This window comes from Schistocerca nitens, chromosome 1, assembly GCF_023898315.1.
Source record: "Schistocerca nitens isolate TAMUIC-IGC-003100 chromosome 1, iqSchNite1.1, whole genome shotgun sequence".
In the NCBI taxonomy this organism is placed as follows: Eukaryota; Metazoa; Arthropoda; class Insecta; order Orthoptera; family Acrididae; genus Schistocerca; species Schistocerca nitens.
Window position 1 is genome coordinate 117702468 of NC_064614.1, and position 212809 is coordinate 117915276.

The 212809-nt window shown below is 42.8% G+C and overlaps 2 protein-coding genes across 2 annotated transcripts; one reads left to right on the forward strand and one right to left on the reverse strand.

The window, feature by feature from the left end:
- The first annotated feature begins 51326 nt into the window (after positions 1-51326).
- On the forward strand, positions 51327-115905 carry LOC126242319 (mite allergen Der f 3-like). The gene is made up of 7 exons (XM_049948078.1): positions 51327-51416; positions 63940-64025; positions 68471-68559; positions 76882-77017; positions 85719-85835; positions 100809-100964; positions 115728-115905. Exons 1-7 carry the CDS (start codon positions 51359-51361, stop codon positions 115887-115889), a joined length of 804 nt encoding a protein of 267 aa, XP_049804035.1. The 5' UTR covers positions 51327-51358; the 3' UTR covers positions 115890-115905.
- Positions 115906-133253: 17348 nt separating this feature from the next.
- Positions 133254-181167, reverse strand: LOC126242303 (trypsin delta-like). The gene is made up of 7 exons (XM_049948077.1): positions 181107-181167; positions 167522-167607; positions 164484-164572; positions 149439-149574; positions 142489-142605; positions 141612-141767; positions 133254-133529 (listed from the first exon to the last, which is right to left on the reverse strand). Exons 1-7 carry the CDS (start codon positions 181162-181164, stop codon positions 133368-133370), a joined length of 804 nt encoding a protein of 267 aa, XP_049804034.1. The 5' UTR covers positions 181165-181167; the 3' UTR covers positions 133254-133367.
- Positions 181168-212809: the final 31642 nt, after the last annotated feature.

Below are 212809 nucleotides of genomic sequence, written 5' to 3' on the forward strand. Positions count from 1 at the left end.
AGGGAAGGAGACAGTTAAAGTAGTAGATGAGTTTTGCTATTTGGGCAGCAAAATAACTGATAATGGCCGAAATACAGAAGATGTAAAATGTAGACTGGCAATAGCAAGAAAAGCGTTTCTGAAGTATGAGAAGCTTTTGAACTGTGATGTTACAGAAGAATGCTCAAGATTAGACGGATAGAGTACGTAACTAATGAAGAGGTACTGAACAGAACTGGAGAGACAAGAAATTTGTGACACAATATGATTAAAAGAAGGGATCGGTTAACAGCACACATTCTGAGGCATCAAGGGATGAACAATTTACTACTGGAGGGAATTTTGGGTGAAAAAATTGTAGAAGGAGATCAAGAGATGAATACGGAGCGCATATGCAAAAGTACGTACGTTGCAGTAGTTATTCGGAGATGAAGAGGCTTCCACAGGATAGTATAGTATGGAGAGCTGCATCAGACCAGTTTTCGAACTGAAGACCACAACAACAACATTACATATATTACAATACAAGGTATGGATATAAAAACACGTGCATTATCGAATTCAAAGCTGTGTCCAAATTTCGAAGCAATTGACGAAGAACCTTCGAAGATTTAAGATTTTGAACAAAGTAAAAGTTACATTTTTATGTAGATATCCCTATAAGCTTTACATACATATTTATATACTGTTTGTGGCGCGCCGGAAGGTCTATAAGATACACTCCTGGAAATTGAAATAAGAACACCGTGAATTCATTGTCCCAGGAAGGGGAAACTTTATTGACACATTCCTGGGGTCAAATACATCACATGATCACACTGACAGAACCACAGGCACATAGACACAGGCAACAGAGCATGCACAATGTCGGCACTAGTACAGTGTATATCCACCTTTCGCAGCAATGCAGGCTGCTATTCTCCCATGGAGACGATCGTAGAGATGCTGGATGTAGTCCTGTGGAACGGCTTGCCATGCCATTTCCACCTGGCGCCTCAGTTGGACCAACGTTCGTGCTGGACGTGCAGACCGCGTGAGACGACGCTTCATCCAGTCCCAAACATGCTCCATGGGGGACAGATCCGGAGATCTTGCTGGCCAGGGTAGTTGACTTACACCTTCTAGAGCACGTTGGGTGGCACGGGATACATGCGGACGTGCATTGTCCTGTTGGAACAGCAAGTTCCCTTGCCGGTCTAGGAATGGTAGAACGATGGGTTCGATGACGGTTTGGATGTACCGTGCACTATTCAGTGTCCCCTCGACGATCACCAGTGGTGTACGGCCAGTGTAGGAGATCGCTCCCCACACCATGATGCCGGGTGTTGGCCCTGTGTGCCTCGGTCGTATGCAGTCCTGATTGTGACGCTCACCTGCACGGCGCCAAACACGCATACGACCATCATTGGCACCAAGGCAGAAGCGACTCTCATCGCTGAAGACGACACGTCTCCATTCGTCCCTCCATTCACGCCTGTCGCGACACCACTGGAGGCGGGCTGCACGATGTTGGGGCGTGAGCGGAAGACGGCCTAACGGTGTGCGGGACCGTAGCCCAGCTTCATGGAGACGGTTGCGAATGGTCCTCGCCGATACCCCAGGAGCAACAGTGTCCCTAATTTGCTGGGAAGTGGCGGTGCGGTCCCCTACGGCACTGCGTAGGATCCTACGGTCTTGGCGTGCATCCGTGCGTCGCTGCAGTCCGGTCCCAGGTCGACGGGCACGTGCACCTTCCGCCGACCACTGGCGACAACATCGATGTACTGTGGAGACCTCACGCCCCACGTGTTGAGCAATTCGGCGGTACGTCCACCCGGCCTCCCGCATGCCCACTATACGCCCTCGCTCTAAGTCCGTCAACTGCACATACGGTTCACGTCCACGCTGTCGCGGCATGCTACCAGTGTTAAAGACTGCGATGGAGCTCCGTATGCCACGGCAAACTGGCTGACACTGACGGCGGCGGTGCACAAATGCCGCGCAGCTAGCGCCATTCAACGGCCAACACCGCGGTTCCTGGTGTGTCCGCTGTGCCGTGCGTGTGATCATTGCTTGTACAGCCCTCTCGCAGTGTCCGGAGCAAGTATGGTGGATCTGACACACCGGTGTCAATGTGTTCTTTTTTCCATTTCCAGGAGTGTATATTCGAATGCAACATTGTGCTAAAATTTCAAAACAGACGGTGGAAAAATTTCGGAAATTTACGGTTTTTAAGAAAGAAACATTTACATTTTTATTTATATAGATGTATCTGACACAACATTACAGTCTACATCTACATAGATCCTCAACAAGCGACTGTACGGGGCGTGGCGGAGGGTACCAGGTGCAACTAATAGTCATTTCCTTTCCTGTTCCACTCAAAAATAGAACAAGGGAAAAACGATTATTTATATGCGTCTGTATGGGCATTAATTCCTCGTACCATATCTTCGTGGTCCTTACGCCAAATTAATTTTGGCTGCAGTAGGGTCGTTCTGCAGTCAGCTTCAAATGACAGTTGTCTAAATTTTTTCAGTAGTTGTCTTCGAAAAGAACGCCGCCTTCTCTCCAAGAATTACCATTTGAACTGTCGAAGCAGTTCCGTAACTCTAGCATTTTGTTAAAAGCTACCGGCAACAAATATAGTAGCCTGTCTCTAAACTGCTTCGATATCTTCCTTAAATTCGACGTGGTGCAGATCTCAAACACTCAAGCAGTTCTCAAGACTAGGTCGCACTAGCCTCCTATGGTCAGTCTTCTTAACAGGTGAACTACACTTTCTTAAAATTCTCCCAATATACCGAAGTCTGCCATTCGCCTTCGCTACCACAAATTTCACATGATCATTCCATTTGGTATCGCTTTGCAACGTTATGCCCAGAGATTTAAACGACGTGACTGTGTCAAGTAGGACACTACTGATGTATCAACATTACGGGTTTATTTTTCCTACCCATCTGCATTAACTCACATTTTTCTACATTTATAGCTGTCTGACAATGAGTCATCTTCTATCATCCTGCAGCGCAATTGAGTTTCGCACAAGCGATGATTTCTAAAACCATGCTGATTCGTGAACATAAGCTTCTCGGCCTTAAAAAAATTATTTTCGAACTAAGAATGTGTTCCAAGGATTCTATGGCAGAGCGACGTTAGGGGTATTGGTATGTAATTCTGCGGGTCTGTTCTTTTGCCCTTCTTATATTTAGGATTACACACGTGTTTTATATATATAGTGAAGGGTATATGGTATATAAATATATACAGGATGCGCAGAAACAGTCTGAAGAGCTCTTAAGGGTGTTGTGGGGCAAGTTGTGCTGACAAATATTTGTTAAGAAAAAATTTCTGCACGTTGCACCGTTTCCGATTTCATTAGCACTGAAGTTAGCCAATCAGGTCGTTGTGTGCTCAAATTCAAGCAGCCTGCCAGAGACGGTGTTGTCAATCGTGTTCTACGTTTGGTTTCCTCAAACCGAACAAGAGAGCGACACAAAAATGGGTACATTGGATGATTCCAATGTTAGAACTAGCTACCGTCCAATGGTTTCTCCTTAATTTTTTTGTCAGTTTCAGCTAACGAAATGATAAACACTTTTGTCAACACCCTCTCTGACAGGCTGGTTGGATTTCACACGCAGTGACCTGATTGCATAAATTCAGTGCTCATTAAATCGGAAACGGCGCAACGAATCGCATTTCTTCTTCTTACAAATTTTTTCTCAGCTTAACGTACCTTGCAACACCCTTACAAGTTTTTCAGACTTCTACTGACCACCCTGTACATTATATACACAGGGGATACGTTGCTAGCTAAAATCTCATGTTCCTTTGTTTCCTTTGTTCAAAATCTTAAATTCCGAAAGTTGTTCACCGATTCCTTTGAAATTTTGGCACAACGTTGCATTAGATTAAGCTCGTTTTTTGTATACCTACTGGATTGCCTCTTTAGGAAAGGTACATTTCAGTTTCTTTTTTTCTTTTCTTGCTAAAACCTCTCCATTAATGTACTGATTTTTTCTTCCTTTCATCCGTCCACTTGTACCACTGTTGTTTCTTTCGTTGGTATTTGTTCAAGGTTCTTGTTTTTTATTTTACTTCTGACTCCTTTTCTGTCCTAAGTTTCTTCTTCTGAAACTTTCGATTGTTGTAGGTCTTATTGAGTTTCTTTCATCCAACTTGACTTTTTTTTTTTTTTTTGCTTGCTTTAACTATGTTAAAAGTTTTCTCTGTGGGTCTGTTTCCCTCCACCCTACATAGGTGTCCGTAAAACTGTAGGTGGCTTTTCATAAATTTATCTATGATGTTGTCCGTGTGCTCGTAGAATTCCTTTGGAGGTCACCAAGTCCCATCTCGGAGAGCAGTGCTGTATAATTTCCTATGAGCTTTTAGTTTTCGTTTCTCTTGTCTTGAATTTTTGTCATCCCTCTGATTACTGGGGTTGCTACTGCATACAAGGCTTCTGGTGAAACAATCGTGTTATAGTGTCGTAGTTTTGCATTATGAGATGTTGCTCTTTTATTATATTGATTCCATGTCAGTTTGGATGCCCTTTGCAGTTGGAATATTCTCTCTGTGTTGGAGATTGTGTTCAGCAATGTGAGTCGGATGGTTTCTCCAAAGTACTTGAAATGAGTGACCAGCGATATTTTTACATACAGGGAGTTTTCCGGTCGATTTCCTGTCCATATACTGACTTTTACTAAGAGGAAACTTGGACTCCGGATTTACAGCATATTTTATGTAGTTTATCTACTGCTCATTTGGCTTCATCTTTGTTGTTTGTTAGTATAGCAAGAGCATCTGCAAAGTATTTCACAGTGACTCTTTCCCCTTTCTCTTTTCCAGTTTGGCCGGCCGGGGTGGCCGAGCGGTTCTGGGCGCTTCAGTCCGGAACCGCGCGATCTCTACGGTCGCAAGTTCGAATCCTGCCTCGGGCATTGATATGTGTGATGTCCTTAGGTTAGTTAGGTTTAGGTACTTCTAAGTTCTAGGGGACTGATGACCTCAGATGTTAAGTCCAATAGTGCTCAGAGCCATTTGAACCACTCTCTTTTCCCTTCTTTCTCCAATGACTTTAACAGTTCAGCAGGGATCTCATCAATTCCAATTGCCTTTCCATTTTTCATCTCCTTCATACATGCTTCAATCTCACTAGTTAGAATTGCATTTCCTTTGTCATCATCTGCAACCTTGTCGTCTTCTTGTATCCCAAGCTCTTCTTCACTTGGTCGGCTGTCTGCAGCGTATAGCCACCCTATATACTCTATATATATATATTGTTTGAGAAGGGACTGTTTATTGAAGGAAGGAATAGGAGAAATGGTGGAAAAAGAGGAAGAGAAAAAAGAAGATATCAAATGCTGGACAATATCGAAGGAAACAAATATTCAGAAATGAAAAGACTGGCTATGGACAGATAAAATTGGAAGAGGCTTAACCCATACAATACCTGCCGTACTACTACCTGCCGTACTACTACTATAAATTATTCTAAGAAGTTCAGAAATGAAAAGACTGGCTATGGATAGATAAAAGTGGAAGAGGCTTAACCCATACAAGACCTGCCGTAAGGCAGGATACAATACTACTACTACTATAAATTATTCTAAGAAGTAAGCTACCTCTGTAATTGTTCCGGTCCGTTTTATCTCCTTTCTTGAGGAGTGCATCTATCAAGGTGCTCTTCCATTCGTTTGGGACTTTCTCTTCTTTCCAGTCCGCAACTCGTGCTTTAGTGGCTAGCGTTAATGTCTCTGGATCACGGGGTTACAGGTTCGATTCCCGGCGGGGTTGGGTATTTTCTCAGCCTGGGGACTGGGTGTTTGTATTTCCTCATCATTTCATCATAATTCATAAAAGTGGCGAGATTGGACTGAGTAAATACTGGGAACTTGTACGGACACTGACAACCGCGCAGTTGAGCGCCCATAAGCCAAACATCATCATAATCTTCTTCTTTGCAGACTTGGTATATTATTCTGTGAATTTTTGGTGGTTTGTTTTTGTGGTCCAATTTCCGTAATTTTGTAATATTTCTATCTTCACTCTGTTGTTTTTCACTGACTTGATTATTTCATTGCCGCGCGGAGCGGTCGCGTGGTTTGAGGCGTCATGTCACTGATGGCGCGACCCTTCCCGACGGGGGTTCGAGTCCTCCCTCGGGCATGGGTGTGTGTGTTGTTCTTAGCATAAGTTAGTTTAAGGTAGTTTAAGTAGTGTGTAAGTCTAGTGACAGATAACCTTAGCAGTTTGGTCCCTTTGGAATTCACATACATTTCAACATTTTTTTATTATTCCATTATTTCTGTGTGCGAGGGTAGAAGCGAATCAGGATATAGTGCTGGTTTTGCGAATCAGAGTAGTTCAGATGGCTGTTCACAGTTGAGAAGTGTACTGAAATATTTAACCAGTGTTGTTTGTGTTTGTTTCCAGGGATCCATCAGGTCGTTGGAAGTGTAGGGTAGGAGGTTGATACCTGTCCTGCGGAGGTCTTGTAAATATCGCGGGTGTTGTTCTCGGTGAAGTCTTATATTTCGTTCACCTCGTTATTATCGTTCTTGCGTTTTTCTAGTCGAATAACTTCAGAAACATTTTTCCATATCTCTACGAATTCGTGCCGCTTTTCTGTTTTTGCATGACTATTGAAATGATTCCGTGCTTTACTACTACATTTGACAGCTTTTTCAGCATTCGATGTTCGATCACCTATGTTTTCTCTTTCTCTAGGTGGACCTAATTTTACTGTTTGCTTCACTTTCTCCTCTTGTTCATACCAATTTATGGTATCCACCCAACAAATTTCTTCTTGTTGTTGAGTTCTAAGTATTCAGGATCAATCCGGAAACTCTGGGCTAGTCTTGCCGGTTTTCTGTTTGGCTTGAATTTTACTTTGAGTCGAAAAATGTTATCTTGTTTTACCTCGAGATCTTCTGTGGAGTTCATCCTAGAGGTGACAGTATGGTCAATCTAGTAATTCTCAGAGTGTTTTATTGGGGGATTTCCATGTCTTCAGTTTCTGCGTAGTACCAAACACACATTCATAGAAATTTGCTTAGAAATTGACACGTATGTTGGATACTGAGATCAGGAATGCTATCTATTCTTTGCTAGTCTGCTTCATATACCCTTATTACTTCGTCCATCTGCGATATTTTGCTTCCAGTGTAACAGACTTCTCTACTTCGTCTACTATTTGATGCACAATTTTGATGTTAAGTTTGTCACTAATCACATTTCTGCTGCTGCCTTATACATACATTTATCTTTGGTTTACTGTCAGTCCACATTCTTTCTCAGCAGACCGTTCCTCCCATTCAACAATCCTGTAATTTTTCCTCACTTTCACGAAGCACAGCAACGTCATCTGAGCGAGACATGTAGATAGAAGAATGAATATGCGGACGACAAAGATAGTTCATTAGTGGATTGCAAGACATAAGAATAAATACAGTGGCCAACTTTATGAATAGGAGACGACTCTACATATTATTGTAGTTCGCTTTTGTGTAATAGAATTAAGTTTCCAAGCAATGAAATAAGCGAGAATATTACCGCAAAAGACAGTAATGACTGGATATAACACAAAAAAATATTAAAACTCTGATTTCTTTGTTTCTAAACATAGCAGTTACGCAAAGAGAAAAAAAAATGGAACTCAACAGTCTGAGAAACACAATGTTTCTCCATTTAAAATTTCCATCACTTAACTAACAGCAGAAGTTAAAGAATTTACAAATGAATTTACAAGTTTTTTTTTTATTTTCAAACAAATCGTGTATATAATAATCTGTATATTAATGTTAATGTCTAAAGGAAATCGTTAAATTAGCATTAAAACAGAAATTTATGAGTTTGCTATAGATAAGGTTGTAATGAGCTTCATAATACCCGGTTGCTAATATGAGAGAAAAATTTCATTTGAATAAGATACACTTAGATGTTACTATCCACACGATAGTGACGAAGTCTGGTGGCAACATTAACTGAGGTTGCTGCTGGTATCAGTTCAGTAAAGTCCCTCTTCAGAAAGCCTGCGTTATCGCCCAGCAAGTGCTTTATCACTTGTCATATATTTATGGGCTACAACTTTGTTATCTTGAGAGCGGCTCGAAATGTTAAGAGAAACAAAGTGATAAGATATATTTCCTGCACTTGGCGTAAGCAGATTGCTTTGAGTCTTAGTACTTAATGTATCCTCATAATATCGCCTTTTTATTGTTAAACAATTGCTTCCCATATTATGAGGAAATGTTATCCTATAAAAGGGAAAAATTCCCCGCCACCAGTTGCTATTTACATTATGTATTCTCCTTCGCGGAAACAAGAGAAAAACGATGAAACTTGGCGCTCACTTCATTCATCTGAGTGCGTCTCTCGTTGTTTATCTGGGTGGACAACTCCATTCATCTGTCTGAGACTACGTGGTTCAGCTATATGGTTCACATCAGAAGGTGTCACGTATGTGCATTTTTCTGCCTTTTTTTCTTTTTTACATTTTCATACTGAACTCTTCAGAGTATTCCAATAGCTTCTGAGTGGGCCAGAGGGATCCCGACTGGCAATTTTTAGAAGGGGATTTCCACTTCCGCCATTCGCCTGATGACCAAGGGAAACCTACCGAAAACATCGGTCGGATTGAGGAATTGGATCAATTTTAATTTCTTTCTGGGACCACGTTGTCCTCTATTCCAGAGAAAAAATTAAATTTTGTGTGAATGTTTGTGTGTGTGTGTGTGTGTGTGTGTGTGTGTGTGTGTATTTTGTGTTTTCATCCATTCATCCTACATGATTAGCCTACTCTTTCTCATTGCGTTTCACTATATCTATAAATACTAATTTTCCAGAGAAATACTTCATGTTTTGCTTTAGAGGCGAGATATGTTACATTCAGTCCCCATACGCCGCCATGAAAAGAAAGCTTTGTTATTGTCTATATATTTATTTCGTGTCATGAACACATAAATGGTTTATATATATATATATATATATATATATATATATATATATATATATATATATATAAATAAATAATGGTATAGATAGAAAAATAAGGTAAAAAAGGACACAAACATGCATCTAACAATCATAATAGACAAGTTTATAAAACATAGTTTAACTCCCCCCCCCCCCTCTGAAATTGAGGCTAAATTATCATGACTGAATAACATCTGGTTACTTGATTGGAAACTTTTGGACGAGAGAAGTCGCTTTCCCAGTATTTTACGCAGTTATCTCCCACACTTCCACGTACAAATTTTGTTACTATTTTGAGTTCTCAAGTTTAAAAACAATCAAGTTACAGTTCATAATCATACTCTGTCTGACCCTCGTTGTCGAAGTCAGCACCTGGAATAAAATCTCTGTGGCTCTGCAGAATTCTGGCGATCGTCGATTCCGAAAATTCTTAAACAATCAGAGACAATCGTACGCCGTGGGGAAGCCGTCTTAGGCGCTATTACGTACTCACTCTGCAGCATGCGAATCAGTGTCGAAGTTGTGTACCGATTTCGATAAAGTCCAGAATTTAATCTCTCAAAGTAGAGCATAAACGGCCGTGGTGCAGGCTCTACTGATTTCCAAGTATACAAAGTTCCGTACGAGTTACGACACACCAATTACTGATCCGAGCTACAGAGCAGGGAGAAACTACAGTAAAATAACCAAAGAATTGAACGTACCTTTTGTGGTGTCACCGCCAGACACCACACTTGCTAGGTGGTAGCCTTTAAATCGGCCGCGGTCCATTAGTATACGTCGGACCCGCGTGTCGCCACTGTCAGTGACTGCAGACCGAGCGCCGCCACACGGCAGGTCTAGAGACACTTCCTAGCACTCGCCCCAGTTGTACAACCGACTTTGCTAGCGAAGCTACACTGACCAATACGCTCTCATTTGCCGAGACGATAGTTAGCTTAGCCTTCAGCTACGTCCTTTGCTACGACCTAGCAAGGCGCCATTACCAGTTTATATTCAGTATAATAATGTCTAAACAAGAGCGATGTTCTCCAATTGTGGATTAAAGTTAAGTATTCCAAGAACTACGTTCTTTTCTTTATAGGATAATTACTTTACCTTGTTCCAGACCTCACGCCAATCTGCGTGAGCTTCACGCGTGCCTTTCGGCTACCTCCGAGTGGCTTGGCTGTCTTGCTACGCCACTACACCTTTTCCATTCATGAAATTATATATTTCCGTAAATGATCTTCATAGTTCAGGATACATCATCCTCTTTTAAGAGATGGAATGTTATCATAAATAATCAAATTACATTCGCTATCCAAAATGGCAGCTTACAACAATGCCAAAAATTACAATTCCGCTCCGATCCTACTCTCCGCAATTCTCAATGAGAAGTAGTCAGTCCACTGTACACGTAATGTTCCACATTACATCAGCATAGTTTTTATATCACTAATGAGAGATAATCTGCCTCTCGCAGTCGTAAGGAGTTTTGAGCCGTATAAATTAATTGCTCGGTTGCAATCAACAGGCAGGTAAAGGAAATCACATGTTGGATCAGAAATATGGGATCAGATACAATACGGCTGCGGCTTGGGCCAGACATCATGCACTTGCGATTTCCGCGATTGTGCCTGCAGCTACACAGACCGGCCCCAGTGGGAGCGCGCTCCAATCCCGCCACTCACTTAATCCGGCCAACGCCACCTCGCGCCCCTAAACCCCCCCCGCACCGATCCAGGCCAAGTCGATCCCTGGGATTTGCTGTTTCGCGCATTGTAGTGATTTTCTAGATTTAAGTGACTGCTTTCTGGTTGCTTCCATTAGAGCACATCGTTTGGGCTTTATATTCCACCTCCGCTGTGATGTCTCTGGTGGGGCTTTTCCAGCCAGTAGGCATAGGCTGTCTCCGGCACTGGGTAGTACGCAGCCTGCCACTGTGCAGCTGGTGGACTTGAGTGGTCTGCTTGTTTGGCGACTACAGGCTGGGACTGCGAACTCCACCACCGCGATAACACGACAGAGCAGGCGTGGCGGCAGACCCGGTCTTTTGCTCATCGAGGAGGTTCTTAGATTAGGTGAAATTAGATTTCTGTACCTTTTGTGCCATAGATCTATAGTAAGGTAATCATACCTGAGCTTGAAAGAAAGGAACGAACATGTAAATGACCGTCGTCACCCGCTACACGAGCAATAACGCATGTCCAAAACGCTTAAAACAAAATGAAGCTTCACATATTCCCTACGACCAACTGAAACTTGTAACACTGCAACAGCATTTACGTAGCTTGTGCAATTAAATACCAAGTTTGCTTTATTACGTATTATTCCCCAACAGAACAATTAGTCCTGTCACGGAAAAGCCACGTATAACACTTCCGTCTGCTACTGCTGTACAATAACCTTAAAGTTGGAGGCAGGTTGTGAAATAAAACTATCTTGTTAAAGCAGTTATGGTATAAAGCAACAGAGCAGTGTTACCCTCTGAGAGGAATTTTGTTACGTTGACCGTGTTGTACCTAACGGAGGTGGCTTATCGGAAGTGAAAGTCAGAATTGCGTAAATTTTTAAACAGTAGCAAACAATAATTTAGCACGTTACGATGCAGATGTTGTTGCTCCGGCTGTCGTATTTCAGTCAAACGTGTTACCTCACTTATTACATCACAGAAGTCCATAACAGCGCTTCATACAAGTGGCAGAACAGTGGAGTAGGTAAAGCAGTTACTCTGTAACTTCATGATGTCGTGCTCGAATCCCAACGCTTCTACAAATTTTAATTCGTTTAAACAAAAGATTTTTAGTTTGGGAGGACAACGTGACCTGTAGCGCTCAAAGTACTCGTAGTATTTGTGTATATGGCATCTAATGCTCGGTAGAGGAAGGCAAGGGCAAACAGTATGCCTCCCGTTCTTTTATTACAAATACAGCTTAGTGTGAGGATGAACTCAGCCTTGGTTTGTTAATCATTTTGTACTTTTAGCAGTACCATTCCCTTATATGTTAAATTCGGTTTCAACTGATGATTTCCACAACTGCAGGAACAAGCGTGCTATACCTCTTAGGCAAACTACAATGCAGTGCTATCAAATGAAAAGACCGATCTGACCCAGACTATGCAGACCTGTTTCTACTTGGACACTAAGCTATTCTTATTAGGTAAATTTGTGAACGTTGTGTCTTAAGATGTTTTAAGATTAAATTAAAATCCTGCACCAACGACAACGTTAAAAAAATCATCTTAACAGCACTAAATAGCGGTTTGTGAAGCGATTACTGGCTGAATTTTGCCGCATTTCGCTGTTAAGAAGGAAAAAAGCTTACTGATCAGAAAACAAAACGCCCAGTAGGAAAGGAGGAACGAAATGAAACCTTTGATGTTGCGAGATATGTGACTTCTACTTCAATGATTACTGGCGGGTTGCCGCGCGGGGTAGCCGCGCAGTCTTAGGCGTCTTGCCACAGTTCGCGCGGCTGTCCCCGTCGGAGGTTCGAGTCCTCCTTCGGGGATGAGTGTATGTGTTGTCCCTAGCGTAAGTTAGTCTAAGTTAGATTAAGTAGTGTGTAAGCCGAGGGACCCATGACCTCAGCAGTTTGGTCGAGTAGGAACTTACCACTACTGGCGGGTTTCCTGGTTCTCCTACAACACCGCCAACCCGCAACATAGCACTGCTATGCGGGTCATCGCTCCGGCTCCGCATACGCACCGGCTGAACTTAGCTAAATTTCGCCTGACCTACAGGAAGCAGGTTAGTTCAGAGAGCGCGCAAGACTCGTAGAGGCCTCCACATCTGCGGACATTTTTTGCATCCGCCTCGCCATTCCCCCCCCCCCCCCTGCGGGTTCGGGGGTTAGAATAGGCCCGCGGTATTCCTGCCTGTCGTAAGAGGCGACTAAAAGGAGTTTCAACCGTTTCGGCCTTCCATGTGATGGTCCCCCTTGGAGTTTGACCTCCATTTTTCAAAATTCTACAGAAGTACGAGGCTTTTGGGGAAGGACACCTTACGTGGTGTACCACTGGTCCTCCATGCACTAAGACCTTGGCACTCAGCATTGCACCGGCGTTGTAACCATACCAACTATTCCTCAAATTGGGCCTAAACGCCTGATGGGTTGTCCAAGTTACGCCCATAGTGCATCTCCATCTGCACCAGCGATCATGATGGACTTTCCATGGCACCAGAAATCCAGCACGGTAGCCAGCCCGTTGTGGTGGGGTCGTCATGTACCCTCTAGGTTGTAGCCCCCTGACAACACAGGGATCGTACTGCCGATACCTGAGCTGCACCCTCCCCACGTCGGCCAAGGAGTAGATGCCCGTCTCCTTTGGGCATCAGGACTCCCGGCAATGGTCATCCTGCCAGGTGGCCCTTGCTGCGGCTGGGTGGCGCCCGTGGGGAGAGCCCCTGGTCGGAGTGGGTGGTATCGGGGCGGACGTTTCGCAGATGAAACGTCAACACATATCAGGTCGCTCTGCGGCCGAGTCTTTCAAAAGAAAAGGTACCGTTTCTAGTTCTGGTTCTCCTGCCCTTTCCCCCTTGGCCACTCCATGGGAGGAGGGACAGGCCCGCCGGCTTGGGGCGAAGTACTTCCCCCGCTATTTGGTCTGTTCTCGAACCGATGGGGGGACATTCGCCACCTCCAAGCCCATGTTCTTTGTTCAGCACATTGAGGACATCTTCGGGGAAATCGAGGCTCTCAGCAAGATGCGTTCGGGGTCCGTTCTTATCAAGACCACCTCACCCACACAGTCGGCGGCGCTCCAGGCGTGCGACCGCCTAGGGGACATCCCAGTATCCATTGTCCCACATCTCGCACTAAATAGAACGCAGGGGGTTATTTTTCATCGTGACCTCCTGCTACAATCTGATGAGGAGCTCAGGGCCAACCTGGAGCGCCGAGGCGTGCATTTCGTCCGGCGAGTCCAGCGCGGCCCCAAAGACCGTCGCATCGACACCGGGGCCTTTATCCTCGCCTTCGAGGGGGACGTTCTCCCGGAGAAGGTAAAGGTGATGTGCTACCGGTGCGACGTGCGACCTTACGTCCCGCCTCCTATGCGCTGTTTTAGGTGTTTGCGCTTTGGGCACATGTCGTCACGGTGTGAGGCTGAGCCCCTTTGTGGCGATTGTGGACGTCCTCTTCGTGAGGAACATACATACACCCCACCACCTCGGTGCATTAATTGTCCTGGCGTCCACTCGCCTAGATCCTCAGACTGCCCCGCATATCAGAAGGGGAAGAAGATACAAGAAATCAAAACTTTGGATCGGCTCTCTTATTCTGAGGCCAGGAAGAAGTACAACCGCCTCCATCCCGTGCCGTTGACCACTTCGTTTGCCTCAGTTTTGTCCACTCCTTCCGCGGTATCCTCACCCCTATCCTGTCCCCCCTCCGCCTCCTCCGCCCATCAGGGGGCTCTGCCTCCGCCTCCCAAATCCCTCCCTTCCAAATCCTCCTCCCCCGTGGCCCCCACCCCCTCTGCCCCAGGGGCCACACTTCCTCCTCCTCCTGCCCCCATGCCACCTGAGAAGCGATCCTCTTCTCAGGCGTCCATCGGGGAAACGTTCCGGACCTCAGCTTCAGAGGTCCGGCGTTCCAAAACGGACCCCACGCGTGAGGAACTTCTTCGGCTCCAGGCCACCATCCCTGTGCCTCCTCGGCCTTCCAAGAAGGCCTCCAAGAAGAAGTCTCTATCCCCCTCTCCACCCCGGCGCGTTTCGTCTGACGCTCCATCCGTGAGTCGCCGCTCCCGGCCGTCCTCAGTTTCGCCGGGACGCTCTGCTGCCAGGCGCTCAGCTGGCCTTTCGTCGGCAAACGATGCTGCCCCTCCTACACAACCAGGGACAGCGGCTGCAGCTGGCGACGAGTCGATGGAACTGGATCCGCCTCCCGTCGGTTGTAGCGTTGTTCCCTCGCAACCTGGCCCTCCGCGGCCGCCGAGGTGACCAGCTCTTCCCCCGTCTCGTTCCCCCAACTTTTTGACTAGCGATGGCATTGTTTCATTGGAACTTAAGAGGTATTCGATCTAATCGGGAGGAATTACAACTGCTCCTCCGCCTGCACTGTCCGCTCGTCCTTGGTCTCCAGGAAACCAAGTTGCGCCCGACTGACCGTATTGCCTTTACCCACTATACCTCGGAGCGGTATGACCTCACCCCTGTGGACGGTGTCCCGGCTCATGGTGGGGTCATGTTGCTCATTCGGGACGATGTCTATTACCATCCCATCCCATTGACCACCCCACTCCAAGCAATAGCTGTCCGCATTACTCTTTCTGCTTTTACTTTTTCAGTTTGTACCATCTACACTCCACCGTTATCTGCTGTTAGTCGGGCTGACATGATGCACCTGGTCGTTCAGCTCCCTCCGCCGTTCTTATTGTTTGGCGACTTCAATGCCCATCATCCCCTTTGGGGCTCTCCTGCATCCTGTCAAAGAGGCTCACTCTTGGCGGATGTCTTCAACCATCTCAATCTTGTCTGCCTCAATACTGGCGCCCCGACTTTCCTCTCGGACTCTACTCATACTTACTCCCACTTGGACCTCTCGATCTGTTCTACCACTCTTGCCCGTCGGTTCGAGTGGTATGTCCTTTGTGACACCTATTCGAGCGACCACTTCCCCTGTGTCGTTCGTCTCCTGCACCACACCCCATCCCCACGTCCTTCGAGCTGGAACATACTGAAAGCTGACTGGGGACTTTACTCCTCCCTGGCGACCTTTCCGGACCACGATTTTCCCAGTTGTGACAGTCAGGTCGAATACCTCACAGCTGTTATCATAAATGCTGCCGAACGTTCCATTCCTCGTACTACTTCTTCTTCACGTCGCGTTTCTGTCCCCTGGTGGAACGAGGCTTGTAGGGACGCTATCCGCGCTCGACGACGTGCTTTACGCACCTTTCGCCGCCATCCTACGTTGGCGAATTGTATTGAATACAAACGACTCCGAGCGCAATGCCGTCGAGTCATCAAAGACAGCAAAAAAGCTTGTTGGGCCTCTTTCACCAGCTCCTTTAACAGTTTTACTCCCTCTTCCGTCGTTTGGGGTAGCCTGCGCCGGCTGTCGGGCATTAAGGCCCACTCCTCGGTACCTGGCCTGACCTCCGGTAATGAGGTCCTTGTTGATCCTGTGGCTGTCTCCAACGCCTTTGGCCGCTTTTTCGCGGAGGTTTCAAGCTCCGCCCATTACCATCCTGCCTTCCTTCCCAGGAAAGAGGCAGAAGAGGCTCGGCGACCTTCCTTCCACTCGCTGAATCTGGAAAATTATAATGCCCCCTTTACTATGCGGGAACTCGAACGTGCGCTTGCACTGTCCCGGTCCTCTGCTCCGGGGCCAGATGCCATTCACGTTCAGATGCTGGCACACCTTTCTCCGGCGGGCAAAAGCTTCCTTCTTCGTACCTACAATCGCGTCTGGACCGAAGGTCAAGTCCCCATGCGTTGGCGTGACGCCGTTGTTGTTCCTATACCCAAACCCGGGAAGGATAGACACCTTCCTTCTAGTTACCGCCCCATTTCTCTTACAAGCTGTGTCTGTAAGGTGATGGAGCGCATTGTTAATGCTCGGTTAGTCTGGATTCTTGAATCTCGACGGCTACTTACTAATGTCCAATGCGGCTTTCGTCGCCGCCGCTCCGCTGTTGACCACCTTGTGACCTTGTCGACATTCATCATGAACAACTTTTTGCGAAGGCGCCAAACGGTAGCCGTGTTCTTCGACTTGGAGAAGGCTTATGATACCTGTTGGAGAGGAGGTATACTCCGCACTATGCACATGTGGGGCCTACGCGGTCGCCTGCCCCTTTTTATTGATTCCTTTTTAACGGATCGAAAGTTTAGGGTACGTGTGGGTTCCGTATTGTCCGACGTCTTCCTCCAGGAGAACGGAGTGCCTCAGGGCTCCGTCTTGAGCGTAGCCCTTTTTGCCATCGCGATCAATCCAATTATGGATTGCATTCCACCTAATGGCTCAGGCTCTCTCTTTGTCGATGACTTCGCGATCTACTGCAGTGCCCAGAGAACATGCCTCCTGGAGCGCTGCCTCCAGCGTTGTCTAGACGGCCTCTACTCATGGAGCGTGGCAAATGGCTTCCGGTTCTCTGAAGAGAAGACGGTTTGTATCAACTTTTGGCGATATAAAGCGTTCCTTCCGCCATCCTTACATCTCGGTCCCGTTGTTCTCCCATTCGTGGACAAAACTAAGTTTCTAGGGCTCACGTTGGACAGGAAACTGTGTTGGTCTCCACATGTCTCTTATTTGGCGGCCCGTTGTACACGTTCCCTTAATGTCCTCAGAGTTCTTAGCGGTTCATCTTGGGGAGCGGATCGCACTGTCCTGCTTCGCTTGTATCGGTCCATAGTCCGATCGAAGCTGGATTATGGGAGCTTCGTCTACTCGTCCGCTCGGCCATCCCTCTTACGCCGTCTCAACTCCATCCACCATTGGGGGATACGTCTTGCGACTGGAGCCTTCTACACTAGTCCTGTCGAGAGTCTTTATGCTGAAGCTGCCGAGCTACCATTGACCTACCGGCGCGACGTACTGCTGTGTCGGTATGCCTGCCGACTGTTGTCTATGCCCGACCACCCCTCTTACAAGTCCTTCTTCGCCGATTCTCTCGACCGTCAGTACGGGTTGTATGTGTCTGCCCTGCTGCCCCCCGGAGTCCGCTTCCGTCGCCTGCTTCGACAATTGGATTTTGCCCTCCCTACCACCTTCAGAGAGGGTGAGAGCCCGACACCACCTTGGCTCCAGGCTCCGGTTCGTATTTATCTCGACCTCGGCTCGCTCCCGAAGGAGGGTACTCCAGCTGCTCACGGTTTGTCGAACTTCGTGCTCGACTTGCCGGTCACACCTTTATTTACACCGATGGCTCCAAAACTGACGATGGTGTCGGCTGTGCCTTTGTCGTCGGGGCCGCCACCTTTAAATACCGGCTCCTCGACCAATGTTCCAGCTTTACGGCCGAGCTTTTTGCTCTCAATCAGGCCGTTCAGTATGCCCGCCGCCACCGCCATTCATCGTATGTACTCTGCTCTGACTCACTCAGTGCTCTTCAGAGCCTTGGAGCTCCCTATCCGGTCCATCCCTTGATTCAACGGATACAGCAGTTCCTCCATTCTTTCGCTGATAATGGTGGTTCTGTCAGCTTTCTGTGGGTTCCCGGACATGTAGGAGTGCCTGGGAATGAGGCTGCGGATGCTGCAGCCAAGGCTGCAGTCCTCCTGCCTCGGCCAGCCTCCCATTGTGTCCCGTCATCTGACGTTCGTGGGGACGTATGTAAGAGGCTTGTGTCGTTGTGGTGGGATGCTTGGTCATCCCTCCAAGGAAACAAGCTCCGGGCAGTAAAACCGCTCCCAACTCCTTGGACAACATCCTCCCGACCATCTCGGCGCGAGGAGGTCCTTCTGACCAGGTTGCGGATTGGGCATTGCCGGTTTAGCCACCGCTACCTGCTCTCCGGTGACCCAGCCCCGCAGTGCCCTTGTGGTCAGGCATTAACAGTGCGCCATGTTTTATTGTCGTGTCCCCGTTTTAGTCAATTTCGTGTTGTCCTGTCCCCGCCATCAACTTTACCGGATGTTTTAGCTGATGACGCTCGAGCAGCTGCTCGTATTCTGCGTTTTATAACTTTAACTGGCTTGTCCAAAGACATTTAACCTTTTTCCTTATTTTATCTGCATATTTGTCAGGTCCTTCTGGTGTCCCCCCATCCCCTTGAGTTTTACCAGATTCCATGTGCTCTCACAACAGTGACTGGGCGCTAATGACCTCAGAAGTTGAGCGCCCTTAAACCCAAACAAAAAAAAAAAATCGCCATTTTCCTCAACCAGTCCGAGCCCACTTCGCTAGGCCAGTAGCTACCTGGTTGCCATCCGCCACGGGGGCATAACTACCCTCGCCCGGCGAACAGCAGTTCCACCTTCCCCAGCGGAATTAGAAGATCGCCAGCACCACACCGTCGCCCTTGCCACCTGGGACTACTGCGTGTGGGGGCCCGCTGCTCCAGCCGTGTACCCTTATGCTGGAACTTCGTGTACTGCTCCTGAAATGCGACCTTATTTTTCTGCCTACTATTAATGGCTAAGAAGATTGTCTGTTTCGTTTGCAAGAGAACCTTTTAGAAAACAGTGTCACGTGGAGATTTACTTGCGTTGTTTTCCAAGAACCTTAAGTTGTCAAGAAGGATTTTTCTTGTTTGTTTAGAACTGCTAACGTAACTCAAAACCTACATTTGTAAACATAAACTGATCGTATCAATAAACTGATTTTTGAATGTAATCAAATAACGTACCGTGAGATTGCCTCACACAGGGGCACTTCAATTACAAAATCAAGTGAATCGATCAATGAAGTTGGCTGTACGAGCATACTGTTGGTGTCAGTATAACATTGCAGTACCTGGGGCCCGAAACGATACGGACTCAGCTTAGCCCAAACCACTATTACATTCTACAATTCGTATGCATCGCTTGCGCCCGAAATTACTGTTTCCATATAGTTATAGAGCCCAATAAGTCAACTGCACGTTTCCCGATGAGAAAGAGCGGTGGTAAAGTCTTCGCTACATGAGTTTTCCGAAACTAGTCTTCCACAGAGTTAGAATTTCTGGTTGGCGACTGAGTGTAACACCTCTGAGTCAGATTGAGTTTTGCAGGGGAAATATTATTACACATTGTTGAAGTAGATACTACAGTTAGAGTAATTCCGTGACAATGTGAACATGGACTACGTAGAATGAGTTTATTATAACAGAAAACAGTTGATCTTCTGCAATATTTTCTTCCTTGTACTACTTGGCATAGGTGACATCGACCACGTCATCTGGACGGAATGATCGTCGCATTTAACAGAAGACATTAACATACTGTGACCTTGAAAGTGGCACTTCCGAGAGTTTTGGCATGTTACAAGCGTCGTTTGTCAACACAAGTAAATGAAGTAACGCAATGCAATTTCTGTTGTAAAGTAAAGTCTTCATCAGTTAATTGAGTTTTATCAACTCCATGTTGTGAAAAAGTGATTCCTATATTTTCAAGAAGGATTTTTCTTATATGTTTTGAACTGCTAACTAATTTCAGAACTTAATGAGCATAAAGTGATTGTCAATGATTTCATTTTTGAGTGTAATCAACTGACTTAATGTGAAAGTGCCCCATGCTGGGACACTTCAGTTGGCGTCAAGGTGTTTCCAGAATTTCACATGACTATTTCAGAAAAAGCTCCTGTGTTAGTTTCGCCATGGCGTCGGCCAACGTCCATGTAGACCTAACTCATCGGATCATCTTTCTGCCACAACAGATGCAGCGCGCCAACGATGCACCTCTAGCGAAGCTCGCGGATCTGGGGAACTGCCCATTGACGGTTTTGGATTGTCAGGACCCACCCTTCGACCCTGGTCGGGGCTTCTGGTAGCAACCGCCGCCCATCAATGCGTTCGACCACACAGTTGAGCTGTGGTCATTCTACGCACCGCAGATGGAGAAAATATTTACTGGGCCACAAGATGACAGCTGACACCCAGCGCACTTACCTTCTGCCCAATGCTGGCCACTCTGTGTGCCAGATCATCCAACAGCTGCATCCCTAGGATTCTGTTTCCTGTGAATTGCTGACGTTTAGCCGCTCCGACTATTTTGATTCCAGCATTCATGTGGCTGTAGCTCGCCACTGTTTTCTTAGCTGTTACAAACTTTCTCATTAATCTTATCGGGAGTGGATTACGCGGCTCCAGGACCTCTATCGGGACTGTCGATTCTAGGGTGCTAATGACAGATGTAAACATTCATATACTTCATCGCTGGTGCGTAACATTGTTCTAGTACGCTCTTCAGATGACACTTTCCGTCACATTTTGCTCAAACTTAAGGATCCCTCCCTTGAGTCTTGCTTCCACGTTATTCGGGCGTACGACAAATGTCAGCACTCTTCGGTGTCCCTCAACGATCCAGCTTTTGTCTTTGACTCTAAGCTGCTTCATAAGCTTTCTGCCCCTTCCAAATCCCCCCCCCCCTCAACCCATAACATGGGCCAACATGGTGTGCATCGCCCACGCACCCTTCCATCCTGCAGTCAATGTTTTATTATCCATCAGTGGCAGCAACGTTGTTTCCCTTGTGCCACATGTTCCGTATGTGGAAAGGCAGGCCACTGAGCCAACGTCTGCCATTCCTTGGTAACGTCTGTCGACTGGATGTCTCCTCCCATCCCCGAACCTGATGAATTCGGGGATAGTGATGTTCCACTGTCTGTTCTTTGATCCACATGGTGCTTGCTGCCTCCAAAATATCAATGTCTCTCCCTGTCCTGCTTGATGGCATCCCAGGTTCTCTGTAGATCGATACTGGGTCCTCTACCACCATCATCGACTGGCTGACACATAAGGCCATAGGATCTACCCTGCCCCTTCCAGGCATTCCATGCCCAGCTACGCAGTTTTAGCAACAATCTCATTCTCATCAAGAGTGACCTCCTTGCTCATATTCAGTGCAGGAGCACAGCTATTTCGGGAGCGTCCTGGTAGTTGATTTCACTGGCGCCTCTAACCTTTTCGGCTTGGACCTTTTCACCGCTATGTGGCTGACTATTCATGATGCCACTCCTGTCAGTTGGGTAGAGGCCGGTTCCTATTCCTCCGAATTGTTTGCTAAATGTTCCAAAGTGTTTGCTGCACCCTTTTCTCGCATCGGGGACTTTGAGGCCCACGTCCACTTCTCGTGACGGCCGTTCCTAAGTTTCACAAAGGTCTGAACATTCCATTTGCACTCCGAGACCGTCTCTGGCAGGAACTTTGTCGATTACAGGAAGTTGGTGTCCTCACTCCCGTCTCCAACAGTCACTGGGCTACCCCCATCGTTGTCGTCGAGAAGCCCATTGGTGACTTACACATTTGCAGCGATTTCAGTGTCACAGTCAACGCCCAGTTAATGGTAGACTCTTACCCCATCCCCAAAGTTTATGAAATTTTTTCTGAACTGAACAACGACAAGGTTTTTGCTAAAACTGATGTTTCTGAAGCATATCTGCAACTCCTTTGGATGCAGCATTCAGGGACATTTTAGATATCAATACCCTGTTTGGAGTTTTTCAATACAACTGGCTCTCTTTCAGCATCATCAGTTCACCAGTAATTTTCCGGTGGTATCTTGAACAACTGTTGCGGAATGTACCCACACAGCCAACTACTTGGACAGTATCCTGGTCTCTGGACCTCCGCTGAGGACCTCGCTTACAATCCGGACGTTTTTTGACAGTGGTTGATGATATGGGCCACTGTTGTAACAAAGACAAGTGTGAACTGCTTGTGTGAGAAGTGGAATATCTAGACCACATCCTTAGTGCTTCAGGCATCTGCCAGACACCACAGTTCATTGTGGCCATCCAGAAGCTCCCTATGTTTCGTGACAAAACTCATCTCAGTTCTGTCATAGGTCAACTGAATTATTACCACCATTTCGTTCTCCATGCAACTGTGGTTGTGGAGCTTCTCCATCGATTCCTCCGCAAGAATACCCAGTGGCACTGGCCTCTCAGTGTGCCAAGGTGTTCTGCTCATTAAAACAAGTGCTCCTCCAGCCTACCTGCTTGTTGACCTATGATCCCTCCTGGCTACTCATGCTCATAGCTGACGCCTTCGGTTATGGTATGGGAGCTGTTCTCTCACATGTGATTAATAAAGTGGAGCCACCAATTGCGTTTGTGTCCTACAGTCTTAATTCTGCTCAGCACAACTACAGCCAAATTGAAAAAGAAGTATTGACCATTATTTCTGGGCTCAAAAAGTTCCATGACTGTCCATGGGTGCCCATTTACCCTCTACACAGACCACAAGCTGCTGCTGCCCCTTCTCCAGGCTTTGGCACCTGCCCTACCAAACAGGCCAGTAACTCCTGTTCTGGGCCCTGCTCCAATTTACCTGTTCCTACGATATAGTTTCTCGCCCCACCACCCGCCTTTCTAATGCTGATCACCTTTTCGGGCTTCCACTATGGCAGGACCCAGCATTCAACACTGATCCAGAAGGCTGCTGCCATCTCAACTCTGCCACTGATGACGCCATTGCACAGTTATCCCAGGATGTGGACTTTGTCCAATGCTACACTGCAGATGATCTGATCCTCCACGTCATCCTCCAAACCCAGCCGGCATGTATGGCTGCCCAATTGGAAGGCTGTGGTACAACCAGATCTTCAGGTGTTCTAGGATGCGACCAGGACCTTTCTTCTGGGGACGGCATCATCTTGATCCAGGCACTCAGGTGGCTATTTCAACAGCTCTCCACAACTGTGTTCTCATTTCTGCACTAAGAACACTGGGGGACCATTATCACTAAGTGGCTGGCTCGCAATCGTGTCTACTGGGAGGACATGGATTCTACTATCACGGATTTTTTCACCACCTACCGCACTTGCCAGAATCGGCAAGTGGCCCCACCACTATGGTACTTCCCATGGCCATCCACCTCGGTTCCTTGGTCCTGGCTCCATCTGGGCTTCTCTGGCCCTTCCTTCCTTGGTTCTATGCAGCTTATAGTAGTGGTAGGTGGATCTGGTTTTCTGTTCATGGTCCGCATGTCTTCCACTTCCTCTTCGCACACCATTCGGGACCTAACCAAAATTTCCACCCTCAAAGACCTCCCTGAATCTGTTGACAACATTAATGTGCCTCAGTTTGCTTCCTCTAAATTGTTCACCTTCTGTGCTATTCACAGCATTGCATTAATCCATACCCCACATTTCCACCCTGTCTCCAAAGGCAATGGCTCAGAATTTTATGCGGACTTTTAATTCTCAAAAGTCCAAAATTTTTCCAGCACCATTCCTTCGATGAGGCTCTTCATTTTTGTTGCACGCTGTACCAAGCAACTCCAATGGATGGCTCGTCGCGGGGACCCAGTCTGGGCTATGAATTCCGCCTGTGGCCAAACCTGGTGGCTGCCAGCCAACGTTTATTGTCTCCTGGGCCGAGCTGTGCTTCTCATCACAGTCCTAAATAGCTCTACCCCCATCGTGGTTCCCTTCCTCTGGGGGTCTCCACCAGTCCTCTTTGTGTTCGAGATGCACAGGACTCCTAGTGGGTCGCTGTGCACCCAGGCAATGTGTTGCTTCAGCCATTTGGTGTCTCCAACCTGTGGACGCCTCTTCCCGCCGTCCTGATGGACGCCGACCCACGGGCATCCCTTACCTGGCCCCGTGGCGACGCTTCCGACAGCGGCGCTGCCCTCGACTCCTCATCATGCCTCCGCCTCTCATCGGGCTTTCTCGGGCAAGAGGGGAAGAATGGCGTGTTTCTGGGGTCTCTGCAACTCCGCCAACTCGCAACGTAGTAGCACTGTGTGAGTCGTTGCTCCAGCTCCGCGGGCACCCCAGCCTAAGTCAGCCGAACTACGCCTGACCGACAAGAATCAGGCCGGTTCAGAGAGAGCGCAAGAGCAATAGAGGCCGCCACATCTAAGGACCTTTTGCTGCATCCACCACGCCATTTTCCTCGGTCAATCCGAGCCCATATGGCTAGGTTAATAGCTATCTGGTAGTCATCTAGTCATCTACCACGCAGGTATAACTGCCTTCGCCCAGGGAGCAACAGACAGTACCAACTCCGCCACCAGAAATATAAGATCACTGTAAGAATACCAACCAGTCTCGGCTTCGTCGTCGGCACCTGGGACCAGAGCGCATCGCGACCGGCTGCTCCAGCCGTGGACCTTATGCCGAAACTCCTTGTACTGCTCTTGAAATGCGACCTTTGTTTTCTGTCTACTGTCCATTAACATAGCAAACAGTGAAAACTTTGTACAACAACGGAAGTTGATCAACCGATTAATAAATAAACGAAATATTAAAAGATCTTTGGAATAATTATGTCGCGTAACCACGGGACTATCATTCATATCCATCACAAAGTTACTTCAAGTGGTAGCCTTCCTCAGTCCAGTGTTTAAACGCAGCAAAGCAATAAGAGATTTAAGGATCTGCTCTAGCAGGGCAAGCAGAGTGTTCACAGGCCGTAACAAACGTAAATCAAAGGCACTGTACAGTCACCACATCACCCACAGTAAATTAAATCCCTAAATTTCAATACGTCCGTTCAAGACCACTCAGGTTGTTCCCCCCAGAGTGTAGTCAGGTGCGTTTTCTGTGGTATTTTGGCAGATATTTGCAATTTTGTTTTGGCGTAGTATATGTGGACTCAGCCCGAACAATTACTGCACATTACATCTTTCACTCGAATCCCAGTGTCGATGGAAAGCCTCGGTTCCTTTCTCGTTACGAACACAATCATTTCTAAAGCGGAATCTTGTGTGTTAGTTCACCAGAACTGTTCAAAATCATTTTAGGGATATATTAGTTTGGCGATATGTATTAACAGGGACAGTAAAATACGAAGAATAGTCAGTAGCCTAGCAGCGGTTATTGGGCAGTGGCATGGGCTGCGCTGATTGCTACCGCTAAGAGTCAGCGCTACCCTGTCGCTGCTAGAGAGCCGGTTATTGTTCGTGTTTTGATGTCCCTGCTAGTTACATGTTCCATATGTCACTTGAACGATTCTTTTATCAAAATGTGCAGAATAATTATATTCACAACATATGTATACATTAGTAATAAAACATTAACCAACACATTATTTGCTTTACTCTTACTCATACAGCTGCATTAAAAAGAATTTTTTAATCTACAAAATTTCGGGAAAACTGCCGAATGTCTAATTTGATCGTACGATATTTTGGGAGAGTCTTTTTGCCATCTGCAGGTGAATGCTGACCACCAATACACTGAGCACCTCTATTTATGAGCCCGACGGCACATGCGCGGTGTCCTATTTGGCATTGTGCACGTGTCGCTTGAGCGCATTCGCTTCTGCTGCAAGTCTGTGCGCTGCTCTAAGTGCCCTCCATGGTGAGATTTCGCCTCTTCGATACCAAAACGATTGTTTTCGTGCGGCGATGTCGCAGACGACGCCGATTACACAGAGTACAAAGCTTTCTATGATTGGCTCTCATGCAGAGCTTAACTGGAAACCTCCGTCTCGATTCACAAGGGATTCAGAGAGTCGTATTTCCACTGATCCTTTGACGATTGTTCCAAAAGTTTGACGTCTGAGCCACACGTTTTGTTTCATTCTGTTTCATCGAATGTCCAGTGGAAATACACTGTTCAGCGATAGCGGACTTATCTTCTGCCTGATTTGTAGATCTGCGATATCTGTATATGTTTCAACATTCAAAGTTACTGTTAGCAACTGACGCTACAACTGTTTGATGTTAGATGCAGAATAAATTAATATTTGAATGATCTGTCCATGAATGGCATCTGTTCCTCCTTCCTGTATCCACTGCAGAAACACACAGCGTGCAGAGGAAGTTATAAGAGATTCCAACGAGGATGGGATGGTGGAACAAGGAGCTTTGGACACAAAATAACATTTCTTTTTCTTTCTGGTGAATTCTTTCTTATGTGTGTGTGGTTATATTGGTTTGAAATACGTAAGCTGAAATATTTAAGATGAGATTTTTAAGGAATCGTGGCAAACCAGGGATAGCTACATCTAAGTGCTGAGTAGCATCTAACATCTCTTGTTCAGTTTCCGGGAAAACAAATAACAGTACTCCTGTCAGATTTTCTTTCCTCATACAAGCGCAGGCAGCCCAGTAGCAAAAGGCGCCACAAGCTGAAGATGGAATTCAAAAATGGTTCAAATGGCTCTGAGCACTATGGGACTCAACTGCTGTGGTCATAAGTCCCCTAGAACTTAGAACTACTTAAACCTAACTAACCTAAGGACAGCACACAACACCCAGCCATCACGAGGCAGAGAAAATCACTGACCCCGCCGGGAATCGAACCCGGGAACCCGGGCGTGGGAAGCGAGAACGCTACCGCACGTCCACGAGATGCGGGCAGATGGAATTCAACTGCTGCCTCCGCCCTCCTGACATTTCGATGAGACGATGGAAACATGGAGTGAAAACGTAACACAGCAGCATCACTACTTCGACGTCTATAAAATCACAGGTGAATCACGTCGGGCATTTCTCTTTTCACGTGTAGCAAAGTACACCTACCGCCTCCTAGTGAAATTGTTTCCCCTCGGGAACCTACAAACCCAGCTCTACCAGGTCGTAATTGCAAGATTAGGCGAAGTTTTTGAGAGTCAAATACACGTTACTGTATAAATTACACGTTACGGTATAAATTTTTCTACACGCAATATCGTAGTGACCAATCCTATATTAGTTAGGTTTAAGTAGTTCTAAGTTCTAGGGGACTTATGACCACAGCAGTTGAGTCCCATAGTGCTCAGAGCCATTTGAACCAATCCTATAAAGAATGGAATGCGGAATTGCAGGGCATAACTAGAGACTGTGCTGCAGCTTGACCAGGATGACGTGCTTCGCGATGCTATCATTCAGAATCTATCAGATCCGAGACTGATGGCCGAAATTCTGAAGCATCGCAACGCTCCCCTCAGTTAAGTGCTTAAAATTATTGATTCACTCGAAGTTCAAAATTTAGCCGTGCAAGATTTCTGTATCAGGAGAAGATAACTCGGATTCTGGAAAACGTTGGAGAATATAACAACATCGAAGATCAGTGGAAAGCGATAACAAAGACGATGGAGACGGCAAGAGAGATTCTTGGAATTGGGACAACACAAGTAAAAGAATCATGGTTTGATACTGAATGCAAAATAGCAACTGAAGAAAAGAACGAAGAATATAGAAAGACACTGTGATCTGCGATCACATTGTACGAGGAGGATAGTAGAAGAATACAAAGGAAAACGGAGGATTGAAAAGATGACTCACCAAAGAAAAAAGAGAGAAATGGAGCTCATGAGAAGCAAAAATGAAATAAGAAAATTCTATAGAGAGGTGAATGCTGCACGGAAGCCTTTTGGTTGTAAAACAAGCTTAATAATAGGGAAGAGGACGCAGACAACAAAACTGCCACACCAAATATAGAAGAAGTGAAAACTGTCATGAAGAAATTTGAAAAACAACAAGGTGGCAGGGACAGATGGTATTCCAGCAAAACTGTTTAAGCAAGGAGGCAGAGAGCTGGAACGAAACCTTCTGGAAATGGACACTAGAATATGGGAAGAGAGAAAATGTCCCAACAATGGAAAGAGGGTATCATATGTCCCATATATAAGAAAAGGGATCAGATGGAGTGTGGCAATTAGAGAAGGATAACACTACTAAATCTGGGATGTAAAATATTCTCTAATGTAATATTCGACAGAATCCTCCCAATCATACAGAGGGAGATGTGACCTTACCAATGCGTATTTCTCCCCGGGAAGTCAACTATAGATCAAATATTCACTTTAAGACAAATCCTGGAAAAAACAAAAGAATACAGGGCTGGCACACGTCACTTCTTTATAGATTTCAAAGCAGCTTATGATAGCATAAATAGAGAGAAATTATATCAAGATCTAGATGAACTGGGAATCTCGAGAAAGTTGGTAAGGCTGGTGAGAATGACAATAAGCGAAACACAAGGTAGTGTAAGAATAGGAGGAATGATTTCCAATACACTGAGTATTAAAAACGGTGTGCGAAAGGGAGGTGCATTGTCATGTCTTCTCTTTAATGCCGCCCTGCAGAGGGTGATGAAAAACGTAAACCTTCTGAATATAAATCATACTGGCCTATGCGGATGACAGAAATATAGTAGCAAGAACCCAAAAAGTAATGGAAAAGACATTTACGGCTCTTGAACAGGCTAGTAGGAACATGGGGTTAGTTATTAGTCAAAAACAAAATATATGGCTGATGGAGAAGCACATAGAGAAAATATGCCAAATGCAATAACAATGGGCAGTTATACGTTTGAGAGAGTTGAACACTTCAAGTACCTGGGCTCGACAGTTACCGATCTAAATGATACCTCGTATGAAATTAAGCAGAGATTAATACTAGCCAATAAAGCCTATTTTGCCCTAACAAGACTTATATGCTCAAGGCTTCTGAATCGTACCTCTAAGTTAACTATCTATAAATCACTTATATGACCAGTGCTTATATATGCCTCTGAAACGTGGACATTAACAACTAAAGATATTTAAACACTGGATGCATATGAAAGAAAGGTACTTAGACGAATTATCGGCCCAATCTGTGAAAGAGGAAGATGGAGGAGGAGATACAACCATGAGTTGTATATCATATACAAAGACCAACCCATCAGAAGGATAGTGAAATCATCCAGACTGAGGTGGGTGGGACATGTGGCTCGCATGAATGATATAGAAATACCAAAAATAATATTACAAGGAAAGCAAGGAGGTCAGAGAGGACATGGACGACCAAGAGCCAGATGGGAAGATGGAGTAGTCGAAGATCTTAGGAAGATGGGCTGGAGAGTACTGGGAAAGGACCGAGAGAAATGGAAGGAAATTCTAGAAGAGGCCAAGGCTCATCGTGAGCAGTAGAGCCAAGAAAGAAGACGAAGATTTCTGTCTACCAGTTATCGTTACAGTAGGGGGAAACAACTCGTGCCTCAGCCACAGCCACAACCCCAGCATCGTGTAAACAAGGCTGGGCGCTCTACATACAGCGTTTGTTGTGCCGGTGCAACGCTAATTACACTACCTCACCGCCTAGCAAAGCGAAGTCGTCTTTGAAATGCTGCGTCTTCTATGATCGGAACAATTCCCTCTTCAGACAAGCTGAATGTAAATTTTGTCATTGCACCGGACTTACCAAACAGGCTGCCTGCAAAAGAGTAAAAAGCCCTCCTCTGTTTCACACGGGAATAACGCAAAGCAGGAACAGATGGAAGTCAATGTCAATTTCATGTTCAGATTTTGCGCCACCTCCTACGCCAAAATCAGACAAGCAAAGAGCAGATGGAGAGAGAACATTTTTTACAACACTTAAGGGGCTATTGTATTCAGAGAAAACATCACAAACTATGGATAACATTTCAGTTTTGTAACCAGTCAGCACCTTTTCAACCAGATACCGGAGCTTCTGTCACGTTGCTTAACCTATGTACACTTGGCAGCAAAAAAAGTGGGTCACTGCCGAATACAACCAACATAACGTAGCTGTGTTGCAGGTCATCTAAACACCAAAACCCCGTGGGGTACAGTCGTTTGACTACACAGAATGGGTACCGCAAAGGACTACTAAGATCCCAAGGGTCTTTATGGCAGTCAGTCTAAGCGTCAACTAATATCGTCATACGAAACATATTAGAAAACACATTCTTAGCGATGAGACACCCCATAACACTCATAAACTAACCTTAATTACTACAAGTGACATTCCAAAAGTTCTGAGAAAACCGATTATTTTACGTATATCGTACAGTAATCCTTCGCAAAAATTAAATACTTGAGACAATATATGGAGTTACAAAGCTGTACGGCAATTGGAAAAAAGTTTTTCGCTCTCGAAAACGTTTTCCATCCACGTGCTGAACGTCGCTGAATGGCGAGTGGCTCTGGAAACTGGACATTGGACGAACCAGTAGAAAAACGCGATTAACGGCAACAAGCACTCTAAGGAAATCTCAACATTAACAGCGAATCACCAGTAATATCATTGTTCTCGTAACACATCAACAGCTACGTATACACAAATTTGAACTTTAAATGACATGACCAACGTCGTCGTTCTGGACCTGGATTCAAACCCAGCACCTATAGCCATTGCTAACTAAGCTAAGCTTTGTTTGTGCCTTATTGAGACTGGATCACTAGGCATAAAGAGAAGTTTAGACGTTTGCACCAGTATTAGTTATCAATTCAGATCCTGAAAATAAATGACGAAAATGTTTGTACTGAACTGGGAATCCTGTCATAACAGTTACCGTCCTGGGAACTACCCTCAACGACGTTTAATATGGTGTCATTCACAAGGAACAAGGTATGCTCATGTTTAAAATTGAAATGCCAACATATAAAGCTTGTGACAGGGATGCAAACCCAGCACCTAATCGGATTGTTAACGAAGTACAATCATGCTCAAAAGTATCCGAACACCCTGGATTGCATTTCGCCTGATTCCCATGCAACGCACATAATGCAGCTGTCTAGCAGGTCCTCTAATCGCTCCTTGATACAGTCGTTTGACTATTGAAAATGGTTCCAACAAGTCACCTCTGTATTGCAATAACTCAGGATGTAAAGTAATACCACGATCCCGAATGAGATTTTCACTCTGCAGCGGAGTGTGCGCTGATACGAAACTTCCTGGCAGATTAAAACTGTATGCCCGACCGAGACTCGAACACGGAACCTTTGCGAAAGGCAAAGGTCCCGAGTTCGAGTCTCGGTCGGGCACACAGTTTTAATCTGCCAGGAAGTTTAATACCACGATACTACAAATATCAGGGAACACGTCATCACAGATAAGACTGTCCTTAAGGCTTGTAAGCTCGCATTTATTGCAATAACTGACATACCTGAAATTTTAGCACTCTCATTATTACGTCAGGTAGGTAATGCACGTAGTAACTTCGTCGTATTCATGATTTCCTCTTCAAAGTAACACACCATACTTGTTATTTAACACAAAAGTCATTAAAAATTTCCGTTATTCACGAGCAGCTAGTTGAGAATATGTATGAACTTCAAATGACACGACGAACCGACTCGTTCCGCATATGGATTCAAACCCAGGTCATGCAGACTAAGATTTCGTGACTGACGGAAATTAAGTCATTCCTGACTAGGCATAAAGAGAGTGATATACCTCGATTTTAGACAGTATCAGTTAACAAATATCAACTTTAAATTACATAACGCAAACATTTGTAACGGCCGCGAATTCCTACCCAGCAACTATTGTCCCTGTTAATGAACTACGAGAGATGTTAAATACTGCTTTTTCACAAGTAACTTACTTGAAATGCAGTGAGGTAAAGCTTTGTGTTGGACAGGGATTCGAACCCAGGACCTAATCGGATTGTTATCGAAGCACAATCAACTTTGACATATCGGATTTTCTCGGCAGTAGCTAGATGTATTAAATGAAATGACGAGACGAAACATTAATTTTTTCCTTGCCAGGACTCAAACCCGGCACATACCGCTGTTATATTCTAGAGAAAAGTAACGTTAAATATGGGTTTGTTACACCAGCAGCGACATGTGAGCATGTTTGAACTAGAAATAATATGACAGAGTTCAGTGCTGACTAGGAATCAAACCCCACACATATCGTTGTTGACTACACACAAAGAGACGACACTTACCGAATTTTTCTCCACCAGCAGCTCGGAATAACATCCTTGAACTTACAGTGATCTCGCAAATAGTTCTGTGTATCACTGGGAGTCAAAAACCTCAGATATCGTTAGTGTTGACAACGAATGAAAATGCATTAAAAATAAAAATTATTATCCACCGGCAGATAGGTGTTATCATGCTAGAGCTTGATAATACATAGTGAAAAGTTTAGTGCTGGGCCAGGATTCCAACCCATTCATGCGCAATATGTGGAGATGTTGAGGAATCTGCAGTTTTGAACAAACAATAAGTTGTAGTCCAGCTGTATTGTCACGAAGGGATCAAATTCCGCGTTAAGGGCGGTCTGAGTTGCATTCCCAGTTCAGAACCAATTTTATCGACATACAGAAGCTCAAATACAAGACGGATTAAGTGTCCTGTGACCATACACAGGGTTTGTTTCGTCACTAGAAATAAATAACTAATATAAGTAAGGTTACTGGTGATAGTTTCTGCATGTCGCCACTCATTACTTTATTGTGGTTCCACCTAACGTCTACTTGGTAGAGAAGGAATATCATGTTTAATGTGATTTTCAGACCACAATGCCATTATACCTTCTTCACTTGGTGTAGCCAGAAGAGAATAGAATATGCCTATCCCTATCAAAAAACATCGGCAGAGGTTGGATTCGAACTCAGACCATTATCATATGAAACTATCATCAGTCCAACAGACCACCAACCCCTCTTCTCTACGACTCATTTCTGTATCATAACACCGTTGCGGCATACAACATGAGAATTGACACACAGGGTCCCTGTAGTGGTTTGCGGGATGTTCAGTACATTCATTTACTTGGTTGACCGAATCGCCATGAACTAGCTGCCTTGGCTAACCAGTGCATACATTCGACTCTATTTTGTAATCACCGAAATAAAATAACGTAACTGACACCTATACAGAACTGCTAACAGTGTAGGATGCAGAAATTTAAATAGGAAGTGTTCCTTTCCATTTGAGCTACTCTATTGCGCTATCTGTTTGTTGAAATCATCGTGCAGTGCAAAAGAAATGCTGTAACTGTCTGTCTCTCAGAAGTCTAGATGCGGCCATATGCATTATCTCACAGCGCTGTGGAATGCCGAAGTTCTGGAGGAACTGTTGTTCACTTTCAGAGGTGCTGGAGCTACGTCACAGCTAGTAGCGTAACGGTAAGCGTCGCGTGTTCTATTACATTCGCTACTACATTTTTTTAAAACGCAATTCTGCTGTCTGCTGAAGTTATCAATTTAATGGAACTTTGAACATAATTCTCTTCACTTCTCAACCCAAAATAGTCGCATGTGGAAAAAAGGCTAACTTCTGTCTCATTTTGTTCTTTTTAGGTTTAATAGACGGCCAGGCAGCAGATGTCTCGAAAATTTGTTTTATGTATGGGGAGAGCGCATCGTGCCAAAATAGTCAGAAAAGTATTTTCTACATTAGCTGTCGTCTGGTAGTGCCATTTTATTCTTCGTCAAACCTTGTTTGACAGCTTTAACTCAGAACAAGTTATCTACATGCATGTAATCAATAAACTGCATGTGCATTGTTAGACTGTTATAGATAACATCAGAGAATTCGCATATATCGTTGATGATTAATTTCTCTCTCGTATTTAGTATTGTTTTAACAACACTAAAAGAAACCTTACGAAAACTGTGCACTGTATGTAAGAAATGAAATAAAACTACCCACCATAACCTTACGACGAAAGTAAGTCTGTTTTAACAAAACTAAGTATCTGTACACAAGCGTGCCTCTATCTGCACGAATTAGTAAACTACTACTCATTTAGATTTCGATTGGGTCTGTGTTTAAATGCTATGCTGTGTCATACTCAACAGGTATGCAAATGTGGCATTTCATAAATAAAGTTACGTATTCCTAGAAACCCAAAATTTGCTTGTCAACAGCGGAAAGAGGCGTTACTTGTTGTGCAGCATTGTAAGTTTTCACCATTGCACTATGAACTGAAAGTATTTTCTTACGATTTGCTTATCGATGTTTGAGCTGACTGCTTGCAGCTCTTACACAGAAGGGATAAAAACGTTACATCAGCGAGGCTCCAACCGCGAACCTTAACAGTCGCGTTACCACAGATCAGCACGTCAACACAGAGCTAGCGGATAGATACGTTTTGCGCCTTCCTCTTACGAGGCCAATAGTGGCTAGAACTCATAAACCGCTATTTACAGGACGAGATTAGTTGCGATTGCCACGTTCAATGACTTTGCTGGGCTGAAAACCGTAAATTTACAATCTTCTGTTAAACCTCAAGTGATAACAACTCAGGTTATTCAATGGAAATGACACGAGAAATCAAGTGAACTTTGAGGCTTAATTCCGTGCACACCAGGAAGTAACTCGTCGATCACAGAGTTGCCAAACATACCTTGCGTTGTTGCCAAATCTCAATTACCAGCAGGAAGAAGACGAACCGATGTGAACCTACAGCGGGCTGGGAAGTGACCATAGCTGGCGCCTCAAACACGCGGCTGCTACGGCCTGGAATACGTAATGCGTCTGATTCGCATATCTGTAACTAGGTTTAGGGACTGGAGCTTAGTTACTAATAATACTCAGAACTGACTGCTACTAAGCATCATAAATCAATAACTCTCATAGTTGTTTTTATATTTCTTTCGTAACTGTACTCAAAACTAAGAAACTCATTCACGGACGTTTTTGTGCCTCGCCGATAGTCGAGCACAACAAACAAATAAAAATAAAAAGAGAATGTGTGTGTGTGTGTGTGTGAGAGAGAGAGAGAGAGAGAGAGAGAGAGAGAGAGAGAGGGAGAGAGGGTAAAAAATTGTTGTAAAGAAATTGAATACTGGTATGTAAAGAAATCTTTCATTAAAATGACTCGTTCCACATCATTAAGAAATGTCGTATTCATGATCTATGGAACAAGTATTAATCTAATCTAATCATATCATATTGCTGACTGTCTATGAAGAGTCACGAAGTACCGAAATTTTCGCCTCTATCAGTAACCAAATCTAAACTTGAAAATAAAAGACGACAATTTTTGTAATAAACCAGGACTCCTATCAAGACCCTTTCATCCCTGTTAACTAACCATGAAAGATGCCTGATATACCTCAATTCAGAAGTAACGAAGTGTGTGTGAATTTAAAGATGAAGCGCATGATGTGAAGTTCTGCGACGGAGATACGAACCCAAGACGTAATCGGATTGTTAACTAATTAAAATCAAATATTACGTATCGGTTTTTCATGCCAGCTGCTAGGTGTTTAATCTAAAATAAGGACACAAATTTTTGTGCCTGAGCGAAAATCGAACGGCACTCCTATAGTTCTTCTTTATTGTCCACGAATTTTGCTTAAGTATCAATTGCTTATTCACCAACAGTAAGATGTGTGCGTGTTCGTCCAGAAATTGTTGGTAACATAAACAGACATTAAAGATGCACGTTAATTTTCACTAGCAGGCCGGTGTGCACGTGATAGGGCTTGAAATGTAATTATGAATATTTTTGTAATGGATCAGGATTCGGACCCACATATGTACCTCTGGAGGAGACCTAGAGAAGGTTGCAGTCTTGGGAAAAGGAATGAAATGATTGAACTACATGGCTAAGATGGCGGCCACTGAGTGACGCGCGTTTCTTTGGCTCGCGAGTTTTTCCGCTCATTGAAGGTGTTACAGAGAAGTGCGGCAGTCCACAACGTGTGCATCCGACTAAACAAGAGTTACTTGCCGTGGTGTGTTGTTCTCCGTTGATTACCACAAGTGATAAGTGATAAGTGAGTGAAAAATGGGAAGAGCACGAGTAAGCGGCAGCAGGCGAGGCTACAGGGGCGCAGGCGGCGCGGGCGCCCGCTCTCCGGCGGCAGGTGAGGCCTCGCTTCCCGACATCGGGGAGCTCGTCCGGTCCCAGGTGAGTGCGGCGCTGCACAGCAAAGACACGCTAGACGTAATCGTGCAATCCATCACGGACTCTGTGACGGCCGCGGTCATGGACAAACTGCAAGAGTCTGTCGGGCGCAACAGCACCGAAATCCAGTCTCTAAAAGTCCCTGGCCGCACAAGAGAAAAAAGCCGCCGACCTAGAAGCTAAACTGTCTGCGGCCACCGATGAAATCGAGCAGTATCAGCGAAGGAACAGCTTGCGCTTGTTCGGGGTAGCTGAAAACTATCGCGAAAACACCGACGACCTGGTCATTAGCCTCGTGCGTGAAAAACTTGGCGTGCGAATCGACGTGACCGATATTGACAGAAGCCACCGTGTTGGGCGCACGATACCAGGTGCCATGAAACCCAGGCCCATCATAATTAAATTTGTGTCATATCGGAAAAGAGCTGAAGTGTTTGCTCAGAAAAGAAAACTCGCCAAGAGTGGGGTTACCCTGAGGGAAGATCTGACGCGCGAAAGATTAAAAATTTTGAACACTGCGATCACACAGTTCGGCCTTCAAAAAGTATGGACCCAGGATGGCAGGATCGTAGTCAAGATGGAAGGAGGGAGGAAAACGGTGACGAACATGTCCGAACTGAAAGACTGAGCGAAATCTCGCGAGACACAAAGTCTCATATTGTACTCTAATATAAGTTAATTAGTATTCTTTCTTTTCATTTTTTTACGTAAATATTGCTTCGTTAATTCTATAAGTACCATAAGTACTCTATTTAAAATCAGTCAATTGTTTCACATAGATATTGCTTCTTTATTTGTGTATCATAAGTGCTCATGTATATTCATATTGTCAGTCAAACGGGAATTAACATTCACCATTAACAGGAATCTCCTTAAAACCGCCTTTCTATATCTGTTATTTTCATCCTCGTCACTACCACTACTACTACTATTATCTTTTTCGTAAGCACCACTGCCACTTTCCATCTTTCTTTTCGCTCCCTTCTCCGATACCTCCAGCTTGTCTTTCACCTTTAGCCCACAGACGCTTGAGTCAGTCACGACCTTGGACACACCTGTAAATATGTCTTCCCCCGCGAAATCCAGCTTTTGTCCCTCTTCCGGCCAGCAGGTAAACGGAGCGCGGTCGGTCCTACAGGCGGCCACAATGGGACGGACCGGTTCCGGCGGCGGGCTCTTTGTGGCCCACGCGAACGCTCAGTCGCTAACGGCTCACTTCGACGAGTTCTGTAACCTGTTCTGCCAATCGCTGTTCCATATTATCCTCGTCTCTGAAACTTGGTTGAAACCAAACATCTCTTCCGACGCTATCCGAATCACTGGTTACACTCTCCTAAGGGCAGATCGTGAAACACGACGCGGGGGTGGTGTGGGTGCCTATGTTCGCTCTGATCTGAGACCTACTATACTATGCACATCGGATGCAAAGTGCGAAGGAGAAGCAGAGTTCTTGTTTTTCGAAATAAATACATCAAATCAGAAACTGCTAATTGGAGTAATCTATAAACCTCCAAACGTCGGTGCTATGTCCTCCTTTCAGTCTGCCCTGTCCTCGCTCGTGACACTGTATGAACACATAATCATTATGGGCGACACAAACATCGACTTATAGTTAAAATCTCCCTCTGCAGAAAAACTAAGGAGACTGTTCCACTCCAATGATATGAGTTTAACACCGCTGGACCCAACTCATCACACGCCACACAGCCATACACTCATAGATATAATGGCAACAAAGCGACCAGATAAAATAATTCGCGCCAATCAGACATCCGCTCCAGGACTCTCTGCTCATGACGTGATATTCTTAAATTACTCAGTGCATACTACCAAAGAAAAATCTTACCTGGTAACCTACAGAAACCTAAAAAATGTTAACCATGACGCTCTTCAAAAGGATTGCTCAGACATCCCTTGGTATGATATAAGCAATGAACCGACTTTAGACGGAAAAATTCGGGAATTATGTCGCAAAATCATTGCACTGTATGATAAACATGCTCCTCAACGCACTGTCAAGGTAAAGAGAGCTCCCGCTCCGTGGCTCACCACTGCATTACGCCAGTTAATGAATAAACGTGATGCTGCACATAGGGCCTTCAAGCGTAACCCAACTCCCGAGGCGTACGAAGCTTATAGGAAACTCCGAAATAGAACCAAGCAGAGCGTGAGAAATGCCAAAATCAGACATGCCCGCTCTGTCGTATGCGGCATATCAAAACCTGCTGCACTGTGGAAAAAGCTGCGCAGTTTCGGTATAGGGAAGCGAAGATCTGACGCTGTTTATCAAGCGTCTGCAGAAGAATTAAACGATTTCTTCTCAACAGCTGTAAACTGCCACGCAGCGACAAATTACCAGCCCCAAGATATCAATCTCTCGAGAGACAAGTTTTTCCTAAAACATGTCACTACCGGCACAGTACACAAGGCAATTACGAGAATCTCTTCCGAGGCAGTAGGAAATGATGGAGTGAGCATTGGCATGATCAAGAACGTCGTAGACACTATTACTCCAGTTATCACAGACATCTTCAACCTGTCTCTTGTCAGTAGTACATATCCTACTGAGTGGAAGCAAAGTTTAATTCAACCTATACCCAAGACTGACAACCCTAAGTCGCCAGGTGACTACAGGCCGATCAGCATACTACCTGCAATATCTAAAGCCCTAGAATACATCGTCCATGAACAGCTGACGGATTACCTCAAAACTCATAACATCCATGACAAATATCAGTCAGGCTTTCGAAAGCACCATAGTACAGCAACTGCATTAATCAAAGTAACTGATGACATTAAACATGCTATGGACAGACGTGAAGCTACCATCCTAACACTGCTTGACTTTAGCAAGGCTTTTGATACAGTTGACTTTGATATATTACTAATTAAAATGAAGCAGCTGAATTTCTCAAACAGCGCAATACACTGGTTCGACAGCTACCTCAAAAACAGAAGTCAACAAGTCATTTGTGGGTCGGAAAAGTCATCATGGAAAAACGTGCGCTCTGGAGTTCCCCAAGGCTCCGTCCTTGGTCCATTACTCTTCTCACTGTACATTAATGATATTTCTTCAGTGATTCACTCCTGCAACTACCATCTATATGCCGACGACATCCAACTGTACATAAGTGCAAGCCCCAAGAACATTGCTGACGCAGTAGCGAGTATGAACGCAGATCTTTGCTCTGTTTCTCGATGGGCACAGAACCTAGGTCTGAAACTAAACCCCAAGAAATCCCAGGTCATACTTATATCTCATCCAAAGTTAATCAGTCGGTACTTTCACGAAACAGTCCCTCAAATACACCTCAATGGTACCCAACTACCATACCAAAAAACAGTAAAAGACCTTGGAATAATCTTGGATGAACACCTAAACTGGGAAGAACAAACAGTTACAGCTTGCCGGAAATCGCTCTCCTCCCTACATGCAATTCAGAAATTTAGAAAAATATTTCCAACCCATGTTAAACAAAAATTAGTCCAAACACTAGTCTTGCCTAATCTTTACTACTGTGATGTAGTTCAACACGGCACAAATAGTGAAAATTCGAGACGCCTCGAGCTAGTGATGAACGCTTGCGTTAGATACGTATGCAATATACGGTTGTATGATCATATCAGTCCTTCATACTCCCAGCTAGGTTGGATACGCCCACATAAGGCACGCGATCTCCACACGATGTGCTTACTTCATCGATTTCTTAGCCACTGGTGCCCCCAATACTTATCTTCTCACATTAAACACCTATCATCATTCCACAACCGCAATACCAGATCGGATACGTCTAGCATCTTGGCTGTACCTTTACATAACACAAAATCATTCTCCATGTCATTCTCCATCTCAGCCATACGACTATGGAACGCGCTCCCCTGTGATCTGCGTCTTATCCGGAACCGCTCAACATTCAAGAGTGAACTCAAGACTTACATATTAGGGACGGTATAGCCACCATTGTTGGGCCCCTCTCATCTCTTTCTTTCTCCTCTCCATCATAGCTTCGAATTTTACCATTCTATTTCTCTTAATCTAACCTATCTACCTCTTCTATATCTCTTTCACCCCATTCTATCGTCTTATGTCTCTGCTTGATGAGAATAACTCACAAGCTGCAAGAATATAACGAGAAAATTCCCAACTAGCAATAGGACTGACATTCATAAAAGAAAAATATGTTTACTTTCATATACATAGTCATTATTATTATTATTATTATTATTATTATTATTATTATTATTACTATTATTATTATTCTTGATTGTTATAATTAATTTTTGATTGTTATAATTATCATTGTACTACGTTTATAATCTCTATTTTTTTTCTTAACATTAATACTGTATAACATGTAATATGTCCTTAATGTTCTGTAGCAACTGAAATTTGTTGAATCTGAGTATGCCTGGTTAGGTGTAAGAGAGGGCCTGAAGGCCCTAATCTTGCCAGGTAAAATAAATGCATAAATAAATAAAAATAAACTATACTGTTCCGAGAGATTCAGATCCTCGAATGAGGAGATACGAATTCGAATCACAGTCCAGCGCCAAATTTTTCAATGTCTCTAGTTCAATCAAGTACAAGTAAAATAAGAGCCCTGTTCCTTTAGACGGCTATCAGTTCATCAAATAAAATAAATTTTTCTAATGTAAGTAAGTTTACTGGTGACAGTATTTCTGTTTACCCTGACCTCCACCTATGTCATTTTCCAACGTAAACCGGCTGTACCCAGTTTGGAATGAAGGAACGTGACGTTTAATGGGGATTCTGGATTATAACAGCTTTCTCTTGAGGTTACCAGAGATAAAGTAAACCTGTTTGTGCCTCTTAAAAGTAAATGCCTGAACCCACGCATTGCACCTGTGATAGTTCTTTCCACCAGACCATTGTGGCCACATTTCCCAGCCCCAGGAGTGTGCTGTAATGGATGATGTGCTTAGCTTACTAAACTAGTCACGGTGGAAAAGAAAACGCGAGTCTATTAAATGGTTAAGTAGAAGCAAGCTTCTGACGTGGAGATTATGCTATTCTTATGTCAGCAGGATATAAAGACTCTTCTAGGCGTCATAGCCTCGATTTGAAGCCATTTTGAAATTTTCACTAATTCAGGAAATTTCTTAGTTCGAGAAAATACACTGTGAAGTGTGAAGTTACCGGATAATTCGATTATCACTGTCATTATTACTATCATTTTCTTCATAGCGCTGCTGTAACACATGTGCTTGAAGATCATTTAAGTCCTTTTGATCATTATAGAAGTAGTTGCCCAAGAACAAGTTCTTTCCCTGTCTACGGAATCCTTTTCATGTTAATATCAAACATCAGCAATTACTAGTAGATCACATTAAAACTAAAGTAATTGATGAAGACGTTACTTGATGACGAAAACGCGCTGCCTTTCTTCATTTACTTGCCCTAGAAATGGCTGTCGAATACTGCCAAACCAAAAGCCAAGAGATCTTACTGCTTTCCAATATACGTCGCTGGCGGTTCTTCCATATGATTTGGTCGACGTGACCTGTTTCAAGTTGTGTAAGATACAGAATGTTTTAGAAAATCAATTATTTTCCTTTGCAATAAACAGAAATATTTTCATTGTAAGCTATCCGAGTCCACAATTTTCGCAATATTGGTTCAAATTTAATATTCACTTCCATAATGTAAGGAAAGTATTTCACAGTTGCAAAACCCGCATCCGACTCGCTGTCCTCACACTTAGTCGCTGGCCATAAACTCTAGCTCAAAGTGACGCCAGTTTAAGTAACCTAATGTAGCGAAGACTGTTTGCCAGTGCTCTTTCTCACCGGAAAATATGCAATTCACTCATTGGGCTCCATAAGTACACTGTAACAGTAATTTCTGTGTATATGCAATGCATACGGATTGTAGAATTTAGTGGTGCTCTCTCTTCCACTTCTGTGTACAATATGCCTGACCTAAACGGGCCCTTTATCATTACAGGCCCTGGGCGGTGCAATATCGTATTGACAACTGTAATGTGCTTATACTGATAACCTCATTGTTCGTTTTACCCGATTTTGTAATCATTTAAGTAAAACAACATAACCTTCGAGTGGGAGACATTTAGTCCCCCTTTTCCTTCTGTGAAATTTGCCAGTAAGCTTTTTGCCTTCGAACCAGCGAAATGCGGCAGAGTACGGCTGGTAAACGATTTACAAACCACGATTTAGTGCCGTCAACACGATTTATTTAAACATTGGCGTAGCTGAAGGGATTTATTTTCTTCTTAAATCGTCTTATGCAGCAACGTTCACAGATATCTCAAATAGGAAAAGCTCTTTATCCAGGTACGAAGGTTGTAAAACAAACTTCCCACCGTTTGTGTCAGGTTGATCTTTTCGTCTGTATTTTGTGTAAGAGGTATTAAAGTAGTGTTCCTGTAGCTGTGGGAATCATTGGTAGAAAAAGAGTTTCACACCAATGGGTACAGTACTGATAAATAGTCAAAATGATTATCAACCTAAGTCTGCGTTCATCCACAAACAGAGGCGTATTTGTAATATTGAAGCTAGACTAGGTATCCTTGTCTTCCTTGAGTGGGCATTGGAAGACATTTACACACACGTATACGAGGGTAATCCCAAAGGTAAGGTTTCCTAAGGGACACGCAAGTGCCAACGCAGGCACAAACGAGAGATCCTTAATTTTAATGGCAAGCAGAAACCACAGTGTTGGCTGCATGTGGCAAGGTGATAAAGAGCAAGACTATGGGTACGAATGTCTCAGGTTCGATCCCTCACCAGTCCCACGATTTTTATGTGCCTTTTTACACATATTTCCCCTGGGGCAGTGTTTATTGATGTGAAAAATGCCTAGTTGCACTGTGGTCCGAAAGCCACGTAAAACTGTAGTTTCCCCTATTAACTGGCTAGGTAAGTCAACTCAAAGGTCGGATGAAAGCAACAGCATACCACCTCCAACAAGACCGTGCCTATTAAAGCACTGTGGTGTTCAAACCACTCTTGCGACTGATGACTGCTTTACTTTCTATGGGTTCCAAAATTAATGATCTTCGGGTTATTAACATTTTTGTGTTTTCATGCTGTAGCTTTGATACCAGTAAAAGTAAGTAACCGGCCGAGCACTGTCGCCGTTCGAGTTGTCAAGGTGGTAGACGACGATGCTGTCGAATCCAGTTATAATTTTGGTCATGGCTCTGTTTCAGTCGAATACCTCTATGGGCCTTTCTGCGTATTTCAAGACATAATTTTATACACTTGGTACGCTTCCAAATTGATATCTGATAGAGCTGTATTTAGCAACATGAATCAGATATGTTTTCCGTGCAATATATCGGACAACACGTCGGTACAGCGAGATTTCGCTTATGTGTTGCGCATGGTGCAAGAAATATTTGTGATTTGCTTCCTTCTGTGATAGGTTTCACGCCACTGAATGCGAACAAGCTCACGAATAGACTGTCAATAACTGGAATTACGCAATAACACACTTAAAAGTTGTATTTTAGCATTATGTATCCCGATGAAAATAACTGTAAACAGGTCATATGCCTACTTGCTTATTATCGCGCTTCTCGATGCTTTCCTCAAAAATTTAAAATAAAAATAAAAAGGGAGAGAGACAGAGAGAGAAAACAGAAATGTATTTCAAATATCAGCTCAGTGACGCCATGTTCGTCTCGTGATGTAAAGCAAGGATAGTTGATAGGTAATATCTCGTTGTACTAGCGATATTTATGGCTACGGGGTTCTTTGTTTTCTCTCTGTAAACAACTAGAACAGAATTCAGTAACAAAGTGGTAAGAACACCTACTCAGTGCGCCAATTAAACACTCAGCCATTCTTGGTTATTTTGTTAATCGTCTGTATTGCAGTAAACATCCTTGATTATTGATTTGTAATTACTACCATTGTTATTGTTATTCGTCACCCCACAACAGCTTTCCTATCACTCATTGCCGCCGATGTACGTAACGAATGGATCAAGATGAATGGAATGTGGGATGTTTCGTCACGGAGAATATACACATTTATCTCGGCGTCTTGTGTCAAGGTAATATGAAAATCTCAATAAGAAAAGACGACAATAACACCCAACTATTTCTGTCCACTTACCACCATGACGACAGACAAATTGGCGTCTCACTGTATTTTGATGATAATTCGTTAGCCTTTTTGCGACCTCATTTTAATACCTCGTGGGAGCAGGCATAATATTTTGCTTTCTGAACACCGAACAATAACACACAAAGATAGTAGATGGAAGGATACAAAGAAAAAATCACTCATGGGTGTGGATCCAGTTCATCATAAGAAGACTAAACAAGAGGGAAATATTACGAAAGCAATGAATACGCTGGTTAGTGTAGATTATTTGTGTAGATCTGAAGATGAAAAAGCGCAGTTCTGCACAGTGCCAGCATCTGCACTTTAGTTTCTGTCTTAATGAGCATAATTTTTAGTTTCTTCTCTTCTGAATTATCAAATGAATTGATTATTACGTGGCACAGAATAATTAGGTAACTGTGTTTCTTACAGCTTCCATTCGCACCAACATCTTTCTACATTCTCGTGCAATTCATGAAATTCTATTTGTATGATCACAAGACGGCACATACTTTACGGCAATTCTTTAATTTTCTAATAAAGCTACAACTAATCTACAGAACAAAATGAATAAAGAAGGAAGGATATCTTCCATTCTTATTTCCCACTGTTCAAAAACAGTCTTGTAAAATATGATACGAAGCGTAACAATGAGCCACCCACAAATTATACTTCATATTCTTACAGACTGGAAGAATTTAAGGAATTGTCAAAAGTCTGTAGATTTTCAAATAATTTAATAATTAGAACATTCAAATAGAACCAAATACTTACTAAGATTGTTCCGAGTTTTTCATAATTATATAGTCTCTGGGCCTTGTTTTTTTGTGCAAGCTATTAACGCAACACACGTACGAGGAGAAGGAGAGAGTCAACATTTCGGCGAAATGCTTGGATATTTTTACACAATGGATTCAGATTCGTGAACTGTCATCATTGAGTAACATACAAACTTTTTGGCAATATTTAACTCTTTCTGTGACATGTCTCACACATACAAATGCTTTTTCATCCTCAATCAATGTAATGCGCCACAGGAAATGTAAAAATATTTAACAGTAGTTCAAACCGAAAAAAAGTTTACATTTGAACAATATGGGAAAACTTTCGCACTCATCTTCAAGAAATTAACCTACAGTATCACTTGAACTGAAGGATCATATCATCGTACAGGAATACAACAATATGGCAAAATTCCAAAGATCTAATTTTTGTCCTGGATTGAAGGAATCCCTTACAAGCCTTCTTAGCTTTGCTGCCTCTAGTTAAGAGTCCGAGTACCAAGCTTTCAGAGATCTAAGCTTTGTAAGCTCCCCACAAGACGTCTTCCTGCGTAATCACTCCTCTCTCTGTCCATTACTGACTGCTCCTTAGTTACTATTGTATGATGATAGGCTGGATGAATTTCAGTAAGCAGATTTGACTGGAATATCACAATTAGTTCATTATATTACAAATTATCGAATTACGGCAACAAAATTATGCCACAAGGTTCGAAGAAAATTTCAACATTTGTGAACTCTTCAGTCTCTGGTGCCGTTAAATACTTGTGAATTACTGCTCCGTATTCTCATTATCTTTCTACTGACACACAGCCTTAAAGATATGCTGTAAAAATCGATACCACACTAGTCACCGAAATAAAAATTGCAGATGATGCTCATTTTATATCACCTTTATTCCAACATCCCTGTTAAAGAAGCCATTGCAATAATAAAAACTTTCTGATGCACAAAAATGTTGACAAGCTAAAATTATTATATATATATATATAGTTACTACAAATAATTATCAGCCGCGTGGGATAGCCGCGTGGTCTCAGGCGCCTTGCCATGGTTCGCGCGGTTCCCCCTGTCGGAGGTTCGAGTCCTCCCTCTGGCAAGGGTGTGTGTGTGTGTTCTTAGGGTAAGTTAGATTAAGTAGTGTGTAAGCCTAGGGACTGATGACCTAAGCAATTTGGTCCCATAGGAATTTGCCACAAATTTCCAAAATAATCGTCAACTACAGTTACTTTGTATTCAATGGTAATATTTATCAACAGCCAGATGGGCTAGCCATGGAGTCATCCATATCTGGCACAACAGCAGAAAATGCCTCTGACCACTATGGGACTTAACATCTGAGGTCATCAGTCCTCTAGAACTTAGAACTACTTAAACCTAACTAACCTAAGGACATCACACACATCCATGCACGAAGCAGGATTCGAACCTGCGACCGTAGCGGTCGCGCGGTTCCAGACTGTAGCGCCTAGAACCGCTCGGCCACACCCACAACAGCAGACAGTTTCATAAACCTCCTAGAACAGAAAGTCAGCAGCCAGGAACCCCGCTTAAAAAACATGGTGTACTACAAAATATACATAGATGATATCTTAATATTACTCAAAGGTGAAAGTAAGGACACCAATAACATCATAAATTTGTTTAATAATATACACGAGAAAATAAAATTCACAGCTGAATGCCAGAAAAATAATACCATTAATTTTCTAAATTTGTGCATAGAAAATAAAGACAACTGGTGGAATTTCAAGATATTCAGATAAAAGACAACTTCCAGCGACACAATCCCTGGATCTACTCTCAACAGTCAAAATTAAACAAACGGGGAGCATTATCTTCCTAAAGGCCGTACTGCCAACTGATGGTTCTCATTTTTCTGGAATAACATCTTCTAACTGGGCCATATTCAAACTTCATTGTACACTATTAGTCTATTTCTACCACATATCCTGCAGCTATGCGAGAGGTAAAGTGATCTTCCCTCTCTTAGTGTATATTTTTATTTGAGTTTATTTTACATATAACGTTTAAGAATGAATCATCATGTTGATCTTACTTGGTCGATGGTTACGCGACCGGAATTGTCTGTAATGGTTACATACACAGGCGGCGCAGATGCTCGGCGTGTGAAAACAGTGAAATGAATACAGCGACAAAGCATAGAAAATTACCTTGCGTTTATTACTATTAATGATTTGACACTACGAGAGCAAAAGGTTTTGAAATATTGTTAAAATTAATTTTGAGAACCAATATGTCTGATAAAGCTTCTTGTATGTGACGTCAGTATGCAACGCAGGAAATGCATATCCTCCTATTTGCATCTATTGTACTATAAATTATTTTTCCTTATTTTGTTACCTGAAGATATGACATTTCTGTGTCTTTATATATTGTAATTGGTTTACTATTTGTATGTATATATATATATATATATATATATATATATATATATATATATATAATTATGCATTTATGTCGATGTATAATTGGTTTGTTTTGTAAATATTGTTTGTATTTTTACGCTGGGTCTGGCCTAGGGAAAACTATGATATCCAACGATTACATCGATAGGTCATGTGGAGAACCAAAGTGTTAGGATCTTTGGTAGTATTAACTCTGCCGCATGGAGCGTGGGCAGAGAGAGTCTGACTGGAGTAGGGCGGCGGAGCAGGTATGTTTTGTGACGATCCCGCAAGGTGCCGTGCTTTCGGGGTTGGGCAGCATGTAATTGCGATCGACTTGCCATGATAGTTTCTGATACGGTGTCGTGGACGGGAAGCATTAGCTGGCGCACATCAAGAGCCCGTTTCGCCTGGTGACAGTGTCGAGAAGAAGGCGCGTCAACATCCAGCTTCTGCAACAGCGACGGCCGACAATGAGTGACTGTCGCCACCTCCTCGATCGACGACTTCAAACCTTCAATCAACCAACAAGGAAGACTGGAAGCACGTAAAATTTTAGAACTGTGTGGCAGACCTCAGCTTTTCAAACTGTTAAATTTTTCTCACTAAATTACAGCAACATAGCATGAGCCTTTGTTGCTCATTGTCCCAATTGCATTACCAAGCAGGGTGCCTTCCTTTTCCGGAATGAACTCGAGGGTTGTTGAAATTCAAACGCCAGCATTAAAGTAATATCATTCCATTTCACTGCTTTGATTTCAAAGTTCAGTTAAGGTATTCATAGCTGGCTACAATTACACAAGCGCAAATTAAGAGTGCGAGTTTTGTTACCATATTTTAGCTTACCTGTGACTGCAGCTCAGCTTGGTAAGTACTAAATTTTACTTTTGTTAATCAGAATCATTCTATTCAAGTTCAAAGTTAAATATCTTATTTCCAAATTGCATAGATTCAAGTAGCTTTTGAAATGAATGTTGATGTAGTCCAAGACTAACCATATTTTATTTTATTTCGTAGTGCTTCAGAATCAAAGTTCACTATTAATTTCAGTCACTAAATTAACTTTCAATTTTCCGGTTTTATTAATTCTTTTGCTAAATTAAGTCAGAGTGTAGCGAAATTTATTACTTCTGACAAACATTCAGTTTTCACACAACACATGTCAACCTTCAGTTGCCACGCTTTTAGTGCTAATTATATGTGCATTAATCTTTCATTTTCAGTTATTATAGTAGTTGCCCATTGGACTGGCGACCGTAATTTTCCCCAAATCTCAAATATCTAATTAATGCCAATTAATTGTTAACGTAACGACTGCACATTTACCTTCTTTATTAACTTTACCCCTTTTCAAAATTAATTTCCACGAATTTCATTTGCATTTTTCCTTTCATTTAGATGTAACCCTTTCCTCCCTCTTTACCAACAAATTAACTTCGGTGATGATTGCTTTTCCCAAATTTCCATTAGGTGCACACGGTTTAATTTTTCACTGTCATTAAGCTCGATAAGTGAGGGGGAGGTTACAATTGGAATGAAATTCTTTAGGTTTGTCCGACAAATAACGTACATAATCCAGAAGGACTGCCAATAAAAACACTCAGATAACGAAAAAATATTGTAATGAAGCATTTGAGCATCCAGAATGAGAAAAACTAAATTTCGGTTATCCGTTCAGTACTTGTCTTCAAGTTAATTCTTTAATAAAACATTCACTGTTATCAGATTTCTGAAGCGAAATCCAGCAATTCAGATCATTTTATTACGTAAGCAAACAAAATTTTTTCCTGAGCACTCGTGTTTTATGGTTTCATTATAAGACTGAATATTCTATGGAACTCTTATTCCTGTAATAGTATTCTAGAAGATAGGTGAAGCCCGTAAATTATTACGTAAAGCTATTGGCGGTTTATGGCTCCGATCGAGCAATGATCTGCAGAGCCTTATGGCGGTTAGAAAATCTTTAAGTATATACTTAATAATTCAAGGAGAAGAGCTTCTCATAAAGGAACAAAGTAGGTTAATATTTTACCTCTAGAATTATATTCTGAAATTAAGCACAAAGTAATACATTTAAGATACATACGTTTCCGTTTTACAAGCAGTAAGCGTCAGAGGTGCTATTACACAACAACTTCCTTTTGCATTACTAGATTCGGCACTAGCTTCCCCGCTACATTCACCATGGCGAAACCATGTGCTACAAAACTCACAAAGTACTCCACAACCCACTAACCTACGATAATTCAGCCACTGACAAATTTTACAGTATCTTTAAATAAATGCAATGAAGTAACAGGGGAACTTCACACACAAGTAAACCCTGCTATAAACCACCAGAAAACAATTTATAACCATATGCAGTATTACATACATTAGGAAAATTCAAAACAAAGAATTTTGTGACCAAACTGTACTGAAAAAAAACTAGCAGACAGTGGAAATAGTACTTGTCTATCGCCGATCAGCATGCGCAGTTACTCTGTGAGCTGGAGATATTGGCATAGGAGAAATAACAAGGAGCCCTTTAACTTGATTGTAGCAACAATTTGTAACAATTCATGGTTTCAGAATGAGATGTATATTTGGGGTGCCATCACCACTGGATTCCCCAAAAAGCTTCTGTGTACATTACCTGCTTTGACTTTTGTGCTTCAACAGACACTGCCCGGTCTTAAATAAACATTCAGACATTCGTGGCGACTTCGTGACGTGTTACCTGGGTTCATCTGTTTCATCTTCTTCGGCTGGCGGCTGGTTTATTGACGGTCCGAAGTTTCTGCAGTATCAGTTTCTGGAGATCTCAAAGCATTATCCTCCGTTACTAGCCCTGCACTGCGTCGTTTGTTGATAACTGCTTGAAGAAGGAGAACGGTTACAGGGGTGATACGATGTATCTCAGGAAAACATGGAAAGGGAAATCACTGACTGTCTGTCCAGCTGATTGACTGGTCTGATAACAAAACAGAACGATGAGAGCAATTCCCGACCCATGGACATTGATATGTTACCTATCATGACATCTTGAAAACTTAATTATTACATGATATAATTAGCTAAGGTAGAATATTGCAAATTTTTAGGTTTGTCCATTGATGAGAGATTAAATTGGAAGAAACACATTGATGATCTGCTGAAACGTTTGAGTTCAGCTACTTATGCAATAAGGGTCATTGCAAATTTTGGTGATAAACATCTTAGTAAATTAGCTTACTATGCCTATTTTCACTCATTGCTTTCATGTGGCATCATATTTTGGGGTAATTCATCACTGAGGAATAAAGTATTTATTGCACAAAAGCGTGTAATCAGAATAATAGCTGGAGTCCACCCAAGATCATCCTGCAGACATTTATTTAAGGATCTAGGGATATTCACAATAGCTTCTCAGTATATATACTCTCTTATGAAATTTGTTATTAACAACCAAACCCAATTCAAAAGTAATAGCAGTGTGCATAACTACAATACTAGGAGAAAGGATGATCTTCACTATTCAAGATTCAATCTAACTTTGGCACAGAAAGGGGTGAATTATACTGGCACTAAAGTCTTTGGTCACTTACCAAATAGTATCAAAAGTCTGACAGATAACCAACAAGTATTTAAGAAGAAATTAAAAGAATTCCTGAATGACAACTCCTTCTACTCCATAGAGGAATTTTTAGATATAAATTAAGGGGAAAAAAATAAAGAAAAACAAAAAAACACAATAAAATAAAGTTGTTATATTAACTTAAGTATGTTGTTAAATTAACCTAATTATGTCATGTATTGGAAAATTCGACTCGTTCCACATCATTACGAAATATCGTATTCATGATCCATGGAACTAGTATTAATCTAATCTAATCTAATCTAATCTAGATGTTAGGATGATGGCACAAGAACTTTGTCACGCTCTTGCAACTATCAGCTGACAGCGATAAGACTGTTAACGACATAATATCGTCATTGACTGGCATCTGGTTGCGATGGCTGCCGCTATAAATACGCTGTGTACGATGTAGGCGAATTAAGAACACCATGTCGCAGACAACGTTACTTCTGTTGCTCACAGTAGCGTCGGTGCGGTGCGCCCCAGGTGAGATATGCACCTCTTTAATCTCTTTACATGTGTATATATCTACTAGGACTCACGTTTATATGAGTGGAAGAGAATTCTTTATTTATTGTATCATAGATGAAGGTTTCTTTAATTTACGTATTGGACATGAAGAATCAGAGGCGAACCCAAAGTGTGTGTCTGTCACAGGGGTCATACATGGTCAGCTTCTCCCTCCCTCTGAAAAGGTCCAAATTTCTTAGATAAGTTTCGCAGAATAAAGTGCCAAGAAGACTAGGAGTCTGTAAAACTGTGAGAATACCAGGCGTTCACATTTATAATTTCTTAATTAGTAGCGAACATTACGCCATACAATAAAGTACTAGAAATATCGTGATCATTAGTGACAAGCTCTAGTTAAGGAAGTGAAGACTGCGAGAGAATCAGCCTTACCTTTGTTGTGAAAGACATTTGTATTTTCAAAAACGATATTTACTACAGAGACATAGTTAACGTTATTACTTTTCTACAGCAGTTAATACACACTAAGACCATCGTAATTACTCAATTCCTTTACTAATCAAAAGCGTTCAAAATTCGTTAAGAAAACGAAATAATGAATCAAAGCAGTTCAATTACTATGAAAACGAAAACTTAGAATAAACAATCAGAGATGTCAATAGCACAACAGTATATTACATGGAGGTAAAAATAAGTGGAGTTGTCACGAAGTCAAAAACTTGAAGTCGACGCCGCCATCTTCGTTGCCCCAAAACATTACCTTCAGGTTTTTTTTCTGTCCAGAACAGGAATCTGAGAATACACTGAGTTCACCCACAGAGTCAGGCCAAATTTCCGAACAGAAATGGCAGAACATTGAACACACTTCATCAACTCCTTTGTTGGAAAATGTGTCGTCATACATAAAAAATACAGATCTCCCAGAAGAAAGCAAATGAATATTGAGTGAATAAAATGATAGTTGCCTGTGGTAATAGGCTTGATTGGTTGGAATCTTAGGAATCAGAAGATTCTTCTGGTAATCCACAAATATTGCTTTCTCAAGCATAGATTTTCTAGATTTCAACGTTCGGAATGTTTAATCTCGTGAAACTTATATGCTTTCCTCTTACGTAGTTCAAGTCGTTAGATGTTTCTGCTTATTCAAAGCTTGTATCTGTGGTACATTTTTTCTCGTTATTTGTGTGTAAATCAAGTGTAGAAGAGTTGGCTCTCAATTTGTCACACACTGAACATGTGTTTCGTTGCAGTTAATCATAAAAATTAGTTGATATTGTTCGTATGCCACATATGACTGGTGTAACTTATAATAGTAATTTTTTCAGATACATATAACCGTTTCCTGCCACGAATCCTATAATGTAATTTTCCGCCTCTCAGTGACTGTATATATTGATGTATTTTAGATACGGTTTATCCTTTAAGTTTGTTTGGTCTAGTGTTGTGATTTTTCTGGTCTTCACATGGGGTTTCCCTGTAGTAGCCTAATAAGACAACTGTTGGTGACGCCAGGCAATGCCAAAACTGCTGGTTGACATACCTGAAGATTGTGTATTTGTCCATCTCTATTAAAACACATCTTATAGCCACAGAAAAAATCATGACATGTAGCTTAATCTGCACTTTTCTTTGGTCTTCTTCGCAGCACAGGACTTACGGTGGTAAGTCCAATCAAATGAGTTTTGTGTATCGCAGGACGTTATTTGATTGAATTCCTTCAACAATCTATTCATTTGTATAAATGGAGCACTCTGAAAACATCTTAATCGCAAGCGTTTACAATCGTTACTTGTAATGTGACTGTGACCCATAATCTTTTTGAAGAATAATAAATACTTCCCAACACTTTTCATTTCCTTGCACTTGTGTTCTATACAGAACTGGAATGTTCATCTTTATGCTCCGCCATTTCTGATGGGTTCATTTCACTTAAGAAATAAATTTATGCACATCTCGGTAATAGTAACACATGAGTGTCTGTGTTCATCTTACTGAGAAAAAGCCCGTTTTCCAGTGTACTGTGGATTCCCAAAGTGGCACAGTTTTATATCGGTCATTGCTTTATTAATAAATAATGTAACAGCTGGAACTTCGTTTACATTGTATGATTGACTGCCAACTACTGTTGGAAAGTCAGTAACATGAAGATACAGCATCATAAGATGAAACATAAAAGAAGAAAAAAAAAGCACTAAATAGAAAATTAACCTTGATCATTCTTCCTCAGTACCGAGTAAGCTTGATCAGTTTTCTCAAGTATACCAAAAGTTTAGCACAGATTTTCTGCCGCCTTGATCGCTTTTGCAAAAAACGAACGTTACCACATTATAGAACATTCAGTCCTCTATAAGATGACATTTTGAATGAAATTTTAAATTTTGATGGGCCTTGATCGTTATTCCCGTCAACACTTCAAAAATACATAAATTTTCTTACGCATACTTAGTTCACGATTATATTTGACAAGTAGACCTAAATTGTACCATATTTGACCTCGTATATAATGGATGAATGAATAAGTATCAACAGTAGTTACATGGCATCCTAGTATTACCGTTGATTTATCACGAAGTTTGGTTTATGCTTCTGTAACTTGGAAACATCAAAATGAAATTCAAATCAAGTAGGTTGTTCCTGAAAAACTGCCATAGAGAGGCCCTGGCAAGAAATATTCTGTGAAATGAAGCAAATAGCTATGGTTAAAAAGATACAATGATCTTGTGGGAAAACAAAGTGTGAAAACCACATGCATTTAATTAAATCTTTATTAAAAGTATGTGAAACCTCTATTTAAGAAGAATGTACATGTCACAGAGCTTAGGCTATCACTCTTAAAAATTTGTTATGTACTTGTTATACAAAAACACCCATTTGACAGGGTCTAGGCTATTGAGACCATTTATTTATTCACAATGTGGTCTTTTGGACTAAATAATATAAGTGGTACTTGTTTAAATGCTCATTAATATCATAAGGGCTGTCTACTGGTGACATTTATTGAATTGCAAATCGATGGAAATGTTTTCAAGAATGAATTTATCGTTTTTTGCTGTTATTGGCCACACAGTAACTGACATTTAAACGATAAGGTTTCAGAGCGAGAATGTGTGTAAACTGACGCAATGATAGCCTAATGAAACAAGAATTCATTTCTGGGAGGAATTATATCTCCATGCAGTTCTATTTCTTCGACATTCCAAAAATATCTCAGTTTTTGAAGTCCAGAAATCATGCCAGCAAGCCTTGCTTATTTCTTTTCTCATTGTACACGTTTATGGGCTGAAAAAGACAACATAGGTAAGATTTTGCAGGCTTGAATTTTAAACATGTTGTACATATGATTTGAAAGTTGAAAATGTAACGATTACGAATCAGTATCAGTAAGCAAACAAGCATCAGGAGTTGTAGATTCATCAGCTATCAACACAAATGCAGTGAAAAAGGATTCAAATCGATTACGAAAGCATCCTTTTCACAACACATACTTCTCTACTTTGCTGTCTGAAATATATAAACAAAACGAAAGTTACATTTACGAGGGCAAATGCGAAGTTTTAATGGATCATACACTCCATTAAGACCGGAAAAGAATTTGAGAATACGTTATTGACTATATTTTATTAAAGTAAGCACTGTAAAATTTACTATTTAAAACAAATGTCACGTGCACACAGCAGGCATTACTAACAAAAAGCAAATGGAATTGATTTAGTGACTCCAATCTGCAGAAATCAGTCACAGATAAACAAAAGAAAAAAAGAGGACGCTTCATGCAATCTGTTAAATATATATCCCAGAAAGACTGAACCCCTCTGCAACAACAGTGAAATTCTGGAGAACTCTCCATATCACTTTTTCAAACATCTACTGCTTGGAAAATAGGCAGCTTACAGCCTATGTCGACTGCAGTTCCTAGAGAATCATTCCATCGATCTGGTTGTGGAGCCTTCAGTACGATTCATCCCCGATGGGGCACGTGGCTGGATGTTCCATTTGGTGGTTCTTCGCTAACACAAAAGGCCGTAACGCCGGCTGCCTGCAGAACAAAACGAGATAAATGAATCTAAAATGTAGCCACACCCTGGTTGGTTCACAGCTGTGTTGGACGACCACGCACACCCACTGGACCATCCCCACACCGCTCCAGCAAGCGCCTGCCGATCTGAATGTAAAAGCATAATAAATGTCCTCTTACCATGAAAGTAGATCCAGTTCATTACCTTATAGATTTATGAGCAAAGCCGGTACAGTTTTTATGTTTGACTTCATGTTACGATTCACATCTCATAATTCCGCGACATCCAACGAAGTGCATGGCTGCCAGTCACATATGACCAACCTGTATAAAATTGGGAAAATGAGCATCCACTATTTTGCTATGAAAGCTACCGATCACCACAGAATGTCGTCGTTGTTTCGAAACCATCATCAAAGTAAAGGAAAAGCGAGAATTTAAACTCCAAAGAAAAACCATCTGTGTCAAGCAATTCCTTTCAGCTTGAAGGACAAATCCGATGACCTAAGATCGTCTCTCGTTGTCAAATCAGTATCTGTAAATGAACTATCATGCGCAGGCGCATTACGAACATGTCAGACATGTGAAATAACATTAGAGAATACAATCTTTCACACCATTTTGCTCACATATCGAAAAAAAAACACAATCATCCTACGTTCGACAACAAGAAGCTATAATTCAAGAGGACGTTGCTGTTTTGTACACTATGGCAAGACCCATTTTACCAGTGCGAAGCTATATCACACCGACGTTTACGAAAAACGTCATGACGGCCTGTCTTGTAACACGTTCACTGCCACTGTAATTGGCCTTGCTTTGCCACGTAACCAATATTTTTCTTAATAGAATCTGAAAATATATTGCTAAAAGTAATATAACATGTATTTATTTTATAAGTACACAATCAAATTTACTCTCGTGAATCAAAGTTGTTTTGGGGCGCACTAAGGCGTCAGTGGCATATCAGGCCATATTCTGTAGCGGGTGGCCGTGGACGCGCCAATGCGTCTAGTGTATTGTTCCTGGTTAGTGTGACAGTTTAGGTTACTACAATTTCATTTTATATTCATAAATGAAACGAAACATCCTACTGACAAACGACATATTTATTGGACAAAAAATATAGTAGAAACATTCAAATACAAACACAAGATCTCGAAGAAACTTCTGAAATAAAATGTATGTCAAATCTAAGAAAAATACAATCTAGAGCTTTATCCATTACTCTCAAACAAATAAAATAAATACAAAGTTTAAGAATAGTACCGACACATAACTGTCGAAAAATAAATGAGCAACGAAAGTGCTATCTGCCTTTAGAGGTGGTGAATAACACAACAATTCAAACAATATCCTGCTTTATTTGGGCAATCTAGGCACTCGTAAATCGTGTCTGTTCGTTGTCCACGGCTGGCGCATGATCTGCACTTTTTTCGCGGTGTTTTTGATTTTCCATTTGATTCTCGTTTTACCACAACATGTTGGGGATTTCTGACTGGCCGTTCTACCTGCTTTCGTGGCAATAGTGCTCTTATAATACTGAGTCTAAATTCTTGGAGGGGCATTTTTGTGCCACAATATTTATTGTGTAGGGCATGTGCGTTTGTCAGTATCATTTCCACAACGTGGATAAAAAGTTTCTTGTACCAGCGTATGGTTTTGCGTTCCGAGAGGTAATATGATAACATCTGATCGTGCCGATCAACTCCCGCCATAAATTTATTGTAGTTTACAATGGCCAAGGGCTTAGATTTCTTCTCCTTTCTTTTGGTTTCAACCTCAACCATTTCATTTGTAAATGCATTAGAAATGTAGCAAACCTCCCTCTTATCACGCCACTTACCTATCATAACTCCTTCCGCAAATCTGGCAACGGCTTCACCTTTTCGTAGTTTTGCTTCCTGTATTTCCTTGGGTGTATCCTTCCTATTCGCCCTCAGAGTTCCCGTGCAGTGGGTCTTCTTATCCAGGAGCAGCTTTGCCAATGCGAAGCTGTTATAGTAATTGTCCATGTACACATGGTGACCAGCATTCAACTTTTCATCTAGTAAATGAAGAACAATTTTTTGCGCATGGCCTCTTCCTCCTAAATCGTCCAGCATGCCAGTGTATACCGCGAATTTTAGGACCATTCCAGTGGGAGTTGTCAAAATATATAGCTTTATGCCATATTTGTGCTTTTTGTTTTTGATGTATTGGCGGAAAAGTAATCGTCCACGCCAAAGGATCATTGATTCGTCCAGAGACAGTTCCCGTCCAGGGTAGTAAACTTGGCACATCCTTTCATTGAAAAAATTGATAACGGGACGTATTTTATACAACCTGTCGGATGGTGTTGGTTTGCCCTGTTTTGGATTTTCAGAAAAGTGTAATGCACGTAGTATTAGCAGAAAACGATTTCGTGAAATACTATCGGCAATTCCTTTCACGTTGAATAAAGCGTCCTTTTTCCAATAGTCCTGCAAATTCCTCATCTTTACATTTCCCATGTGCAGGAAAACTCCCAAGAACACTAACAATTCGCCAACAGTCACATCTTTCCAACAGTTTATTCGTGATTGTCCTTTGGTTCCCGCAGAAAGGAATAATTCAATCGCGTTTCGATTTGTTTCTTCTACAACTGTCAATAGAAATTCGTCCGTCAGCAAAAGACGAAAATAATCTAAGGGAGTGTTTTCCGTCGGTTGAATAAGCAGTCCCTCATTTTTTATAAATGGGCAATTTATCATTCCAACTGGCTCTCTTTCCCACGCAACAGTTGTATCAGCTGCGTTATCTCTTGTTACCACTCCTTCTGCCATTTCCCTGTCGCTAGGATTCACAGCCATTTCTACAGTCTCATCTAAAACAAACTCGGCTCCGTCAGACTCTTCACTGGATTCCACGCCGTCCTCCTCACTGGCCAGTTCCGTTTCCGAATCGCTTTCTTCTAATATTCGTAATAATTCCGCATCCGTTAGTTTTTGTACGTTTCTTGTGTCCTGTGTTTTACGTTTCTTAGGTTCTGAAGGGCCCGCCGTGTCACGATTGTCTTCCATTTTCAGTCCCACAACAGAGAAAAACTGTAGGGAAAACACACGAACCGCACCCGCAAAAATTGAAAACAATACGTTCTTAGAGTGCCTGCGCAATGAACCACACCGAATGGCTGTGCCCGACTAAACTGTGGCGCTGAGAAACAGCTGAGTGTCTCGCCGCGCAGGCGCGTCGACGGCATATGCACTAGTATCGGCCGGACGCGCTGGTGCGCCGATGGCAGTGAACGTCTACGTTCGACAACAAGAAGCTATAATTCAAGAGGACGTTGCTGTTTTGTACACTATGGCAAGACCCATTTTACCAGTGCGAAGCTATATCACACCGACGTTTACGAAAAACGTCATGACGGCCTGTCTTGTAACAGAACATCCTGTAAGCTTTTACCGAGTCTCTCCCTCTTCCATTACATCAGAACCTAATACCGTGTGCGTGCTTACATTTGACATTTTTGCTCCATAACTGCACTCTATCGATCGGCATGTAAAATTTCTTTCAAATTACAGACAATGTTTTGCAACAGCAACAGATTCTTGCGTTCTAGTTTTATAAGAAACTTGAGCACCATAGCCTGTTTCAGCCAATTTATTTCCACAACGAGCTATAATTCAAGTCGTGTCGACTTTGTATTAGAGGCTATGAAGTATGAAATATCACAGGACTTGGGTAACACCTATTTTTAAACACGCAATCGTGACAATAACAATAAAAGCAGTCGTGATTCGATGAGAATATCTGCATACCACTCCTTGTAATAGAATCTCCTACAAGATTTTACTGCGTCCCTCTCTTCCAGGACATCGAAAAATTAATAACATTTGCGTGTTGACATCGAGCATATTACGTACACATGTATCCCTCCATTAGAGCAGGCAGCCAGAAGTTGAAGTTGCTCACACAGACCTGTGTAAAGATTTTTCAACTATAGTGGAGGAAAACCATTTCCACAAAGTATCATTACAAGAGAGTGTACCTGTATTGTTCATTCTTCTTCTTCTTCTTCTTTTGCTACTGCCTTTGACCCAAAGATTTTGCAATTTTGCAGGGTTGGCAGGGTTACAATCAGATGTGGCAATGTTAATTTGAAGGGGTGGCCAGATGCTTTTCATGCCGCCACCCCATACCCCCCCACCCCCACCCCCCGGGACTAGATCAGAGTACCCCAGCTATCTTCATCTAGTGTAAATCATATCACGAAATAGTGTGAACGTGTTTCAAATGTCTGTGAGTCGAGTAACTGAGGCGAGACGTGGGGAGCAGCTCGGTATTCACCTACTGGAATGTGGAAAACCGCGTAAAAACCACATCCAAGCTGGCTGACACACCGGGCCTTCGTCATTAATCTGCCGGGCAGATTCGATTTGGGTCAGCGCGCCTACCCGAGTACAGCAAGCAGCACATTAATACTCTCCGCTAACCTGGCAGGTCCTGTACTATTCATTCATAAGCAGTTTAATACACTGTTTATCAGCTGTAATACATCTAAGCAGTGTATGACTACAGCTTTGTACACCATCATACACTTTGTTTTTCTACCATGACTTCGAGGTCTGAGTCAGGTATTAAATTGACATTAACACTTTTTAATCCATTTTCCCCTCACAGAAAGGTGTAAATCACATGGTGTAAACTAATCAGCTCCCACAACACACAGAATGGTAGAAATATAACACAGAGGTGATGTTTCTCATTAACAAATATGTGGAAGACCTCACGACATATGGAAACTGGAAGAGGTTGTGGCATTGTAAAACGTTTCCAATAGCTATCTGGAGGTGGTGGCCTATACAGTTAATGTCACCGTCCGCAGTGAGATGATAGCAGATGTCTAGTGTTCTGTTTCAAAGAGCTTTTTTTCCTCATTTTGCAGTACTATTCTGGTGTTGGCCATCATCGGAAGATACTGCTTACAACATTCACAAGGTAGTAGAAATAAAAAGAGATACTGTTAGCTTATTGGTGGAAAAAGAAGGTGGAGGGCATCACATCATATGGAAATAGGACGAGCCTAAAGGATTGAGGAACAAGCAGCAGATATCCAGTGTTCGCCAATGCTCTCTCCATCTCAGGCAAGTGGTGCCAGTCAATCATTACATTGTAATCAACAGCATACCAGTTGACAGATGGGTTGGAAAGGCACTGTTGATATGGGGCAATGTATTGTAATATGGACTGCAGTTGATAGCATTATCAATTTTAGTAATTTTACCAGTTGTTCAGTTATTTCAATGCCAGCCAATGACAAAGCAGATTGTTTCCCAATTTCTGTGTAATCACTAAATCAGTCCTCCATTACTTTGCAAGTACCATATACTAGATTGAAAATGCAGAATGATGACTGTGGAGTACGTCCATTAGGTCATATATATCATATACTAGATTGCACTTGTGGAGAGATGACTTTGCAGTTGTTCCATTTGGCCATATAGAGCAAAGTGTACTAGACAGCGTCCCATATCGATGTAATTAGGTTATCTGCATATTTCCAGCACATCGATGTCATTATCATTGTTACTGGGGAGTCTAGGCAATATTGTTGCGGAATGTCAGTATATAAATTACATCGAAGATGTTATGCTCTTTAGCAGGAAGAATTTAAATGTGCTTACATCCCCTACAGAATCGTTTTGTAAAGAGTTTTTCGTTATTCGTGGGGCTGTAGCATTGTCAAAAATAACGTACAAGTGGTTGAAATCGACTTCACGATTGGTAATATGCATGCATAGTTGTATGTGTGTAGTGCTGTCAGCAGTTGAGAGTTGCTGCAATATTGTTGCGGAATGTCGGTATATAAATTGCATCGAAGATGTTAGGCTCTTTAGCAGGAAGAATTTAAATTATTTGTCTATAAATTACATTGCTGAGGGTGTGCAGTCTGTAGGTACGGGGAAGGGAAACTCTCACATTCCAGGATGTTAAGTGCAGTCGACACACTGTCAGCTAATGAATAGCTTATTACTAGGATAAACAATTACCCAAAGTTCACAGTTTGTAGATGTCCTGATATGGCTGTGGAGATGCATCAGTGTTGGAAGAGGTAAACAAAAGTAGCAAAGCTCATCTGGTAGCAATAAGAGGATATACTTATATGGAAAAAATATCAGAGGAGCAGCAGAAATCAACTCTGCACACATGTCAACCGCCTGTTACATATCCCTACACAGTAGAGTGGAAGTAAAACAAACGAGTAGAACTGTGCTAGATTTTAAGTTTCCATCTATTGCATCACTACATGAGTCTTCAAACAAGCTATGTGATATGACGTGGCTGTATTCGGATTGGTTTCCAGACTGCGAGTTTCCAATCTGTACCACTCGTTGAATCACACCAGAGTATGGGGCGAGTGTTTACTTTTCATGACCTTCCTGTGCAAAACGCGTGCATCTAGATCATTGGGAAGGGGGGCATTCTTAGGATTTTTAGTAGGCTGGTGCAAAGGACACGCAAATATCCTTGTATGAAATCAAACAACGTATGGGTATGCCAGCAGTATGACCACATATATACGGAAAAATACATAATTAAAACAAACACCCACCAGTATAACCAATATACAAGGATACAAGAGTTAGCGTGTGCTCAGTTGAGAAGCAGTAACAGTCGAATGTGTCAGACAGAAGAGCACAGTGACTTCTAACATAGACTAATCACTAGATGTTGCTTGAGTAACAGATCAATCACAGACGTTTCAGCTCCTGTAAAGCAGGCTAAGTCAACTGTTGGTGACAAGATTGTGAAGAGAAAACAACCACAGGCCTCATGTGCTGAAGGATATTGATCGTCGAGTTTTGCTTATTGTGTTCGTACAAAAATCTTATAAAATCAGTGGAAAGTATCACTCATGTCTTCCAGTGTGCTACCAGCAGTCCAGATAATACATTTAGAAGATGGGGATACAATGGTCAAGCAGCTCCTCGTAAGCCACACATTTCTGGTTTCAAGGCTAGCGTAAACCTGAGGTGGTGTAAAGAGCTGTGGCGCTGTACAGTGGATGACAGGAAACAATTGATTTGGACTCATATATCAAATCATACACTGAGGTAATCCGATGGCAGGGTTTGCATTTGGCGAGTACCTGCTATCCTGTGTAGTGCTAACAGTGAAGTAGGAGGAAGTGGTGTTACAGTACAGGGGTCTTTCTTGTGGTTAGTCTGTGGTCCCCACATGCGATAAGAAGAATAGACAGAGAGAGAGACACACACACTAAATGCAGAACGATATGAACAAGTTTTACAGTGCTGTTTACTGCATACTCTTGAGAGGACCAGTCCAGACATGAAGGTTGCATCAGCATGTTGGTGGACCCTGCCATGAAGCAGCATCTGTGAGGCAACAACTGGTGGGCAACGGCATTCCTGGATTGGAATGGCCTGCACAGGGTTCTGATATGAACCCAATGGAAGGGCTGCCATTCCTCCACAAACACTAAGGCATGTCACTAAAAGTATACCCAGCAGAGTCAACCTTTCATGAAGGCGGTGGATGGACACACCCAGTGTTAATGTGTCCTAATGGTGACTGTATGCTTTTGATCAAATAGCATATAATGTGAAACAAGTCCGCCCCCGGTAGCTGAGTGGTCAGCGCGACGGACTGTCAATCCTAAGGGCCCGGGTTCGATTCCCGGCTGGGTCGGAGATTTTCTCCGCTCAGGGACTGGGTGTTGTGTTGTCCTAATCATCATCATTTCATCCCCATCGACGCGCAAGTCGCCGAAGTGGCGTCCAATCGAAAGACTTGCACCAGGTGAGCGGTCTACCCGACGGGAGGCCCTCGTCACACGCCATTATTATTATTATGTGAAACAAGAAGACAGATTTAGAAGGTGTAAGAAATAATTATTTTATATAAAACTGTAAAGTAGAGACGAAGAACCAGAACATGAGTACAATGAAGTCAGGTAGCCATTAGGATCTGCATGTCAATCTAATGGACGTTTGATGAGCCGCATGTGATACAAAGTGAAAATAGAAGAATCATTGCGATGTAACAGTTTATGGCCGATGGAAGAGACTGTTTTAAGTCTCAAACGATTAAAAACAGTCGATTGCTGTGTATCGACCACAGCAGCCACGTGACTATAACAAGATTGACATTTATATTAGCGTAAATGGTAGCGAACATTACCAGATACAACAAAATACCAGTATCGTCGAGTTTATGAGCGACAGGCTCTAGTTAAGTAAAGTTAAAGAATGGGAGAGAATCATACGTAACTTTTCTGGGGAAGACATTCGGACATTCGACTTCAGTGTTTTGATACACCAGTATGATCGAAGTACACCAGATATGTCACAGGGGAGCACTGAGAAAAGTTTCGAGGAAATATTTTTAAAAAGTTGTTTCATTACCATACCATACTGAACGGGGTACAAGTGGACATTCATATAATACAAAATAAATCCCCTTTCTGGCACCTGTGATTGTCAACAATGCCCGTACCTTCATTGTATGAGGTACAAATGGTAAATGTGTCATCCGTTGCAGGTGGCTCAGTGCAGTGGAGGATGTCGGTACTACAAGGCCGCATAGTCAACGGCGTCGAAGCCGCACCTGGGGAGTTCCCTCATCAGGTGAGTACTGATGCCAAAGAAGAAAGGCAAACGCTTGACTGTGTGATCTACATGCGCTAAACAGAGAAAATTCACATGAAGCAGACTGGGTTTCCATTGCAAAATAAAATTGTTGCTTATTGCTGGTTACTTTGCTACAGTGTAATTCTACAGCAACGATCTGGCTTTGTCCATTATAAATGGTTTCTTTGAAAGTCTGCGACTGTGAAAACACAGGCTTGTCTATAAATAACTAATCTACTACCAAGAAAATCATTACTGCTAGCAAACAAGTTATTTATAAACATTCTCAGTAACACTCCTACCCATTGATGACCTCTCCATTGCTCAGAAAGGAGTAAGAAAATTTTTCAGCTATCTGTCGCTATATATCTTGTAAAGGACAACTCTTTAGAACGACAATATTGGTCGCAATGTCCATACGCTCTGTAACAAAATAACTACACACCGTCGACAAAACATTCACAGACTGGTGAGAGGGAATTCAAGGGACTAGGGATTTTTCCTTGCTTATAGAATTTTCTCACATATACAGCTTTAGAGTGAGCTTCTGTTACTTCTAGAGGTTTCAGCTCTAGGAGCTATTGTCTCCTGGGGACAGTTAAGAAGAGAAGAAATACGTAAAGAACGTGGAATGAATTAAGAAACTGTGTCAAATGATGCACTGTTAGACTGCCCAACGAAAGTCAGAATCTGATGGAGTTAGGATACCTGTACGTGGAAGTGATCATGACAACCCGTCCATTGGATGGAGATATTAAGCACAGGACCTCCGTTAGCGTTATTCGAGAGGAGCAGGATATGAACCGGCACCGAGATTAAGCCTCCCCCTTCTTTGTTTTCCATAATTAGAACATATTTAAGCTACACACAACAGACGCGCACCACAGTCATACGAGGGACACATAAGCACGTCTTACGCTTCATAACAGGTGGGTGGAAAACCTACCTCAGGAGCTATAGTGGCAGAGTGCTTGGGAGAAAATTTGCCAGCTATTGAATAGGAGAGTCCTAAGATTATATATGATACCAGAGAGAGACTTCGAGCGCACATAGAGGAGGGCATCTGAAATCGTAAGGCCGTGATAGTATCAATGACTCAGGTTTTATAAATTTAAGAAAGGTGCAAAAAGAATTTCGCATAGCAAGAGTTTTGACGAACAAATTGCAGAGAATATGAGCATCCAGCATGAGATATCCAGCTCTGAGGACGAAGATTTGAAGCAAAACTATATTAAATTGGTGAGAATTGTATATTACGTCTTCCACCAGCATGTGCCAAGCAAGTGTGTGAGGGACAGGAAAGAGCCATATTAGTTCATTTGACATAGCTTCATCACAGATTGAAGCGAATAGACCAGTTGACAAACAGAAGCTGAACGAAGCCAAAATGAGCGCAAGGAGAGCTACACAAGGAGAATTGGGTGAAATAGAAAATAGAATTTTACTAACTTATCTGCAAAAATCGTTCCCATTTCGAGAATTGTGGTCAGACAGGTACATATAATTATAGCCCTGCATCACTGATGCCAGCCTGTAGCAGAATTATGGAATATGTGCATACCTATGACTTATGATAATTTTGGAGGATAAAAATCTCCTCCATAAAAATCAACACGGATTCCACAAGTAGAGATTCTACGAAACCTGTCATTGTTCGTCCATGAAATAAAGGGTACAGTGGTCACATGCGCCCTCCCTAGTTGATGCCGTGTTCGTTGACTTCCGGGAAGCATTCTATATGCTGGGTGATCAAAAAGTCAGGATAAATCTGAAAACTGAATAAATTACGGAATAATGTAGATAGAGGGGTACAAATTGACACACATGCTTCGAATGACATGGGGTTGTATTAGAACCAAAAAAATACAGAAGTTCAAAAAATTTCCGACAGATGGCGCTTCATCTGATCAGAATAGCAATAATTAGCATAACAAAGTAAGACAAAGCAAAGATGATGTTCTTTACAGGAAATGCTCAATATGTCCACCATCATTCCTCAAAATAGCTGTAGTCGAGGAATAACGTTGTGAACAGTACTGTAAAGCATGTCCGGAGTTATGGTGAGGCATTGGCGTATCCTAGTATCCCTAGAGATGTCGGTCGATCACGATACACTTGCGACTTCAGGTAACCCCAAAGCCAATAATCACACGGACTGAGGTCTGGGACCTGGGAGGCCAAGCATGACGAAAGTGGCTGCTCAGCACACGATCAACACCAAATGACGCGCGCAAGAGATCTTTCACGCGTCTGATAATACAGTTTAACTAAAAGCGCCTTTTCAGGTAACGTCAACATGCTGCGACTGCTGGCACATCTGATTCTCTCTCTCATTACAGATCCTTTTATACACGATTGTCATGCGCAGTCACTGAAGTTTTGCTGTCCAGCGCCATCTAAAAATGGTTCAAATGGCTCTGAGCACTATGGGACTCAACTGCTGTGGTCATCAGTCCCCTAGAACTTAGAACTACTTAAACCTAACTAACCTAAGGACATCACACACATCCATGCCCGAGGCAGGATTCGAACCTGCGACCGTAGCAGTCGCACGGTTCCGGACTGCGCGCCTAGAACCGCGAGACCACCGCGGCCAGCCCAGCGCCATCTGTCAGACATTTTGTGAATTTTTTTTTGTTCTAATAAAACCCCATGTCATTTCAAGCGTGTGTGTCAGTTTTTACCTCTCCATCTACATTATTCCGTGGTTTATTAAGTTTTCAAATTTATACTGACTTTTTGATCACACGGTACGATGGACATTCCATAAATAATTCACACTATTTTTTTTTACTTACAAGTATATTTTTTTCAGTATCTCTTTAAAGTGCTTCAGTATAGTCTCCTGCTTCTCTGTGAATTAGCTGCAATGTCTGGGTAACTCTATTATTCCATCCAGGACACCACTTCTGTTCATCTGTCGAACGCCTCGGGTAACGGTGGTGCAAAGTCTAGAAAAACGAGATAACGTCACGCATAGATTTTCGCAACATCCGGAGAAAGACGAAGTCTGTTGAACTCATGTCCGGGCTGCAGGGAGGACACGGCAACACTTCGCATCCGTATTCTCGCAGTTTTTGGGCTACAATATTGCCGATATGCGAGCGAACATTGTCGAGGAGAATGAGTAGCCCAGCCTCGAGGAACTGAGGTCGGGATTTGTGCATTTTTCTGTGTAGGTTTTCATGAAATTGTGTTAATACAATCCTAGGACACTTGCTCCACATGGAACTCTATTTACCATGATGATTCCTTGGTGTTCATAAGCAAAAGTAATCATTTGCTTGAGTCTTGATCGAGCGCTCGACGATAATCTGAATTACTCCACTTATTGGACTGTGATTTCCACATTTCATCAATAGCGACAGAAGAATCCTTGACCTTCATTGTCGAATCGTTGTTTGAGCAAGGCTGCAATGTCCGGGCGTTTCTGCTTCTCTTCAGCAGTCAAACAATGTGGGACCCATCTCGCAGAAATTTTTCTCTTCTTCAAATCATTTGTCAGCATATGGAGCACCGATGTTGGGGGAATTCCCGCGGCTTCAGAGTGATCCACACAAGTCGCACTGCGATCTTCTTCAAGAGCATCTGCCACGAGTTTCACACTTCTTTCACCTGTTGACGTTTTTGGCCTTCCTGATCTTGGATTATCTTCTATGCTCATACGATAACCATGAAAACTATTAACTCAACGTGAAACTGTACTACGGGCTATTGTAAATTTACCACAAACTACACTTAACGCACTGTGGATTTCTGTCGGGTTTTTGACGCGTAAATTTTCTAACTTGATGTACGACCTCTGTTCTTCAACAGTCACAGTACCCGACACCCCTGCAGGGTACATTTCTAACTCTCGCCAATTTTGTGTCAGAGTACACAGCGAAAAAACAAAACCACGTGATTCTTCCTCAAGCTCCCAACTACATCTGACGTAATTTTCATTGCTGTTGCATCAAACAATGCACAGAAACACCAATCTCTGCATTACTTATAAAATGTAGCTGGTAGTTCAGAACTACTCTATAGTGAACTAAATAAGAGGTAACGAGTGCTGGAGCATATTGTGATTCAGTTCAGAATTCTATAGACTCAACAAACAGTTGTTAAGGAGACGAAATCGACAGACATAAGGGTAATTTCGGGAGTAGGGGCCCGCTCGGAGGTTTATTGCCAGTCATTCGTCCCATTCGCGAATGGAACAGGCGTGGGGGGGGGGGGGGAGGAATTGATGGTTGCACAGGAAGTTCCCTCTGCCATATAGTGTAACGTGCCCTGCTGAGTACACCTCTAGGTTTTGTAGGCAATGATAAACTACCTACACAAGAAACCTACCCAGAGCGACAAAGCTGTAGACATTTGGATTATGGGACTTTCATTTCTGTTATACGTCTTTTTTCCTGTTTGAAGCAAGTGGGAGGATGTAATACTGTCTGCCTCAGGTATCGCTGCGGGCCAATGGATATCACCAGTGTGGCGCCTCCATCCTGAACCAGTACTGGGTGGTCACAGCAGCACACTGCGTCGAAGTGTGAGTACCTCCATAACTATGTAAAATATAGCGATTAGGGCCATATTTCCAGAGAGTATCGCCCACTAGAGGCAGGAAGTTGTTCGCCTCACAGTTATATTTTTTTTTCCTTTTTCTTCGTTGTTACTATTTCATCCCCCCGTCCTATATGGGTAGGGGGTGGGCTGTCAGCAGATACGATTTGCCGCTCTTCAGCCATACGGGAGGAAATTTTTTTAAAAAATTAATATAAACACTGGATAAGGCGTTTGACAAAAATGAAAAGACAGAACGTCAGTTGCGTTTGTTAAAATATAAAAGGTTGACTGAGCGATTAATTAAAATGTAGACACAATGAATGGAAAAAGAGTGTTGCACACGAATGTATAGAAACGGATAGACAGTTGCATAAAGTAAAACGGAAAGGCCGTTGTGTAGCTTATTAAAATAGATACATGAATGAATGAAGTTATCAGCGGAAACAGACTGCCAGGGAAAGGGTGCTAGGGGAACGTAGCATTTACAGCTTAGGAGAGGATCTGTAGGTGTTGGTTGAAGAAGGGGTGAGCGAAGAGTGGAGAGGAATGTGGTTCTGAACCAAGACTTAGGAAGTGAGTGGAGATGATTGGAGGGCAAGGGAGCCCTGTTGATGGGTGGGTATGAGCGATCTCCTCGATGTGGTAGACGGGTATATATCAGCGCGGATTTCGCGGACGGGTAAGCGGAGGTGGTTAAAATTTCGTTGGGACAGGATGTGGACCGTGCGGAGGTATTGTGTTGGGGGAATGTGGTGGCAGAGGTGCGATAGAGTACCAGGATCAGTGATCAATGGGAAAACTAGGAGGTGTGGGCAGTAGCGTCGAGTTTACGGGTAATATAGGATCCGAAAGGCTGGGCGCTTGATGATTTGTAGGGCATGATAAAAGGAGGGAGGATAAGAAGTGCGTGCCACATTGGCAAAGCAGAGAATGCGTCGGAGGGCCGGCAGCTGTGGCCGAGCGGTTCTAGGCGCTTCAGTCCGGAACCACGCTGCTGCTACCGTCGCAGGTTCGAATCCTGCCTCGGGCATGGATGTGTGTGATGTCCTCAGGTTAGTTAGGTTTAAGTAGTTCTAAGTCTAGTGGACTGCTGACCTCAGATGTTGAGTCCCATAGTGCTTACAGCCATTTGAACTATTTGATGCGTCGGAGTAGGGCTTTATGGGCATGGAGGATTATGGAAGGCTGCATTCCCCATGTTCGGTCAGTTAGTACTGTCAGTGATTTTAGTCTGTTGTTTGCTTTCTGTTGAATGGTCAGTAGATGAGGCCTCCATGGTAGTCCGATGTATTTTACTGTGTCACATTCTCCCTTTTTCCAACATTATTTTTATTTTCCCAAATTGCTGAACCAAATCAGTGGCATGCCGTTTCTGAACATCTCCGGAAAACCCGACATTAATTATATGATTCGTGGAGACGAGAAACATCATAATCGTTGTTAAAGAATTATTGTAACTTGCATGTTAAGAGAGAGTGGCGTTTGAAGGCAACGGCACATTGAGTATTCATCAAAGGCACAGTGTTCCTGGTAGAATTTGTTATAATCAAATTTTAGTTAGTAACATAGTTACCAGTAAAGCTGTCAGGAACTGTAAGATGCTACGTATAATCATCGAGCGCTTGTGACCAGGTTAGCGCAAGGAGTGGCGTGACAGATCGTAAGACAAAACGTAATTTGTTGGTTAATAGCATCCCATTACGTCCAACCTTTTTATGTTTTACCAACCTTCGTGTTTTTAATGGCTTCTGATACTTTCATATTAGTTTAGTAGAAGTATATACTACAATATTCGACGTTATGTAAATATAAGTCCGCTGTTTTGAGGAGTGAGTTTCTTCTACTGGCTCCTTCTACAGCGCAGCCTGTAATACTTGCGGTGAGATATTTTGTCCTTTCTTCTTTCAGTTTTTGTATTTAATGTGTTGTAAAGATTCTGCTACTGAGTAAGTACAAAGTAGGAATGACCGTAGGGTTTTAGTAAACAGTGGGAATGTTCAAATAATTTTAACCTAATGTGGAGAACTATTGTAAAGTTGTGTAGCACTATTTCTAATGTAACTCTCATAAGACGACGTCTTCAATGACTGGATTTAGTACTTTATTTGCGGCCTTGTAACATGTTCACGGATATTGAAGTTTTTATTTATGTGTACTACAGAACCGAGCAACCTCGCTAACTTATGGACAAGGGAGGAAATGTACGTTTTAATAGAGCTAATATAGGAATTTTACGCCAGTCAATTTCGTAAACAGTGTGATTTACGAGTCAGATGCAGCTGACAACTGCCACTGGGGCGCATTGTGATCGCGTATACCACGTTGGGGCCCACGTACCGTAGGCACAAGTCGCACCGTACCTGAGCGTTCAGCGGCACGTTCAACTCGGCACGCTCAACGTTGACGTTCAAAAGCACGGTCCGTGTGGGGACGGTCTTAGGAGAGTCTGCTGCTTCCGGCGACGGGTTGGGGCACACAAGCCGTGTGACTACACTCCTCGGAGAGGAATCGAGCAACAGTCGCAGCTCACAGTACACACTGCCGTTACCGAGCCATTCACTGACAATGTCTGGTACAAACGTGTCGGTTACTGTCGCAGAAGGCAAAAAACTGGTGGAAATGGTGTCCATGTTGCCATGTACCTTGGTTCAAACTGGTTCAAATGGCTCTGAGCACTATGGGACTCAACTGCTGAGGTCATAAGTCCCCTAGAACTTAGAACTACTTAAACCTAACTAACCTAAGGACAACACACACATCCATGCCCGAGGCAGGATTCGAACCTGCGACCGTAGCGGTCGTGCGGTTCCAGACTGTAGCGCCAGAACCGCTCGGCTACCAGCGGCCGGCTGTACCTTGGTAAAGCCAGTGCTGTGTATACAGATCAAAACGTAAAAGACAGCGCTCGGAAAGAGTATGGAAAATTTGTTCAGAGATCAAGTAAGAATAGTATTGTAGTCACTATTTTCGTGTTATTTATGAGCAATGTATACTACAATCACACAGACGTTATATAACCAGAAATAGCTATTCTAAGGGGTACTAGTAACCTGATTATTTTGCCATGCTGCCGTGCCTGCTCGGCTGCTGAAATACTTCGTGTATAACAGGGTAGCACACAGTGTGATTCAGTTCCACCTACCTATGTGCTTTGTGTAATCCACAATGCCTTCAAAATTCACGTTCAAGGAACAGACTTTTTTGTAGGAAATTTAATGTAGTTAAATTATGTGCTGGGACACGTTGTCGCTGGAGACCACGGTTTTCGAGTTATTCAATAAGAAAAGCGTCTGAACATGACTTTTTAAGCTTTCCTTGAACAGTTCGAAATCTAAGGCCTCTAGAATAAAACGTACCCACGTACAAATTTTAACTACATTAAATTTTCTACAAAAAGCTCCTGTTCATTTTTCTGTAGCACTCATAGTTGGTGCATAGGAAGCGAGAGAACACGATCATGGTATTTGAAGTCGTTGCGAATGACATAAAACCCACAGGCAGGGGCTGTTGAAACAACCTATATAGAAGTGGCTCAGTGTCATCTACACTGAAAAGACAAAGAAACTGTTAGATCTGTCTAATATCGTGTAGGGTCCCCGCGAGCACGCAGAAGTGCCGCAACATGACGTGTCAAGGTCGCCACTAATGTCTGAAGAAGTGCTGGAAGGAACTGATATCATGAATCCTGCAGAGCTGTCCATATATCCGTCAGAGTACGAGGAGGTGCAGATCTCTTCTGAATAGCACGTTGCAAGGCATCCCAGATAAGCTCCATAATGTTCATGTCTGGGGAGTTTTGTGGCCAGCGGCAGTGTTTAAACTCAGAAGAGTGTTCCTGGAGCCACTCTGTAGCAATTCTGGACGTGTGGGGTGTCGCATTGTCCTGCTGTTGTTACCCAAGTCCGTCGGATTGCACAATGGACATGAATGGATGCAGTTTATCAGACAGGATGCTTAGGTAAGTGTCACCTGTCAGAGTCGTGTCTAGACGTATCAGGAGCCCCACATCACTCCACCTGCACGCGCTCCACACCATTACAGAGCCTCCATCAGCTTGAACAGTCCACTGCTGACATGCAGGGTCCATGGACTTATGAGATTGTCTCGATACCCGTACACGTCCATTCGCTGGATACAATTTGAAACGAGACTCGTCCGACCACGCTACGTATTTCCAGCCATCAAAAGTCCAATATCGGAGTTGACGGGCCCATGTGAGGCGTAAAGCCTTGTGTCGTACAGCCATCAAGGGTACACGAGTGGCCCTTCGGCTGCTAAAGCCCATGTCAATGATGTTTCGTTGAATGTTTCGCACGCTGACACTTGTTGATGGCCCAACATTGAAATCTGCAGCAATTTCCGGAGAGGTAGCACTTCTGTGACATTGAACGATTCTCTTCATCCGTCGTTGGTGCTGTACGTATAGGATCTATTTCAGGCCGCAGCGATGTCTGAGATTTGTTGTTTTACCGGATTCCTGATATCCACGATACACTTGTGAAATGGTCGTACGGGAAAATCCCTACATCATCGCTACCTCGGCAATGCTGTGTCCCATCGCTCGTTCGCCGACTGCAACACCACGTTCGAACTCACTTAAATCTTGATAACCTGCCATTGTGGCAGCAGTAACCGATCTAGCAACTGTGCCAGACATTTGTTGCCTTATATAGGCGTTGTCGACCGCAGCGCCGTATTCTGACTGTTTACATATCTCTTTATTTGAATAAGCACTTCTGTACCAGTTTCTTTGGCATTTCAGTGTATTTCAGACATACTACATGTGCAAGGATGAAAAGAGACGTACATTTGCATGGACTTTTATTGAATTTCCTGTTCAAAATGGCTCTGAGCACTATGGGACTTAACATCGATGGTCATCAGTCCCCTAGAACTCAGAACTACTTAAACCTAACTAACCTAAGGACATCACACAACACCCAGCCATCACGAGGCAGAGAAAATCCCTGACCCCGCCGGGAATCGAACCCGGGAACCCGGGCGTGGGAAGCGAGAACGCTACCGCACGACCACGAGATGCGGGTTGAATTTCCTGTGTTATATGATCCTTTGCCAATTTTTACTATCATAGCAAATTTTATATTTAGACTTATCGGCATGTAATCGACCGAACACATAAAGTTTTCCTGAAACTAGGAACGCTTCCCACCTCCAGTGGCCTACAGCAGACTGCTGCTATGCTGCTAGAGGAGGAACGGGCTCTTTCTCATACTCTTCGTAGAATCGTATTGGTATCCCTTCGTGTCCAGTGACTTTCCCCTTGTTGAGCGATTTCAGTGGCTTTTGCATCCCATATTCACCTTTTTCAGACATCAAATGTGAACTTAAAAAATGGTTCAAATGGCTCTAAGCAGTATGGGACTTAACATCTGAGGTCATCAGTCCCCTAGAACTTAGAACTACTTAAACCTAACTAACCTACGGACATCACACACATCCATGCCCGAGCCAGGATTCGAACCTACGACCGTAGCGGTCGCGCGGTTCCAGACTGTAGCGCCTAGAACCGCTCGGCCACTTCGGCCGGCAAATGTGAACTTAAACACACCTTCATCTTCCGTATATTGTCACATAGAAGAAGGTGTAACGACGAACACTAATTTCACTTAACGAAGGGTTATTCAGCACTTGCACGTACAAGAACGCGGAGCGAACTGCCTCCGGCCAGAACACATACGGTATATATACAGTTGCAGAACATTCCAGCACAATGATTCTAGACATTTGTGGATATTTCTAGAATGTACTCGAACTAAATATGGAAATTAAAGTTTTACAGTTCAGGGGAGTTTTGAACTCACGACCCTACATGCAACAGTCTAGTATCGCAACCACTATACAACGGTGACCGTGCAACTCAACATTTTCTGCGACAATAAGTTGAATCTAATTTATTAATGCGAGCAGTTTCGGCATTTTACTACGCCATCCTCAGGCCCCGTGACCAATGTGTAGGAGGAATCTAACCGCACTTGAAGTCGAAAGAGCGGCCAACATTAAGTAACTTGTACCCGTAGACTTCCATTTTCCACAACACGATCCTTTAGTTCGCCAACTGAAGACTCTTTGGTCAGGGGGCCTGAAGATAGCATAATGAAACGCCGAAACTGATCACATAAGTAAAATACATTCAAAATACCGGGGCTGAAGGTGTTTTTACCTTTACATTTTACGCTGAACAGGTGAAGTCCCTCAACCACGTTCTACAAAGATTAGCTTGCAGAGGCTACTTCGATATCTGTCACTTCGGCGTTCGTGAAACTATTTAAAGGAGAAACTGCGATACGATGTTGCTCACTGAACATTTTCGGAAAAAGAAGTTTAGTGTTCCGGCATTCTCTCTGTTATCCACCGCATAAAATTCGCCACACTTTCATACGTACCGGAACTGAAATTTAAATATGCAATCAGACCCATATTTCATTTACAAGTCCTTTTATTTACTTTCGTCGAAATAAGAACAACGGGACACTTAATATCAGTATTATGGATGATGAAGTAAACGAAGTTAAGGAATTCTGCTGCCTAGCCAACAAAATAACTCGTGACGGACGGAGCATGGAGGACATAAAAAGTAGGATAACACTGACAAAAAGGTCATTCCTGGCCAAGATAAGTATGCTTGTATGAAACATAAGCCGTAATTTCAGGAAGATATTTCTGAGAATATACGTCTGGAGTACAGCATTATATGGTAGTGGAACATGGGTTGTGGGAAAACCGGAACAGAAGTGAGCCGAAGCGTCTGAGATTTGGTGCTACAGAAGAATGTTGAAGATTAAGTGGACTGATAATATAAGTAATGAGGAGATTCTGTTCAGAATTGGAGAGGAAAAGAATATACGGGAAACACTGAGAAGAAGAAGAAGAAGAAGAAGAACTGACAGGATGATAGGGTATATATTAAGACGTAAGGGAATACCGTCCTTGGTACTAGAGGGAACTATAGAAGGTAAAAACTGTAGAGGAAGACAAATAATGGAATACGTGCAGCAAATAATTGAGGATGTAGGTTGCAGTTGCTACTCTGAAATGAAGGGGTTGGCAAAGAAGAGGAACTCGTGGCGCGTCGCATCAAACCAGTGCGTTTTTAAACCATATCTTTTTGAATACTTTTTTGGATGTAAGCGTTTTGTATGAATTTCCTAGATCTTTATCTCCACTTTGCAGAAAAGCCCTTTCTCGATAGAGAGAAGCCCCTTGTTTTTCTGAACTTAGAATGTAAAATAAGTTAGGAGCAATTTTAAAAAATTGCGGAGTGCAAATTGTCAGATGTGGTTAAGCTTGTCTGAGGCGACAATGGTTTCTTAGGTACATGAGACTGGATTTTTGCAGGTCTGTGTGATGTTTTGCAGGTGTAGAGTTGTCAAGGGACATCAGAGACAAGAATATTGTCGTACTAGTTTTTAACCGTACGAAATATTGTTCTAATTTTTACTAGTGCCTTGTCCATTTTCTTGTGTATGCACCATAGAGTACAAGAATGCACCGGCGTTTCTGACAGAACGTAACTCCACCTGCAGTAAAGGAAATTGCCATCTGACAGCCTGGCACGGGGTCCAATCTGAACTGTTGGTCGCCCTTCTAAATGGAAAGATAAATGTCAGTAATCGCACCAAGGTTAGAGTGTAGCACCTTCAGTTTGATCACACGTAGTAAATGTCTGTGGTCTTCAAACGAACCGCTGAGTGAAGGACAGTTTTAGTTTTAGTTATTACATGTATAAAATATTTAAATAATATCTTTCAAATTATACTAGGTCAACCAGAAATCTACTGACAGAATCTCAGAGGTGATAGTGTGGACCAAAAAAAGAAAAAGCGTTAACCCTAAAAACTATAACTTAAGGGCTATGAGCACCTTTTCGTCTTCGCTAGTATGAAACATATCTGTTCTACTGTACAAGTGCTCACAGCCCGTAAGGTATTCGTTTTAGAGCCCATGTTTACCGGATACTCTTTCTTGTTTTGGTCCATACCACCTCCTCCTAAAGAACGAGAAGCTAAGAGCTTGGAGGAGAAGTGATGTGTTTCACCGTATCGAAAATAAACAAGTGCTCATAGCTTTTATACATTTTAGTGCCCATGTGCACTAGGCAATTTTTTTCTTGGTTTGGTCCATACTATCACCTCTGAAAGCTTGTCGTCAGAAATCGGGTCCCCGCCCTGTATAAGCCGACGACACATCTCCCTTAGCGCTGTCCACCTGCAAACAGCTCCGTGTAAAGTTACAGCTACTTCTCTTGTCCAAAGATGTGACTCACTCTTGTTTTTGTCCGCTGTAGTCCCAACACATACGACGTGCTAGCTGGTACTAACATCGTGACCGACGGAGGAACCAAACACTCGGTGACAGACATCACTTCTCATCGGGATTACGACCCCAATGATTCCTGGATCAACGACATCGCCGTGCTCAAGGTCAGTATTCAAACTATTCTGAAATATGGATTTATGTCGAAGGAACTCAGTAGTATTCGACAGCATTTAAACTATACAGACTCAAAGATTCACTACACAAATGAGATGGAGAAGAATCGAGGCTAAGAAGGTGATTGTGGTCCTGCACTGGAGACAAGCGACAGAAGGACAGTGACAGGATTCCACAAGTCAGGCAGGCGTAGAAGACAGTCACAAAGAAGGTTGAAAATGTACCATAATATTGATACTGATAGTGATAGTATCCTCATTACTACAGTTTTCCTTCCAAAAACCTCAGTTCATGTGTTCAGAACTAGACATCGAAAAACAGCCCACAAAGTATGGTTCAATCGAGAGACTCACGTACGTCAAGCACCTAGGCGAGATACTTGAACCTACTGAGAGGGAAAAGATAGCACACATACAGAAACTCAAGAGGGTCTACATCCAGTTCCACAAGTTGACAGACCACCCGAATGTTGTCCATCCATTCCTCTCATATAGCGCGGATTTTCAGCGGACCAACAGTGAGTACTGTGTGAATTTATTTGACCATGGTTTTTCTGCTTACTATTTTTATTTTTTAGTGCGAAACGTTAACCGAAAACGCCACGAAGACTAAATTTGTGGATGTTCAGCAGCTGAATGTTAAACAAACGTACATATCACTATAAACATCGCCTTCATATGTCACAGAAACTAGTCAAGAGAGCTAACTTCTGGTTATTATTAAACACTGCTAGCTAGTTTTCTCCTTAATCGTCGACGTACATGCATCACGTAGTTTTATTCCTATCATACACGCCTGCGATATTAATGCGTCGAACGGTAACAATATTGTAATTGCTATTAAAATACCACACCAACGATCGCTATCTTTCTTTACTTTTCTGCAGTTTCTTAAAACTAAACTCATCCAGCTTGGTAGAAACGCATATCAATATTTTTTTTAGAAGTTAATACTGATGTGATTCTGCTGTTAGAACTGTAAAATACGTTGGGAGATTTTTTAGAGCCGTAAAATACTTTGAGAGATTCTTTACCAGAGATTTTATTTTTTTTATCAATCGTTACCCTGCATTTCATTAATAAACATTTCGTAAATATGAAGTCATATTCTTGGATATCAAGCTTTTGCTTTTAAGATTTTTATTTTCTTTTAAATTAAACAACTTTACAATGGGTAAATTTAATGCAGTTCTTTAATATTGAATCCTACATAGGCTCGTAATGAAAATTCTTTTTATTTAATATTGAAACGTCAGACTGAGCCAAAAGGATAACTATCGACTCTCATTGCTAAGGAATTCAGGGACAAAAATGTTCATTGTTGCTTTCTTATTATAAATTCAACTTCTTTAAACGTAAAAAATACATTTATTACTTGTTTCAAGTAAATTTGTGATGTAGCTCTCAGAGGTATAAAATACTCCTATTTCCCCTTCTACCTACTGACTTAGCTTTGCGGCTGCCTTACAAAATAATACAACAAAAATGGCCTTTAATCGCTACCAAACAAAAATTTACTATTCCAGTTCAATCACAATCTGTCTAAACAGATCTAACCGCAAACGCACACTACACGAGTTGATCAGCTTAGATGCTACCCCCTCAAAATTGGGACAGAGGAAACGTTTTATTTTGCATATGACACCAAAATGCTTCGCACGTGAGGTTCTTCACTGAAAATACTTCTTCTCTAGACATTAGTCAACAGGCAACTCTCTCAACTTTAAATCGGTCCCAAGACGATCAAACATATTGTGGCATATTATTGAAGACTAGACTGCTCAATAATGGTGCCAGTTATATTTTCAATAATACTGTGGTTCTATAATGCTGTGGTTCAGGATATTGGGCGACAAAGACGTTAGTGCTGTGATAATTACTTTACTTTGTTGCTCACCGAAAAGAATGTAGATGAAAAATTGCTTCACGGAGCGTCAGAAATCACTTATGAAAATTTGTTGAGAGAACTGAATTTGATTAAAAAGACATAAATTTTTGTGAGCTGATGGCCCAACATTGGATAAATTACTGGAAATGGTTCTTCCCATACACTGGCGACCCCATACATAGGCACGTGCTTCTCTTCCCCTCCCTCCACCATGTAAATTTCTGTGGGCACCCGTATCCCCATCATCAAAAAACAAAATAATACAATGACACACAGTTTTATCAAGTTATCTCTTATCTATTACGCTACAGTACCTTGCCACTGGCAGATCCTTTGAAGACTTGAAGTTTATAAGTGTAGTTTCACGGTACACTATTTGAGTAATAGTTATGTAAACGCGTTGTGCAACAGTATGTGAATTAAAGGATTATATTTGGGTAGTAATGTATACGCACACATAAATATCTATATATACTTCCATTCATAACTTTGAACTAAATAAATTTTTTGAAAAACATCTTCCTCCGTGGCCAATCCCTACATTTTCTAAGCAACAAATCATACGGTTCATCATTCTTAAAACAAACTTATGTTTTTGTAATCATTTGCCCTAATATCGTGCAAGGCCAGTAATGGTTTCTACATTCTGATATACTCTAATACACTCCTGGAAATTGAAATAAGAACACCGTGAATTCATTGTCCCAGGAAGGGGAAACTTTATTGACACATTCCTGGGGTCAGATACATCACATGATCACACTGACAGAACCACAGGCACATAGACACAGGCAACAGAGCATGCACAATGTCGGCACTAGTACAGTGTATATCCACCTTTCGCAGCAATGCAGGCTGCTATTCTCCCATGGAGACGATCGTAGAGATGCTGGATGTAGTCCTGTGGAACGGCTTGCCATGCCATTTCCACCTGGCGCCTCAGTTGGACCAGCGTTCGTGCTGGACGTGCAGACCGCGTGAGACGACGCTTCATCCAGTCCCAAACATGCTCAATGGGGGACAGATCCGGAGATCTTGCTGGCCAGGGTAGTTGACTTACACCTTCTAGAGCACTTTGGATGGCACGGGATACATGCGGACGTGCATTGTCCTGTTGGAACAGCAAGTTCCCTTGCCGGTCTAGGAATGGTAGAACGATGGGTTCGATGACGGTTTGGATGTACCGTGCACTATTCAGTGTCCCCTCGACGATCACCAGTGGTGTACGGCCAGTGTAGGAGATCGCTCCCCACACCATGATGCCGGGTGTTGGCCCTGTGTGCCTCGATCGTATGCAGTCCTGATTGTGGCGCTCACCTGCACGGCGCCAAACACGCATACGACCATCATTGGCACCAAGGCAGAAGCGACTCTCATCGCTGAAGACGACACGTCTCCATTCGTCCCTCCATTCACGCCTGTCGCGACACCACTGGAGGCGGGCTGCACGATGGTGGGGCGTGAGCGGAAGACGGCCTAACGGTGTGCGGGACCGTAGCCCAGCTTCATGGAGACGGTTGCGAATGGTCCTCGCCGATACCCCAGGAGCGACAGTGTCCCTAGTTTGCTGGGAAGTGGCGGTGCGGTCCCCTACGGCACTGCGTAGGATCCTACGGTCTTGGCGGGCATCCGTGCGTCGCTGCGGTCCGGTCCCAGGTCGACGGGCACGTGCACCTTCCGCCGACCACTGGCGACAACATCGATGTACTGTGGAGACCTCACGCCCCACGTGTTGAGCAATTCGGCGGTACGTCCACCCGGCCTCCCGCATGCCCACTATACGCCCTCGCTCAAAGTCCGTCAACTGCACATACGGTTCACGTCCACGCTGTCGCTGCATGCTACCAGTGTTAAAGACTGCGATGGAGCTCCGTATGCCACGGCAAACTGGCTGACGCTGACGGCGGCGGTGCACAAATGCTGCGCAGCTAGCGCCATTCGACGGCCAACACCGCGGTTCCTGGTGTGTCCGCTGTGCCGTGCGTGTGATCCTTGCTTGTACAGCCCTCTCGCAGTGTCCGGAGCAAGTATGGTGGGTCTAACACACCGGTGTCAATGTGTTCTTTTTTTCCATTTCCAGGAGTGTATAACGCTCTTTTGTCTCGTTTTGAACTCATTTTCCACTCAACAAAAAACATAACCTAACCTAACCCTCTTTGGTCTATGTTGCACATGAGAGACTGTCAAGGATCATGTCAACACTGCCCACAGACGGACATATCTCTGGGCAGAGCAAACATTTTTTATGTTCTCAGTATTATAACACAACCTCTCAATTTCACTCCTATACGTCCAGTATTATTGCGCGTCAGGAGGTAACTTAGAATAGCATTGACTGTCTAGGGGGCGTTATAAGTAGGCTAAATTGAACGACGCTTCGACCCTTTTACGGCAATACATTTTATTACGTCAGACTAATAGCGCACCACTTGTGACTAACTTAATTTTATGATTTACGTAGTATTCTGGTCTATAGTCGCCGATCTCTGGAGTTGTGGTGGTTGTTTACTTTACTACTTTTGCCACCAGATACAGCCTCCTCTGACCACGATGTGCTCTTAGCTCCCATCATTGCCACTAGATGTCACTCCAAACGCCAATAAATACAGAACAGAAAATACGAATATTGCACACTAATCCCAACAATAAACAATATTCACGCTTTGTGGGCACTGACTTCGATTTTTAATACTCCCAGTGCTAGTTTCTTACATTAGAGGTTTTCCCTTCCAAAAAATGTTTGGTTAAATAAATGAGACGTTACAGCCTGTAAACAAATTCTCACATAGAAACGCTGCATCACTGTGCAGTTATCGTAGGCACCATTAGGAGAATTGTAACCAATTCCAAAAGTCAGTCATATGAAGCTCTTGATAGAGCGAGATGTGGGAAAGATGAAATGCGGTTGAACGTACAATTCACAGAACACTCCTTTTCATGATCCCGCCCCAACATTTACGCTGTCTAATAGTGACAACTTGAGATGGTGCTACAGCAGCAAAAGCGGTCGTTGAATTTCTCTCGTCAGTTTCCGTTCATTGTCGTTGGTGTATTTTATTCTTCAAGTATCATTCGTATGGAAAAATTTTATAATATTTGCAGACAGACGGTAACAACTTGACACGTTCAGGACAGCTTCCATCATTCAATCGCACTGCAGGGCTAACAGTTTGATGACATTTGAGACAAACGAAGACCAGATTCACTCTTTCGTCTGTTGTGTACATTGCGAAAGTCTGAATAGCTAGCAGCTACACTAGCAAGTTTCCTAATCGACATAACAGCATAGCAGAGGTAATCACACCAACTGCGCCTCCGCTACGCGACTGCTTTTATTTGGCATACTAGGAAACGCGTTTGTGGCAGCTCTTCTCCTGCCGGCAGAACACTCATTTGTGGCGCTGCTTCATTGTTACTATTTTATCAAGTTCAGCACTTGCTATGTCACTGAAGTTCCCTTCAAAGACACTGTTCAATGAAATAATTTCTACTGCTTTAGTTATTTTTTACTAATATTTCTTAGCAAAATGTGTTACGGCAGCTTTCTGTCATACTCGGGTACATTGCGTTACCCTTACGTTAATCTGAAGTGTGAAGATACTGAGTGCGCCAGTGAGATTATGTACTGCAGTTTAACCGTGTATAGGAATATTCATTATTTCAACGTATAGCTTAGGGAAGTTGTATGTTTAAATTATTTATTTGGTGCCTTTACTTATATATTTGCTGGAAATTTACTTGTCTGGCATCCAGAGCACGGCAATAAACCCACAAATATCACTTAACACATTCACATGTAGATACTTGCATTTCAAGGACTCATAACTGCTAAGATAAACTTTTTGAAGTCGCTAAGATAATACATCAATGAATATACAGTCCTTTTTATAGAAGCATATTTATTTCATGGCACACATTATGTAATACAAATGATCAGTAATGTTGTTGTTGTTGTGGTCTTCAGTCCTGAGACTGGTTTGATGCAGCTCTCCATGCTACCCTATCCTGTGCAAGCTTCTTCATCTCCCAGTATTTCTGCAACCCACATCCTTCTGAATCTGCTTAGTGTATTCATCTCTTGGTCTCCCTATACGATTTTTACCCTCCACGCTGCCCTCCAATGATCAGTAATATTAAGAAAAAAATTTTTTTTGACTCTTTATACACTCCTGGAAATTGAAATAAGAACACCGTGAATTCATTGTCCCAGGAAGGGGAAACTTTATTGACACATTCCTGGGGTCAGATACATCACCTGATTACACTGACAGAACCACAGGCACATAGACACAGGCAACAGAGCATGCACAATGTCGGCACTAGTACAGTGTATATCCACCTTTCGCAGCAATGCAGGCTGCTATTCTCCCATGGAGACGATCGTAGAGATGCTGGATGTAGTCCTGTGGAACGGCTTGCCATGCCATTTCCACCTGGCGCCTCAGTTGGACCAGCGTTCGTGCCGGACGTGCAGACCGCGTGAGACGACGCTTCATCCAGTCCCAAACATGCTCAATGGGGGACAGATCCGGAGATCTTGCTGGCCAGGGTAGTTGACTTACACCTTCTAGAGCACGTTGGGTGGCACGGGATACATGCGGACGTGCATTGTCCTGTTGGAACAGCAAGTTCCCTTGCCGGTCTAGGAATGGTAGAACGATGGGTTCGATGACGGTTTGGATGTACCGTGCACTATTCAGTGTCCCCTCGACGATCATCAGTGGTGTACGGCCAGTGTAGGAGATCGCTCCCCACACCATGATGCCGGGTGTTGGCCCTGTGTGCCTCGGTCGTATGCAGTCCTGATTGTGGCGCTCACCTGCACGGCGCCAAACACGCATACGACCATCATTGGCACCAAGGCAGAAGCGACTCTCATCGCTGAGGACGACACGTCTCCATTCGTCCCTCCATTCACGCCTGTCGCGACACCACTGGAGGCGGGCTGCACGATGTTGGGGCGTGAGCGGAAGACGGCCTAACGGTGTGCGGGACCGTAGCCCAGCTTCATGGAGACGGTTGCGAATGGTCCTCGCCGATACCCCAGGAGCAACAGTGTCCCTAATTTGCTGGGAAGGGGCGGTGCGGTCCCCTACGGCACTGCGTAGGATCCTACGGTCTTGGCGGGCATCCGTGCGTCGCTGCGGTCCGGTCCCAGGTCGACGGGCACGTGCACCTTCCGCCGACCACTGGCGACAACATCGATGTACTGTAGAGACCTCACGCCCCACGTGTTGAGCAATTCGGCGGTACGTCCACCCGGCCTCCCGCATGTCCACTATACGCCCTCGCTCAAAGTCCGTCAAGTGCACATACGGTTCACGTCCACGCTGTCGCGGCATGCTACCAGTGTTAAAGACTGCGATGGAGCTCCATATGCCACGGCAAACTGGCTGACACTGACGGCGGCGGTGCACAAATGCTGCGCAGCTAGCGCCATTCGACGGCCAACACCGCGGTTCCTGGTGTGTCCGCTGTGCCGTGCGTGTGATCATTGCTTGTACAGCCCTCTCGTAGTGTCCGGAGCAAGTATGGTGGGTCTGACACACCGGTGTCAGTGTGTTCTTTTTTCCATTTCCAGGAGTGTATTAATGAAACAAGCATTCCACACTGGAGAAATGTTTGAAGAAACTTTTATTGTTCTTTTCTGTCTTATCATTTAGCAACCTGCAACCATGAATTGTGCCTGTTTTAAATAATATTTCGATGTCTTATCTAAGACCGAGCGAGGTGGCGCAGTGGTTAGACACTGGACTCGCATTCGGGAGGACGACGGTTCAATCCCGCGTCCGGCCATCCTGATTTAGGTTTTCCGTGATTTCCCTAAATCACTCCAGGTAAATGCCGGGATGGTTCCTCTGAAAGGGCACGGCCGACTTCCTTCCCCATCCTTCCCTACTCCGATGAGACCGATGACCTCGCTGTCTGGTCTGCTTCCCCAAAACAACCAACCAACCAATCTTATCTAAGTTTCATACGCAGCGAAAACCAAGTGAGGCCATGATCAAGTCTAGAAACGGTTGAAAAGTGCCCTCTTTCTTTCGATTGATAAAACTAGTGATAAAATTTGGAGTTGCAATAGCAGAGGGTCACGCAAATGTCCAACCTAGTGAATTTTTGGATCACTAACACGCCTAATGGGTAGTTGCACATCGCTCTATTTTCATCCTCTGCTCAACATGGCTGTATAATTGTTAGATTTTACCTAGTTTCCTATCAGTTATAGATAACTGCAAAATATGACGACATTTGCAAATAAATCAATAAAACTGGAAACTCGAATAATTGACACAAGCATTTTTGATTGCGCATGCAAAACATGTATTTTATTCAGGAAAGCTGAATTCAGGAGTGTGTGATGGTCTCACATTAATAAAGATAAATTGAAACAGTTTTGATAAGAACACTACGTCAGCAACGGCGATGTATGTGTGTAACAAAGCTAGCAGTATGTCTGATCTGAATAAAGTGTGCTCCAGTGCAAAGCGAACATTACACATAGGTGCCAAAAGTCAGGAAGCACTTTACTCTGTAGTCATTGAAAAGCGGTAATAAAACCTTCCAAAGATATCTGTTTAGTTTCATTTTAGTGCTGCTAGCTCACCAGAAATTAATATAAAGAGGCTTTACGGTTCACTGCAGCACATTGCATCACACACTGCTAAAAGTAACGTGTCAGCTAACTTTTTAAAAGCCACGGAAATAAAAAAATTCTCACAAATAACCACCAACGGATTACATACCATATTATATATGTATACAAAATAACTTTATAAAGAACATGTTATGTTCGTGCCTCTGCAGGTGTCGCCAGCTTTTCCAATTGATGGCATCACAGTGGCGCCAATACAGCTGCCGGAACAGGGGGAGCAGGTTCCAGATGGCACCAACGTCACCGTCATCGGCTGGGGAGATCTCTGGGTAAGAACTGTCAGCCTAATTTTTAATTTCTGCAGTAAACTTCTTATAAAAGCCAGTACTTTCAACGTGTAGATTCCCACTTTGAAGGTGTGGCAACTTAGACAGCACTATTACTCTTGCAAACAGTAGATGCAGGTGAACAAGTAGATGCTTCTTTGCTGGATCTATAATAGTTGTTCGACATTGTTCTACATTCTCGGCTAACAACGAAGATTCCATCACTCTGAGTTCTTCTTAGATACGGTTTTGGTTCGAGATATGTTTGACTAATAGAAGTCAGGACCATCAGATTCTCTACTGACGATAACGTAATTGATCAATAGTAGGAAAGTGCAGAGAACAGGATGTCCATGTGGTGCAACAAATCACAGATCTAATAAATGCAGATGAACATAAGATACTGATCATAAGAACGGAAAGCAACTTAGTGGTATTCGATTACAAGATTAGTGATGGACTTCTGGAGCTCATCACATCATTTACATACACTCCTGGAAATTGAAATAAGAACAATGTGAATTCATTGTCCCAGGAAGGGGAAACTTTATTGACACATTCCTGGGGTCAGATACATCACATGATCACACTGACAGAACCACAGGCACATAGACACAGGCAACAGAGCATGCACAATGTCGGCACTAGTACAGTGTATATCCACCTTTCGCAGCAATGCAGGCTGCTATTCTCCCATGGAGACGATCGTAGAGATGCTGGAACGGCTTGCCATGCCATTTCCACCTGGCGCCTCAGTTGGACCAGCGTTCGTGCTGGACGTGCAGACCGCGTGAGACGACGCTTCATCCAGTCCCAAACATGCTCAATGGGGGACAGATCCGGAGATCTTGCTGGCCAGGGTAGTTGACTTACACCTTCTAGAGCACGTTGGGTGGCACGGGATACATGCGGACGTGCATTGTCCTGTTGGAACAGCAAGTTCCCTTGCCGGTCTAGGAATGGCAGAACGATGGGTTCGATGACGGTTTGGATGTACCGTGCACTATTCAGTGTCCCCTCGACGATCACCAGTGGTGTACGGCCAGTGTAGGAGATCGCTCCCCACACCATGATGCCGGGTGTTGGCCCTGTGTGCCTCGGTCGTATGCAGTCCTGATTGTGGCACTCACCTGCACGGCGCCAAACACGCATACGACCATCATTGGCACCAAGGCAGAAGCGACTCTCATCGCTGAAGACGACACGTCTCCATTCGTCCCTCCATTCACGCCTGTCGCGAAACCACTGGAGGCGGGCTGCACGATGTTGGGGCGTGAGCGGAAGATGGCCTAACGGTGTGCGGGACCGTAGCCCAGCTTCATGGAGACGGTTGCGAATGGTCCTCGCCGATACCCCAGGAGCAACAGTGTCCCTAATTTGCTGGGAAGTGGCGGTGCGGTCCCCTACGGCACTGCGTAAGATCCTACGGTCTTGGCGGGCATCCGTGCGTCGCTGCGGTCCGGTCCCAGGTCGACGGGCACGTGCACCTTCCGCCGACCACTGGCGACAACATCGATGTACTGTGGAGACCTCACGCCCCACGTGTTGAGCAATTCGGCGGTACGTCCACCCGGCCTCCCGCATGCCCACTATACGCCCTCGCTCAAAGTCCGTCAACTGCACATACGGTTCACGTCCACGCTGTCGCGGCATGCTACCAGTGTTAAAGACTGCGATGGAGCTCCGTATGCCACGGCAAGCTGGCTGACACTGACGGCGGCGGTGCACAAATGCTGCGCAGCTAGCGCCATTCGACGGCCAACACCGCGGTTCCTGGTGTGTCCGCTGTGCCGTGCGTGTGATCATTGCTTGTACAGCCCTCTCGCAGTGTCCGGAGCAAGTATGGTGGGTCTGACACACCGGTGTCAATGTGTTCTTTTTTCCATTTCCAGGAGTGTATTTATGGCTACGAGTAAGAAGCAGTATGAACTGGGAGGATCACGAGAAACCAATAGCAGGAAAGCCGACTGGGAGACAGATGTACTGGAAGAGCAACCCAATGTAGACTACTGCTGCAGTGTCTGCAGTCATTATCAAGTAGGCATGACGACAGGCTTCGGTTCAAGTCGGTGGCGTGTGGCTATAACTGTATCAGCTTCGTATAGACCATACGAAAGTGTAGCGGAGATACCTGGGGAACTTAATGGGAGTCTTTCAGAAGTAAGGTAGAGGGGGAACGAGCGGATGGCGCCTCTGCATGATGTCAGGGATCGTCTGGAAGCGCTCGTGGCGCTAAGAAAAAATGGTTCAAATGGCTCTGAGCACTATGGGACTTAACTTCTTAGGTCATCAGTCTCCCGAGAACTTAGAACTACTCAAACCTAACTAACCTAAGGACATCACACACACCCATGCCCGAGGCAGGATTCGAACCTGCGACCGTAGCGGTCGTGGGGTTCCAGACTGTAGCGCCTAGAACCGCTCGGCCACCCCGGCCGGCTGGCGCTAAGAAAACATGATTATTCAGTGAATCGTTTATTGTGATAACTTTACAAAGAGTGGTGCACTGTTGGCCATAGTTGCTTCCTGCCCTGGTCACGGACAGACTCTCAGTGTCTGCACCAGTCCTTGGACCACCCCATCCGCGATGAGGTGTAGATGGCAAGCGTTCAGACTTGTACAGCCGGCTTGATAGGCCCCACACGCAGAAGCGGTTAGGCGTACCAGACGGTGGTCCGCCAGGAACCCTAGTCACCATCTTCTGTCCCACACTCAGAGAGTACTGCACCTGATACTGCACTGCTGCTGGCAGTTCATCAACTCTCCCATCAGCTGTGGTACAGCATGAAGTTCGTCAGTGGAATTCACCTCTGCGGCACTCCACGGCTGCCTGGTACTGTGCTGGTTGATCTGAGATAAGACTTACTGAAACAACATGGTCACGGGACGAAATGTCGTACCCGGACTCCATCGTTCCCATTGACTTGAACCGTTCTCCTCTACTTGGAGCTGGAGCTCCGGTATTTAAAGAGCTCTCAGTAGTTTTGTGACGTGAGGTTTACTAGCGATGACCGCCTGTGGCCTCCTTTTCTGCAACCCTAGCTTTAATTCTCTCTTATCAGCTAGTTAAACTGGTCTCTGACGTGTCTCCTAGCCATGTCTATTGCTTCTTGCAACATCCCGCCTCGCGAAAGAGCGTGCGTGTTATTTTCCTTAGTCGCTGTCCTTTTCTGCACTACTGGCCATTAAAATTGTTGCGCCACGAAGATGACGTGCTGCAGACGCGAAATTTAACCGACAGGAAAAAGATGCTGTGATATGCAAATGATTAGCTTTTCAGAGCATTCACACAAGATTGGCACTGGTGGCTACACCTACAACGTGCTGACATCAGGAAAGTTTCCAACCGATTTCTCATACACAAACAGCAGTTGACCGACGTTGCCTGGTGAAAAGTTGTTGTGATGCCTCGTGAAAGGCGGAGAAGTGCGTACCATCACGTTTCCGAATTTGATAAAGGTCGGATTGTAGCCTATCGCGATTGCGGTTTATCGTATCGCGACATTGCTGCTCGCGTTGGTCGAGATCCAATGACTGTTAGCAGAATATGGAATCGGTTGGTTCAGGAGGGTAATACGGAACGCCGTGCTGGATCTCAACGGCCTCGTATCACTAGCAGTCGAGATGACAGGCATCTTATCCACCTGGTTGTAACGGATCGTGCAGCCACGTCTCGATCCCTGAGCCAACAGATGGGGACGTTTGCAAGACAACAACCATCTTGACGAACAGTTCGACGACGTATGCAGCAGCATGGACTATCAGCTCGGAGATCATGGCTGCGATTGCCCTTGACGCTGCATCACAGGCAGGAGCGCCTGCGATGGTGTACTCAACGACGAACCTGGGTGCACGAATGGCAAAACGTCATTTTTTCGGATGAATCCAGGTTCTGTTTACAGCATCATGATAGTCGCATCCGTGTATGGCGACATCACGGTGAACGCACATTGGAAGCGTGTATTCGTCATTGCCATACTGGCGTATCAGCCGCCGTGACGGTATGGGGTGCCATTGGTTACACGTCTCGGTCATCTCTTGTTCGCATTGACGGTACTTTGAACAGTGGACGTTACATTTCAGATGTGTTACGACCCGTGGCTCTACCCTTCATTCGATCCCTGCGAAACCCTACATTTCAGTAGGATAATGCACGACCGCATATTGCAGGTCCTGTATGGGCCTTTCTGGATACAGAAAATGTTGGACTGCTGCCCTGGCCAGCACATTCTCCAGATCTCTCACCAATTGAAAACGTCTGGTCAGTGGTGGCCGAGCAACTGGCTCGTCACAATACGCCAGTCACTACTCTGGATGAACTGTGGTATCGCACCTGTACACGCCATCCAAGCTCTGACTCAATGCCCAGGCGTATCAAGGCCGTTATTACGGCCAGAGGTATTGTTTTGTGTACTGATTTCTCAGGATCTACGCACCCAAATTGCGTGGAAATGTAATCACATGTCAGTTCTAGTCTAATATATTTGTCCAATGAATACCCGTTTATCATCTGCATTTCTTCTTGGTGTAGCAGTTTTAATGGCCAGTGGTGTGTTCCCGCTGCGTGTGCTCTGTCTCTCACTCAGCTACTGCAGAGTTGCAGACTGTGCTGCTCGTCTGTCTTGCAACACAGTGCTTCCTGATCCGCCGCTAATTGTGGCGTAACCAGCCTATCTTACTTCGAGGTGGTTGAACTCCGTTAAAAATTTTATAACTTGGAACCCGTATTACTCTGTGCCGTAACACATCCCTCCCCCTTTTTTGAAATTTGTCTCGAATTTTCAACTTCGATTGTTCTTAATTAGCCTGTAGATTCTTAGACTTTAATTTACATTTCTCTTTGTGCTAAGTTGCAATGGAATATTGAATCTTAGTTGATTCTGCTATGTTTATCTAATTACAGTGTTGTGTTTTCTGCATCTATCTTATGACTAGGTTGCATCCATTTTACTGGAATTTGGTGGTTTGCAGTTTCACTTGAGTGTACCATCTTACGTTTGAGACAGAAGTACATTGAACAAATAAATATCAGAACCCGGATTACGCTCATGGTTGAAAAACTGTAAATAACTGTCTTATGCCTATGCTTTTCATGATACCGTTTCAAATGCTGCAATATTTGGTTTCCTCGGATTTGCTGACTCCCGGAATTTCTCAAGTTGTCCATCGTCTGTAATAAAGTTGAATCCAACGAGTTGTCGATAAACGTTAGGTTTTGGTGGGATGTAATCTGAAGGGCTCTCTCTGGCGAATAGAACGTTGTTCTGGACACGTTAATTAGTGGTGTACCCATAATGGTAGCTGGAAGGTGAAACTGTCTTTCTGCTACCTCGCATCTAGTCCCATTTATTATCAATCCGTTACCTTCAGAATGAGATTTTCACTCTGCAGCGGATTGTGCGCTGATATGAAACTTCCTGGCAGATTAAAACTGTGTGCCCGAGCGAGACTCGAACTCGGGACCTTTGCCTTTCGCGGGCAAGTGCTCTACCAACTGAGCTACCGAAGCACGACTCACGCCCGGTACTCACAGCTCTACTTCTGCCAGTACCTCGTCTCCTACCTTCCAAACTTTACAGAAGCTCTCCTGCGAACCTTGCAGAACTAGCACTCCTGAAAGAAAGGATATTGCGGAGACATGGCTTAGCCACAGCCTGGGGGATGTTTCCAGAATGAGATTTTCACTCTGCAGCGGAGTGTGCGCTGATATGAAACTTCCTGGCAGATTAAAACTGTGTGCCCGACCGAGACTCGAACTCGGGACCTTTGCCTTTCGCGGGCAAGTGCTCTACCATCTGAGCTACCGAAGCACGACTCACGCCCGGTCTCACAGCTTTACTTCTGCCAGTATCTCGTCTCCTACCTTCCAAACTTTACAGAAGCTCTCCTGCGAACCTTGCAGAACTAGCACTCATGAAAGAAAGGATATTGCGGAGACATGGCTGAGCCACAGCCTGGGGGATGTTTCCAGAATGAGATTTTCACTCTGCATCGGAGTGTGCGCTGATATGAAATTTCCTGGCAGATTAAAACTGTGTACCTGACCGAGACTCGAACTCGGAACCTTTGCCTTTCGCGGGCAAGTGCTCTACCAACTGGAAACATCCCCCAGGCTGTGGCTAAGCCATGTCTCCGCAATATCCTTTCTTTCAGGAGTGCTAGTTCTGCAAGGTTCGCAGGAGAGCTTCTGTAAAGTTTGGAAGGTAGGAGACGAGGTACTGGCAGAAGTAAAGCTGTGAGTACCGGGCGTGAGTCGTGCTTCGGTAGCTCAGTTGGTGGAGCCCTTGCCCGCGAAGGGCAAAGGTCCCGAGTTCGAGTCTCGGTCGGGCACACAGTTTTAATCTGCCAGAAAGTTTCAATCCGTTACCATGTAATTCTAGTCGCATAATTCCTGTAGGTCTTCAATTTTCGTAACAAGTAATCATTACTGTTTCTGACGCAAACATGGAATAAAGCCAGTGGTCTCCGATTCTTTGGAATTCGGTTTGTGGCGCTGAAACTTTTATCTCCCACTCTGCCGCCTCTAGCTTTCCTAAAAACAATGGCATTTCACATGACTTTTGGTTCGTTTGTATCGCCCTTGCTGAACAAATAATAATTCTTCCCTGAAAGCAATCGTTGAAATCTGCTACGGACATGACAACATGAGCATCTCTTTTCTTATAAACCGATAACATTTCTGGTGTTTGAACTGGACCCACTTTATTGGATATGGATGTACCGTGTAACATTGGTGTTGTGCAATCATTTCCTATTACTGGAAATTTAATTCAGTGGTTACTTCCACAATAAATATACGATAAAATACAGCTTATTCCTACTTGTTATTGGTACGATATGCTGCAACTTCTCGAAAAAGTCTCTTTGTGCTTGTTGTAAGGCTACGAGAATTTTCTGTGGGCTTACTAATGTTGAACTCAAGCGCCCATGATCAGCATGGTGTATTGGCTCATGTAATGTCTCTACCTCTACGCTTGCGTCGTCTAATGTGTTCCCTAGAGTGCGTATTGATGCGGCTACCAGCATTTTATCATATACACCACTTAAATGAATAGTTTAGGTCAACAAGCACAGTACCAGCCATGCGTAGGTCTCTAGAAGAGCGTAGCGTTCCAAAGGATTGGAAAAGGACACAGGTCATCCCCGTTTTCAAGAAGGGACGTCGAACAGATGTGCAAAACTATAGACCTATATATCTAACGTCGATCAGTTGTAGAATTTTGGAACACCTATTATGTTCGAGTATAATGATTTTTCTGGAGACTAGAAATCTACTCTGTAGGAATCAGCATGGGTTTCGAAAAAGACGGTCGTGTGAAACCCAGCTCGCGCTATTCGACCACGAGACTCAGAGGGCCATAGACACGGGTTCCCAGGTAGATGCTGTGTTTCTTGACTTCCGCAAGGCGTTCGATACAGTTCCCCACAGTCGTTTAATGAACAAAGTATGAGCATATTGACTATCAGACCAATTGTGTGACTGGATTGAAGAGTTCCTAGATAACAGAACGCAGCATGTCATTCTCAATGGAGAGAAGTTTTCCGAAGTAAGAGTGATTTCAGGTGTGCCGCAGGGGAGTGTCATAGGACCGTTGCTATTCACAATATACATAAATGACCTTGTGGATGACATCGGAAGTTCACTGAGGCTTTTTGCAGGTGATGCTGTGGTGTATCGAGAGGTTGTAACAATGGAAAATTGTACTGAAATGCAGGAGGATCTGCAGCGAATTGACGCACGGTGCAGGGAATGGCAATTGAATCTCAATGTAGACAAGTGTAATGTGCTGCGAATACATAGAAAGAAAGATCCTTTATCATTTAGCTACAATATAGCAGGTCAGCAACTGGAAGCAGTTAATTCCATAAATTATCTGGGAGTACGCATTAGGAGTGATTTAAAATGGAATGATCATATAAAGTTGATCGTTGGTAAAGCAGATGCCAGACTGAGATTCATTGGAAGAATACTAAGGAAACGCAATCCGAAAACAAAGGAAGTAGGTTACAGTACGCTTGTTCGCGCACTGCTTGAATACTGCTCAGCAGTGTGGGATCCGTACCAGATAGGGTTGATAGAAGAGATAGAGAAGATCCAACGAAGAGCAGCGCGCTTCGTTACAGGATCATTTAGTAATCGCGAAAGCGTTACGGAGATGACAGATAAACTCCAGTGGAAGACTCTGCAGGAGAGACGCTCAGTAGCTCAGTACGGGCTTTTGTTAAAGTTTCGAGAACATACCTTCACCGAAGAGTCAAGCAGTATTTTGCTCCCTCCTACGTATATCTCGCGAAGAGACCATGAGAATAAAATCAGAGAGATTAGAGCCCACACAGAAGCATACCGACAATCCTTCTTTCCACGAACAATACGAGACTGGAATAGAAGGGAGAACCGATAGAGGTACTCAAGGTACCCTCCGCCACACACGGTCAGGTGGCTTGCGGAGTATGGATGTAGATGTAGATGTAGATGTAGATGCGTGTAGTGCCGCAGAGCTGAACTCCACTGACGAACTTCATGCTGTGTCACACCAACTACTACTGATGGGTACACCTGATGAACTGCCAGCAGCAGTGCAGTAGCAGGTACTGTACCCTCCGAGTGTGGGATGGAAGACGACAACCAGGCTTCCTGGCGTATCACCGTCCGGTATGCCAAAGCGCATTCAGGTGACGGGCCTACCAGTCCTGCAGTACTGGGTTCAACGGCTGCCGCCTACACCGCACTGCGGTTGGGGCCGTCCAGTGAAGAACAGGCACGAAGTGGGGTCGAGTGCACTCCCTCAGCCGGTAGCAGCTATCCATACTCTACGAGGCTGGGCTGTGCGTCCGTATTGACGCAAACGTCTCGCTTTTACACAACGACAAGGACTGGCGCAGCGTCCGACACTGAGAGTCTGTCCGTGACCATGACAGGAGGAAACTACGGCCAAAAGTGCACCATCCTTTATAAAAGTTGCAAAAATAAATGATTCAGTGAATACTCATGTTTTCTTAGCGCCACGAGCGCTTCCAGACGATTCCTGACATCGTGCAGAGACGTCATACGCCCTGCCCCTCTGTAGGAGCATTCTCTTGGTTAGCCCACGCACATTTAGTGCAAATTTGTATGTTAGTCTGGTGAATCGACCTGTTGTACTGCCATTCATGCACAACATTCCAGGATAACGCTCGCCCATGTACCGCTGTTGTCGCCAAACATGCGCTACACAGAGTGTCGGCCTGTCGCCTTGGTCTGCTCGATCAGCAGATCTGTTTCCAATACAGCACAAGTGAGACATCATCAGATAACAACAGCAGCGTCATCCACAAACAGGAATAACCGCTCCTGCATTGACCGACCAAGTGCAGAATGCTTGGAACCCCATCCCACAAACTGACAACAAAAAAAATGTTCAAATGTGTGTGAAATCTTATGGAACTTAACTGCTAATGTCATTAGTCCCTAAGGTTACACTCTACTTAACCTAAATTATCCTAAGGACAAACACACACGCCCATGCCCGAGGGAGGACTCGAACCTCCGCCGGGACCAGCCGCACAGTCCACGACTGCAGCGCCTTAGAAACTGACAATACAGTGCATATACGTTTGTATGTTTGCAATCAACAGTCTGTTGGTTACATCAGTTATTAATATACCGGCACTTCACATTTGTAACGGCTTATCTCGTGCTTACATTAACCTGTGATCTTGCAATGTTAATGACTTAGGTATATTACCTAGACAAATTTATTCCCGAAATTTCATTACTCTACGTTAATTACTTCATGGTGTTGCGATTTTTTCCCATCACTTTTGGAAAATAATGTTAGTGCACCTGGAAGACGACATCGATTTTGATCCAATGACAGAATATGCCACCTGGGATATAGTAGATGCACTGACAATGGTTTCGACGTCGTCCGGCAACAGATAATGTAGTGGCATAGTTACCAGAGCGCCATCTGTGTCTGCCGTTTAATAAGAACACTGACAGCCAGAAGGCTCAGTATGGTGTAGGCGTGTCAGATAAGCATACAACCATGCCACCGAGACGCACTCGTGCTTCCTACAGCCAAATGAGCAAATTTGAAAGTGGTCAAATTTTGGCCTTCCGAGTGGCGTGATGCTCCTTTCGGAGTATTACCACCGAAGTGGTCACATGAACATACTCACATCCGTAGATGAGATTATGGCGTCCACGTGGCACAGACGCCTGACTTGATCGTCACATTGTAAGGCCAGCAGTGACAGATCATACAGCTACAACAGCACAGATAATAGGGCTTGTCAACACGAACTGTGGCGAACCGATTATTAGCAGTGGGACTACGGGCATGCACAGGTCTAGCACGTCTTCCACTCACGCCATAGCATCAATGTCAGAGGATCAAAATGGTTCAAATGGCTCTGAGCACTATGGGACTTAACTTCTAAGGTGATCAGTCCCCTAGAGCTTACAACTACTTAAACCTAACTAACCTAAGGACATCACACACATCCATGCCCGTAGCAGGATTCGAACCTGCGACCGCAGCAGCAGCGCGGTTCCAGAGTGTAGCGCCTAGAACCGCTCGGCTACCCCGGCCGGCTCAGAGGATCACTTGGAAGGTAGAATGGCGCGCCGTGGCCTCAATCCCAGTTAGACAGGCGTGGCTTGTGGACAAAAGGGTTCTCAGGGGTGTACTTTGTGAAATTATAGACTGTGTGTTTACATGAAGTTTTGTTAGAAACAACCTAACCTGAGTTTCTGTCTGATTATTTCGTCCCAGAAGAATCCATTTTCCTTCCGAATTGTGTGGATGAGGAAAATGTGATTCAAGCTAGTCGCTAAATCATGTAAATCACACACAGTTCTGTTACTAAACCCGTAAACACTGTAGGATTACATTATACATCTGTTCACGTATACCTGTCATCATTAACAACCAAGATATTGCTCGTGAAAGTTTGGTAACATGACTCCCACTACGATGTAAACATAATCTGAATTGCTGTCACATTCCATTTGCCCTCGTCGCGAAGCTTAGACCATTAGTGAAAAAACAGCTTCAATTCTTTAATTCTATTGGTCGGTGTCCAGAAATTAATGGCGGATGCCGTGATTTACGCACGCGACAGTATCAAGCATTAAGATCCAACTGTTTTTGAAGATAAAAGTGCATACGCATTTGTAACACTTACCCTCAAAAGGCACACAAAACATACACAAGTGAGGCAGAATATTTTTAAAGATAGAGATAGTTTAAGTAAAAGAAAAATACTTATAACTAATGGTGGATCAACAAAATTACACTGAAAGTTAATAGTTCACACCAAGAAATTTAATTTACGTATCAAAAGATAAGAAAGAAAATAGTTTTATAATGAAAACTATAATGAGACCTTCAAGGCTATTTTCTGTCGCTATGAAGAGCCTTTAAATGTCAAATGACAACTAATTTAAATTAGACTGTAATTCTTAATGTCTGTTATTATTTATTTATTTACATTTTTTAGACACATAGAGGATCACATAAAGCAAATAATGACCTGTGTCTTATTCTTCTTGTTCTTCCAGAACTGTTTCATCATCTCGCTATGCTTAGCTTGACGTTCATCTGATCACTTTCTTCCAGGTACCTTGGGTTTGTCGTCTCTTGAAATTTATGTCTGAAGACGTTTCAATCTTCGCTGTCTGTCAGTGAAATTTTGGAATTTTTTAAATCAATTTGGATCTGTTTTATCCAGGCCGTTATCTCTGTAAGTACGTCAAAATTTTCTTTGCTAGTCGGTTGCCATCTAGTCTCATGATGTGTCAGTAGGATTTCAGTCGTCGTTTGCGGAAATCGGTTTCGATGTTGGAATATTTTTCTGTGACTGTGTTTGATTGTAGACGATGTCCTCCGTCTGTGGGTTCTGGGTGAAGGATTTTACGAATGATTTTCTTTAAGACTTTTTGATATTTTCGAAGTCTCCTTTGTAATTAATGTTTAGTGCCTCGCTGGCGTAGTAGAGTGTTTCAGGTTTGGTAACAGTCGTGTAGTGTCGAACTTTCGTGCTGATGTTTATGCATTTTATTGTTCCCATACGCTTTCCACATTTTGAATTCCCGCGTTTTTTGTGCTAATCTTTCTGTACCTATAGTCTCAATAATTTCTTCTAAGTACTTGAAGTGGTTAACCTTGTTTACTGTGCCATATTTTGTGATTACATTTTGTTTTTGATGTGTTTTGTAGCCATGAATTCGATTTTAGAAAAAGAAATTTGTTCAACTTTCTCAGCACAATCTTTGAGGGCTTCAATCTGATGGAGTGCTGTTTGTTCATCACCAGAAAGGATCGTGATGTCATCAGCGAAGGCTAGGCACGTGACGTCAATGTTATCCTTTTCTTTTCCTAGCCTGATGGGTCTCCAGATGTTTCGATTTTTCAGTTCTTGTTGCCATTATTTGGTGATTTTGTCTAAAAAGATGTTGAAAAGTAGTGGGGAGAGGCCATCGCCCTGCCGGGCGCCAGTCCGGATGGAAAAAGGTTGTGAGATTTCCCCGTCGAATTTGACTTTGGAAGTTGTGTCTGTTAGGGTTTGTTGGATGAGCCGTTGTGTTTTTGGATCCATATTGTTTTCTTCGAGTATATTAAACGGGGATTGTCGGTCGACAGATTCGTAAGCTTCCTTGAAGTCGACAAATGTGTAAATCGTTGGGAGAATTCACATAGCTCGAATTTTCAGCGTAGACTTCAGGTTGAAAATTTGTTCGGTGCCTGACGTGCGTGTTCCGAACCCTGCTTGATATTCACCTACTATTAGGGTTTCGAGTTGTTCCTGTGCGCGCAGTAAGAGGCAAGTGGAGAGGACTTTGTAAGGAATGGAAAGGAGGGAGATTCCTCTGTAGTTATTCACATCAGATTTGTCTTCTTTTTTTGTGAAGTGGTGAGATGAGAGAGCATTTCCAGTCGTCTGGGAGTTCATCACTTCGCCATATGTCTTGAATGATCTGTGTGATTTTCTGTAATGATCGTATTCCGAGATTTTTCAGTAGTTCTGCGGTGATTCCATCTTCTCCTGATGTCTTTACGTTTTTCAGTTTTGTGATGTGGTGTCGGATTTCTTCTTGTGTCGGTGGATCGCTGTCGTGTTTCGTATGACTTGGGGTGTGTGTGTGTGTGGGAATCTTTCGGATGGTTCAGGGCAATTAAGAAGGTAGGAAAAATAGTGTGCCAGTTCTTTGTAGTTTTCTTGGTTGGTGAGTGCGAGTTTACCGTCTTTTTTCTTGAAGGTCAAATTTTGTGGTATGTAACCTTTAATTCTGTTAGCGAAAGCTCTATAGAAATTTATGCTTCTGTAATTTCTGAAGTTGTCCTCAACTGATTTGAGCTGTTCAGCGATGTAGTTGCGTTTGGTTTTCCTGATGGTTCTGTTTGTCTCTTTGTGGATATCGAGGAAGTGTTGTAGGGTTTCCGGCGATTTGTTGCTGTTATATTTTTGAAAGGCGATTCGGCGATTGATGATGGCTTGGTCGCATCTGGAATCCCACCATAGGTGTTTTGGCTTTTTCTTAAGTGGTATTAATTATTCGGCTTTTCTGATTATTTTGCTACAAAATTCGGTCCAGTTGTTTGTCGGTTTTTTCCATTCTTCTGTGACCTTTATTTCTTGAATTCTAGATGCGTCGAACATTTGGATACGTGGTTTATTATGTTGTACTCTCTTCGGAGAGGGGAGGTGGTTGTCCGAGTCGATGTTCGCACCTCTCCTGACTTGAATGTCGTGGATGATTCTGTAGTAGGGGCAGGAGATGGCAACATGGTCGATCTTATACTCACCAACATGTTGGATTGGGGATCGTCATGTTTTCTGTTTTTGTGGGGGTTTTCTGAAGTTAGTGGACATAACTTTGAGGCTGAATTGTTGGCATATGTCAGTCAGAAGTGTTCCATTAGTGTTAGTGTTTTCACCGAGTTGAGCGCTAAAGTCTCTCATTAGGATTTTCACGTCGTGTTGCTTAATTTTGGTCATAGTTTTTTCGAGCTTGTTCCAAAATTTTTCGACGGTTTCGAGATTTTTCTTCTTTTCGGTATTGGTGGGCGCATGCGTATTAATGATCGTATATATTTTATTGGCACTCTGAATGCTCATGGTCATGGGTCGATTGTTGACGGGTGCGATTTCCTTAACAGAGTTGATAATGGATTAGTGTACAAGAAAGGCCATTCCGAAGATTGGTGCGCCTTTCGCGACCTTCTGTTGTGTTTTGCTCTTGATGATGCCGTATTTTTCGTAGTCCATGGTTTTATTGTTAGTGAGTCGTGCTTCTTGAAGAGCAGGTATGAGAATTTTTTGTCGGTCGATTTCTTGAGTAAGATTATGTAATTTTACTGTCTGGATCAGTCTATTGATGTTTAGTGTTCGAATGAAAGTTTCCTGCTTGTAGGGAAGTTAACAGATTTTATCTGCTGTGATTGTCTGGACTTCCTAGACTCCAAAAGTCCAGTTGCCGTCTGTCGATAGATGGATTGTGTACCACCTGGGGTAAAGCTGAATTAGCTTGCACAGTTAATGATTGCTTGTGTTTTACTGGTTTGGTCTGGTCAATACCAGAAATAGATAGGACAAAAGGTAGTTGAGGCCTTTGAAACATATTTTCAGCCGGGCTCACTGAGCTAACAGATACTGACCAGAGTACCGGTGATTTTCACTCAGACGTGTCTGAATTTTGAATTGCGCTGGTATTTGGTCCGCCCCGAGTATTTTGTTTCCTCGGTACCACCCATATATGGGAGGCTTTCCCCTGTCCGCCACCTAGGATGGAGAATCCAACAATCTGAGACAGGATTTATTTATTTTTATTATTTATTTATTATTGTCGTGTTAAAATTTAGGGGACTTCTAATATCGAAGATATTAGATGTGAGTCACATCACATATTTCAATACGTTAAATCGTAAGTTTTGAAAATTGGAACACATCACCATAGCACTAGCATAAGGAAAGTCTCTTCCTTTTCCACAGTACCACGGGCTGAGTCCAATCGAGCTGCGCAAAGTGGACCTTCAAATAGTAAACCAAGAGGAATGCGAGGCAGTGTGGAATGACTATGGCTACGCTGTCCACCCTACGCAGATCTGTACCGCTCGTTTCGAGGATGTAAACTACGACTCCTGTAAAGTAAGTAAATAGCAGGCTGATTGCGAAAAGTATATGTGTGCGAGGAACACACACGAGGTAGCTCGTGGGTCGATGTAGAAATATACCAGCTTGTCTCTGTCGATTGACTTCTTACCATACCGCTGGATTCGGTCAAAGCATTTAAACTTAGCGCGAAAAATAGTAATCTATATTCCTCAAACAGATCATTGGCAGTTTAGGAGCTCTGTGGACAGTCTTTAACTGCTACCAAGTTGGCAAATGACTCTCCTCTCATTTCAGTGAAGTGGAGACATGGCAGAATGACAGAATCGAGTCCTCATATTTGGACGTGTCTGTGACGACACGGTGTGTGCAAGGAGTGGTGTGTTGCTGGCAGCACGTTTTACATGGCATATTAATAATGGCCGTAAAATAGTCGTTACTGACAAGGAATGAAGGTGTCGTGGCATGTCAATGACACTCGCTTTTACAGTCGACAGGAATTGCTCGTGTCATTGAACCCAGGTTCATCTCGACCAGTTTAAGACGGAACGTTACGAAGCGAACCACATGTAATAATCATCTGAGAACCACCTCGCAACGGGCCATTGTTCACAGCGGCAGGCAAAGCTGCTCGTGTTCAGTGAGTGAAACAGTGAAGGAACGGAGCAGTAGGCGTCTGTGTGTATTTAGTGAAGCACAGTTTTACTTCTGTTTAAATGATGCAAGGTGATGGGTGTACCGATGACCCGCTGAGGCTCTTAATCAACAGTATGTGGAGGGCTGCTTGTGTGGTCTCTTGGCAGTGTCTTTCGTACCATGAAGTGCTCCTATCTGTCTAAGTTACCGTGAACATAGACCAAGATTTTCATTTCAACATTCTCAGTAGACAAGTGTAGTCCTTCGCTGTGAGATGATTGTTACGTATTTATTAATTTAACCCGATCTGATTACGACCATCAGCCGTGTCTTATTTTGGGCCAGGGTATAACACAGTGCCTTTGTTACATCATAGTTGCTTGAGAAACAACTGAGAAATAGTGTTAAAATGATTTGACTGTTCCGGCCGGAGTGGCCGAGCGGTTCTAGGCGCTACAGTCCGGAACCGCGCAACCGCTACGGTCGCAGGTTCGAACGCTGTCTCGGGCATGGATGTGTGTGATGTCCTTAGGTTAGTTAGATTTCAGTAGTTCTAAGTTCTAGGGAACTGATGACCTCAGAAGTTAAGTCCCATAGTGCTCAGAGCCATTTGAACCATTTTGATTTGAGTGTCTATAGTAACAATGTGAGTAAATAGCACTGACTATGAACTAATAAAGTCAATACTGGCAGTACCTCTACTATTAATTCTGCTGCCACTAATAATAACAACAATAATAATAATAGTACTGATAGCGACAGATATAAAAAGGAATTTATATGTGTCCAAGATGGATGTTTCCTGATATAGCGAGTTCTGGAGAAAGGAAATGTAAGTAGACTGCACCAGCTAAGAATACTCGGAAATGAGAAAGATCTGGCTGCAAAAAAAGGAAGTACAAGGGTAACGAGTGCGGACAGGAACAATGTTAATTATTATTGTTACTTTAGTAGATATGCCAAATAATTATCATCCAAAGCTGAATACATTATTCAGTTTTCTAATATAATGCAGGAGGCTATTCCACAGTCAGTTCTCTGCTACTGAGAAGGACTTCGAGAAAGTAGCGAAGTAATGTACCTGGGACAGGAAGGATTTTGCTCTGACTGGAATGAGTGTTTCTTCCATATTGTTCAGACAGGAACGTTAAACTCACGGAGAGGTATGAGGGACAGTATACATTGATAAGACAGCACTGAAGACAGAAGGTGTCGAAATCTCTACACTTGTCTGCACCCAGCCAGGATAGCTATACTTATTGCTTCAAGATTTTTGTTTCAGCTCTTTAACGATTAGTTTATAATTTATAGGGTCAGTTTCGGATTTTTTCTGTGCGTGAAAGGCTATTCGATCCCTCACAGGAAAGTAGTGAGACCGGGGAGCACGGCGGCGTCCGGTTTGGTCAGCAGATGGCTTTCAGCTTGTCTCAAAAGCGGGGAACTGCAGCCTCCTGGGAGGCACTCCGTTTTCGCGGAGTCGTCCTGTTTCCCAAAATATTACTGTGATTACATCCAGGTGCTAATATGTTGCGACAAGTGCACTGTCATCGGCCTCCAAAGCGTTCCCCCTGTAGCAGTTAAGACCGCAAAATTTACCTTTCTGCCTGCACGTCAAACAGACCCCTCTACAGGTGCGAGCCTATCCATGTGAAAAATTTCGTTGCTTTCCGTCGAATTATAGACTGTCCAATCCAAGCATCGCCCACGACGTGCCGCCCCAGTCATGGTGTGAACTGATGTCCGAGCCTATCCATGTGAAAAATTTCGTTGCTTTCCGTCGAATTATAGACTGTCCAATCCAAGCATCGCCCACGACGTGATGCCCCAGTCATGGTGTGAACTGATGGTCAACACCAGCTTTGGGAGTCCCCTCCTGGAGTTCCGAATGGGGGACTAGTCCAGAATCTTTTGCCAATGGAGAAATCATCACGACACTTCTTCAGTTACGGGCCCTATATCCTGTGGATACACACTATGTGTCTTCAGTGCAGTGGTCTCCATTGCCCTCTGCATCCTCACGCCGTTGATCATTCTTCCGTCTTTAGGGGCAGTTTCCAACTCCAAGGGCAAGAGAATGGCCTGAACATCTGCCCGCTCCTCTGTCCTCTTTCACAACGTCGTTGGCAGACAGAGGGTGACTTCTTATGCCGGAAGTCTTCGGCCGCCATTTCTGATGATTTTCATTCAATATTTAAGCGGTGGTGGGGTTCGAACTCGGGATCAAAGACGTTTTGATTGCTAATCAAAGATACTACATCTATACCACCGGTGCACTCTTAGTTACTGCTGTTCGTCGTGCGATGTAAATTACTACCACTCAGACATTGAGGTATGACCACAAGTCACGTAAAGCGGGTTATAACCACGAATCGTGTAGACTTTGGGTTGCACATTATCACATAATGGTACACCTAGTTACGTTTCGTTGTTTATGACTCTGTACTTACATATTACGATATTGCAAATTATTTATATACATTTATTCGTTACTTATTCCGTGAGTTCATACTGGATGCTTATTACATCCAACGTAGATATCGACCACCACGTCACGTGAAACGTCCCCTTTGAAAAATTTTACAGTACTGTGCTTAAACTGATACACAATATTTTTAGCGCAACGCAATCTGACTTTCAATAATCTCTACAAGAGAATGGCCCTGACTAACATTAACCTGTACTTTTCACAAATCACTTACCTCACAAACATCTTGGTTACTCCCACTACTGCAATACAGCGAGCGCCACTACTGTCAGCTAAATAAAAGATTCAAACTATGGAAGGCACTAACTACTGATAGTTAGCAAATGAAAGATATTAATAGAGAACAAACAATGTATTTACCTTGATATCATCATTTATAAATATAGCAGTTCATGACAAATTTCAAAACTCCGCCATCTCTCTCCCCACATCCACCACTGCTGGCGGCTCACCTCCAACTGCGCAACGCTACGCGCTGTTCACAGCCAGCTGCCTAACACTACAATGGCGAGTATTACAACAATGCAAAGCAGCCACAGGCTGCACACAGCACAGCCAGTGATTTTCATACAAAGGTGGCGTTACCAATAAAAAAACCTAAACAGCCTACTTACAAAAAAACCTAAACAGCCTACTTACACACGTTAGGAGCTAGAAGAGTACTATGCATCTCTTGTTACAGTGTTCCGTGTTTCTTTCTTTTTATTTTATGTCAACTGAACACGTTAATGGTGTACATGTTATCAGTATCCTTTACACTACCGATATCCTACTTTGTGCTAGTGGCTCTATATGTATTCTATATCTCGACCTTTAGCTACCGTTTTCTTGTAGGGCCATATCTGTGTATAATTTAATTACTTGCTTTCATATTCTATTGATATCGCTATATTAACAATTATTTGCATGCACTTATTCATTACTTAATTTACGGTCTTATACTAGTAGCTTATTACACCAAATTTAGACATCGAGCACAATATTACGTTAGCACCTAGACTTTGTATTCTACTGTTGTTTGTCTACTGTACAGTGATTTTTAGTCTATACGGCGTTTAAAAATGCAATATTTTAGTTCAAATGGCCCTGAGCACTATGGGACTTAACATCTGAAGTCATGAGTCCCCTAGAACTTAGAAGTACTTAAACCTAACTAACCTAAGGACATCACGCACATCCATGTCTGAGGCAGGATTCGAACCTGCGACCGTAGCGGTCGTGCGGTTCCAGAATGTAGCGCCTAGAACCGCTCTGCCACCCCGGCCGGCTAATATTTTAGTTGTTCCCTTTACTTACCTACATACACCTTGGCACGTACTTCATTTTTTCTATATTCTCAGCATCTAAACCTCGAGTTATCTTCTGTAAGCTTATTCAGTGACGATTTGCACTGATGAGCCAAAACACTATGACCACCTGTTTAATACCTTGTTTTTCCATCTTTGGAACGAAATACATCACTGATTCTGGATGTCGGGGATCCGACGATTTAGTGCTCCGTTCGTGGAGGTATCTGACATTAGATGTCTACGCACAAGTCATGTGATTCGCGTAAACAAAGGGCCCTGATCTGCGTACGTGGAGATGGCATCTGATAGCAACCCAGATGGGTTCTACAGGATTTCCATCAGACGAATCTGACCGCTGAGACGTCAACGTGAGGTCGCTACAATATTGCTCAAACGACTTTAGCACGGTTCTGGCTCTGAAGCACGGGAAGTTATACTGGTAAAAGATCACCTTCGGGGAAGACATCAAGCACGAAGGGATGGAGGTGGTTCGCAGCTGTGGCGCGCTGTACGTTTCGAGTCGTCGTTCACCTCGATGACGGCGTTTGTGGAGACGGCCGCCCGAAGAGCCGATACGTTTCCATTGATCGGCGTTGAAACTCGATTGTCCGGTGCCCACTGCAATCGTAATTGACGAGTCGTGGGGTCAACGTTTCAACAGATAGTGATGGTCTACTTCAGAGCTCAATGTTCAACAATGTACGATGAACGGTGTGCTCCGAAACATTTGTGCGTGCACCAGCATTTTGCTCTTTCGGTAGAGGTGCCACAAATCACCACCTCCCCTACTTTACAGAGAAGACAAGCCTCCGAACCCCGCGTTCTGTGAAGAGTTGTGGACGTCCAACCATTTAGCGCCTAGTGGTAGTTTCACTGTCCTTCTACCTCTTTCCGTAGATGCTCACGACGGTAGCACGTGAACACTGGACCAGTTTCGCCATTTTCCATATACTTCTTCACAGGCCCAGCGTAATAATAATCTGCCCTTCACAAAGCCATTTACCTCAATGAATTGCCCGCATCTCGTGGTCGTGCGGTAGCGTTCTCGCTTCGCACGCCCAGGTTCCCGGGTTCGATTCCCTGCGGGGTCAGGGATTTTCTCTGCCTCGTGATGACTGGGTGTTGTGTGATGTCCTTAGGTTAGTTAGGTTTAAGTAGTTCTAAGTTCTAGGGGACTGATGACCATAGATGTTAAGTCCCATAGTGCTCAGAGCCTTTTGAACCATTTTGAACCTCAATGAATTTGCCGGCCGCGGTGGTCTCACGGTTCTAGGCGCGCAGTCCGGAGCCGTGCGACTGCTACGGTCGCAGGTTCGAATCCTGCCTCGGGCATGGATATGTGTGATGTCCTTAGGTTAGTTAGGTTTAAGTAGTTCTAAGTTCTAGGGGACTAATGACCACAGCAGTTGAGTCCCATAGTGCTCAGAGCCATTTGAACCATTTTGAACCTCAATGAATTTACCAACTTGCATCCCGTATCGTCGCTTATGTGATCCCCATTCATACCTGCGCCGCATACATCCTTTTGTCACCGCCTTACATGCTCGCAACACCACTAGTAGCATCTAGCGCCGCGGTTATCAGTGGTCACAATTTTTCGGTTGATTGGTGTATTTCCCACGTTGTACTTGTCTTACAACTACACTGGTCGACAAACTTTTGTAGTCTGCTATATTAGAGGTCTCACTGACCTAGGCACTTCATGCATTATTTAGTTAGAGCCCAAATACTGGACGGAGTTTACTACTGGCATGCTTTTTGTCCGGTTCCCTGTCATACAAGCATACCGCTGCCGCAGCGACACACCACGACCATTCCAGTATCAACAACACCTTCATTCAGTTTGTGTTGAGCACTGCAGTAACATGCCACGTAATGGCATACAACAGTTTGATAGTCAGGACAGTAGCTTTACTTTCAGCAACATGTTGCCGATCGGTTACGTGTCACTCAAAGTGGTGCGTCTAAGACGCGGAAAAAATACAGAGAGACGGGAAATGTGAACGACATATCTCGCAACGGTCATCACCAATGCAGGATCGTAACCTCTGTCAGCTCGCAGGCGCCCAACATCAACTGGACGAATAGTGGATATTATTTCCCCCGGGCAACAGAGATTCATATCCCATACCAAACGGAGCGTAGAAGATTGCATCAGGGCGATTTTCATCCCAGAAGACCAATGAGAAGTTTTGCACTGAACCAACGGAACCTAGGCATTCGAAGGGCCTGGGCTCTTGCACATCAACATTGGAGCCTTGCAGAATGGAGTAATGTCACCTTTACTGACGAGATCAGGACTGGTTTGCGTCTGGACACTAGAAGTGTTCGCGTTTGGAGAAGGGCTAGACGACACCAAGAACCCCGATACGTTCAGGAAGTCTACCCGTTTTCAGGAAGAAGTGTGATGTTGTGGACAGCAACAATGATGGAACAGCAGACCCCTCTAATTTCTCATCAACGACAATTTGATTGGTCTCCGATACTCCAAAACGCCCTACGGACGTGAAGCCGGTGACAACATCGTCCTAGTCGATGACAAAGAAAGACCGCGCCTTATTCTCGCAGTGTCTCGGTACTTTCAAAGACCCAACATCAACCAATGCATAGGCCAACACAGTCCCCAGACACGAATGCAAATGAGCACGTGGCCATTGCGCAGCGTCCGAATCCACCTGACAATCTTCAGGACCTCACTGAATCTGCCAGTGAGGACCGGGACCTCTCACCCCGAGATAAACTTGATGGTCTCCCCACAGCATGCCTCGCAGAGTGGAGGAACTCATCCTTATGTGGGGAGGACATACTCACTATTAAAGAGTTGTAATGATCATAATGTGATAAAGATTTTCACTTTTTTGTTTTCAAGATGAAGGAGACAGCCTGCTTTGTTTTGTGATGATTTTTTTGTAACTAACCTAAATCGTTCTTTTTTCAGAAGGAATTATGTTTAATTTTTAATAAGGTATTGTACAAGCTCAATGGGTGTACTATTAAAAGTCGTTCATGTATATCGCATTGTTTTGTGCACTCCCTGGAGGCAACTTTTTCCTTGTGCTTTATACGTTACGACTGCATTTCTGTAGTTCGTAATATCTTTCCTTCTGACTTGTGATTCTCACTCGTCTTTCATGTGCTGTGTAGATATAAGCTTGTGCAGTCGGTGCAACATACATGATACTTTATGTAAATGCTGCTGTATTACTGGCATGCCGATGTATCACTTACTTCCTGTTCATGTAATGATGAGTTTCGGTTTGACACAATATAGCGCACATATGATGGAGATTTATTGATGTGTAATTGCATAAAGTATGTTTTATACATCCATGTTGTTTAAATCTGTACACCAACCTATTATATCTCACCTGTTTATGCTTGTATTTTCGATCGACGTGCGTTACAGATCCGATGACGGCAACTTAGATTTGCCGAAACTGATCATCATAAATAAAATTATACACTCCTGGAAATTGAAATACGAACACCGTGAATTCATTGTCCCTGGAAGGGGAAACTTTATTGACATATTCCTGGGGTCAGATACATCACATGATCACACTGACAGAACCACAGGCACATAGACACAGGCAACAGAGCATGCACAATGTCGGCACTAGTACAGTGTATATCCACCTTTCGCAGCAATGCAGGCTGCTATTCTCCCATGGAGACGATCGTAGAGATGCTGGATGTAGTTCTGTGGAACGGCTTGCCATGCCATTTCCACCTGGCGCCTCAGTTGGACCAGCGTTCGTGCTGGACGTGCAGACCGCATGAGACGACGCTTCATCCAGTCCCAAACATGCTCAATGGGGGACAGATCCGGAGATCTTGCTGGCCAGGGTAGTTGACGTACACCTTCTAGAGCACGTTGGGTGGCACGGGATACATGCGGACGTGCATTGTCCTGTTGGAACAGCAAGTTCCCTTGCCGGTCTAGGAATGGTAGAACGATGGGTTCGATGACGGTTTGGATGTACCGTGCACTATTCAGTGTCCCCTCGACGATCACCAGTGGTGTACGGCCAGTGTAGGAGATCGCTCCCCACACCATGATGCCGGGTGTTGGCCCTGTGTGCCTCGGTCGTATGCAGTCCTGATTGTGGCGCTCACCTGCACGGCGCCAAACACGCATACGACCATCATTGGCACCAAGGCAGAAGCGACTCTCATCGCTGAAGACGACACGTCTCCATTCGTCCCTCCATTCACGCCTGTCGCGACACCACTGGAGGCGGGCTGCACGATGTTGGGGCGTGAGCGGAAGACGGCCTAACGGTGTGCGGAACCGTAGCCCAGCATCATGGAGACGGTTGCGAATGGTCCTCGCCGATACCCCAGGAGCAACAGTGTCCCTAATTTGCTGGGAAGTGGCGGTGCGGTCCCCTACGGCACTGCGTAGGATCCTACGGTCTTGGCGTGCATCCGTGCGTCGCTGCGGTCCGGTCCCAGGTCGACGGGCACGTGCACCTTCCGCCGACCACTGGCGACAACATCGATGTACTGTGGAGACCTCACGCCCCACGTGTTGAGCAATTCGGCGGTACGTCCAGCCGGCCTCCCGCATGCCCACTATACGCCCTCGCTCAAAGTCCGTCAACTGCACATACGGTTCACGTCCACGCTGTCGCGGCATGCTACCAGTGTTAAAGACTGCGATGGAGCTCCGTATGCCACGGCAAACTGGCTGACACTGACGGCGGCGGTGCACAAATGCTGCGCAGCTAGCACCATTCGACGGCCAACACCGAGGTTCCTGGTGTGTCCGCTGTGCCGTGCGTGTGATCATTGCTTGTACAGCCCTCTCGCAGTGTCCGGAGCAAGTATGGTGGGTCTGACACACCGGTGTCAATGTGTTCTTTTTTCCATTTCCAGGAGTGTAGTTATCGATCCTGGCTGTTGAAGGTTTTGCTTTTGTACTTCATACTATTTTTTATTGATCGTCATCTGGGAAAATGTTGTGTCGTGATAGGAAGAATCCGTGCTGAAATATCACATGACTTGTTCTACATAACTACTAGAGTATTCGTAATTGGATGAGGAAACTGGAGCAACCGAGCAGCATGCTGCTGCCTTTGTAGCGAATCGATCCAGTCAGTACGAGAGTGCTACATTGTCACCTTTGCAAGAAAGAGGAATTCCTTCTTGTGAAACGACGTCCAGTTAGCATTCATTTTGCGTACTATATGATTATTCTCTTGCTTCCATGATACACTTAGAGCAAAGACCACGAAAACAAAATGCAGAAGGGTGCGTGCGGAGATAGACAATTGAAACAGGAAATGGCGAGTTGATTATTTCTCCTCTTCATCAGTTAAACAGACACATTTCGTCGTATACTGTCCAGTCACATTAATGTGTTCACCTGTGAAAAGCCTGCAAGGCTAACTGCTTCGAGACTTACAGGAAGGCAGTCAATCAGGTCCTGGAAGATACCGACAGCGATGTGGAGCCGTACTGTCTCCATTGGCGTGTCCGGTTGCACTTGGTTTCTCGGCTGAGGATCCTTGGCGCGAACACAACTAACGAAGTTCAAAATGGTTCAAATGGCTCTGAGCACTATGGGACTTAACAGCTATGGTCATCAGTCCCCTAGAACTTAGAACTACTTAAACCTAACTACCATAAGGACATCACACAACACCCAGTCATCACGAGGCAGAGAAAATCCCTGGTCCCGCCGGGAATCGAACCCGGGAACCCGGGCGTGGGAAGCGAGAACGCTATCGCACGACCACGAGCTGCGGACACGCACGAAGTGTCTCGCAGATTCTCGATTAGGTTTTTAATCTGGGAAGTTTGGTGGCCGTTGGAGTGCGGTAAACTCATTCTGGTGCTCTTCGAATCGACCACATATACTGCGAGATGTATGGCAGGTTGTATTCTCCTGCTGTTAGATGCAGTCGTGCCGAGGAAAATCGAACTGCATGTAGGGGTAAGCATGGTCCCCAAGGATAGATGTGTTGATCCACTTTGCCTTCAAGAATGTCGTGATCACCCAGGGAATGCAACGAAACCATTCCCCAGACCGTAACGCTCCCTCCTCCGCCGTGGACACTTCTGACGAGTGTTGCGAGTGTTCACTTTCAAACGTTTCATGCTTTAAACGCCAAGGATCATTCGTCCGATTGAGCATAAAAAGTGATTCACCTGGAAAGCACCTGTCACTGCTCAGTGGATGCCCAGATGTCTCACTGACCTTCAAATTCAAGCCTTCTTCGGCGATGAACACTAGTCAGGTCTGGTGCATGAAAATAGCTACTGCTGGGGACTCCCGTGCGCAACAACGACTGCTGAATGGTCGTTGAGGAGACACATTTGGTAGCCTCTTGGTCCATCTGTGCTGTCAGTCGTTTCACAGTTGCACTTCTATTCGCCTGTACACATCTCCCTAGCCTCTTTCATCCATGTCATCTATGGCACGTGGTGCACCACCGTTGCCTCGACGCCAGTCTTGTAGATCGCCATTTTGTCATGCTGAATATAATCACAGCGCCACGTGAACAGTTTACAAAATTAACCGTCTCAGAAATGCTCCCGCTGTTAGCCCGCAAGACAACGATCGTCTCATTTTGTTGGACATTAGATAAATGCCTTCGTTTCCGCACTACGAAAACGACTGCTCTTTTTTCCGCGTCCCATCGACACGCTTTATGTACTCTCCACTTCTAGTGCTGCCATCTGCCGTTTGTGAGTAGTTACTGCGTGACGACGTCGAATATAGGCGGCGGTTACATTAATTTGATTGGGTCGTGTAACATGTGAGGAAGGCTTTAGGGCTTGCAGGTGTTGGACTGAAACGTTAGGTCTAATTGCATGACCACCTCGTTTCCCCGATTTTACACCTATTATTTTACTATCATGTTTTCTTGTAGGGACAAATCAAAAGCCCCGTGTACCTGACGTCACTTGCCGACTCTCACTTTTCGCCCGGATACTTGCAGGGTCTGGTGAAGTTCATGCAGTTCCTGGTGCACTTGGCAGAGTGTGCCAGGATTTTCCACAACGTTCTGAAATTGGTGGTCTGCTTTTGATCACCTTCTGTAATGTAGAACGTTGCTGAGTAAGCAGTACATTATCTTTGCTGAACACACTGCGTTTTTGCATAGATTGTCTTTCTAGTTCCTGACATTGCAAACTTTCGCTGGCCCAGGATTACTTTCACGACCACAAGTTCGTGCTCCAAAGTGGTCTACTTCGATCCATATATCGGATATTTCAATTTTGTGCGCAACCTTTTGGAACATCCTGTATACCTGTGCACAGCTTGAAGGTTTTTTTTTTCTATTGACGACATTTGAATATTAGAATCAAGTTCTTTCGCCAAAGGAAGACATTGTTTTATAATTTCTTCAATTATCTAAAGCTTTGTTTCACAATACTTTCTTTTCCTCTCTATGCATTTCTGTAATGTCGCTGTGAGCAGCATCATTTGAAAATGGATAAGAAACTAACATACAATGATGTTAAATATTAAACCAACTGCAAAAAATGAAATACTTCAGTAACAATACAACATTACATACTAGAACAAATATTGTTGTTCGTGTCTGTATGAAGTCCAGAAGTTACAAAATCACAATTAATTTCAGAATGAAATTGATTATTTAAATTCTGTGTTTCATTCGATGTCTTTAATGTTTGTCCATCTTTCAGGTCGGAAAACTAGATTAAATCACGTATGTTATATATACGAAATTGTTAAAGATTCTCTTAAAATGTACGAGTAATCCTTATACATAACCAGGTATTTTCTTGTTACATACTTTCACTCAGTGAAAACTGTATTTCAGTAGACATTACTGATATGTATTAAAGTAATTAAAAGGCTAACTACTTGAAAGTTAGATTTGCGACTTTTCTTTCCTACGTGGCAGAAAAAAATTTCAAAGTATATGAAGTAGAATAAGGATCAGTTGGAGCAAATATCGTAAATTTATTTGAAAATTACATTTTAGGAGAAGTAAGCTCAAAGTACATTTTAGAAGGCATATCGTACAATGTTTTGAGAAATCCATCGTGATTGTAACATTATTTTGATTAAAACACTGCTAATTATTAACCTTTAAGCTCCATCAGTGCTGAATACTCACTCGCAACTTCCATCACTGCTGGCTGTTCACCTCCAACAGCTAGTCTGATCAGCCACAGAGTCTCTTACACAGTGCACTGAGTGCTGTCAGAGTTATTGACGCAGAGCGCAATATAGCGCTGCCAACATACAAACACATAAACAACCTACTTACAAGTGCTCATAACTTTTAAGCTCTCCATTTTAGAGCACATGTTTACTGACTTTTTTCTCGTCTTTTGACGCATACTACCACTTCCCAAAATGTGGAAATCACAGAGCTTGCTGAGGAAGAGATTTGTTTCACCGTATCGTAGATCAAGAACTGCTCATAGCTCTTAACGTATGCATTTTAGATCCCATGTTTACTTGACCTTTCTTGTTTCGTCATATCCCTGAATATTGACCATCACTTCTGAAACACCCTGTATTTAAGAATATAAATTGCAGTTCCTTCGACTAGAAAAATATGTGTTATGTTAAGAATAGCCAGAATATAGGTTTTCACTATCTGATTTTCTGGACATACAACAATTAACTTTATTCAATGATTTTTGTAGGGTGACTCAGGTTAGGATCAGAATGAATTGGAGCGAGTATACACTCCTGGAAATGGAAAAAAGAACACATTGACACCGGTGTGTCAGACCCACCATACTTGCTCCGGACACTGCGAGAGGGCTGTACAAGCAATGATCACACGCACGGCACAGCGGACACACCAGGAACCGCGGTGTTGGCCGTCGAATGGCGCTAGCTGCGCAGCATTTGTGCACCGCCGCCGTCAGTGTCAGCCAGTTTGCCGAGGCATACGGAGCTCCATCGCAGTCTTTAACACTGGTAGCATGCCGCGACAGCGTGGACGTGAACCGTATGTGCAGTTGACGGACTTTGAGCGAGGGCGTATAGTGGGCATGCGGGAGGCCGGGTGGACGTACCGCCGAATTGCTCAACACGTGGGGCGTGAGGTCTCCACAGTACATCGATGTTGTCGCCAGTGGTCGGCGGAAGGTGCACGTGCCCGTCGACCTGGGACCGGACCGCAGCGACGCACGGATGCACGCCAAGACCGTAGGATCCTACGCAGTGCCGTAGGGGACCGCACCGCCACTTCCCAGCAAATTAGGGACACTGTTTGTCCTGGGGTATCGCCGAGGACCATTCGCAACCGTCTCCATGAAGCTGGGCTACGGTCCCGCACACCATTAGGCCGTCTTCCGCTCACGCCCCAACATCGTGCAGCCCGCCTCCAGTGGCGTCGCGACAGGCGTGAATGGATGGACGAATGGAGACGTGTCGTCTTCAGCGATGAGAGTCGCTTCTGCCTTGGTGCCAATGATGGTCGTATGCGTGTTTGGCGCCGTGCAGGTGAGCGCCACAATCAGGACTGCATACGACCGAGGCACACAGGGCCAACACCCGGCATCATGGTGTGGGGAGCGATCTCCTACACTGGCCGTACACCACTGGTGATCGTCGAGGGGACACTGAATAGTGCACGGTACATCCAAACCGTCATCGAACCCATCGTTCTATCATTCCTAGACCGGCAAGGGAACTTGCTGTTCCAACAGGACAATGCACGTCCGCATGTATCCCGTGCCACCCAACGTGCTCTAGAAGGTGTAAGTCAACTACCCTGGCCAGCAAGATCTCCGGATCTGTCCCCCATTGAGCATGTTTGGGACTAGATGAAGCGTCGTCTCACGCGGTCTGCACGTCCAGCACGAACGCTGGTCCAACTGAGGCGCCAGGTGGAAATGGCATGGCAAGCCGTTCCACAGGACTACATCCAGCATCTCTACGATCGTCTCCATGGGAGAATAGCAGCCTGCATTGCTGCGAAAGGTGGATATACACTGTACTAGTGCCGACATTGTGCATGCTCTGTTGCCTGTGTCTATGTGCCTGTGGTTCTGTCAGTGTGATCATGTGATGTATCTGACCCCAGGAATGTGTCAATAAAGTTTCCCCTTCCTGGGACAATGAATTCACGGTGTTCTTATTTCAATTTCCAGGAGTGTATTAAATTTTATTTGAAAATTGCATTTTAGCAGAAGTAAGCTCAAAGTAGTTTCCAGAACGTATGTTATACATCGTTTTCATAAAACAATAGTCTAAGATGGAGACTGTAATCAGTATCTTGATTGAAGTGCAGATACTATATATTTAGGGATATGAACTACAGTAGACCCTCATCAGTAATATCTTTCAGTGGAAAAAAATTGTAGTTGTTAAGAATGGTCTGAATATAGGTTTCCGTACTCTGTTTTTCTGCACATACCACAGGTGACTTTATCCAGTGATTTTTGCAGGGTGATTCAGGGGGTCCTCTGCTCTATGAGGGAAAGATTGTGGGGATGGTGTCTTGGAGCTACGAGTGCGCTGCCCCTCCGTACCCCTCAGTCGGCACCCGTGTCTCCAGCTACGTGGACTGGATTATCGACAACACCAACGGAACACTGGTGCCGCACTAGCGCCGTTGGATTTCTATTTGCTACATTTTTAAAATATTGATCAAAATTAATTTATTACAATATCTTATCAATGTTAACAACTATGTACAAGTGACAATAAAATTTGTTTATCGGCGATCTTGTACTTCGTATGTAGCAATGGATTAGTCTGACATTCTTTACATTTTAATGCTTCTCATGTAATGCTAATCTTATACAGCAAGGTGAAAACATGCAGTTCTGAGGGTCAATCAGCAAGTTTCAGTCATCACCTGGAAAAAAAACAAGCTGTTAGCATGAAAAGTGGTGAAGGCGTCAGTCCCGCTGAACATACTCACAGCTCACTGCGACACATTTTTCGTAACGATGGATAACGTGGCGGAGGCCTTGATTGTAGATGCCTGCATTTGAGCTCTGCAGGAAACGTTCCGCCTCGAAAACCAACTTGTTGTCACTGTGGGAATACCTGCCATACAATCGTTTCTTCGTCTGAGGAGGGAGGAAGAACTCACAGGATGCACTTCGCAGAATACAGAAATATTACGGCCCAGAGAACCATATTGTGTGACTATGCTGCATGTACAATGAGATGCAACGTTGTCCTCTAACATAGAACCCCCCATAGACAATATTCCTTGATGCCTCCGTCAACGTCTTCATGAGATTTCGATATAATTCTCCTGTTGCGGTTTATAAGCATAATATTATAGCACCAGATCATGAAAGTCCAAAAACACTCAATATCACCATGCCTGATGATGACTGGGTCAGATCTTTCCTCGGCGGTCATGAATCCAAGTGTTTTACTACTTGCTTTGCTCCTTTGGATCGGTGATATATCATACATCCAACACTATTCCAACTAAATAAAGCATCTTGAATGTCTCGACTCTGCTGCAACCTTTTCGCTGCTGCCTCGGTTTGGCAGAATTTTTGAATCGGTGTGAGCAATCGCAGAACCATGCGGGCCACGATGATCTTTATCATCTACAAAACATTGTGCAAGGGTTTGAAAACTGATCCTTGGCTGATTTAACTAGTTCCTCTTTTATGATAATCCAGTCTTTGGTCAGCATTTGCCTCCATTTCTCATGTAGTTGCTGGTTCTTCAGAGAGAGATGGCCTGTCAATTTCCTCTTGGTGATTCAGTGTTGTTTTATCACACTGAAACCTTCTGCACTGTAGTATCGACCAGAGATCGAAGTACCACGCCAGAGTCGGCAACTTTCATCGATACCACAGACGTCGACGGGATATCACTGCAATCAGCAACGACAAATGGAAGAGGCTACAGACACACCCTCTCTCTCACAACGGTAGCGTCTTCATACGGAGTTCAATACATAGCTAAGCATGGAAGCGCTCTGCCACACTTCGTGACCTCCACTGAAGCAGTCAACATCATAAAGTAGGACTAAGACGCTATTCTTGCAACCGATGGAAATGTACTTCTGTAAACGTTGAACATTGTACTTCAAGAGAACAGTTTGTGATCATACCCATCAAGGGATGCTTTAATAGCCAAAGACAATTGAAAATATTTAAACACTTGTGTGGCAAACGATCTTGTTAAGGTAAGTAAATATTTTTACCATTCACGTAATAAAGTCAACTAATATTTCGTGTGTTGCAGTCTAATGAGTCATCTCCCAGAGCAGTCAAACAACCCACTGTTATGGCCAACTGACTGTAGTTTCGTCTGGTCATAACACATCTAAGCATTGTGTCTCTGAAAATGCATAGTTGTTGTATACTTCCACCATATCAGCACTTATTTTAGTAGCGTTGTTCCCCTTTAGATGCAGAAAACAAATTCCTGCACCAAACTTTACTTCATCAATGAGATGCACCATAATGTTTTGGCTCTTGTAGGGGCATATTCCGGTACTTTGCCGCAGGGATTTCAATGTCTACCAGGACTCCAGACATGTACCTGTAAGCAAAGAAAAATTGAATTATGTGCCTCTATTTATTTATTTTTTTCAAGGTGATAATTTTAACTTTATGGTTATCCCCATTATAAGAAATAGCAGCGTCCTCCAAAAACTTCCTGTTCTTAATATATATAGATATATGTGCCAGTATTACAATGACTAATTGTACCAGTTTATTGTACTGCCATTACGATATATATCTGCCTTCGTCGTATGTAGCCACGCTTTTGTACAGTTGGATTTCTAGAATCTGAGCTGTCAAACGCTACGCCAGATATGTACTTCACGACAATTGAAAGGCACTTATGATAAACAACAGCGTTGTTCATTAAGACCAGAATGGTGCTGACAACATATGCACTGACAAAACTAGTTTCACGAGTTCTTCTGGATAATTTTTTAATTTCTCTAATAATGTCACAACTAATCCTCAGAAAAAATTGAATAAAGGGAAAAGAATCTTCCACATTTATTTCCCATTACATGAAAGACATTCTCCTGTGCCAACATCTTCATGAAACGAAGCAAAACTAGCAATTACGTAAAACTGTACATTATACTGCTACAAACTCGAAGAATTTGATGAATAACCAAAATCAATAGATTCTGAAGGAACTAAATAATTAGAATAATTACAGTCAGAGTGTTCATTTTCTTTCGTAACTATTTATTCTCTGGGGCTTTGCATTATTCTACAGACGTTTAATATGCTAATTATACTGTATATTAACATGAATCCACGTGTTTCACTATCTGCTTCGCTGCTTTGGATCGGTGTCATATGATGCACCCAGCACTCTTCCATTGTGATTATGCGACTGAACAAAGTATCTTGATTGGTCTGACACGGCTGCGAAATTTCCTCCATGGGCACCCTGATGTCGCCACAGCCTTGAGCAGTAGCCACAAACCAGTCGGCTCCAGCTGTTTGAGGACAGCACGAAGTTCTCCTTGTGACCTCTCATAACAAGAACAGTCCCTGTCCACATCATACTATGTAAACAAACTGAATAAGGTATCAGAAATACAAACAAAGTAGAGAGGAGTAATTGAGGAAGTACAAACAGGCCTCCGCAAAACCGGGGCGCTGTTGAGTTTGGAATTTACGCAAAATATAAACGAAAAGTGTAAGCAAACACTATTGTCTGTTGCTGCGGAGACTGAATCGCTGTGGTGGCTGCCTGCAGAGAGTACTTCTCATGAGGCCAATGGAACTTCGGACATTAAACGTCAGATGATGTGTAAATGAACTGAGACTGTAATTCATGATGCCTTTTTTTATCTCTGTCTCTATTGTGTTAACACTTAGTCCACCTATCGTGTGCCAACCTCTTCATCCAAGATTAACACTTGCAACCTACATCCTCAATTATTTGCTGGATGTATTCCAACCTCGGGCCACACATAGACAAATACCTGTTGTCATTGGTAGGAAAAGTAAGTTTTTTTAGGATAAATCCAGACAACAGGTTCCCCTGCCTAAAGAATATCTCCAGCACTTTAAAAAATACTGAAAAATGTATCGTACCAATGTAGAGGGATAAGTCTTTGTGCCACCGGGGCACAATATGTTCACGACCATCTATGTCTTGGCTGGTAGTGGTGTAGCTCCACTAAGGGTCATTAAATGCCCTAGAAACTCAATTTGTGTGACCTGAAATATACACGTTGAGGGGCTAATTACGATGGCAGCCTCGATAACGCGCCGAAAGATGGTAGTTAAGTGGTGGCAGTGGACCTTGGGCGACTTTCTGTACATCAGGAGGTCGTCGAGAAAATGCTGCCAGGTCTGGGCAGCATTCTGAAGAGTGAAAGTCATATACATGGTCTCGTAAAGCTCAAAGAGCACGACAGTTGCCGATTTTCCGAAAGTCTTCAGGTGCCACAGCAATCTGCCTGAACGTCTTCACACATTCAGTTTTGCTAAATATAACGGAACCTGCCAACGGGTGGCTAAAACGTAAGGCAAGAATAGTCCCCAAATGATCGTCACAAACTTTCTTTCTTGGGGATTAAATGTAAGACAGATGGTCAAACTATGCCTTAGTCGCAACATAGCCTCAAATGCGGCCGTTACAAGAGCGAAACTATTGGGCATGAGTTGACATGGATGGCATGAGATGGATTTACTGGGCGTAGTTATGACGTAGTGGACCGTCGAATGTTTAGTGTCCCTCGGTGGACAAGGCGGGAGAGTGACCTCCGGAAATCTGTCCCTCATGTCTGTGTATGGTCCAGGGGACTTCTCTGGTTTTATGGAGAAGAAAGTGACCTGCCTCCACTGTCCCGCTATCGCCAGATTCGTTGTTGAAACAATCAGCTGGGCCTTGGCGACGTCGAATAGCAGCTCGTAGTGTCTGAGGAAATCTGCACCCAAGATCGGCACATTGAAGTCAGCCGCAGTGAATATCCGCACGAATGCACGGCGCATTCTGAGGTCCAAATTTATATGGTGTATGTCGTACGTTTCTACGGTTTGAAACGTCCCCTTAGGAAAATTAATGAATGGCTATGCTGTATGCAGTCTGTGGCTGGTTGGCATTGTTGGAATATTCGCTATTGTAGTGTTTGGCAGTTGGATGTGAACAGCGTGTAGCGTTGCGCAGTTGGAGGTGAGCCGCCAGCAGTGGTGGATGTGGGGAGTGAGATGGCGGAGTTTTGAGAGCGGATGATCATGTAGGTAAAAAGACGAGGGCTAGTAGAAATCCTTGGGTAACAGGAGAGATGTTGAATTTAATTGATGAAAGGAGAAAATATAAAAATGCAGTAAATGAAGCAGGCAAAAAGGAATACAAACGTCTCAAAAATGAGATCGACAGGAAGTGCAAAATGGCTAAGCAGGGATGGCTAGAGGACAAATGTAAGGATGTAGAGGCTTGTCTCACTATGGGTAAGATAGATCAGAATAAGTAAAGAGAGTAACGTCTGAGTACGTTCAGTTTTGCTCAGTTGTTTGAAAATCAAATAACGTAGAGGTTTATCAGCACAGTCATTCATTAATTTTCCTAAGGGCACGTTTCAGGTTTAATTGTTTGTCGCGGTCAGAGGCAGTGCCTCAGCCTTCTGCTGGACTCTTAGCGTAGGTTGGAAGATAACAGACCAGTTGGAACATGTGTCCACGAGGTTCTTCGCACTGCCAGCCAGAATACTGCACTGCAGCAGGGTGTGCGTAGGACTATTTGCATCTGGAATTTGGGCATGAGCAGGGAGGCCAACACTGTCGCCTTGTTGCTGAAGCGGGAATGGTTCGAGCAGTAGCCACCTATAGGCTCATACGACGCTGGCAGAGCACTGCTTCAACACCTGGTACAGCGTTGCCGGTTCCACGATCCAGTTCGACGGTAGCGGGATCTGCTACTGCTGTGGTACCTATTGCTCTTTGGCCATGAGGGTGCCACTCTGCGCGACCAAGTTCTGAACTAAGTGGTGCAGGTCGGCGTCTGAGGCAGTGAGGAGAAATGTATCACCGTGGAGCTGAAGTTGTTGCCATGGCTACAGTATCATTAGTTTCTGCAGCAGTAATATTGGGCTCCGTTGCCAGTGCATCATGCACCCGAGTGGCCAAGTCCAAAACGGCATCCAGCAGGATTTGTCTGTGTGGCAATGACTACTCGCACTAGTTCTGAGACACCATGCAATAGCAAGACTGGAGCCATGCCTGACAGTGCGAGGTTCCGTGCATGGTGCAGGAAGTGAGTTGGCCTCATATTACGGCATTCTTCTTGGTGCAGCAACTGATGCGTCTGCTGATCCTGTGACGTTGAAATTCTCCAGATGAACTCCTCCTGTCACTTATATCAAGACGGCATTGTTGGGGTGGTGATTATGTTCCACACTAAGGCCGCATAATGTTGTTCTTGCTGGCTCATGAAATGTCGGAATTTGGCGGGGTCGCAGGTGATGTTATTGCTCAGGAAAACCACCTTAACTTGACCGACCCACACGGTTGGGTCACAGGGCCAAAATGTTGGCAGCCTAACCAACTCCCATCCTGTGTCTCCCACCACTCCCGTACCCTTTCCCAACCTTTTAAACGACCTACATCGAAACTCCGCTTATCGTGTAGTTTTCAAATAATTCCAGCTACGGGAAAGCGCTCTATACATCAGAAATGATGCTGGCTTCTGCTAATTAACAAAAACAAACTAAAAATCCTAAATACCTACATTTACAATCTTATTCGTATGTTAAATAAAACATTAAGGGAAGTTATTATTTCACCAAATCGTTACAAAATTAAGACCTTCGTTAATATAATTTCTTTTCTGGTTTCTGTTTCTACTTCATAATTCCACTCTACAGAGATGAGCATAATTTACTTTCTGCGACTACAAAATTCAGATTCGGTGCCACATTTTTACTATACTACTTCCTGTGTTAACACTCATATAGTGGCAACACAGTTATTTGTGGTCATACCAATTCATGTTATAAGACAAAGTATTTAATAATGCTCATTATATCTATCTTCACACCTTACATTTTCTTGTATAATGACGTCACTTCTACATTAAAATGAAGTTACCATATGATCCATAAGGCTATAGTTCGCCAGTCACATTACTTCTACTAGACGTAGTTAATTATTTTGTGATCACGAGTTGAGAAGATGGGAAGATTACTTTGCTTCACATCATACTACAGGAATTTTGAGGCTGTATAGGACGATATTTGTAGTTCATGCTGAAGTTCAGTACTCAGTTGTGTTACTTTTGAGTAACTCCCTCAGGCCTCCCTACCCCCAACCCCAAATTTGTGCTTTGTTTAAGCTTTGTCATCTCCTATTCTTATTCCAAAGTCAGATAGTATTACTGATTCATTGTCAATGTCTGGGTGCATATTTCAGAGCAGAATTGTTTTCATAACATTGAATGAACACTCCTGCATAGATTTTGAAAGGAGACTGGCTTACCCTGTCAGGATTTCTTTCTGGTAATTTTCTTATTATTAATTTGTGGTTATGTATTCAGTTTAGCTGCAATTTTTTATTTCTTATGTATAATACTGTCAGAATTTCACTTACAAATGATTGACACCCAACAGGGTTCTTTTCTGGTAGTCTTTTTGTTTGCTTGTTTTTTCAGGTGATTTTTCAGGTGTAATATTGATTTTTTGTGTAAATTCCGTTACATGCAACTTTCCAATGTGTTATGACAACTTTTTTTGTATTTTCTGATCATTTTGGAATTATAAAAGCTTTATTTTTCCAGTTTAATGTTAAGGAACATAGAAATCTTTTATTAAGCCTCATGCCATACCAGTGATATAGAAAAAGCGAGTAGAAGCAAAGACTGAAAGGATGTTACAACACTGTGTCACTGAGCACACTGTTGGCTTATATAAAAGTCCATTAATTATTAGTGCTTAAGAAAAGTGACTCAAGAAGACTTGTATTGGATTCTCGATGAATAAACGTTATTATCCTACTATTATCTTACCATAAACTAATAGACCCTTAACGTTAGATGAGTTATTACAGAAATTTCATGGATTCAATGTTCTGTCGTTCACAGATTTGAAGGAGCTTACTAGCAGACTGAACTGTGGATCTCATGTCGAAAGTACACTGCACTTATGTGTTATTGCTCTTGCTACAATTTTGTAAGTTGCTCTTCAGACTATGGCTCCAGGTACCATTGTTAGAGAATTAAATACTATTATGATTGAGAATAATAATCAATGCTTATGTTGATAACTATTGATACTAGGAAGTAATTGGGAAAGTCATAATGAAGTGAAGAATAGATTACTGAATAATTCAGAAAAATCAGAATTCAGAGGAATACAAGCCAAGTTCCTCGGGAATTTTGTTATTGCATTAAGTATCCACCCAGACCCAGATAAAACAGAAACAGTTCGACATTTTTCTGTTCATTGGTCAAAATGGTTCGTTCATTCTTAGGTCTTCTCAAATTTCTGTAAACGTTCTATTAATCTCAACATGTTGGCTTCTCGACATCCCTCTGCACTGACGGGTAAAAACGTCCAGAGGAACTTGAACACCAAGCACAAATTGAATCTCAAAGAGTAAAACAGCATTTTCTTACTGCTCCTATCCAGTCACATCCTAATCCAAGCAAGGAATTTTGTCTTGGGAGTGGCGGCTCAAAGACAGGGCTCATAGCTGAAGTCTTCCAGGAATTAGAAGAAGATCGTTTTTCATGTCGCAGCTTTTGGCACCCGGGTGCTCACAAAATGTGAAATTAAGGATTCCGTTATTTAGATGTAAGCTTTGATTGTTGTGTGGAGAGCCACAAAATTTCGTTAACTGTTGATAAAATACCAGTTCAACTTTTGTGGGTATCAGGTGCGTAATGCCATTTTAGTTATTCGTTTAAAGATTAAATTTCATTAGCAAGACATTACAGATAGAAAACGGCAAAAAAATATTTTTCTTATATATATATGAATTTAAATTCATGTATTGATTGTTGTCATGTCTCTGTTTCACTTGAGGCTCTCTACGTAAATATTATGTACAAAATTCGTATACTTTTCTGATGAAAGTAGATTACTTCAGAGAAATTATATAATAATTGAAAGTTAGTAGGCTTTTATGGCATGAGTCAAGTTTCATCAAATGCTTGCCGGTCGCAGTCCTTATCAAGTTGTAAAATGATGTACCATCATGCAACTGCCCTTCATGTGCTATGTAATATTACTGGAGCAATGCAGCTTTGTGTTTGTAGTATCACGCAGATCACTTCCAACAATAGCTGAAACACTGGTACACCATTTTACAACTTCAAAGAGTACACAAAAACAAAACAGAAGTATTTTATGGAACGTATATAAATATTTTTGTACCTACATTACAAACTCTTCAGTGTGTGCTACAGATAGCAAATCTCCTAGTAACACGTTTGCATGTTATTAAAAATCTCAGGAGCATCTGTTCTTGTGAGCAGTAAGTTTCAACACTCAGTAAATACAAAACATTATCATGCAAAGCTGATAATCTCAGTTAAGTAGCTCAGACCAATACTCCCAGTACTAAAGCAGATGGACTGTGGAAGACAATGTAACAGTCAAGATTTCCAACAAAACTTTGTCTTGAAACCTGGCAGGAAATCCAAAGAGATTCTCGTCGTATGTAAAGTATGCTAGCGGCAAGGCGCAGTCAATGTCTTCAGTGAGCGATAGCAATTGAAATACTATCGATGACTCTGCTGCGAAAGCAGAGTTACTAAACACAGTCTTTCTAAATTCCTTCACCAAAGGAGATGAAGTAAACATTCCAGAATTCGACACAAGAAGAGCTGCCAACAAGAGTAGCTTGGAAGTAGATATCCTCGCAGTACTGAAGCAACTTGAATCGCGTAATAAAAGCTTCTGGTCCAGACTCTAGACCAATTAGGTTCCTTTCAAAGTATGCTGACACCATTTCTCCATACTTAACAATCATATACAATCGCTCGCTCGAAATATTCGTACCCAAATATGGGAAAGTTGCGCAGGTCACACCAATTTTCAAGAAAGGTAGTAGGAGTAACCCACTAAATTACAGGCCCATATCCTTAACGTCGACAAGAAGCAGGAATTTGAAACATATACTGTGTTCGAACATTATGAATTACCTCGAAGAAAACGGTCTATTGACATACAGTCAACATGGGTTTAGAAAACATCGTTCCTGTGAAACACAACTAGCTCTTTATTCACATGAAGTGTTGAGTGCTATTGATAAGGGGTTTCAGATCGATTTCGCATTTCTGGATTTCCGGAAGGCTTTTGTCACTGTACCACATAAGCGGCTCGTAGTAAAATTGCGTGCTTATGGAATATCGTCTCAGTTATGTGACTGGATTTGTGACTTCCTGTCAGAAAGATCACAGTTCGTCGTAATTGACGGAAAGTCATCGAGTAAAACAGAAGTGATTTCTGGCGTTCCCCAAGGTAGTGTTATAGACCCTTTGCTGTTCCTTACCTATATAGACGATTTGGGAGACAATCTGAGCAGCCGTCTTCGCTTGTTTGCAGATGACGCTGTCGTTTACCGACTAATAAAGTCATCAGAAGATCAAAACAAACTGCAAAACCATTTATAAAAAATGTCTGAATGGTGCGAAAAGTGGCAGTTGACCCTAAGGTGAGGTCATCCACATGAGTTCTAAAATGAACTCGTTAAACTTCGGTTACACGATAAATCAGTCGATTATGAAAGCCGTAAATTCAACTAAATACCTAGGTATTACAATTACGAACAACTTAAATTGGAAGTAATACACAGAAAATGTTGTGGGGAAGGCTAACCAAAGACTGCGTTTTACTTGCAGGACACCTAGAAAATGTAACAGACCTACTAAGGAGACTGCCTACACTATACTTGTCCCTCCTCTTTTAGAATACTGCTGCGCGCTGTGGGATCATTACCAGATAGGACTAACGGAGGACGTCGAAAAATTTCAAAGAAAGACAGCACGTTTTGTATTATCGCGAAATATGGGAGAGAGTGTCACAGAAATGATACAGGATTTGTGCTGGACATTATTAAAAGAAAGGCGTTTTTCGTTGCAGTGGAATCTTCTCTCAAAATTCCAGTCACCAACTTTCTCCTCCGAATGCGAAAATATTTTGTTGACACCGACCTACATAGGGAGGGACGATCACCACGATAAAATAGGGGAAATCAGAGCTCGAACGGAAAGATATAGGTGGTCATTCTTTCCGCGCACTATACAAGATTGGAATAATAGTGAATTGTGAAGATGGTTCGATGAACCCTTTGCCAGACACTTAAATGTGATTTGTAGAGTATCCATGTAGATGCATATGTAGAAATGTTCCATCGGACATGCATGCGTTTACGAAGGAACATTGCATCGTTCTTAAAAACTCTGTCGCTTTATAGGTATATAAGATGGAATCATCGCATAGGTTCAGTCATGAGTAAAGCAGGTGGAAGACTTTGGATTATTAGTAGACTACTGGGCAAGTACAATCGATCTAAAAAGGAAATTGATTATAAATCACTCGGCCGACCGATTCTAGAATACTTCTCAAGTGTGCAGGACCAGTACCTTATAGGCTAACGGGGGATATTGAATGTATACACAGAACGGCAGCAAGAATGGTGACAGGTTTTTTTTTTTTTTTTTTTTTTTTTTTTTTTTTTTTTTTTTTTTTTTTTTTTTAATCCGTGGGAGAGTGTCACAGAGACATTGTAAGGAATAGAACTGCAAGACTCTTGAAGATAGACGTGAACTACCCCGATAAAATCTGTTAACAAAGTTTCAAGAACTGACTTTAAATGACTACTCTAGGAATATCCTACAACCCCCTACGCACCGCACACATAGGGATCGTGAAGATAAGAGTAGAACAATTACTGCACGCACAGAGGGATTCAAACAACCATTCTTCGTGCACTCTCTACCTGAAAAGACTGGGAAAACATGCTAATAACTGGTAGAATGGGACGTACCCTTTGCCATGCACCTCACAGTCGTTTGCAGAGTATAGATGTAGATGATACGATGGGTTTCTCCGCAACAGAGGCGTGAAAAATCTGTGTACCCCATCCCTGCTCCAAACGTGAATGGAATGGGAAGAAACCCTAGTAAGTCGCATAATGGGAGGTAGCCTCTGCCATGTACCTCACGGTGGTTTGCAGAGCACACATGTAGATGTAGACATCGTATTTATTCGCCGATACGAAGAAGCGACTATCAATTAAAATGTCCTCCCTTGTACGGGAGTTGCATAATATGCATACGATGTGGCGGAGGTACGACGACATATGGCAGTTTGGGCGTGGGCGCGAGTCGTGCATGGATAGCCAAAGCGGTAAGACGACCTCTCGCGGAAGCGGGAAATCCGGTTTCGAGTCCTGGGACGACACAAATTTTCACTGTCGTCATTGCCTTGTACAGCTGATAGTTGCTCTTATTCGCAGCTATGAACACATTTCATGCAACTAGATCAGATTAAATAAATAAAAAAATATCATAAACAAATCAGAGCAGAGTTGGTCACATCTTGTGTCCTGAGCACAGTTACCATATTGCTCTGCTGACTCGGCTGGCACCAATCAGCTGCGGGCGCCAATTGCAGTATGAAACACAATTGTCGGAATTTCCTCTTATCCGCTTTATTTATCTGTGAGATATGTTTCTTGTACGCAGTGTGTGAAGCTGGATGTGAAATTGATTGAGGGAGTGATAAGACTATTATACTCCTGGAAACAGAACACAATGCTGCATGATGACGGCGCACGTATAAACGCACGTGACAACATTCCCACATTCCATATCCTGTAAAGTTAATCATTGTGTTATTCCGATATGGGTAACTGAACCATTACTCAGTTCAGAAATCTGAATCCGTCGTATAAAAAGATCCAAGTGCTTTGCCCAAATGTTGACTCATTTTATTCCATTCCATTCTTTTTGCTGCTTAAATAGTCCTAGTACCGTAATTACTTTTCCGTTCCACTGGATAAATGCACTGTCTTCTTCCAATAAATTGTGGTTCCAGATCGACATTTCTGGGTCTGATATATCCTTGCAATAAACATTGCGTTAATATGGAATATCATTATCATGTTAAATGGCTGTAGGAAAGTGCAAAGCCCCAGAGACTAAGTAGTTACGAAAGAAAAGCAGCAATCTGACTGTGAGTGAATAGTGTAATTATTCAGTTCCTTCAGAATCTTTTGATTTTGCTTATTCATCAAATTCTTCGAGTTTGTAGCAGTATAATGTACGGTTTGTAGATAACTGGTAGTTATGCTTCGTATCATATATTAGAAGAATGTCTTTCATATAATGGGAATTAAATTGAAAAGTCCTTTTCCATTTATTCATTTTTTTCAGAAGGTTAGTTGTAACATTGTTACAGAGATTAAAAGAAATTGTTCGTAAGAAAGCGTGAAATAAGTTTTGTCAGTGCGTATGTTGTCAGCACCATTCTGCTACTGATGAACAACGCTGTTGTTCGTTGTAAGTGCCCTTCAGTTTCTGTGGAGTTTGTACCTGCCATGGCATTTGGCAGTTCACAATCAAGATATGAAACTGTACAAAAACGTGGTTAAACACAACGAAGGCAGCTACATATTTTGGTAATATACAGGGTGCGTCAAAAAAATGTATACACACTTTGAACTGTCATAGACAATTTATTTCCCGTTCTACAAGATTAAATATCTGTGAGAAAGTAATGTTATGTTTCTTCAACAGGTGGCATCAGTGGCAAGGAAGTAACTGCAACATGGCGGACGTGCGTTTGAGCTTTGAAGCGCGAAAGCAGATAATTAAATGGTACTGGAACTTTTGAGAATGTAGCTGCAGTTCGAAGACAGTGGAGAAGTGAGTATGGTACAGAACCACCTTCAAGGTTAACAATTACACGCCTACGAGACAAATTTGAAATTCGTGGAACAGTGTGTGATGTGCATAAAGGTCTATCAGGGCGACCTCGTACAGCTACAAGTGATGATTCCACAACTGCGGTCTTTGAACTGTTTCAGCGTTCGCCTCAAAAATCTTGAAGGCAAGTGGCATGTGAGAGTAATGTAAGTGCTAGTAGTGTGCTACAAATTCTTAAGAAAGGCAAGTTCCGTGTGTACATTCCAAGGCTGGTGCTACAGCTAAGTGACGACGATCCAGATCGAAGGTTAGAATTTTGTGAATGGGTTCAGGAGATGGTGAGGCGTGAACCGGGATTTATGGGTAGCGTAATTTGGTCGGATGAAGCCCAATTCAAACTCAATGGAACTGTCAATAGGCACAATTGTGTGTACTGTGCTGAAGATAATCCTCACATTACAGTTGAAAAGGCTGTGAATTTGCCTGGTATATATGTGTGGTGTGGCTTGTCTGTAAGGGGACTCATTCGGCCTTTCCGCCTTAAAGGTACTGTTACTGGAGAAACGTACCTAACAATGCTTGCTGACTCTATATTCCCTGCCATTCGTGCATTATTAGGTAATGATGAGTTTTATTTCCAACAAGATGACGCCCCGCCGCACTATCATAGGGACGTACGAGCATACTTGGATCATAATGTGCCAGGCCAGTGGATAGGATGCAGGGGACCAATCGAGTTTCCTGCACGCTCTCCAGACCTCACACCGCTGGATTTCTTCTTATGGAGCACAGTAAAAGATGAGGTGTACAAACATAAACCACGTAACCTGGACACACTTTGGAATGTGATTCAGGCGGTGTGCGCAGAAATCTCATTGGACAATTTGGTACGATGTATGGAATCAATGGTGACTCGTACTCAGAAATGTATTGATGCTGAAGGCCACCAGTTTGAACATTAATCACATTTGCAAAGCACATTTATTTTTCCAATTGGACATTAAGCTTTCCATTTCCAGAAATTTAACATTGTAGAACGGGGAATAAATTTTCTATGACGCTTCAAAGTGTGTATACATTTTTTGACGCACCATATATATATATATATATATATATATATATATATATATATATATATATATATATATGAAGAACAGCAAGTATTTGGAGGACCTAGTAGATAGTGTCGGAAGTTCATGCGGCTTTTCGCGGATGATGCTGTAGTATACAGAGAAGTTGCAGCATTAGAAAATTGTAGCGAAATGCAGGAAGATCTGCAGCGGATAGGCACTTGGTGCAGGGAGTGGCAACTGACCCTTAACATAGACAAATGTAATGTATTGCGAATACATAGAAAGAAGGATCCTTTATTGTATGATTATATGATAGCGGAACAAACACTGGTAGCAGTTACTTTGTAAAATATCTGGGAGTATGCGTGCGGAACGATTTGAAGAGGAATTATCACATAAAATTAATTGTTGGTAAGGCGGGTACCAGGTTGAGATTCATTGGGAGAGTCCTTAGAAAATGTAGTCCATCAACAATGGAGGTGGCTTACAAAACACTCGTTCGACCTATACTTGAGTATTGCTCATCAGTGTGGGATCCGTACCAAATCGGGTTGACGGAGGAGATAGAGAAGATCCAAAGAAGAGCGGCGCGTTTCGTCACAGGGTTATTTGGTAACCGTGATAGCGTTACGGAGATGTTTAACAAACTCAAGTGGCAGACTCTGCAAGAGAGGCGCTCTACATCGCGGTGTAGCTTGCTCGCCAGGTTTCGAGAGCGTGCGTTTCTGGAAGAGGTATCGAATATATTGCTTCCCCCTCCTTATACCTCCCGAGGAGATCACGAATGTAAAATTAGAGAGATTCGAGCGCGCACGGAGGCTTTCAGACAGTCGTTCTTCCTGCGAACCATACGCGACTGGAACAGGAAAGGGAGGTAATGACAGTGGCACGTAAAGTACCCTCCGCCACACAACGTTAGTGGCTTGCGGAGTATAAATGTAGATGTAGATGTAGATGCTACTTCTTATATGGGGGATGGTCATAAAAGTGTAAATTATCATTGTGAAAAAAACGGCACATAATTAAATTTTTCTTTGTTTACAGGTACATGCCTGGAGTCCTACTAGACGCTAAAATCACAGCGACGAAGTAGAAGCATTGTGGTGCGTCTCATTGATCTCATTTGATGAAGTAAAGTTTGGTGCAGGAATTAGTGTTTTTAAATTTGAAGGGGAGTAACGCTGATAAAATCGGTGCTCATTTGGTGAAGTGTACGGCGACTGTGCATCATCAAAGACATAGTATTTACGTATTTCACGTTATTACCTGACGAAACTACAATCATCTGGCCATAACTGTGGGTTCTTTGATTGTTCTAGGACATGCCTTATTGAACTACAAATTATGAAAAAAAAATGGCTCTGAGCACTATGGGACTCAACTGCTGTGGTCATCAGTCCCCTAGAACTTAGAACTACTTAAACCTAACTAACCAAAGGACATCACACACATCCATGCCCGAGGCAGGATTCGAACCTGCGACCGTAGCAGTCGCACGGTTCCGGACTGCGCGCCTAGAACCGCGAGACCACCGCGGCCGGCTACAAATTATGAAATATTAGTTCAATTTATTACATGAATGATAAAAAAATTTACTTACCTTTACACGGTCGTTTGCCACAGAAATGCTGGAATATTTACAACTGTCTTTGAGCATTAAAGCATCCCTTGATGCGTACGATCACAAACTCTTCTTCTGAAGTGCAACGCTGAACTACATTGCCATTTGTTACTTGAATAGCGTTTTAGTCCTATTCAACGAGTTGACTGTTTCAGTGGAAGTCACGAAGTTGGGCAGAGCGCTTCCACGCCTGGCTCTGTGTTGACCTCCGTGTGAGGGTGCCGCATTTCAGAGAGAGAGAGAGAGAGAGAGAGAGGCATTGTCTGTAGCCTCTCCCACTTGTCATTGCGAATTGCAGTGACACCTCGCTGATGTTTGTGGCATCGAGGAGCGCTGCCGACTTTGGTGTGGCACTGCGATCTCTGGTCGACAACGCGGTGCAGAAGCTTTCGGCGTGTTCAAGCAAGTCTGAATTACCAAGAAGAAATTGACAGGCCATCTCTCTCTGAAGAACCAGCAATTGCATCAGAAATTGACGCCCATGCTGCTCGAAGACCGGCTTATCTTAAGTGAGGAACTACTTAAGTCAGTGAAGGATCAGGTTTCAACACCTTGCAAGATGTTTTTAACATGAAAAAAATTATGGCCACCTGGATCGTTCCGTGACTGCCCGCACTGATTCTAAAATTCTGCCGAACCGAGGCAGCAGCGGAAATTTTGCAGCTGTGTCAGGCCAATCAAGATATTTTGTTCAGTCGCATAATCACAAAGAAAGAGTGCTGCGAGCACCACATGACACCGATCCAAAGCAGCAAAACAAGCAGTGAAACACGTGGATTCATATCTGTCGAGGAAAGAGGAGACCCAATCAACACCAGGCAGTGTTTTTGGACTATCATTGTTCGGAGCTATAACATTATGGTCAAAAACCATCACAGGGCCATTCTATGGAAATCACCCAAACACATTATGGGAGGCGGTCAAGACGAAGCATCAAGGAATGTTGTCTAAGAGCATTGTTTGCCCGACGACATCTTCGCAGCTCATTGTGCACAGCACACAGAAAGACATGCTGATTCCTTGGGCTATCAAACTTCGTCCAAGCCTCTGTATTTTGCTGAAGTGGCACCCTGTGAGTTCTTCCTCACTCCTCAGATGAAGAAATAGCAGTGTGGCAGGTGTAGCCACAGTGACAGGAGTTGGTTTTCGAGGCGGAATAATTTCCTGTAGAGCCCCAATGCAGACACCTACGCTCAAGGTCTCCGCCACGTCATCCATCGTTACGAAAAACGTGTCGTAGTGAGCGGTGATTATGTTCTGGGTGACTGACCCCTTCACCACGTTTCATGGTCACAGCTTTTTTTCCAGGTGATGCCTGAAATTTGCTGACTGACCCTCAGAACTGCATGTTTTGACCTTGCTGTATAAGATTAGCATTGAATGACAAGCATTAAAATGTAAAGAATGTCAGACTAATCCATTGCTACTTACGAAGTACAAGATCGCCGATAAACAAATTTTATTGTCACTTGTACATAGTTGTTAACATTCATAAGATATTGTAATAACATTAATTTTGATCAATATTTTTTTAAAAAAATGTAGCAAATACAAATCCAACGGCGCTAGTGCGGCACCAGTGTTCCGTTGGTGTTCTCGATGATCCAGTCCACGTAGCTGGAGACACGTGTGCCGACTGAGGGGTACGGAGGGGCAGCGCATTCGTAGCCCCACGACACCATCCCCACAATCTTTCCCTCGTAGAGCAGAGGACCCCCTGAATCACCCTACAAAGATCACTGGATAAAGTCACCTGTGGTATGTGCAGGAAGACAGATTATAGAAAGCTATATTCTGACCATTCGTAACATAATACACATTTTTTCTAGTGAAAAGTATCAGCGATGGGGGTCTATAGCAGTTAACATCCTTAAATATATAATATAAAAACGTTAATTAACACACGGAGTACAATCGTCATTTTAGACTACGGGTCTATGAAAAAATTGTATAGCATGCGTTCTGGAATGTAGTTTGAGCTTACCTCTGCTAAAACGCAATTTTGAAATAAAATTCATGATATTGTCTCCAACTCATTCTGATACTATTTTACAAGCTACGAAATCTTTGTCTGCCATGTAGGAAAGAAAAGTTGCAAATCTAACTCTCAAGTAGTTAGCCTTCTAATTACTTTAGTATAAATCAGTAATGTTTACTGAAATACATTCCTCCGATGAGTGAAAATATATAACAAGCAAAAACCTAGTTATGGTTAATGAGTATTAAGACTTTTTAATATAACTTCAGGTCTTTAACATTTTCATACACATCACATGTGTCATTTAAGCTCGATTTCTGTCCAAAAAGACGAAGAAATGCTGAAGACATGGAAGGAAACACAGAATTTAAACAGTTTCCTTCTAAAATTCACTACCGTTATGTATTTTCTGGACAGTAATGCAACCTCATACAGATATTAGTAGAAATATTGGTTTTAGTATGTAATAATGTACAATTACGAATGAATTTCATTTTTTTAAATTGAGTTAATCTTTTTATGTTTGACATAATTGGATGATAGTTTCTTATCAATTTTCTAATGATTCCATTCACAGTGATATTATAGAAACTTATACAGAAGGAATGAATGTATTGTGAGGCAAAAATTCAGAGAATTGGAGAAAGATCTCTAATTTATTACTCAGATGTCATCAGTACCAGAAACCAACTTAGAGCTGTGCACAGGTATACAGCATGTTTCAAAAGATTGCCAACAAAAGTGAAATATATAACAGAGGAGTCGAAGTACAACCAGTTTGTAACAGGAACTGCACTACTGGCCATTAAAATTGCTACACCACGAAGATGACGTGCTACAGACGCGAAATTTAGCCGACAGGAAGAAGATACTGTGATATGCAAATGGTTAGCTTTTCATAGAATTCACACAAGGTTGGCCCCGGTGGCGACACCTACAACATGCTGACACGAGGAAAGTTTCCAACCGATTTCTCGTACACAAACACCAGTTGACCGACGTTGCCTGATGAAACGTTGTTGTGATGCCTCGTGTAAGGAGGAGAAATCTGTACCATCACGTTTCTGACTTTGATAAAGGTCGGATTGTAGCCTATCGCGATTGCAGTCTATCGTATCGCGACATTCCTGCTCAAGTTGGTCGAGATCCAATGACTGCTAGCAGAATATGGAATCGGTGGGTTCAGGAGGGTAACACTGAACGCCGTGCTGGATCCCAACGGCCTCGTATCACTAGCAGTCGAGATGACGAGCATCTTATCCACATGGCTGTAACGGATCGTGCAGCCACGTATCGATCCCTGAGTCAACATATGGGGACATTTGCAAGACAACAACCATTTGCACGAACAGTTCGACGACGTTTGCAGCAGCATGAACTATCAGCTCGGAGACCATGGCTGCGGTTACCCTTGACGCTGCATCACAAACAGGAGCGCCTGCGATGGTGTACTCAACGACGGACCTGGTCGCACGAATGGCAAAACGTAATTTTTTAGGGTGAATCCGGGTTCTGTTTACAGCATCATGATGGTCGCATCCGTGTTTGGCGACATCGCGGTGCACGCACATTGGACGCGTCCATTCGTCATCGCCATACTGGCGTATCACCCGGCGTGATGGTATGGGATGCCATTGGTTACACGTCTCGGTCACCTCTTGTTCGCATTCACGGCACTTTGAACAGTGGACGTTAAATTTCACATGTGTTGCGACCCGTGGCTCTACCCTTCATTCGATCCCTGCGAAACCCTACATTTCAGCATGATAATGCACTACCGAATGTTGCAGGTCCTGTACTGGCCTTTCTGGATACAGAAAATGTTCGACTGCTGCCCTGGCCAGCACATTCTCCAGATCTCTCACCAATTGAAAACGTCTGGTCAATGGTGGCCGAGCAACTGGCTGGTCACAATACGCCAGTCACTACTCTTGATGAACTGTGGTATCGTGTTGAAGCTGCATGGGCAGCTGTACCTGTACACGCCATCCATGCTCTGTTTGACTCAATGCCCAGGCGTATCAAGGCCGTTATTACGGCCAGAGGTGGTTGTTCTGGGTACTGATTTCTCCGGATCTATGCACTCACATTGCGTGAAAATGTAACCACATGTCAGTTCTAGCATAAGATATTTGTCCAATGAATACCCGTTAATCATCTGCATTTCTTCTTGGTGTAGGAATTTTAATGGCCAGTAGTGTAATCGCACTGAAAGTAATTCGGAACCAGAGACAGCTTTTTAATGCCAAAAACAACAAGGATAATTAATACACAAGCGGCATGAGTTCATTGAAGTATTGTACTGTTTATTTAACAGTGTTTTACATTACAGAACGTGTTCAATATGGCTTCCACCACATGCAGTACATCGTAGAAAATTCTGACGGACTGCAGAAAGTGCATCAGGCAGCGCACAAAATTTATCATCAGAGGTTGCAAGTGCACTGGAGAGGCATGTTTGAGTGAGGAACTGGTGTCACGTACAAGAGGCATCGGATTTTCTCCACCAAAAATAAAAAAAATAAAAAAAAAGATTAGAACTACTGTTTCAGTCCAACACGAGCAGAGTCAAAAATGCGCATCACATATTACACTATCCAGTCACACAAATGTTATGTCCGACGTCGACGTGCACTAACCACTCACAGACGGCATGTGGCAGCACTAGCAGTGGAAGGTGTACAAAGCGTGTCGTTGGGACACGGAAAACAGGGCAGTCGTTGTCATAATGTGGAAAGGGATAAATTTCCCTGAGGTCCAACGAAAGGGTATGATCAAAGGCTTTCGAGCCAAGGTTGGAAGTATTACCGAAACGGCTAAGTGTGTAAACTGCCCGCGCGCCGCCGTGGTTAAAGTATACAGGGCACGGCAAAATGGCGACATACAAGACCGGCGCCGAATAAACTGTGGCGCACCACGTGCCGTAGATGACAGGGGTGACCGGAGGCTGCAGAGGTGTGTACGGGCGAATAGACGTGCACCTGTTGAGCAGCTGACAGCGCATATGAACCAACAGATACCAACTGTGTCCGCTCAATGACCATTCAGCGAACTTCGCTGCATACGGGCCTCCACAGTAGGCGCGTGGTTTGTGCGCCCTAGCTGACTTCTGTTCTGCTGGAATTTGAACGTGAGTGAGTCACCTGGACCTTCACTGAGCGGCGACAGTTGGCCTTTCCAGGTGAATCACTTATCATGCTCCATCGGACAAATAACCCTTGGCGTTTACGGCCTGAAGCGTCTGGAACCAAACACACTGCAACAATTATCAGAAGGGTCCATGCCGGAGGAGGGAGGCGTTATGGTCTGGGGAACGGTTTCGTTTCATTCCCTGGGCGAGACCGTCATTGTTGAAGGAACAGTGGATCAAGGTAAGTATGCATCTGTCCTTCGGGACCATGCCCACCCCGACATGCAGTTCGTTTTTTCTCGGCACGATAGCATCTACCAGCAGGAGAGTACAACGTGTCACACAGCTCGCAGTACATGTACTTGGTTCTAAGAGCACCACAATAAGTTTACCGTACTCCCGCGGCCACCAAACTTCCCAGATTAAAAACCCAGTCCAAAATCGGAGGGCACCTCCATCGGGCTGTTCATGCCATCAACCCTCATCCCAGAAACGTAGCGCAACTGGCCACGGCGTTGGAATTGGTATGGCTCCACATCCCTGTCGATACCTTCTGCAACCTCATTGACTCTCTTCCTGTGCGTAAGCAATCCCTGCTGCAAAGGTTGGTGGTATAGGCTTTCGACTGGTGGACACATTAATATTACTAGACAGTATATAACGAAATGTATCTATTTTACTGATGAAGATGAGAAATGACCAACTCGTCATTTTATGTTTAATTGTCTGTCTCTACATGCGTCATTCTGCACTTTGTTTTCTGGAAGCAAGAGAATAATCATATAGTATGCAAAGTGTATTTGTTCCTTAAATCTGGTGGACGTCGTTTCGCAAGAAGAAAGTCGTCTTTCTTCCAAAGGCGACCGTGTAGCACTCTCGTACTGTCTGCATCGATTCGCTACAGAGGCTGTAGCATGCTTCTCGGTCGCTTCTGTTTCCTCATCCAATCCTGCCTGGTGAAGATTCCAAATACTCTAGTAGTCATGTACAACAAGTGATGTGATATTCCACCACAGAATCTTCCTGTCACAACCTCAACATTTTCCCATACGACGATCAATAAAATCGAATACGAAATGCAGAAGCAAAACCTTCAACAGTCAGGATCGAAATTTTATGTCTGATGACCGTCATCGGATCCGTACGTACATAGACCGAAAATACAAAGGTAATCAGTTCAGATCAACAGGGTAAGGTACGTATTTACACAACATGGATATATAAAACATACCTCATGCAAGTACACCTCAATAAATCTCCATCATATGTGCAATATATTGTGTCAAACCGAAACACATCATTACAGGTACAGGAAGAAAGTGATACATCGACATGTCACCAATACAACATCATTTACATAAAATATCTTGCATGTTGCACCGACTGCACAAGCTTATATCCACATAGCAGATGAGAGACGAATGAGAATCACTAGTCAAAAACAAAAATGTTACGAACTACCAGAATGTGGCAATGCAGTAGTAAACATACAGAAAAACAGCCGTAATGTATAAAGCATAAGGAAAAAGTTACAGCCTAGGCGTGCACAAAACAATGCAACATACACAATCTTGTATGTAAGCATATATGCCACTGAATCCAAAATGAGTATAACAAAATTCCTCTTATAACTTTTTAATTTTTTAAGAATTTTAGAACTGCAATTCTTATAGAAATGTAAAAGAAATTACTGTATGTCAATTGTACTAACTTACTGCATGTAAAGTCAAAATAGTTGTAATGCAAGTACAATGTGAAAAACATATCGCCACTGAATAACCTTACAAAATATCACTCGAGCTAAGAATACAGGAACAATCAAGATAGTACATGTCATGATGTATGTAGGTAACCAAAGGGAACAACGAAAATACTGAATTCACGGAACACTGTATAGACTACAAATTACAGTAATGTAGACCAACAACAGGACAACGCAAGGTTAATGCGCTGCGGTAACATTGTGCTCGAAGTCTACGTCTGATGCAATAAGCTACTTGTATAATGCCAGAAATTCAGAAATGAAGTGTATACAAATAATTGGTGATATAGCGCTATGAGTGGAATATGGATGTAACTGTAATTAAATTATTTACATGTATGAGCATATACGAACATGGTAGCTAAAAGTATAGGTACAGAATGTGTATATAGAGTCACTACCACAAAGAACGGTATCAGTAATGTAAAGTATACCGATAACATGTACGACGTTAAAGTGATCAATTGACGTAAAATGAAAAGAAATAAACAGGTAACACTGTAATAAGAGATGCATAGTACAACACTACGGATAGGTGCTAACATGACGATGTGCTTGTGGTCTACGTTAGGTGTATTAAATATGCAATGTGAGACCACGGAATAAGTAATGAATAACTGCAAATAAATAATTTACAGTGGAGTAATATATAAGTACGATGTCACAAAGAATAAAACGTAATTAGATGTGCAATTATGTAATAATGACGTGTAACCCAGTGTCTACATGACTTTTTGCTGTAACCCTATTTTTACATGGGTAGTGGTCATACCACAATATCAAAGTGATAGTAGTGAAAATCGGACAAAGAAATATAATTTTAAAAGTAGTAAATTACAGTAATAAAAACAAGAAGTAGTGCAATATTATGTTTATGAAATCACTCTAAACCATCTCCATTCCTTATCTGTTACGACCATTTTACGGCCACTGTTCACACACCATGTAACACTGGCCGCGAATCGTACACTATTCCTTGTACACACGTTGTACAGCTCTAGTAATATGCCAACAAATCGCGAAACTTTATTCACCGTATGGTCGTGGGCATGTCCAAAAGAGAGTCACATGACCAAATAGTACCAGTTGTGGACAGTCCACAACGCAGCGTAACAACCAGTGAGCTCTTTTAAGGATGATTTTGTGGCCTTCAGTCCGAAGACTGGTTCGATGTAGCTCTCCATGATACTCTAAGCGTCCGCAGCTCGTGGTCGTGCGGTAGCGTTCTCGCTTCCCGCGCCCGGGTTCCCGGGTTCGATTCCCGGCGGGGTCAGGGATTTTCTCTGCCTCGTGATGACTGGGTGTTGTGTGATGTCCTTCGGTTGGTTGGGTTTAAGTAGTTCTAAGTTCTAGGGGACTGATGACCATAGATGTTAAGTCCCATTGTGCTCAGAGCCATTTGAACCATTTGATACTCTAAGCAGTGCAAGTCTCTTCATCTCCGAGTAACTAATGCAACCTACGTCCTTCTGAATTTGCTTATGAATTCATCTCTTAGTCTCCCTCTACGATTTTACTTCTCATGCTTCTCACCATACTAAATTGGTGATTCCTTGGTGTCTCAGAACGTGTCCTATCAACCTGATTCCTTCTTTAGACAAGTTGTGCCACAAATTTATTTTCTCTCCACTTCTCTTCAGCATCTACTCATTAGTTACGTGACCTACTCATCTAACGCAGTGGTTAGACACTGGACTCGCATTCGGGAGGACGACGGTTCAATCCCGCGTCCGGCCATCCTGATTTAGGTTTTCCGTGATTTCCCTAAATCGCTCCAGGCAAATGCCGGGATGGTTCCTTTCAAAAAGGGCACGGCCGACTTCCTTCCCCGTCCTTCCCTAACCCGATGAGACCGATGACCTCGCTGTCTGGTCTCCTTCCTCAAAACCAACCAACCTACTCATCTAATCTTCATCATGTTTTTGTAACACTACACTTCAAAAGCGATATTGCAGTGGCCATGTTATTCTGATTACGATGCAAAGTTCCTTTGGACATGCATGCACGCATACATACACTGCGGCTACCATAGCCGTTACGAAACACATCAAATGAATTCGCAATTGGGAATAAGGACTACCATCAGCTGTACAACTGAATGACGACAGTGAAAATTTGTGCTGGAACGAGTCTCGAAACCGGATCTCCCGCTTATCGCGAGCGATCGCCTTGCCATTTGGCTATCCGAGCACGACTGACAGTGAGACCAGTAGGCGCTTGGTTGAAGGTATAAGTTTGGGTCTGGCCGTGAGTCGTACACGGATAGCCATATGGTAACGCTACCGCAGAACATCCGGGTTCGAGTCCCGTGCGGCATAAATTTTCGTTAACGTCATTCCATTCTACAGCTTATGGTAAACCTTATTCATAATTGCGAATTCATTTGATGTGATACTTTTCAAAAGCTTCTGTCCTCTTTTTGTCTAAACTATAATCGTCCATGTTTCACTTACACAGATAACTACACACCATATAAACACTTCCACAAAAGATTTCCTAACACTTAAATCTATACTCGATGTGAACAAACTTCCCATCTTCAGAAACGCCTTTCTTGCCATTGCCAGTCTACATTTTACATCCTCTCTGCTTCGACTATCATCAGTTGTTTTGCTGCCCAGACAGCAAAACTCACCTATTTAAGTTCCTCATTTCCTAATCTAATTCCCACAGCATCACCTGATTTAGTTCGACTGTATTTCATTATCCTTGTTTTGCTTTTGGTGATGTTCATCTTATATCCTCCTTGCAGGACACTATCCATTCCTTGTGTTGTCTACTGAGTTTATTTAAATGCTTTGACTGAATTTAACTGCATAGTAAGAGGTCAATTGTCAGAGATAAAGTGGCTTATTTCTACATCGGCCCACGAGCTGCAGTACCTCATGTGTGCTCCTCGCCCGCATATACTTTTCCCTACCGGTCTGCTCTTTACTTACGTTACAGGAGCCGTAGTTTAGATCCTCGAAACGAGCAGCGCAGATCTGCGTAGGGTGGACAGCGTAGCCATAGTCATTCCACACTGCCTCGCATTCCTCTTGGTTTACTATTTGAAGGTCCACTTTGCGCAGCTCAACTGAACTCAGCCCTTGGTACTGTGGAAAAGGAAGAGTGCCATGGTAATAAGTTCCAGTTTTCAAAACTTAGGATTTAACATATGGAAATATATAACGTAAGTTACATTTAATACCTTCGATTATAGAAATGCCCTAAATTTTAAAACAATATAGAAATAAATAATAAAGAACGTTATGACACGCTGTCTAACATAAATTAGTAATCATCTGACATTTAAAGTCTGGAGTTGCAGTATTTTTTGACAAGCACAGTCTGCAAACAGCTACCATAGGGCTCCACTCTCCAGTAGTGATAGAAAATAGCTTTAAGAAAGGAGCACAGATCACAGTCCGCCACTCGCCGATCGTTCTCGTAATGCATTTTTTTTTTACTCATCTTTCAGTCCCTCCTGGAGAAAATTCAGCTACTCAGATAGTAAATCGTTTGTTTCTTCTTCTGGTATCACTGCTGGACCTGACTTCTATTAGTCAAACATATCACGAACCAAAATCGTATCTAAGAAGAACTCAGAGTGATGGTATCTCGGTTATTAGCCGAGAATGTGGTACAACGTCCAACAACCTTTATAGATCTAGGAAGGCAGTTACTACCTGATCACCTGCATGTACTGTTTGCAAGAAGAATACCGCTGTCTGAGCTACAGAGCCACACACAATTAGTGGGAATACTGGCGTTGAAAGTGGTGGCTTTTACGAGAAATTGACTGCAGATATTAGAAATTAGGCACACGTTTCTTACCCAGAGATCTCCCCAGCCGATTACGGTGATATTGGCGCCATCTGGAACCTGCTCCCCCTGTTCCGGCAGCTGTATTGGCGCCACCGTGACGCCATCAATTGGAAAAGCTGGCGACACCTGCAGGAACATGAACATGCCATGTTCTTTATAAAGTTATTTTGTAAACATAGATAATGATATATAATCTAATTAAAGCAGACGATGATGACGGAATTAGGTTAGGAAATGAGACGCTAAAAGTAATACATGAGTTCTGCAATTTTGGTTCTAGGCGCTACAGTCTGGAGCCGAGCGACCGCTACGGTCGCAGGTTCGAATCCTGCCTGGGGCATGGATGTGTGTGATGTCCTTAGGTTAGTTAGGTTTAATTAGTTCTAAGTTCCCCATATCACACCAACTGCACACGCCCCACACGATTACAGAACCTCCACCAGCTTGAACAGTCCCCTGCCGACATGCGGTGTCCATGGATTCATGAGGTTGTCTCCATACCCGTACGTGTCCACCCGCTAGATACAATTTAAAACGAGAATCGTCCGGACAGGCAACATTTTTCCAGGCATCAACAGTCCAATGTCGGTGTCGACTGGCCCAGGCGAGGCGTAAAGCTTTGTGTCGTGCAGTCATCAAGGGTACATGAGTGGACCTTCGGGTCTGAAAGCCCATATCGATGATGTTTCGTTGAATGATTCGCGCGCTGACACTTGTTGATGGCCCAACATTGAAATCTGCCACAATTTGCAGAAGGGCTGCACTTCTATCACGTTGAACGATTCTCTTCAGCCGTCATTGGTCCCGTTCTTGCAGGATCTTTTCCCGGCAACAGCGATGTCAGAGATTTGTTGTTTTAGCGGATTTCTGATATTCACGGTACACCCGTGAAATTGTCGTACAGCGAAATACCCATTTCATCGCTAGCTTGGAGGTACTGCGTCCCATCGCTGTTGTGCCGGCTAGATCACCACGTTCAAACTCACTTAAATCGTGATAACAGGCCACTGTAGGAGCAGTAACCGTTTCAACAACTGCGCCAGACACTTGTTGTCTTATATAGGCGTTGCCGACCGCAGAAAATAGTCATATTAAATTTATCTGCCATCTGGTTTAAATTAATTTCTGGCGAACTAGGAGCACTAAAATGAAACTAAATAGATATCATTAGACAGTTTTATTACCGCTTTTCAGTGACTACCGAATTAAATAACTATCTATAATTTCCGATTTTTCCTGAATTTAAGGAACTTCTGGACTTTGAACCTAAACACCATTGTGTCATGTTCGCTTGGTATGGGGGTTCGTTTTTGTTCATATCAGAACTACTGCTAACTTTGCTGTGTATATATATAAACTTTGTTGATGAAGTGTTGTTAAAACCGTTTGAATTTATCCTTATTATTGTGAGGCTACTATTCACTACTGACTTCACTTTAACTCAACAAAATTAGCTTTATTCAGTTTCAGTCACAAATACTTGTTTTCAATTTCTTGAATTTCATATTGTTTCCGTATTTTGCAATTCTGTGCAACTGCTAGGAAACTCAGTTAAATTTAATGATTCTACAGCCAAGTGGGTCAAAGGATGATAAATGGAGCGATGAGACATATTACCGAGAAAAATTCTACTAGGTTGTACATTTATGTGACCCTCTGCTAAATGACCACAATTTTTACCCCTAGTTTCATTAGCCGAAAGAAAGGGGGCAGTTTTCAGTCGGCTCTTATTGATGGCCTCAGTTTTAGCTCAGACATTCCTATGAATGAATGTAGATAAGATTTGGAAATTATATTTAAAATTGAGAGAAGAACGATATCTCATTTCATTCTCGAGTTATTGGTTTTTCATCAGGCGGACGGTCATGCATGGGGAGAACCATTTCCAGTAATGTATCAAATGCAGAACCATCAGCACACAAAAATTGCATCTACCTGTTTTTCTGCAGGCAACAAAGTAGAGTAATTGTCACAGCAGTAGCGTCTTTATTGCCCAACATTCCGAACCACAGTATTATTGCACAATATTATTGAGAATATAACTGAGACTGTTATTGAGCAGTCTAGAGTGAACTTCAATAATAATGCACAATATTTTTTACCATCTAGGGCCAGATTTAAAGTGCAGAGAGTTACCTATTGACTAACGTCCAGAGAAAATGTATTTTCAGTGAATAGTCTCACATGCGAAGCATTTTATGATATCGTACGACAAACTAAAACGCTACATCGGTCCCAAGTTCTCAGAAAATTATTTTGAACAATTAGTTCATGAGCCCACTCGAAGCGTAAATGGTTGCGAAAGCATACTTGACCTCTTAGCGACAAATAATCCTGGACCAATAGGAAGTATCGTGACGAATACAGGGATTAGCGACAACAAGGCAGTTGCTGCTAGGCTGAATACCGTAACACCTGCAACCATCAAAAAGAAACGCAAAGTATATCTATTTAAAAAGTCGATAAAAATGCTATTAACACCGTTTTAAGAGACAGTCTTCAATCTTTCCTATCTGGTCACGTAAGCGTAGAAAAGTTGGGGAATGATTTCAAAGAGATAGTATCGACAGCAAATGAGAGATATACAACACGTAAGATAGTAAGTGATGGTACTGATCTCCCATGGTACACAAAACGGGTCAGTTCACTGTTTCAGAAACAGCGAAAAAAGCATGCCAAATTTAAAAGAACGCAAAATCTCCAAGACTGGCAAAGTTTTGCAGAAGTTCGAAATATAGCGCGTACTTCAATGCGAGATGCTTTTAATCATTTCCACGACGAAATTCTATATCGAAATCTGTCAGAAAACCCAAAGAGATTCTGGTCATACATAAAGCACACCATTGGAAAGACGCAATCAATACCTTCACTGCGCAATAACACCCGTCCGGGGTGGTGAGCGGTTCTAGGCGCTACAGTCAGGAACCGCGCAACCGCTACGGTCGCAAGTTCGAATCCTGCCTCGGGCATGGCTGTGTGTGATGTCCTTAGGTTAGTTAGGTTTAAGTAGTTCTAAGTTCTAGGGGACTGATGACCTCAGAAGTTAAGTCCCATAGTGTTCAGAGCCATTTGAACCATTCGATAACAACGGTGAAGTCACTGATGACAGTGCCATTAAAGCAGAGTTATTAATCACAGTTTTCCGAAACTCCTTCACCAAAGAAGACGAAGTAAATACTCCTGAATTTCAATCAAGAACAACTGCCAAGATAAGAAATATACAAGTAGATATCCTCGGTGTTTGCAAAGCAACTTAAATCACTTAATAAAGCCAAGGCCTCCGGTCCAGATTCTATACCAGTCAGGTTCCTCTCAGAGTATGTTCATACAATAGCCCCATATTTAGCAATTATATACAACCGCTCGCTCACAGAAAGATCCGTACCTAAAGGCTGAAAAAGTCACACCAATAACCTAAACGGGAAGTAGGAGTAATCCGTTGAATTACAGAACTACATCACTAACGTCGATTTGCAGTATGGTTTTGGAACATATGCTGTATTCAAACATTATGAAGTACTTCGAAGAAAACGATTTATTGACACACAGTCAGCACGGATTGAGAAAATATCGTTCTGTGAAACACAACTAGCTCTTTATACTCGTGAAGTAATAAGTGCTATTGACAGGGGATGTCAAATTGATTCCATAGTTTTAGATTTCCAGAAGGCTTTCGACACTATTTCTCACAAGCAGTCTTCTAACCAAACTGCGCGCGTACTGAGTATCGCCTCAGTTGTCCGACTGGATTCGCGATTTCCTGTCAGAAAGGTCACAGTTCGTAGTAATAGACGGAAAATCATTGAGTAAAACAGAAGTAATATCCGGCGTTCCCCAACGAAGTGTTATAGGCCCTCTAATGTTTCTGATCTATATTAACGACATAGGAGACAATCTGAGTAGCTGTCTTAGATTGTTTGCAGATGATGCTGTCATTTACTGTCGTGTATAGTCATCAGATGATCAAAACAACTTGCAAAATGATTTAGATAAGATATCTTTCTGGTATGAAAAGTGGCAATTGACCCTGAATAAAGAAAAGTGTGAAGTTATTCACATGAGTACTAAAAGAAATCCACTAAATTTCGATTACGCGATAAGTCACACAAATCTGAAGGCTGTAAATAATACTAAATATTTAGGGATTACAATTACAAACACCTTAAATTGGAACGATCACATAGATAATATTGTGGGCAGAGCAAACCAAAGACTGCGATTCATTGGCAGAACTCTTAGAAGGTGCAACAGGTCTACTAAAGAGACTGTTTACACTACACTTGTCCGCCCTATTGTGGAGTATTGCTGAGCGGTGCGGGATCCGCATCAGATGGGACTGACGATGACATCGAAAAAGTACAAAGAAAGGCGGCTCGTTTTGTATTATCGCGAAGTAGGGGAGGTAGTGCCACAGACATGATACGTGAATTGGAGTGGCAATCATTAAAATAAAGGTGTTTTTCTTTGCGACGGACTCTTTTCATGAAATTTCAATCACCTGTTTTCTCCTCCGTTTGCGAAAACATTCTGTTGGCACCCACCTACATAGGGAGAAAGGATCATCACGATAAAATAAGAGAAATCAGGGCTCGCACAGAAAAATTTAAGTACTCGTTTTCCCCGTGCGCCGTTCAAGAGTGGAACGGTAGACAGACAGCTTGAAGGTGGTTCATTGAACCCTCTGGCAGGCACCTTATTGTGAATAGCTTAGTGACCTACATGTAGACGGTCATGAGTGTGTATCATCTGAGCTGATCAACTCATGTAGTGTATTTTTAGCGTGAGATTTCAGTAGAAGATCGTACCTGAACTGGAAAAGTATATTTGTTTTGATAGGGCAAAAGTTACACCTTAGATTAGAGGTCATTTTTGTTATATTATTTTATAGGACACCTACATAGTAAAGTTAGTAGGTAGAAGCGGAAATACAAGTATTTTATTCAACAGTGAGCTAGATCACAAATGTAAATGAAAGAAGTTCAAAATGTGTTTGAAATCTTATGGGACTTAAGTGCTAAGGTCATCAGTCCCTAAGCTTACACACTACTTAACCTAAATTATCCTAAGGACAAACACACACACCCATGCCCGAGGGAGGACTCGAACCTCCGCCGGGACCAGCCGCACAGTTCATGACTGCTGCGCCTCGGACCGCTCGGCTAATCCCGCGCGGCTTGATGAGGCATTTTAATGACAATTGCAATATTGTTACCGTTCGGCTCAGTAATATCGCAGGCGTATGTGATAGGAATAAAATTACGTGATGCATCTACACCGATGGCGAAGGAGTAAGCTAGCCAGCAGTCTTTAATAATAACCAGAATTTAGCTCGATTGACTCGTTTCTCAAAATGGCTCTGAGCACTATGCGACTTAAATTCTGAGGTCATCAGTCGCCTAGAACTTAGAACTAATTAAACCTAACTAACCTAAGGACATCACACACATCCATGCCCGAGGCAGGATTCGAACCTGCGACCGTAGCGGTCTTGCGGTTCCAGACTGCAGCGCCTTTAACCGCACGGCCACTTCGACCGGCGGTCAAAGTATGGAGCGGGATGTAAGTCCTCTTGAGTTTCTGTATGTGTGTCATTTTCTCCCTTTAAGTATGTCGGCTTGGTGCTTGACATTCGTGAGTCTATCGATTTGATCATACTTTGTGGACAGTTTTTCAATGTCGAGTTCTGAACACATGCACTGAGATTTTTGGAAGGAAAATTGTAGTAATGAGGATATTATTACTATCAGTATCAATATTTTGGTACGCTTTCAATCTTTTTCGTGACAGTCTTCTACGCCTACCTGACTTGTGGAACCCTATCACTGTCCTTTCGTCGTTTGTCTCCAGTGGAGGGCCGCAATCGCCTTCTTAGCTTCGATTCTTCTCCATCTCATTTGTGTACTGAGTCTTTGAGGCAGTACAGTTTAAATGCTATCGAATATTACTTACAAGGGAACCTGCCCATCGCATCCCCCTCAGATTTAGTTATAAGTTGGCACAGTGGAAAGGCCTTGAAAAACTGAACACAGATCAATCGAGAAAACAGGATTGAAGTTGTGTGGAACTATGAAAAAATAAGCAAAATATACAAACTGAGTAGTCCACGTGCTAGATAAGCAACATCAAGGCCAATTAGAGACCAGTAGCGCCGTGGTCCCGTGGTTAGCGTGAGCAACTGCGGAACGAGAGGTCCTCGGTTCAAGTCTTCCACCAAGTGAAAATTTTAATTTTTTATTTTCAGTTTGTGTCAGACTCTTATGTTTTCATCACTTTTTTGGGAGTGGTTATCACATCCACAAGAAAACCTAAATCGGGCAAGGTAGAAGAATCTTTTTACCCATTCGCCAAGTGTACAAGTTAGGTGGGTCGAAAACATATTCCTGTCGTGTGACGCACATGCCGTCACCAGTGTCGTATAGAATATATCAGACGTATTTTCCTGTGGAGGAATCGGTTCACCTATGACCTTGCGATCAAATGTTTTCTGTTCCCATTGGAGTGGCTCGTCCTTTCGCCTACTAATCGCACGGTTTTGCGGTGCGGTCGCAAAACACAGGCACTAAACTTATTACAGTGAACAGAGACGTCAATGAACGAACGGACAGATCATAACTTTGCGAAAATAAATAAAGTAAAATTATAAGCCGACGGAAGACTTGAACCAAGGGCCTCTCGGTCCGCAGCTACTCACGCTAACCACGGGACCACGGCGCTCCTTGACTTGCACTGTCCTTGACGTTGCCTATCTTAGCATGGACTACTCAGTTTGTATATTTTACTATTTTTTTTTCATAGTTCCACACAACTTCTTCCTGTTTTCTCGATTGATCTGTGTTCAGTTTTTCAAGGCCTATCCACTGTGCCAAGTTATAACTAAATCTGAGGGGGGTGCGATGGGGAGGTTCCCTTGTTAGTTCTTTCCATATAAATCCACATTTCAGAACAGTTGGAATACTAACCTTGAGCACGGCGATGTCGTTGATCCAGGAATCACTGGGGTCGTAATCCTGATGAGAAATGATGTCTGTCACATTGTGCTTGGTGCCCCCCTCGGTCACGATGTTGGTACCAGCTAGCACGTCGTATGTGTTGGGACTACAGCAAAAAAAAAAAAAAAAAAAAAAAACAAGAGTGCTGCGTCACATCTTTGCAGAAGGGAAGTAGTTGTAACTTTACACGGATCTGTTTGCAGGTGAACAGCGCTAAGGGAGATATGTTGTCGGGTGAACCAGAACTCCGCCGACGAGCTTCCAGAGGTGAGAGTACCGACCAAACCAAGAAAATGCCTACAAAACGCTCACTTTTTTACTTATCTTCGACACGGTAAAACACGCCACTTCTACTGCATGCTCTTTACTTGCTGTGTTTTGGGAGGAGATGGTATGGATCAAAACAAGAAAGAATATCCGGTAAACATGGGCTCTAAGCTACATACCTTAAGAGCTGTGAGCACTCGTATAGTAGAAGAGATACGTTTCATAGTTGTGAAGACGAACAGTTCTTCGTAATTCTTAAGTTATGCGATTTAGGGCCGACGTTTACAGGACATTTTTTCTTGATTTGGTCCATACTATTACCTCTGATAGTCCTTCGGTGGATTTTTGGTTCACCCTGTATAATGCAAAATATTTCATTCAAATGTTTCATACTTACAGTAACTGAAACTGTACTTAGAGGTTCGTTTGGATTCCACAGACGTTTACTACGTATGGCCACACTGACAATGCTACGCTGCTACCTTAATGCGATTACTGCCACTTACCTTGCCATTTGTAAGGGTGACTAACAGTTCAACTTGGACCCCGGCCGAAGCTATATGATAGCAGTTTTCATTACTGGAGTTGGGGCTATATTCTGCTCAGTCAGAAAGGCATCCCTGCGCTCTTGGAAGGAGCGATTTTTATTTATCACTTCCATGGTGCACATACGAGAAAATGGATAAGGCACTAGTAAAACGTAGAATAATATTTTTCATGGTTAAACACTAGTACGACAACATTCTTGTCTCTGATGTTCCTTGAGAACTCTACATCTGCAGCAACATCACACGGATCTGCGAAAATCGAGTCTCTTATACATACCAAACCATTCTCGTCTCAGACAAGCTTAGACACATCTATATATATGTACTCTATAACCTTTTTTAAAAAACCATTCCAGATACTCCTAATTTATTTTAATTCTGAGTTCAGAAAAGAAAGAGGCTTCTCTCTAGAGAGAAAAGGTTTTTCTACAAAGTGACGATGAAGATCCAGGAAATTCATACAAAATGCATACATCCAAAAAAGCATTCCTAAAGACATAGTAAAAGAAGGCACTGGTTCGGTGCGGCCCGCCAAGAATTCCTCTCCTGTGCCAACCTCATCATCTCAGAGTAGCACTTGCAACCTACATCCTCAATTATTTGTTGGATGTATTCCAATCTCTGTCTTCCTCTGCAGTCTCTACCCTTTACAGTTCCCTCTAGTACCGCCGAAGTTATTCAAAATGGCTCTGAGCACTATGGGACTTAACTTCTGAGGTCATCAGTCCCCTAGAACTTAGAACTACTTAAACCTAACTAACCTAAGGATATCACACACATCCATGCCCGAGGCAGGATTCGAACCTGCGATCGTAGCGGTCGCGCGGCTCCAGACTGTAGCGCCTAGAACCGCTCTGCCACCCCGGCCGGCACCCGAAGTTATTCTCTGTTATTTTAACAGATGACCTATCATCTTTCCTTCTTCTTGTCAGTGTTTTCCATACGTTCCCTTCCTCACTGATTCTGTGGAGAACCTCCTCATTGGCCGGCCGGAGTGGCCGTGCGGTTCTAGGCGCTACAGTCTGGAGCCAAGCGACCGCTACGGTCGCAGGTTCGAATCCTGCCTCGGGCATGGATGTGTCTGATGTCCTTAGGTTAGTTAGGTTTAATTAATTCTAAGTTCTAGGCGACTGATGACCTCAGAAGTTAAGTCCCATAGTGCTCAGAGCCATTTGAACCTCCTCATTCCTTACCTTATCAGTGCACGTAATTTTCAACATTCTTCTGTAGCACCACATATCAAAGGCTTCGATTGTGTCTGTTCCGGTTTTTCCACAATCCTTTTCTCACTACCATACAATGCTGTGCTGAAAACGCGTATTCTCAGTAATTTCTTCCTCAAGTTAAGGCTTATGATCGAAATTAGCAAACTTCTCTTGGCCAGGAGTACCTTTTCGCCAGTGCTCTTCTGCTTTTCGTGTCCTCCTTGGTCCGTCCGTCGTGAGTTATTTTTTTGGCTAGGTAGGAGAATTCCTTATCTTTGTCTACTTCATGATCCATAATTGTGATGTTAAGTTTCTCGCTGTTCTTATTTGGTTGAAAGTAAATACAAGGACTTGTAAGTGAAATGCGAGTCCAATTGTATATTTAAATTTTAGTTCCGTTATGTATGAAATTATGGCGAATGTTATGCGGTGGATGATAGAAAGAATGTCGAAATACTAAACTCCTTTTTCCAAAACTGTTCACTGAACAACATCATACTGAAATAGTCTTGCGAACTTCGAAATTATAGATTTCGAATTAGTCTCTAAGTCACTCTTGGTACAACGTGGTTGAGGGACTTCGGGTGCTCAATATAAAATGTAACGTTAAAAACACCTTCTACCGTCTGTATTTTGAATGTAATTTATTTATGTGATCAGTTCCGCAGTTTCACTGCGCTGTCTTCAGGCCCCATGATCAACGTGTAGGAGAAATCCAAGCTCATGTGCAGTAGAAATAGGAGCCAGCATTAAGTAACTGATATCTGTAGACCTGTAGACTTCTAGTTTCAACAAAGTGATCCCTTCGTTCATCAATTGAAGACTCTTGAGTAACTGGTACCTGTAGACTTCTAGTTTGCCGGCCGAAGTGGCCGAGCGGTTCTAGGCGCTACAGTTTGGAACCGCGCGACCGGTACGGTCGCAGGTTCGAATCCTGCCTCGGGCATGGACGTGTGTAATGTCCTTAGGTTAGTTAGGTTTAAGTAGTTGTAGGTTCTAGGGGACTGATCACCTCAGAAGTTAAGTCCCATAGTGCTCAGAGCCATTTTGAACTTCTAGTTTAAACAACACGTTCACTTCGTTCATCAACTGAAGACTGTTGAGTTTTCTTCAGTTGACGAACGAAGCGATCGTGCTGTGGAAACTGGAAGTCAACGGATACCAGTTACTTAAATTTGGCCCCTAATCCGACTGCACATGAGGTTAGATTCCTCCTACATATTGGTCACGGGACCTGAAGATGGCGAAGTGAAACGACGAAATTACACCTGATAAATAAATGACATTCTGAATATAGAGCAGCAGAAGGTGTTTTTAATTTTACATTTGATGTCGGAACAAGGTGAACATGGGAGGAAAAACCACTGAAATCGCTCAATAGGAGGGAAGCCACTGGAATGATGGGACACCTCTACGATTCTACGTACATTGTGGGAAAGACCCTACTCCCCTTCTAGTAGCAGCCTACCGTAGGCCACTGGAGGAGTGAAACGTTCCTAATGAATGGAATAAAGCCCAGGTCATTCCCGTTTTTGAGAACACACGGCCAAAACTGTAGTTCTCTATCGCTGATGTCGATCCGTTTTTGGATTTGGAACACGTTATATGCTCATGTATTATGACATTTCTGGAGACTGAAAACCTGCTGTGTAGGAATCAATGCGGATCGCACAAGCAACGATCATGTTAAATACAGCCAGGTTGTTCTGTTCGTCCACGAGTACCATCAAGCACTAGACCGGTGTCCATGTTGATGCTGTGTCCGTTGACTTCCGGAACACCGTCGATACGGTTCTGCACTGCCACCTAATGAATAAAATTATAGCGCACGAAATATGAGACCTGCTGTGCGACTGAAGAGTTCCTAGCCAACAGAACACAGCATATTTTTAACGGAGAGAAATATTCAGACAAGAACGTAGTTTTGGGCGTACAGGGATATTACTTTTCGAAGAAATTATGTAAGTGACCTGCTCGATAATGTCGGAACATCCACGAGGCTTTTAGCGGATGGCCGCGCAGGATTAGCCGCGCGGTCTTAGGCGCTGCAGTCATGGACTGTGCGGCTGGTCCCGGCAGAGGTTCGAGTCCTCCCTCGGGCATGGGTGTGTGTGTTTGTCCTTAGGATAATTTAGGTTAAGTAGTGTGTAAGCTTAGGGACTGATGACCTCAGCTGTTGAGACCCATAAGATTTCACACACATTTGAACTTTTTTTTTGTTTTAGCGGATGATGCTGATGTACTCTCAGAAGTCGTAAAGCTAGGAAATTGTAGCGATATGCCGCAGAGGACCGACGGCTGATGCTAGGATTGGTATTTGGCCCTCAGTGTTGTGTTCACCAAATAAGCTTGCCTTAGAACGTAACGGTGGCAGCTAGAGAAGCCCCTACAGCAGAACGTAATTTCTGTTTTGAGGTGGCTTGCTAAATATGCAGCAACTAAACAGCTTCGTCAGAGCGCCCAGCAGATTTACCTGTTCCATAGCGCATTTGGATGATATCTTTCAGGGAAATGGTGTGGAACGAGCCAGTTAACAGGATGGGTATATGTGGTTGCTGTTAACGTTAATGAATATATGTTTAATCCTATCCACAAATTAAATTTAAAAATAACTTTTTTTAAATACGAGTACTACCAATTTTTAAAAATAAACTCGTCCACGGAACGGAATGGGTTGTCTATGAGAAATGGTTTTACGTTAGATTTAAGGATTGTTTTGCTATATGTCATATATTTTATGTTATTGAGCAACTGGTCAAAAAAATTCGTTTCTGACCCACTGACAGCTTCGCTTCTTGGTAATAAAGGTCGTTTTTTATCTAGTGTTGTAAATATGGACTTCACTATTCTTCTCAAATCGTGATGAATTATTTATGACGTATTTGATTAGTGAATATATACAGGGTGATTTTTTCCACCGTGTACGAACTATAGGGTTTTTTCGATGAGAGGTTACGGAAAAAAAATAGATCTGATGAACTTATGCCCGGAAATGCACGGTTTCCATGCTAAAGGCCATTTATTCAATCACACTTTGTTACACAGAATGCAGCCATAGTTACATTATGCATGGTTCAAAATGGTTCAAATGGCTCTGAGCACTATGGGACTTAACAGCTGAGGTCATCAGTCCCCTAGAACTTAGAACTACTTAAACCTAACTAACCTAAGGACATCACTCACATCCATGCCCGAGGCACGATTCGAACCTGCGACCGTAACGGCCACGCGGTTCATTATGTATGGCTTCCTCCTAAAGGGTGGTAACGTTCCTCATACGACATGCCCTAGCACCCTCTCCTGCCGTAGTAGTTGGTAATGTTGATACCGATTCACTTCCCTTGCTGACTCACCTTGTAGTGGATGTGATAGAGCGTTGTACACAATGTTTCCTTATTCGAATCGAGAGCTTGCCTACATGGTGTTTACTTATGGAAAGGCAAATAGCAACAGGCAGCACGGTTGTATCAGGAGACCTATCCCCGCCGACAACAACCACAGCATTCATTGTTTGCAGCAATCTGAGACAAGGTCGTGTCAGGAAGGAGAGAACCCTGAAGGGCGTACCCGAAATGTTCGGATACGACTTAGAGGAAAATGTGTTTAACACTGTGGAAGGCCACCGCCGTGTCAGTACCAGGCAGTTGGCCCGCAGTACGGCATAAGCCAACCGTGTGGAACATTCTCCATGATAATTGTTACTACTCTTTTCAGTTAAAGCGTGTGCAGGGCTTACTAGCGACAGACTTTCCACATTGGGACCAGTTTTGTCACTGGTTTCTTCACCAAGCAACTACGATTCTTTTTGTTTCATGCCATTATGCTAAGAAAACTGTAAATAAGTTTCAATGTGAATAGTAATGTTTATGTCAAATGTCAATAATATTGTAATAGAATTGAAATGTAACGAATGTTGAAACTGTTGTAAGATGTTTAAAATTGTAACTGTGCGTCTGGTCCATACGTAGGCAATGTGTTAGGATATGTAGGATGCAAAACCTCGGGTGAATACTCGGTCTGTCAGGGAGCGGTAAAAGGTGGATGGCAGGCGAGCGCGGGAAAATGTGCGCGGGTACTGCACGGCACAACGGGCATCTTTACGCGGAGTGGTATCTTCAACTTTCATAACAGTCATATGTGGGATAGTATGCAGAACCCCCATGGTATGGAGACAGCGAATCATCAGCTTCGGTGCAGCCGGAACGTCTGGGCCGAGATAAGTGGCGGCCGTATTTTGGGACCAGCCTTCCTTCTGCGTCGCCTAGCAAGCGACTTTGTAACATCAACGACTCTGTACTACTGTACATATCAGTAATTCTTTTCATCCGATTGTACGATAAACTTGTGTAATTGATGTTCTGATTTAATTTCTTTTTGTTTCATGCCATTATGCTAAGAAAACTGTAAATAAGTTTCAATGTGAATAGTAATGTTTATGTCAAATGTCAATAATATTGTAATAGAATTGAAATGTAACGAATGTTGAAACTGTTGTAAGATGTTTAAAATTGTAACTGTGCGTCTGGTCCATACGTAGGCAATGTGTTAGGATATGTAGGATGCAAAACCTCGGGTGAATACTCGGTCTGTCAGGGAGCGGTAAATGGTGGATGGCAGGCGAGTGCGGGAAAATGTGCGCGGGTACTGCACGGCACAACGGGCTCAGTAGTAGCTGGAGTTTGGCACTGGTTTGAGCAACACCTTCTCGAGCGAGGAGGCTCTCCTGGAAGACATAGCTTCACTGGGCCTCGGGTATGCCGTTCCAACGCCCACACAGCATGGCAAAATTCCATAGGCACTAAATGGAAAAGTATTGCGACGCTAAAAAGAATTAAAGTTCCAATACGTCAAGAGCCATAGCCGTGGTTGTATGTGTGCTGTGCTCTATGCCTCGCCATCATGCCGCCCGCCAACAGCCGCATCGATACTAGCAGGTTGAAACTTTTAGTACTGTATTGGTATGGATCAGAGAGTGAACTGTGTTTGTTTGGTGCAATAATAACCTAAATTTTACCAGAACTTTTCCATCATTTAATTATCCTCGCAACTAACCTAGACAGGGTCCTTTCCAAACGTTGTGCAATCCGAGTGTCCCGAAACGAAAATTAAAAATTATGTTAATAATAATTATTTGCACAACTAGCTACATTAGAATGGTGTTTAAAGAAATGTTTTGCTAACGAACCAGTAAATGAATAGCGAAGGTCTAACGAAGTCGAAAGATAACATTAATATTGATATAGTAATGAAGTTCATTATTTCGAGACAGATTTAAAGGCATTTAAATGAGCAGTAAATAAGATGAAAAGAGTAGTAACTTATATACTGGAAATCATGAATGAATAATAAATTCAGTAATCATTTTTTTTAAATACAGCGATCATAACAGTTCCAGGGTTCCCCCTTCATTCATTTGAATTCTGAAGTGTTCTAAATTGGTCTGACCAGCAAAAGTTACAGGCAATATAAGAGTCAAAATTTATCATTGTTTTATCTTTATCAAAATTGACATTTTGTGTGTGGCATGAAAGTACAATTTCTAGGGTAACATATGCCCGATTTTAATCAGATTAATAGACAGTATAAAGCTTTGTAGTAAAGATTATAGTGTAGTGTTATGTATTCATGATTTTCCATATCAGTACAGAACGTGAAACTATCAGTTCAATAGATTTTCTGGTTCTAAAATTCTATTATGCAGTGTTACAACTTGTCGTTTTGCATGAATATATACCAACTTGTACAGGGAAAAAACTCAGTTAATGTCTAATTAGGCTGGCGACCGTATTATTGTCACATTGGTAGCATCTTCTGGTTTGCTTTTGATCCATCTTGACGTGTGATTGCATTTCGAACTTACTTGACGTGTCATTGTTATTACAGAGTGGATGTAAGTTTGATTTGCCACCATTCAGGTACACGCGGTGGGTATCTATGCGAAAATCCTTTCAAGCTGCCTTTGACACTGTTCGGATGCAGCCTGGCCGATGTGAACGTGTGATACAGAACATGCTACAGCGCGTACACGCATGCGTTGAGGAACATGGAAACCATTTTCAGCAAATACTTTAACTGTGGCTGCATGGTACAACGCCTGTTAGATCGCATCTCTGTAACAATGTATGACTGAATAAATGGTCTCTAGCATGGAAACCATGCATTTCCCGACAAAGGTTCATTAGACCTTTTTTGTTCCGTATCCGCTTGTCGATCAATCCATAGAGTTTGCACACGGTGGAAAAAATCATTCGGTATATTGTGATGGTGCAGTTAAAATGCCTACCTCCTTGAAGAGGTACCTATATGACAACTATGGGTAAACACCATATAATGTTCTTATTATTATTATTCTGGATTTACAATGTGAGTACATTTTTCCAGCACCTATTCTAGATTACAGTAAGTCACTAATTATTGTTCTCCACTCTTCTCTATTTGTCCATAAATCTTCAGGAATGTTGTTCTTCCTCATTGCTGACTGAACTCCCTGTATCCATGTATCAGGTGGTCGTCCCCTTTTTCTTCTTCCAATTGGTACCCAGTCGATTATGCATAAGACATTACTTAGTGGAAATGTGCAAAATATGTGAGGAGATTGATTCGTTTGTTTCCAAAAATTTTTCATCAATTTTTCGGGCTTTCTGTTCACTGACTCCTGTTCATGTGCTACATCAGTTGTTGTACAGAAGAGAAGACAGTTGTTTTCTCATAATTTAGGGACATTCCATTTCCAGAGAACAACTTAATAATTCGATGGAAAGGATAAAAAAAATGGTTCAAATGGCTCTGAGCACTATGGGACTTAACATCTGAGGTCATCAGTCCCCTAGAACTTAGAACTACTTAAACCTAACTAACCTAAGGACATGACACACATCCATGCCCGATTCGAACCTGCGACCGTAGCGGTCGCGCGGTTCCAGACTGAAGAGCCTTTAACCGCGTGGCCACACCGGCCGGCTGGAAAGGATCATTAACAATCTCTTCTGTTTCTTTCTTTCTAAAGGCGCGGGCCCTACGACGGCGCGGCTGACGTTTGTGGCTGACGCATTAGGGAGCCGTTCCCGCGAAGCTGTTTTTGTGGTGTCACCGCCAGACACCACACTTGCTAGGTGGTAGCTTAAATCGGCCGCGGTCCATTAGTACATGTCGGACCCGCGTGTTGCCACTGTCAGGATCGCAGACCGAGCGCCACCACACGGCAGGTCTCGAGAAACTGACTAGCACTCGCCCCAGTTGTACGACGACTTTGCTAGCGACTACACTGACGAAGCCTTTCTCTCATTTGCCGAGAGACAGTTATAATAGCCTTCAGCTAAGTCCATGGCTACGACCTAGCAAGGCGCCATTAACCATTTCAAGATAGAGTCTCACTTGTATCTTCAAGAGCGATGTACAACTATGATGGAATAAAGTTAAGTATTACTGCAGCTACGTACTTTTCTTTATAGCATTCATTACATATCCTGTTTCAGACTTCACGCCATCCCTCGTGCGCTTATAGCGTGCATTTCGGCCCCCTCAAAAACACTGTGTCGGCACCTCTTGTCGACACAACAGTTTTGACTTGAAGCTGATGACAGTACATCATAAAAATGAGTATTCCGATTTTCTTGGAGTAAAAGATGTTGTATATCAACTAAGTAAAGCTAAATCTAATCCTGGGGTTAGTTTCTAGGTAGAACCTGTCCTTTTCCTTAAAAAATTAAAATCCACTTCTCTAGAATTAGCATATTTTCTTCACTGTACAATATTTCTCATTCGATTTTGAGATAACTATTTGGCACACAAAATTCATTGTTTCGTGTTCTATAGTTTCACATCCTAGCTTGATGACGAAGTATCTATTTTTTAAATATTGGCTGTGGTCATTGCAGTTTCCAGTCACCCAACTGCATAAAATTTGAAAAGTTTGTAATGAAAAATGTGGTCACTGGGCACTTTCGGAGTAGTTCAATTTAGGTGATATCCTGCTAAGTATGAAATGCAGCTAACTTATCGAAATTGTTTTTAATGCTGTAACGAAAGCCACAGCTCACTACAATATGGAGAAAATAAGAGTTGAAGTATCGTGCCTGTGGGCACGGGCGCCGAGCGTGGAGCCTGAGCACGCCATGCGTGAGTACCCAGCAACTCCGTCGTGAACAGCTCGCGCAAGCAGACGCACGTTTCTCAGAATGAGTGATCACCATTTCTTGTTGTATTTACTACCAAGAAACTGATGAAGAAGATGACCTTCTATTCCGGCAGTTGTGTCTTGGAAAAGCCGAAACAAGCCCAGTTTTTTCGAAGAGGTTGATGAATGTTTCTTCACAAAACTTATCAATAATAATTTATTAAATTACGACAGAAGTTCCGTGGGTTCTTCAGGTTAAATATTACCCAGCTTAACTGCGTTTTAGGACTGGTCATAAGAAGGTCTTAGGAAGGGTTCATCAGTTTGATATTTGTATCCAATAATATCTGATGAAAAGTTAGCCGTAACACTAAGGTAAGAGAAGTCAAAATACTTTTAAAAGTGCAGTGGTTTATGTAACATTTGTTTCGTTCTAGAACAATGAAAAACATTAACAATGAATTCGTGTTTCTTACCATGTCTGCTTAATTATATTCAGGAGCCTGGTTGTTTGTAGAATCCACATTGTATGGTGACAAATTTGTTCCAGTATTAATACGTGGGGATGCTGAATATGCAGCTTGTTCGTTACGATTTTTCAGATAGAAAATCATCTGCAATGACATCATTTTTGCCTCTTTGAAAAAGTCTGGTCTTAGTTATTTTAACGGACATTACTATACTTCTGAAAAATAAACTGACTTCGTAACCTATTCTTAACAATATCTTCTCTTTCTATGCGCCTAGCTTCCTCAAGTTCTAAAATTTTATCATTTAGTTTCTGCGTTTAACTATTTGAAAGAAAGGCATTTCTCTGCCCAAGGATGTTCCACTGCAATGATTTTATCATCTTGATCTTCCCGAATGCAGACATCAGAAAGCTGAATGTTCTATGTACTTCTGTAAAGTAAAATGAAATTAATAGTTCAATTCCAGTGAAGTAAACTACAATTTCATAATTTAAAGTGAAAGTTAACAATGGTGATCAGTATCTATCCTTCTCTTACTGTACACTCTGCCAAGAAATGTCAGCACATCAGCCAGTGGCCATTTCCATTTCCATTCACTGGAAGTAGAAGATCCAGCTACTTGTTCTTTTTTTTGTCTTTTATGTAAGCTGAAGGTGGAGGGGGAGAAAGGAACGAAAAGAGAGCTACTGATGTTAGCTGCATCGAGACATTAAGCGGAATCAGCAGCGACAAAAGAAAATGTGGGCCGGGCCGGTATTCGAACCCAGGACCTCCCACTTAGTAGTCAGGTGCGTTAAACAATGCGCCACCTCGACACGGTTTATTGCACCTGCACGTACTGTCTCGGTATGCTTGTCGTCCACTCCACACTCCCATCTAGGGCCATCTATCCGCAGTGGATTGTCATGTCCTCCCTGCTGGCTACTTTGAGATTCCTGCAGGAGGTCGGAAGTATTTGTGCATCCGCACTGAAAAGGTCGATTCGTTGCTCATCGAGGCGAATTAATTATATGAATACATGGTGTCTGTTCTTTGGGGCATGTCTTTTCTGTTACATATCATTAACATCCCCCCCCCCCAACTTCTTTTACAGTCTTCACGTGGAATATGTCGGTGTTAACTATTAGTGACTCAATGCGTCGCATCCAATTCCACATTAAACATTACTTTCAATGCCCTGTACACTTCGATCTTACTTACTGAACTTTAATTTAATTTCTTTTTGTTTCTACGTTCACGACAGCGAGAGAGCCATTTAAATCGTTAGCGTTTCCACTCAGAATATCATACAGTTACGTCAACGAAATAGTACAAAGCACGCTGCCAGTACTCAGAAACAAATTAGAGACTCTTTTTAATTAGGCACACTCACACTCATCTGATGATCTGAAGACGAAGTCTGAGGAAGTTGAAGTGGAATTTCCGAAATTACGTTGTAGGTATCGATGGAAAACAGGTGCAAATATTTCCCTCCGCCAATAGTGGGCTCCTGTTCTGTAATCACAAACCATTTTTTTTCCATTACGCTGCTTACGATCGTCGGTGCTAGCTACGCGTTCATGTTCACTGATGTAGGCTCTGACAGAAAGGAAGCTGACAGTCGAATTTTTGACAAGGATAATGTAGGGCAACATTTCAGAAGTGGCACTGTGCTTCCACCATCTTGCAAACTGCCTAATTCTGACATCGTTTTGCCGCCTGTTCTGTGGCATTTCAGCTGAATGTAACCACATTCTCGGCAAGGTGCAATTGTCGACGACAAGAAAGCACTTTTTAATTACCGTTTCTCGCACGGTGTCTGTAAAAACCTTTACGTTATTAGGTGGTATTTTTCGAGTTTTTTGTATATCGATTGTTGTAGAACCTGAAACAACAGTGGATTTAATCATTGTCACTTGTTGTCTGCACAATCTGCTTAGGGATACTTGGAGAGCAGCAAGAAACCATATGATAATATAGATGAAACAGAGCCACTATTATACGTAGTGATTCAGCTGCCCCTACCTATGGGTTTTACGCAACTCGCAGTGCCTTCAAACACTACGAACAAAATTTTCATGTTCTTTCCCTTGCAATGCGCCAACTATTAGTCCTACAGCAAAACCGAACAGGACCTCTCTGCAGGAAATTTAATGTAGGTAAAGTTTGTACCGAAATAGGTTTTTGCTAGAGGCCATAGTTTTTGAGTTATTCAAGAAAAACTTGCAAAAGTGACGTTCAAACGCCTTTTTGCTGAATAACTCGAAAGCGAAAACGTATCCCAGTAAAAAATTTAGCAACATTAAATTTCCTACAAGAAGGAACTGTTCGTATTTTATGTAGGATTGTTTGTGTAGCGAGAAAATATGAAAATCTTGCACGTGGTTTTTGAAGCTGTTGTGGACTGCATAAAACCCACTGCAGCTGAATCACCCTGTATAATAATCTTATCGCTGACCGGTGTGGCCGAGAGGTTCTAGGCGCTTCAGTCCGGAAGCACGAAGCTGCTACTGTCGCAGGTTCGTCCTGCCTCGGATATGGATGTCTGTGATATCCTTAGGTTAGTTAGGTTTACGTAGTTCTAAGTCTAGGAGACTGATGACCTCAGATGTTAAGTCCCATAGTGCTTAGACCTATTTGAACAATCTTATACCACTTGCTAGGGGTGGCGGTTTTGCCAGTAAAGAAGGTTTCCCTTGCGAGATTTAACATGAACTATTTCAACAGCCTCGCAAGGGCAGTAGCGTTAGTGCTACCCGTCAGAACAGATATTTCTGGTTGTACAAAGTTTGATGTAATTGTAGTACACATTGGTAACAAAAATTTAAAAAAAAATTACTATAGTATTACTCTCACTTGATCTCTGAACAAATTCTCCAATCTACTTCCAAACACTGTCTCTTACGTTTTGATCTTAATACACAGCACTGGCTGCGTCAAAAGTACACGGAAACGCGAATACCATTTCCACTAGTTTTTCGTCTTCTCTAACTATAAACGACACTTTTGCAGCAATCATTTTCAGTGAGTAGCTCGGTATTGACGATATGTACTGCGAGATGCCGCGCGGGGTAGCCGCGAGGTCAAGGGCGCCTTGTCAAAGTCCGCGCGGCTGCCCCCGTCGAGGGTTCGAGTCCTCCCTCCGGGGCATGGGTGTGTTTGTCGTCCTTAGCGTAAGTTGGTTTAAGTTAGTAGTGTGTAAGCTTAGGGGCCGATGACCTCAGCAGTTTGGTCCCATACGAGCTTACCACAAATTTCCAAAATTTACTGTGAGCTGCGGCTGCGGCTCGATTTCTCCCCGAGCGGTGTAGCCTCACGGCTGATGCGGCCCAGCTGTCGCCCCAGACACTCCTAAAGCCGTCGGCACACGGACCGCGCTTTTGAACGTCAAAGTTGAGTGTGTCGAGTTCAACGAGTTGCTGAACGCTCAGGAACGGTGCGACTTGTGCATACGGTACGTGGGCCCAAACGTGGTATACGCGATCACAACGCGCTCCACCGGCAGGTGTCGGCTGTGTCTGGTTTGTAAATCACACTGTTTACGAAATGGAAGGGCGTAAATTTCCTATATTAGCTCTATTATAACGTAAATTTCCTCCCTTGTCCATATCAGGTTGTTCTGTCTCTAGTACACACGGACAAAAACTTCAATATATGTGCACATGTAATGAGGCAAAAATGAAAGTACCATGCCCAGTCAATAGGGAGATCGGCTTACAAAAGTTCCACTACTAATGGTTCGATACAACTGTACAATAGTTCTCCACATGACGTAAAATTATTTCATCGTTCTCACTTTTTAGTAAAACCGTAAGGTTATTTTTACTTGAGCACTGTTCCTATTCAGTCGCAGAATCTTCACAACTGATGAAATACGAAAATTATTTGCTAATGTGCGGTCTTCAGCTGATTTTTAATATCTCTTAAATTAATGTTGTTGTCTTGCCCTTTTGCATGAAATGTTTTAAGATATGGCCTTGTGCCTTTTGATTGTAACTCGCCCTATTGCTTAATATGCGGCCTCCGGCCTGTTTAGACTGAAGATTTAGAAAATATTTTTGGGTGAAACCTCCAGAAGAACCCTGTAATTCAATTTCTTGTTTAGGCCTTGTCTCTTGGATTTTGAGTGTGGTCTACAGCCAATCTAAAGTTAATCAAGGGAGGTCGATTAAAGTTTTAAGTGTTTTGTATCCTTGTAATAATACTGTCTGTTGATGAGTAAAGTTTGTATGTTGAGTGCAACTGACAGGAACTCATTTTGGCCCCTTTCCACAACCTAGTCCGCTCTGTCCTGCTAGTGCAGGCGTTACAAATAATAATGATGAAAAAACAGAGAATGTGGTGCCAACAACGTCCTGCGTTTAATGGACGATACTCTCTGGGAATATGCCACTAATCGATGTATTTTACATACTTAAGGAACTACTCACACTTCGACGCAGTGGGCTGCTGTGACCACCCAGTTCTCGTTCAGGATGGAGGCGCCACACTGGTGATATCCATTGGCCCGCAGCGACACCTGAAACACAAAGTATTACATCCTCCCAGCTGCTACAAACAGCAAAAAAGACATAGAACATAATCCAAATGTTCACTTCTTTTTCGCACTGAGCAGATTTCATGTGCAGGTGCTTTTGAAGGCTCAACATCTACAGCAAGCCACGTTACGGTATGTGGCGGAGGGAAATTCCTGTATAACCATAAGTTTCGCCCTTCCCTGTTGCACTCGCGAATGCCGCGTGGGAGGACCGGCTGCCAATGAACCTCCGCGTAAGGACCTAATGCCGAATCTACCTTTGCGTCCATCGATTTCGTCTCGTTAACAACAATGTGTTGGGTTATAGCTGGCAGGAATTTCTGAATTGAATCACAATATTATCCGACACTCGGTACGCTCGTCTTTTGTTCACTATAGAACAGCGCTCAACTGCAAAGAATGCTTTCCGGAAACCAACAAACAAGGCGTCAACTTGGGCGCATATGACTACCGTACAGTTGATTTCGTGGACGAACAATGGTGTGTTACACAACATCTCTACTTATGGAACACGTGTTGATTTTTGTATAGGAGTTCTTTAATCTCCAAAAATGTCATAATACGGAAGTATAGCACATGTTTCATAATTCTGCTACAAAGTGGCATCAGCAATTTAAGCCTTTAATTATGTGCATCTGCCTGACTACGCTTCTCGAAAGTGGGAACGATTTTTTCAGATCTAGAATGAAATTTTCACTCTGCAACGGAGTGTGCGCTGATATGAAACTTCCTGGCAGATTAAAACTGTGTGCTGGACCGAGACTCGAACTCATGACCTATGCCTTTCGCGGGCAAGTGCTCTACCAACTGAGCTACACAGGCACGACTCACATACCATCCTCACAGCTTCAATTCTGCCAGTAACTCGTCTCCCACCTTCCAAACTTCACAGAAGCTCTTCTGCGAACCTTGCAGGACTAGCACTCCTGGAAGATAGGATACTGCGGAGACATGACTTAGCCACAGCCAGGGGGATGTTTCCAGATTGAGATTTTCACTCTGCAGCGTAGTGTGCGCTGATATGAAACTTCCTGGCACATTAAAACTATATGCCGGACCGAGACTCGAACTCGGGGTCTTCGCCTTTCGCGGGCAAGTGCTCTACTGTCTGAGGCAAAGGTCCCGAGTTCGAGTCTCGGTCCGGCACACAGTTTTAATGTGCCAGGAAGTTTTTGTAGATCTGTTAGCAAAATTTTATCTTATATTTCATTGAATGCTTCTTGCATTGCTGTCCTTGCGCTCATTTTAGCTTCGTTCAGCTTCTGTTTGTCAACTGGTCTTTACACTTCTATCTGTGATGAAACTATGGCAAATGAGCCTCTACGGGTCTTTCCTATCCATCACACGCTTGCTCAGCGCATACTGGGTGATGGCGCATTGTACAATTCTGTCGAATTTAATCTAGTTTTGCTCCACATCATCGTTCTCGCAGCTGAATATCTCAAAATGGTTCAAATGGCTCTAAGTTATATGGGACTTCACATCTGAGGTCATCTGACCCCTAGACTTAGAACTACTTACACCTAACTAACCTAAGGACATCACACACATCCACGCCCGAGGCAGGATTCGAACCTGGGACCGGAGCCGTAGCGCCGTTCGGGACTGAAGCTCCTAGAACCGCTCGGCCACAGCGGCCGGCTGAATATCTCATGTAGGACGCTCAAATACTGTGCAATTGTTGCTCTTGCTAAGCTACATTTTTCCAACTTTCTTATCTTTATAACGCCTGTAGTCATTGATACAATCACTGCCTTCCAAACTCTAATGCCCTCCCCCACGTTAACCGATTCGAAAACTTGTCTTCGCGAACTAGTTCTCTAGCTGCTTGGAGCAATTTTCGAAGAAGTACTCAGAACACTCTCACAAAAATCCCTGTCTCTGGTATTATATATAATCGCAGAACATTCCGTTCATACCTGGCAAATTTTCTTCCAAGCGCTCTGCCACTGTAGCTCCTGAGGTAGGTCTTCCACCGACCTGTTATGAAGAGTAAGGCGTGCTTCTGTGTGGTTTTCATCACTGTGGTGCGCCCCTGTTATGTGTTACTTAAATGTGTGCTAATTATGGAAAGGAAAGAAGGGGAGGCTCAAACCCGGTGCTAGTTTATAGCCTGCACCTCTCGAATAGTACTAACGGCGTTCCTGTGCTTAACATCTCCATCCGACGGACGGGTCGTCGTGAAAATTTCCACATGTCCTAACTCCATCAGATTCTGAAGCACGCTGGACAGCGTAAGAGTGCATCATTTGACACAGTTTCTTAATTCATTTCACGTTCTTTCCATGTTTCGTCTGTTCTTAAATGTTCCCATGAGGTACATAGCTACTAGACCTACATTAAGAAAAAACCTCTGGAAATAACAGAAGCTCTCTCTAAATTGCTATATGTGAGGAACCTCTACAAGTAGGGAAAAATTTCTGCTCACTTGAATTCTCGCTCACCAGCGTTCTACTGTTTTGTACATCAGACTTTACTAATGGTTTCTAGTTATTTTACTACAAACATTGGGTTGCAATCTACAGAGCGTACCAACATTGCCACCAATATTGAAGTTCCAAAGAGTTTTGCTGTACGGGGTGTATACCTACAGGTAGCTGAGAAATTTTCTTGCTCCTTTCTGCGTAAGTGAGAGATTCACCAATGGGTGGGAGTGTGACTGGGGATGTTTATAAATAACTTTTCTGTTACCAGTCACGACTTTCGTGATAGCAGAAAAGTTATTTATAGACAAACTAAGTGTTTTAACAGTCGTAGGTTTTCAAAGAAATCATTTATGATGGACAAAATCAGATTGTTACTGGGAAGTTGAACTGTAGAAAAGTAACTAGCAAGAAGGAACCCAATCTGCGCCATATGAATTTCCTCTTTTTAGCGCTTGTAAGTTACACAGTCAGGCATTTGGCCATTTTCTTTGGCATCAGTACTCACCTGATGAGGGAACTCCCCCGGTGCGGCTTCGACGCCGTTGACTATGCGACCTTGTAGTACCAACACCCTCCGCTGCACTGAGCCACCTGCAACGGAACATACATTTGCCATGTGTTCTTCATGCAATGAAGGTACGAACATTGTTGACAATAACAGGTGCCAGAATGCGTATTTACTCTGTATTACATGAATGTCCATTTGTGCCCCATTAATTATGACATGTTAGTGAAACTGCTTTTTAAAAATATTATCCGAAAAACTTTTGTCAGTGCTGCACTCTGTGAGATATTTGGCATAACTTCGACCATGTACCCCTCCAAATCTCTGAAGTCGAGTGTCTGAATGTCTTTGGCATAAATGATACGTACGAGCCTTATCCATTCTTTAATGCATCACTGGAACCTGTCTCTCATAAGCCCGATGGCACTAGTATTTTATTGTATCTGGTAACACTCGCTGTTATTTATGACATTATAAATGTTATTCTTATTTTATTCCTTTGACTATAGTGGTTTATAAACAGTATAGCAATCGATTATGTTTACGACTTATGTACTACACCGCCCGTCGCTACTTTTATGGTCCGGCCATACGTCGCCTTGTGTTTCTTTTAATCGTCACACTGTGTGGTTTTTTGTGTACAGTATTTAGCTTTTTATCCCAATTTTACAGTTTTGTGATCAACACAATCAAACGCCTTAGTTAAAACAGAAAAGGTGCATACCGTTCGAAACCTTTCGAGAGTGGAACGGTAGAGAGACAGCTTGAAGGTGGTTCATTGAACACACTGCGAGGTACTTTATTATGAATAGCAGAGTAATCACGTAGATGTAGATGTTTAATTTTATCAGTACCTCAGGCCGGCCGGTGTGGCCGAGCGGGTCTAGGCGCTTCAGTCTGGAACCTGCGACCGCTACGGTCGCAGGTTCGAATCCTGCCTCGTGTATGGATGTGTGTGACGTCCTTAGGTTAGTTAGGTTTAAGTAGTTCTAAGTTCTAGGGGACTGATGACCTCATATATTAAGTCCCATAGTGCTCAGAGCCATTTGAACCATTTATCAGTACCTCACAGAGAAAAGAGACTATAGTGTTTTAATTGTTAAACTACTTCTATAGCCGAACTGTACATTTGATAGGAAATTATGTGGTATAAAATGATCAATTACCCTTACATATACAGCCTTTTCAATAACTTTAGCAAACACTGATGGCATAGAAATAGCTCTAAAACTGTCTACATTATCTCTTTCTTCCTTTTTATAAAGCGGCTTTACTACTGAGTACTTTAATCGTTCAGAAAACTGACTGTTCTTAAAGGAAAAATCACAAACACGGCTAAATATAGGGCTAATATGTGCAGCACAGTACTACAATATTCTGCTAGGCACTCTATCATATCCGTGAGAGTTATTAGTCTTCAATGATTTAATTATTGACTCAATCTCTCCCTTCTCAGTATCACAGAAGAGTATTTCAGACATCAACCTCGAAATGCATTTTCCAAGAGAGTTATATGATTCCCCATAGAAACTAAGTTTTTATTTCATTCACCAGCAATGCTCAGAAAATGATTGTTAAATACTGTACATATATATGACTCAGCAACAACAGATATATTTCTACTCCAAACTAACTTTATATCGTCGACCTTGTGCTGCTGAACAGACGCTTCCTTCACAGCGGATCATATAGTTTTAATTTTATCCTGTGAATTAGCTATTCTATTTGCGTAGCATATACTTTTTGCCTTCCTAATAAAATATATCAGCACCTTAAAATACTGTTCGTAATGGGCTACTGTAGCTTGATTGTGACTTTCTACCAAATCTGATATAATTCCCACATTGTTCTATATGATGTCCTCATCCTACTAGTCAGCCACCCACGCTGCCTTTTACTACAAGAACCCTGTTTAGAATGTTATAATGGAAAGCAACTCTCAAATAGCATGAGAAATGTGTTACGAAAAGCATTATATTTGTCATGTATGTTATCGGCACTATAAACATCCTGCCACTCTTGTTCCTTAACGAGGTTCAAAAAACTTTCTATTGCCGTTGGATTAGCTTTCCTACATAGTTTGTAATTATAAGAAACATTTGTTTGAGTAAAAAAGCCTTTTGATCTCAAAATTTGTGCGTCATGATCTGAAAGGCCATTCACCCTTTTACTAATAGAATGCCCATCTAGTAATGAAGAATGATTAAAAATATTGTCGATGGCTGCGCTTCTGTTCCCCTGCACCCGGGTTGGAAAAAGCACAATCTGCATCAGAACATATTAGTTTAGGAGATCTAGCAACATCCTTTTTCTTGCACAATCGTATACAAAATTAATATGGAAGTCACCATATATAACTAATTTTTGGAACTTCCTATAAAATGAATCAAAAGCCCTCTCTAGCTTGAGCTAGAGGACCGACAAACAACAACAATTAGAAGTTTAGAGAAACTAAACTCAATTTCCCCTGCACAACATTCAAATACCTTGTTCAGTGCAGTGCCGTGATGCGTCTGCGGACTCCAATGGATTACAGTTTTTTTTACGTACATGGCCACTCCCTAAATCCGCAAAGAGCTCCTTGAAAAACAGTCAGCTGATCTGTATACTGGTATAGGAAGCCTCTGAATTGTCAGATTATTTAAGTGGTGCTCCGATATACCAATAATGTCAGAGTCAACATTTCACTAACTTCATCTCTAATACCTCTTATATTTTTATGAAATATGGAAATTTCTTCTCTACTTGGATACCTGCCCTTCTCTGCAGGCGATTCCTTTGCTAGAGGGACTTTCTTTCAGCAGGTATACCTATCAGCTACCTTCAATCTATAAAAGGCGCAGCTCTAACACCAACTACTATAGGAAATAGTGATACCACCACTACCCACTACACTGTCACCTATAAGATTTGCCAGCCTCCCCTTCCCGTACCAACTGAGGTGCAGGCCATGTCCAGTGAAACCCGATCTGCTGATGGCCTCCACTGGTACAACTGCAATGAGACCCATGCCCTCCGCGATCAGTGCCTTCTCCAGCCCCCCACGTTAACACGTAACATTAAGATGAAGCCAATCATGACGCTGATACAGTTACACGAAGTGCACATTAGTGCCACCAGTTTGAGAATCCGTCTTCAATACGTCACCACCTACATCAGGGCTTCCAAACGTGTGGTCCGCGACTTCTCTGATCGACTGTTTCGCAACAATACGGGGGTCGTTTGTGCGCCGGCTCACGGCGCTAGATGCGCTGAAACCTTTTACGCATGCGCGGAGCGAGCATTGTCGACCAATCACAGCGCTCGCTGGCACGTATGCGGCCCCAGGCATCATTAAATGTTAAACTTGCTTTGTCAGTGCACTACCTGTTTCATTAGTCGATTTTTGACCAGTTTATTACTTCTAACATGGGTCGGTGGCTGAAGTAAGGATCACTGAAGAAGGGCGCAGTTTCTCCATCGCCTTCACAACAAGGGAAGTTTCCAGTTGAAATGAATGAGGAGGGAGAACGACCAAAGGAAGAACAATGACAAGAAGCTCCACAGACGGATTTATTATGTGAAAACGCTGCAAGTACTCCATTGGTAGCAATATCCTGTGGAAGTGGAATAACCAAGAAGCGTAAGTACAACGAAAGCTATTTAGCAATGAGCTTAATGAGACAAAGGAGGGTAAAGCTCAATGTGTAATTTGTGTGCGGGTCCTTCCGAACAGTTCAATGGTTCCAGTTAAATTGCGGCGTCATTTTGAAGGTACTCACCCGAATTTCCAGGCCAAAGACATCGATTTTTTTCAAAAGGAAGAGTGCTGAACTAGCTGCTTCTCAGAATTGCATGAAAACTCATGCAAAAACAATTAATGAAAATTCATTAAAAGCTTCTTTCTTGGTTAGTTATCGAGTGGCAAAAACAAGCAAAGCTCATACCACTGCACAAAATCTCATAAAGCCGTGTGTTAATGATATTTTTTCTTGCATGCTAGACGAAAAGGCAGTAAGGCTTGTATCTTCGGTGCCATTATCAAACAATACTGTCAGGAGACATATTGTTGACATGTCAAATGATGTGAAAGACACTCTTGTTTCTCGCATCCAACACAATTCATTTTCTCTGCAGATAGATGAATCCACTGATGTTGCAGGATTAGCGATTTTATTGGCTTTTGTCCGTTATGAATATTCTGCATGTTTTGAGGAGGATCTCTTATTGTGCAAACCACTACCTGCCAGCACAATAGGTGCTAAAATATTCCGTCTATTGGATGATTTTTTAAGGACTAACGAAGTTTCGTGGTCTGCTTTCACAGATATGTGCACAGATGGTGCAAAAGCTATGACAGGTACTACAGTCAGAGCAATAACGAAAGTAAAAGAAAACGCCAAGAATTGCAGCAGTAGTCATTGTGCTCTCCACAGATACGCTGTAGCTACGTAACAAATGCCTAATTCGTTCAAGAAAGTTTTAGACGAATCCATTCAAATCATTAACTACATAAAATCAATACTGTGTTAAGATATAGGGAGCCTTCATCGTTCCCTGCTTCTCCGCACAGAAGTGAGGTGGCTCTCACATGGGAATGCACTCTCTCAGTTGTACGAATTAAGATTGGAAGTCTTAGCTTTCCTTTTGGAGCATAACATCAAATTAGCAGACCTTATTAGTGACGAAAATTGGCAGTGTATACCTGCCTATTTGTCAGATATTTTCTCCAAAATGAACGAAATGAATATTTCACTCCAACGGCAAAGTGAAACAAAGGTCACTGCTATCGACAAAGTTCGAGCATTCAAGAGGAAAATCAATTTTTGGGCAGAGAGTGTCGAGAAGGGGGAGGTCGAGTGTTTTCTCAAGGAGGTTTTGAAAAATAAAACATTGGCGCTTGGGAAGAGTTTATTTCATCAAATCCTGAAACATCTCCGAAGCTTGATGTCATTGTTGGAGCATTATTTCCCAACAGCTGAAGATGAGAAGCTGCAGAAATACGAATGGGTGGTCAACCCATTCACTGTATCCAAAAAGCCGAACATTCTATCATCAAATGAATATGAGTTGTTGATAGAAATTGCCACAGACCCTACCTTGAAATCAAGTTTTGACATTGACGGTTACTCACACTTTTAGATCCGTTTGGATAACAACAAATACTACTCCCTTGTTGAACAGGCAAAACGTGTACTTCTTCGGTTTTCCACAACATACATGTGTGAATCTGGATTCTCGATCTATGCTACCCAGAAAACTAAGTACCAAAGCTGTCTAGATGTGGAACCAGACATCCGTCTCCAGTTGTCAAGAACTGAACCCAACTTTTCAAAATTGTGTCAGCAGAAGCACCCTCAACCATCACATTAGGATTACATTATTATTCCGACAGACTTATCTATAGTAAAGAAGAAAGCATTTTTCTTTGTAGATGCTCAGTGAACGTACCTGAAATATAACTCTGTAGGAATTTTGTGTCTGTCTTCTATCATTTACAAAATAATTATTAATTGAATTCTGTTGGCATTGATATTTTTGTTACGAAAATTAAAATGATCTCTAAAGCTAATTCCATTTCTTTATAATATATTCCGTCCTCTCAGTTAAAAATATGGCCTGCCTATACTTCAATTACAATTACTTGCTATTGCTCTGACACTATATTGTGGCAACTAGCTGCGAGCGTAAACAAATGAGGACTTTTAACGTGCCACCTTGTAAAAGGTAAACCCCCTCTTCCAGAATTGTTTCCTTTGAGAAAAAAAGTCTTATGTTCTGTGAAATGCTTTGTCTTCTTATATAGAAATAAGAGAGTCTGTTTGTTTGCTTTCCTAATTTGTTTACAGTCGGGGCTGACTGCCACGATATAGTGTCCAAGTAGTAGCTGAAGTTGTCAGCTGTGGCTAAACTGTTGCCACGCTGCCTACCAGTTGCCAGCTGCTATCTGACAGTACACTGTCGCAACGCCGCCTGCTAGCTGCCGGCTATGGACTGACAGCTGCCATTCAGTAGATACGCAAAGACAGAGCTGTTTACATGGGCACGAAAATCGATTGTGGAACTGGAAAACCGCTTTATAAAAGCAGATTTCCAGAATCGATTTTGAAGTGTTTACCTGACCAACCAAAAGGGGAACTGGGACATCGGCTTAGGAAATCCGGTTTTGGAAACGCATGTAAACTGGGTGAATGTATTCCCACACATTGCTCAACAGATGTGACAATAGTCCTTTAAAGGCAATTCCTTGGCCTCTTTTCTTTCGTGATGTGTTTGTATCCCGAATCATGAGTCTGCCTCTTTTCTTAACAGCCGCGCGGAATGGCCGCGCCGTCTGGGGCGCCATGTCGTCATGGATTGCGCGGCCGCTCCCGCCGGAGGTTCGAGTCCTCCCTCGGGCATGTGTGTGTGTGTGTGTGTGTGTGTGTGTGTGTTGTCCTTAGCGGAAGTTAAACTTAGGTTAATAGTGTGTAAGACCAGGGACTGATGACCTCAGCAGTTAAGTCCCATAAAATTTACATACAGCTACAGTCGCAGGTTCGAATCCTGCCTCGGGCATGGATGTGTGTGATGTCCTTAGGTTAGTTAGGTTTAAGTAGTTCTAAGTTCTAGGGGACTGATGACCACAGTAGTTAAGTCCCATAGTACTCAGAGCCATTTGAACCATTTGAGCCTTTACATACATCTGAACATTTGTCTTCGGATTTCACGAAAAACCACACACACACACACACACACACACACACACACACACACACACACGACGACTGTTACGAAATACGCATGTTCCTTACTCAACACTAGCCAAACAGTGGAAGTGAACAGACCACAAGCGGCAGCTTGTCAACAGCGAACCGTTTGGACGTGACGTTGGTTGCTCTTGGAGGAAGGCAGCTCCAACGTTTGAAATGTCAATTACCAAGTAATTTTAAGAAGGCTATAGTGTGTTGAACAAAGGGAGTAAATCCACTAGTAAGTGTCTGGACACAGTGGTAATTCTATTGATACTTCGTGGAGGGGGGGGGGGGGGGGGGGGTAATGAGAACATGGCACTTGCATTAAGAATCTTTCAGTTCCCATGGGTTTCGCTCTGAAATTTAAAGTTACTGTGCTCTTGACTGACTGGGGGTCCGCCATGGATTTTCGACTGAAGAAGGGGTCCGCCAGATGAAAAGGTTGGGAAGCCCTGACCTACAATATATTCCCCGTCCCTATCAAGACTGTTCCCTGCTCCACCCCCAATCACTACCTGATCGTCTTTTGTAAAATTCCTACATAACCCCCCTATGCTGTCAGTCACTGGAGCCAACCCTGCAGTAGACTTCATAGAGCTGGTGACTTGGTACTCACTCCCCAACACTTTCTGCAACTGCTGGCCCACACCTCTACCATGCAAACTACCTAGCAGCAGAACCTTCTTTCTTCTGTTAGATTTTCAACTGACTTAGGCTTCCTAACTGCTGAGAACTGCTGCATGTTTCCTCCACCTACAGCTGCAAGAGGCTCCTCTCCACTCAACTCCGACAGCTGGTCAAATCTATTGGGTATACGCAAAGCATTGCTCCTACTCTTACTTGCCTTCGCACCAACTGCAAGTTCCTGTTCCCCAGCACCCTTCACCTCCTCAACCTATCTAGTTCCTCTTTTGCGTCTTGCAACTGCACCTCAAGGGCATAGATCGTACACCCCCTTCGTCTAGCAACTTATTCCTGCTGCAGATTCTGCATTCCCAGAAGAGGAGGATCTCGCTAGAACGCCCACTGGCTTTCCCACTGCATTGGCCCCAAATAAAATACTTTGAACAGATCCCACACCTTAACCCACTATTTGAAAACCTTCGACAAAGCCCACACTTCTCACTCAAGGTAAAATTTTAACAGTTACTGAAAAAACTAAACGCGTACTTTACTTATGTTCTATTACAACAGTAAAGCTATTGCCAGCCATTGTGGCCGAGCGGTACTAGGCGCTTCAGTCCGGAACCGCGCGGCCGCTACGGTCCATAGGTTAGTTAGGTTTAAGTAGTTCTAAGTTCTAGGGGACTGATGACCTCAGATGTTCAGTCCCATAGTGCTCAGAACCATTTGAAACATTTTTGAGATCTTTTGAAAGAACTAACAATAGTGGTGTCGAAACGCTGTCCTCATTAAGAAAGCAACAACTTTTATTAATACAACAAAACATCAACCAACACCAGTACCACCAAAACTTCGTACAACTTCTTAGCTAAAACCAAAAATTCAAGCGACCACTGGAACGCTCAAAGAAATTAAAATAGTTAATGAAAATTTTACTGAAATACTTCACTAGAAACAATAAGAAACGTCAGCTGAAAACTACCGCACGAAATTTGCTAACCGACTTCAACGCACAACAACTCTAAAAAAAAACTCAGTGAGCGAACGTTTCCAAAAGTTTATTTAACCGTTATTTCACTACAAACAGCACGAGACACCGTTGAAAGCTACTAAAATTAATAATTGTATGACAGTGCACAAAACACTCTGACAGTACTTAGCTTTATAACCGCTACGACTGTAACTGCACGCCGCGAAATGTAAACACACCGCTAATATTTGGATGAATGATTGAAAGCTACTAAATTTAATATTCGAATACGGTGCACAAACCACTTTGACAGTACTTGGCCATTAACATGCTAACACAATATTCATGTCTTGACTGTTCCTCTACGGTACGCAGTACATAACACTGTAAAATGTCTTCCTATAATTCACCATTTAGCGTTTCTTCTTTTTTTATCGCAATGAGGGGACCACATACTTACCAAAAAACACCCCACAATGTAACACTACTTGCTATTTCCTCCGTACTTCACCGTTGGCACCGCACAGGAGAACAGGTAGAGCTCTCCTCGCATTCGCAAAACATAAATCATGCCATCGGATAACCACAGTGTGTAATCTGATTTACGCGTTCAAATCACTTGTTTTCTGTCATCCACTGTACAGTGGCGTAGCTGTTTACGCCACCTCAAGCCTCACCTAGCGTTGACAAAAGAAATGTGTGTCTTACGAGGAACTGCTGGCCCATTTTACCCCATTCTTGCTAATTCCCCAGGCACAGTCTTTGTGCTAGCTGGACTACTGGCAGCATTTTGGAACTCAAGACCTATTCCTTCCCCTGATTTCATGCTATTTTTTTACGAACACAGTACCCAAAGACGGACGATCTGTGTGCGCTAGTACATGAGGTTTGTGGTTGCCTCCTGTCAGTCACATCGCAACAGTCGACTCGGCCAGCTTTGTGAGGACTGAAATGTCTCTGATGGATCTGTTACTCAAGTCACATCCAATGACTATACGAGGTGTGGCTAGAAAAAAACCGAACTAGTACTGGTGAAACAAGAAAACGAATGCAATAAGGCTGAAAGTCGCGTGGTCTGTCACGTGACTCTCGCTCCGCCTACTGCTCGAGTTTCATCTGCCTCCTGCACTCAGTCTGCCCGTGGCGTCTGTTTTAAGTAGTTGACGTTTTGTCTGTGCGTCGGAAAATGTTGAGTGTACAGAAAGAACAGCGTGTTAACATCAAATTTTGTTTCAAACTAGGAAAATCTGCAAGTGAAACGTTTGTAATGTTACGACAAGTGTACGGCGATGATTGTTTATCGCGAACACAAGTGTTTGAGTGGTTTAAACGATTTAAAGATGGCCGCGAAGACACCAGTGTTGACACTCGCACTGGCAGACCATTGTCAGCAAAAACTGATGCAAACATTGAAAAAATCGGTAAACTTGTTCGACAAGATCGCCGTTTAACAATCAGAGCAGTGTCTGAGTTAACAGGAGTTGACAAGGAAAGTGTCGAACAAGTTTACCGATTTTTTCAATGTTTGCATCAGTTTTTGCTGACAATGGTCTGCCAGTGCGAGTGTCATCACTGGTGTCTTCGCGGCCATCTTTAAATCGTTTAAACCACTCAAACACTTGTGTTCGCGATAAACAATCATCGCCGTACACTTGTCGTAACATTACAAACGTTTCACTTGCAGATTTTACTAGTTTGAAATAAAATTTGATGTTAACACGCTGTTCTTTCTGTACACTCAACATTTTCCGACGCACAGACAAAACGTCAACTACTTAAAACAGACGCCACGGGCAGACTGAGTGCAGGAGGCAGATGAAACTCGAGCAGTAGGCGGAGCGAGAGTCACGTGACAGGCCACGTGACTTTCAGCCTTATTGCATTCGTTTTATTGTTTCACCAGTACTAGTCCGGTTTTTTTCTAGCCACACCTCGTATAGTCTATGTTACAATTCACTGTGGTCTCCTGTACGACACAGTCGGCTGTTACTGCTTCCCTACTCACAACACACTAATCACCGCATCTTTTTACATCAACATCGATACTCTGCAAGACACCGTACGGTGCGTGGCGGAGGGTACCTTGTACCACTGCTAGTCATTTCCGTTCCTGTTCCACTCCAAACTGAGAGGAGGAAAAATGACTGTCTACATGCCTCCGTATCAGCCCTAATTTCTCGAGTATTATCTTCGTGGTCCTTACGCGCTATGTACGAGGGTTGACTGAAAAATAATGCCTCCACCTTCGTAGCTCTTCAATGGCAGCATTGGTATTCGGCAGGTACTGGCTTGTCCCGTAGTCTCTTCTCTACAGTTCCAGTTGACGGGAAGCCTTACCATTGAACGGTTGTGTTGTTACAGTGTTAAGTATGGAACCCTGCTCAGACGGTCTGTCAATGCGACTTAAGTAACGTGAAGTCATTGAATTCTTGACAGCAGAAGGTGTCACCCCAAAGCAGATTCATCAGAGAACTAAAACAGATTACGTGAGAGGAGTTCCTGGCAAATTTCAAGTCTGTGCGCTTTCATTTCAGAAGTCAGCATCTGGGGTACCCATCGTGCACAGATCTTCCGGTAGCCAAGAAAAGCAATAATGTGACGCACACGTCCTTGTGAAAAGCCGATTGTGCTTGCAATTTCTCTCTGAATTGTACGATGATCGTCCTGAATCAATCTGTCAACATTTTGCTTGTGAAACTCTCTGGTTGCTGTCGCAGGACGTCCAACTCTTTGTGTGTCACGCAGGTCAGATGTTCCTGCCTCAACTTCTTTAAACTTACTCGCCCAACGACGCACAGTACCCACATCAACACACTCACCATAAACTGCTTTCGTTCTCTGATGAATCTACTTTGGGGTGACACCTTCTGCTGTCAAGAATTCAATGACTGCATGTTGCTTAAATCGAATTGACCGACCGTCTGTGCAGGGTTCCATACTTCACACTGCAACAACACAACCTTTCAACGCTAGGGCTTCCCGCGAACTGGAGCTGTAAGGAAGAGCTGCGGAACAAACTAATACCTGCCGCATACCAATGTTGCCAACTGTTGAAGAGTTACGAAGGTGGAAGCATTACTTTTCAGTCGACCCTCGTATGTTGGCGGCGGTACACTCGTTTGCATTCAGCTTCAAATGGTATGTCTCTAAATTTTCTCAACAGCAGTTCTCGAAAAGAGCGTCGCTTTCCCTCCAGGGATACCCATTTCAGTTTCCGAAACATCTCCGTAACATCTTCCCTACCACAGTTCTCACATTTCATATCGCTTTCCAGCGTTAGGCCCAGATATTTAAAAGACTTGACTGTGTCAATCAGGACACTAGTAATAATAAACCCGAGCATTACAGGATTCTTCTTCCTGCTCATCCGTATTAACTAACATTTTTCCACATTTTGAGCTAGCTGCCATTCATCATACCAACTAGAAATTTTGTCTAAGGTGTCTTGTATCCGCCTCAACTTCGACACCTTCCCGTACACTACAACATCCTCAGCAAACATCCCCAGACTGCTGCCCACCCTGTCCGCCAAATCATTTATGTTAATAGAGTACAACAGCGGTCCTATCACACTTCCCTGGGACTCTCCTGACGGTACCCTGGTCCCTGATCAACATTCGCCGTCGAGGACAACATTACTTACGAAGTCTTCGAGCCACTTTCATGTCTAAGAACTTATCCCATATGCTCATACCTTCGTTAACACCGTCATGCCAAATGCTTTCAGGAAATCTAGAAATATGGAATCAGCCCATTGCCCTTCATCCATAGTTCGCAGTATATCATGTGAAAAAAGAGCAACCTGAGTTTCACACGACCGATGCTTTCTAAAGCCACGCTGATTCAAGGACATAAGCTTCTCAGTCTCAAGAAAGTCTAATATATTCGAACTAAGACTGTGTCCGGGATATTGGTCCGTCCTTCTACCCTTCTTACGCACTGGAGTCACCTGCACTTTTTTCCAGTCATTTGGGACTTTGTGCTGGGCGAGAGATTAACGATAAATGGAGGCTAGGTTCAAAAAATGGTTCAAATGGCTCTGAGCACTATGGGACTTAACAGCTGTGGTCATCAGTCCCCTAGAACTTAGAACTACTTAAACCTAACTAACCTAAGGACATCACACACATCCATGCCCGAGGCAGGATTCGAACCTGCGACCGTAGCAGTCGCGCGGTTCCGGACTGCGCGCCTAGAACCGCGAGACCACCGCGACCGGCTGGAGGCTAGGTGAGGGGCCAATACCGTAGAGTATGCTCTGTGAAATCGAACTGGGATTCCATCCGGACCTGGTGAATTATTTGCTTTCAAATCTTTCAGTTCTTTCTCTACGCCAGAGATGCTTATTACTATATCGTCCATACGGGAGTCCGTCCGACGGCCAAATAACGGTATGTCTGCACGATTCTCCTCTGTGAACCATTTCTTGAACGTGGAATTTAAAATTTCAGCTTTCGTTTTGCAATTTTCAGCTGTCTCACTAGACTGGTCAACAAGGGACTGAATGGAAGCCTCAGACCCGCTTAGCGATGTTACGTAGAACCAAAATTTTCTCCGGTTCTCTGCCAGATCCTTTCCTAAAGTATAACGGTAGTTGTTGTATGCTTCGCTCATAGATTTGACAGATGCGCTAATCTCTACTAACCTTCGCTTGTCGTCATTTGTGCGTTCTGTTTTGAACCAAGAGTGCAACAGCCCCTACTTCGACAGCATCTTGCGGATTTGGAATGCTGGTTATGGTGCCGGGTTCGCATCTCGTGATATCTACTGGGAAATTTTGCATTAAATACGGCTGTCTGGGTGCTTTTGATCCGATAACGTATGTACAAACATAAATGCCCGTAGTAAAATTTCTTTTTTGAGGGTGGAGGGGGGAGGGGGGACGTAGGAGAATGAAACAGATCAAGACACCTGACACTCCACCTCTTGGATCCACGCCCGAGTCTTATAATCATAGCATGAATTAAAGAAACCTTAATATATGGTATAATGAAGAAATGACTCATTTCCTCTCACATTAAGAGTGAAACACAGCATGTAGATGATTCAAATGGCTCTGAGCACTGTGCGACTTAACATCTGAGGTCATTAGTCCCCTAGAACTTAGAACTACTTAAACCTAACTAACGTAAGGACATCACACACATCCATGCCCGAGGCAGGATTCGTACCTGCGACCGTAGCAGTCGCGCGGTTCTGGACTGAAGCGCCTAGAACCGCTCGGCCACACCGGCAGGCACAGCATGTAGACACACTTGTATATAGATGCAGTTCTCACCTGGGGCGCACCGCACGGACGCTGCTAGGAGCAACAGAAGCAACGCAATCGGCGGCATGGTGTTCTTGGTGTTCTTTACGCTCCTAGAAACACGCACACGACGTTTTTATGACAATCGTCGCAGCTAGATATCAGCCAATGACGATAATGCGTCGATTACGGCTCTTATCACTGTTAAGAGCGTGACAACATTCCCGTCGATTAAGCTAACATCTAGTCATATCCTCTAAAAGGCCATTTACAACTTGTACTGAAACTAGAAGGCAGTTACAAGAGTCGAGGCAGTGGTTGAGAAGGGAGTGAGACAGGGTTTAAGCCTGTCCTCAATGTTACTCAATGTGTGCACTGAGTAAAGGAAATCAAAGAAAAATTTAGAGCAGGAATTAATGTTCAGGGAGAAGAAACACTTAGAGGTTTACCCCTCACGTTGTTATTGTCCTTGACAGCAAAGAACTCGTAGGAGCAGTTGAACGGAGTCGATAGCCTCGAAAGAAGGATATAAGATGAACATCAACAAAAGTAAAAGAAGGGTAATGGGATGTAGTAGGATTGAAGGACATGATGCTGAGTGAATTAGTTTAGGTAATGGGACACTAGAGGTAGTAGATGAGTTTCGTTAGTTGGGCAGAAAAATGAGTGATGACGGCCGAAGCAGAGAGGATATAAAATGCAGACTGTCAATGGCAAGGAAAGCGTTTCCGAAGAAGAGAAATTTGTTAACATCGAATATAGCTCTGTTAAGATGTTTCTTCTAAAGGTATTTGTGTGGATTGTAGCCATGTATGGAACTGAAACATGGACGATAAATAGTTGAGACAAGAAGAAAATAAAGGCTAGTGCTACAGAATGAAACCTTCCCGTCTCCTCTATATCTCTTTTGTTACGCAACCGTCCCTTTTACAATAACCTATGAAACCTTCCCTTAGAATTTCTATCTCTTGCTTAATAATAACAAATTAATTCTCTTTCTCAATCTTCACATACAAATTTAAATGCTGCTTATTAAAAGTTATTTTCTGTTTATTTCGACGAAAATAGAATGTGTCGTCGTCACGGCCCTTAGTCGTTACCTCTAATAACCCAAAACTGTTCCTTACCTTCTTTACTGTTACTGGATCGCCATCTGACTGCTACATCGAACTGCGACATGAATATACTTACTCTGCTTTACTATACTCTTATTAGCTGCTGGTGGGCTGTCATAATAAGTGGCTTTATTTATTACCAAAGCTGACGTTATTCTTTAATAGCAAAGCTGACGTTATTCTTTAATTAATTTGACTGAAGTTTCGTAATTCATAGTCGAACTTTTTCTTGACAACAATAAAATTTTGCGAAGTTTTACGTTGATGGTTTTTGAGATGGATTATAGTCAGTAATGCAGTATAGCTGGCAAAAATTAATTATATTCTGAATGAAATGATTTTACAAACGTTCAAATGGTACTTACTTTTTACAATAATCTTACAACCAGCAATGCGCAAACATACCTTCAGTAGCCTTGAGTTTCTCAAAAAAATTAATTCAATAATATTAGTTCCTCTTATAATAATAGTTAGCTGATGTCTCTGTACATCCGTTTATAATCTCTTGCAAATCGTAGCTGGTGGCTGGCAGACACACCGCTCCTCTCAACCTCTCGCTTCAGACCTGCTACCGACTCGCTTCACATCTCGCTTACTGCTGTCTTCCTACGAACGCTAAAGTGCGGTCTCTCCTGCCAACAATGCTTTCTGGTGCAGACAATTCCTGCTGCCATTACAAAATGTATCAATGCGCGGTCTTTCCCGTTCTTTTCTTAAAATGTATCCATACGCTGTCTCTCCCGCCCTTTTAAAATTATATCAATGTGCGGTCTCTCTTGCCAACAATACTTTGGTGCAGACATTCCCTGCTAGCACAATTATTTCCAACATGACAAATATTAATTATTCCTACTTAATCCTATTAATAAAATATAAAAATCTTTCATAAATTGTGGTTTGACAATAGAAATATACACGTCTTACAAGAAGAATGCTGAAGATTAGGTAGGTAGATTCAGTAATTGATGAAGAGATACTGGATAGAATTGGGGAGACAATACATTCGCTGCACAGCTTGCCTAAAGAGGGGATCGGTCGACAGGACTCATTATGAGACATCAAGGGATCACCAATTTAATATTAGAGGGAATTGCGGGGGGGGGGGGGGGGGGGTACAAATAAGAGAGCTAGACCAAGAGATGATTACAGGAAGAAGATTCAGAAGGCTGTAGGTTGCAGCACTTACTTGGAGTTGAAGAGGCTTGCACCTTAGAAGTCGGGGCACATGAAGTATTAGTTTGGTGAGGACATCCATTTACTGTTTTCTTTGTCCGATAGGTTATGTTGACTATTAGCGGTTTTAATTGCGTAGTTTCATTCGATATGCAGATATTTTTAATCATTTGATTGTCTATCACATTATGTAGAAAACATCTGTTAGTCACAAAAATCAGTCGATATTCTTCGAATGACATAGGGCCTGAAGAATTTTCCTATAAATTTAATAGTTGTAGCTTTCGAATATGAACTTCTTGTGCTAAACATAACCGTTTGCTATCATGAATCCTATAATGTGATTTGCGGCGTCTCAGTGAGTGTATGTGTTGATGCACTTTAGATATGGTTTTTCCTTTCAATTTGTTTGCTCTTGTGTTATGTTTTCCTCTGGTCTCTACATGTGTTTTCCCTGTAGTGGCCAACACCTTTTTAAGAGTAATAAGACGTTTTTTGGTGATGCCATGCGACGCGAAGAAGTCTGGTTGGCATACCTCAACATCCTGTATTTTTCCATCTCCATCAATACGCACTTTATACTCACAGGAAACAAAATGATGTGTGTGTTCCTTCAAGTGGACATTCCTGTGTTCATCTCCGTATGACAGCACTTACACTGATGAGTCCAGTCTGTTGAGTTTTCTGTATCATAGGAAGCCATTTGAATTAATTCTTTCCTTAATCTATTCCTCACCGAGCGATGTAGCGCAGTGGTTATCACACTGGACTCGCATTCGGAAGGAAGACGCTTCAAACCCGCGTCCGGCCATCCTGATTTAGGTTTCCCGCGATTTCCCTAAGTTGCTATAGGCAAACGTCGGGATGGTTCCTTTGAAAGGGCACGGCCGACTTCCTACCCTAATCCGATGGGACTGATAACTTGCTGTTTGGTCCCCTCTCCGTATCAACCGACCAATCTATTTTTTTCTATAAATGGAACATTTTGAAAACATCTCAATCGTAAGGACTTACAGTCATCACGTGTAGCGTTGAATCATGGCCCGTAATCTTTATGAAGAATCAGAAATGCGTCCAACACTTTTCTGTTCTTTGTATTCTGCACAGCACCTGGCATGCGCTAAACGCCGCCAAGTTCGCACTGCTGCTCGGCCCAGCGTCGAACCTGACATATCTAGTCCAGCCAAAGTACGACAACTTGCCGACCACAAAGTGCTCAACGAGATAGCTCACACACAGCTTCTAGCCACTCATAAAGTCACAAGTTTCCACAGAAAGTGTAGTTCATTCTTTTGTGTGTGAGGCGCTATCGGGGATAGACGATAGGTTGAAACATGTATGTATTTAGTACAGCGATGGCGAGGCATGACAGAATCTCTGACCAGAGAGTTGTTTATCGTTGCTAGTCTGCGCTTGACTGCGCGAGAGTTCAGTTGCGTGTAGCGAGTCGACAGGAACAGTTGCGAGCAGGAGTTGTGTGTGAGGAGTCGGCGGGCGTCGACATGGGTCTCTGGTCACGGTTCGGGACGAGGTATATTGTTAAATAGGGTAATGAAGCAGCATTGCGCACATCTGATAATGTAACATATGTTAATTGTAATTAATTTATTCAAGAAATACCCCATTAACAATTTTGTTTTCAAAGCAATCGTTTTTAAGAAAAGAATCATTACAATTGAAACAATATTTCCTATGCTTTTCCTCCCAGAATCAATTTATCAGATTAATTATTGCACAGGGCCTAAGGTCACCGCAGCTGCCCTTATAAAATTTATCAGGTTCACCTTAACGTTAATTTTTATTATCATTGAGTTATATTACTGTGGGGAGTTTACATTTGGGCCATTATTATTCTTTAATTTTGCAAGGAGGTTACGGTTAGCTCATTTTTATTATTCATTTTTGTGTAGACTCAACATTTGGCTCATTATCATTGTTTTGTATTTTCACAGGGAGGTTACACTTGGCGACCCTGCCAGGATCGTATTTCTTTGAGAATCTTCTAAGAAACAGTCAGATATCTGCTCTTATATACTTAAATATAATTAGGATTTGGCGCAACGCTTTTACTAATTACGTCAATTTCTTTCACAGATCATCGGCAATTCGTTGCTCTTTGTTGTACTTGTATTTGTTGAATTTTGCATGGTCTTTGTTTCATTTGTGAATAATTGTGATTTTATGTTAAAATGCCGCGAAAAACTATTAATAGTACATCGCGAGGTGTAGTGAATGAAATTACCGACTTAAACAACTTCACCGATAGTACTTGTGACACGCAGTGTAATGATTACAATCCTGCTTTCACTGACAATCAGTGCGTTCCAACCACTAATGATGATTTTTGTCTTAGTGATGAACTGACGAATTCAATTGTATCCTCTGTTAATTTGACGACGATTGATGATGTGGGGCGTTCTGTTGCAATGAGCGCTGCCCAGCTCAACACAACCGGTTTGCAAAACTTAAGTAATGAACGGACAAATTTGTCTAATGAAAACGAACAGTGTAATCGGAATGCGTCGGATTTATTTAATTCCGATTTAGTGACCAACAGTACACATCCGATAAGTAAACCTTTTTGTGAATTACAGAATGACCAAATGGTCACACAAAATGTGACAATTGCAGATACACCATCAAACAGTACAGAGAATAGAGTAGGTAATGCTACCTTGGAACAAATTATGGCAATATTGCTACAACAGGGTAAACAACAGAGTGAAAAATTAGATAACAATTCCAAACAATTTAAAGAAGATCTCAAACAACTTAATGAACAGGTCAGACAACAGAATGAAAAACAAGACAAACTTAATGAAAAATTAGACAACAATTCCAGACAGCTTAGTGAACAGATTAGAGCCATTGCCGAGCAATGTCATGATACTAAAGAACAGTTACGCGAGGACATTGAGGCTTGTGCTAGGAAAAGTAGCGAAGAAATTGGATCTGTTGCCCAAGAATTAAGGGATATGCAAACAGCTACAACAGAAACACTTAGAGAGGAAATTAGTACAGTCGGTAAACAATGCTCTGAAAAAGCTACACAATTACGCGACGAGTTTAAAGCAATGACAGCAGAACTTTCGTGCACAATGGATGCAAAGATTGACGCGAAATTCGAACAACAGAACACTCAAATTGACGAACGTTTTAATCAACACCTACAAAACAGTGATACGCATTTCCGCAAATTTATTCAGGATCAAAATAAAGTAAAACGTCAAGTCATGGAAACAATCACTGCACAGAGACAAGAAGATAAACGTAAAATGTTTGCGAAGGCAAAAACATACATAGACAACAATATTGTTACAGTATCGGACAAAATTAATACCATTGAACAATTGAACACCAAATTACGTGATGAAATTTCTGATCTTAAATCAAAAACAGATACACACACAGTAGATATTCAAACAGTGACAGACAGACTCGGACAATTAGAACTAACACAGGATTCCGATGACATCAATGCTGACGTTAAAAAATTGAACGAAACCACACGTAAGATGCAAAAACAGATTAATGCCTCTGACACTAAAACTGATGATCAGGTAAAAATACTGACTGAAAAATGTGATGAATTGGCCAGTCGTATTGATATTATTGAAAGTAATAATGACAGCAAATCAGACGATACTGCACTGATTTTGTTTAACCAAACACCTGAATTCCAAAATTTACAGCAGACAATCAATGAGATCGATTCGTCTAATAACACATTGCGTAGAAAATTGTCAAGTTTACAGCAAAAGGTAACAGAGATAAAAAATATTTCAGTTAATAACACATCACAACAGACGCCACTTTGCGTACATTTGTCAGACTCACGCAGCGAGTGTAGGTAATCTACAGAGAGTACGTGAGTTAGATTCAGAACAGTCACAGTCAAACAGATTCCCTTACAATCGTGAACCTGTTCCATCATACAGAGACGATAATTTTGATTACAAACATTTTCTGTCAGTGAGAAAATTTAAAGTGTTTAAAAATGACAGAACACAGATTCATCCGCTAGATTGGATACAACAATTTAGCTTTGCTTTTCCACCGACTTGGCCCGTAACACATAAACTTGAATTTATTTGCAGTTTTTTGGAAGGCGAACCGGCAACTCGTATGAGACCGATCGCGAGGCAATGCTATTCGCTAGAAGAGTTTCAGAATGCTTTTCTGTCAGCGTATTGGTCGAAGACGACACAGTGCGGAATTAAAGATCAGTTAATTAGTTTACCAAATTATGAGAACTCAAATTTTCCCAGTGTGACGCAATTTTTTGAGCACATGGTGCAACAAAACCAGTACCTAAGTGAACCATACAGTGAATCTGCACTTATTCAACTATGTATCTCTAAATTACCACGATCATTACGTGTGTCTCTTTTAACGGGTCAGCAAAAAGAAAATATTTCGGCATTCAGGGATCTGCTGCAGCTTTTAGAGGTGCAGCAATCAGACTATTCCTTCGTAAACAAAAATTTTTCATATAACAACCAAGGCCAACAAACTTACAGTAATAAAGATCAACCACGCAATTTCAATAGCAAAGCTAATAGACGCTTTAGGATCGACAACCACCAGAACTTTAATAGCAGACAAAATTTTGATTATCAGTATCGACGAAATTAGCAGCAGGAAGAACCACATTTTAGTAACAATAGAGGTTTTTCACATCAACAGCAACAAAACCAGCCGGTTAGCATACCTAACCAACAATGCAGTGTGCAAGGTCAGCCAGGCTTTAATGTTTCGCCGCGTGGACGTATAGTCCCTGGTACAACAAATAGTAACGCACGGCAGCAAAGAAACAACTACGTACAGAAAACACAATATTTCAATTCCTATCGCAATGCACCGTATAAAAATGACTATTACGACAGACGTAAAAATAACGACCACAATTTTCAGCGTACATCTAATAACAGTCGGTCTTACCAACAGCAAAATTATCCACAAGAACATATTCTCATGAATGAACCCGACAGTAGGTATCATCCAGAGCGTAATACGTCTGGAAGAAGTAATAGGACAGTTAAAATAGTGGAAATGCCACAGAATCCTCCAGAAAATAATAACACGTCAGATAGAATCTGACTAGATACTGTAAAGGTCGCATCTTCCAGTAACACAAGCACTACTTTTGACATTCAGAATGTTGTTCACGAAAATGTTATTACTTTTGACGACATCCGAGACACTCTTTTACAGGAAAGACCAGTTGTTCAGAAAACTATTTCACACCCTGTTATCGAAATTAAAATTGGTTCATCGAAATTTTCAGCAGTAATCGATTCTGGGTCACCTATGTCAGTAATAAATGAAGAAACTTTCTACGAGTGTAACAAAGAGAATACCTATCCTACATTACCATTAGGCAAAACGAAAGTAAAAGGGGCAGCATCGAGTAAAGGAGTAGACGTTAAATTACAGACGCATTTATCATTTTGTATTGCAGGTCACACATTTCACTCAAATTTTTGGATTGTTCCTTTATTGACAACAGACGTTATTTTAGGTACGAATTTTCTAGTACAACACGACGCAATTATTGACTTTCAAAATTCCTATTTAATGCTAAAGGATGAAAATGTACAATTGGCCTTGGAATTTCAGCACTTATTATCTGCAGAAGAACAGACAATTAATCGCACAGAGGTCATTTCCGTATCACGTAGCATAGACTGTAATTCCACATTGTTCACAGATACGTATGTACATACCTATAATACTCCAGACGAAGCTGACTACGACGTAATGCAGATGATTTCTGATAAAGTTAAACAAAGCAGTGCAAATACAGACGACGAACGCACGCAATTACACAAAATTCTTTTACAGCAAGCTCCAGTTTTTGACAACATTCCTGGTACTATGTCCGGTTTTATGTATGAATTTCAAGTCAAACAGCACGACACATTTTAAGCTAAGCATTATCCCATTCCATATATCCACAGAGAACAAGTTAAAAAAGAATTGCAAGATATGCTCGACCAAGGAATCATTGAACCGGCAGTTAGTCCGTACATAAACCCGCTACATATTGTTAAGAAAAAAGATGGCTCACTTCGCCTCGTGCTTGATTCACGTCACATCAATGACATAATTATTAATGAAACAGATCGACCACAGACACTAGAGGAACTACTACAGAAATTTCACGGTACTGCTATTTATTCTACATTAGATCTGAAATCGGGGTTTTGGCAAATTCAGCTCCATCCGAACTGCAGAAAGTACACAGCTTTTCTCTGTTTTGGCGACTGTTATCAATTTTGCAAATTACCATTCGGTTTAACTATTTCTTCTGCAGCTTTTATTCGCGGTTTGAACACAATACTTCCGACAGAACTTAAAGGCAGAATCACGACGTACGTAGACGACATTCTTATTGCAGAAGCTAACTGGTCTGAACACAATTTCATTCTTGAACGACTGTTGCAAACTTTTCATGCACAAGGACTTACAGTTAATCTCAGTAAATCGCACTTTGGCAAAACATCTATAAAATTTCTTGGACACGTAATTTCAGCAGAAGGCATTGCGCCTGATCCGGAAAAACTTCAAGCTCTACGTGACATTACTGTTCCTACGACAAAAAAACAATTACGCAGGTTTTTGGGCTTAATTAACTTTTTTCGTAAATTTATTCATCACTCTGCTTTAGACACACCTAGATTATGTCAATTGACAGGTAAAAACACTATTTGGTCCTGGGATAAGCAAGCACATTCTGAATTTATGAACCTGAAACATGCTTTGTTGAATGCACCACTTTTATCGCACCCAGACTTTACCAGAAATTTTTCTATTGCCACCGACAGTTCTAACACCGCTCTAGGCGTACATATTTTTCAGGAAATTGAAGAAAATGGCTCAACAGCAATTAAAAACATCGCATTTGCAAGTCGCATTCTGTCACCTGCTGAACGTAATTATTCTGTTACAGAACTGGAAACATTATGTGTTGTATGGGCATTTACGAGATTTAGGCACTTTCTTTATGGAAGACATACCACCGTTTACACAGATCACAGAGCGATACAATTTTTACTTTCAGCTAAATTGACACACGATAGATGAAGCAGATGGGAGCTTTATTTACAGGAATTTAATTTCACAATTGTTCATATTCCCAGCACACAAAATATTGTAGCAGACGCACTATCTCGTTCTCTCAGCAACAATCAGCAAGAAATCGCAACCAACTTCTGCAAAGCAAATTTCAGCGTTATGTACGTTCAACAAGTTGCATTTGAAAATTTTATTTCGTCGTCATTACAGGACATAGCGAAAGAGCAATGTAAAGACAATGTGTGGAAAGAAATTAAACACCTTTGGCAAGATAAGAATAATGTTACGATTAGAAACCATTACACTGTACGCAATGACATTCTGTTTCGCCGCTCTCATCCTGACAGCAACAATTGGTTATTATGCATTCCTGACGAACTGGTTAACAAATTAATATGGTATACTCATTTAAGTTATGCACATTACGGAGCTAGAAAATGTTTTCTTATACCGAGACAGAATTGTTATTTTGCCAACATGGAGAAACGTATACGACGAGTTTTAGCGTCATGTAAAATCTGCCAGAAAGCTAAGTCAGACACAACTTCACATATTCCTCCATTATATCCCATTGTACCTGTTAAATTAAGACATATGGCCGCTGTAGACATTTTTGGTCCGATTCCCAGAACTAATAGAGGTTTTTGCTACATCTTTGTCGCTGTTGAACTCACTTCAAAATTTGTTACCTTCACTCCGTTACGCAAAGCTACTGCTAAAACTGTTTCGAAAGCATTTGTAAAACATTTTCTATTTCATGTAGGGCATGTGATGAAAGTAATTTCTGACAATGGATCACAATTTCGTTCTGCTATATGGACACGTATGTTACGAGCTAGAAACATTTCTCCGATATATATATCCAAGTACCACGCTTCTTCGAACCCTTGTGAACGATTAATGAAAGAAATTGGTAAACTGTGTAGAATATACTGCCACAAAAGACATATTGATTGGGACACACACATACTCTCATTCCAAGATGTAATTAATTCCATTCCAAATGAATCTACTATGCTATCTCCGTTTGTTATGCTGAAAAATGCTGAACCACCTAACAAAATTAAAGAATTAGTAAACTTTCCTACATCTCGTCGACTACGACAGCATGAAATAATTGACATTGCGCTGAACAACATCAAACGTGCCGCAGAGCGCCGGAGAAGACAGCAAAAACAGGTTTGTACACGCCGTGACTTTCACATTGGACAGAAAATATTAGTACGTACACACTATTTATCCAACAAAGGAAAAGGTAGGTGCAGTAAATTTGAACTTCTATACGCAGGTCCATATCGGAATCGCAGCATTCCTCACCCCAATGTTGTACACGTCGAAACTTTGAGAACCATAAAATCCAAAGGCAACCACTATTGGTCAAACATCAAACCTTTTATTAAATGAAGACACTTTATGATTTAACATGCTATAATGCCATTTTGCTACTTTTATGATCACTTATGCAATTATATTCACATGACTACTTATTGATGATTATCGTATTTTTTCTTGGCAAGTGCCCGGCAAGGTAAGGTTAGCAGGTCGCTCTTCTTGTCGTTACACATCAGACCATGCATATTTTTCCAGATGAATTTACACATTTTAAGACCACTTATGCAATTATATTTATGTGACTACTTACTGATGACTGTCGTATTTTTTCTTGGCAAGTGCCCGGCAAGGTAAGGTTAGCAGTTCGCTTTTCTTGTCGTTACACATTAGACAGTGCACATTTTCCAGAGAAACTTACGTATCTTATGAATAATTATGCAATGTTATCTAGTGACATATTAATTTTATGAAATTTTTTCTCTATTAAAGTCTTCAATTCTCGCCTCTATTAACTACACAACATACAAGCTGAACTCAAAGAAGGTCACATTTCTTGTCATCATTTTTTTATGTATGTACGATTGTTTTCATATTTTGTTTGTATGCACTGTGAAATAGTTAAGATATAACACACACCAGTTGACTTGGACATTTTTGCCGTATGATATCTCAACATCGAGACTGTTTTACATTTTTTGCTGCTACATTGTGATACACTGGTTACATTTTTGCCTCTGAACACTATCTATTTTTTTCACATATTACGTTTTTTGTCATGTTATGCTGTATGCTTGATTATTTTACCATAAACCAGTCATTATTTAGTGAGTATATGATGTAAATGCAAGACATTAATCTCTGTTCATCAATTTCAGAAAGAAATGATGCGTGAAAGAAAGAAATTAAACAGAAATGGGAATTTCACCTTCGGAATGATCGAAAGAAGATGCAAACGTCGTGAGGAAGAGTAAATGGATCAGGATTAACAAGCATTAACAAGAATATACTATACACATCGTCGAATAGCAGTCTTAACTAATTTTTTTCTTTCAGAATACGAGGCGATTGATGCAGGCTGTCAGACAGAACTACACATCTTAGTTTTAGTGATGAAATATGATAGAAATAAGGAATAGTTGTATAATGAGTAATGAAGTGATTTTTTGCAGATGATAATGAATGCTGATGAGTAATGATGAAGAATATGCTACTATGGATAATGAAGTTTTTCTTTACAGGTGATGATAATAATGGAGTTATGACAATATAGATAATGAAATGATGGATAATGAAGTTTTTTCTTTACAGATGAGGATAATGTGGAAGTTATGTATTCATGCTATGTAGTTATTTAAGTATTTGTTGCAGTTCGCTTTGACAGCAGGTGTTATATTGCATGGTATAATGACTGAAGGTTTTGGAAAGGACAGCTATGGAACACATCTTTATACACATTTCACTACCTGTTAATTCGAAGTTCACTACTTTTCAGCATAAAATGCGTTTCTTCTTTCAGATTAATAATCCATTTTTTGTATATTTTTTGCAGGAGAAATTATTTATTAAATTAATGTGCTATAAGCAATTGTTCATTAAATCTATGTCATTTATGAATGTGATTACATATATTCGATTTGTTTCATAATCTTGCTACAACTGACTCATGACGAATGACGTTACAAATTTTCATTTACAGCAACAACCCAAAAGCATTTTTTTCTTTCCGCTATAATTACCCAAAGCAATGCATTGCTAACAAAAAAAAATGTATTACCAGTCCCAAATAATGATACCAGTTTAAGAAAGTTCTGAGTAATACTGCTCAGCTCTGAATAGTATGTCACCTGAATAATGAATAATAATGCTTCGTAACTGGGAAATGAATGCTAGTGATTACTGTATTGAAATGAGCAATGATTAATTATGAACATTATTCTGTAATACTATGTTATTGACTACCTCCTGTTTTATGCTTTGTAAATGGCAAACGAATGGCATTGATTAATGTAATAAGATGAACTATGAAGACAATGTTTACTATAATTAGATTAATTATGCCATTTATTAACCAATGTTCTCTGTAAATGATTTCTGATGGTAATTAGGCAAAGAGTGCCTATGTTCTGTGTAAATGACTTCTGATGATTGTAATTGGGCAATGAATGCCAATGTTCTCTGTAAATGACTTTTGATGATTTGTAATTAGTCTATGAATGCTAATGTTTTTTGTAAATGGTTTGTAACTAGGCAATGAATGCCAATGTTCTCTGTAAATGATTACTGATGGTAATTAGGCAAAGAGTGCCAATGTTCTGTGTAAATGGCTTCTGACGACTGTAATTGGGCAATGAATGCCAATGTTCTCTGTAAATGACCTTTGATAATTTGTAATTAGTCTATGAATGCTAATGTTCTTTGTAAATGGTTTGTAATTTGGCAATGAATGCCAATGTTCTCTGTAAATGATTTCTGATGGTAATTAGGCAAAGAGTGCCAATGTTCTGTGTAAATGAATTCTGATGATTTGTAATTAGGGAATGAGTGCCAATGTTCTCTGTAAAACGCCAATCTATGAGCATTATTCTGTAATACTACATACATGGTACAGAAATGTTCAATAACTGGGCTATGAATGCCGCAAACTACTAATGTAATTCTCAGTGAAGACTAGTATGTGACTTAACGTCCTTCACCTTCTGACCTAACTACCCTGAATTACTGCAATATCCGTTTGTCCTGTATATCCTCTTGATCATGGAGCACTATATTTGGTTTTTGCACTAATTCTACGTTGGTGTACCTTACAAGAGCGTGGTGTTGACACGACATGCTGTCCACCACTGTGAGCGATGGAGATGTTATTATGGTCCCACTGTTTGGTGTACCTAATGTACTGCTAAAATGATAACATGGAATATTACTACGACATTTGAGTGTCTTGGCTATGCTGATAAACACTTCTGGGAAAAGAACTTCAGATTGTCTCACTTGGTGTTGTACTTCTGTGGAAAGATATGGACTTTCAGTGCAGCTGCGTGCAACCTAAAGTGCTACAACCATGATGCAATCCTTCCCTTTCCTATCCTAATTCTTGTAACATAGTGAAAATCATTTTTGCTAACATGATTTATATTCATGACCTTTACATTTTTCGATTTGCTGATATATTCTGAACTACAGTGCGTGTGCACTTTTGTCATTTTTCTAACATGATTTCTACTTATTGTATATCCATTTTGTGATTTGCTGATATATTCTGAATTTCAGTGCGTGTGCACTTTTGTCATTTTTCTAACATGATTTCTACTTATCGTATATTCATTTTGTGATTTGCTGATATGTTCTGAACTATAGTACATGTGCACTTATGTCACTTGTCAACATGATTTTTTTTTGCCATTACGTTTATTTGTTGTGAAGAATTTTTCAGTGCATGTGCACCTATGTCATTGGTTAATATGTTTTGTGCTGAACGTCAGTGACTGTGCACTTTTGTCATTTATCAATATGATTTGTATATACATTTTTTGTGATTTGCTGATATGTTCTGTACTCATTGTATATATATTTTTGTTATTGCCTAATGTGTTTTGTACTCGGTGCATGTGCACCATATTTACTTCATATTCTACATCTGTATATTGTCTGTTTGTAAAGTCAATTAATTAAGAAAAAATTTGTTGCTCATGGCAAGTCCAAATGACTCACCATCGCTGCCAAATTTTTGCCCCCCCCCCCCCCCCCCCAGTGGAGGGTTATGAAACATGTATGTATTTAGTACAGCGATGGCGAGGCATGACAGAATCTCTGACCAGAGAGTTGTTTATCGTTGCTAGTCTGCGCTTGACTGCGCGAGAGTTCAGTTGCGTGTAGCGAGTCGACAGGAACAGTTGCGAGCAGGAGTTGTGTGTGAGGAGTCGGCGGGCGTCGACATGGGTCTCTGGTCACGGTTCGGGACGAGGTATATTGTTAAATAGGGTAATGAAGCAGCATTGCGCACATCTGATAATGTAACATATGTTAATTGTAATTAATTTATTCAAGAAATACCCCATTAACAATTTTGTTTTCAAAGCAATCGTTTTTAAGAAAAGAATCATTACAATTGAAACAATATTTCCTATGCTTTTCCTCCCAGAATCAATTTATCAGATTAATTATTGCACAGGGCCTAAGGTCACCGCAGCTGCCCTTATAAAATTTATCAGGTTCACCTTAACGTTAATTTTTATTATCATTGAGTTATATTACTGTGGGGAGTTTACATTTGGGCCATTATTATTCTTTAATTTTGCAAGGAGGTTACGGTTAGCTCATTTTTATTATTCATTTTTGTGTAGACTCAACATTTGGCTCATTATCATTGTTTTGTATTTTCGCGGGGAGGTTACAAGGTAAAGGCCAGTAGGTATCTTCTTTGATTTAACAGGGACATTCGATTGTGTGTTTCGTGAAATACTTTCAAGTAAGTTTGGAACATTATGAGATTAGGGAAAAGGTCAACAACGGTTCACTTAATATCTGGAAAATAAGGAGCAGAAGATTGTTCTCCTGTGTGAACAGAGTCGAGTTCTGGGTCCACTGCCTGTCTTGACTTATGTAGATGACTTGCAACTAACCACGACAGATGACAACTGACTAAAAATTTTCTCTTTACGGTACGTAAATGTTAATTGTTAGTGCGCAGGTTTTTATATAATCTAAAAAACCAAAATATGTAGATATTTGTGTAATGGAAGTGGGTAAAATATTTAAGAAAATATGTAACCCCATGAAAATATTTAATTAAATATTTTACTTAAAACAGAAATTTCAACTGAAGTCGACTACTGAATTACAAACGCTCAAATGGCTCTGAGCACTATGGGACTTAACTGCTGAGGTCATCAGTCCCCTAGAACTTACAACTACTTAAACCTAAGTAACCTAAGGACGTCACACACAGCCATGCCCGAGGCAGGATTCGAACCTGCGACCGTGCGGTCGCGCGGTTCCAGACTGTAGCGCCTAGAACCGCTCGGCCACTCCGGCCGGCACTGAATTACGCTACAGCCTACTTTATTAACTTCATGTATACTTCAGTGTACCAGAAATACGAAAAGTACGTTAAGAAGATAATTTTATGTTAATCAATTTATTTTACACTGATGAGACAAAACATTCTGACTACCTGCCCAACAGCATATTTGTCCGGCTTCGGAAGGAAATACATCACTGACTCTGCGTATTATGGATCCGACAGTTTGTTGGTAGGTTTGTGGAGGTATGCGGCATTAGACGTCTACGCACAGGTCGTGTAAATCGCGTAAATAACGGGCCGCTGATATTCGTACGCGCAAATGGCGCCCGATAGCAACCTAGATGGGTCCCATAGGATTTACATCAGGTGAATATGGCCGCCGAGACATCAACATGATCACTATAATGCTCCTCAAACAACTGTAGCACGGTTCTGGTTCCGAGGCACGGACAATTGTACTGCTGAAAGATGACATCATAGGTGGGGAAGACATCAAGCATGAAGGGATGCAGGTGGTTCGCAGCTGTCAGCGTGTCTTCGATTATTACTACAGTGCCCATGGAAGCGTAGAAGAGCGTCTCCCGAGGCATAATACTGCTCCCACCAGCCTGCGTCCGTGGCGCGCTGCAAGTTTCGAGCCGCCGTTCACTTCGATGACGGCGTTTGTGGAGACGAACATCGACCGAGTGCAGCAAAAATGTGATTCACCTGAAGAGCTGACACGTTTCCATTGAGTGAAGGTCGAATACCGATGGCCTCATGTCCACTGCGATCGTACGAACGATTTCGTTGGATCAACATGTCAACACGTAGGGCTGGTCTGTCGCGGAGATTCGTGTTCAACAATTTACGATGAACGGTATGCTCCGAAACACTTATGCGTGCACAAGCCTTATGCTCTTTGTGCAGAGATGCCAGAGATCCCCATCGATCCTACTTTACAGGGCAGACAAGCCTCCGAATCCCACGCTCTGTAAAAAGTCGTGGACGTCCAACCATTTAGCGCCTAATGATAGTTTCACTGTCCTTTAACCTGTTTCCGTGTTACGACAGTAGCACGTGACCATTCGATCAGCTTCGCTGTTTTTTTAGATACTCGTTCACAGGCTTTGCGTAATAACAACGTGCCCTTTGTCAGTGTCGCTTATCTCAATGGATTTCCCAATCTGCAGCCCACATCTTCGTTAGGATGATTCCTCATCCGTGTCTGCTTCGCTTGCATACTTTTGCTACCGCGTCACGTGCCCGCAGCGTCACCACGCTGCATCCAACGTCGCGGTAGGCAGTGGTCATAACGTTTTGGCTTAACAGTGTATTTTGAAAGTCTCTACTGTGATAATGAAAGTAAATTGTTTTCTTTTGTTGGGTATTGTAGCAAGTTTAGGTCAGGAGAAGGATAAGCAGTTACTACAACACGCACATAAATTACTAGTAATTTATTAAAACTTGGACATGGTAAATATTGTCCTTGGAAACAAGTAGTGTCCATTCATCTGACATGAAATAGGTCCTACTCTGTCACTGCTGTACAGACTGACAGTTTTACACGAAAGTAGGGGAAGAGAGGGGAAGATGATGAGGAGTCTAAGATGACGAATCGTTAATGTAATGGGATTGCCGGGAGAGAGCAGCACTTGAAAGACTTGCCTTGCTAGATGGTAGCGCTTCACATGGGCTACAATAGGCACTAAAGCTAACCGCCACCATTTAGCCGGAAGACACCATCATTTGTGTTTAAACGCATGTTCGTTGTAATATTTCAGTACATCGAAATGTCCGCCCCCGGTAGCTGAATGGTCAGCGTGAAGGATTGTCAATTTTCTGGGCCCGGGTTCGATTCCATGCTGGGTCGGCGAATTTTCTCCGCCCATGGAGTGGGTGTTGTGCTGTCCTCATCCTATCCTCATCGACTGCAGGTCGCCGAAGTGGCGTCAAATTGGAAGACCGGCACCCGGCGAACGGCCTGCCCGACGAGGGGGTTCTAGCCATACGATTAAATTAAAAAGAAGTGCAGCGAAATAACTTGTGAACTACATGTGGTAGGTTTTCCAACCTTGTTTCAGCTTTTTCGCAAACTATAAACTATGCCATTTCTTAAATGAATGTAGTAATCTCCAAAGAGAATTTAGTCAACTCTTGTATTTAGGTTTAGATTATAAGTGGTCGATTCGGGTAGTCTGACTAATCTACTTGATGCACGTCCGCCCCCGGTAGCTGAGTGGTAGTGGACCAGATTTTTTTTGTTATAGGATGAAAAGTGGCGGTGGCACTTAGATTTGTTTTTCTAAGGGGCTTTCGAAAAAAGAAAAAAAAGATAAAAACACAACCGGAGACCACCCCCAAGTGCTTCCTAATTTTTTTCTGTTTTTTCTTATTGTTATTTTACTTAATTTCTTCATATAAAAAAAGATAAAAAAGGAAATAAAAAATTAAAAAAAGTGGTCAGCGCGACAGAATGTCAATCCTAAAGGCTCGGGTTCGATTCCCGGCTGGGTCGGAGATTTTCCCCGCTCGGAGACGGGGTGTTGTGTTGTCCTAATCATCATCATTTCATTCCCATCGACGCGCAAGACGCCGAAGTGGTGTCAAATCGAAAGACTTGCACCCGGCGAACGGTCTACCTGACGGCAGGCCGTAGTCACACGACATTTACATGGTGGACAAGATTACGAATTCGTCATCTTATCTGAACATTTCGTAAATTATTTTAATTGTCTTTTCAATTTCATTTGCATTATTCAATATGGGTAAGAAATATCAAAGAAAGATCAATTAACAGCAATGGCCACAGGAATCTATGACCCTAGCTGTGGAGGTGGTAAAGAATGATGCGGCAGTGTATGCAGCTACGAAAAGTACAATGTTTCAGAAGCTACACTGCGGCGTTACGCCAAGGAACACGAAAGAAGTAAGTAGTTTTAAATGTAATATGTCAGTTTTAAGTTGCAGGGACCATAGAAGCTAAATATAGTGCCCTTTAATTACCGTATTACGTTCGAAAAAATTAAAATTTATGCATTTTTGAGAAAATGCCGAACCGGATTGTTTCGATGGACATTCACTGATGAACAGCTGCAAAACCTCAAGGAATATATTCAGGACTTGGACAGAAGAGCTTTCGGCTTAAAACTTGCAAAACTCGCCTTTGACTGCGCTGAAACACTGCAAATTCCACACTGCTTCGATAAAGAAAACAAGAAAATTGGTAAAGACTTCATCCAGAGCTTTAAGGACAAATTCAGCTTTTCTCTCAGAAAACCAGAAGCTACATCTGCAGCCAGGCTGGCAGCCTTTAACAAAACTAGCGTTGGAGCGTTCCTTAATTTGTATTCACAGATTCTAGCTAAGAAAACGTATGGGCCTCATCAAATTTAGGAGACTGATTGCCCAACTGTTCTCACTAAAAATTTGAGTGTCTTAAGCCCAAAAGGAAATAATATCAAATTATGTTCTTCTGAAAGCGGCGTGAACTTTAGTGCAGCATGCAGTTTCAGTGCTGTTGGTCATTTTGTCCGACCTTTCTTCACATTCCGCAGGTTGCGAAACAATTCGACGCCCGGTTCTGTAGGTGCGTGTAATGAATCGGGGTGGATGGACGCTGAAACCTTTATCCTGTGGTTACAACAGTTCATGAACAGTGTAAGACCAAGCAAGAAAAACACAGTTCTGTTACTAATGTATAACCACACATCACATGTCACACTGAATATTGTCAAATTATGTCGAAAAAACCGTATTAGTTTACAGGGTTTTCCCTTCTGTACCAGCCACCGTATGCGGCTTTCTGTGGCCCATTTAAAACTGCCTACAGCCGGGCTTGTGATGATTACTTAATGAGATATCCGGGACAAGTGATAACTATTAAAGACGTTGCGTGGTTATTTGATGTAGCATACAACGAGGTTGCTACAATAAGTAACGCCGTAAACTGCTTTCAAGCAACTGAATTAGTTCCACTGAATTCCCAAATATTCAGTGAGTCTGACTGAGCCATCGATGACAGCAGAGATACCACACAATGCCTCAATGGTTACCCTGGATGATGAAGAAGTAGCTGGACCATTTGGCGCCTCTGCAGATGACACCGCAGTAGGCCTTGTGCTCCTGAAGTTAACACTGATGAAACTGCAAAGCCTGGACCGTCTAAGAAGAAAGACAAAGAAAAGAAGAAAACCAAAAGAAAAGAGATGAAAAACAGAATGCCAAAAAAGTGTCTAAGAGAAAAAGAAAAAAAATGTTATAAGGAACATTTTTTGGAAGATTCCTCAAATTCGTCGATAACAGTCAATTGCAGTGATGATGACGACGATATTGATCTCGTCGGAGAAGAAGTTTGTACAGCCTGCAGTGACCATGGAAAATCAAAGACATGGTATGCTTGTTCTCGCTGTCACAAATGGGTCACGCTGCTTGTAATTGACTCACTGTTGCAGAAGCTAAGCGTAAAGCACATGTATACGACTAACGTGCTTAAAGTAAAATGATTTTTTTTAAGTTTATTCATTTGTGATTTCCTTAGCAATCTTACCCACCTACTCCCATCATCTTACCCACAGACGAGGGTAAGATGACGAATTTGACATCATTTAAAAAATAATAATAAATTACCATAATTGGTAGATTTAGAAAAATGATAGAGTCACTAGTTGAAAATAAAACTGTAATGGTTGGTTTAAATTATTAATGTACGCAATTGGTTCAAAAACATGAGGGTAAAAAAAATCGAAAGCTTAGTGTCATCATCTTGTTGTTGTTGTGGTCTTCATTCCTGAGACTGGTTTGATGCAGCTCTCCATGCTACTCTATCCTGTGCAAGCTTCTTGATCTCCCAGTACCTACTGCAACCTACATCCTTCTGAGCTGCTTAGTGTATTCATCTCTTGGACTCCCTCTACGATTTTTACCCTCCACGCTGCCCTCCAATGCTAAATTTGTGATCCCTTGATGCCTCAAAACATGTCCTACCAACCGATCCCTTCTTCTAGTCAAGTTGTGCCAAAAACTTCTCTTCTCCCCAATCCTATTCAATACCTCCTCATTAGTTACGTGATCTACCCACCTTATCTTCAGCATTCTTCTGTAGCACCACATTTCGAAAGCTTCTATTCTCTTCTTGTCCACACTAGTTATCGTCCATGTTTCACTTCCATACATGGCTACACTCCATACAAATACTTTCAGAAACGACTTCCTGACACTTAAATCTATACTCGATGTTAACAAATTTCTCTTCTTCAGAAACGATTTTCTTGCCATTGCCAGTCTACATTTTATATCCTCTCTACTTCGACCATCATCAGTTATTTTACTCCCTAAATAGCAAAACTCCTTTACTACTTTAAGTGTCTCATTTCCTAATCTAATTCCCTCAGCATCACCCGATTTAATTTGACTACATTCCATTATCCTCGTTTTGCTTTTGTTGATGTTCATCTTATATCCTCCTTTCAAGACACTGTCCATTCCGTTCAACTGCTCTTCCAAGTCTTTTGCTGTCTCTGACAGAATTACAATGTCATCGGCGAACCTCCAAGTTTTTATTTCTTCTCCACGGATTTTAATACCTACTCCGAATTTTTCTTTTGTTTCCTTTACTGCTTGCTCAATATACAGATTGAATAACATCGGGGAGAGGCTACAACCCTGTCTCACTCCTTTCCCAACCATTGCTTCCATTTCATGCCCCTCGACTCTTACAACTGCCATCTGGTTTCTGTACAAATTGTAAATAGCCTTTCGCTCCCTGTATTTTACCCCTGCCACCTTCAGAATTTGAAAGAGAGTATTATAGTTAACGTTGTCAAAAGCTTTCTCTAAGTCTACAAATGCTAGAAACGTAGGTTTGCCTTTTCGTAATCTTTCTTCTAAGATAAGTCGTAAGGTTAGCATTGCCTCACGTGTCCCAACATTTCTACGGAATCCAAACTGATCTTCCCCGAGGTCCGCTTCTACCAGTTTTTCCATTCGTCTGTAAAGAATTCGCGTTAGTATTTTGCAGCTGTGACTTATTAAACTGATAGTTCGGTAATTTTCACATCTGTCAACACCTGCTTTCTTTGGGATTGGAATTATTATATTCTTCTTGAAGTCTGAGGGTATTTCACCTGTCTCATACATCTTGCTCATCAGATGGTAGAGTTTTGTCAGGACTGGCTCTCCCAAGGCCATCAGTAGTTCTAATGGAATGTTGTCTACTCCCGGGGCCTTGTTTCGACTCAGGTCTTTCAGTGCTCTGTCAAACTCTTCACGCAGTATCTTATCTCCCATTTCGTCTTCATCTACATCCTCTTCCATTTCCATAATATTGTCCTCAAGTACTTCGCCCTTGTATAAACCCTCTATATACTCCTTCCACCTTTCTTACCCTCCCTTTTCCCTATCCCTAAGATAGTCTTGAATTGATTATAAGTTCAGAAATATAGTTGGTCACTAATTACATAGAGAATGGGCTGATGGGCATTGCGCTCGGACATACATACACTATGTAATCAAAAGTATTTGGATATCCCCCAAAATATACGTTTTTCATATTAGGTGCATTGTGCTGCCACCTACTGTCAGGTGCTCCATATCAGCGACCTCAAGTAGTCATTAGACATCGTGAGAGACCAGAATGCCGGCCGGGGTGGCCGAGTGGTTCTAGGCGCTACAGTCTGGAACCGCGCGACCGCTAAGTTCTAGGGGACTGATGACCTTAGAAGTTAAGTCCCATAGTGCTCAGAGCCATTTGAACCATTTAGAGACCAGAATGGGTCGCTCCGCGGAACTCACGGACTTCGAACGTGGTCAGGTGATTGGGTGTAACTTGTGTCATACCTCTGTACGCCAGCTTTCCACACTCCTAAACATCCCTAGGTGCACTGTTTCCGATGTGATAATGGAGTGGAAACGTGAAGGGACACGTACAGCACAAAAGCGTACAGGCCGACCTCGTCTGTTGACTGAGAGACCGCCAATAGTTGAAGAGGGTCCTAAAGTGTAATAGGCAGACATCTATCCACACCATCACACAGGAATTCCAAACTGCATCAGGATCCACTGCAAGTACTATGACAGTTAGGCGCGAGGTGGGAAAATTTGGATTTCATGATCGAGCGGCTGCTCATAAGCCACAGATCACGCCAGTAAATGCTAAACAACGCCTTCCTTGGTGTAAGGGGTGTAAACATTGGACGATTGAAAAGAGGAAAAACGTTGGGTGGAGTGACGAATCACGGTACACAATGTGGCGATCCGATGGCAGGTTGTGGTTATGGCGAATGCCCAGTGAACGTCATCTGCCAGTAAGTTAGTGCCAACAGTAAAATTCGTAGGCAGTGGTGTTATGGTGTGGTCGTGTTTTTATGGAAGCGTCTTGCGCCCCTTGTTATTTTGCGTGGTACTATCACAGCGCAGGCCTACATTGATGTTTTAAGCACCTTATTTCTTCCCACTGTTGAACAGCAATTCGGGGATGGCGACTGCATCTTTCAACACGATCGAGCACCTGTTCATAATGCACGGCCTGTGGCGGAGTGGTTACTTGACATCCCTGTAAAGGACTGGCCTGCACAGAGTCCTGATCTGAATCCTATAGAACACCTTTGGGATGTTTTGGAACGCCGACTTCGTGCCAGGCCTCACCGACCGCCATCTATACCCATCCTCAGTGCAGCACTCCGTGGAGAATGGGCTGCCATTCCCCAAGAAACCTTCCAGCACCTGATTGAACGTATGCCTGCGAGAGTGGAAGGCTAAGTGTATCCCAAATTCACCATCTTTTAGTGCATTATGGAGGAAAACTTTAGGAGTTGAGTGTGCAAGAGAGAGAAGTGCGCAGAGACCAGCCATGTGTCTCTTAACTTGTGAGACCAGGTCGGGCAGATCTGGTGGAGAAATGGAAGATTTTTGGAGCACAAACTCCGCCGGCAGGGACAGTCCTGCACAGTATCGAATTGCAGAAAGCGACGCTCCAAGATCGTGCTTGTGGGCCTTACAGACTCCCACGAGTAGTCATGGTAATCCCTCCCTCTAGAGTCCATCAAGGCACATGAGAGCGGCCTTTAAGGTGTGCTGCCACCACTTGATGATCCCGTTGCTCTGCTGGTGACATGCTTTCGTTCTGAATTGCCAGGTGCCAAGGAAGAGAGCAGATTCGAAATGCTGATGCTGGTTCATTGTAATGGGTACAGGACAGTCAAAACACGAAATAAAGGTTTTGGCCGTGGACATACCCGTTATATCCTTGAGTGGTACAGCTTCTACCCATCGAGTGACATGGTCTGCCACTGACAGGGTGTATGGTTCAAATGGTTCAAATGGCTCTGAGCACTATGGGACTCAACTGCTGAGGTCATTAGTCCCCTAGAACTTAGAACTAGTTAAACCTAACTAACCTAAGGACATCACACACATCCATGCCCGAGGCAGGATTCGAACCTGCGACCGTAGCGGTCTTGCGGTTCCAGACTGCAGCGCCTTTAACCGCACGGCCACTTCGGCCGGCTGACAGGGTGTACTGGTAGCCATCAGATATGGGTAGTGGAATCGCAATTTGGAAATGCACATGCTGAAAGCGTCCCTTTGGAACTACAAAGCAACCCAGGGGTGGTTAAGTGTGATGTGAAACATAGCTGTTTTGTCACAAGGTTGCACACACAAGTATGAACCTTGCAATCATTCTTTACATTAAGTCATATGAAATGGTCTGTCACCAGACACGTAGATTGACTCACACTGCGGTGACAAAGTTCTGTAACTGGTCGATGATGATGTGGCGCTATGGATGGATGGAGTTCAAGAGGGTTTGCACGTTTTTGCGAAACGTCTTAGAGTATCGAACGCGGTTGTGGGTACGTGGGTGGAAGGGTCGTGGAGAAGAGCATGTAACTGTAGATATTAATCTTGTGCTTCAGCAAACTGTTCATAGTCGACCTGGGATGATACGGCGTTGATGTTTGAGAAGTAATCTGCCACGACATTTTTCTCATCGTTCAGATGACTTAAGTGGGTGGTGAACTGTGCAACCAAATCCCAGCGCCGAACCTGTTATGAGCAAGTGACCTTTGGGTTGTTTCAGATAGTCAGCAAGTGGATAGTCTTCATATAAATAATCAGTGAATGCCCTTCAGTTTCTTGCTGGAAGTAATGTGTTACTTCATAAACTGCTAGTAGCTCTCGATCGTATGTTGACCAGTTGCATTGTGAAGCCGAGAGCTTGCGTGAGGAAAAATGGAGTGGCTGTTCAACACCCACTATTTATTGCAGGGTACCACCAATAGCGGAGTCACTCGCGTCTGCAGGTATGATGAACTGGAATTCAGAGAAGGGGTGCGCAAAAGCAATGGCTTGGACAGTGCAGTCATTAATACGTTTGAAAGTGTTCTGAATGTTTGCTGTCCACGTGAGATTGTGTTTGTCAGCAATATTCTTGTCGATGTTGGTTTGAGTGAGTGACCCTTAAGAAAAGCTGCCTGCGGAATGTGCCTTTGATAAAAATTTATCTTGCCTAAAAATCGAGTATTTATATAGCCACTGGCAGTCCTCCAATGTTGGCAGCTGGGTATATTTTTTATGTGGTGGTGTAGGGTGAATGCCACAGATGTCTAGTACATGACCGAGGCAAACGATTTACTTCCGTCAGAGTTGGAAGTTCTCTTCTTGGACCACAACTCTGATGTCAGAGAGTGTGTTGAAAACTTGTCTGAGATGCGAGTTATGGGGGTCATCATCCGATGAGAAAACATTGGGGTGTCATCGAGATAGGCAACTTATGAAGTACGCTGACACTGAAGTGGCATTCGTAAGACTGTATGGCATAAATAAGCCAAAAGCCGTGATAGTAACTGTTTTGTGAATATTGTCCGAGCACACATGGATTTGCAGATATGCAGTCAATGCCACTAAATACAGAGGATTCGCCAAATTATAATAATAATCCTGGATGTGTGGAAATGGGTAGCTGTCCAGCGTTGTGCGAGCGTTGAGAACTATGTAGTCACTACTCAACCTATTACATCTATCGTTTTTGGGAACCAATTTGATGGGTGAAGCCCAGAAATTGTCAGAGGAATGTGTGACGCCTGTTTGAAAGAGTTCGTCTACCGCTACCTTAGTGAGCTCGAGTAAATCCGTAAGTAGTCTACGCAATCTTGATGCACCGAGAGACTGGGCGTAGTGATGATACACTGCTGGCCACCGTAAATGCAACACCAAGAAAGACAAGAGGTAGCACAACAAGATTTATTTTGTAGATAACATGTTGACCAAGTATCAGATGATTACGTGTACAGACGTCTGTGACATGTGGTTCCTGCCAGAATCAGTAGCCAGAGTAGCCGCCATTGTTGGAGATCACCGCTGCCGCACGTCTCGGCATTGAGTCAAAGAGACGTTGGATGTGTTCCTGGGGTACAGCAGCCCAAGCAGCTTCCACAAGTTGCCAAAGATCATCTGGTGTGGCAGCTGGGGATGTAATCTGGGTCACTCGTTGAGCAACCATGGACCACATGTTCTCTATCGGCGAAAGATCCGGAGAGCGAGCCGGCCAGGGAAGCAATTCAATCTGGTTATTGACGAAGAACCTTTGGACAATGCGTACCACGTGTGGTCGCGCATTATCCTGTTGAAATATGGCTGTGGCCGAGTCCTGAAGGTAAGGAAGGACAACTGGCTCCAGCACCTCGGATATGTAGCGCCGGCTATTTAAAGTACCGGCAATGCGTACTAGAGGCGTGCGAGAGTAATATCCAATACCGCCCATACCATAATACCCCGTGCAAGACCAGTGTGGCGGTGCATAATGCAGCTGTCCAGCATCCTCTCTCCACGGTGTCTCCACACTCGAATCCGACCATCGTGGTGCTGCAGACAGAAGCGTGCCTCGTCAGTAAAGACAACGTCATTCCATTCTGCCGTCCACATCCGTCTGTCATCACACCATTGGCGACGGAGACGTCTGTGGTTCTGCGTCAATGGTAGACGAAGCAATGGACGTCTTGCGGACAGACCACTCTGCTGTAAACGGCGTCGAATGGTACGCGCAGACACTGGATGATGCGTTACAGACGCAATGTGCTGTGCTATGGTTCGGGATGTCACTGAGCGATCCGTCACTGCCATGCGCACAATTTGCCTATCAGCACGTGCAGTGGTGCACCGAGGTGAATGCGATCGACCACGTCGGTCCATCGTACCCTCCTGCATCCAACGGTCACATATCCGTATTACAGTTGTTTGGTTTCGTCCAACACGACTAGCGATTTCTCTGTATGATAATCCACAATCTCGGTAAGCCACTATCCTTCCTCTGTCGAACTCGGATACTTGATCAAAAGATGTTCGCTGTTGTCTACGAGGCATAACTGATCGTCTTGTGAAACAACCACAAGGTAAACACACGTGCCGAACGTACACTCGTCGAAATCGCCAAGCCTTAAATGGCGCTATGAGGTGGCGCCACAGGCACGCGTGATGTGCGTCTGCGCTGAAATTCTAATCAGTTGCATATCTCATCGCTGCAAACCCATGGTGTAAATTTCACTTGATTCGGATGCTTCCTTCAGGGTGTTGCATTTACGGTGGCCAGCAGTGTATTATGAACCATTCCGTCTCTAATTGCGCACTGCACAAATTGAATTTGCGGGGAAGGACACGGAGACACGTTAGAGGAGGGGTGAGAGAAAATCGCAGAACTAATCTTTGTGTGAGCAGTTGAAGATGGTGCCTTAGGTTCATCCGCAGATGGCGGATGAGCTTCGGGGACGACTCGGTGCAGAGAGCTGGAGGGGGCGTCGGAAATGAGTGGAGGCGGTCGACGTAGCTGGTCGAGATGGTGCCTTGCCCAGTGGAGCTCTTCATGAGTACTGTACTGGATAGCATCATTTTCATGTTGGAGGTGGATGTTCGTCACGTACTTGTTGAGCTAGAGCTGTTGTACTTTCTGAATAAGGGCAGTGGTGTGAAGGCAGTCCTGAAGTACCGGTGACTGTCGGGCATTGCCGTGACTGGTGGAAGCTACTGCGTAAAGTGGGCGGCGCCGTTGTGCCGGGCCATCAATGGAGCGTGGCCGACGATACCTGCGACATAGCGGCTACGAGCAGTATGGGAACACGACGCCAGACAGGTCGGAACCAAAAGGGAGTGCTGGAGGAAGCCTGCACTAAGGACTGATGGAAACTTATTAACCTAATAGATAATTAGTACTGAAGTCTGGATACAACCAAAAGTACTGTTGCCTTTAGTGCTAGTATATCAGTTTAATTCCCGAGTTTTCCACAATACTTTCGTTATCCCAATTTTTCTGGAGGAAATGACACACACACACTATTGATCGCTTAAGCCACTAATAAAGAATTGCCATCATTTACCATGATTTTTAATATGCCAGCTGTTCTCGTAAATAAGTAAGTCACAGTGTCATCATACAAAATAGTTCTGTGCACTTTTTTACATTGTTAACTAACCGTTTAAAATGTAAATCTAATTACTACCTGGACATACAGCTCATCAATTCTAGAAAAGTTAAACCTAGCATTTTTATAAAAAAATATGTTGTTTCGAAAATTCCGAAATATCTTTACTCCAGTTGATAAATCCCCTTCCTCCTCTAAAATCCTCAGTCTACTGCGAGACCTCTCCGTGTCGGTATACGCAATCAGTAGTAAAGTCGGTGTTTAGAAACTGTTCTTTTAACAGTTTGAAGTTAGTGTGCTTATTTGGACAAAGTTATACATTGAAGGACATAAAAATCTGTTGGAATCAGTTAATATTGCCGCATCGCTCCTCGCGTTGACAACATGTCTGTATGGAACAACTGTACGAACTTCTTTGGTCATTGTTAGCATAGACTTTCTTTACCACACTGCACTTCGTAAGCGTTTTTGTTCTGTGCCACTATTAATGGTCATGACTACTTTAATGACGAAATGTGTTCAGCTACCTGCTTATATAAACTGTGAATTATGAAACGAATTTAACGACACTAGCCGGGTTGATGTGTTCTGTAAATTGCAGAGTTAAAGAACCTGGTCGTAGTGCAGCAGGTCAATATAACGTTGGTAAATGTGTGACCCAGTGAAACTAAATAAGAGTGGTGTTGGAGCCAACATCCTTCAGTACTCCAAAAGTTTTCAGTGTTGAGACGACAAACTTAGACGCTACCGACAAGAGCAAGAAGATTTCGCTCTTGAATAGCACGTAAGGAAACTGAACACCTAAACATTTCAGTGTGAGCTGTGATTTCTGTTCTTTTACTAGGATGGTCACTTCTCGATGTTTAGATGAGGGTCAGCAAAATATTTTTGCATTCGGAGGAGGAAGATGGTGAGTAACGAAGGTCTCGCCACGACGAAAATCCCTTTCTTTTAACTAAGCAACTCCCAGTTCGTATCATATCCGTGACACACCGTTTTGCGATAATACAAAACGAACTGCCTTTCGTTGTACCTTATGAATGTCCGCCATCAATCCTATCCCTACCATGAAGCAACACTCTAGCGAAAGGACGGACAACCGAAGTCTAGGAAGTCTCTTTAGTAGATCTGTTGCGTCTTCTACGTGTTCTGCCATTAAAATTCAGCTTTTGGTTCGCTTTCCCCACACCATTATCTCTGTGATCGCTCGAATTAAGGTGTTGGAACTGTAATTCCTAAGTATTTAGTTGAACGAAAAGCTTTTCGTTTGTGTCATTTATCATGCAACCAAAACTGAGCAGGTTCCTTTAAGTACTAATATGGATGACCTCACACCTTTCATAGTTCAGTGTCAACTGCTACTTTTCAGGCGATACAGGTGTCTTGTCTAAATCTTTTGTACTTCGTATTGATCTTCTGATGACTTTACTAGATGCTGAACGACAGCATCACCTGCAAACGATGTGAGAGGGCTCTTCACATTGTCTCCCAAATCGTTAATATAGATTAGCAACAGCGGTGGGCCTATAACACTTACCTGGGGAACACGAGACATTACTTCTGTTTTAACCGATGACTTTCCATCAGTTACTACGAACTGTGACCTTTCTGACAGGAAACAACGATTCACTTTGCACAACTGGGACTATACTCCACACCCTTTGAATTCGATTACAAGCCGCTTGTGAGGAATGGTGTCAAAAACCTTGTAATCTATAATGGAATTTTTCTGATTGGAAAAGACCATCTTTCCCATAGAAGTAATACCGATAAGTAGGGGGAAAGTGTACAACCGATCTTTCTGATAGAAAAGTCTACTAAAAATAAAAAAGTAATTAATCCGAACAAGGCTAAAATTTGGAAAAATGGAAGTTATTTTGTGCATTCACTCACGAACAACACTGGACAGGAAAGGGTACCACTGTTCATGAATCCAAAAGTTACACTAATGAACGAAAAGGAAATAATTACGGTCGCCAGCCCACTAGGGCAATTTACATCCAAAATCCTGCACAAGATTATGGGAAAGAAAAACATTTATTATTAAACACTGACGTGGTAACTGAAGGTTGTCACGTTTTTTTGACACTAATTTTAAGTGAGTATGTAATGATAAAGAAAACTAAGAAGTCACTTTTACGTTAAGTTTGTCATTAAATTTTGAAAAAGGCGATTGAGTAATGATTTGAAAATATCCACTTAAAATGTATGTTAGTATTGAATTTCGTTACGTGAACAATGACTTTCAGAGACCTCAACATAACATCATCAAAGAAATTTAGAGAAAGGCAAGCACTTTTTACTTTGCAGCTACTTAGTTTTCAAATTGGATGTCATGTTATTGTCTAAACAACTGAGCCTTTTTTTTACTGACTTGAACAGAATTAAATACTAGAATACGTACTAAACCTAACAGCCATGTGCTCCAAGCTATATGTAAAATAAATAAAACTTCCGCCCTCTTAATTTGTGCATTTTCTTTAGATCTGGATTTTTTCCTGTGATACATTCCCAAACTTCGGTTAGCATATAAGAAAAAAAGGGAACTAGGACCCTGCTTGGTAACAATGTCTGGGGGCAATGAGGACACAATCGACCTGAATTTAACTGATTATTATGTAAATAAAGTTCATTAATCAAATCACATTCAGTTGTGCTGCTGGGTTAGCCGTTAATACTTTCTACCAATGAACAGTCTTACTTCAGTGCTGTGCGAGCGACGAAACTCGGAGCCGACGACGAATCTGTGTTGATGGAACTGCTGCTGTTGTTGAAGACGGTAGCATCTTGTCGGGCCACAGCTAATTACAGGAACGGGCAACCGTAATTAATACAGCCTCTTCTGCCCGTCCACTGTCCTTCCTCCTGCTACTAGTCATCTGGCCGGCGCGCGTACATGATGCCGCCGAAACGGTACTCTCTACTGCGAGAGCGTTAACACCACACCTCCGCACGCTACACGCGCTGGAACCGTCTCCCTCTCTCTCTCTCTGCGCGCTCCTCGCAACAACCCCCTACCCAAAGATTTTACAACGCACAAGCACTGCTATTATTCTTGCTAGTCGATGCAAATAACAATTCCTTTGGCTTTTTCCCAGAGCTTGTAAGTTCCACAGTAAAACACAGATAAATACAATAAAACGTCAACAGACTTCTTCCTAAATGTACACATACAATGAAGCAATGTTCTTACTTATTAAAAGAAAGCATATAAATTACGAATATTTACATACCATTAAAAAAATTATATATCGGTAGCAGTTGCCAAGCATCCTGCATTTTCGGTGTTACACGTGCCCCACATTTCATGACTTTTTTTCTGGAGGGAAAGAAATTCAGGGAATGTCCTAAAATTTAAACAAACGGAAATGCAGGTTCATACAGTTAAACAATTTTGTCTGCATAAAATCCAATAATCGCCGAGTTATCAATTCACATAATTATTGCAGTTATGCAGGGTCACGTTTTTGATCTCTATTTGTCTGTCCTGCGGTAGTTGAACTTGTTTTGATCTCAACACCGTAATCTTACTATCAATTTCATCGATTAATGAACTTCGTTTCACCAATAGTTCGCCAATTGTCACGTCAGGTAGGTATTCTTCGGAAAGATGGCTGTCATCTT

What these genes read in the sequence shown, in the direction of transcription:
- LOC126242319 (XM_049948078.1), top strand. Translation starts at nt 51,359, where the DNA reads ATGTCGCAGACAACGTTACTTCTGTTGCTCACAGTAGCGTCGGTGCGG. An exon ending in GTCGGTGCGGTGCGCCCCAG is followed by an intron (nt 51,417 to 63,939) that starts GTGAGATATGCA and finishes CATCCGTTGCAG; the next exon opens with GTGGCTCAGTGCAGTGGAGG. An exon ending in CTGGGGAGTTCCCTCATCAG is followed by an intron (nt 64,026 to 68,470) that starts GTGAGTACTGAT and finishes TGTCTGCCTCAG; the next exon opens with GTATCGCTGCGGGCCAATGG.
- LOC126242303 (XM_049948077.1), bottom strand. Translation starts at nt 181,164, where the DNA reads ATGCCGCCGATTGCGTTGCTTCTGTTGCTCCTAGCAGCGTCCGTGCGG. An exon ending in ACGACATCGCCGTGCTCAAG is followed by an intron (nt 142,606 to 149,438) that starts GTTAGTATTCCA and finishes ATGTTCCTGCAG; the next exon opens with GTGTCGCCAGCTTTTCCAAT. An exon ending in TAAACTACGGCTCCTGTAAC is followed by an intron (nt 133,530 to 141,611) that starts GTAAGTAAAGAG and finishes TGATCTTTGTAG; the next exon opens with GGTGATTCAGGGGGTCCTCT.